Genomic DNA, 288,358 nt, shown 5'->3' on the forward strand with positions numbered 1-288,358 from the left:
GGCAAATCTGGGCACTGTAGAAATTAATGATAAAAACCAATCAGAATTTTTCAAGAAAGAGACAAATCAGGCTGTCAAGTCTCAAATTGACCAAGTCAAACTTAGACCAAGTTAACAAGGCTAGTGAGGCTGGGAGCCTGGGTTACTTGGCAGGCCTTTGGAAATAGACCCCCACAAAGCCTTTCTGCAGGCTGATTCCAATATACTCAATTCTATTCCGTTGCCTATAGTAGTCTATAGGGTCTTTCCTTCCACTTGCTGTGACATCTGACACATACATGATTACTAATCCATCATTTAAATTCTTGGACCTCTGGCCTCCTCCAGGTTCCAACTTCTTTTTTTTTTTTTTCCCCCCAAAGCCCCAGTAGATAGTTGTATGTCATAGCTGCACATCCTTCTAGTTGCTGTATGTGGGATGCGGCCTCAGCATGGCCGGAGAAGCGGTGCGTCGGTGCGCGCCCAGGATCCGAACCCGGGCTGCCAGCAGTGGAGCGCGTGCACTTAACCGCTAAGCCACGGGGCCGGCCAACAACTTCTAAGAGCAACATGTCCTATTGTACTGATTACTTTACATGCTCTTGTATCTGGATACTTCTTTCTATGATGCTCCTTTAGTCTTAGTATTTTAATAGTTACCAGCCAAGAGCATTTTTCAGGGCTATCAGGTAGCTGGGATTGAAGTGAACCATAATAGATTCTTTTATCCATCCCTTCCTTCAAATATTTATTAAGCAGCTATCACATGTCATGCCCTACCTAAGATCTCAGACAGAATATTAAATACAACTTGTCTTCTATTCAAAGTCATGATATGAGAGAAGAAAAAATTTTCAAGAAATTATTACAACACTGTGTGATTGGTGCAAAAATGGAGATATGTATTAGATGCGTAGACATAAAGGAAGAGGGGATCAGTCTTGTTCACTTGGATAGGATTGGAAAGTTGTAGAGAAGGTCTACAGAGGAGACATATAAACTCTGTCTTTGAGGATGGGAAGTTTGCTACTGCTGGGAGTTGTGTGTAAGACGCAAAGAGGACATACCAAGCAGATAAAGCAGCAAGTACAAACCACACGGTATGAAACAATAGGGTGATTAGAGGAATCTTAAAAAATTCAGAATGTCTAGATCAACGCTACTGTGTAGCATTGGTGGGAGATGAGGTTGGAAAATTAATAATAATAGCAAATATTTATGCGGTAACTTCTACGTATATTACATGTTTTAACTCTTTGCCACAACTCTGTGGGTTAGGCATACTGTCTTTATTGTTGCCCCTGTTTTATAGATGTGGGAATGCAGGTAGAGAAAGTCTAAATAAGTTGACCAAAATTGTATAGCTAATGAATTGTAGAGCCAGAATTCAAAACCAGGCGCTCGGCATTTTTTTTTCTGATTTTGTTTTCAAATTCAGCTTTTCTTGAGGTAAAATGTACATATTGTAAAATTCACACGTTTTATGTGACAGTCTAGGAATTTGATAAATGCGTTTGATATTCAACCATATGGTGGCATATATCAGAAGTTCCTTCCTTTCTACTGTTGAATAGCTTCCATTATATGAATTCCATAATCAGTTTATCTATTCCTCAGTTAGTAGATATTTTTGTTGGTTTACTTTTTGATGATTATGAATAATATTATACTAAAGTCCCTGTCTGTCAGTTCCAACATCTGGGTCATCTCTGAGTCTGGTTCTTTTGATTACTATATCTCTTGACAATGGCTATATTTTTTTCCCCTCGCTTTTTTGTGTGTCTCATAATTATTTATTACATGTTAGACATCATGTGTAAAGCAGTCAGTGGAGACTGAGGTAAATAACATTTATACTTGGAGATAGGCACTTGTCTTCTTTCAGGCCATTAGTGTGGGGTATGGAGTCAATCTAGCCAGGAAGTGAGCCGAATTTGGATTTTGTTTTGGTTTTTATTATTGTCAGTGTACCACTGGCTTCAATTTCCTCTAGCCTTGCATGTGCTTAGGGTGGGGTCTAGAGTACCACAGGCTTTTTTTTCCTCTCTCAGTGTTTTTGTGCTACCCTCAGTCTTCACCTGTCTCTGAATGCCTTTACCACAAAGCATACTCCCTTTTTCTCTCCCTCTCTCTCCCCATGCTCTTTTCCTACCCCAGGAACAGACTGTCATAGTTTGTTACTTGGTACGTTTTAGGCTTCTGGTGTGGGCAGAGAGATTCTCTGTTGTTCTGGTTCAGCCTCAATCTCAAGTAGATCCTGTGTGCCTGGACTTCAGGAGAGGGAGTTTCTCAGGATTTAGGCCCCTTCTCCCCATGGCAGCCAAACTGTATCTTTTATCTGTTAGGAGTGTACCTGCCCTTTCCTAGTGGTGTTACAATGGGATGCTGGGGCTAGGATTCTTTTCTGCTGCTGTCTCTGGAATAGAGGGCTTTTGCCTTCTCTCGTTCCTGCAGCATGAATGTGTCTTCACCTGTACCCTGAAGGTGGCAGATGTTGCTGGCCCTCCCCCACTGGCTTTAGGCTTTTGCTCCATATGTGAGGAGGATCAGGGCCAGGGTGTGGAGTTCCATATCTTTCCTTCAGCATTAGCCCATCTCCTTCTCCATGTCTGCACCACCATGGGAGTCTCTGTCTGGTCTCCCACGTTATCCCCCAATCTTTCTCATGAGCAATAAGTGAAGGTTCATGGAAAAGCGACTGTAAGTATGTGCAAATTCCACTTGGGTCTAGGGCTACCAGAGATCTATATTGTCACACTAGCCCTCAATTTATTTTATGAATTTGTTGATTTTTTTAAACTGATTTCTTCTTATCTGTTTCTATGATGGCTAATGCCTCTTCCTCTTGTGCTATTCCCCAGGAGAAAAATCCTGTGTTCCATCTCTTCTTAGAGAGGCCTGCCTCTCCTTGGGATTCAGGCTACTTCATCGCTTTGCAACTTGGGCAATCTGATGGATTCAATAAAAGCTATGACTTTGTAGCTATTCCACCTTTTTCTCATTGTTGGGAGAGAACAATGCTCATTCCAACTTTCCCCAACCTAATCAGACACCTTATTGTGCTTTTAACCATTACACTAACCTATCCTTCCAAAGTAGCTGGGAATTAGATAATTTAGGACTTACATGTGTATATTATACTAAAGATGCTCAATTTTATCCGGAAAGGCAGATAGGAGACAGCAAAGAAAATAACGTAATCAGATTTGGGATTTAGAAAAATAACTTCAACAGCAGTGTTAAAGGCATGTTTAGGAGCAGGAAGTTCAGTGAGGCCGGTAATATTCTATGGATGAGATAATGAGGACCTGAATAAGAAGAAACAGCCCTGAAAAACGTCAAGATTTCCCAACTCAATGACTAATTAGTTGAAGTAAAACGAGGGTATTTCTAATGTAACTGGACATCTTAATTGACCAGTATATTTATTGAGTGCCCATTTCATTATCAAACATATCCTAGTTTGAATGAGAAATTAAATTAAATCATTAACTTCAGCATAGGGTGACTCAAAGGTTTTCAACTTGGGAAACTGGGTTACAGTTATTAACATGGTTGAGGTGTGCTTTAAATGGAGCCAATATTGAAGAAGAGAGGATGTGCTCAAAGAAATATTACTAAATTCCAAATCAGTGCTGACGTTCAACAGAGAGCTGGATATACAAATCTGGAGATCAGAAAAGAGGCTGTGGGTAGAGATTCGATGACCATCAGCGGTATTGGCATTTATCGATATAAATGAGATTGCTCCCAGTATGTAAAGTTAGAAGAATCAGGAAGCAGACTCCTAGAGAATGGCCAGAGAAGAAAAGTGGGTGTCAGTGTAGAGAATTGCCATGAAAGACAAGAAAGTAGAGTTTAAGTATGGAGTGGTCAAGGTTCAAATAGTCACTGAGTCAGGTAAAAGGTGGACTTAAAATTAACCAATGGATTTTTCAAACTCAGACAACAGAGGAAATGGAGAACAAAGCCCCAGAAGGCATATTATACAGGTTAGAGAATTCAAAACAAGTGCTCTTGGGGCAGGCTCAGTTGCATAGTGTTTAAGGTCACATGCTCAGCTTCCGAGGCCTGGGGTTCGAGGGTTCATATCCTGGGCGTGGCCATATGCACCGCTTATCAAGTCCTACTGTGGCAGGCGTCCCACATATAAAGTAGAGGAAGATAGGCGTAGATGTTAGCCCATCAGCAAAAAGAGGAGGACTGGCAATAGCGGTTAGCTCAGGGCTAACCTTCCTCACCACCACAACCAACAACAACGACAAAAAACACAAGTGCTTTCCCACATACATGTACCCTTCTCATCCCATATTATGTTTCAAGTAAAAGCATTATATTTGGAACAATAAAACTATGTGGTAATGATATGTTTCTCATTTTTTTCTTTATTTTTTCTTACATTTTTAGCCTGATGAAAAATTTTTACAAAGTCACAAAACGAACATTAAAATTACGTGTGACAATTTATTCTGCTGATTTGATGTACTATCAAATGTTATGTTTGATTACGTTTCATACTGTTACAAATACTCTATCCAGAATGTCAGACTGTGCAATATAGGGGAAGGAGGTGGAGAAGACCAGGAGAAAAGAAGGTTTTAACCTAGGGGCAAAGGTGTTTGTGTGTGTGTGTGTGTTTGTGTATGTGTGTGCATGTGTGTGTGTGTAGTACTGTTTCATTGCATTAAAGGGTGTGACTAATTTAGAATCAAAAATTCTATTCTGGGAGAGTCATCTCAAATAGACCTGTTCAGAAGAGTTATTTTTCAGTATTGAAGAGTCAATATTCGTCCTCAGTGTCTTCTCTTATGAGTGAATTTAAAATTAGTCGTCTTGCTTTCCTGTATAAGGCAAAATAATTTGATTTACCTCGATTTATGGCTCCTCCTAACTGCATTTTATCCAAAAATAAGGTTTTCTCTTTTTTTTTGTGGATTTTAAACAATATTTGTCCTTCCTCCATCTTTTTATATTTAATAACTTTAACCAGTTTAGACCTATTTGTATTGTTGAAACAAAGGATGTTTGTGAAACATCCTTTCTGCATGTCCTTCCAAAACAACAGTCTCTAATCTCCCATTACTCTGGCAATGCAAACCTTGGTATTCATTTTCGCCTTTTGTTTTGATTCTGATTATGTTTAATGTAAACCTTCTATGACCTGTCTAGAGGCCCCTCAGGCTTAACATTGTTGGCAGTGATTTTTCTTACCCTTAATTGTGCTCTTGACTTTGGTTTAGTTTGTCCCTATCTGCTCTGAGCTTCCAGGTTTATTATTGCAAAGTGTTCATCCATCTGCCGGTCGCTTTTCCCCTCACCCCGCACAGATATTCATAAAATCGTCTCTTGTTACACTCTGACTTTTGCGCTCTCTCTCTCTGGGTCTTTGTCTGGAAAGACAAATGGACTCGAATCCGTCTGTGATTTTTGGATTGGGAAGCATTAAATGTTCCTTCTACCTCATCTGTTTGTAATCCATCTAAAGCACTCCACTCTCATTTTCCCCTAAACCGTCCCTACTTAAGCAGATATTGAGGAAGGACTGTTCATTTTCATTGATTTCTTTTTCTCTTTGCCATGATAAATCTCCTTTCTCTCTATTTTCCCCTGCATCGTTATATATAATTCTCTCTTTTTCTTCCTTCTTTTCATTCAAGTCCCTTTCTCCCTCCGTTGTTTTTAGGTCTCAGACGTATATCTTTCCTGGTCATTATCTTTGCATAGGCTTCCGCTGAGTCTAATTTGGGAGTTCCCCAATCTTCCTGCATGTTAGAATTACCTGGGAACTTCAAAGAACACACCGATTTCTGGTACCACACCCAACAAAATAAATCTGAATCTTTGGGGTTGAATTTAAAAGCTTCTCAAGTGATTTTAATGTGCAGCCAGGAATGAGAACCATTGATCTACTTATTCTTAGCCTGTTTGTTTCCACTTACCTTCCCGTTTCAAGTAAGAGGACTCACTCAGCTTATCCTTGCAGTGCTTTTTATTTTGCTGGTGGTAAATCCACATGGCACTTGCAAGCAGTACTGATAATCTCCACCCAGGTAGATGTGACACTTAAGAGTAATATTTCCTGTCACTTGATGAGTGCTAGGTAAGGCAGGGGAAGCAGAGGAGAAAATAAGGCAAAAAAAGATAAATAAGTGGCAAGAGGATTAGTCTGAGAGACACAGAGAGAGAAAGCAAGAAGAAAGGGTGCAATGTTCCTCAAAGTGCTACAATCAGCCAGGGATGCTTTTTTCATGTGCAAATTCATGCCCACTCCTAAGAGACTGGATCAGAGACTCTGTGGAGGGCCAGGACATCTCTACTTGAATTGTTTTTGAGATGACCCTATGCCTCCTGAAGTATGAGAACAATAATACTGGTTAACAAAAGAATTGACAAATCCCACTAGAAGTTATCACTCCTTAGTTTGAAACACTTTACGCCACTAATAAACAGCAAACATGAAAAAAATTCATCGAAGGGTGGTCTCTAATAAAGCAAAAGTGCCGTGTGTGTAGGTATGTACGGTGCAGGTGAATGGACGTGCTTGTGGTTGTACTTAGTATCATACTTTGCCATATTCCCCAAATTTGTAAGATCATAGGATTACCTGGCTCACTTGTTTAAAATTTAGATTTCTGAACCCCTCCATGGGCGTAAAATAAATGTTTTGATTGAGTAGGTCAGGAGTGGGCGCCAGGAGCATATGCATGTGTGTGTGTGTTTGTGTGCGTGTTCCCAGAAGTTCCACAGATGATTACTATGATAAAGGAAATAAAAATAAACTGATCTTGGGCAATTTCAGAGGAATTTGGAAGATCCCTCTGAACATTAAATAGCTTTAAACCTGTTTTCTAATGCTAGAAATTCTTTTATAAAGGGTCCTTCACTCAGTAGCTAGATATAAAGTATAGATAACTGGTATCAGATTATTTTCGGAATGATTTAGTTTAAAGTAAATGATAGAGTAAGCACATACAAACAATACAAAGACGTGTTTTGCTTCCTCTGGACTTTTGCTTTGGCTAAGTGGATTAGTTTAAGCAGCCAGATTAGTGTTCCGAGTAAGGTAAAGAACTGCCTATGTGCTCTGTGTAATTGGATGGGGAATGTCGACAGTCTAGCTTTACTTTTAGGGGGCTGTATGGAGAAAGAGGGCAAGTTGACTCCCTCCCACTCTTCAACCTGAGTCTTTAGTGTATTTCCCTCCCTGGAGGTCCAACATTTGGCCAGCTCTTTTCTGCTTCTCTCGTGGCCCTCTACATCCCTTAGAAGCCCTCCCTAGACAGGAAGTTCACTTTCTTTAGAGTATGGGTCTGATTGTTTAGCCTGGGGATGAATGTAACTCCTAATAGCCAGTGTTCCACATAAAAGGAGAAGAGAGAATCCTGCTTGGCCTGCCGGTTTTGCTGTGGGTAATGCAGTTTATTAATTACTCAGATGATTGTACCCAGAAACCAGTGCTCTTTCCATTTGTACACTCAACTATGACATCTTTGCATTTGCTCTTACTACAAATCCTTCTAATGGTTTCCTCCTGAGCATGTTTTAAGCTTATGGTTTCTTCTGCTTTTATCACTCCAATGCTATTTTCTATCTTCTAACAGTTGCTCCCAACTTCCCTGATGTTGGTCATACCCTTCATCGGTTTTAATTACTTTCTGTAATTTTAAGGGATTTGAATGAGAGGAAGGGCAGAAAAAAATGAAACCAAAATTGATCAAATGTGGTATTAGTCAATAAGATAAAAGAAACAAAACTACAAACCTCTGATTAATTTAAGCTGAACTGGAATCTATAGAGAGGATATTAGGAAGCTTGCTGAATTGCTCTGAATACTGCAGAACCAGTTTTAGAAATTTCCAATGCATCCGTGCTATGGAATCAAAAGACGCTGGGAAAATGAAAATCTGATATTTTGAGCTTCAATAGTGGGAGGGAGGCAGTCAAGGCTTTTTCAAACTCTTAGTCTATCAATCACCTTCTGGCTTCACTTTAATCTCTGCAAACATGGCCCAACTTCCCGGCAATGCACTCATTACCACCTTAAAAAATCCTTGTATATTTAACCTTGCATTGTGTCAACTTGCCAATCTTCAACAGTGAATCGGTCTACCATCTGTTTTTCAGATTTTGCTCCCAGGTTGCCGGACTTTGCTGGATAAACTCTCAAAATTATGCTGACTGAAAATTCATGCTAACTTAATTCTGAGTCATGAATTTGTCCATGGTTTTTCCTTGACCTTCCTTTCTTCTTTATCTTCATCCTTTGTCCTGGATCAGCTGCAGCATAAATGAGGGAGCAGGAAAGTTGGAATGAGAAGGCTGATTTTACCTGAGTTCTGTTACTTACTAGTTGTGTGTTTTAGGGAATAACTTTTCATTTTTCTCTGTTCCAGTTTTGTCTGTGCTATGGGGACAATACTTGAATTATAGGATGCTTGAGGTACGTGAAATTAGCTTCCAATCTACATTATGCCCACATGTGGAAGCTACATTGTGCTTTATTGCAAAACAATCCAAAACCTTTATTAAAAATATTTACTTGCTGATTTTTTTCTCTGGATGTTCATTTCCAAATTTCCAGCTCTTTCTGAACAAACGGTCTGAAATCTCCACTGATACCTCAAACTGAAAATGTCTATAAGAAGCAACTTCATTTTCTACCAAAATGTCTCTTCTTTCTGACTTAGGGCAATTCTGGTTAATTAAGAGAGACCCTTTAGTATTACACCATCTTATTGTTTTATTCCCATCTGACTTGTATCATCACATTTTTAAACATCTTTCTTTCTACCTCACTTTGACCAAGGGCATAATAATCTGTCTTATCAATTTGGTGCTACTAACCAGAAGCTAGAAACCTTGTTTCATGTACTAATTCACCATCCAAGACATGAGAAAATCCTTGAGATAAGAAGAAAAATCTATGTAATCCAGGCTACATAATCACGTTATTTATTTACTTTTAATTCCAATAAATTCTACAATTCAATTCACAAATGCATTATATTATGTTTGCATGGCAAATAGTATATTTCTATCTCGAAGCAGATTATATATCATCTTACTTGTGTCTTCTTCACGTAATTATTGGAATATCCTTCCTGTATTGCTTCATTCTAAAAATTGCATCTAAAATTCTGAGATCACTATTCCTGAAGGCACCTCTGCTCTCGGGTACTGAAATCAATGTGTACTTGCAAAAGACCCCTCTGCCCCTTGGGTTCCTTGCTTCAGTGTTCCAAATTGTATTAAATATCTGATCCTTCCTTCCTAAAATCCTCTCATTAAAATCAGAAAGAATGATTCTCATAAACCAGCTACAGAAGCAGGATTTGCTTTTCTTGTGTTCACAATTGAGAGGTAAAAAAATCCGCTGCGATGTAACGTCTAGAGTTTTCTCTTGTGAGAGTGCAGATGGAAGATACAGCTGCTCTCCTTCAATCAGTTTCCTCCCATTGGTCTTCTGTTATCCTTTTGCCCAGAGAAATTTCTTGTTTTCTAACAGTGTATTTGCCCATACAATCCAAATTATTTTTATACAGTTAATTCTTGAGTTGTAATTTTAATACTTAGATGACATCCAAACTTGTCTTACCTTCACTTGAAATAGTTAAGTAACTATATTCTTTAACCTCAAAGCAGTGGGTCTGGAATTTTCTGGCTGTGTGGTGGAGTGATTTCGCAGTAATGAGAGTTTGAAGTATAATTAGTAATTCATATAAGTAGTAGGTTTATTTGTGAGAGATTCAGATCCATAAATTCTAAATACGGGGGACAAATAACTAGTGCACCTTAATGGATTGGAAAGACTGCTTTGAAAAGCCAAGTAATTACAAGTATTTTTATGAAACAGAACTGACACCATTTTCTCTTTCAGAGTCTGCTTGAGAGGAGTGGCTCAGTAATATACTCCTAGTTATGTATCAGTGTATAAGGTAAGTTTAAGTGGAAAATTAATGTAGTTAATTTGTATAATTTGAATACATATATATATCTTTGTCTTAAAATTGCCAAATATATTTAGTATATACATACATATTATATAGACACAACTGGGGATTTTATGAGATTTCAAGAGAAAGATTATCTATCTATCTATCTGTCTATCTATATTAACTAGACAAATATTTCCATTTTCTGCTTAGCTTTGCCTGGGTAGACATACTAGATATAGTGTTTATTGATAAGGAGGCAATAAAAATATTTTGGGAAAAAAATGTAGTACCATATGAACATTCTCTTTTTTAATCTCTGAAAATCAGTTTAATTTATACATGTTTTTCTGTGGGGCGTTTCATCCCTCTGACATACGCCTTTAGCCAAAAATAGAGGTAACAAGTCAGGTCAGGGACACAGAGTCATTGAGATCCATCTGGTTTGTGTTACAGACTTTTGGGTAACTTTTAAAAGAGCATATAAATTTTTTTCCTTTTATTGTAAGCTACACAGCATCCATTTTTAAAGTAATTGTTGAGTTAAAAACAGTATGTGTAATGGCAAAAGAGGTGGTAACAGCCGGAAGGAGCCTGGGCTTCAATGGTGTAAGACACCAGTAGTGAACTGCTGCCAGTCTCAGCTCCTGGAATCTGGGGTTGGGCCGGTCTGGCTACAAACACATACTGTTTCTAGGTGTTAGGAATATAGAAATAAAATAGACCGAGCCCTCTTTCCAACCTACTTGACTAATTGAAGGGGACAGATAGTGAACTTGAAAATAAATAAGATGATTTCAGGTACTGAAATGTAGAGAATGACAGCTGTAGCTAGGACGGTCAGGAAAGGCCTCTCCGACAAGGTATATTTCAGCTGAGATCTGAATAACGAGAAAGGGGAGCTGTGTGAAGATGTGGGGGAGAGCGTTCCAAATACAAAGAACAGCAAGTACAGAATCCTTGACCCAGGAACAGCATGATGTGCTCCAAAGACGAGGGAAAAGCCAGCGGCTGGACAGAAGTGGGTAAGGGAGACGGTGGAAGGACATGAAGCCAGAAAATTGGCAACAGGAAGGTCACAGAGGATCTTGTAGGCTATGACACAAAGTTCCGGTTTTTATTTAGGGGTAACCTGCAGCCACTGGAGTTTTAAAAATGGGAATGAAGTAATACAATTCATACTTCAGAAAGATCATGCAAGCTGCTGTTCAGTGGATACACTTTGGGGACAAGAACAGTCAGGAAGATCAGGTAAGTGGTGCTACTGAAGTCCAAGGAGAAACGAGGAAGGTTTGGACCAGAGACACATTAACAAAGAGAGTGAGAAGCTGCATATTTGGAATATATTTGTAGAAAGAGCTGACAGGACATACTGATGGGTAGAAAATAGAGTGTAGGGGAAAAGAATCACAACTATTCACCTTGCTCTTTCCTTGCTTTGTTTTTTTCCAGAAATATTGTTTTGTTATAAATATAGAGAAGCAGCTTTTCCTTCTCTCCTCCCCACCTTTTCAATTTCTCTCTAACTGCTTCCCTGGCCTTTTTTCTTCACTGTTTTTGGACATCACAGTATGGAATTCAAAACTAAACAAACAAACAAATAAAAAATATACTTTTCATGCTATCACGGCAAAGGAAACCATTTGTGTTCATCAACATGTTTTCTCTTGGAAAGCCCATTTGCCTCTCCTCTTTCACGATGAGTGAATAATGAAGCTTGAGGACAGAACAGTCGCACACTTAGCATCTCCTATCTACATCAACATTTCTAATATCAAGAATGGAAATAGGATATTACATTCCTTTTTCAAGCGAAAGCTAATTGTGAGCTTGAGGCTAAGAAAACTACAAGAGGAATAATAATGGCAATTATATTTTGAGTGCTTGCTTTGTGCCTGACGTGGCTCTTTATGCTTTATGTATGTTAACTAATTTAACCCCAAACCATCCTGTGATGTACTTTAAATTTGAGAAATTGAGGCGCTGAGGTGGAGAAACTTGCTCAAGGTCACAGAGTTAACACATGCTAGAGCTGGTATTCAGTTCCAGGCAGCCAACTCCAGAAGCTGTGCATTTTACCAGTATGTACTGATATTCCTTCTCATCTTGGTGCAGTTTCAGAAATAGCAGAAGAATGTCTGCTATTTCTAGCACTCTCTAATGATAAGGATAAAAGCAACACAGCCTCTTAATCTCTGAGGCAAGAGAAAATAACCCAAGTGCTCATTGACCTCTGATGATGGATAATATAGGTAACCATACATGCTGGGCTATCTAATGTCTCTAAAAAGGAATTTATTCTAATTCTCTAGCATGAAAACTCCTCAACAAATATTCTGAAAAGATCAATCTGAATTCTGAGTGTGGGAGAAGGTGACACTGGTGTACTTTTTGTATGTTATCACCTTGAAATTTCACAACAAACCTCGTGATATAAGTATTGCTATCTTGGTGTTATACATGCAATTCAAAAAAACTATGAACTTGCCCAGGGTCATACAGACAATGAATTCCAGAGTTAAAATGACCATCTTTGTATGCATTCAAATCCCAATGCGCTTGCCAAAACAATGTCCTATAATATTAGTGAATTATAAGAGCCAAAGTCACTTTCACCCAGTTTTGAATATCATACTTAAACGACACGGTATTTAGCCGATGTAAAATAATACTTCAGTAATGCTTTGAAGCCAATAGACCTTTGATATAAAACATCTATGAGAATAGGGTTATTCCTTTGTTTTATTTTCCCGTTTATATTAACTCTTGTAAAAAGAACCTTGAATGGTTCTTTCAAAACAAAACCACAGTAGCATAAAATGATGTAAAAGTATGAAATCTTTGTTCTGAAGAGAGAAAAACCACAAAAAGAATATGTATTCTATCTTTCTTCATGAATCATTAATCAGGAATTCTATTTTTTATTTCAACCTTTTCATCCATTCTGATGCGTATATTTTCTTTCCACATGACTGAACTTTTCTATATTTCATCCAATCATTTTATTCTATGGAATTTTCTTTGATTGGGTGGCTTTTGTTTTGTGTATACGTGTGTGTGTGTGTGTTTTCATTGCAAAGATGGAAGCCTGCAGTAAAAGTAAACTCATAAAGCTAGTTTAATCCTTTTGAAAATGGAATCTTCTACAGATTTAGACAATAAATTTAACTCAAAAGAATGAGTGCTCTGTAGCTGAAAAGGTAGAAAAATTGTTCAGTGGTGAAATGTGAAGGTGAGCCAGAACTAGAGAGGAGTAAGTCTGCTTCAGGCAGGAGTATCCAAGGTGTGCTGCCTATCTGGTCTGACTATCTACACTACCAGATTCTAGATTTCAGTAGGCTATTTGGGTAAGTCCGTCTGATCCAGACACCTATCTAAATCAATAGTTTACAAAATTAAAAAATGGCGATTAGAAATAGCCAAAGTAGCACTACAGATTGAAAAACTATATATAGTTTATGTATAATTTGCTTTAATTATTAATTCTATATGTGACTCCTCTGTTCTGAGTTTGGAATACTTTAGCTTGTCCTCATATATAGGTATTCAAACTTTCTCTGCCGCCACCCTGATACGTGCCCAGCGATTCCTAGAACATCTCTAAGCAGTCTGGGATGTGCCTGGAAGATGATGTCTAGAGATAGATCAATGATTTGACATCTTGGACATCACACTATAGGTGAGTGAGGTTTTAAGACTCAGGTAGCAGTGATGGTTCCACCCATGTGACAGGTTGTGTCAGGTATTTTTGCCATAAGCTTTTTTGCCATACACTTCTTTGCAGCAAACATTTTTGTGGCAAACATTTTTGCTGCATAACTAATTTGCCATAAGGCAATTTTGCCATAAAAGATAAAATAACTGGTTGACTGTTTGACAGTTTAGTTTCCTTTCTCCATTGATGCAGAGCTCCCGTTTGTATATTACACAAATCTTAGCCCTCATTATGGTCTTTGCAGTGGCACAGAGTTGAACCCACATTTCCCACAGAACTTTGGAATGTCTATCAATGGACATGTGACAAAATGCCAAAAGCAAACAACGGTGTAGAAGGCTTGCACAACGCAGTACAAAGCCCAGTTACAAACATGCATCCTAGTATTTGGAAACTGATATCACCTAATGAAGAAAGAAATTTTGGCAAAAAAGAAAAAGTGAGATGCCAAAAGAGGAGACGAATCAACAAGCAAAGAAATGTATAATGCTATGAAGAAAAGCCTTCGAAGACAAGTACTTAGGTACATCGCACAAAATAAAATCAGTTGTTTGCACAGTATTGCCATGAACCTATATACATTTTAAAGATATCAAATATTTTGTATCTTGCAATCAAGTCCTTTGTTATTCATTTTTCGTGTTTCATTATGTCCTTTTGAACGTCCTTCTTTTTATTTTTGGTTATTTTATCTTTTACAGCAAAATTGCCTTATGTCAGTGAAAATGCAGCAAAAATGCTTGCAGCAGAGATGTCTCTGGCAAAGATGCTTATAGGGAAAAGTACCTGGAACTGTGGTGAGCAGTCTGGTAAGACCAGTTGTTCCTGGATTTTAGAGCTTAAGTGGTCTATCTGGGTGCACTCAGCTTCTGGGCACTTGAACTTGCACACCTCACAGATTTCTTCTCCTAATGTATGAGCTCGGGCACTTTTGGGGCCACAGATCAAATTTAGGATGACTTTCAGGGATTCGGCAAACTATCAAAATCGTACATTTTCTCCAGTCCTCTTTCCGCAAATCTCTTCTGGATTCCTGTTCACTTCTCCTGCATGTCTTCCCACAACAAATTTGTCCCAGCCTGCTCTGCAGAAATGGAGTTTTAATGCCTCCTCAAAGCTACCTTAAATCCTGTTACTCTCAATTCTGGTCCAAACTTCCAGCCCCTAACTAGCCTCTCCAAAGGCCTTTTTATGCCTTGGAGAAGAAAGGGAAAAACCTGTCAGGCTTTCTGCTTCATAGACATGAATTACAAATTTTAGTCTTAATTTCTAATTCGTGATCAGAAGCAGATAATAAAACATGGGCCAAGTTTTCCTAAAGACGTTTTTATTTTTTACAAATTTATCGAGGTAGAATTGTCATATAATAAACTGCACATATTTAAAGTGTACAATTTGATGAGTTTTGACAAATACATACACTCACGAATTCATTACTACAATCAATAAATGAACATTTTTGTCTCCCCCCAAACTTTCTTCTACTCCAGACAAACACTGATCTGATGTCTGTCACTATAAGCTGTTTACCCTTTCTGTCTCTTATGTAAGCTTAATCATGCAGTATATACTCTTTTTTTGTCTAGCTTCTTTCACTCAGCATAATGATTTTGAGATTCATCCACATCGTTGTGTCTCAATAGTGAGTTCTTTTTATTTCTGCATTGTATTAGGTGGAGGGGATCTACCACAATTTGTTTATCCACTTACCTACTGATGGACATTTGGATCATTTCCAGTTTGGACTATTTCAAATAAAGCTGCTATGGACATTGTTGCTTAAGTCTTTGTGGATCTATATTTATATAGTAGGTTTATTTTTAACTTTTCAAGAAACTTACAAATGATGTTGAACAGTGCCTGTGCCACTTTGCATTCTGATCAGCAGTGCATGAGGATTTCAGTTCTTCACATTCTAAACATTTGGTATGTCAATCCTTTGACTTTTGGCCATTCTAATTTTAGTGTAGTGGTATTTCTTTGTAGTTTTCATTTGAATTTCTGTGCCCGATAATCATGAAGATTTTTTTATGTGCTTATTGCATGTCTTCTGTTGTAAATTCTGTACAAATTGTGTTGTAAATTGTATAACTTTTGTTGTAAAGTCTTTTGCCAATTATTTAATTTGGATGGTTTTTTGTTATTATTGAGTTATAAGAGTTCTTTATATATTTACACATAAGTAATTTGTGTGATATATGTCTTATGAACATTTTCTCACAGTGTGCATTATTGTTGTATCTCGATGGTGTCTTTTGAACAGCAAAAGTTTTTTGGTGAGGAAGATTGGCTCTGAGCTAACATCTATGCCAGTCTTCCTCTATTTCGTATGTGGGACGCTGCCACAGCATGGCTGCATGAGTAGCGTAGGTCTGTGCCCAGGGTCCGAACCTGCAGGCCCTGGGCTGCTGAAGCGGAGCATGCTGAATTTAACCATAACACTGCTGGGCCTGCCCCAGCAAAAATTTTTAATTTTCATAAAATACAATATATTTTTTTCTTTCACACCTCAATCTTGTTTTTGTTTTATCCAAGAAAAATTTTCCTATCTCAAGGTCTCAATGATTTTTCTCATATGTTTTCTTCTCGATTTTTTTTTAGGTCTAAATATTGTGCAAAGTTGGATTGATGTTCTTTTATTTTTTTCTGTGAAGGTATCCATTCGATTGAGCACCATTTGTTGAAAAGACATTCCTTTCTCCCATTGAATAACCTTGATATTTTTTCCATAATCTAATTCTCTGCATATGTGTAGGTCTATTTCTGCACTCTCTATTCTGTTTGATTGGCCAATACATTGATCTTTTTGCCAAAAGAAAATTGTCTTGATTGTGGTAGTTTTATATTAAGTCTTGAAGCCAGGAATAGTAATTCCTCCAAATTTTTTCTTCTTTGGACATATTTTTTGTCCTAGTTTTTTATGTGCTTTAGGTTTGTGCTCCACGTGCTCCTTGTTAGAAATATGCTCTAGAGTAGCCATTATTCATAATTGTGGAGCTCAAAATATTTTGAACTATTTATCTGAGGAGAGTTTCCTCTCCTTTAAAATGTTCTACACTTGGAGAAGGAACAATTTTTTCTACCTCAGGTACTCTTAAGTTGAATTTTTGCAGTAAGAGGTCTTTATAGTCTTTGGATTTTTTTTTTTTTTCAATAGAGAACATGCTAAAGCTCTTCTTGTTGGGGATGGTGAGTACAATTGATGGACAGAGACTTGTGAAGAGTTGGAACACTTGGGACATCACCTTGTGGTCTGTGCTGTCAGAATTCCTTAAGAAACTAGAGAAAAACAAGATCAGCAAAAATGTACAAGTTGAGTTGCTGGAAGCCAAATCAGGAGCCAAATGTGCTGTCAAGGAAGACGGAGGTGGAACATGGGCCCTGAGAACTGAGAAACAAGATTAGTAAGGAGCCACAGAGAGAGGATAAGCAAAGAACAATCCAAGCAAATACCTGGAGTATTGATTATATAACTACTTTTTGTTTGTTTTTTGGGAGTAGTACATGGAAGCAACAATTCATTTAAAGTAACAAGATAGACACTATAGCTTATAGTTGTTGAGTGCTCACCCCAGAGGCCAGATACTGCTCTAAGCACATTGCATGAATTAACTGATTTAATCTTCAGAACAACCCAATGAGGTCTATCTATTATGAACTCCATTTTGGAAAACCAAAGTACAAAGAGACATTAAATAACTCCATCAATTCACGTAACTAGTAAGGGGGGAAAAGTTGTTGAGGAGTGTGGGGCCCAGATTTGAATCCAGACAGTCTTGTTCCAAAGCCCCTTGCTGTTATCTGTGTTGCTAGGTAACCTCTTCAGATTGGATGGAAACAGACCTCTTGCTGGGTTTTTCCTTAGATTTATTGGTGGTTCTTTTATTGACCAATTTTCCAATAATTTTGCGTCAGCGGTCCATGTATTCAAAAATATCATCTCATCTGAGGAATAGGTTAGTTTGTATAGAGAAATGAGTTGCATAAAATGTACAGTTCTCAACAGATTTAATACATAGATTTCAGGGTACACTTCAGGCTGTCTGTTACAGGCATCACAAGCTTTGTGAAACCCTCCATGCTTTATGAATCTCGCTCTTTCCTTTCTAACAGGTCTCATAAGTTTTACGAGCACATATTTGCCTTTGGCCCATTTGACAATATTGAAGCTTGAAAAGGCAGAATTCTATATTGGATTTTACCTGGGTAAAGTGTCTTTCATTATACAACAGCCATATACACTTTCATACTTTTTCTGCATCACTTGTAAGCTGGAGACATCTTCGAGTTTTACTATTTTTACAATTTAAAATATAATTTACACCGATTTTCTAAGCAAGCTTATTTAGAACTGAAGTGATCTTTCTAAATGGAAAAGTGCTTAAAAAGAAATGTCCTGGACCTCATTGAAATTTATCAGTACATAGAGATTCAAGAAAACCAGTGCAATAACAGCGCAGTATCTGAATTTTCACTAAGCATGTTATAGCCATATTTTTTTTTTGTTTTTTGGAATTGGCTTTGGTTCTTGAATTGGGAATGCAAACTGGTAATATCTTCTCTAGGGTTTAGTCTTTCTTTGAAATTATTTACACATTAACAAAGGAGAGGGTTAAAATAACCATACACTTTTTATTCCTTTTCAAAGTTTTAGATATTTTCAGAAGATCAACTTCCATTCTGAATCTGAAGAGAGTAGAGTATTGTATCATGGTTAGGAGCTTGGACTTTGCAGTCAGACAAATTTGGGATTGTGTCTGCTTTTACTTATTCTCTATATGGAAGATGACCAAATTCCATAATTTCCCCTGCTTGTAAGTAAAATGATAAAAAACTATTGATGATATTAGTCATGATGATGAAGTTTGCTTATCACTTGCCTTATATATACATTATTTATTTTCAACTTCACAACAGCGCAGTTACCTGGGGCTCACTGCGAGATAAGGAAATGAGGCTGAAAGAGGAAAAGAAAAGAAAGAAACTTGTCCAGAGTGAAACAGCTTATGGAGCAGAGCCAGGATGGGGACGGAGGCTGTCTGATTTCGTATCATTTGTTGTAGCATCTTCTTTGTTGACTTTGTATAGGGCTGAGCATATAGTAAGCACCAGAAGTGGATTTACCACGAAGCTAATAAAGCTAAGCTTCTGGACTCCTCCAACGCATGGATATGTTTCAAAGCTCTGTACTCAAACTTCTGTTTATATTTTTGAATTCTTTTTCTTATGAATGGCCCCACAAATCGTGTAAGTTTTAGGCCTCACTAAACCCGGATCTGCCTTAGCTAGGTGCTCAATAAATGTTAGCTCTTATTATTGTAAGCATTCACTTCCTATCGCTACTTATTATAATATTCATGGTGTTTGTTTCTGCTGAAGTTGCAATTGCCCAACTACTCCATTTCTTCTCTGCTTCTTGCTTGCCAGCTCCGTTCCTTCTGTTGATTCTTTGTTTACCCAGCGTTCTCTGTGGAGCTTGCCCAGCTATACACTAACTTAAACAGTGATATGTATATAAAAGGCTTTGGCAAATATGAAGTGCAAAACATATATGAATTTTTATCACCACTATCAGTAGGCACATGCTTTTGAGAAATCAGATGACATTCTGGAGAAATATGCCCTCTAGTTGTCTTTCCCATCTCACTCTTCACTGCCTCTGCAGTCTACCATTTGTGATACTGAGTAAAATACTCCTTGTTCTATGAATGTAGCTTGACCTTGAAATCTATATAATGGCAATGATAAAAACATTGAAAGTCATTATCATGACAATAATTATACGAGAAACATTATTGATGCAGTCATAGGCTGGATGTGTAACCTACATTATGTCATTTCATAACTATAAAACCTTGTGAGTTTGGAATTTCATTCCCAATTTACAGATAGGGAAACAAAGTCTTGGAGAGTTTAAATGACTTGTCCAAGGTCACATAGCATGTTCTAGAGTCATGACTAGAACTCAGATCTGTGACCCCAAAGCCCTTGATCTAACCTCCACACTTTTCCAGATCCCTCCACCCAATGTTGCTCAGACCACTAGCACCTTCATTCAGCTACATTAAGTATGGGTATAAATAGTAAATTGATTCGGGGGGGAAAAAAACCTCGAAAAACTAAACTCTTTAGGTCTGAAGTGTTCAGACAAATCGTGGAGTTAATTATATATTCTAAAATTATGCAAATGATCTTTTTAGTTGTGAATTAATCAATGTTAATCACTTGAAAAATAGCTTTTAAGTTCTTTTTTTTTTCTTAGAGATGTGTCAGAGTAGTTGAAATTCTCTTAGTAAGCTTCCTTTTTAAAAGTTCTATTTTTTTTTCCCTGGCAAATGAAGACTACTTGAGTTATTTTGGTGTTGAGCAACAGTCACAGTAGGTGATTAAATTAGAGGCAGGTGTAAAACACCTAAGAGTTACCAAGGCTCTGTTTTCTGATCACTGGGGTTATGGATCAGCAGTAAATTTCTGACGCTTGAATGCCTTTCTTTTGCGTAAGGGAAAATGATACTAATGTGACCTGCTATTTAGAGAGAGGAGTCAATGAAGGAATAGAACGAATATTGGATGAGAAAGATATGGTTCATCTGTTTATCTGAATTAGAAAGCAACACATTATCAGCTGTGGGTATTTCAAGTGCACATTAACAAAAATGCAAATAGAGTCAATGAAATGGCAATTCTCTTTTCTTATCAGCAAACAGTAAGTTTAATAACTCTCCATTCATTTTCAAAAGACCTTAATCTAGTGATGTTAAGTAAAGTTTCTGAAGGTGCTCTGGTGAAGGAAGCTTATTCTAGTTTGTTATTGACCTTCATAATTTTGTAAAAACAACAGAACTACACTAATACCATTATAACACAGGGAAATGCTCCAAATCCATCATGAAAGGGAGATTTGACTCCTAAACTTCTGGGCATCTCAAGTTATTATATTTATTTTTCAGATGTGGTTAGAGATATATTTTCAATCTGCATTTTGCACCACGGATATATATTTTTTCCTTGTAAATAGTACATCAAAGTACCTGAGAGATTATCACAAATTATTTTTAACATGAAAATTCCTAAAATTTATTGCTCTTGGCATCTGATGGTTTTTGGCATGTCTATGATTTCCCCTCTCCACTTCCAAATACTGCACTAACTTTTTCTTTTTGTAAAAAATGTTTTTATACATAAATCTTTGTTTCCTTTGATGGTTTTTACCTTCTATAATTCTTAAGGTCAGCAGCTTTATATAGTTTGAAAGGCAGATTAATTGTTAATGAGCTATGGTTTGATTTTTCCACTGCGTACTTCTAAAGTGGATGTGGCTAGGGTATGATTCTTCTTGGATCAGAGTGAATCATGCTGATGGACCTGCAAATTAAGTTTCCTATCCAGAACCTAAAAAACTTATAATATAGAATCCTTTTCCTAGAGTGGCTAAAGATGGAAAGATTTTAGCTGTCAAATCTTAACTGCTCTAGGAAGGACTCGGCAAATACATTTGTTTTTCAAGTAAAATCTTACATGAATCTTTAAAATAATTTATTGTATATTAATACTGCAGAACCTCTTATACTTTGCAGTCATATGTGTGTCTAAAAAACCCAGTGCATTCAGGTCACGGTTATATACATAGTTACATTTGATAAAGTAGAATTCAAGTTTTTCAAGGTAAAAACTAATGAAAATATTTAGATTTTGGAAATAAGTGGCTCAGTACGTATTTTCTAGTACTTGATAGTTTCAAATACTGACAAAACCTTGAAATGTTGGCATTCAATTGCATGATATTCTGTTGAAAACCTCTAGAGAGCAGCATGTATATTTCACTAAATACTTGATGTTATCAAAACAAATTGTAAAACAACACATCTAAAAACGTCTAGATGTGTTTTGTTTTGTTTTTTTTGTGAGGAGGACCAGCCCTGAGCTAACATCCAATGCCAATCCTCCTCTCTCTCTCTTTTTTTTTTTTTTGCTGAGGAAGACTGGCCCTGGGCTAACATCCATGCCCATCTTCCTCTACTTTATATGGGACGCCGCCACAGCATGGCTTAACAAGCGGTGCGTCGGTGCACACCCGGGGTCCGAACCGACGAACCCCGGGCCGCCGCAGCAGAACGTGCGCACTTAACTGCTTGCGCCACCGGGCTGGCCCCTAGATGTGTTTTTTTTTTTTAAAAAAAGGTGTGCACATTATACAAGTAGCATATAGATGCTCAATAAATCCTTACTGATTGATGCTTGATGACAAGAGGTTTATTCAGTAACCTAGGAAATTGAAATTCATTATTTTGAAGGCATATAGAAGAAACATTCCAATGAATAGGGAGATGGGTGTTATATTTTCCCAAAGCTAGTTAGAATAATTTATTTTGTAATCCTAAAGATTTACCAATCATTTCAACTGTGTTTTAGATGATTAAAAAAAAAATGTATCCTCAAATAAGAAGACGACATGGAATGTTTGAAATTTTACTTCATTTCTCATTTATTATAGTCATTTATTAAATGAAAGTCATTACTTTCATTTATTATACATAGATTTACTTCTTGTCTGGTTCACTATAGTGAAATAAATGGAATTATTATGGACTATTATTATGAAATAATATTATGAAAATAAGTGGAATACAAGAAACTGCAACATTATGGGTGGTAGAAGTAAGATGGGTTGTAACTGCTCTGAAATCACTTAGATATTTAACAATATTTTTCTTTAGGCAGTAAAATAGGGATAAACAGAAGGAACCTATCAAAGAATAACTTGCAGCAAAAGTATTTATGGAGACTTTTCTGGCCCTTGGAGGTTGAGGTTTGTCAGTTTCACAAGTGGCTCCATTATCAAACCTTCTGTCTATTTCTATGCCTACACAAGACACCTAGATCCATTCTCCACCCTCCAAGATGCAAAACTTTGCCCTGTCTTTTGCTTCCACCTGGAGTCTAATTACACCAAGAAGGGTCACAATGTGAACTACACGCTAGCTTCAACTCCACTTTTATTTTCTCGAAAACGAATCTAAGGTGATCAACTCATCTGATTTTCCCAGAGCTATCCTAGTTTTGAAACTGAAAATCCCAGGTCTGGGGTGCAAACCAGAGTGGTTGGTCACCCTAGAATCCCTCATACACAGGGGTTTTCCAAACTCCAATACTCTTGTCTTGTGAACATCCCTGATACACACACTGTAGTTCAGGTATTCCACTTTCTTCACACACTCAGGAGTTTAGGGGAATAAATTTTTTTTTACTCTCTCTCTGAGTGTAAAATAAAAGCACCATTTCCCCAGCAAGTTTTGTTGCACAAACTCTTCTTTGACTCATGCTCCTCCTAGTGGTTGGGCAAGGATTTTCTCTGAGTCACTTTCTGGGAGAAATACTTCCTAGCAGCTGACATATAAGGAAAAATCATGCATAGCCTGCGGGAATCTTCACTCCTGGCTGGTCAAAAAGTGGTCCCTCTGTCAATAAAACTCACCAAGAATTCCGAGAGACAGGAGACTCTGCATTATATATATATCTGTTGTTATATCAAACTCATCAGCAGATTTTAAATGTGATCTAGATGGCAGGCCGAATTCTTAGCTTGGATCTTTGGCCACACTTCTGTCACTGTTAGACTCAGAGCCCCAGCCCTTGTGTCTAAGTCTCAAACCAGTAAGGAACATGATCAGATGGATGTCTTATCCATCTTCTCTGCCTTCTGCTAAGTGAATATGATGCTATGCCCATCCAGTTTCTTTTGAGTCCAGAAAACTTATAACTATGGCCTCTGCCATATTGCCTGACCTTAATTTTGGAACAAAGGAAAGAGATCACCTTAGAGAAGAAGTCTATTCCAAGACAGATGTTTTAGTCCCAAGTGAAAGTTCAGCATAGTAACAGAGACCGCAGATTGAGCACCAGACCATTACCTGTTCCCTTGGGCACACAACTAGGTCATACTTTCCAGTCTCCCTTGCGGTGAAATGTACTTCCGTGACTGAGTTCCAACCAATAGACTGTGAATAGCAGCAATGTCACTTCCAGGACTGGTCCATAAAAACCTGCCGTTTGCCATCTTCCATGTTCTTTCCATTCTCTAGCTTGATGCAGATGAGCACAGCCACCTTGAAGTTCACATGTAGAAGATTAAGAGCCAAAAGACAGGAGCATGAGTCCTTCAACAACTGTTTGAAGGAAAGCTGCCATGAAACAGGAAAACCCACATTGAATTTTATGTGAGTGAGAAGTAAATTTCTATTTTGTCAAGCTACTGAACTTTTGTCTATACAGTGCCTAGTGTTACTTTAAATAATACACATAGTGGTTAAAGGAAGATTCTAGACAGGCTGCCAGAGCTCAAGTCTGAGCTATTACACATGCTGGCTCTATGTTCTTGAGCAAACATCTTAACGTTTCTGTGCCTTAGTTTTTTTCTCACTAAAGTAGAAATAATGATGGTACCTACCTCATAGCATTGCTGTGAAGATTAAATCATTTATTACCTATAAAGCACTTTGAACAGAGCCTGGCATGTAAGAAGTACCATTATTTGTTATATGTTATATATTATAGGTTATTATTATTGCGTGAGTCTGTTTCTACAGTAATTTTTTACTATATATTTCTTCACAGCAACTTGTTTTTTTATGATTAGCCTTAACTTTTCAACATTGATACATTGGATCTTGTTTGAGAGTCACTTGTGTCCATGATTCAAGGCTTTGAATCTACACACACTACTGTCAGATTCTGCAGCTCTCTAGTAATTGTAATCATTTCTGCATATTTAAAACAACTTTATTGAAACATAATTCATATACCATGCAATTCAACCATTTCAAGTATACAATTCATTGCCTTTTAGTATATCCACAGAGTTGGCCATTGATCACCATAATTAATTTCTTTCCATATTTCTGAGGGCTACTACACCCATAATATTTTAGGAGTTGTTACAACTATGACTCCAAATTCTAAGTTCTCAAGTCCACTCACTGGATTCCCTGCTAGGATCTCCATGAGTTTTTAGGTCTGAGAAATGGTTCTGGCAGTCAGTTGCTCTTTAGCTATTCACTCTAGAGGGACCATGGTTTTATTAAGTGAAGTAGGACAGAGTTCTTTTTTCTTTTTGCTTGTCATTTATAATTTGTTAAGTAATTTTTATTTCTTACTTTCTCCTCCCAGCTCTATTGAGATATTATTGACATATATGTAAGTTTAAGGTATATAATCTGATGATTTTTTTTTTTTTAGTGAGGAAGATTAGCCCTGAGGTAACATCTGTTGCTAATCCTCCTCTTTTTGCTGAGGAAGATTGGCCCTAGGCTAACACCTGTGCCCATCTTCCTCTACTTTATATGTGGGACACCTGCCACAGCAAGGCTTGATAAGCGGTGCACAGGTCCATGCCTGGGACTCAAACCAGCGAACCCCAGGCCACTGAAGAAGAGTGTGCGAACTTCATCACTACACGACCGGGCTGGTCCCTGCAAAGTGATGATTTGATACACATACATATTGCAAAATGATTACCACAATAAGATTAGTTAACACCTCCTCCCTCACATAATTACCATTTTGTGTGTGTGTGTGTGTGTGTGTGGTGATAACATTCAAGATCTACTCTCTTAATTTTCAAGTATATAATTCAGTATTGTTAATTATAGTTACCATGTTGTACATTAGATCCCTAGAACCTGTTAATCTTATAAGTGGGAATTTGTATCCTTTGACCAACATTTTTCCATTTCCCTCAACCTCCAGCCCCTGGTAACCAGCATTCTATTCTCTATTTCTATGAGTTTGACTTTTTAGATAAGTGAGAACACACAGTATTTGTCTTTCTCTGTCTGATTTATTTCACATAACAAAATGCCCTCAAAGTCATCACATGTTGTTGCAAAAGGCAGGATTTCCTTCTTTTTTATGGCTGAATAATATTCTGCTGTATGTATATACCACATTTTCTTCATCCATTCATCCACTGGTGTACACTTTGTTTCCATGTCTTGGCTATTGTGAATAATGCTGCACTGATCATGGGGTTGCAGATATCTCTTCAAGATAGTGTTTTCGTTTCCTTTATATATATACCCAGAAGAGGGATTGCTGGGTCATTTGGTATTTCTATTGTTAATTTTTGAGGAACTTTTATATTGTTTTCCATAATTACTGTACCAATTTACATTTGGGATAGGATTCTTTATCAGTCCAAAACTGTCTGACGTGATGAATTAATTTTTCCCCTGAGGGAAAACTCTAATTTCTTAAGGAAGTTTATATCAGTCAAAGATGGATTGAAATCCAACTTTCAGGCTGAAATTTTCCGATTGATTTACTCATTCCAGTAAGTCATACAATAAACTTCCTTATTTCTCTGAACCACTTAATATAAAATAGTTCATTCCCTGCCAAAGGCTGTAATTCTACTTTCCTGACTACTAGGTGGCATTCCAAGGATTATGCATTTAACAAAGGAGGAAGGTGAACTATTGATACAGTGCTAGGGTGGTGATTTAAGTTCCTAATTCTAGTAGTTAGTTCAAAAATCCTAGACAAGCCACCAAATGTAAGCCAGAGATCCAATGGTTCCTCCTTGCACCAGGCTGACACAGCCCTGACCCAGGAAGTATGCCTTCTTGCTGAATTCAGTGCTTGCTGACCCCTAGGCCAAGTGCATTTCGTAAGGCATGACTTGCACAAGGATATGTGGTGGCTTAGTTAAATCCCCCAATTTCATCTTACTTTCTCAGCTTCCCAGTTGTTTCCATCCTTGAGTTCAAATACACTGACTGGATCTGCCTCTTATTAACCTGGCTGGAAACTCTGTTACAAGCACATTGTGATTTTTGTGGTTTCATTGAATATTTGCAAGATGTAGCTGCAGGTAGAACATCTTACAAAGTGTCTTGATTCCTCCTTCTGGTTGACTCCAACTTTGCTTCCTCTATCTCTTGTGGCAGGTCTCCTCATCATGGTTAAAATAGTTCTATAATCATCTATAAGACCGACTCTTGATATACAAACCTTCCTTCTACACATAATATTAGGATTTGTAGGCAAGCTTGTGCAGTGCAGTTGATTCCCCATAGAGACAACCTTGCAACCAGAGGAATTTTTCAAACGTCCACATTCTCCACCCATCTCCAGGGAATTCTAGTGAATAAACTTTTCTGAATCTCTTTACAAAATAAATAACCCTCAAACATGTCGTCTTAAAAGGTCAGAGAGTTTTCAAATATTTTGAATAGATCTTATATATTGTAGATAGCCAATGATAAAGAAACATGAACTAGAGACCCACGAAGTGGTGTAATTTAAAAATTTAATAGTTTTTTGATTTATGTCAAAATACATTGCAAGTCGAAAGACCAGTTTCTGGATTGTGTTATTTTTATCATGATAAAAAATGCCATTAAATGTGTCATTGAAAATTAAGTAATAAAGTGATTTGACATATGAAAGAAAATTTTTAAACACTAGCTTTTCTTCCGGCTGTCACAACTCATTTAGATACCAATTGTCTGCAATTGCAAATCTCTGAATTGAAATGTCAGCAAATGGCTGCCTGTGGCGAGGAAAATGTCTCTAAGGTGAATATGAATATTAATTGCCAGAGCAGTATCAAGAAAGAGACCTATGATTGGTTCATTCTTTTATTAGTATTAAAAATATGCACAGACATTGGAGAATTTGGCAGAAATAACGACCCAAATCCAAAGCCTCCTCAAGAATATTTTAAGTGTGATACTATTCTGAAAATTTTTTCCCTTGCCCAAGTCTTGCATCACACATGCTCCATCAATTTTCTCAACACACTCCTAGAGACACTTCCAACATGTCTGGAAGAAGGTAGAAAGGCTAGGAGAGGGATACCCACTTATTCAAACTGCCCTGCCTTTGTCAGTATGTCACAGTCTTATTATCTCAGACACAGGCTATTACGTGTTTAAAAATGTCATTTTTTTTCTTTTTGGTATAGTTTTTGTACAAGAAAACTACTAAAGTGTTTGAGAATGGTCCTGACGAATCTTAACAAGCTCTTTTGTAACAATTATGGGCTACAGGGATACCCAAAGGATACACCTTTGAGACAGAGGTACTTGAATTTCTGATAATAAAAAACACTAAAGCTCTATGAGTTAAATAAAGATACGAAGGGTATTACATATATGTGAAAAAAAGGGATAAGTACCACTTCATAAGCTTTTTAAAAATAAAATAAGGAAATTATGATATTGTATAAATATAGACTAAACTAGTTTTAGAAGTTTTTATATTTTATGACATAAAGTAATTGAATATTTAGACAAAAATAGTTTGCTGTTATTTTCAAGCATAGAAAAGCATTTTTGAGATAATCAAATTTATTTTTTATTATAAAATGAATGATTAATATGTATAAACTACCACAATGCTGGATTTTCCCAGCATTTGCTTAAATTTATTGTCAGAAATTAATTCCCAAAGTTGGCTGTTGAGGGCATTATTTCACATTGGAACATTCCCTTTTCAGAAACAAACATTTTGCATATACCTGGGAAATATAATATTCTTTAGTACTAACATTTCCTCTTCTAGTCCTACTCCAACTAGAAAACAGTAAATTTTATTGGCTACCAATAGTCCAAGATAAAACAAAATTCTCTGTCTCTGTTCTATCTTTCTCTCTCTTTTTCTGTGTAGCGCCCATGGGGCTTACACCAGACCTACTCTCCAAAACATATGACCCTTAGAGAATTTTTGCTGGATTGTTTCTTCCTTAACACAAAGGGTAATTCGAGATTTGCATCTGTTGAAAGGCCTTTTGGAATACTGTTGTAGTGGGCTGAAAGATGACCCCGACAGATACCGGATCCTAATCCCTGGATCTTATGTGGTAACGTATGCTTTTGGAGATGTAGTTAAATTAAAGATTTTGAGATGAGATTATTATGGATTATGTGGGTAGACCCCAAATGCAATCACATGTATCAAAATGGTGAGGCAGAGGGAGAGTTGATGCGAACACAGAGGAGAAGCAGATGTGAAGATGGGTAGAGAATGGAATGATGTAAGCATGGGCCAAGGAAGATGGGCTTCCACCGGAAGCTGGAAGAGGCAAGGAACAGTTTCTCCCCTAGAGTCTGCAGACAGAGTGTGCCCTGCCAACACTTGTTTCAGTCTAGAGAAACTGATTTCCGGCTTTTATCCTCCAGAATGGTGAGAGAATAAATTTCTGCTGTTTTAGGCCTCTCAGTTTCTGGTAATTTATTACTATAGCCTCAAGAATCCAATAAACCTGTCATCTATCAAATATGCTATAATAAATATGTAATTATCTCATATTTTTACTAATCAAATTTTGAAGCCAATCTACTACTACTTAGAATTTTCTTTTTGAAACCCTCTTTGCCAGTCAGAGAGAGAAATGAGCAAAAAAATAGAATATGACATGATTAAAATGTACCAAAATATGATTCCTTTAGAATGTTTCATTAGAAATATAGGAACAGCAGTCTTAAAATAAATAAAGTCAGGCTGCTACTAGAATCTACTATAAAATTATATAAGTATCATCCAGACCAATTATTTTTTATTTATTTATTTTTAAACATTTTATTTATTTATTTATTTGTTTGTTTATTTATGTATTTATTTATTTATTTATTTATTTATTTTGGTGAGGAAGGTCAACCTTGAGCTAACATCCATGCTAATCCTCCTCTTTTTGCTGAGGAAGACTGGCTCTGAGCTAACATCTATTGCCAATCCTCCTCTTTTTCTTTTTTTTTTCTCCCCAAAGCCCCAGTAGATAGTTGTATGTCATAGCTGCACGTCCTTCTAGTTGGTCTATGTGGGATGCGGCCTCAGCATGGCTGGAGAAGCGGTGCGTCGGTGCACGACCGGGATCCGAATCCCAGGCTGCCAGTATCAGAGCACACACACTTAACCGCTAAGCCATAGGGCTGGCCTTCATCCAGACCAATTTAACTTATCTTCATTCATCATGAATTCTTAGATTATATACAAAAAACATGTTTATATTTTCATAGAATAAATGCATGTTCAAGATTGTGATTTTAGACACAATCCTCTTGAAAACAGTAGACAGTAGTATAATTTATCTCTTCCAATGTATATTCTCATAAAAATAATCTTAAATAAATATTTCTAAACATCCTTTATAAAAACAATCTTGATTCTCTAAAAGATTCAGCAGAAAGATAATAAAATTTTTGTTTATAAATGTACAAAATTTCTTAAAAAGCATATTTATGGAGAATTCTTCACTTTTTGAAAGATGTTACACTCAAAATAATAATTGATGAGCTAGGTTGATAATAATTATTGAAATATTTGAAGAAAGAATATCAGAGTAAAATTGTGAAACTGAATAAAAAACACTAGAATAAAATTATATTCAGCTTTTATCAAACCTAACCTCAAGTAGTCTAAGAAGTTTGGATATAAATCTTTACTTTTTCTCAGACCATGTTTTAACATATTGAAGAAGAATTGGTTGATGTAGACTGATAGAGTAAGAAGAGAAATACAAAAATTCAATAGCATACCAGAGTATTTACTGCATCCACAAATACAGAAACTTTTAAATAAAGTACTAGTAAATAGAATTCATTGGTTTATTAGAATAATTATACAGGAACAAAATATTTTCCTGGGAATTCACAGATTATTTTATTCCAAATGAGAAAAAATGCTAAGAAATCAACAACAGTTAAAAACACATAAATAGATAACTCAGGAAAAAAAGAAGCAGTTAAAAAATGAAAGGAACAATCACTGTAATTACTCCTCGAGAAAATATAAACTAAAACAACATCCTATCTTCTTATTTTTCATGGTAAATTGGCCTAGATTTTTGTTTTGTAATTGCAAAACCTCAATGACAGCAAGTGTGTTATGAGATAGGCCCTCTCATATTCTACTTATGAGAATGTCATTTAGAACAACACACTTAGAAAGTTGGTTGGCAATAGTTCTTAAGAGTAATAAAATATCTACACCATTTGACCTAATAATTCTACTTCTGGGAATCTCTCCTAAGAGAATAATTTAAAATGCAGATGCTTTTTGCTCCAAGATATTCATCACAGCATTATTTGAATATTAGAATTGTGGAAATAACTTTACATGTTCCAAAACAGGGAATTAGTTAGGTATGGTATGTTACATTCATTTATTTTATTTTATTTTATTGTTGGTGGTGTGAATTAAAAGTTTGCATTTGGTAGAACAAAAAGAACAGCTAAAGTAAAGATCTGGATGGATATTAGCAAAAGAGGAATCAATATAATAATATCAGAAAGAGAACATAAATGTATTGTAGGGTTTAGCTATGAGCATAGGTCACTAAATACATATGATAGGTTAAACAAAGGCCCCCAAATATCCTAATATTAAATTCACATCCTAATCCCCAGAACCTGTGAAAATTACCTTTACAGCAAAAAAGACTTTGCAGATGAAATTAAATTAAAGATCTTGAGATGGGGGCATCATGGATTACGAAAGTGGACCAGTTGAATCACAAAGGTCATTATAAGAGGGCTGAGAAAGAAGTCAGAGAAGAAGACATGTGATGGCCGAGACAGTGATTAGAATGATGTGCTTTGGAGATGGAGGAAGGACCATGAGTCAAGGAATGCAGACAGCCACCAGAAGCTGAAAAAGGCAAGGCAACAGATTCTCTTCTCAAACCTTCCACGAAGAACCGCCAGCTTGAATTTAGCCCCATAGAACTGATTTTGGACTTCTGTCCCCCATAACTGTAAGATAATAAGTTTTTGTTGCTTTAAGCCACCAAGTTTTTGGTAATTTGTTATAGCAACAATAAGAAACATACAACATATATACAAGCATGTCAGTGAAGTCTTTACCATGAAGATTTCTTTTTTTTTTAATAATTTTATTTATTTTTTTATTTTTTCCCCCAAAGCCCCACTAGATAGTTGTATGTCATAGCTGCACATCCTTCTAGTTGCTGTATGTGGGACGCGGCCTCAGCATAGCAGGACAAGCAGTGCGCCAGTGCACGCCTGGGATCCGAACCCAGGCCGCCAGCAGTGGAGCGCCCGCACTTAACCGCCAAGCCACGGGGCCGGCCCTACCATGAAGATTTCTATTCTTCTAATCAACTCTCCCCTCACACAGGAACATCATGGGATCATTAAGTATGTGCAAAATTATATCTGTGGAAAATTTAATTGGAGGAAATACTCAGTGTTCTGATTATACAATATGTGTGAAAATGGCTTGAAAGGTCAGGAATTGGGCAGGAAGGGTGAGGGGTGCTGTATACAGAAGTCCTTGGGGAGCTCTGAGAATCTGAACCAGCTAAGTCATGTAGCATGAAGTGCTCTCTTAGCCTCTCTGGATCAGGTGTGGAATAAATAACTACTTAAAGTGTACAAATATTATCATTACTTTCATGACCTCAAAGAGGCCACGGCAGCCTAGAAAGTGTCTAGACACTAAACGTTTCATGAACTGGATTGTTTACAAACCCATGAAAAATATGATTATAAAGTGACTGCATCAATCATTTTATTAATTCATTATTTAACATTAAATGAAAAAACAAGAGATAAAATTATATGTACAAATGATCCCAAGTAAATTATAGATATGTGTAGATAAAGACTAAATGGAAAATGTAACAGTAATTCTTTCTGACGGATGAGATTATCAGTGATCTGCTTTGCTACTTAATTATGTATTAATTTATTTCCCATATTATCTAAAATTAGTATGTGTTTTATAGTCAAAAATTATGAATCAGCAAAGCATTTAACTAATAATTTAGTTATGTTTGTGCTGCTAATTTCTACAAATATACTTGCTTTACAATTAATATTTATATTGAGACAGAAAATTATTGTGGAATTTATTTTATTAAACAACTTCCATGAAATAAATTTTATAGTCACAAACAATGGATATTTTAATAGTCTATGTCTAAAGAAAGTTGGGGCCTCAGTCATCTGAAAACAAAGTATACAGCAAAATTTTAATAATTAAAATGTAGTAAATTCCTGTGTGCCAGATGCTAGTCTAAATATTTCATATAGTAACTTGTTTAATCCTCAGGACAATCGTATGACCGTCATTACCCTCATTTAGCAGAAGAGGAAATTGAAGGGCAGAGAGATTAAGTAATTTATTGAAAGTTTATACAGCTAATTAATGCTAGAGTCAGGATTCAAAATCTGGCAGTGTAACTACAGAGCCATACTTTAATTGTGCTTATTTCTTAACTCTAAAATCTTTGCAAGTATAGTTTTAGAGTGAGAATTTAGGAAAATAAATTTTATTTTCTTCAATTATGAAATTTTATGGTGCATGTTAATTTTTGGTGCTTTCGTTTGCATATAAGATGTATAAGTATCATGCAAGACTTGGTCTTGTTCTTGTCAATAATAAATTATATAAATTAAATATATATATTTTACATATGCAAACACATACATTATACATTTATTGTATCTGCTTTTGCCCACTGGTCGTTATTTCATAGCAAATGTTATAAAAATATTCTGCACACATATCTGCAAGCTGCATCTGTTTTGTTGGAGAACTACGTTTGTACAGGAACGTGTCCCTGGGGCGATCTTACCATGTTGTGCAAATCAGTTTCTCAGCCCAAGAATTTGGGGTTGGGCCTTGCATACATGAGAATTTAAAATCTAAGAACATGTTGAGCCCTTTGGGGCTATCATACTTAGAAAAACAGATACCCTCAATCTGCTGACAGAGAGAATCAAGAGGTGGAGAGAACCTGAGATTAAAGGCTTTGGGAAGCAAATGGGATGCAGTTTCCACACTACTCCACCCCCTCAACCCCTCCACCCCCCCGGCCCCCACCCCAAGCCAGCCTCTGCTCTGCCCTAGACTCTCAGAAAGTGGCTTGGAGTCCTTCAGGTAAACACCACTCTTTCAAACTATGTGGGATTCTTGTTGCTTACATCTAAATGATCCCAGATTGAAACAATTATATTTTGGAGAAGTGGTGTTTATGTTAAAGAACTATAAAAAGAATTTTAAAATAATTCTATCTTGCCTGCAATCTTGAGAAGTTCTACATTCTGTTTTAAACTGTTTTAACAAAAAATTAAATATGCTTAAAGATACCTTGGAGGTTTGTCTGTTGGGTAGTTCTCATTAAGGAAAGTCACAGGTATATGTTCTGTTCTTAGTACATTTTAACATGTATAAAGCAGATAATGAATGGTATTCTCACCCATTTTGGGGGGGTGGATTAAGAAGTGCTAACATTGATATTATTTTTGAGTGTAATGAATAGTTTTGTGTCATAAGGGAAATCCAATCTGATATAAAAATAGAACATTTTTAGACTAATTTTATTTTAAAAGTAATTCTAATCCATTTTTATTGCACTTGTGTAAACCTCATCATACAGGTATTACATTTAGAACTTAACACTCAAAGGATTTATTTTCTATATAATGTTTTCTGTAGTTTTCTTTTTGCATCAGCAAATTATATTCATATAGAAAACAGAAAAATATTAAAAATTAAATGAATGTTATATACATCCCTTTCACTAAGAGATAAACATTTTTAATTATTTGATGTATTTTCCATCAGCCTTTGTTTCTACGTGCATGTGTAATCTCTTTCATAAATATCAGTGGAGTGGAAATAGTTTTAATCATGCTTTTTTCACTTAATATACTTGTAAATGTTTCCTCATATTATTACTTTTTCTAAACTGCATATATTATTAAAAGTTCTTAGAGATTCAATTCCACAGATGTTCCTAGTTTGGGACATTTATCTGGTCCAAAACTAGTATTAATGCTGCAATAAACGTCATTGTACATGAAAAACCATCACCATAGGATAGTTTGCTTTTAACTGCTTCCACTGTAGTTTTTTTTTTGCTGTAAAATTTTGCCACTAAAATGGAGAATGTGCATATCAGAATCCTTTGTCTTATGTCATCTAATCTTAGGAATAATTTATATCTATTTTAGACCACTGTTCTGTTTAATATTTTCTTGAAAATCATGCCACACTGAACGTTTGCAGAATTTGGCATGGGTTTCTACTTATTTTTATATTTTAAAATATGTTTATTCCCTTCTCAATAAGTGTCAAATGCTGTCATATGCTCTAATTTTAAGATAGGCTTTACAATACAACTGAATAGACACTCTAATGTTTGCAAAGTAAAAAGATAAGATTAGCTATGTGCTACAATTAAAATGAGTCTTTTGTCAATATCAGATTATTTTAAAAAATAGGTTAAAACATATCATAAATCACAACACATCTAATCCAGCGAGTTACATTTTATACATGAAATGTTGAGACTTTTTAATAAGCAAACTATTACACATGGAAAATTAAATTGATGTTAGATTCCTAGTGCTTTAAGATGCCTTACTCCCTCCTTTTTGTTTCTTGGAAAAGATGACTCAATCAAATAAATTTTATTGTGTAGTTACAAACTGAGCGTCTTGAATTTACTTGTTACATAGGTTAGCTTTGATGGGCTTATTAACAGTCAAATGGAAAGCTGCATGTGCAAAATTGGAAAGAATCTGAGAATTGCCTAACCTACCTTTATTTTTTTATTTATATATTTTTTTATTGAGGTCATAGTAGTTTATAACATTGTGAAATTTCAGTTGTACATTATTATTTGTCAGTCACCATATATATGTGCCCTTTAACCCCTTATGCCCACTCCTCGACCCCCTTTCCTTTTGGTAACCACTAATCTGTTCTCTTTGTCCATGCGTTTGTTTATCTTCCCTATATGAGTGAAATCATACAGTGTTGGTCTTTCTTTGTCTGGCTTATCTCACTTAACATAATACCCTCAAGTTTCATCCATGTTGTTGCAAATGGGACGATTTTGTTTCTTTTATGGCTGGGTAGTATTCCATTGTATATATACACCACATCTTCTTTATCCATTCATCAGTCACTGGGCACTTGGGTTGCTACCACAACTTGGCTATTGTGAATAATGCTGCAACGAACATAGGGGTGCATAAGTCTCTTTGAATTATTGATTTCAAGTTCTTTGGTTAAATACCTAGTAATGGAATAGCTGGGTCATAATGATATTTTGATTTTTAATTTTTTGAGAAATCTCCATGCTGTTTTCCATAGTGGCTGCACCAGTTTGCATTCCCACCAGCAGTGTATGAGGGTTCCCTTTCCTCCACGTCCTCTCCAATATTTGTTATTTTTTGTCTTGGTGATTATAGCCATTCTAATGGGTGTAGGGTGCTGTCACAATGTAGTTTTGATTTGTGTTTCCCTGATGATTAGTGATGTTGAACATCTTTTCATGTGTCTATTGGTGATCTGCATATCTTCTTTGGGAAAATGTCTGTTCATATCCTCTGCCCATTTTTGGATCTGGTTGGTTATTTTTGTTGTTGTTGAGTTGTGTGAGTTCTTTACATATTTTGGAGATTAACCACTTGTCGGATATATGATTTGCAAATGTTTTCTCCCAGTTAGTGGGTTGTCTTTTTGTTTTGTTCCTGGTTTCCTTTGCCTTGCAGAAGCTCTTTAGTCTGTTGAAGTCCCATTTGTTTATTTTTTTCTTTTGATTCCCTTGCCTGAGTAGACATGGTATTAGAGAAGATCCCTCTAAGACCGATGTCAAAGAATGTACTGCTTATATTGTCTTCTAGGAATTTTATGGTTTCACATCTTACCTTCAAGTCTTTAATCCATTTTGAGTTAATTTTTGTGTATGGCGAAAGGTCATGGTCTGCTTTCATTCTTTTGCATGTGGCTGTCTAGTTTTCCCAACACCACTTATTGAAGAGATTTTCCTTTCTCCATTGCATGTTCTCAGCTCCTTTGTCGAAGATTAGCTGTCCTAACATAACTTTATTTATCAATTTAAGTAATTATTTAAATAATTTAAGTAGTATTTGATGATAATAGACAATATATAGGACATTCAGTATTGAGAATGGATTAATTAACCAATATTACTGCTGAGTACTGTGATGACAAAAGTATTTACAGACCAGCCCAGTCGCCCAGCAGTTAATTTCGCATGCTCCACTTTGGCCACCCAGGGTTTGCAGGTTTGGATCCTGGGCATGGACATACACACCGCTCATCAAGCCATGCTGAGGCGGTGTCCCTCATAGAGCAACTAGAAAGATGTACAACTATGACATACAAATATCTACTGGGGCTTTGGGGAGAAAAAAGGAAAAAAGGAGGAAGATTGGCAGCAGATGTTATCTCAGGGCCAATCTTCTTCTTCTTCAAAAAAGAACAGTATTTAATGGTATTATTTGTTGGAAGTGCTATGTTATTGCCAAATGGTACATTTACTTTTAAATCTGGAACTCAAGCAGAAGAGATTTTTCTACCCAAAAAAAAGATTTTTAAATGATTTACCCATACTACTAGGCATGCTAAATTATTGACCATAGGTTGTTCAGGCTGGAGAGAAAAGCAGACCTGTAGCATCACAGATCCATTCCTGAGAAGAAATAAAGCAAGTAGCTTGCAATTCATGAGAGACTAGAAAGAAGCAAAGCTTTCCATGCACTTCAATTGTTAAAGATCCCATATTTAAAATAAATTGTGAGTGAAAGACTGAATTTAGTAACTGAGCTCAGAAGAGAATGATATTCAGTTGCAAAACAGAGGGAGCCCAATGGTGGGGATACATTGAAAATGATCACCAAACTAAGACAAAGTAAAGAGACTAGGAGCCCAAATTGAACCCTGATACACTCTGGTTAAGAACTACCATCTAGCTATCGGTGAAGAAGCATAGAAGTTTATATCAGAACTCCATCAAAGAATATACTGATTTATAGATGCAGAATTTTGTAAAATATTTATACACAGAATTATATATGTGTGTGTGTATAGACACACACAGCTCCATAATTTCCTTTGCTTAAAAAAAAGGTAAAATGAATAAAGCCAGAGTTTTGCTTCTCTCATTCTCAAGACATTACTTTGTCATCTTCATGAAGGCTACAAGTTAAGGAAATAGTCCATGCCTTGCTATATATGTGAGTTGAACTGCTTGAAACCCTCTTTAATGAGATAATCGAGATTCTGATGGCCAGAGGGAGTAAAACCTGATAAGTGGTGCCCTGTGAAGAGTGCTGTGTTATGGCGAAAGACTCCTTAACACGTACTGCAAGTTCCATGAGAAAGGTGAACATTTCATTGTTTTTGGTGATACAGCCGCCATCTCCCATCTTTTGGGAGCAACAGCCCCGATTCATTCTGGGGACTTTTCTCTGTTTCATTGTGTACAGTCTGTGCCCTGTTCTCTTCTGGCATGGTGGACAGCTGACCAAAGCCTGGCACCTCTGTTCTGGGCCTTCAGTTCTTAACTGGAGAGACATAAGCACATGGAAAAAGAGTTGGAGCACATTCATTCTAACCACAGAGTTCAGGAATCTGACTTTCAATAGCACTGGTATAAAAATGTTGGGGGATTACTGTCAGAATTAATAGACTCTGTATCACTCTAATGCTAAACATGTACTCACTGCCTGACCATTAATTAGATAGCCTTCGGGAAAATGAACTATTCAAAGAAGAAAATAGTAACAGCACAGAGAAATAGAGAAATAATTAACGAATCCTGAGTTTCAGGGCATTTAAGAATGTTAAATGTTACCTGCCAATTGACATTTTAGTTCAAGAACACTGGAAGAACCATTATGCAAACAGATGTTCTGAGGTGGTAAATTCATAAAAAGTTATTAGGTAAATGGAGGAAGCTTTTCTCAGTCTTAAATTATTTTTTAACTTTAATGGACAAATTAAAATAATTTTAGTACTACTCTTATAGTTTCAAGTGCCCCTTTTGTCTCATAAAAGAATTTCCCCTAAAACCACACATCCATGGGCAGGTAACCTTTGACAAGTGAGCCAAGAACATACAATGGAGAAAGGAAAGTGTCTTCAATAAGTGGCGTTGGGAAAACTGGACAGCCACATGCAAAAGAATGAAAGTAGACCATTATCTTACACCATACACAAAAATTAACTCAAAATGAATTAAAGACCTGAATGTAAGACTTGAAACCAGAAAACTCTTAGAAGAAAATATAAGCAGTACACTCTTTGACATCGATCTTAGCAGTATCTTTTCGAATACCATGTCTACTCAGGAAAGGGAAACAAAAGAAAAATAAACAAATGGGACTACCTCAGATTAAAAAGCTTCTGCATAGCAAAGGAAGCTATCAACAAAGTAAAAGACAACCCATCAACTGGGAGAAAATATTTGCAAATCACAAATCCAATAAGGGGTTCATTTCCAAAATATGTGAAGAACTCACACAACTCACCAACAAAAAAATGAACAACCTGATCCAAAAATGGGCAAAGGATATGAACAGATATTTTTCCAAAGAAGATATACAGATGACCAACAGGCACATGAAAAGATGTTCAACATCACTAATTATTAGGGAAATACAAATCAAAGTGACAATGAGATATCACTTCTTATCTGTCAGAATGGCTATAATTACCAAGACAAGAAATAGCAAGTGTTGGAGAGGATGTGGAGAAAAGAGAACCCTCATACACTGCTGTTGGGAGTGCAAACTAGTGCAGCTATGGAAAACAGTATGGAGATTTTTCAAAAAATTAAAAATAGATCCAGCTATCCCATTACTGGGTATTTAACCAAAGAACATGAAATCAACAATTCAAAGAGATTTATGCATCCCTATGTTAATCACTGCATTATTCTGATAGCCAAGATGTGAAGGCAACCTAAGTACCCATCCCCTATGTATGGATAGAGAAGATATGGTATATGTATACAATGGAATATACTCAGCCATAAAAAAGATGAAATCCTGCCATTTGTGACAACATGGGTGGACCTTGAGGGTATTATGTTAAGAAAAATAAGTCAGATAGAGAAAGACAAATACCATATGATTTCGCTCATCTGTGGAAGATAAACACATATATAAGAACAGATTAGTGGTGGTGAGCAAGATGCAGTGTACGCAGAAACTGAAACATAATAATGTACACCTGAAATTTACACAACATTATAAGCCAATATGACCTCAATAAAAAAAAATTCCCTGCTTACCTTTTATGTTAGCTCTCTATTTGTTGTGCCTTTTATACTTTGAAAAAGACATTTCTATGATTATTCACATTAGGAAATTGTTATATCCAATTCTCTACAAAAGGAGACCTTAAAGAACACTTACAAAGTGTAATTGTTTGAAGTTTGGGTGGATATCAGAGGTGTGGGGAGAGAGGGAGATTCCTCTGTCTAAGCAGCACAAGTTTTACTCACACTGTTTTTCTGTCATGTGATCTAGAAACTTAAATGTGTTCCACCTCTGGAATCTCCCATTTAAAGTTGGACTTGCTGACTTTAGCCTTATAACATTCCAACTCACTCATTTGGTTAATTCTAGCAGTAGGTTTTTCAACCTCATCATAACCTTCAGTATCTCTGAATCATAATCCTCAGGATTCCTCTACATCATCATTCATTCAATCACAAATATCTATCAAATGCCTACTCTGCGCTACACCAGGTTCTAGGCACTGGGAATAAGATGCTAAACAAGACATACAGGCCATTTCCTCAAGGGCGTTATATTTTAGAGAACTAGGTAAATAAAAAATAAAGGTGTATTATAAGTTTAGATACAAATGAGTGGTATCAAAAAATCTAGCAGAATAATGGTATAGAAAGTGTTGGAATATATGTGGCTTTTTTAAATAGAGCATAATAATTAGCTCTTGCAACAATATTGCTGCAAAACAACATAATTTCAAAATTTCAGTGGCTTACAACACAAGTATCTGCAGGCAGGCTGGAGTTTGGTGGTCTAGGCTGGGCTTGGCTAGACTTGGCTCCGTGCCTTATGTTGGATCTAGTTCTTTTCCATATGATTTTCAATCCTCTTAAATTAGCCGCTACCCGTGCATACATTTTTCATGGTGAAAGCTAGGAATACGAGGGAAAGATCATTTGGGCAATCACATTTTGAGCCTTTGCTTTTGTCAAGTCTGCTAGTATTCTCTTGGCCAAAGCAATTCACCTGGTCAGACCCCAAATCAAGGGGCAGAGAAATATACTCTGCCCACAATAAGGCCATGCAAAGTTGTAGATGTATAAAATTAATTCATCAGAAGAATGAAGAGTTGAGACCAATTAGTCAAGCTACGACTTTGAGTGAAAGGGAAAATATCTTTGAAACTCCATTCAAGACCTGAATTAGGTGAATGAACAAATGATGTGAATAACTGAGAGTAGAACATTTCAGGCAGTGGGAGAAGCAAGTGTAAGACTTAGAAGTAGGGACAAGTTAAAGAGACAGCAATTTGATAGGTATGGTAGAAGTGGAGTGAGTGAAAGGAAGAGTAATAACAGATAGTTAACAAGTGTTTGATGTCAAAATCATTGAAGACCTTGAAGTCCATGGAAAGAAATTTGGATTTTTTCTAGGCACATTTGAAAGCCATTGTAAACTTCTGAGCAAGAAATAGATGTGACCAAATTTCTGTTTTTAAAAGACCACATGCAGTATGTGGAGAATTGACTTTTGTGGGGCAAAAATGGAAAGAGAGCAATTAGTTAAGAGAATTTTGCAGAAATACTTGGGATAGAAGATACTGACTTATACTAGGGTGTTAAGGGTAGAGGTGATAAGAAGTAGAATTCTCATACATATTGCTTTAAAGACGAATATTATATGATGATGGTTTGGATATGAGGTGTGAGAGACAGAGAATACTCAAAGATGGCTGCTAAGTTTTTAGTCTGAACATCTTGGTAAGTGGTGTGCCATTTATTAAATGGCAAAAACTGGAGGAGGAATGGGGTTGGTAGTAGGGATCGAGAATTTTGTTTTACATAGCTTAAATCTGAGATGTTTTTTGGACATCCAAATAGAGATTTTAAGTGTTGGGAGAGTGAGAACAAAATAAATTGGTGCTAAAGATATAAGTCTGGGAGTTATCAGATAATAGATGGTGTTTGAAATTTTAAGACTTGATGAGATGTAAGAAAGAAGAAGTAGTTCAATGACTCAGCTCTGGATGCTTTCAAAATTATCATTCAAAAAGAGGAGATAGAACAGGAAAGTGATACTGAGAAGTGGCTGGTAAGGTAGGAGCAAATCCAAAGATGTGTGGTGTTCTGGAACCCAAGTTAAAAAAACGGATTTCAAGGAAGAGAGAATGATCAACATGCGTCAAATGCTGCTGAGGGAACAAGGAAGATGAGAACTGAGAATTAGTCATTGATACTTGGCAAGATGGAAATCATGAGCGCTTTTCACAGGAAAAATTCTGTGGCGTGGTGAGGATGAAACCTTATTGGAATGAATTAGAAAGAGAGAATGAAAAATAAGATAAGGCAGAACATTCAGCTCTTTGGAATTTTGCCAGCCTGTTAACTCCCTTCTACTGTACTTTAACATTTATTTATTCCTTACTTTATTTCCTGTCCATTTTAGATCATGTGATCACAGTTTCCAATCAGTTTTAATTGCCTTGCTATCTTGCTGTTTCACTTGAATACCCAACAAAACCCCACATCTTGACCAATATAACTACCACCTTTTTGTTTCTATATTCAGGCAGTTGAGATCTGCTGAGAGAAATCACAGACTTGCATAGACTGGTGCCTTGAAAAATTTATATCATCAATACCATCTGTCATTCTCCCAGTGTTCTCCTAGTTATTTGCCTCTCCTACTCCACACATCTATAATTTACTTGGTCCACACATATTCTTTCCTTTTATAATCTTCTCATCAGCAGGAAGTATCCTTCTTATAATTTCTCTCTCTCGGTCTTACAGAGCCATTCCTTCTACCTCCTCAGTAATCTTGCTCCACCAATTATCACTTATTCCTATGTCTTCAAAACCACCCCCCTCAATGGCTCTTTTCTATCAGTATTTAGATATTCTCAGTTACTTTCCATCACAAACACAATATTTCCTCATCTCCCTTTCCGTTCCAATCTTTCACTTGCCTCACAACAATGGCCAAATTGCTTTAAAGGGTTGTCTCCATTCATGGCCATATTTTGCCTCCCATTTCCTAGTCAGATTTCTGCACGCTGGAATCCACTTTCATCTTCACCACTCCATTAAAACTTTCTTGTGATTGTAACCAGCAACTTTGCTAAATCCCATGGGCACTTTGGAAACCTAATCTAATATTACTTTTTCCCCAGCACTTGACACTGTTGTATAGTTACTCTTACTGAAATGTTCTCCTTCGTTGGCTTTTGTGACGTCACACAGAGTTTTCTCCTCCTATCTTTCTGGTGGCACTAAGTAAAATTCCCAGCTGGCTCTTTTTCCTTTTTTAATGTGTTACATATTGGTGTTTCATAGAGTTCCATCTGAGTTTGTATTCTTTTCTCACTTTGTTTACTGTTACTGCATGACCTCATTAGCTCACATGACTTAAATTATCATCTCTAGTCAGATAACTCATAAAAGCCTCTAATGCACCTTCCCAGACACGTATATACAACAGTGTCCTGGATAGCTCCACGTGGCTGTTCCTCTGACAACTTAGGCTCAACAAGAGCATCATGTCATCCACTAAAATCTGCCTCTCCTCTGAGATCCTCGGTGCCAGTGACTGGAACCACCATCACCCAAATGCCTAATAAGGAAAACTGGATAAAAATTACTCCCTTTGTTCACTCTCACATCGAATCAACCAAGTCTTATTGATTCTGTGACACTTGTAAATCTCTTGATTTATCCCATTCCATCCATCCCCTTTGGATCTACCCAAGTTCAGGAATGCTGTCATCTCTCTCCTGGATTTCTTCAACAGCTCTCTAACTCAGTTCCTTTCTTTCAGTCTCAATCTTTCCCTTTATCATGCAAATATGATGCCATTACTCTCTGTTTCACACTCTTCAACGTCTTTGATTTTTTTCTTGGTAGATGTCAAAGCTCTTCGGGCTTTGTACATACTATTTAAATTTTTTTGGAAAAAAATTTCTCTCTTATTCTTCCAGAATTGAGCTATATCTTACATATCTTTGAGGTTTCAGCGAAGATGTCATTAATTCCTGGCTATTTCTCACCTCTCAAATTCTGACCTACTCCCTTTATAGCACCTATCTTATTGAATTGCATACCTCATGTATGACTAGTTTATTTAGTCTGTATATACAAATGAAGTTATATTGACATTAATGCACATTTCTTGTTTTTGCCCAACTCTTGTACCCATAGAAACTCTCCTGCCCATCCTTCCGTCAGTGTTTCTGAAAATCCTTGAAATGGGTTACTGCATCAGTCAGCAAATATTTTTTGGAAGGCCTACTATGAGACCAGGCCCTACTTGAAGCTCTAGAAATAGAGAAGTGAAGAAGATGGAATGTCCACAGCATTATGAGTATTATTATAAACACAGAAACATATACATAATTTCAGGTACAGGTAAATGCTAAAAGGCAAATAAGAAAATCTGGCAGATTAACTGGAGTCTGGAGAGGGGAGAGGAGAGGGTGTTATTTTAGCTTGGGGAATTGTGAATTGAGGCCTGAAAGGTAAAAAGAAGGTAGCCATGCAGTGATTTGGAGAAAGAGAATTCTAAGCCAAAAAAACATACTAGAATCCTGACATGTGAACAAGCTTGGCAAATTTGAAGGCAGAAATGAGGCTCTTGTGACAACAGCATTAGTCCAAAGGATGAAAAAGAGGAGTTCAGAGAGGTATTCAAGGCCAGGTCATTCAGGGCCTTGTGAGCGTGGAAGGAGTTTGGATTTTATTCCGGTTTCAGTGGGAAATCATTGAGGGAGTTGAGCAGAACAGTGATGTAATCTGATCATTAGTTCATTTGTCTTTGTGAGGTGAGGGAACTCACATGTTCTCACAAAGTAACCTCTCCCATATAGTCAATGTGTGGGTTAAGCTCTAGGTATTTCAGAGCCTTCAAAATGAAACAGCTAAAAGAGAAAGCCTTACAATTTCCGATTGCTTCTCGAAGTCTGACTCTGCTGTATCATTATGTTAATAGAATCTCTACCTTCTAGGAGTGAACATAGGGTAATGGCTCAGAGAACCTCACTCTGTTTCACCAGTGTTAGTCTAATGCTCCTTCACAGGCCATAATCTCTTTGAAACAGGGACTGACCTGTTCGCCGTTATATCCCCAGGCCTGGGACAGTACCTGAATAGGACTCCATTACTGTTTGCTGAAGGAAGGAGAATCTGTGGAGGTAGAATAGAGAATTTTAATGTTCTCTCCATACGATGGTTGGCTCTTCATGGTTGATTCATATTTGTATGCCTCAGTGGCCAGCAACCATTTCCTTGAAAGAGTGGTCCACAGCTCACTGTGTCCGAGCATTCAGGACAAATTACCGTATCTCCTTGGAAGATTTGAGATTTCATTCCTTGAGCCACAACTATGTGAGTACTCTCTATTGCTTGTATTTACTTAAATCTCAGTGCAGGGGGAAAAAATCCAAAACTAAGTAAAGTGAACATGAAGAGTATATTGAAAAGGCATATATTTTTTCATTTGCATTTGGAAATGCAAATGACGAGATCGGGAGTTCTAGGATAGGATGGTGATTGACAGTAATGAGTAACGATTCGGAAAAGAGAAACATATTGCTAGAGTCACAAAACCTCTAATGCCCCAAACATTTTCCCTCTTTTAAAAATTGGCCTTTTTTGCATTGCCTTTTTTTTTGTCAGAAGAGTTGTAGCTGCCATTCTTAGCACGGTTTCTTTTACACGCGTGATCATGAAAAAACAAAACTGCAAAGCACGAAAGCTCTACATTTATATGTTCAGATGAAAGGCTGAAATCCCCAACACAGAAAGATATTGACAGCTCTGACAGATCCATCTCTGGCTTTAACAGTCAAAGATGGTTGCATGGAAACACTAACAGTCAAAAATAACTCCTTTTGTTACAAAAAATAATGAGGAGGAGATGAATTGAAAGGCTCTGGGACCCAACTGAGTATCACAAAGATTATTCTAAAGTTTTGAACCTGACATTTTGTCTATTAATTTTCATTCTAAAGTTTTCAAAATGAGCCTCAGAGAAACTTGCTTCACAGTTTGCTAATTTAAGTTTAAAATAGAAAACTGTGACTTTTTCACAATGGCACTTTAAAACATTTAATTCTGATTTTTCCTACTGTGATTGGTACTCCAAGTCTTACCTTGTCTCCATCACCAACTTCCTAGATGCTGCACTGAGTTCTATCTCAGCTTTTCAGTTCCATTTTCTCAACTTTACTTCTGTCATTGTCATGTACAGAACATTCCTGCAACAGAACTCTGATTTTTTTCAGTGATATTTTATGCCATAGTTTGATAAAAACACAGAATAGGATGACTAAATACTTAAAGGCAATTTTTAAGATTCAGGAAGTAGACTCAAAGTTATAGTTCTGTGAAACCATCAAACTGGCTGTTTAGGAAAGATTTTTAAAACTGGTTATTTAATGGAACTTTTCTTATTCCAGTGAGTTATATTGGCAGCCTATAGCAAGTCTTATTTCTCAAAAAGTTTGACTTGTTTGAAATAAACGGACATTGTTACAGTTTAAAAAGGATTGAAATTCAGTAGAATTCATTTTCTCCTATCTATAAATAACTGTTTATTGAAGTTTACCCTCTCACACATTCTATTTCCTTTCTACCTACAGAGCTCTGCCTGAAAAGTGCCCATCTCTCGTTAATATTCATTGAAATTATTTAGTTCCCTAATTTTTTTTTTTTTTTTTCTGTTTCTTTCTCTATTCTCCAAGCATACTGTTGCACCTCGGGGGAAGTAAGAGTCATTCATTTTTGAGCTACCTTTGAAATTTAAGCTGCTTTGTTCACTTTTACCAAACTGATCTCTGATTTGTTTTTTCTGGCCCAGACTGAGCTGACTTTAACAGAAGACAATGGTCTAAATGACGACGTTTGGTTAATGAGTTACCATTTCGAAGGTAAATAAAACCTGAGGCCATATATTCCTTACCCAGTCTCTCATCCTCATAAAAAAGGCATCAAATTTTTCGTAGTTTTCTAAACTGCTTTTAAAATATAGCAACATACTGTGACATAATTTTCAAATTAATCAATATAAATCTGAAATTTTTATTCAGCTATATTTATCAAATGTTAAGTTTACTGCACATAATCCTTACAGGAGTCCTACAGTAGCATGACTTATGGTGGTGAGATAGAATCATTTGACTGGGGGAACTCCAGGAGATTTTCTTGGCTGGTTGGCACCATGGGAATCACACTTACTTGAATAAAGAGAGGCTTCATGAAGATTTTATAAGGTCTCAAATCATATTGAGTTCCTTAATATTCTTCCTTCAATTTTATCTCCCCTCTGAACACGATAATAACTTATAAACATAAGTTGTGGAGGGCATACGCTCAGTGGAAGGAATCGGAGTAATATCAAGGGAGATCACTGGCTGTCACAACCTGACTGCATTTGCTGCTGTTGCAAACAGGCAGGTGCAGATTCTTTCTGTCCCTAAGAGCACGGCCTCTGGAGTTTGGACTGGGTTTGAGCTCCAGCTTTGCCACGGACCAGCTGGATGACCTTGGGAAAATAAGTACGTTCCTCTGTGCTTTACTTATTAATAAAATAAAGGATAGTTACAGAGCCTTACTCATAGGGTTCTATGTGGATTGAATCAGTTAACTCATGTAAAAGCGCTCAGAACAGTGCTTGGCCCATGTTGATCTTGTCTTCATATTTGTTATTTGTTATCGATCTTTTTGTTATTTTCTTCATTATGAATTTTTTTGCATTAATATTGATTCTTTAAAATACTCCATGAAATATTATTTACTTGATTACTGAGTTTTTTGGCCCCCTCTTAAATTTTGCACCCATGTCATCTAATCTTCGTCCTGTCTGTAAATTATCATTATTACTGGCTTTCTTGATGCCCCTAGTCAAATCAGAAAAATTTTTTTTTCTTTTGTTTTAACCATTACAGTTGTGAAATATACAGCACATGTAGAAAACATATTTTAAAAAGATATATGTCTTGGTGCCCCACACAAAGTGGGGCTCATGCATTTATCCCCACTCAGATCAAAAAATAGAACATTGCTAACATCTCATACTCCACCCTCAATAATGATCCTTTTCTCCTTCCAAAAGTTTGACTTCTCTCCTAAAGTTTATGGCAATTGCTTCCTTGATTTATTTGATCATTGTATAAACATGCATTTTCAAATATTATAATTTACGCTTGCCTATTTTTAAAATTTATACAAATAGAAAAATGCCCATACGCTATGTATTTTTTTATGTCTGGCTTCTTTTACTCAATGTTAGGCTTATGAGATTTACCCGTGTTGTTGCACATAGCTGTAGTTTGTTCAGTTTCCTTACTGAATAGTAATCTATTCTATAAGTATACAACAATTTATCCATTCTACTGTTCATAAGTATTGGGTTTGTTCAGTTTTTGGCTATTACTAACAATGCTGCTAGGACCACTCATACAAATCATATGGGGATACACGTGGTACATGTGCTTGCATTTATATTGGGTATGTGCTTGAGAGTAGAGTTAGAGTTAAGGCTGATTTTCCAAGGTGGTTTTACCAGTTTTTACCTATCAAATGAATTTTGTTAATTCTAATAGTTTATCTGGAGATTATTTTATATTTTCTATGTACATAATCATGTCAACTATGATTAATGACAGTTGTATTTCTTCGTTTCAAATCTTTCAACATTTTATTATTTATTTCCTTATTACAATAAGACCACCACCTCTGGTACAATGTTGAATAGAAATGTATGTTTTATTCCCAGTTTCACAAGGAAAACTTGCAACATTTCACAATTACATGAGTTATTTGCTCTAGGTTTTGTGTAATGGCCATTAGTCAGATTAAGGAAGATCCTTAATATTATAAACACCCACACATACCTCAAAGAATATTTTGTTATATCAAATAATTTTTATACATCTATTGAGATGGCCATGTAACTTTTCTCCCTTACTTGGTTAATGTCGTGAATTATACTAATGATTTTCTAATGTTATGCCAAATTTATATTCCTGGAATCAACCCAAATTGGACATGGCTCTATAATCCTTTCATATATTGCTGGAATGGTTTGCTAATTTTTGTTTAGGATTTTTGCATCCGTATTTATGAAGATATTGCCTAGCTTGTAATTTTTCTTTCTTGTAATGTTCATATCTGGTTTGATGAACTTCATCATCATGATAACTTCAAGGTTATCATGAACTTATAAAACATGTTTTTGAGTGATAATTCTTTATCTATTCTCTGGAAGATTTTATGTGAATACTGACATTCGTTTATCCTTAAACATTTGGTAGGACTCACCAGAGACGATATCTAGGCTTAGAGCTTTTTCTTTGAGAAAATTTAAATTATGGATTCAATTTCTTTTCTAGACTATTCATATTTTCTGTACTTCTTTTTGTTAACTTTGGTCATTTGTCTCTTTTTCTAAAGGTTTGTCCATTTCATATAATTTTTCAAACTTATTGCCATTGTAGCCTGTTGAATTGTGGCCCCCAAAAGAAATGTCCAAATCCTAGCCTCCAGAACCTGTGAACGTGAACTTATTTTGGAAAAAGAGTCTGCCGATGTAATTAAGTGAAGGATCTTGAGATGAGATCCTGGATTAACTGTGTGGGCCCTAGATCCAAAGACAAGTGTTCTTATAAGAAGAGGAAGAGACACAGACAGACAGAGGAAACACCAAGAGGACAGTCACGTGGACATGGAGGCAGAGATCAGAGTTATGCAGCTACAAGCCAAGGAACACCAAGGAGTGCTGGCAGCCACCAGAAGTTAGCAGAGAATCATGGAACAAACTCTCCCTGGAAGCCTTCAGAAGAGCCCAACCTTGCTCACACTTCGATTTCAGACTTCTGACCTCCAGAACTGTGAAATAATAAATTTCTGTTCTTTTAAGCCACCAAGTTTGTGCTAATTTGTTATGGCAGCCCTGGGAAACTAACACAGCCATAAAGTCACTCATAATATTCTCTTGTATTTTTAATGTCTACAGGATATGCAATTATATCATTTTTTTTTTCTTTTCTGACACTTATTTCTGTCTTTTCTTCCTTCCCACCTCATTTTTTCTTTTTTTGTACTGGATTGGTCTTATTAAGGGTTTATTCATTTTATTATTCTTTTTAAACAACACACTTTTGGCTTTGCTGATCTTCTATGTTCATTTTCTAGTTTCTTAATTTCATGCATTCTCTTTTCTTTCTCCTTCCTTCCATGCCCTGTTTCATCACTTATTCTTTTTCTAATGTGTTAAAATGGACATCTAGCTCTCATTCCTTTTATGTTGCATTTATAGCTATAAATTTTCTTTGAGGCACAATTTTTATTCGGTCTCATCAGCTTAAAGTCTTTTAATTTTTCCATTGAAATTTTTTCTTTGACTCATGGGGTATTTATAACTATATTTCTTAAATTTCAAACATATAAGGATTTTCTACTGATCTTTTTGCTACTGATTGCTAGCATAATTGTACTGGGATCAGAAACTATACTCTGTGTTATTTTAGTTCTCCTAAATATTTTGATTTACTTTATAGCTCAGCATATGAATAATTTTTAAAATACTATCTTTTTCAGTTTGAAAAGAATGTTTATTCTGCAGTTTTTGGTGGTTGTATTGTTCAAATCTTTTATATTTTTCTATCTTTCTGATTTTCTTTTGTCCTCTTATTTGATCAGTTAGTGAGAAGTGAGTGGATTTATATATTTTTCTCAAAAACTTGTGTAGATTTTTGCCTTACGTAGTTCAAAGATATGTTATCAGGTACACTCAAATTTGATATTGTTATCTATTTATGGTTCACTGTAACATTGTTTCATTATGAAGCATCAGTCTTTATTTCTAGCAATGCTTTTTGTCTTAGAGTTAGCTTGTCTGATATTAATATTATTATACCTGCTTTATTTGGTTGACGTTACAAAGCACACCTTTTTTTGTGTGTGTGTGAGGAAGATCAGCCCTGAGCTAACATCCATGCCAATCCTCCTCTTTTTGCTGAGGAAGACTGGCCCTGAGCTAACATCTGTGCCTATCTTCCTCCACTTTATATGGGATACCACCACAGCATGGCCTGACAAGCAGTGCGTCAGTGCGCGCCTGGGATCTGAACCCCGGCTGCCAGCAGTGGCGTGCGTGCATTTAACCACTGAGCCATGGGGCCGGCCCCCACAAAGCACATCTTTTTTATCTGTTTTTTTTTTTCATTTTTCTGTATCCTTATATTTCAAATGAGTGTTTTATGAACAGCATATAGTTTTATTAGAATAGCATTATCTTTTATTTTATTAGTTTATAAGGACAGCATTATCTTTTAAATGGAACATTAGTTTCTTTACATTTAATGTAATTATCAATATTTTTGAGTTTTGTCATGTTACTCAGTAGTTTCTATTTGTCCTTGCTTTGGATTCTTTTTCTTGAGTTTCTTTCTTTTGCATCTTTTCTTATCTTCTTTCATAATTTTATTTATTTATTTATTTTTTCCCCAAAGCCCCAGTAGATAGTTGTATGTCATAGCTGCAATATCCTTCCAGTTGCTGTATGTGGGACACGGCCTCAGCATGGCCGGAGAAGCGGTGCGACAGTGCGCGCTGGGATCCAAACCCGGGCCGCCAGCAGGAGAGCACGCACACTTAACCGCTAAGCCACGGGGCCGGCCCTCTTACCTTCTTTTAGATTGAGTTTTTAAAATTGTTTTTTCTTCTCTATTAACTTGAATGGTATACACTCTTAAGATTCTTTTAGTGGTCTCCAGAAAAATCATTCTTCTTCACTTACCAAAGTCTCATGCTAATTGTTATTTTCACATTGCTTCTGAATAGCTCAAGAATTTTAGAATACTTATATGATTAAAATGTATTTAATTCTATCTATATTTCAAAGCCCCAGAAAGCATCATTATTAATATTTTATATGATCAATATTCTCTATAATATTCTCACATGCTTACCTTTCTTGCTATTTCTTAATTTTTTTTTTCAGCTCTCTCATTCTATCTGACTAAACAGTGACTTCTGGAATTTTTTTTCATTGCAGGTAAACTTATAATTAAGTCTCCACATTTTATATTTCTAAAAATGTCTCTATTTTACCTCCATTTTGAAAGACATTTGGAGGTGGGAATATAATTGTAAGTTATTTTCTTTCAACATTTTAAAGACATAATTTCACTGTCTTCTGGCTTACATTTCTCTGTATAAAAGTCAGCTGTAGATCTCAGCTGTTGCTTCTTTTAAGGTAACCTCTCTTGTTTTCTTTTACTGTATTTAGATTTTTTTTTTCTTTTGTCTTTGGTTGTCAATGGTTTTACTAATGTGCCTGGGAATGGTTTCTATGTGTTCATTCTGTGTGGAGTTCTTCGTGATTCTTGAATCTATGACTTGAAGACACTTCAAATTTGGAAAGTTATCAATCATTATCTCTTAAAATATTGCTTGTCTTTTGAGGGCTCCAGTTGTACGTCTAATAGACATTTTGTCAATCGTCTTTGTCTTGTACCCTGTCATTTGTATTTTCCAGCCCTTTATCTGAGCTTCAGTCGGGATATGTTTTTAAATTTATCTTTGGCTGTGCCTAATCGGCTATAAAACCTATCAAATGAGTCCTTAATTCCCGTTATTGTGTTTTTTCAGTTTTAGGATTCTCATTTTTTGTAGGTTTTGTTCTCCTTCAAAATTCTCACTCTTGTTTTTTATCTCCTGGAACATAGTAAGCATAATTATCTTAAAGTCAATATCTGATATCTCTAATATCGGAGGCTTTTGGAGTCTTTTTTATTGTCCGTTGTTTCTTCTTCTGAGGGTTTATGTTGTCTTCCCTCTTTATACCCAGGGTGTCTTAAAACTATATTTGCAAACACTCAGTAGAAATAATCTGTGGCCTAGGATATTATCTTCCTCCAGAGAAGATTCATATTTACTGCTTTTATTATTACTTTGGCCAGGTATCTTGGGGAAATAGCTTTTCAGGATTATCTTAATATAATTTCTGGATTTAATATTACATGAGGCTCAGCTGCAGACCCTGTGGGAGCCTGTCTATTTTGGATTCACTATTTACTCCCTGTTACAGCCTTTCAGTGAGAGGTGTTTATCAAGTCCATTTTCTTTTGTGAGGGTCAGTACTCAAATTTATGTTCTCCTAGTGCATGAAGACTGTCAAAGTGCAACTCAGCCTAACCTTCAGTCGCCCCTTCTGAAATAACAACCTCAAGGAAAGAGAAGTTCATAACCTGACACTCCATCTGCATTGGATCATGGCCAGTAATCCTCATTTTTTATTAGTTCTAAAACACAGGCATTTAAAATATTTTGTCCAACTATTCCTGTTGTCTTTCGTGTGAGAATTGGTACAAATTACCTGATCTAACGTTACTGGAAGTGGAATTACTTTTCATATATAAACCCATAGTACCCGAAAAGGAAGAACAGCTGTGGAGTTTAAAGCTAGTGAAACGGAATCTGATTTCTTGAGGCATGTTTCTTTAACAGAAATATTCTAATTCAATTAGGAAAGCCTTTTACAAACATACTCCCATTCAAAATTATTCAATCTTGAAGGGTTCAAGCAAATATTGGGAAAGAGGTAAGTCATTTAAAGTTTTTTTATCCAAGCTCATTTTCAGTTCTAGTTCAATATTTATATTGTTACCGTTATAACTTTTATCAAGGGTCTGGTACTGTGCTAGGTATTAGGGATACAATATGACTATGTGAGCAAGATAGTCAAAGCCCTTGTTCTAATGAAGCTTAAAGAGAAGTGGGGAAGACCCATAGGATTAAATGAGGTAATTGGTGAAAAAAGTGCTTAGCACAGTTCCTGGTATATAATACATGCTCAGGGCCTGCCCCGTGGCTTAGCCGTTAAGTGCGCACGCTCCACTACTGATGGCCCAGGTTGGGATCCCGGGTGCGCACTGACGCACCACTTGTCTGGCCATGCTGAGGCTGAGTCCCACATACAGCAACTAGAAGAATGTGCAACTATGACATACAACTATCCACTGGGGCTTTGTGGAGAAAAAGAAGGAGGATTGGCAATAGATGTTAGCTCAGAGCCAGTCTTCCTCAGCAAAAAGAGGAGGATTAGCATGGATGTTAGCTCCGGGCTGATCTTCCTCACACAAAAAAAAAATAATACATACTCAAACATAGTTTCCATACATACAAACAGTCGTTTCCAAACATCCTGCAGTTGCTAGGCCCCTGTGGGCCTGCATCTCCTATTGGGTGGATTTATAGGCATTGGGTGGATTTGTAGGCAGTGGTATAGAAACAGATTATGCAATGAGGGGCTTTATATGTAGTCACGTTTTTTGATTGCAGAACTTCTGTTTACTTTTTGCCACTTGGTTCAAAGTATAGGAGGATATTTTGATAGGTGTATTGAAGGGCCCACAGTTTTCTTTTGCTTCAGACTCCAATACGGCTCTGTGTAGCACTTATATGGGTATATGACAGAAATAGAAATAGAGAAGACATTGATGTAGGTACTAAAAATTCCAATGAATGAAGGGACTTTCTGGGACATAAAAAGACGGTAACGACAAGAAGAGGTATAGTAAGTGCTTGCATGTAGGAGAAGAGAGGAGAAACCTTTTGGGAAAGATAATGAGAAGTAAAAAGGAGTTTCCAAGGGAAAACTGCCCCTGCTTGACAGACTGTAAGAAAAGGAGTCCTCAAGGAATGGTCAATCCTTAGGAAAGCACAAAGGTAAAAAGAACACAGAGAAGAGTTTGAGGATTTGGGAGGAGACATTACAATTTCAACATGGTTCTCTGGCCCCATTCATGTGTGGTTTTCAAGGAAATGGAGACAATAAATTAGTCCTTGTTCCCTTCCCAACTCTGTATAATATTCTGCACCAGGGACAACTACATGTTATTTCTCTCTTTTTTTTCATTTTAAAGAGACTATTCTCTCCCCACCATTATCTATTAAGTGAGTATAGATTATTTAAATTTATCATTTAACTCTTGGCTCAGGATTATAAGAAAAATATATAGACTAGACCAAGAGTATTGATCATTATCCAGAGAGGAATCAACTGACACGATTTTCTGTTCAGATGTTTTGGGGAGGTGAGTGTGTTTTTACTTGTGTGTGGAATATTTGTGTTGGTGGGACAGGACATTGGGCATACATATGTCTGGGAAGAAGTATGTGTGATTGTGTGTGTGTTTGCAGTCGTGTATGCAATCAAGAGGAGACATCTATTTTGATCAGCTTGGTACTCCTTTTCACCACCTTCTGACAACAGCATCCTCCTCCTTGGGCAACTGTCCCCCTCCTTATCTAGAGGCTTCTGGTGTAGAGGCTTCTGGTGAGGCTGCCAATCATTGTAGTGAGCCACTCAGGCCACAAGAGGTTGGCCTGGGCCGAAGTGCCCTCTTCTCCTAGTCACAGAGATTGACTGGGGGATGTGTATGTGATCTAAGCAAGACAAATAAGGGTCCATCCCTATAATTTATATATACAAACATTAGGAAAAGACAACTCTCTCTTTCTTCTGGGGTCATAATCTTGATTGATCTGAATGAACCTAGGGCTCTCTATAGCCATGCACATAACTTACCTCTCCACATGGAAAATGTCTTTATAAAGTGGGAGAGAATGAAACAAATACATAGATAGGAACAGAGCTGAAAAGTGGAGAAAGTACTGGTGATATTATTCACATGCTGGGATTCAAAGATATGTAAAACCGTCTACCTCTTTTTAAGACTCAGAATAGACAGAAGAGAATTGGAGTTTATGACGAATGGGGTTCTTGTTCAAATCCCAAAATACTGAATAAGGGAAAAAAAACAGCAAGGAGCAATGTAGAGAGCAGTGGGCTGGAGTCAGGACAACCGGATTCTAGTTCAGTCTCCTCAATAATAATTCTTGTAAATGTGGGCAAGTCACTTAGCCTTTCCAACTCATAGTTCTCTCCTCTGTAAAATGACAAAATTAGCTTCCACTGTTTCTAAGATCCTTAAAATTATAAATGTACATGTCCTAGACACTTCTCATCTAATCACCCTTTGAAGTAAGTGCCCCACCTGTGAATAGGTGCTTAATAATTTTTTTCCTATAATAACACTTTATTTTTTCTTTTCCTTTCCTTTGCTTTTAAGATTTCTGTTAAAGAAAAAAAGTATGATGCTGCGAGATTAATCCAGTGGAATGTAAATGTAATCAGTGACTAAATCAAACGTGTCTGTAGTCCACAACATTTCCAAAGCAAAACAAAATTATATATCCTTCTAATTTGAACCAGCTGAAGTAACTGCTAATTTTTATAGTTCCAATGAAATAGTGAATTGTCAGATTGATTGTCTCTGCAGATTATAATGCTGAGCATTACTGTACACAGAGAAACAGCAGCCCCTAAACTGAATTTAGAGGTTCTTGAAGTTTGGCATTGGAAATGCCCCTATTTGTCCTTTCACTGGGGACTCAATTCTCTCAATCCGTCCTTCTGACTCCCTTCTCAAGCTCGTGGCAATTAAATTCATCATCAGAAACAACTAGGATCAGGCTGGCCCTGTGGCTTAGCAGTTCAGTGTGCGTGCTCCGCTACTGGCGGCCCAGGGTCGGATCCCAGGCGCGCACCCACACACCGCTTCTCCGGCCATGCTGAGGCCACATCCCACATACAGAAAGCAGAAGGATGTGCAACTGTGACATACAACTATCTGCTGGTTTTTGGGGAGAAAAAAGGAGGAAGATTGGCAGTAGATGTTAGCTCAGAGCTGGTCTTCCTCAGCAAAAAAAGAGGAGGATTAGCATGGATGTTAGCTCAGGGCTGATCTCCCTCACAAAAAAAAAAAAAAAAAAACTAGGATCAACTGTAGTGGCTGCATGGAATGTTGTGCTGGAGAAGGTTTCAAGGCTGTATCCAGGCTCATGGGAGAAGATGCTATGATAAATAAGCAATGTCTGCAAAGGGAATGATCCTCAACAACGTGGCTTTTGCGACTGTGATGGGTATGCGCCATCCAATCGCTAACTTAATTTTGTATTCCAAATGTTATTTGCCTTTTAATACAAAACTTTCAAGTTCAATTTCTAAATGATAGGACAGAACCTTTGATTTGTATATAACAGGCTTCCCTACTGGGTGATACGTTTTGGGCCGAGGGTACTTTCTACATTATTCTTCATAGCCAACCATCTATTCTACTTACTGATCATGCCAATGCAGCATGAATTTATACCCCTACTGTCTTTCACAACTCCAATTTGTTCCCAGCAGGAAATACCACTTACATTGGTTTGAGATTCTATTCTAAACTTAGAGCCCACGATTTCTGTGTGGGAGGTAAAGTTGACAAAACCCTTACTTTCTTCCTGATGCAAATCCTACATACGTTGGCTTTCAGGTAGTCAGGCTTACACTGTTGGGGGCGTGTAGGACAGAAAATAACTCCTGATAAATAAAAGGGTAAGGAGTAGGGAAAGAGGAGCAGATCTATTTTGTTAAATTGAATTTTTTGAGACATAGAGCAAATGGTTCTATTTTTTTTTTTTGAAGGAGGTTAAGAATAAGAATAAAGTATTTAAAATGAGAGTGAATACATGTTAGGAGGTCAAGGAAAGCTGACAATCTTCCAGTTGTGACAACATTTAATAATATTCAAATTAATTATAATATTGAAAATGGAAAACTCTGACTTCAAATGAATAATGAATAGCAAAACCAGACACGGCTCTGAGGTGAAATGTGATTTTCATGAGGATGGGAACATTTAACATTTATACAGCAGTTCATATTCTCAAAGTCATATATCCGTGACAACTGTAAAATGCATCTTTAATTTGAATTGATGAAATACTCTGCAGGGGTACATTCAGATGGTAGTACACTCCCCTCCCCAAACAGAAGGAGACAGAGAGAGAAGAGATTTGGATAAACAAATGCTTAACAACTGCTTATAGAAATGGAAGTCAAAAGACCTGATATCATTTGAAATAATTTAATTCTTGGTAGGTATGTCTTTGTTGTTCACTCACATGAATATTCATAGTATGTCGCAACTCTTCATGTGTTTAGAAGTTAAGGGTAATCCACACTCTGAATGCATAAAGACTGATTTATAAATATGCACTGTAATCCTTAGACACTACTTTAAATAAAAGCCTTTTAGATCATGTATTTTCTCCAAAACTGTCATCTCTGTCCTAATCTTCCCATATCCTTACCTTGGTTGAACATTAGCTAAAATTTTTCTCGAAGGCCACACTTGCCGAGAGATTTTGGTCCAATTGTCTACTTCTCTGCTCCAATGCTCAATCTATTAACACGGCTATGGAGAACTCAAAATAGTCCTATGGTGGAGTTCATTCCTAGAAGTAGGGTTTTAGTAGTATGTCACTGTCAGCCTCACTCTATTCCCTTGCAGTTAGATATGACCAAAAACTAAATTCCTACCATGGACTAGAAGCAGCAATGCTCCATCTCACTTCCAGGCTTGACCCAACCACCTTGTGAGCTTTTCCCCACTTTGCTGGCTGGAGCGGTAATGACCAGAACAATTTGGGAAGCCACATAAAGATGGCGGAGCTGTCATCATCCTGAATCGCTAAATGACCCTATGGAGAATAGCTGTTCACTAACCTGGAACACCTCCCTGGACTGTTAATCTGAGAGAGATGTAAGTTTTTATTTTGCTGGAGAGGTATATTTGGAAGTCTTTTAGTTTTTGCCTCTTTTATTGCCCTAGCTAATATAAGTCTAGATTTGTTGCTATAAACTTGAGGTGTCTAAGCCCAGCGGACCTCAGAAGAACGCTGCAGTTGTTGAGAAGCTGCCTCTCTCTTTGTCTCTGCAGCTTTTTGAAACCTTTAAAACTCTTCAAGATGTCATTCTAACCTCTAACCCTTTGTTTCTCAGCAGATGACATTTACTCATAGAGAAAATAATGCCATCAGACATGAATTCCTTTAATTTTCCCCTTTTTCAACCCCCAAATTATCCATATTTGCCCCAATCTTACTTCTTTTCATTTTACGAAGCATTTTATTTCTCTTTAAAAGTACACTCAGGGCCCAGCCCCGTGGCTTAGTGGTTAAGTGCGCGCGCTCCGCTGCTGGAGGCCTGGGTTCGGATCCCGGGCGCGCACCGACGCACCGCTTCTCTGGCCATGCTGAGGCCACGTCCCACATACAGCAACTAGAAGGATGTGCAACTACGACATACAACTATCTATTGGGGCTTTGGGGAGAAAAAAAGGAGGAGGATTGGCAATAGATGTTAGTTCAGAGCTGGTCTTCCTCAGCAAAAAGAGCAGGATTAGCATGGATGTTAGCTCAGGGCTGATCTTTCTCACAAAAAAAAAAAAAGAAAAGTACTTCAACATGAGCTTTAATTTTACTCTTCCGCCTGCTTAAAGCTTCCTCTATATTCCTTATCTTTTCTCTCTCCTATATCATTAATCTTTCCTTCCTCATTCCTGTATTCCTTCTCTTAAAGGATAAACATCATGAAGACTCAGAGCTTTTGAGAGTTCCCTTCTCTCCACATCCTCTCTAACACTTGTTGTTTCCTGTCTTGTTAATTATAGCCATTCTGACGGGCGTGAGGTGATATCTCACTGTAGTTTTGACTGGCATTTCCCTGATAGTTAATGATGTTGAACATCTTTTCATGTGCCTGTTGGCCATCTGTATATCTTCTTTGGAGAAATGTCTGTTCAGGTTGTGCAGCCACTATGGAAAACAGTATGGAGATTCCTCAAAAAATCAAGGATAGAACTACCATATGATCCAGCTATTCCACTGCTGGGTATTTATCCAAAGAACTTGAAAATGCCAATGCGTAAAGATACATGCACCCCTGTGTTCATTGCAGCGTTATTCACAACAGCGAAGACTTGGAAGCAACGTAAGTGCCCATCAAGGGACGAATGGATAAAGAAGATGTGGTACATATACACAATGGAATACTACTCAGCCACAAGAAACGATGAAATCCAGCCATTTGTGACAAAATGGATGGACATTGAGGGTATTATGCAAAGTGAAATAAGTCAGAGGGAGAAGGTCAAATACCGTATGATTTCCTTCATTAAGTAGTAGATAACAACAACAATAAACAAACACATAGAGACAGAGATTGGATTGGTGGTTACCAGAGGGGAAGGGGGGAGGGAGGAGGGCAAAAGGGATAATTCGGCACATGTGTGTGGTGATGGGTTGTAATTAGTATTTGGTGGTGAACATGATACAATCTATGCAGAAATAGAAGCATAACGATGTACATCTGAAATTTATACAATGTTATAAACCAATGTTACTGAAATAAACAAAAAATTAAAAAAAAAGAAGACTCGGAGCTTAAAAAAAAACCTCCTACTTTACCACGAGTCCCCCTATAATTCTTAACCCATCTCACTCCTTTACTTTTCATATAAGCTTCTTTGAGGAACATTTTAGGTCCTCTCTTCATTTGATGATCTTTCATTTGTCCACATTCTATAATCTGGCCTCTATATCTAAGGCTCCCTTGAAATTGTCTTAAGGAAATGGTGATGATCACTTTGTTGTTGAATCCAGTATTTCTAAAAGATAAATTTGATCATTTCATATTCTTGCTGAAAACACTTCAATGTTATCCTAAATTAGAGTTAAGTCCACCAGACACCCTGAGACCAAATCTTACTGAACTATTTAAAGTTCATTATATTTAAACCTTTATAATATTTTCTGAGTTGTTTCCTCTACTTGAGAAGTATGTCCTCAATCAACTATTTATTTAAATAATTTCTTACACTTCAAGACCCAACTCCAGTGTTTCCTTTCTCTTAAAGCCTTTCCTGTTGCATTAAAACTCCTTTCCTGCTACCCAATGCATACTGTTTACTATACTCTACAACTTATCACATTGTATTATAACATTTGGCTTATCTTTTTTACTCTCTTACTAGACTATGAACTCCTTGAAGACAAAATCCTTGTCTTATTCATCTTGGTATCACCAGAACCTAGCCTAGTGCTGAGGGCAGAGTGTGGAGCTAATATATATATATATTATCGAACAATGGAATTAATGAGTATAAGTTATTTCCTTATTTGTAAGTAAGCTCACAAAGTTAGGGACTCTAGTTGGTATTCAGCAATGATAAAGTAGGTATAACAGGTTACACTATTGATAATGCAAAACATCAAAATGTGAAGAACAACATGATGGCACTGTGAATTTTTCAAAATTAGCAAATAGAGGGCTGGCCTGGTGGCGTAGCGGTTAAGTACGCGCGCTCCACTCTGGCAGCCCAGGGTTTGCAGTTTCCGATCCCGGGTGTGCACTGATGCACTGCTTGTCAAGCCATGCTGTGGTGGTGTCCCACATAAGGGGCACAGATGTTATCCCAGGGCAACTTTTCCTCAGCAAAATGAGGAGGATTGTCATCGGATGTCAGCTCAGGGCTGATCTTCCTCACACACAAAAAAAAGAAAAAAAATTAGCAAATAGAAATACTCATTTAAATTATTTTAGAGAAAAAGAAATTTGTATCTAAGAACTAGTCAGCAGATATTTTATCTTTTATAAGAAAGGTATTTATGCTTTTACAAGAAAATAAAAAAGCATAAATCATAAATTGCTTTTGAATAGCAACCAAGAGTACAGACTGAAGGTCATATGTGATAGACTGCTGAGCGGAGAGCAGCAATCTGAATTATAGACTCCACAGGGGCCACCTACTACAGGATATTGCAGATCCTCACAAAGAGGACAGTGGCAGTGGACAGAAGCCAGCTCTTCAGAGAATGGAATACCTAAGAAGGAAGAGGCATCCGTTGCCTTTGTTAATTGAAGACTCAATTGTAGGCAAGTTTCTGAGAGAATGTTTGACAATGTCAAATGTGTGAGGAAAGAAGCCTGATATTGGAGACTCAGCTATTCGTGAGTCAGAGTTAAAGAGAGGAAAGTTTTTCATTGCACTGGAATGCCTTCTGTTATTTGAAACGAGCTGGATTACACAGTTTCTAAATAATCAGATGGTAAGCCAACCTATGGAATGACTTTCAACCTTTGGTTAAAGAAATGAGCACAGGCCATTTAGAGAAAATAATGAGGACAGAACGAGGTTTTCCATGACACAAGTAGAGCACAAAACAATTTAAAATGAAGTGAACAGCAGGGCTGAGATGAAGTAAGATTAATGAACTAATAGTTCAATTGAGGCTTTTCTTGTGAATCTGAAGATTAAGTTTATCAAATGAGCTTCAGAGGAATTTCTAGGGCATGTGATGAGCTTTCCAGGTCAAATGATTCAAATACAACCAAATGGCCCCCAAGTTCACTTTCAATGTTCCTAATTTCTTCTACAGTTCTTCATTCAAAGGTTTAAAAAGCCAATATTTATTCTTTCTGTATCTGGTTTGTTTTTGCGAAGATTTTTTCACCTATAAAGCTAAAAGTCAAGCATTTCCCTTTTGTATATTTCCCCTGCTAAGCTGCTTCAACCAAGGCAGTACTTACATTTTGCTAGCTCGAATATAAACCTTTCTTACATTATGACACTCTGTCCCCCACCTCCCCACTTTTTTCCAAATCATTCTGGTTGGTTATTTACCTTTGTCTCCTGTTAAAATAAATCTGAAAACTTGAGTTCACATAAAAGTTATGCCTATTATTATTTTAAGTTAAAAGTAAAGAGGACTTTCTATCCCAATTAGGTATCCCACAAGTTTAATTATACTTTGTTTAAGTATATGGTATTGTACAAAGTTTTTTTTTATTTCTTTATTTCTATTTACCATCAATTCGTGTATAGGTTATTCAAGTATAAGCTATTCATGATTATAAACTAAGAAACAGAAGATCTTGAGAAGTAACCCTAAAACTTCACTTTCTCTTCAATATCCTCAGACCTTGAGAAATAGATGACTGGTGCTAAGTAGCTATTTGCCCCCAAATATATCTCTTCTCACTACTCTATTAAAAAAAAACAAAACAAATTGGCACTGAACCAGATAATGTAGTATGGTCTTAAAATGATTTAAAATTTTTTATTTTATTTTATTTTATGATTTTTTGGTGGAAACCAAAATTCATGAAAACTCCTATGGTGGCCTCCTGAATCTTTTTACATTCTGTAATTCAACGTTGGTGAAAATATCTTGTTCATATCCACATGCAGTATACACCTTACTGATTGTTAGTTTATGATAATAGCTGACAGAGCCACCAGATTTTTAAAAAATTGCTCTAAGGAAGAATATTTTTGTCTACTAACGTGAATATTTAGAATACCTAGTGAAAATCACAAGGAGTAATGATCAGTATAATCAGGTTGGAGAGACAGCTTGGACTCAATGAAACATTTAATAGGAGAATTCATGGTTTACCTATTGACTTATACAGACTTATATACTAGGTCAGTTAATAATGCATACAGGAACAGCTGGTCCTGTATTGAAAACCAGGATATGTCTACCTGTGTTGATCCTACAGAAATAGAAAATGTGAGAGTACATCAGAAGCTACTACTGAGAAGACAGAATCACCACTTTTGGGTCATGTTGAAAGAGCCCATTGAACTGGTAGGGACTCTTTAAAATAAATACCTCTTAAAAAGGAGGAAAGACAGAAGAAGAAGGAGGAGGAAAAGGAAAAGGAGAAGAAAGAAGGAAAAGAAGGAAGCCAAATGTATTGTTTGTAATGTTTTATTCTTTGAATGTTCTGAAGAATTCTTAAATATTCTTAAAAGAATGTCAGTTGTTTGGTTTTGGAAAGCTTCATAGAGTTCCACTTGAAACTCAAAGATGTATCTCATGAACTGGGTTTCAAATAACTTTAAACAGTTCTAATAACTTTTTGAAAAGAAATATACTGATTTCTTAGTGTCTAGTAAGATTCGTCAACTCATCCAACTGAAGGGTTTAAAAAACTTATTACCTTGCAAACCTGTTTATTGGTTAGAAAATTTTTTACTCTTCTTTTTCCTTCTACTATATGTAACAAGAAATTAGTGATTGGGAATTTAAGATTAACATCAATCACTGGGAATTAAGTATTCTTGCTCTATAATCTTATTTAAACTTTTTATTAAATAAAAGTTTGAAATTGGCTTTTTTTCCCACTGTAAGTTAGTTAATTTTATTTAGGCCCTGACATATATAAATTCTTAATGAGTTACATAAGAAATTATTATTTCTTCAGTTAACTACAGTGAAAGGCTATGAAAGTGACTAACAAATGGAGATGGGAAGCACTATGTTTTCTTAAAACTGGAAACACTGTGGCAATATTGAATGGAGATGCCTTTGGGGGCAAAGTGAGGAAAGTTCTGCTTTTAGGCTCCCTCCTCCCCACCTTAGAAAGTAGACACCAACCCAGTGCTCCAGGAGGGTGCTGCGAGAAGCGTGCATCTTTCCATCTGCTGGTGGACCTAGTTTGTAGTGAGCCCCTTTGCCTGCAAGTGGTAGTGTCTGCAACAAAGTCTACCTTTCTTGGGAAAGCCATCAGACTTGTAGTCAAAAACTTCTAGGCCCAGTCCCAGGTGTAGGATCTTGTATAAAATTGTAAGTGTTACCTGGAATTATTTCCTCTTTTGTGAATTAAGATTGCTTACTTACTAATCTATTATTCAGCTGATATTCAAGAACTTCTTGTTGTGCAAGGAATTGGGGCAGGAAATAGAGACCTGCTGACATGGAGGAGGTCATTGTCTATGGAAATAGCTCTTGTAGCACTCTTCTGAATCTCAAATATTAAAACAACATATGTGACCTTGCTTTACGATCTCTGAAGTACCGTACAAATTCAAGAGGTTCTGACAACCAAAGGCAACGAGTTAAGGTTGAAAGTTTAAACTATAAACGCTTATTAAACTGAATATGAGAATGAAATAAAAGATAAGGGTAGTCAACTCTTGATTATTCACAGATTGGCTAGAGTTTGTGATTATCAATGCCCTTTGATTTTCCTTCTCTTTCCAACCACCAACTACTGAACATTTCTCTGCTCATTAACACCTGTCTAGGAGCGGGAAGGTGAAATGCAAATCAGCCAATTTGGCTAATTGTTAGCTGCTATGATCCTTTTTATTTTATTTTTTTGAAATTGAGTTAGGGAAAAGTTAAAATCTTTTACTAAAATGTGGGCTATGGATTTCTAACCTTTATGTCATCCTGCCTTTCTTTTACTGCATAGATAAATTCAGATATTTTTGTTTTCAGTAAGATATTAAAGAGAATTAAAAATTTTAGTAATTCATCAGTCCTCAAGTGTCAACATAACTTCACATTACATGTTTCCTATTGGCTAATGCTTGGAAAATCTTAATCCCCTACAAGGAAGCTTCCGGATTTAATAGTTGCAACTTTAAGTATAGCCCTATGTAAATAACTGCTCTTGCTAAGTGAATTTGGACCAATAGGGAGAAAATCAACTTGGAGAAAATGACTTAAGACTACCCTTCTCTTTGCCTCTGGTAAACATTACAGGACCTCCCCACACCAAATAAGGGGAAGAGGAATGTTCTGAACATTAAGGGCACTAAGAATAAATCTGAGCTATCATGGATAAGATTACTTTCCACTCTTTATTTCATGTTTTCTGACACAGACCCCAAGATCTGTAATTATCTTAGGGAAACTGCGGGGGCCTAGACAGTACTCTTTAGTTCCTTTGCCATTTTTGTTTTTTTTGCCTATCTCTCTTTGGGATGGAGAGCTGTGTGGTTGTGTGTGTGTGTGTGTGTGTGTGTGTTCCCCTAGAGTGCCAAAAAAAAAGTGCTGAAGAGTCCTAGGGAGAGGAGGCTATTTTTGTTCAAAGCTGACACTTCTGCCTGAGTTACAAGTGCTGCCTGGAAAGGGCTCAGGTTGTTTCCAGGGGGAGAACTCTGCAGAGAAGAGGCAAAGTTCAACAGGACAACAAAGGAGCAGCAGAAACAGCCAGGAAAACCAAGAGCCCTCACGTTTTCACATAGAACCCCCTATCAGAGTTCTCGAATCCTAAAGTATTCTGCAAAGTGCCACTTGACTGGAACTTTTTGCCTGCCTTTTCCTTTCTCCAACCACCATGACTGAGATCACCGCTGAAGGTATTGCTTCCATTTTCCAATAGTATCAGCTAGGAAAAAGAGGTGGAAATTGATAGTGACATTGACGGTCAACGTGTTGACTTACAATGTCGGTTTTAGAGCGTCTTGATCAATGATTCTATACAGGATGGAGGAGTGGATCTGGGAGCTGAGAGGCTGACAGATCTGTGTGTTGGGGTTGGGGGAGTGAGAAGAGGTTTCTCTGAAATTTTGCATGTGGAAACTGTTCTTTGCTATGCCAAAGTCCCCACTAGCTAACAGTTGCTACCCACACCTCTATAAATAGCTCTGGTCATGTAGCGTTATGGCTGATACCTTACCTAGCAAAATTACAAGGCTTGCAAGGAGGGAGACCATGATGTACTTTTAAAATATTGCATTTAATGTTTAAACCTAGAAAAGAGATTTTGAACAGTTTTGCCCTATGATATTTTAAAATGGAGATCCTAAATTTGTTTTTCCTTTCTAACTTGGGTTTATAAATACTCACACACACATATATAAGATTTATATACAATTTAAGGTATCAGTGCTCCTGCAAAATTTGTGTATATTTTACTGTTGGTGGGTATTCAGAGACAAGGTTTGGAATTGCACAAAAATCACTGTAGGTAACATGATTTTAAAAATACAGCAATTTAATGTTCAAATTTTGATTCTTTTCACACATTCGTGTCTTTTTTTTCCTGTAAATGATGAATTTTACCTTTATATTAAAATAAATATTTTTCTGTTTAAATGCTTATTCTGAAAAGGTACATGCCATAACTAAAACATACTTTTTATTTTTTGACCGTGGTAGCAATTGTTTCATCTATATATAATATATGTAAAAATCTAAATATGTATATGTAAATGTATATATTTCTTAGAATAAAAGGGCACTGTAAAACAACTAAAGCATTTTGAATACAGACACAATCCGGTTCTAGCTGGGGTAAAAATTGGAGAGGTGGATCTAAAATTCGCTTCTGACAGCTGTAAGAAAATCAGACAGGTGGTGCCCTCGACAGCTTCCAAGCTGAACGCTGCACTGGTTTGTTTTTAATCAGACAACTGAAAAATAGAACATGTGGCTTTGGCTCTTTGGGTAGACATTAGTATGGACACACAGTGATTTCAGAGTTGGAGATTTTCAGTCAACATTTATAAGGAAAAGTGTCTTACTTATATCTTCCACTGAGAAATTCAGTCTGGCACCCCAAATAAATAAAACAATTATTGAGAGATTTCTATGTATCAGGTATTTTGCTCAGGACTTTCTGTGTATATCCTTATTTAAACCTCACCCAATTCAATTAAGTCAGCATTATCTCCAATTTTGCAGAAAAAGAAATTGTCACTCAGATGTTCAGTGACTTGCTCAAGACCACAGCATTGCCAAGATTAGAAGCCAGCTCCTAAGGCAGCTGTCTAGTCTGTGTTTTTTGTTTTGTGTAAGAAGATATCAGGTTGACTCTACCAATTTTAGTTCAGAATTCGCTAACTAAATATAAATAGTATTTTTTCCTATTCCTTAGATATTCCATGTCACGTGGTCTTTAGTTTGTCTTAAAGAGAGCTATCTATAAAAACTTCTTGCTTAACCCTGCACAAGTTATTAAGATACCTATGAATATATTTCCCTACCTCTGCATGGGGCGTGGGCTGCCAGCTGATTCAGGAGGTCACTTGGCCAAAATACTTTTGGTTTGCCTGTGGATTATGCTCTGTAGACCTTAGAACTTGATTCATAAAACTTTTTACAGGAGAATTCCTGGTTATGAAACAGAACTTTTGTTTCTGTCTTCCCCCATGGATAGTTTAAAGGGTTCTTGGAAGACCTCCTGGAGTTACCCATCAAAAAATCTTGAATTAGCAATAAATTAAAAATGGAAAAACACCATCTAGTCCCTGGGTGATGGTCATTTCTTACTCCCTGGCCTTAAACATTCATAGGATTTATGTCATCTGAACTTCAATTATGTACTTTTTCCTTTTCTGAAATGATTTATTAATCATATTTCTCAAATGGAAATTAGACTGCCAACTCAAATGAGCTTAAATTTTAAGGTTAGTACCACAGTCATTCTCTGTGGTTATCCAGTTTCTTGCACACTACACACTTTTCGTTTTGTATTCGTGATGCTCACTTTTTGTGCCCCAGCTACACTAGCTTTCGTTCAGTCTGTTATAAGAGGTGTACTTTTGGGCCGGCCCCATGGCTTAGTGGTTAGGTGAACGCACTCCACTGCTGGCAGCCCTGGTTCGTATCCCTGGCACGGACCAACACACTGCTTCTCTGGCCATGCTGAGGCCGCGTCCCACATACAGCAACTAGAAGGATGTTCAGCTATGACATACAACTATCTACTGGACCTTTGAGGGAAAAAATAAAGAAATAAAACTAAAAAAAAAAAAGAGGTGTACTTTTGTACAGGGCCTTGGTACAGGTTATTCTCTGAGCCTGGAATATTCTTTCCTTTCATCTGCTATATTTCTTTTGCCACCACTTTTGGACACATTACTAACATGTGTGCACTGCATCAGTAGCCTTATGACACCTACTGATTAATTTTCCCATCCTTTTATCAACAAGCAAACAAACGCCTTGTAGCACTTAAGAAATTTAGAGCTAGAGTAGCCCTTAGAAATCTCTAGTCTGCTGTCCTCACCTCAATTTTTGGAAAACTGAGGCTCGCACAGATTATATGGTCTCACAATTGTTGCTAATTAGGAGAGGTCTGAGGATACAGTGCATATCTCCTGTGGCTTATCCCCGTGTTTATGTCACTACAATGCAGGGCATGTCTGTAAACCTCACCAGGTTCTTCATATAGATTTCCACTGCATGTTCCAAGCTGGATTACTTCGTTTGACAGAAGAGAGGAAGTAATGCAAGACATGGAGTTGTGTTTCAGATACAGAGCAATAGATTAACTAGAACTAGGACAAAGTTGAACCCTAAAGGATTTTAGGGAAAGAAGACCTTTGATTCTGGCCATGATAAATTAATAAAGATAATTATAATGGCAATGATAATAATTCATCTTTATTCAGAAGATATTAAATGTCAAGCACTGTGTTCAGCTTATTACATGATCATTTAACCCTCAGGACACCCGAATGAGATAAGTACTTTCATTATTGCCGTTTATAGAATAGGAACCTGAGATTTAGAGAGTTTAGGAATCTGCCTGAATTCACACAGCTGTGTATGGTGTAGCTAGGATTCACACCCAGATCTCTGACCCCAGAGTCATGTTGAATACGGTGTGAGACTAATCATTAGCCTGGCGTTAATCCAGAGATTGACTGGGCCCTACCCTTGGCCGGTGTTCTGGTTTAGTGTATGCTACATTGGGTAGATTAGGTCAGGCCCCAGACTGATCAGATTGAAGCAGTGCTAAGGTTAGGACTATAAATAGCCTTCTACCTTCTCTCCAGAGACCCAGTTATTCCTGGACAAGTGCCAAAGTCAGCTCCCCCTTCTGAGGTTCATATGAACTTTCAACTACCAATCTCAGCGTCTATTTAACAATATGTATCACTATGCAAAAATACCTTTTCAGTAATTTTGATAATGAAGTCAAGTTTAGTTCATTCTTAATAAATTTGTTAAAAAGATGGAGACATTTTAACAAGTTGGTAAAATATGTCACGGTTTCAAATTGCTAGTTAACTAATATACAGTCAAATTATCTTTACAATAACAGTGATATAATTGTGCTCTCTGGATCCAAGGACCTCCAAAATACAGGAAAATATGAATTTTTATTTATAGATTCAAGTTGGTAGAGAGCCTATATATAATTAATTTAGCATTTAGTAGAACACTTACTTAAAGAAAATTCTTTTTTTTAAAGTTTTTAAAGAAGAAATTATGTCAAATTCTCAACTTCTGGGGCTGGCCCGGTGGCATAGTGGTTAAGTTCGCGTGTTCTGCTTCAGCAGCCCAGGGTTCGCTGGTTCGGATCCTGGGTGTGGACATGCTCACCGCTCATCAATTCATGCTGAGGCGGAGTCCCAGAGAGAAGAGTTACAACTCTACGACTACATACTTTAGAGGAAAAAAAAAAAAGAGGAAGATTGGTAACAGGTGTTAGTGCAGGGCCAATCTTCCTCAAAAAAAAAAAAAAAGTCGACTTCTAAGCTATGACATAACCTAAGAGTTCAGGAGAAGAGTTATTGTACCATGCGTGGAATTTTTTCTTTTCTATGAGTTCAACCACATTTCACTGCATCTGTAGCAATCCTATCAGAGGATTTGACATTCCAAATTTAGAGTAAAAATGGTCATTTCTTTTATGCATTGCACTATAGCACTGGAGAACCCATTGTGGCTCTCAAGAAAAAAAATCAAGAATTCACAGCCAGACTACTTAACAACTGTGTACACAAGTTCTATCACCTAGAGCAACAGATGGTGAAATTAAGAGAAAGAGGATACCCAACCTACATATCTGAGTTTTTCTTGCCAAAATCAAAAGCAGCTACAGCGGCCTAAGTGGAGATGACTTGGGAGTAAGGGAAGGAGAAAGAGGATGAAGCAGTAAATTCAAACCCTAATCACTTACGGGTTATGTTCTTTTGATCAAGGAAAGCAATAGACCACATATAGAATATCATTTTCAGTTCCAGGAACGCATTTTAAAATTGACATTGACAAGCTAATAAATTTGGAGGAGGAAGACCATGATGGCAAGAGGCACAGTCAAATGAAAAGATTTGTGCATAGGTCAAACAGAAGACTGGATTTTTTCCTTATGAAGCGCTAGAGGACAATGCAAAGACCCGTAGATACAAGTCTGCAAGCCAGGAAAAGGCAAGCTGTTGGCAAAATACAAGGCAAAGCCTAACCGACCATTAAATTAATAGCTAGAACTAACTCTTCTGACTCAAAACAAAAAGGGGGAAGGGGAAGAAAAATAGAAAAAAACAAAGCAATGAAAGGAAAATAACACAATCTCCAATTTTCAAGAAATAGAGAGATGAGGAGTATGCTAAAAACTCCACCATAGCATGCAGCCAGCAAAATCCAGGCTGTGGGAACCTCTGCAGTACAAACCACCCAGTTCCTTCAAATAAGTTACTAGGAACAGAAAGAGATGCCAAGGAAGCCATGGATTAAAAGAAATGTAAAAATAGAACTACCCATCACAATGGGTAGAATTATTAGATCTTGCTTCAAAGAACCTTAATCTGATGAAATAATTGGAAATTTGATATACTCTAGATGTTAGACGATTTAATGAATTATCATATTTTTAGTGGGGTAACCATATTGTGGTTATTTTTGTTTGTTTTTTTGGGGGGAGGACAATTAGCCCTGAGCTAACATCTATTGTCAATCCTATTTTTGGTGAGGAAGATTGGCTCTGGGTCATCTTCCTCCAATTTATATGTGGGACACCTGCCACAGCATGACTTGATAAACAGTGCGTATGTCTGCGCCTGGGATCTGAACCTGTGAACCCCAGGCCGCTGAAGCGGAGCGCGTGAACTTAACCACTATACCAGCAGGCCAGCCCCCGTGGTTATGTTTTACAACTGCTCATTATTTGGAGACACTTACTCAAATAAGGATGAGATGATTTGATTTTTAAAATTTGCTCCTAAATAATATGCCAGAGAGGAAAGGACATGGGGTGTGGATAGAGTAGGATTGGCCATGAGTTGATTATATAGGGGTTGATGATGGGTACAGGGGGTTTCATTATAATATTCTATCTACTTTTGTGAATATTCAAGCTTCTTCATAATAAAGAGAAAAAGAACAGAGCTGATGTTTTTAGTAAAGTCAATAATTTTAAGAAGAATTTATTTTTATAATACATATAGGTCAGTGAATCTACTGGCCGTCAAATTTAATTTGTAAGTGCAAATTACTCCCTAATTAAACAGTCTGTTGTTATTGAAATGGAAGCCAAATATGCTTGTATTAAGACAGAGGGGTCAAGAAATGCACTTCACATTTGTAACAGTAGACTCAGAAGTAATGATTTTAAAATATATCCATTATTATGTGGGAATATGTTGGTTAGTTTCATATCATTTCTCAAGATTATTAGTGACATTAATTAGAGACACTAATTAGCAACAGATCATTTTTGGAGATGGTCCATGTGAAACCCTGAGAAAAAATGAAAACCCTAAGGAGTCAATACGATGCAAGGTAAAATAGTTCTAAAAAATGCTGTGGTCAGGAGCATCATGTTTATTGACAGGATATTATGTGCCAAGGTCTTACATGAATATCTCTTTTAAATATCACAGAAACTCTGCAAGGCAGCGGTCACATAAACCTCATAAGTCTAGCTCGAAAACTCTCGATCTTCTTTACTGCTCAACTGAATTTAAAAAAAAGAAAAGAAAAGCAGATTGTGAAAACCAGTAGGTTATAGAGTTCATCGAAAATCAGAGAGAAAAAATAGTGCAGAGGTGAAAGAAGGCAGTATTAAAATAATTAAAGGCAGTGTGATGGCGTAGAGAGTATGTAGCGTCTCAAGTCAGAAATCTGGATAGGCACTAGTTTCACTCCTTAACATATGAGGTCTGGGCAGGATGAGGGCCCTCACGGAAGAGCCCGTAAATCAGTGGGTGAATCTTGATTAATTGTGAATAATATGGCCAGAGGAATTTTTTCAACGTTTTACAAGATTGTGCTAGTCGACAAATTAAGTTCATGTTTTTTTCATTGTGCAAAGCATCCGTGATACAAAATCTGAAAAATCTGTAGTGAAAGTGAAGAGCAAATATATCTTTGTGGTGTCAGCCCTAGCTAGGTTCTATTAAGAAGCTTCTTCTTGTGGCTTTTGTTATTTGTAATAGTGACTCTTTTTTTCCCCCACCCCTTAAGCACACAGTGCCCAGGGAAAATGTTCTGTTTGTCAGCTTAAATGCTTCTGAATTTTTTCCTATTTATTTTTGGTCATCATTGTGATTATAATATAAAAATCATGCTACTTTTAAAATGCAAAAATGAATCGAGGCTATTCAGCTATTATTCTAAAAGCTTAGGAATCCTTAGAGACTTAAAGCCTCCAATGCTGTTTGCATTAATTTTTAATCAGTGAACAATATTTAATACAAGAGAAACATAAAACGGTGCAACTAAGCAATTTTGAAATCGTCTACATTGACCTTTGGATTGAATATATCAATTTGAAAAGAGAATGCATAGATGGTTAAGATTTTCCAGTTAGGCTTTTGATTTTACAGTTATGGAGTTTAAAACATTATTATTTTCATTTCTTCCTCCAAATAAAAAGAAACCCTTTGGGGATATGTTTAATATATTTTTAAAAGTGTATATTAACTAAAGTAACACATTTTAAAAGAGAAAATTAGGGGAAAACCTTCATCTGGTAACTATACATTAACATCATAAAATAATTCCAAGTTTATGGAGTTTAGGTTCTGTTCAATTTAAAGTTCTAGGAAGATTGTCAAAGTTAAGTTTTTTGCTCTCCACAATTCCCATGTTCTCTGGATAATATGAGTGCCATGCATAATTTCTGATAGAAAGTGCTTATTTGCCCCAAGTGAGGGTTATGCAGAGATAGATAAACTTCCTGGTCCAAAAAGATAGTATTTTCCGTCTTCAAAGGAAGTTAAAAAGAATATCCTTGGCAAATGTGTAATGAATCAAGTCCTGCTCCTCTCTGTATAAGTTATGCTCTCTAAACATCAAACATCTCCACATCTCTGTGCCCGAAGTTAAACTGTCAAAGGCACACGGAATTTACAATTTTGAGTCATCCTTTGGTATGTAAATGAGCTGTTTCCTCATAAACCACAAAGTTCATCTCACTTGTACATAATGTACTTAAATATTACATTTAAATATATATGGTTCACATATTTTTTAACTTGGTATCTGTGGCAGGGGCTGGGGCATGTGTCTTCACTTAAACAAGTTAAAGACACAATCTATTAACCTAGAAGAACAAAGATAATTTATGTTCAGCAGCCTGCTTTTTACAGGGGAAACTTGGTTTTCTTCAGACAGCATGAGGCTAGAACACCTTGTGATAAGTTGGTTTTATCCTTGCTCCTCACTTGCTGCAGCTTTCTCCTCTCCCCATCACAGGTTACTGAAATGTTGAGAAAAACAAAAGAAAGAGCTTTTAGTATTTACAACTTAGTTTTAAAAATGTTCGTGGGCATTGGCGAGGTTGTGGATGTGAGAAAATCAGTTTCCACTTATTTATACTTTCAAAATACATTTTTAGCAAGGTTTCCTTGGAAAATTTATTGTTGCCTTTTAAAATAAAATCATCATATGATTAAGAGAATATAATGTCAAGACGGAAATGGTAAATATAGAGTGACACTTCTTTGACATTCAGTGCTGGTGCTATTATTTTTGTCCGAGGTTATTCTTATTTCACTTATGTATAATTGCTTGCGGAAAAAATGTGTACCATAAAATCTGTAAGTTACCATAGTATGTTGAAATGCCAAGCTTGGGAATTTAAATCTGCAGAAGTATTAGGTGTTGCATTTAGAGAAAAGCAAACAAACAAAATACATCCATTTGAAATATAACAAAATTTTCGACTCTATAGTGTTAATTACCAAGTAGATTTATAAAGCAGTAGGTCATATCAGAGGTTCAGTCGTAGTCAATATTTTAGCACCTATTATGTAGCAGGCCAAATGTCAGACAATGGGGACATGAAAATGAATAATCCAAGGTTCCTGACTTTAATATAGCAGATTGAAAAACAAGCAGGGAAGAACAAAAATAATCATAAGACTGAAGACTGGACAGATTTAAAAACATGTGACTCCAGTTGGATTGATGAATGATGCATGTTTAATTTAGTTGAACAAAGCCATGCTATTGTTCGTAAATCTTACGATCAGTGAGCACACATTGAAACTTGCTGAAAATAACTTTAGAACGATAAAGTGTTCCTATTCTTGACTCTGATAATTTGCAGTGAACATGCCACTGTTGGGAGGGTGAAATGGCCAAGGAGTAAGGGGACCAAGAGTAGTTTTGACCAATGTAGAGATGAAGGAAAAGGAGACAGGAGGTGGGTGAGAATTAGTGGGCTGCAGGATGAAGCCTTAGGATGACCAAGGTACAGCTACCAGCCTAAGAAATTAGGTAAAAATCCTGGTTTAAATACTCTGTTTTTGTTAAGGCACCCTATTGCTATAACGCTGAAAAAGTTAGATGTCTCATGTTCCTGGTTTATTTTAGACTAGCTGTTTATTATGATCCCTCATTTTTTTTCTCTCCTATGTGAGTGACCTCCCACTATTTGTATTTCCATTGCTGCTTTTGATCCCCGAATACTCTACTTTGAGCTTAGTTTGTATTTATGGAGCACTATTTCCTATTCATGAAGAAATAATAAAATAATACTGTCAGACAGATACTCACTAAGTAAGTTTCTTCAGGTAAATAATGAGAAAATCAGCTGTTAAAAACGAATTCTGAGGTCAGTGTTGTTTTAAGTACTATAAGTACTATGAGAACTAGTGTTATAGACCAGTGGTCTTGTCAAGGCATCCTATAAAGGCATTGCTTTAAGCACTGAAGCAAAGCGAGAAGGTTTTCAAGATGCTTGGGAAAGGCCTTTATCAAGGAAAGAATGAAGAGACGTGGTCCTGAGTCTGAAGTTCAGATGTGGCCAGGAAGTACCTAGGATGGCAGAAATGACTAGGTTAAAGCAATCAGTCAGCAGATCTCTGTAGAAACCTTTAAAGAGTTGATAGTGACTGAAAGAGTTATATTGGAAATAATAATTTTGACAGTTGCCAGAAAATGTTAGCTCCCTCTTGAATTAAGTAGACCAGGTTTAACTACTCAGTTTCTGCTCCATCTCTCTGGATTTGAAATGCCTTGTAGGTTCTGGTTATAACCATCATCTAGCCTGGGTCCCTGCTTTCGAGTGACACAGGCTTTCAATACCCAGGGGTTTTGGAACACTGTATCTTACCTTTGTCCCATCACTCTGTTGATCACCTGCGAATGGAGAAGGACAGAACTGCTGACTCCCTGAAAGATATTCATTGGCTTCATAGGTACTTACTTGTACATATTTTGAGTATTTTCTTTTGCCAGTAACTGTATTGAGTCTGAGGGTGAAATGTGAAATATATATAAATCTAGCCCTCAAGGAAAGATGAAATAATTGCATAAATAATTATACGATACAAGGCTGCCAATTCTAAGTTTTCTAAAAGAAGTACAGATAAAATTGTATATAAAAACTGTGACACATGGACAGAGACCACTGTACTGTGGTTGCCAGGGGCAATGGGGGTGGGGGGTGGGCACAAGCGGTGAAGGGAGACATGCATATGGTGATGGACAAACAAAAATGTACAACCAAAATTTCACAATGTTATCAACTATTAAGACATCAATAAAAAACAAAACTATGAGAGCGATTCCTTGATTTCTCATCACTCAAGTTTAAAGTATACAACATTCACACATATGAAACAGCTAGAGAATGAACTAATATGCAACAAATAAATCGAGCATTATGAGATGTGATTATTGGGGAAATCTGAGAAGCAGGCTCACAGGTAGACTTGGCTGATCAAGAACTGGTAGAAAGGCACAGAACTTAAAACTTGAAGGATATTTCTAAATGAAACGACAGGGACGTAAAGGAAAAGCAAAGAATTAAGTTTTTACCAATATCCCTAGATCCTAAAAGTTTCAGGTTAATTACTTACCAAACAATTATTTGATATTTTTTCACCAAATATCTTGTCTTCATGCTCTATGCCAGGGAAATCAAAGCTGGAGGAGACACACTCTATTGGCATTTGGGGCAGAAGAATTTGTCAGGAAGGTCCTTCCCAGACATTGCAGGATAATTAGCATCCAGTAGCACCCCTCACCGGAATTTTGACTCCACAAACAACCCCAAACATTTTCCTCTAGGGATGCTAAACTACACGCCAGTTAACAACTAAGAACCTAAGACAAAGGCGAGTGTGGGTGTTAATGGTTGTGAAGCAGGATCAAAAATCTCAACTATGAGAAACTCCTGGCTTAGTTATCTTCCAGTTTGACACAGAAGGTTCTTTTTAGATCCATATTGGAGATTTTGATTGATAAGGTCTTTTTAATATTCTCCAGTCAGTTACCAACGAAGAGTTAGTATACTATAAATAGCCATCTAGTTCAATGCTTAGAAAGTTATTTGGGATAGAATGAAATCCTTACGGAAATATAATTATATTTGTCTGCCTTGACTTGTTTTTTAATAATTCTACAGTAAAAAGAAAAAAAGATGATAATTTTAAGGAAATGTGGGGCAAAGAGATTTACAAGCAAAACAGAACGACACAATTCTCCCTGGAGAAAATCAGTGAAAGGCGACGGCTTATTTTCTGTGTCCTTGAACTAATGAGTTGAGAAGTGACAGCATAATTTGAGAAGAGGCACAGGTGGAAGCAGCTCTGATGGGTAAACTGAAAGACAGTACTTTACAAAATTACCTCATATAGTTTTACAAAAGCTAAATAATAAACTTGAGAGTGGATTACATTTCTTTACTTGATAGTCACCCTATATTGTGACATGTTGAACTCTACACGTCTGCTTAGAGCGCCTCCAACGTTTCTTTAATCCTTTGCTCAACACTACCAAAATGACAAATGTGTTTTCTAATCATGTGAGAACTCAGTAAAATTAAGCCATTAGGTAACACTGACCTAGAAGCCAAAATGCCCGAGAACTCTCTCTATAAGTGAAAAAAGAATTAGATAACTGTGGCAACTTTTGAATAATACTGTCCCACTTGGTTTTCAAGAAACCAGCCACCTCATCAGTTTAGCGTTAAAAGAAATGTTATGAATCCTTACAGCTTTTAAGATGTTTTTTATTATTTCTTTAAAATTCTTTGTGTAAAATATAGGCACTGAAAGCTGCATAAATCACATATATTTATATATCATTACTAAACAGTATAGAGTTGGCATCCACATAACCAACACCCAGATCAGGAAACACTATTTCCATCACCTCTGAAGCATATTCCCATCTGCCCACCCACTGACTGACTCACTTTGGTTTTGTTTCGCAAGCGACTCCTCTTTTACCAACCCCTCCCTCTGCAGGAAACAACTATTCTGATTTTTTGATAACAACTTTCTTGCTTTGCTTTATAGTTTTATGACCTCCACATCTATAAAAAATATAGCTTAGTTCTGCCAAGTCTGTTCTTTATATAAATGGAATCACACAGCATGTATTTTTCTATGACTTGCTGCATTAATTTAACACTCTGTAAGACTCATCTCTTTTGTTGTATGTAGCTGTAGTCTATGTTCTTCTTCTTGCTGCGTGGTATTCCATTGTATGAATGTCATAATTTATTTACCCATTGGAATTTTTTTAAATTAGGGGGCTATGATGAACAATACTGCTATGATCATTTCTCTTCTTTCTGTTTTAATATTTTATGGTTCTATCATCAATGTATATTTATTTCATGGCACTAAGCTCCATGATAAAAAGGTGCATTCAGCATGAAGAAGACACCTTGTTCATGCAAACTGGGTAGTATGGATATTATCATTTAAATCTAATTGAAAAACATGGAGAAAGGGTGACCCCAGTGGCTATCTACTAGAACTGCCCTAGCTTGTTTTTCAGAGGAAATGGACCAAGCCCCACGAGATATATAAAATGAGTATTTGGGGGAGCAGGGAAAGAATGAATAGAATAGCAAGGACTTCTAAGAGCTAAAGAAGTAATCCCCAATATACATTGACCCCTATCTGAGAGTGTAGAGGCAGCAACACAAAAACTGACGCAGAACTCAGCATAAAAAAGAGACTGTTCAACAAATATTTATTGTCATGCCTCCTCATTGCCAATCATAATGCTTGGAGCTGAGCCCATAGCAACAAAAAGAAGTCCATGTTTTCACAAAGCTTATGCAGGTGTAGAAAACGTCTATCTCATGACTAGAAACTCATCCTCATCAGATTCTGCATCTTGCTTTCCTGGCTAGCACTGGTCGGTGTGGCCAAATTCTTGCTGGTTGGGCTCTCTTTTTCTAGGAATAGTGGTACATTCCTATTCGATGGGTACAATCTTTAATTAGACTTTAATGATATTTACTAGAATATTGCTATTGTTGACATTCAGGCAAGACTTACTTAGGATTCCAGTTCTTTTCTTCCTGCTTTTAGATCAGGATCTCCTGTCTGTAAAAGGAGATCGCTTCAGAAATTTAATTATATTCATTTCATGTTCATTTTGCCGGCTGAAACTCTCAAAAATGACCCTATTTCCAATTTAATGGAAGCAGGTTTCGCTGATGTGGAAAGCCAAACTCTGACTCAGTGGGTGAGGAAAGAAGGATTAAGAAAGAATTTATACCTCTTACTTATATTTTGTTACCTCTAAAAATAAAAGTGAGAAAAATTGTGTCTATTTGTGAAAAATTATAAAGGTCATGGGTACAATAGACAATTCTCTTCTGTTTTTCTATTCCTTTTTTCCATTTCAGTTCGAGTCAAAATTTAAGAATCCATATAAGCTTTGTGGATATAACAACTTTGGAAAAATTCCAAATAGCCTGAAATTTCCTAAATCAGTGGCTCTCAAAGTGTGGTCACCACACCAGGAGCATCAGCATCATCTGCTATCTTATTAGAAAGGTTTACCTTTATAATTAGGTTGCTAATTAGGATACACCCTCAACTTTCTGAATCATAAACTATGAGATTGAGGCCTAGCAATCTGTGTTTTGATAATCCTTTCAGGTGATTCTGACTCATCGTAAAGTTTGAAAACTACCACTTTAGTTAATTACATGTAGTCTTTTAAACAGAGACCTGAATACTTCCAATTATATTAGGAATAAATATCCAAATCATGCATGTAGTATAGTGGCTTAAAATTAATATACAGTAATTGAGGATTCTTTTTACCATAAATGTATGTTCATGTACAATAAGATTTTTTTTTCATGAGCAGTGGAAATCTGATGAATGAAGATGGAGAAAAAAAATCAAAGAAAGTTAGAGAACTGTTTGCCTGGAAGAGAGTGATGGTGTATGCATGCCAAGAGCTCAACTAGTGCATAGTGAAACTTATTAACTTTTCCCTAATCAACTATTCCTCTGACTCTTCAGAGTTTTGTCTTTTTCCCATTTGCTCAGGTTCTAAACTTTGGGTTCCTCATTTCTTGATTCTGTCTTTTTCTCTTCATTCCCACTGTTCCTGCTTTAATTTAAGCTTGTGTCATTTCATATTTGGACCTTTGTATGTAACACATTGTATTTTTCACAAGTGGCAGCAGCAATAGTTCCCACCGCACGTGCTCTTCTTAAAATGTGAACTTGACTCTTCTTCCACTAAGAAATGAAGTCTGTTTTCCCTCCTCTTTAACACAGACAGACCTATGTGACAGTCTCAACAAATAAAATGCAATGAAAGTGATGCTACATGATTTTCAAGGATAGATCCTAGAAATGCCAGGCATGTGAAACCAAGCTGTAAAAAAGTTCAAGCACCCTGGGGGAGGCCCACAATGAGAGGAACAAGGCCCTTGGCTGATAAACCCAGTTGAGCTTTCAGTCAACAGCAAGCATCAGCTTTCAAGCCACATAAGTGAGCCATCTTGAAAATGGATCCTCCAGTCCCCAGGTGAACCACCCTAAGAGATACTTGCGGAACAGAGAGAGGCCATAACTGCTGAACTGTAACCAAATCGCAGATTTCTGAGCAAAATAAATGATTATAGTTGTTTTGGGCCGCTAAGTTTTGGGATGTTTTGTTATGCAGCAACAGATAACTGGTACACTACATAAGCATCTGTGTAATCTCCTGACCTCTAACCCATCTTGCTCATGACTAACAAATTAAATCTATAATACTATAGTACCCATTAAATAATGGTAACTTATTTAGTGTACAGTTGCTTCAGCCAGATTCAACATGATGTTAAGCAATTGTACAATTATTATACCTCTCCAACTTTATCATTCATTTATCCACATATTCATTCTTTTATTTATTCAAAAATATTTAAGGAATATTAACTACTATAATAAAGTGTTCCAGTTACTGGAGATATGCTCCTGAAAAAAACAAAGAAGAAGGAGGAGGAGGAGGAGGAAGAAGGGGAGGAGCAGAAGGACAAGGAGAAGGAGAAATTCCTTCTGCCAATAGTCTCACTTAAGCAGATTCTCAATTACCGCCCTACTTGGAGATTTTGCAAATGTGGGTGGGCATTTTTTTGGTTAGTGTGCCTAAAAGATGTCCTGGTTGTGAGCCAGGGAATTTAAGCAATTTTCAGTGTGTAAGATCCCCATGCAATACTTTGCTCTACAGAGCAGGCCTACGCAACACTGCATAGAGAAGTGATCACATAATGTCTATTGATAGAGAATAGAGAAAATATTAGTTATGGTATACAGAATAATTGCCCCAAAGGTATCCATGCCCTAATCTGCAGGACCTGTGACTATGTTATCTTATATGGCAAAAATGAATTTGCATGTGTGATTAAATTAAGAACCTGGAGATGGGGAGATTATCCTGAATTATCTGGGTGGGCCTAATCTAATCACACGACTCCTTTAAAGTGGAGAACATTTCCTGGTTGTGGTCAGAGGGAAATGTGACGTCAGGACTTGACCAGCCATTACTGGCTTTAAAGATGGCTGAAGAGGTCACAAGCCAAGGAATGCAGTAGCCTGTGGAAGCTGGAAAGGGCAAGGAGACTAATTCTCCTCTAGAGCTTCCAGAAAGGAATGTAGGCCTGCAGACACCTTAATTTTAGCTTCCTTGAGACCCATGTTGGACTTCTGAGTCACAGAACCATAAGATAATAAATTTGTATTGTTTTAAGCCACTGAGTTTGTGGTAATTTGTTGTGTTAGCAGTAAAAAGCTAATATCACTGTCTATCTGATTACTGTAAATCTCACTTATGCACTAAGAAACAAATTTTCAGAGGGCTCATATAAAATTGACATAAAAGAATTGCAAATTTATTTTCTATGAAATATTTTTAATAAATCACTTTTTAAATAAAATAAATAGGTCTCTCTTTTATATAAGACACCTGACGCCAAAAAGGAGCCCACTTGTCAAGGTCACATAGCTCTTTATTGGGACAATTAATAATAGATTAATAACTAACTAGATTATTCTTTCTGTAGAAGTGTATGATGACTTTCTTTCCTCCAATAAATGGAGCTTTCTTGTAAATAACATTTTCCCCCTAATAATCAGCAAAGTTAGAGAGACACTTCATTTTGGTTTGTAATTTTCACTAACGGATAATTGCAAATCTTAGGAAAGAAGGTTTTAGTTTGTGCAATATTTATTCCTTCTTAATATATCTCTATGATTAATCTGCTTCCATTCAATTCTATGAGCATTTCTGAAACACAAATTGTGACTTGTTCTACAATCAATAACATTTGCATATATATTTAGTCTCCTGTACACAGTACATAATACATTTTGTCCACACTGTCTAGACGATTATAAACAACTTTAAAAGGTTCCCTTAGTTCTCAAATCAGGACACCTTGCCTTTCCTTGGAATGGGTGTCCTTCACCTTCCTAGGTTTGCACACACCAGGAAGCTACATACATTTTCCACTGGATAAGAGCCTATTAATAGAAAATTGACACTGCTGCAGTTAAAAAAAAAAATCAGCTCAGAGATTAATTTCACGGAACCCACAGTCATGTAGGCTAAACATGATCTGTCTGAGGTAGGTGAAAGATGGTGATCACTCTGCTTGCTGTTCAAACTAAAATAAATATGTCTCCCTTTTATGTTCAAATTCAGAAACATTCTTTCTTTCATTTAGGACTTCTAAAGTATCCCTGCATAAAGTTCTTGCAGATTTTAAACTACTGACACAATAGTTTGTACTTAAATATCTTCCAAATAAGATCAATTAAAGAAAAAAGGTGGTTAGAGGGTAGGACACAAGAAGATATGAAAAATGAGGGTAATTAAAATTGTTGAAGTAATAAAAGTTAGAAAAGAAAACCTTGGAATCCAGTAAACATAAAGTTAAATTTTAAGAGAAACAATGTTGCCTTAGTTTGGCCTGAAAACACTGGATGTCCACTAAAGGGCAGAATGCAAATAGACATGTGTTTTTGTTTTTATTATCTTTCGTGAGGAGGATTGGCCCTGAGCTAACATCCACTGCCAATTTTCCTCTTTTTGCTGAGGAAGATTAGCTCTGACCTAACATCTGCGTGCATCTTTCTCTATTTTGGTATGTGGGACACTGCCACAGCATGGCTTGATGAGCAGTGTGTATGTTAGGCCTGGGATCCAAACCCGTGAACCCCGGGCCACTGAAGTGGAGCGTGCAAATTTAACCACTACACCACCGGGCCAGCGCCAACAAGTGGACATATTTTTGTTGATGAATGTTAAAGTAAAATTTTCAGAAAGGAAAGAATACAAGAACATAGCAAAATTGTAAGTGGTGGGAAACCATAAACACATAATATTTGTACAGCATTTATACAGTATAAATGCATACAAATAAGTATGAATTAAACATATATTTGACTTGTGATGCAGAGAATAAAACATGAATGTAAAGTTTTTATTTTAATAAATATTGAGTTCCTACAACATATGAGACATTGTCATAAAGCACTAAAAGAAATTATTTGGTAACCATATCACAAAATGTTGTAATATTGTTATAGAGAGATATTCTTTCATAAATGTAATTAAAATAATTTTTAAAACATTTATTTTAAATAATAGTATAAGGTCAGCAGTTGTAATGATATTTTTATTCTAGAACAATTTTGCAAGTATCTCTTATTTTTCTAAATTTATACTTCATATATCTTTGAATTAATATTAAAAGGGTCAGTTTGAGATTATTAAAAAAATAGCCTAGTATCATCCTATGGTAACATTCTTTTGTTATTTGAATGGTGGAGAGTTTGAAGTAGAAGGTGGTTTATAAATACCTAGACCATTGCCTGCCAAAATTTGATGTGCATGTGAATCACTTGGAAATTTTGTTAAAAGGCAGATTCTGAATCTTTAGGTTTGGGGTGGGGCCTGAGAATTTGCGTTTCTAACAAGCTTTCTGGTGCTGAGGATGCTACTGGTCCATGGACCAACCTTTGACTAAGAAGATCTTAGAGCATTTTAGGAAGTGCTTAGAGAACAATTTTGCTTTTGGTTTTAGTTTCTAATTTTTCAACCGAAATGACTAAACCAATGGATCTCCTGTGAGAGAGGACCAGAAGGAGGAAGAATTATTTATTATTTATTTTTTATTTGACTCTTTAAGGAGTGTCTATGAGCCTTTTTAAGAAGAAAAGTTCATAATGCTGGGTTAATTGTGTGCCATCCAACTCACATTCATTACGTGTATTTAATGTCAAATGTTTTCAATCCTGTCAAATCTTAAAAAGAATTTTTTTACCCTTTAATGATATTTCTGTGATTGTTTATAAAGACTTAGATTTTAAAAGGGTTACAAATTGCATGACCTTTTATTTAGATGAGTTTTAACACTTAAAATTTATCAGTTATCATCAATTTGTATTTGTTGAATATCATTGGTGATCTGATACTAGATTTGACACTTTCAAAATGATTGGACACACATCTCTCTATAATGTACTGCAAGCTGTCTCTATACTAAAAAGAAGTTTCATCCAAACTGAATAAATAAGGTTATTAAGCAGAATAAAGTAGTTGATTAATTAATGTTGGTGCCATTAATTGATTTGCTGAGATTATGTCCTTCTCTCTTTCTTAAGATGATAAATTTTGAATTCCTTATAATAATTAGGAAACATAAAAACTTGCAAATATATATTTAAATACATTTATTTGTTAAACTGCTAGAAAATCTCGAAGTTTATTTCAATTGGAACTAGAAGTGTTTCCTGGTATAAACACAGGTTGGGATTTTGCTCATGTAAACTCTGGCATCAGGTGACCCTTCCCAAATCATGACTCTGCTTTTTAGTACACATGTTTGCACACCATAAGCTTTAGATTTGGTCAGTGTATGAAATTTTTCAACACCTTTGTAAGTGAAGAATGATGAATCGCCTTTCACACTTATTTTAGGTCATTGTTGCCTTAATGTACCACTTTTCCTTTTATTCAGTGCATCTAATTTTACCTTTATGCAGTATTTAGTTATTGATTTTATTTCTATGATGAGGAAGAAATATCATGATAATAAAATAGGTAGAACTGTAGGAAAGTAGAGTTGGAACAGATTTCAAGGTCATTTCAAGCAATTTTATGCTAAAATACAAGAGTTATTCATGTCATAAAATTATGTGCCTGGAAACTACTTCTAGTCTTTCTCCCGTCCCTAAGCAGAAATATACTTGTACTGTAAGAAATGTCAAAGAAAATGAATATCTATCTTGTGGTTAAATATTTCCATGCAAGAGTACTCAACATTTTCCTTAGAAAGCTATTTGTGTCTAACAATACTTATGTCAAGATGTCCTCACAAAATCTCTCACGTTAAAATCTAACACAATTTCCTGTTCTATTTTTGAACTTGAAAATAGCAGGTCACCATTCTCTTTAGGGTGACCCTTTGTCTTCTAAAACACTGACCTTACATTGTTCTCAGCTTTTTTCTTAACACGTTGAAAGAACCAAGAAGAAAAAAAAGATGTTTCTCCATATGCTGCACATTATTTTTTCAGCTTTTTAATCATATTAATTTCTAATCTGAAAATTTCAAAAAATAGTGTATTTTGAGAAGATGTAGATGTGATATTTCAAATGTTTATTAACAGGGAAAGCAAAGGCACTGACTGATCAAAAAAATCCCACCCAAGCAATCAGAAGGAACGTCAGCCTGGATGCTGTGCTTGGGCTTACTGACCAATTACCATTCTGTGTATTGAGGATGTTAGGTGAAAAACGATGTAAGGTCAGACAGTCATATTTAAACTGCTGCCCTCCTTCGTACTCACAACGTGACTTACGTTATCTCCTGAAACGCAGTTTCCCGATGAAATCCAGCCATTTGTGACAACATGGACAGACATTGAGGGTATTATGCAAAGTGAAATAAGTCAGAGGGGGAAGGTCAAATACCGTATGATTTCCCTCAATAAGTAGTAGAAAATAACAACAACAAACAAACACATAGAGACAGAGATTGGATTGGTGGTTACCAGAAGGGAAGGGGGGAGGGAGGAGGGCAAAAGGGATAATTCGGCACATGTTTGTGGTGATGGGTTGTAATTAGTATTTGGGTGGTGAACATGATGTAATCTACGCAGAAATAGAAGTATAATGATGTACACCTGAAATTTATACAATGTTATAAACCAATGTTACTGCAATAAGCAAAAAATTAAAAAATAAATAAATAAAAGGGACTTTAAATGTTTAAAAAATAAAATAAAGGTAATGGAAGTAAGAAAAAAAAAAAGATAACTAACATTCAGCACGAACATAATGGGAGCCAGATAAGATTGCAAATGTTTGGCATGTATTTTTCATTAAATTATCACAACCATCCTACAAAATAGATCATATTAAAAATCAAATTTAAAGATAAGGGAACACTGAAGTATGGAGAGATTAAACAATTTACCCATGATCAACCAGTTAGTAAGATGTAGAGAAAGGATTTGAACCCATGTTGTCTGAATTCGTATACATTGTATGCTAAATCTATATTATAGGACCTCTACTCCCAGAGTTTTTCTTTCTGCCAAAAAGTGACTCTACATTTATTTTACCATCTTGACTCTTTCCCAAGCTGTGTGATCTTGAGAGATTTACTTAATCTCTTTGTGCCTCAATTTCCTCATCTGTGAAATGGGGTTGATAATTGTAACTCCCCCTTTAGGCTGTATTGAGGGTTAAGTGAGAAAATAGATATAAAGCACTTGGCACAGAGCTTGGCACATAGTAAGCTTCTAATAAAAATCACATACTTACGCATCATGTATAATATAAAAAATATGTTTTATAACTAGATACGCATTATATATACACATATGTGAACATAGCATCCTCCCTCTTTCTCCTTTGTTTTTGTTTTATTGTTCCTCTTGCCATTGGATGATGTAATTCATTTTCTAAAATTGCCTTCTAGATTTTTTTCTCCTCTGGTATAGATGAACTATTTTAATACACTGGTGATGGCCCATTTTTACTAAGTAGTGTTTTAAATTGCAGTTTGAAGGGATCTTAGGGATAATGCAGTCCCACACTCTATTTTATAAATGAAGGCACTGACACCTGAGCTGTGATCAGCAGTCAGGTCCCTGATTCCCTGCCTGGCTCCTGGGTGTCACTGTGAGGACATCAGGTCTCCGAGGTACGACTGTTCTGTCCTTTCACACACTGAGAGGTGAGACCCTGCACAACTAAACTAGCACCCCTAGTCTCTGATTTTGATGGAATGATGGAAATTCTTTCCATGTCTCCTGCAAAGGGAATCATTTCTTTTATATATTTTTCCCTAAGCTTGCTACTCTGGAGCTATTTCTGAGACATTCTCTACAGCTGTTCAAATTTGCGTGTTTTAAAAACCATGAATTGGCAATAAGATAATTAACATTATCTTATTGATACCTTTGATACTTCATTTTTCTGTGATAATCAAGTATAGTAAATATGAGTTATGTTAAGGAAGATGGAGTATAAGAAATAACTGTTCATGCATCGCTGAATATCAGCCCACAGATAATGTTTACACATAGTTAGAATTGGGAAAATAGAAGTACAAGGAGATTGCCATTCACTAAATGCTTGAAACACAAATGTCAGTGATGTCTTGAACTCATGATCTAGCGGATTACCACTAGGCAATGCTCTCCCAGGGACTCATTGATACTTAGTGGTGATAGCCTAATGGTGTATGTGTTTACAGGACAATTCAGTGCTTTCTCCTGCATTTTCATAAAAGATCCTTTTTGGTATAACAAACCAGTAAGATAGAATGGATATTTTTATCTTGATTGTTTTTACAGACAAGAAAACTGAAGCTCAGATTAGTTAAATCTCTGATTTAATAAATAATGATGATAACAATAATAATGTTTTGAGCATATATAATGTGCCTAATGCCGTGCTAATAACTTGCTAAATATTACTCATTTAATCTTTGTAACAAGTCTATAAGGTAGCTACTATTATGATCCTCATTTTACACACCAGAAACATGAATGTTGGAGAGGTAACATGACTTGCCTAAGTGGTGGAAGCTTGGGCTCTTAAGTATTACATTTATCTCAGGCTTCCAAATTCAACAACTTTATTTTCACTTGCAGTTAGTAAATTTGGCATATATTTTAGCACTGTATTGGCACTTACTTCTTTATAATAAAAGCTATTTTGAAAGCATAGACCCGAAGATGTGACTAATGAAGTCAGAACTTACTAACATAGTAGGCTGTGAAGTCACAGAGTAACTTATGGGTAAATAGGAAAGAGGGTTCAATATTTTCTTAAAACTTGAAAATATTTTTAGGTTGTATTTCAGAACTTACGATATTGGCAAATAAACATCATTCATAAGCTTCCTTATTTCTACATGAGAAGCATGTGAATATATTTGAAAATTTTGCTGAAATAAGATAAATACTGTAGCATATTTGTGAATTCAAACACAATCCATGTATAGAGAGATTGCAGGCTCCGTGGGAGACAATTGAATGCTTTCTTGACATAGCCAAGGGCTATGTCCTGAAAATGCTTTCTATGTATATTAAGATGCAATAAATTATAAGAATAATTATAAATTAATTGTGTATAGAGAACAATAATATGATAACAGTTTATGAATCTTCTCTGAGGTTCCTTCTGCATTTCTCCGTAGGCATATAGCAACATATATAACCTAATTTAGCTATTACTAATAGTAAATTTCTATCTCTCAGCATAGATACTCATTTTATAAGACTAGTTGAGTTTAGTCTATGAATCATACTTACTTTCGGATTTCCAAATTAGCAGAATGTGGAACCACTAACCTCACAATAGAAGCAGGAAGGCGTTAAGAAATAATTTATGAAAATGAATCAATAAAGTAATCCCTAATTAATACAATAATCCAATAATACTGTAATTGAGTTTAGTTTTGTTTTTACGAAACCACTGGTGACTGTTTCTGAAAGCTTTGCACTGTTTTGAAACTATTTTGTAAGAAAGGAACTCTCCAGACCCTTTCAGTGGAGGCAGAGGCAGGGACAAGCTTATCCAGTGCTGTACGGGACACTCTCAGAGGCCCCAGCGTTCCAGGGCATCTTAGAATCTATTCTAGTGTTTTCTAGGGTGTGGTACATGTACCACTAGCGGTACACAAGATGAACGTACATGGCATAAATATTAAAATTTCTATTTTAATAGTCATGCATTTATTTCAATATTTATTGGAAGCAACATAATTAGCACATCTACTCAAATTTATAGGTATTTATAGACTTTATTGGCTAGATGAAGCTATATTTTTTGAAAATTTTGTCTATATAAATTTTTAAAAATTATAAATAATATTATAGCTTAATGTATATCAAAGAGAATATTACAATTAAGATAAAAAATAGATTATTTAATAAATAATGCATAGACATGGTTACATCCAGAAGAATATCAATGGATCCTATGTTTATACCATATACAAGACTAAATTCCAGATGAATTAAAGACTTAAATATAAAAAATAAAACAAAAAACATTTTGGGAAAAAATCTAGAAAACTATGTGTAAAGCCTAGTGATGAGGAACTTCTAAGACTGAAAATTTAGAATCTATTTTTTAAAAAGATGGACATATTAATATTCACAGTTATGTAAGTCTATAAGACAATAAATAACACCATAAATAAAGAGGAAAGCAAAAAAACAAAGAGAAAAATCATACTGTACTTAATAAAAGTCTATATTTGGTCAGACGTATGTACACATTTATATAAAATTTATATGTGTGAATGGATTATAAAATTAAATTAAAAGATTTTTCATATATCTATGTAGTAAAAATGTTATAATTTGTATTTGATTATGTTTGAAATAATAAGCCTTATACTTAAGTTACTAAAATATTTCTTTAGGGTTCTTCTCCTCCACTAAATTATTTCATTTTGATCTTTATAATTTTATTAAATGTCCCTTTTTTATCTGGCTCACACTAAAAATATATTCAGCAAATTCTTTATTGGTGGAAAACTTGGAGATAAACTTCAGTTTAGTCAAGCTGACCAATGACCATGACCTTTGAAAGGATCTATTTTCCAATAATGAACTTTGACTAGGCTTGTCTTTCACAGCGATAGTGAACCTACTGTAAGTTAAAATTGAAAGTTTTACTCAACATCACTAACCATCAAAAATAAAATAGGAGGCTGAAAATATATTGTGGCATAAAAGTTGACTTAAACATTGATTAAAATTTATAAATTTTCATTTCTTTAGAAGGCAATCTTTTTGTTTTCTTTTTTATTAAACAGTTTTTTTTTTTTTTCGGTCGCCATCACTAAATAGTCTCTGATTCAAATATATATATTTACATATTTGTACAAATATATATATTTGCATGGCTTGAATAGAAATAATTATTAAAATCTTTATTTTGACAAAGAGTCATTTAGACTGAAACTGGAACAGAAAGCAGCATAACTATCTGCTACTTTGTTACAAGAGTCACATGACGGCATCTTAGCTCAAATTAAAAACTTATTTTGTAAACAAATAAATCTTCATGAATCTAGCCAACAATGATACATAAATCACATCTCCTTTACACATGCAGTGAAATATATGTATGTGTGTGTGTGTAAATGTTTGGCATATTCATTAATAATTATAAAAGGCTAAAAACTAAAATGTGACTAGTATTTTCTCTAAATAGGTATCAACCTATTCTAATGACTGTAAATGCATCATGTTCCCCAGCAAACCTGCTGCTTTTCCTCAATTATCTGTCTTGGTGAATGACACCACCTGCCTACCTTCTACATCTAGATCTCTAATAATCAAATCATTGACCCTTCCCACCCTCTAATCATGATATCATTAACCCTCCCTACCCCACAACTCTAATTATTAAACCGCTCAAGTCCTGCAGATACTATTTCCCTAATATCTCTGAATTCCATCCTTTTTTTCTCCTTTCCTCATGCCATCCCGAGGCCAGCCTCTTATCACAGAAGCCTGGATTTCTGCAAAATTTTTTAACCTGGCTTCGGAGTCTTGCCTCAATTCCTGTGCTCTGCTGTTTAAATAAACTTTCCAAAATGCAAATATGATCAAGATCCTCTGTGTATAATTCAGCTCTGGCTTGCCACATTATCTCTTACAAAGCCCAACATCTTCATTTCAGCAGTCACAGACATCGCAGATGTATTTTCTGCCTACCTATCTCTGCCCTCTTCTCTCTCCATTTTGCTGCAAATGCCTTTGCCTCCAGTGACATGAATAGACTTGCAGTTTCATAAATACAAGCCTTCTTTCATTCTCTAAGCTTTTACACATGCTGTTCCTCTGCCTGGCTTAGGTAGCCTCCTCACACCAAATTCTTACAGTGGCCTGTGCAGGACACCTTCACACGATTAGCAAACTGCTGTGATTTTGGTTCACTTGCCTGTCTTCTTCCACAGTCTCTAAGGTCTTGGAGGGCAGGACGAGATCTTGTCTGATTTTTGTCTCCAACACTTGACCGTCACGGTAAATGCTCAATATACATTTATCAGTGAATGAAAATGGGCCAAATTGTGATAACCACACAATGGTTAACTTTGTTTTAGCAATCTTCTGAGAACCCAGCAATTTATTTCAGATAGATGCAGTGTTACTTCTTTTGATAACAATATTAACTATAGTCTCATTTTCTTTAACAACATATCCGAGTGTTATCAGTAGGGGTGGGCACATTATTGCAATTGATGCACTGAAGGAAAGTAGTACTAGACGCATTTGAATTGGTAACTTCAGTTCAGCCCCAATGGTATTTTTGGAAATGCATGCTTCAAGGTAGACATTTATGAAAAGATCCAAATTTAAAAAAAAAATGTTGCAAAGTAGATATACAAGGGAGTTTCCAGTTTTCATCTCAGCAAAGGGTTCAGGATCTAGTGAAAGATGGACAATGGTAGAAAGAAAAGTGTCAAGAATCTCAAATCTTTAAAAATTAGGGAAAGCAGAGTCTAGGTCTATCTTTTTCATTCTCATAAGATAGAACAATGCCTGGAACAAAGTCGAGTGCTCAGCAAATATTTGATGAATGAATGTATGAATGGATAAATGCATGAATTTGGGGGGAATAATTGAACGAACGAGTGAATTGAGCTCATATTATAATATTAAGGTATAAGGTAAAATAAACCAAATATAGTATCAAAGTAAAATGGCTTGACAAATCATGACAGATCTCAATATAGAAAGAGAACAGATATAGAGAAACTTTGAAAGGAAGGGAAATAACTCTAAACATAATTCATTGTACTATTAAGATTTAGTAAGAGATAAGATGCAGATTGAGTTTGAGTGGAAAGACAAAATCAAGTGTTTACACTTTTCCTAAATGGCTTCTCAAATAAGTCTAAATCAGGCTGTTCATTACTGGTTCCAATTGTGTGTCTGTGATCTTAGTTTAGATTATATTTACAATTCATGAAAAACCAAACTTGGACCGAAATACAAGCATCCTTCTTTTCTATAATGCCTTTCTAATTTCTTTTGTGCTGATTATGTTTGAAAACCACTAAACAGAAAAAAAGTCAAAATAAATAGTATTATGGTTGGGATTGGATTTTAACAGCCCCATGATCTATCCATTACGGTGTACATTAGCCTTTGGAATACAAAGATCGGAGTTCTAAATATCTGAAATTTAAATAAGAACTGATGCTAGATTGAATAATACATCTCAAATGCAAAATTTAATTTTGTATTGCTACATAATTTTTTAAATCTAAATTGCATACTTATTTTAAATATAATCACTGTCCTTTGGCTAAAGTAATAGGATGCAGACATTGTTATGGGGAAATAACATAACGATTAAGTTTTGCCTTTGTTGCTGTTTTGTGATTTTTATCCTGGGCCGCGGTCGCCAGTCCACAGGGCATATGGAAATAATGAGAGTGTTGCTTTGAAAGCTGCCCTTTCCAGAGTCTTCCTCCACAAGTGCAGAAAGAGGAAAGTTTATGGTAAATATTACAATTTTCATGGAGCTCAGTTTCTCTCTGTTGCCAGCAGTGCCTTCTTTCCTTTTCCTTCATTTGGCAGTAGGTTGAGATAAGGTAACTCCTGGCATCGGTTGTGTTGGGAAAGGCAATAGGCTTAGTTAAACTTGAACCTCTCCTTATTATCTAAAACTCACCTTGAAATCAGATTCAAATATAATTTCTCTTCACTAGAATGTAGACAGCATGAGGGTAGAGACTTTATTCCCAGCACATAGAACAATGCCTGACATATGGTTACCTTAGTAGGTATTTGTATTATTCTCGATGCTCTAGTTCCAGCTGATAGAACTGACAAAATCTAACTCTCTGGGTTCTAGTCTTGGCACGGCTATTTCCCAGTACTTATCACATAATCTCTCTGAGCTTCAGTTTTCTCTTCTCTAAAATGAGAATGGGACTAGCTGACCAGCCTACCTCAGGAAGATTAGTTGATATGATGTAAGTGAATTTGGCATTATAAATTCCGAAGTATTACACCAATGAATGATATTGTTATTTCAACAATCGAATAAAACCTTTTGAACTGGTTGTTATCTGCCGGCCTACAGTTCTGCAGTCCATGCAGATCAAGACAGGGACTTCCATACGTTGTGCCCTGCAGAAGGGTGCCTGGTCAAAGAGGGAAAAAAGACTACAAATGTAGCATGTTCTCTACTCAACAAGCCCTGAGCTCTGGTGTAGCAGCTGTGACTGGTTAGAAGAAGGGACATCTTCAACTAATGACCACAGACGAGGCATTTGGAGGAGCTGGGGCCTTGGCCAAGACCACCATTTTTGGATTCTCTGTTAAACTGGATTCAGTGTTCAAGAAGTGTAGTCCCTGCTGTGATGAATGTGCTTTTCAGTTACAGAAAGGGCTGCAACATTATACTTAAATTCTTGTGGCTAGGCATGCAGCAAGAGTGAGCAAAAGGTATCTACGATGGCGCATCACTCTGGATTTCTTTAACCCATTTTAAGGTGAAGCATTACATTGTTCATGAAGAGTTGATCAATTTTGGCCCTTAGAAGTCAGAATTGCCAATGGCAACACATTTTGTTATCTACAAAATGAGGATTCTGTCTCTGCTGTACATCCAGGAGAATATAAAATGTTAGTACTAAGATTATTATTAAAAATCTATGTGCAAATATTTAATGTTCACAATCTCAAATTTGATTATGCTAAAATTCAAATAGCCTCTCCTGACCAGCCTTGTATACTAATGCAAATAAAGTGTCAAGTATGGTTGGCAGAGGGAGTGAGGAAAAGAGAAGAAATTAGGTAGATGCAGCATTTTTTTTTTTTACTTTTTAAAAAATATTTTCGTATTTGGAACTTTCAGTTGCGTTTACTTATTCAATTGATAAGAACAATATAAATAATAAATTAGTTTAGTCTTTTAAAAAATTTATAAAGAGTCATAAATACATACAATACTGTGCTATAGATACAATTGTGCTGAACTAAGACAGAATCGTGCTCTCCAGAGTTTAAATTTAGGAAGTAAAAAAGGGACAATGAAGTTAGTCCTGTACCTGCGAACACCTCCCAACAATACTTATAATTATCTGTGACTATGCTGGTGGTTGCTCTCCTTCCTCGGCCCTTTTCCTCTACCACCTATAACCAGAGTTGTTAATATTTTTTAACACAGAACTCTGAATTTTCCTCCTATCCCTGTATGTCTCTACTTGGATAAGACTGAGGACCTAGAAAAGCTAAGAACAGCAACCACTACTCCAGTACACCCCAAACTCAGTTCCCATCCCTCCTCCATTTTCCCACAGCAGAGGCTCCTGCCCCTCTCCTTAGCTCCCAACGACAAGACTCTTCACCTATTCACTCCACTGCTGACTCACTTACTCTATTGTCCCTCCTTGTCTAATCCTAAATGCCACCCCTTTACGCATCCAACTCAGGTGCTAGTCCCAGAAGAAGGTACCACCGTTCTTGGCTCCCTCCTCCTCCAGGGGAGCTGAAGGCAGTGGCTGAAATTCAGTGGTGTTCCACATGCAGACCCACATGCAGGGGCTTAGGAGATGGGAGAGCACCCTATTTCTTCAAGTGTCAACAAGGCCTCAGGCGCTTGATGATGATCTGGTGATAAAGGGGCAGATGAAAAATGTGCCCCTGGAACAGCTGTCTGGGATGGATAACACAAAGGGAAGAGAGGAGTTCATTCTATAATGCAGCACACGTGTTTGGAGCATCTACTATATAAGGCACTGTGAGGTATTCGATATTCAGGTCAGCATGTCAATCCAATAACATTTACCTGGGGCCAGTCATTGCGCTGGACACCAGAAACATATAAATGAAGATGAGAAGCTTCAAGGCACTTACATTCTAGTGGAGACCCGGTAACATAAACAGGCAATTGCAATATAATATGGTAGGTCTAAGATAAATGTACAAAGAAGGTGTTCTGGAAGCATCCAGGAAGGATTTATATCTAAGGTTTATATCTAAGATTTCCTAAAAGAGCTGAGGCTTGAGCTGACTAGGACTTGCTCCTGTCCCTTATGTAGGTAATACACAAACAGAAAAAGACGAGGATGTCTAAGATTTTATTTGTATAAAAATTCAGCTGCACAATATTAAAAAGGTTTTGATGGGCATATTGAGACCATAACCAACCTTCATAACATTCTTTAATTAAAATGGGGAAATACATTTGCGCTCTGAATAACCACCTTATGGAAAAATCCTTTGGGATCTAATGCTTGTTTAGAATAAAGAATAGTATCAAACTGTGGAAAGGATTAACAAAAACAGCAATACTGTGCTTTTTGTAATTGCTGGTGAATGCATTAAAAACACTCTGGGTTTTTTAATGAATGAAAATGCCTGATTTTACAGATTATGCATTCTGAACATTGGTAGGAGAAATACATTTCTGAATTGTTTACATCTCTTGGTTTTATTATAATGGTAGTTATGAATGAGTTGAACATCAGTTGTATACTTTGCAATGTAAAGTCTCTTCAAAGAAATGAAGCTCTAAGGCTCCAGGGCTCACATTTTCAGTTCTATTACCCCAATTATCATATACACGAAAAAGCAGTTTAATCTCAATACTTCAGAATTCCATGTACAGAGCAAGAGTGAATGAATGGAGCTGAAGTAATTTTCCCCCCAAGAGAGACATTTTAAAAAGCCGTATTTATGTGGAAGAATATTTATCACTATTATCAATAATAAATTAAAGTAGGAAAGGTTGGTAATAGAGGGAAAGGAGTTAACAGTTATTGTGCCTGACATTGTACTAAATACTTTAACTATTTCTCGTGATAACCCTATGAGGTGCTTTCAATGATCTCAGTTTTGTAGGTAAACACTAAGGTGCAGTTGCCAGTAAGGAGCACAGCCAGGATTCAAATCCAGCCCTGTCCACCTAACCCCTACTTTTCTGTCACTGTGCCATATGCCTCCCCTATGCCCAATTAATATTTATGTAGTGCTAGCTTAAATGATTCTTTCCCAATTTGAAAACTGTTTAACATATTTTTAAGTTCCTACTTTGTCGGTTACTCTCCTAGACTCAAAGAACAGGAAATGGCAAACTTTTTTCTGTAAAGTTTTGTAAGTATTTCGGGTTTAAAATGTTAAATAATTTTAATATTTAGTAATATTAAATATATAAATATTAAGTAGTAAATAGCAAATATTTTAGCTATTAAAATATTTTAGATAGTAAATATACTACTAAATATAGTAATATTTTATTACTGTAGAAATTAATAGTAATTATTTATTATGATAAAATAGTAAATATTTTAGATTTGATAGTAAATATTTTAGATTTGGTGGGCCATTTGGTCTAGGTTGCAAATGCTCAACGCTGCTACTATAGCAGGAAAGCACAGGCAATAGGCAAAAGACAACATAAACAAATGGGTGTGGTTGTGTTCCAGTAAAATTGAGTCCTGAAGAGGGAGTAAGGGGCAAGATGGACAATGGGTGAAGTCATTTCAGACTTCGCCTCGGACAATTCACAATCGCAGAGAAGTGAGAGGATGCAGTGTGTCCCAGGTTTCATGGAGATTTTGCTGGAGTATATAATTAGAAGGAATGAGTGATGGAACTTGGGGTTGCTAAGACTTGGTGTGTGCAATTCTTTATGCTCGTGATTTTTGTCATTGTTAGGGTTAGGTCTTGGTAGATAACAGAGCCTCAAAGGTGGAGATGGCAGTACACGATCCGTTGGTTTTGTGTCACCTGCCTAATACCATGTCTATTGCACTTAGCACTTTGCTATAGGACACATTCCCTTAATGGCACTTACTGAGCGCTCCAGTTTTCCTTGAAGAATATCACATGCTTTCATCTTCAATTGGTCTTGGTCACTATAGGAAGAGAGCGGCTGTCCCTGATTTACATTTGCAAAGACTGACTGGGAGGCAAACAGATGAAGTGACACTCAAGAAGTCCCCCATTCAACCCTACTCCAGCTTCTAGTTAACTGTTCCATCCCCAACTTCTTGCTATTAACCTGTGGCATATTCTTAATGTATTTTTTTAATATTGTGAGAAAGCCTTGTCTGGTTATTCTTTCCCTTCAGAAGAACCAAAACCATCTTTAAAAGAAGATAAAAAGAATACTGGAATGCCTTTTAATTTCTGATTTAGCTTTACAAATCTATTTATGGAAAGTCCACTTAGCAGCTATTCAGTCTTTCATCAGAATCCATTGCAGGGCAAACTGATTTTGTCCCATTCACTGACAATAGCTTGCTTTAGGTTGTAGAATCTGAGGAGGATGTGACTATTGAAACTGCAATATGAAAAATAATAAAATACTGTTTCAAAGGGGACTCTATTAGAATAATGAATTTTAAAATACTTTTATTTATAAGATCTATGAAAAGTACAAATGAATAATGGAATAAATTAATAAGTGATTTCATTAAAATGTTCTGCTTTACATAATTAAGGCAGATTTTACAGATTATTCTCAGTTTAATTCCAAGAGAAACAATTTGCAGGACACCAGGAAATGGTGCCATTTTGCTATAACATGAATTTCAGCGGTACCATGGAGTCTACGGATTCAAGCAGTCATTATTTTGTGAATAAGGAATGGTGGTTCTCACAGACAGTGTAACCTAACGCCTCCATATCACAGAGGTGCATTCTGGGCTGGAACCATATTCTAGACTTATTTTTGCTTGTTTGTTTGTTTTTGTTTTTTGTTTCAAGTGTTAGGCTTTCTTGCTGGAGAGTGAGATCTGATCATTTGGCAACTGAGAATGCCTCAGGATTGATTGATAAACTGAAATGCTTGTTGTCTTATTACTAAAGATATGTTATCTAAATAATAGTAAAAAATATGTTCAAATCTATTTTTTGATATTTCACATTATGACTTTTCAGTCCTTTATTAACCCTAAAAGTCTCTGTGTTATAAATGCTGCTAGTAGGAGATTTTGTTGAGTACATTTCCTTAGGATCAATCAACAAATATTACATCCAGGATTTCATTCTGTTTAATAACATTCATACTTTAGGCATTTCTTAATTATCAGAGATAATTTTTCTTTTTCCAAGACAAGTGAAGGAAGCAGGTATACTTTGAAGAAACATTTTTATTGTAAATATTTTAATTTAGCAATCATCAGTTTTTTATGACATGTAATTAAATCATACAAAGGCTTCAACCTATAATAAAATTTTCAGTGAAAACATAACATCCACAAATGTTGATTTTTTTTGGCATTTTAAATGTCTGATCTTCTTTTGCATTATAGTTTATAGATTAATAAGGCATAAGGAATAGGATTATTTACATGTTAAATATCTGCTTAAAGGATCTAATATTTCAATTTAGTGCAAGTGAATAATTTGGACGAGTAGCTGTGTTAAATATCTGACCTAATTGCAGTTACTTTGAATTTTGCTATTCTATTATTTCATTAAAATATGTTGATGGCATGTGTCTGACTAACCTACTGTGTATGTGTTTATGTACACAAACATATTTTAAAACACACGCATTTATACATACATATATTTTTGAATCTAACATTTCTACAACAGAAGGAACATAAGAGCATTACTACAAGAAGCCATTACTTGAATAATTTCACAGTTTCAGGTTACCTTTGGAATTTGAGAAGGAATCACAAATTTCCTCAACAATTTGATCAATTCAAGGCTTCATTTTACACATCATTAATGATAATGCCTTAGAATTAATTATAAAACATAATTTTATGCTATGGTGAAGAGACCATATAGTATTTGTCTTGAGTTGAATTGTGTGTCCCATCTCCTCTTCCCCTCAACTCATATGTTGAAGTCCTAACTCCCAGTACCTCGAATGTGACCTTACTTGGGGATAGGGTCTTTACAGGCAATCAAGTTAAAATTAGTTCAATGGCATGGGTTCTAATCCAGTCTGACTGGAGTCCATATGGAAAGGGGAAAATTTGGAGATACACACGCATACAGTGAGAATGCCACGTGAACAAGAAGACAGCCATCTACAAGCCAAGGAGAGGGCCCTGAAACACCTCCTTCCCTCACGGCCCTCGGAAGAAACTAACCTTGCCAACACCTTGATTTGGGACTTTTGGCTTCTGGAACTGTGAGGAAATAAATTTCTGTTTCTTTTTTTTTTCTTTTTCCCCAAAGCCCCAGTAGATAGTTGTATGTCATAGCTGCACATCCTTCTAGTTGCTGTATGTGGGACGCGGCCTCAGCATGGCCGGAGAAGCAGCGCGTTGGTGCGCGCCCTGGGTCAAACCCGGGCCGCCAGCAGTGGAGCGGGCGTTCTCAACCGCCAAGCCACGGGCCGGCCCTAAATTTCTGTTTCTTAAGTCATCCATTTGTGCTTCTTTTTTATAGCAGCCCTAAAAAACTGTTACAGTGTTTAACTTTTCTCCACATGACAAATTAATTTTTTACCACATTAGGTTTTGACAAATCTTACTTATATGATGACCTTCATTTATTACCCAAATTCTCTTTCTGAGTTATGGTGGCTTCTGAAATGACTGGGTTTTTCTCAGGAAATTATATATACACATATATATCATATAATCAGATATATATATATCTCCAGAAAATCTGGCTTGTGTGATGATTTTTAGTTTCCCTGGAGCACAGATGCTACATAAACCTAAAGCTATATAATTATCATCAGTCTGGGGACTAGGATATTAACCATTATGATTTTGTCCAGAAAACTGCCTTAGCAAAACTGTTTTATGACCTCATTCTTTTTAAAATTTGTAAATTGTAAATTTACAATCTTTTATAGGAGGCACATTTAATCAGAAGTAAGATATGGAAAAGGATTGATTCTATCTTTGAAGAACTGCCTCTAATATAGAACCAAAGAGTTTAATACTCAAATTTGAATATTTAATGTGTTTCTCTTTTGTTATAAAAATTAAAAAGGAAAGTGATTTTTTTATGGAAGAAAAATGATCTCTAAAATGTTTTTCATTTGTCTTCTCTTCTAAGATAGAGACATTGGGTGGCAACATCTCGTAGAGCAAAACTCTAGAGCTGTGTTACTCCAGGGAAGGCTGTTTAGTAGTTTCTAAAAATGCATGCTGTAGGGCAACCATAATTTTATAAAGCTTATTTCACTGAATCTGCTACAGCTTGGTGACCCCAATGCAGTTGTAATGCTTGAATAATCTTAGTCAAATAAAGCTTATAAAAATGCTCACTCCATAGAAATAACTACTCTGAGTATTCTAGATGTCAGAAATATGGGTCTGTCCATAGTAAAATCCTATTCAGAGAAGCTGTTTGAAATGATAGGATAGAGGATTTCCCTGTTCCATGTAATACTGACATTCCCAACATCTAGAGTTCACCCTGGACAGATCTTGAGGAATATGACTCCTCTCTCCCAGTCTCCAGAACTAATACCAAAGTTGAGTCCACCTGACAGTCAATACAAGCAGGTTTTTAGAGGACAAGCGCCTAATTTTCCATTTATTTCTTACTCCTTGAGGTGCTGAGGATATAATTTTATTTCCAGAATACTCAATGAAATGAATGTACTTCTGCCTAGTAAAAAAATGAAATTTTGAGGGGTGTGAAGGGGCTAGATGGAAAAAGTTCAATCATTCATCATCTTGATTATATCTTTGCTTTTTAAAATTGTTTTGGGTCAGAACTGTAATTGCCCAGAGGAAAAGCCTTCTATTAGTTGCTGAGTGACATCTTCTTCACATGAAATTTAAGGCCAATTTTAGATCTATTTGAACAAACAATTCAGAGGATGAAAACGTTAGGGACTAAGCATAAAAAACACTTTGAAAACCCTCATCATGAGGATCACGAGTAGACTTCAGAAAACTGGTTCTCTCCAACTCCTCTATTCCAGTTTCCTTTCCTATCAAAGAGGAATAGACTACTTGCCTCATTCTATAGATGTGTGCAGCTTCGTCAGCTCTTTCTAAAACTCTGTGAGCTCCTTAGAAGAAAGATTTGTATCAAATGTTCTTTGTGTTTACCTAATTGCTTGCATTTTTGAAATATGGGCCTGGATACCATAATGTTCTTTTCAGAAGTGCATAAAGGAGCTTCAAGCTCATTTAGAAGTCCTTTGAAAGGCCCAGGAAACTGCCTTTTTTCCTATAGATTAAATGATTAAAAAAAAAAAACAACAGGAAATCTTTCTTTCTAAATTTTTGGGCTGCATTTTCTTCATGCAATATGAGTAGTTTCTTTGTGTGATACGTGGACTCAGTCCAGAAAGATGAAGGTTTGGGCTACACTATGTTTACCTGTTCCAAACTCTTCAAATAGCTCAGTGAAGATTTGGGTTCAAGTTAAACTAAATATAGTAATATCCTATTACAATGGTGCCCAATTCTAAATGTCTATACTTTTTCTCACAGAAATTCTTAAATATTTTACTTCATTAGAGATTAAAAAATTCTATGGATCTGTTTTGAATCCAATTATGGCAATGGCATTAATTCTGGAGTAACTAAAGAAAGTTTCAATTTATATTACTGATAAAAGATACATGAAAATAGGGATACTTCATTGTAATTTTTATTTCAAAAGACCCTGGGATACTCAATAAAATTAGTCATGTCCCTACTTGATGGTTATATGCTCTACAATGTCCTTGTTCATACACATGTACATATGAAAGATACTAAATTATGGAATTATCACAGCTTTTCCAACAAATGGATGGAAATTTCCTTAGAAAATGCAGGTCTAGTTTTATTTACATTTAAATACATCAACAAATATACCAGGTCGATTCATGAAACATTTGCCTAACAACTCACCCAGAGAAGTAAACTTAAAAGAAATTTAGGTGTTAGTTCTCATATTTCCTTAAATTTCCTCAAAGTAGCTGATGGCAATGTGAGAAACCCATCATTTTGTGTGAGTATAGTTTTAAGCAGAAGCTTTACGTGATGCCCTTATCGTTATTACTGAGTACATTTACATGAAAAAAGTAGGAATACGTTGTGTGCTTTTTTTTGTTTGTTTTTGCTGGGGGAACTGTTACACTCTCTTAATGGAAATAAAGTGGAAGCTATTGTGACACCACAGTGTTAGGATTATGATTTCATGTAAAAAGCAGCAGGAGATGATTAATTCTTAAGGAAGAGTTGATGTCCAGGAAAAAAGTCTTTAAGAAAAAGAAAGTAAAAAGCACACATTAGAATCAACAAATCATGGAAAGCTAATGATTTTGAAGCATTCAGTTTAGTATTTTTTTCCAACTTGAAGTAGCATGTCATTACTCAAGTCTGTTCTGTTTCAGTAGGCGTGTGATTCAATGACAATGGGGCAATTTGGTAGGAGGAATAATGGGGCTAGGTAAAGGATTTCATTTATGCATATTTGGTCCAGGAAGGAAACATGTCAATCCAAACATAAAATACTAGAAAACTAACTTCTCAACAGAACTGAATATAGTTCATGGATCTTATATCTGTCCTATTGGAATCTCATTTGCTAGGAATCAGAGTCTAACTTCTATTTGCCTGAAACTAAAGTCCATAGAATTTGGGAGATTTTCTGTAGATTCTACCCCCAAACTTCAAACTCATAAAATCAGACAGACCCTGAAATGGCTTATCTTGCATAAGACTTCCTGAGTTCATATGGTAAGGATGGATTATTTGCCTAAAATGAACCTGATTGAATCTGTCAAAATCATTGTTATAAAATAGTTATCTCAGGGGTCTTGCTCATTAATTTCCATCCCTAAACTATCTCATTATAAGTAGTGCCCACTGATATTTTGATTTGGGCTACTTGGGCATGTACTGATAGTAAGAAACCATGGCCATGGTTTTCATTTTTTTAACCTGAAAGATATAGCTCTATGAAAATAGCTATGCTTATTAAGCTTAAAATATGCTACTATTATTTTGAGCAATTTTAAAATAATCACAAGAAATATGCATGCTATGGACTGAATTATGTCCTCCCAAATTCATATGTGGAAGCCCTACCCTCCTCCATCATGCGATGGTACTCAGAAATGAGGCCCTTGGGAGGTAATTAGGTTTAGATGAGGTCATGAGGGTGGAACTCTCATGATGGGATTAGTTCCCTTATGACATGAGACAGTAAAGAGCTTGTTTGCCCTCTACCATGTGAGGGCACAGTGAGAAGGCAGCCATCAGCAAGCCAGGAAGAGAGTCCTCATCAGAATCCAACCATGCTGGCACCTTGATCTGGGACTTCCAGCCTCCAGAAGTGTGAAAAATAAATTCCTGTTGTTTAGGACACCCAGTCTGTGGTATTTTGCTACGGCAGCCCCAGCTGACTAAGCCAATGCCTCATCACACCTTTGTAAGCTGATCATCAGCATTTTCATTCATCTTTCCATTTACTCTGCCTAATCTGGTTGTAGAAACGTCTCCCAGCTGTTGTACCTTTTGGAGATTTAACAACCTGAAAAACATCTGAGTTGCTAGTTCTAATTGCCTCATTAGAAAGGAGTGTCTCTGCTTAATTATTGAATTATTTAGCAAATATATGCTTTTTTTCAAAGAGATTGCATATCTTTCTCTCCACCCCACTAGTCTTTCCTCTGTTTCAGCCTTCATAATTTTGGCCAGCTAAACTTGCTACTACTTATGAGATGCACATGAACAGATATGCTTTTCTATCAGTAACACATCTCTCATCTCAACATTTTCTCATGTCATAAAAATGTATTTTGTTTTACATTTAATTTATTTCTCTGGTAAGATGTCACCATGTACTGTACACCATTCTATATGCATCAATATTGAGGTTCTTTAACGTGACTCTTTTATGTTAGCTGATCCCCTTTAGCAAAACTTATGAAGTTTTCGTGTTTAATAAGTGTTTCTTGAGGCCTCCCTGTGTAAAAAGTGCTGTGCTAAGAGCTATGAAAGGAGAGATGACTTGCTCCCAACTTAGAGCCTTGCTGAAAAACAAACAAAGGGATACAAAAGTCAGGATAATTTGGTCTGTGTCACTGTATTTATCAAAAAATGTTATAGATCACAGGAAGGAACAATATTGTTCATTTGAGAAGATCAGAGGCTGGCCTGGTGGCACGGCAGTTATGTTCATATGCTCTGCTTTGGTGGCCCGGGGTTCACAGGTTCAGATCGCGGGTACGGACCTACACACTGCTTATCAAGCCACGCTGTAGTGGCATCACATATAAAGTAGAGGAGGATGGGCACAGTTGTTAGCCCAGGGCCAATCTTCCTCAGCAAAAAGAGAAGGATTGGCAATGGATGTTAGCTCAGGGCTAATCTTCCTCATGGAAAAAAAAAAAAAAGATCAAGAAAATATCATTAAGGAGTTGACATTTGAGGTAATTCTTGAAAAAGGAGTTGGATTTTAACAGTGGAGTTTTAATAAACTATTTTTTTCAAATAGAAAAAAATAAATTCATCAGAAATTCTTGCCCACTTGAGATGGGTAAAACATAATGCATTTTACCTGTAATGGATTAGGAGTTGAACACATTTTGTTTCAATAAATGAATTCTAGTTATGCACTCATCATTGCTTTTCACCTTAAAATTCAGTTTACTATTTGTAAACACACTAGTATTCTGAATGGGGAGTAACTGCTAAGTTGAAAAAATTCAAAAGTTAGTGGAAAACTGGGCTTACAGGAGCTAATACAAGAAGACACATCTATTCCTTTGCAGTAAGGACAACTGGAAAGTGGGCTAGCATGTCACAGCAAGGGACCACTGCCCAGGGAGGCAGATCCTGCCTCTCATTCACCCAGAATGTGAGCAAGCTCTTCCTGGAAAGAGCGCCTCACTGCCAGAAGTCAACCTTGCAAACCCCCAACGACCTCTTTTCATTTAGGACCATGACAACACAGCCACTTGAGAAACAAGAGTGAGATATGAGATTATTTTTTTCAAGAATAAAAATAATTTGTATATTTAGATCATTCTGACTGATCACTCCTTGTAACACAAACAGATGAAGAAAAATAATTATTTACGTTCCTGGCAGGAGCAAGAACATCGGTCAGAACTCATGGTGGCTGGTAATGGAAACACAACCAAATCAAAGTAGTTTAAGTATTCTCATGTAACTGGAAAGTCCAGAGATAAATCTCACTCAACACAGGCGGCTCCATGAACCCACACAGTGGTATCTGGGACCCTGCCACTTTCCCTCTTGAAGCAGACTTGCCAACTGGTGGACTAGAGAGCCACTGGCAGACCCCACTAGCTTAGCAACCCCAGCAGAAAGAAAGTGTTCCCAGTAGTTCCACAAACAATATGGAGGACTCTGCCCCATCCCTTCACAGTTACAAGTAAGAGGGAGTGTTCTGAATGGTCGGCTTGTCTTAAAGAGCAATTCCTATGACTGGGAATTAGGGCACTGTTCACTTTCTAGTCCCACCACTGGAAAGAAAAAAAATCACTTGCTGAAAGAGTGGAGAGAGTGGGTGGGTAGAAAAGAGTGCTAAATAATGTAAAAAATACATATATCTCTCTTCATCTCAGCAGGTATATTGGGTGGCCAAATCATTCTGTGAGATATCATTACAATGATCACATCCCAAAAATCTGGGAGAAAAGGTAGCAATTTCGGGCTTTCATTGAAATTGGCAGGGGATCAGTTTCTGGTTTGAGATAAAAGCAATTTTTACCTTGAAAGAGAGTGAATAGTGTTTTGTTTCTTTTTTTAAGTGCCTAGAATCTGGATTCTTCTAAAAATTACTCCAGGTTATTTCTTATGGTTTATAAACTACATATATATATACAAATTAGAATATCTAGAATTATTTTGATAAAGATTATTTTTGTGAATTGTCATGGTTTATCTGGCCTCTCGAAATCTATTTTCATTCTCTTTATATATACTTGTAGAAAAACACAATTTAATTGTTACAGATTTCTATGTGTGTGATATCTAAACATTCTGCAAACACTAGGATTGATAAAATATGTAAGTTAAAAGATGAATTTTTCACTTTTCAACTTTATTTGCCAAATGATTTTTTCAGTAGAGCTTCTCCAAAATTCTTACTTATATGCATATTTTCTGGAACACGTAAAAACATAGCAAAGGTCATTCTTACTTGTAATTGGGAATTACGTTCTTAATATAATTTTGAAATGATGTATATTTTTATAATTCCATTGATAGTATATACTCCCTCTTTCTCCTTTGCTGTCTGATTCTTGAAGGAAAAATATAGTGTTAGAGTGCTCCACAAATCACATCACATAGTGAAATGCAAAATTCCTAATTAATGTTTTTATTTAACCAGGATGCAATATTTTATATATACCATTCCAGAATATGTGTCTTTCTTTTCTTTCTTTTTTGTGAGGAAGATCAGCCCTGAGCTAATATCCATGCCAGTCCTCCTCTTTTTGCTGAGGAAGACTGGCCCTGGGCTAACATCTGTGCCCATTTCCTCCACTTTATATGGGACGCTGCCACAGCATGGCCTGACAAGCGGTGCGTCAGTACGCGCCCAGGATCAGAACGCAGGCCACCAGCAGTGGAGTGTGCGCACTTAATTGTTAAGCCCGGAGCTGGCCCCGTAAGTGTCTTTCTTGAGCATCCTGGAAGAAACTGCATTGCCAGTGTCCCATAGGCATAATAATGGGCAAGCGTACTTTACAGTTTCCTCATCTGATTAATAAAGCATGATGAGGTTAAGTGACTTCTTTCAGGAGGCTTCTGATTTATTCTTGGATGCATAACCTGATGTTGAAGCCAGTCTTGTGAACCACTACATAAAGAGCCCCTCATTTTACTTTATGGGGCAGAGTCACATGGCCTTTCAGCCAGATCCTTGCTTCTTTTGAAACTGATTTTGGCTATTTGGCAATCAAAATAATTTGTATGAAATCAAAAGGAATGGAATTAAAAATTAGTCATGGGAAGTACTGTCACATATCCTAGTTGCCTGCTCCAATTCTGAGATGCCAACTTTCAAGAAGTATCACCCATGTCAAATTGCTCAGTAATATTTACCTCTCATTTTTTCCACCATATCAATAACTAGCTGTTATCATCTTCAAAGAGCTTCTCAAACATTAAATAATCTCAGATTATACAGTCTGTTCTTTGTGTTTATCTTGACTAGCTGTCAGAGAAGGCAATTTATTTCCCCTCAATTTTATTCCTCATGGCTCTGTGTGGCTTCTGCAGTAAATTTGAATGGAAAATGAGAGGTACAACTTAGTGTGTTTCCATAACGAAGGCAACACGTGATTTTCTTTAAGCAGGATAACCTTCAGATTATTTTCAAATTGCTTACAGTTTTGCAGCTGGATATTCAGAATATATTTTCATCGCCTTTGAATCTTGAATAATTCTTAAGTGGAAATTTTGAGGATGTGAAGACAAAAAAATAGGAAAAATTTTAAAAAATACATTTAGCGTTAACTTTATCATTTTCATCTATTTAAAATATTGTACCATAATTGTTTTGGCAGGATTATGAGGTGAAATAAAATTTGGAATTCATGTTCATATCAGTCCTTTAAAAATATTAAAAGTCATATTTTAACTCTAATCTTGCATTAATTCCTAAATTTAGATAGTTTCTCATTTTTATGATTAAAAAAAGAAAAGAAATATAGAAATTCTTGTTCCTTTAAAAATTTTCTGTCTTTAAAATTGTGACCAGGATTCAACTAATTTGTATCAAATCTCACTAAACGGATTTTTTGGTTTTCAAGATACCAAGCAGGTGTGTATGATATTGTCTACAGAAATACTCTAATACACAGTTCACTGAAGTGATTCTCAAGTACAAAAGCAATTCTTCCAGTGTTCACTATACAGTCGTGGTAGGAAGCCTTCCAGAGGCTAAAAAACTGGACATTAGCAACATATCAATTCTCAGGTGGGCCTCTCCTAAACACTTATAATTCACTTACTCTCTTGCAAATCGTTATTCCAAAGGTTTGCTTTGCTTGTAGCCACACTTGGGTCTTACATCGCATTTCAAAGCACTCTCATCATTCATCCATTTCAGAACTGCCATTAGCAGTGATGGGAATTGGGCACAAAAATCAATGGGAGGATATGATATGAGTTCTTTCTAATTTTTCCTTCTTTGAGCACCATCTCAAGTACAGTCTGTGACATCTGCTTTTTAAAGGTATTTTTCCATCTTGCTATCATTTCAACTAAATTGAGTTCATGAACTTGGGATATGTATTCACATACTTTTTCAGAAGAGAAAGATTCATTGTCGCTATTGTTAATTTCTACCTAAAGTTATTTCAAAATCTTCATTAAATTATTTTACCACTGATGTTCCTCATCAGCTTTTTCATCTTTAAAGATATGGGCCTAGATTTACCATTGTCATCAAAAAAATAGTTGTATTCACTATATTTGGTTATTATTAATACCTACCAATATGTACACTTGAATGTATTTGATTTTCTTTTCCCTAAGCAGTCATAGAATTTTATGTCATTTATCTTGTTTTTATAAAGAGGATAGTATCATTTTATGGGTAAAGAAACAAATAAAAAGAGTAAAATTTGATTAACTAGAGTACTTAATTTTGCATGCAGTATTTTCATTTCTTCCCCCGACAACTAAAAATTGTCATATAAACTGGATTTGTACTTAAGCACCCTGTGTACCCATCTGTTTCAAGGTTCAAACTTTATCTTTCTAGTTTAGAAAATTCAATTACACTGATAACATTTGTACTGTAACAAAATAACTTTATTTGTTATAGATCATCTCTCAATTTTGTTAATGGGGCAAAACAGCCTCCATTAATATGAATAAATTACAACATGTGTCCCTCTCTTTCTGTATTACAAGAAATAAATTAATTGATTAGGAAAGACATCAAGGGAGTCACAGCATCCTTTTTTGGTTTCCTGCAAACATCTTAGCCTAATGTGTGTGCTTATTAAATGGAAATAAAAGCCTGCATTTATTGAAGAGTCAGTCCCTCGACCTTTGTGTCTAAGGTTAATCCTGCCTTCTAGCCTTTCCTTATCATGATGGTAGTGGTTGTGGCCATTGTCAAAACAGTAGCTGTGGAAGTGTTGGTAATAGTAATGATGATGGTGATGATAATAATGATGACGTAGTTTAGTAGCTGTTGTGTTACCATTTATTGGATAATTCCATGTAGCAGGAAATACGCCAAGCAGTTGACAGGAGTTATTTCTCCGCCACCATAAGCCTGTAAATGGATCTTACCAACCTTATTCCTCAGATAGAGGTGCTTCTCACTCAGAGGGGAGGTGTAGTTGTGACCTTCCAGCCATTCAGCTAATACAGGGAGAAGCCAGCAGTTAACTCTAATCTCTCTTGTCTATGAAACCCATAGCGTAACGTTTTTGCTTACTGTTTCCACGAGAAAGCTAGACCTAACTGAAAGGAAGAATTGTGGAAGGTAGAGCAAGAGGCTGAAAGATGGGAAGGAGGCAATTTAATTCTCCTGTGAGGACTTCAGGGAGAACAAAGAATTCCCTTCAGTTTTAGAAGACTAAAACCTTTATTATTTTTCAGTGCATTCCAAAAGTGACTATAAGAAGTCTTTCCAGTTAGGTGAAATTTATTTTGTGAAAAATGTTTAGAAAGTTAGAAAATTTAGAGTTTGCTTGTTTTTCCTTTGGAAATTTAATTTAATGATAAATAGTAAAACTGAAAATATTTAATTATGCATATTAGACTATGAGTAATCAAATTGTCTCTTTCTTGATATGTAATTCTTAAATTGTTCTAGGCAATGTGGCCCGTATTTAAACTACATGAAATATGTTGTTAAGCTGTGATTTTGCCAAAAATATTTGGATTGTTAGGGATATTTTTTCTCTTCAGTATTCAATTATTTACTGCACCTCTATGTAATTTGGGATTGAAAATGCTATAAAAGTCACTTAGACTTTCTGGTTGGCCTTCTATTCTTCTTAAATGTAACATGAAACAGTTATTTCAGATGATCTCTAAGTTCCCTCGAAATTTAACTTTCTATGAGTCAAGAGTTGTCAAAATAATCAGATATGCCTATTCTCGATTAAAGGGGGCTTTCTAGCCATACAAAGGTAGAAACCTTATAAGAGAAAAACAAAAGAGTTATACTATTTTAGAATGTTCATTCTGTACATAAAAATAGAATAAAAAAAAAGTTAGACAGTTGCAGAAGAAAGTTGCAACATAGAGGTCAGATAAAGCATTAATATCATATGTATGTGTACATACATACATATATATACACATGCATATATAAATACATATACATCTAGGTATATACATACACACATACATCCATACATATATATCATATGTATGGATATATATGTGTACACAATTTTATAAACCACTAAAAAGACATTTATAGAAAAATGGACAAAAAATCACAAGAAATACAAAGGAAAAATAAACATATAAAAAGTTCATCTCTAGTTATCAAAGAGGTGCAAATGAAGCAGAATTTTCCTCCAATGTGATTGCAGACATTTTAAACACTGGAGATACCCATTATCGCCAAGGATAAGGAAACCTAGACTGCTGGCATATACAATTTTTGAAAGTATACTAATTTTCAAATACACATATATTCTCAAAAGACATAAAGGTTATTATGTTATTTGCTTTTTGGCTAAATTTCACACAGCCATGAAATGACATGCCATGCAGCCACTTGAGTGGTATTTTAGGGAATACCTATGGTAAGAGAGCATGAATATTTATTTTATTATATACTGCCTAGTAAATAACATAAAGGACACTGTGATGATGACTTGTCAAAAACAAAAAATAACATATTTATATCTTTATATGTATGTACAGAAAAGTAGGTGTAAATAGAACATGTTAACAGTGGTTATTTCTGGATGATGAGATTACAAAGGACTATCCATTTATCTATTTATCTATTTTGCTATTTTTTATATTTTTTGAATTTTCTCTTAGGAACATGTGGACTCTTGAAAGCAGCAATGAAAAAGTTACCTGATATAATAAGATTTTCCAGCATTATTCTCTTAGATCTTCTGTGCCCCCTCGCAAATAAAAATGAATGGCCTCAATAGAAGGGTTACGCTGTTAAAGCAGGATGTCCAGAAGGAATTACATCCATTTGAACTATTTCATTACTGATTATGTTTCTCCCCTGGAGGAGATATTTTCACTTGCATTCAGAACTGACACATGAACCTAAATACAAGAAAAAAGTGTTAAAAAGGTGACCAAAAAACCCACTGCCTGTGATGGTAGTGGATATAGGAGGTAGCCAGGGAGAAGGAAAAATGAATTCAACGTGATGACAAGGTTTATGGCCTGATGGCAGCATTTATGGAACTTGGGAGACGAGGAATGCTGATTATAAGCACATATGAGTTTCAGGGTGGAAGGTAAATGCTGAAGAAGAGACAATGCGGCAGTGGTAGTGGGTGGGGAGGTATGGCCCTGCCACTAAAGAAGTGCATTCTACTATAGAAAATGGTATAAATAACTTGCCTACACTTATACAGTCTGTGTTTTTCATGGTCATCAATATTTAATGTGAATTTCTAAGCTGTAGTTTTCCTTTCTGAATGTTTGATTAGGAAATGCATCTACTACCACAACTGTGATTGACAGCAAAAATGGATCTGTGCCCAAGTCCCCTGGGAAGGTGGTGAAGAGGACGGTCACAGAAGACATAGTGACCACATTCAGCTCGCCAGCCGCCTGGCTTCTGGTCATTGCTCTGATCATCACATGGTCAGCTGTTGCCATTGTTATGTTTGACTTAGTGGATTACAGAAACTTGTCAGGTAAGATCCGTGCAATGTGGCTTTTAAGTGAAAAGAAACAATGTTCTCTCCACTTCTGGCTTTGTTCCTCTTCACCTCACCTTAGTGTGAGATCTAAAGCAGCCCACGGATGTGCTTGAGGGTCACTGGATTCCAGTTCCCTTCTCTGCTTTTTTCTTCTCCTTCTTTATCTGTTGTACTCACTGATTTCAGATGAAATAGATTTCTATATTTGCAGAGCTGAACAAAGGCTGAATGTTACAGCTTCATAGAGATATTGATTAAAAAGCTTGGGTGGATATTTAGTTTTGGAACTGGGACTTGATCAACGGTTAATAAAGGGTGATTTGTAGGTTTTACCCTTGGCGGTATAAAACCAAACCAAACCAAATAAAAAACTTTTGGACAAATGGAAAATCACGTAAAGTATTTTTAAGTCCTTCTACCATCTGGCTCCAAGCTTCCTTTCCAGACGTTCTCTTTGCTCCTCCCATCAAAATATCCTATTTTGAGTTCCTGAAAATAAAGAGTGTTAAAAGGATTTTCCCAGAATGACTTGTAACGAGATACTACATCTTGAATGGCCATGTGTTCTTATGGATTTGGAGGAAAATAGGAATAACACAAGTGAGGAAAGATACGTTTTCATTATGGCCTGTTCAATCTCTGAGTACATTGTTCATCTCTTTGTTCAAAGTTTTTTTATATTTTTTATCTTATATTAGTCTGTTTCCACATCTGACACACTCTGTTGACTGTGAGATCCTTGAAGGAAGGAATCAGTCACGTGCTCAATAAATATTAAATGAATAAATGAATAAATGTATGCTTATCACATTTTACCACCAGCAGAAACATTTCATTAACCTCCTAATGTGCTTGTTCAGTTTTGCACCCCCCATTCCCTACTTTCTTTCTCCAGTGGGAGTGGAATCAGTAAGGCCCGGAAACCATAAATACTATAAGTCGCATTCTATAAACTCAGGGATTCTCTACTCCTCATTACGGCATTTTACTCATTCAGCAATTATTTATCAAGAACCTACTATATATGCCAGGAGGTGTCTATGTTAAAAGAAATACAAGTATAAATAAGTCATAAACCTGCATCATTTGGGTTTATTAACATGGAGGTATGATTGAGATGACTTTGCCCGCTGTACCATTGGTAGCTGGGCTACAGTGAGCGTCATCTAACAGGCAGAGATAAGTTTCATAGTATTAACCAAAGCAAAAGACCTATTTATCCAGAGCCACAAACTTCTGCTCTAAATAGGCACTACTTTTGGTATATCATTTAATGGAGGCTCTTAAAAGAATACACAATTGAAATGCCTGTAATATAAAATTATGACCTAGAATTTTAAGTGAAAAACAGTTGGTTACATTACTCTAGAAGATTTCATTTCCCTTGAGCCTCTATTGACTGTGATATTTCATCTATTCTTTCCTTTTTTAGAATTTCATTCATTTAAAATTCAGAGCCAAATATGATCATGATATATAGTTCCTTAATTTTTACAATAGACGTATTTTAAGAATTGCATTAAAATCTAATACTTGTAAAGTTAATAGTTTAATAAGTGCACTACAAAAATTACTGTTGAAAAGAATTTGTTCTTAATTACTTCATAAAATGAGAAGCTACCTACAACTAGATTTTCAGATTAGATTACTTAAACTTAAGACACACAATCTATAGTAGAGCTTGCTTGGACCATTGTAATTAGGTGCTATGGATAATGCCTATGTTACTGGCATTTCATCTGATAAGGAAAAAAATAGCCTCTCTTTCACTACTACTTCATTTCTTCTTTCAAGAAGTGTTTATTAAGCACATACATGTAAGGCCTCTTCCTCCGGTTTTCTATATTTATTAATGATCTAACCATCTATCCATTCCCTGCAAAGAGAAACCTGCAAGTCATCTTTCAAATCTGCTCGGCACCTGATCAGTCACCACACTCTTTGCCAGCTAACACTCATATGTCTCATAAATTTCCTCCCTCCTCTTATTACCACCATCTCCATTACTACACTTCAGACCTTGATTCTCTTCTGAGCAGACTAATGCAATTTCTTCTTGTCTCCCTCATCCAGTCTCTCCCCTTTGACATGGCTCCAAAGGTATCTTCATAGAAAATAGATTTCATCAAGTTTTCCTATTGCCTGAGTACAAATTCCTTGGCATGAAATTCAAGTCCTTGGCTTAGCTCTTTATTTTCATCTTGTAATTCAGCTCATGCACCCCCTTTTCCAGCCATAGTTCCTACTGCTCTGCCCTGTTTTTCTTTCTCTAGGAAAACATATACTCTTTTCTCACTGCCTTTGCTCATACTGTCCTCCCTTACTCCTCCCTTAGAGCAGAAAGTGTGGTCAAGTAGTTAAGAATGTGAACGTTGGTGCTGGATTTCCCTGATATTAAATCCAGATCTTACAACTTTCTAGTTGTGTGATATTGGAAAGTCACTTAGCCTGTCTTTGCCTCAGTTTCATCATCTATACAGTGAGGATAATAATAGTACTTATGTAATAAGATTGTCAAGAGATTTATATAAGTGAATATATTTGAAGTGCTTAGAACAGAACCTGGTTTATCACAAGCACTGTATAAATATTCGTATCACCTATAGAGACTCATTCATCAATTTTCTTGAAGGATGAATTCATCCTTCTAGACCTACCCCCTTTTATTGAGAAACATTCTCAGATTTCCTGAGAAAAATTCACTGTATTGTGCTTTCCTTCCCTTAGTACCTATGGGCACCTGTATTAACAGCAGTTAACACGCTGGATTATAAGTATCTGTTTACTTGTCCATCTCACTCAGAAACTTAAACTTATCCAACGAAGGGACTGTCTTGTTCATCTATGTCACATAGTAAGTTTTTTGCTATACATTGCTTAAAGGAATGAATATTGCTGACATTTTGATTTTGAAGTAATTTCTTACATTATGAAGAAACAAACATTTATTATAAAAATTTTTATTTTACCCAGACATGTTATGACCAACTTCAAAAATTAATACATTTAATAAAATTAGAATGAAAAATGATAAAATATGTTCATAAGATGAAATATTACTTGTCATATTTTTTTAATGGTCGTTTATTGCTGGATAATAAATTACCTCAAAAGTAAGTGGTTTAAACAACAATAAATATTTATTACTCCACACACTTTCTGCAGGTCAGGAATTTGGGAAGAGCGTAGGTAGGTGGTTCTGGCTTATGGTATATCTTGAGGTTGCAGTAAGGACATTGGCTGGGGCTGCAGACATCTGAAAGATTTTCTGGGGTGGTGGAACCATTGGCAAGATGTCTCACTCATTTGGCTCTCAAGTTAACACTGGTGTCCTGACAACATGGCAACTGGCTTCCCCAGAGCGAGTGATCCAGGAGAGAGCAAAGCAGAAGCCAAAATGCCTCTTATGACCTAGACTTGGAAATCACACACTGTTATTTCTGCAAAATCCTCTTGGTTACACAGGTCAGCCCTATTAAGTTTTGGAAGAGACCACATCATGGTGTGAATACCAGCAGGCAAGGATCATTGGGGGCCAATTCAGAGGCTGGCTACCACACTTTTACTCTCAGAATATTATTTGCCGAGTTATATATATCTTTAGATAAATGCTTGGATATAAGGAAGTGCCATACAACACTCTGGTTGACGAACAGATATTGTAATTATAACAGGTGCAAAGAGAAAGATGATGTGCTGGGGTGACTGGTATCATGGGGCATATCTAGGAAGAGAAATATTCTCCAATGGATTTGAAATGAAAAAAAAAATAATCACAAAGCTGGAATTCTAAAGGAAAAATGTATAAATTCTTCAAATAAGAAGTTCAAATACTTTTTGCTAATTAAAATTTGAATGATCCGTTTACTAGGGATAACTATTATTAACATGATGAGTCTTTTGTACCACATAATAGTCTTTGAAATATGTGTCGTTAATGTTTAAAAAACAAGGCTAGTGGTAGAAGAGAGCACACTGGAAATAACTCTGAAGGCCAGACAGGGCAGCTGTCCTTGGGTTCTAAATTACTCCCTGGCACTTTAGAAAAGAAGGTAAATGCTTCCAAGCCTTTAAAAAATTCTTCATAGAGAAATTAAAATCTATTTTCATAAGCAAGTACTGTTCTGGATTGAGAAGAATGATTCTCCTCTGGGCAACCTTCACAATGCTGTATTTTTTGAATTTGATCTGATTGACGCTTATATATTCTACTTGTGAGGCATGTGTAGAATTGGCTTTTATGCACTTCTTTCAGAAGACTGGGTTCACACGACAGGTCTACAACCTGTCTAGGAACTTATATTTCCTTGTCTGTGAAATGGGGAGAGCCCCCTGCTCTCTGATCTGCAACATTAGTGACTTTGATTCTTCTTATTAAATAAGACAAATTTTATGACACAAAAAAAACCAGATACTAGAAAAGAGATTTCACCTACCCTCATTTCTTACAAAATACAATGTCCAAACACTATTAAAAAAAATACTATGGCATACCTGTGAGAGTTTGATCAGAGTAGAATCACTATGACTGATATAGAATAGTGGATTTATTACACGCCTTATGCATTGATGGGAGCTGCTTAAGCAGTCTAGGTAAGGCTGTTTCAATGTATCTAGCACTGAGTCAGAAGTTAGCAGAGTGGAAGTTGGTGTAGAGGAGGAAAAATACCTTTTTCCTCTACCTCTCTAAATTCTTGGCTGGGGTCCGTCTAACAAGAAGACAAATTAACAAGAGAAAAGTATTCAGATTTATGTAATATAAGTTTTACGTGACACAGGAGCCTTAATAAGGAAATGAAGACCTTAAGAAGCAGTTAAACCTGAGTATTTTTACACTAGGTTTGATGCAAAGTGGAAAGTGGTGGAAAAATTGGACAGGACAAAAAAGGATATGAGGTAAGTGTAGTAAATTGAGGGAAACAGCAAGGCCTGTTCATTCAGATTCCTCTGGGCATCTTGGAGATAAGGATATTCCTTTCGTCTGGGTATATGGAGGGCATCTCTCACACCTCTCTTTAATGACCTGCTGCAGGGGAGGGTCAGAAAGTCCTTCTTCCCAAACTCCTTCAGTTGAAAATATTCAATTTGCCAAGGTGCCATATTTTGGGGTAGCACATCCTGAACCCCGTCATTGGGAAGGGCAAATGGAAACAGAGTAGGGGAGACTAAGGACAAACTGGAACTGACGAGGACAAACTGGAACCCTCATTTGACTCTCACCACCTCAAATTACAATGATGTGGGAGAGCAGCAGGATAAATCGGTGCCTTCCCCCAAGAACAGCACGAGCACCTGGCCAGGATTTGAAGGAGGCGGTCCAGCGGGGGCTGGAGATGCTGCCGGCTCCTGCCGCGAGTCAAGGTCAGCCAGCATATCAGTGATTATGTGCATGAGCAGCAACAGCACCTGCCCTACATCAACCTTCAGAGAATAAACAATGGCTATTACTTTTTTTGGCCTTCCCAAACTCGCGCAAATTTCTCTTGTGCCCGAGTGTTATCCGAAACTTACATGTAAGGGAATTCTGGGAAGTGTAGTTCCAGTTTAGTGAGTTGACAGCGTACGAAGCTACCACATAGGATGACCATACAATTTATCATCCAAAACAGGATACTTGTGCAAGTGAAGTGATGAGCTATTAATATTTACCTCAGGACAACAGCTGCAAACCAAGATGTCTCATCACCCGGTGTTATCCACCCTTCCTTTAGTTTTTTCCTGGAAGATGAATGTCTTCAGAAACCCCAAGTGGGGGGAGGGGGAAAGGCAATGTTGTTTTCTTAGTAATTGAGCCCAGGGCGTCACAAACGCTGCTGAAGGCTTTGCCCAAAAGCTTCTGCAGACATAGCCAGAAAGCCCTTCAGAAAATGGAGGGGTGCCCTGATCGTTTAATAACTCTTTCCGGACCAGAATTTGTGGGCTTTGGTTGAAATTCCTTACAGACTTCTTTGCCTTATTTATAAAGAAACAACTTTCTCTCTAAACAATAAATGCAAACAAATAGGATTTCTAAAGAAATGACTACAAACTTAGACATTAGTGGAGGTTAATGATTTTCCTCTAGGTCAGAATGTATAGGAATAAATTGTGGTAACTCTTGGCTTTTCTTCCCTAAGAACAGGGGTCATAACTTATTAGCATCCTCATCTTTAAGAAGGAAAAATCATTGTACGGCTGTACGAGGGGAATCAAAGCACATTTGGTAATTTTTGCATGCATTCTACAAAACATACTTATTTCAAAACAATTTTGTGAGAATTAGATAAGATAATGTATGTAAAACATATGTGCCTGGCACATAGGAGGCACTCATTAAATGTAACTTGAATTTGAATCTTATTACTGGGAAGTAAGATCAGTAATCTGAGAAGACAGCCAGCAAAGACATGATGGTAGGAAGCATCAATTTCTTATGAAAGTCTTGCAGACATCTCCTGATGTGCTTTTTAAATAGATTTTCTAATGAGGTGTGCCATTTATCTACTGCTCTTGGAAATTAATTTTCCTGATTTTTTTTTCGCTGGCACTCAGCCTAGTTAAGCAGGTGCAGTGTTTGTCAGGCTGAGAGTTTAGAGGAGTACAGTGATTCAGGGAAGACCCAAGTCAATCAGAATGTATGAACTTAACATTTAATAGTTATGGGTATATGTATATTTATATGTGTGTGTCTGTGTGTGTGTGTGTATAGCGATGTTTGTGTGACTGTGTATATATGAATATGTTATTCCATTTTAGGAGACTTGGAAGACTGATACACTAAATGCAACATTTCAGACTTTATCAATTCTCATCGGTACTGAGTTTTCAAGAATGGTTGACATTTTGCGTGCTTCTATTCTGATTCAAGTCTTATCTCAAATCCCACATTTTCTGTTCAATGTCCCTGGGCTATTTGGTCCTCTTGGTCACTTCACCTAAAAGGATGCATTTCATTACCCAACTCTAGTCTGCTTATAAACACCTCAAGGAAATGCAAGTTTCTATAGTCCGATGATTCTCAGATCCTGGTAGAAGTTTGTTGATTCTTCATGAAATGGAGAAAAAGATAAAAAAATTTATTCCTTTTAAAGAAGTGTTCTTAATTATATTGTTTCTACATTTATTGTTTTAAAATTCTCTTTTGAAATGATGATAATGACAGATATTATTTCTGTTACTGTTTTTAAATGCCATTTTTCTACAAAATAAAATGTTGGCAATTCGATGTTGCATGCCAAGTTTTACTGGTGGCAGGTTTCAAGGTCAAAAAATCCAAAAAATTGATATCAGTGCTCTATGCCACTCATTTGAACCTTAACAAAGAGACTTTATATTGGGGTTTATAAATTTATCCGTGCAGATGGATTCAATTTTAATCATACCATATGTTAATACTTTCTGATGGACCGGCTGTTACACATCTTTCAGAGCTGTGCTTAAATTCCCTTTCTTAGAGAAACCTTTCCTGAATTTTCAATGTAAATCAAGTCACTCTATCAAAAGTCCTCATTATATTATTTGCTCTTTACTCACAGTACTTGTTACAAATTGCATATATTTATTGGGTGTGATTATTTATTTAAGATCTCTCTTCTCCTCTGATCTGTTAGGTTTGTAAGGAAAATGGCTTTGTCTATTTTGTTTACTTGATTTTTCTAGTGCTTAGAAGTGTTTAGCCCAAAATATGAGCTCAATAAACATTTAAATGGATGTTGATTTGAAAGAATGAATGAGTGAGTAAGTAAATAAATAAAGGAAAAGGCGGTAGTGTTTTTGACACTCTGAATGCTGAGTAATGAGCATAGTATTTCTATATAAAATATTAGTTTATAATGATATTGATAGTGTTAGGATTCACATTTAAAATACTTTTTAAACCTCTGTCTCCCTAATTGGACTGTAAGCATCTCAAAGGTAAGGACTATCTTATTCATCTCAATATTCCTGTTGCCCTGCTTACTGCCTGACACGTATTCTTCAATAAAATTTGTATGATCTAAACAGAAGTTATTTGCTAAGCATATATAGCAAGCAAACAAGCAAACAAGCAAAAATACAAAACCAGAATAACAAAAGAACACATGGGCTTCACAGACCAGACCAAAGTATTGAATGCAGGCTCTGGGGACTAGAGCACTGGATTAGAATCCTGATTCCACCAATTAGTAGCTGTGTAACCTTAGGAACATCACTTCTCTGTGCCTCAGTTTCCTTCTCTGAGGTAAGAATAGTATCTGCTTCATGCAGTTCTGTGAGCATTGAATGAGTTAATACACACAAAACACTTGGAATTTCGAACGGCAGATAGTCATTGTTATATAAATTGTAGTTAGTGTTATTTTAATTTTTTCTTCTTGGCCGTCAGCACGTTTCAATGTTTCAAAAAGATGAATATGCATGTTTCAAAAAGATGAATTGACTACATGAGTTCCAACTTTTAAATATCATGTGAATATACTTAGATTCTACCAATTACACAATAGAAATCCAAGGATTACCATATTCTACTTTATTTTAACATTGAGAGAATGTTCTAGCCATTTTGAAATGGTTTGTTATTCTTATATGATATAATAAGTGCATAATTCATGGCACTACATGCTACCTTTTAATGTGGTGAAAGGAACATTAAAATTATTTCTTCAGCTAACACTGAGCAATAGAATAGCTGAAGAGAGTATATAATATAGTCAAGAGTTTCCAAAACTAAACCTTGACTTCATGAAACACATGTTTACTAAATGATTAGTCAGGATATGCTAATTGCTGTATTAATCCCAAATCTCTCTCTTCCCCACTGATCTATTGTTTATAATATAATGATTCAAGTAAGTCATCCAACTGGAGTACTGTGATATTCTGACTGTCCTTATGCTACCAGAAAATTAATTCCATTGAATGTCAGCTTGGAAACAAATCTATAGGAATCTATAAATCTACAGAAAACTTGTTTTCCCATTACTTATTAATATGTGTAGCACTGGAATTGTGTTTATATTTAAGATATGCTTTTTTAAGAAAAGGAAAGTGAATTAATTTTTCAATTAATATAAGGTCCACATCATGCTTATTATTAAAAGTATAATAAGATTCTCCAATTTTTATATAGATCCTTGACATGGGTAAAAGAAGCCAAAAGTTGTTTGTGATTTTGTTTCAGAATATAAAATGCCCTTTATTTGACATGAGTCTAGCTCCAGCTAGCTGGAAATATTCCAGGCTCAAACATCTGCAACACAATTTTGCCAGCGAAAAATTGTTGATTGGGGTCATATTGAGAAAGAGAGACGAAGTGTACATCTATTGGCATTCAGTAATATTTCTTATTGCCTCACAAAGTTACAGTTGAGCAACAGCAAAGGACAACATTGTGATGAAACCATTAAATATTGAAATAGCCAGGTAATTTTAACTAAAGACGCTTGTGTTTAATTTCCTTAGGGTTCCATACAAGTGCACATATCTAAAATACTAAAGTTAGTTCACAGTAAAGATGAGTATGAGAACCAGAGGGGAAGGGGTAGGGGGAGGAGGGCAAAAGGGATAATTAGGCACGTGTGTGGTGATGGATTGTAATTAGTATTTGGGTGGAGAACATGAGAACATGATGTAATCCATGCAGAAATAGAAGTATGATGATGTACACTTGAAATTTATACAATGTTATAAACCAATGTTAACACAATAAACAAAAAAAAAATGAAAAATAAATTTAAAAAAAGATGACTATGGGAAAATTTCAATTGAGAAAATGTTAAAAAGCAGAGGGAAAATGCCCATGCCTCAGATGTTGAATGGCAAGGATTGGAACTACACTGTGACTATTCAAATGTAGATGAGAAAAGTGACAGTCATTTCCTTGTGCAGTCAATAAAACAATTAGCTCACCAACAGTGCTTTGAAATCAGGATCCTAGTTTTTCTTTGGTTTAAAAGCATCTAAATATTCAACATCTGCAAGTATTTTATTTTTTCAAAATTGTAAATCAAATGAGCTTTATCTTTTAGAATCTGATGTGTGTCAAGAGATTTGTGTCCATCCTTTATTCTATTTTTTGCATGATTCTCACTAAAGGAGGGAGAAGTCTTGATCATCTTAATCGAAAATGGCTAGTATTCAGAGATCAGAGAGGAGAGAGAGAGAGAGATGATGATGAGAGAGGGGAGGGAGAGAGGAAGAGGATGATGAGAGAAATGGAGAGGAAAAGGGAGAGGGAGAGAAAATGACAATGGTTTGGGAAAATATATGTGTCTGGGATGTTAAAAGATAAACTGAGGCATATTCAAAATTTTGAGAATTTGAGCAAAAATTGATTTGAATAAGGCAGCACTAAACCGAAGGTGTTATGAGTGCTCCACTGACAGGAGCTAGGGGAAAGACTTTTACAGAGGCAAGGTGGAAGTAAAGCAAGGAAATTATTTGATTGGCTATAGCTTAAGGCATAGTCGGTTGTTTATAATTGGTTGTCCTTGGGTTTTGATTTCTTAGCCTTGAGGCATTTACAGACTTATGTTTTGGTTTGCTTACTCAGGCTGTTGAGGTATTAGAACCACCTCAGTCCGAAGGCCTCCTTGTTTAATTAACTAAACAGGGAAGTGCAAGTTACTCCTTCAGGAAGACTTGGCTTTTTAAAAGGGCTCATGACAATTAAGGAAATGTGGGTGTCTGAGTGTGTAGGAGAGGAAAGAGCCTCATCAAGGTATGTTTTCAATGTTGGTACATTGAAATGTTGCTAGATTTAAATGCCATCTCCTTCTTGTATCTTCAAAATCTCCCCCTCTATTCTCTGCTTCCTTTTAACTTGGAAAAAACAAATTTCCCTCACCTCCCTATATCCGTATTTATTTATCCCTGTATCCCTATAACTCTTTTTGTTTCTGTCTCTCCAGCCAAGCCCCTCTACTAAGAGACAATCGGGCACTATTTTATTCACTTTGCTGCAATGTCTCAAATACACACTTGACTCCTTGATGAACAAATTGGACAAATGAACAAATGAACCAATTGCACATTTAACATCTTCATCTTAGTTAAACCTTCCAGCATTAGCACGGTTCACTGCCACTTCCTTATTAAAACCTTATCCTCTTATGACTTGTATAACTCTCTTCTTTGGCACCGTTAGGTTCTTGCCCGTGTGAGACAACATCACCTTGTCCCATTGCTTTGCGATGACTTTGCATTGCCTATACAAGTGATGAGCAAGCTACCATCTTATTTAGCCTGCTTATCTTTAATATTTGGCTCTCAATCTAATAACAGGATCAACCCTCCCTAAATTGGCCAGAAAGTAAGATTTGGAGGCTAACAGCAGGGACACAATTAAGGTATATATGTTTTAAGAAAATGCATTCTTCCCACTATGGGAGTCAGTAAAGTTATTTTTATTTTGAAGGAAAAATTCAACTCATAAGCATTTTTATTTTTCCTTTAATTGATCTACTTGCCTAGAAGTTTGCTTACAACTGACCTTCACACATAAGGACATCCCAGTCCACATCTTTAACCCCAATCTCTCTCCAATTTTTCTAATTGCATAAGGACGTTCTGTTGGAGCATCAAACTCAAACCCAAAATTCCTAACTGAGCTGGTTATTTTTCTTTCCAGGCCTGCCTCCTAGATTCCAAATCCAGTTTATTTTCTAGTTTCTTAAGTCAGAAACATGGGACTCCTCACAAGCTTTCCTCTTTCCCCACTATCCATGAACATTCAGCGATCAAAAAGAACTCATTCTATTTTTTAAACATCTCTTGATTCTGTTCTATATTCTGTATCTTATCTCCAGAACTCGTGCCTTTGTTTCTCCAAGATTGTTACAGTAGCCACATATTTTCTTTTTGCCCATAATCTTGCCTCTGCCTCCATTTTCATTCTGAGGCCAGAATGAAAGTTGCAAATCTTATTTTATTATTCCCTTATTTAAAATTTTAGATGTCTTTTCTTAAATATAAAGATGTATATGATATAAATGTACGAAATAATGAAAGCATAAACCAGAATCAAACAAAGTTAGATAACTGTAAAGAGAAGAAGGAAACAGTATAGCAAGAAACTAGCATGGCGACAAAGTTGTTCTTAATATGCACTCTTACATAGTTTTGACTTAGGGACCTTGTAAATGTTTCCTTGTAAATGTAGAAAAATAAAAGCAATCGCTACAATTTGAAAACATACATAAACAAATGGACCTCTGGATCACGTTATTTGCATAACCAGAGAAAATAACTACTTCAAATGACTAAAACACACAATTCTGACACTCTGTCCCTAGTGTGGTATAAGTTCAAGGATGAAAAGAAATAAAAAGAGATCTAAAATTCCATTCACTGCTTTTATTGTTAACAGTAATGTTGTTATTGATACTGTAGGAAAAAGGAAATAATTAAATTGATATCATTAAGAATTAAGATTTTCAACAGAAGAGAAAAGGGATGTGAGTATAATAGCAAAGCAGTTGAGAGAAAGTTCTGTATTCTGAGATTTTATTCAGAAATATGAGTGAAACACATGACTTTCTGAAATTCTTGTCTTGTCTTGACTTTCTTGTCTATTCAAAAGGTTTAGAAACAATAATAATCCAATGCAATGAGTAGCCCTGTTGACCACATTTTAGTCTCAAAATGCCATTTTCTAATAAAATAAACCAGGATTCTTTCAGGAAGTAGCTGATTCCATACTTGGTTCAGGAAAGATGCAAAATTTACTTTGGACATTTTTGTGCCTCACGCAAGAAGCTATCAAACAAATTATCATGGAATAGACATGCATACTGAAGTATTTATAGATCTGGGAGTAAGAATTTAAGTATCTAGCGTCTGCTTTAATATATTTAGCAAATTAGAAAAAAGCAAAGATAAATATGGGGGAAGGAGAAAGATAACTAAGATTAGCACATTGTTGATAATTATTGAAGCTGGATGTGGTGGATTTCTATTGTGTCACCCTACCTAAGACAGAACTACGTTTTCCAGAATCCCCTCCCCTGCACAGTCCTGGGTTTGTTAGCCACAGGAATCGTTGTGTGCGAGATTTGGAAGGCAGAAGGCAGGCAGAACCATGAAGGTCATTGCAGGGGACCAGGCGCAGTTGTGCATGCATCTCGTCACTGACCCCTTGGCTCACCTTGTGGGCATGTGACAGCAGCTGTTCCTGCAGCAACTCCAGCTCCTGCCAGATCCTCCTTTGGCTTCTTCCACTCCCAGCCTAGGCGCATGTTTAGCTCCATGATGCAGGACAACAGCTTCTCCTTCTTGCAGAGGAAGTTTTGGAGGTCACTGGTCTGGAGCAGTTTTCAGTTTGTTCCCGTGAATTTCAGCCCATCCAGCTCTCCTGATTTTCTTGCCCCCTTTACTATATGTCCATTTTTTCTTCCCCAGTGTCTCTTCAGCCTTCAGGCCCCAACATAGTAATCATAAGTTAAAATATCTTGTAGTGGGGCCGGCCCTGTGGTGTAGTTGTTAAGTCCGTGTGCTCCACTTTGGTGGCCCAGAGTTTGCAGGCCTACACACTGCTCATCAAGCCATGCTGTGGCAGAGTCCTACATACAAAATGGAGGAAAGCAGGCACAGATGTTAGCTCAGGGCCAATATTCCTCACCAAAAAAATCTCTCATAGTGAGGTTAATATTAGAAGTACCATGGGAATTTCCTGAGTCCAACTCTTCTTTTCACCACGTTTTGAGCAGCATTCATTGAGGATAAGGGTAACAGATTCCAGGGAATTTCAACCTCTAAATATGGTCTCTATGTTAAAAATCTAGTTGAAGGAAAATCTATTGAGACATTTGTTTTCGAAGATAAATCATTTACGTAATTCAAGGAAATGTCCTGCTTTTAAAATATAATGTCTATTATCGAGTCAGGCAATATCATGGTACTCACTCATTTATCAAAGAAGACATTTAAATATATCAAATTGAGGTTTCATTGTACTCTTCTTTATAGAAGCGTCTGAAAGATGCTCTATAAAAGCATCTCACAAATTACTTTGTAAATTAATTACCTGGTCTGAAATGAACTGATCTAATATTTATATATCTTGCTAAATCACAAAGTATTACTTAATAAATACAAAAAATGATTTTAACCTACATATTCAGTTTTAAGGAAATTTTACAAACATAGCTTGAATTCCACATTTTCGTCCACGTGAGAATCCTTGAAATAATATTATGTACTTTAAACAAGTTATCCAATGCAAAGAATATAGTATAACAGTTGAATTAAATTTTTATTGGCCTCCATCTCTCTATTTATTTATTATTCTTGTCTTTACTCCTCTCAGATCCCTATAGTTAGGCAGGTCTACTCCAATTAACCCTTTAATATAATCATTTTAAAAAGCTGCTTTATGAGGGTTTAAAGAGGATGTTAAGAAATGAGCCTCTCCTAAAATATTTCTTGGGTAGAAAAGCTATTTTTAAGAAAGCTATTTTGGGGCTACAAATTATCACTATTTTGGTTACAACAAAAGTGGCTTATCAGATACAAAAATATCGAGCATTTTCTCTGGAACTGTGTCAGTCTTAGAAAAATATAGTTATTCTCCATGAGTTTTTCAAGAGAAAATAATGAAAAGATGTGTAATTCCTGTTAGGGCGCTTTTTACAAACTTTTATTGGCATGATGTAAATACTTCTTAGGAATTAAATATAGACCCATAAAGGTGTTGCATCAGACATTTCTTGAATTCTTGACTTCCTTAGATGTGTTACTTCCTATTTCTCTAGTATTGGTTTTAAATTTAATTTGAAATGAAATAGAATAAGAAAACAATAAATTGATGGGAGAAAAAAGGCATTTCACTATAAGAGGTTGGATGCCTCTCCATTGTGATAATAAAAATTAAAGATGGCAGTCTGACATCATTGAATTCAACCACATATGCTCAAGTCAAATGGTTTAACCACTGAGGAATTGTTTGGAAGTTACTTCACACTGGACCTAAAAAACTTTCATGTACAACGTCTTAAGCAAACATCACTTTGATGAAAATGGCTAATTTCATAGTGAATGTAAAAGCACATACTTTGCTACTTCTTAAATATCTGTGCCATAATATTGTCGGTGCTGGAAACTCTAGGGCCCAAGACTTAGGGGGCTGTTAAATTCATTGTGAGTGCTTTTCACTTCAAATGTGTTTTAATTAAAAATAAATTAATGAAATCAGCATTTTGATCTTCTATCCTTAGGAAATTGTTGACTATTATAAATGATGCCAGACCCCAAGTCCGAACTTAATAATAAGAATTTTATGAGAATTTTCATTCTCTCCGATACATTTCTGAGTATCAGAAACCTGTGCACACCATGGAGACAACCATTGTTTTCTGCATACACTGACACAGCATTCAGATCTGTTTATGTTTTTGTCTTGTTTTTCCTACCTGTCTTTCCCTTCTTCCCATCCTGGGAGCTGGTGTGGGGTTAGGGAAACATATCTGAAGCTCTGTTTGATGCTGGTAAAGTTCTAGGGAATTCTATTTACTCTGAAGATAAAGACTAAGTAACTTCACAGTACTTCAAGCCAGAACTGTCATGTAACTCAGGGAATATGAAATGATGCGTAATTTGTTAATATTTTTTTTAACTTGATCAAAATTTCACCAACACAGGCAAAAATATTCAAACACTTATCTGCAACAAGAGGGAGAAACTAGTCACTTAAAGTTATAATTCCTTTAGGTCTAAAAGATTATCAGTATATATTTTGAAACAGGAATCTTCACATACTGAAATAAGAAACAATTAGATAGTAAACTCATAAATGGCAACACTATATTGATTATATTACCCTTAAGATAGGATGTTGCTCACAGTAAGTGCTAAATAATTGTCTTGAAAGAAGAATCTCTAATTTTTAGTCAACCTCATATTGAGTACCACTATGTGCAAGGTACACACATCAACATACATACAAGTTGAATTTTTCCTAATTTAGGTAGTATTTATGACACCTTAAAAAATTCTTACCTCAGTTTAGATCCAAATATTTAGACGTGAATATTTTCTGGGAGATAAGGGGCAAATGCTAGTCATTTCATGAGTCCTGATAAAAGCAGTGTTTGGATTTCACAGACCCTACCAAGGTTGGCTGTGAGGGCGTCGTGACTAAGGGGTCACAGGGCAATATTTATAAGAGCCTACTTTTATGGAGCACTACCATATGTTTGAGTTAAATAATTCTGAAAATCGAATTAATAATTACCTAACATTTACTAGACCCTTTACCCTGCCTTAGGCACTTTACACCAAGGAATTTATAATAATCATGCACAATGAGCTTGAGTGAACACGAATAAGCGCCATCTGGTGGGGGCAGAGACTCATGGGTAGAAGGGTCAGAAGATGCCTGGGATCCCTGTTCTCCCGCCATCCCGTGAAGTAGCTCAGACAGATGCTGATGGGCAAATTGAGAGACCCCCACGTCTTAGGTGCTCTTTCCTTTGGTAAGGAACGCATGAGAGCAGTCTTGTAGATGAGGGGTAACTTATTTGGACATGAGTACTATGCTGTGAGAATTTAGGTGCCGAATACCTAAGGGGATACTGGAAAGTTGTGCACGTTTGGAGACCTTGAGAGAAGGTGAGATCATACACAGAGCCTGCTACTGAGAAGCGGAGAAGCCGCTGGCTCCAGCTAGCAAACTGGAAGGAGCCTCTAGGTCATTCAAGATTCAAAGACAGTCTTGCTTGTTTCCCCACATTGACATTTGTTGATTACCAGGCACTTGTACTATGTGATTTGAATGTATTATCTCATGTAATACTCGTAACAACCTTATGAGGTAAGTATTATTACTCTTATGTCATTTTACAGTTTAGCAAACAGAAGCACAGAGTACTTTGTTCTTTTTTTTCTGCTATATGGTACTGTTTGCCAGAACTGGGTATATTATAAATTGTAGTGTCAGAAGGCTGAATATAGAGATAGCAGGCATGAGAGTTGAAGTCTTGATTTAGAAGAGTGACTTTGGAAAAGCAGAGGCATCAATGAATTTTATAGACATGGCAAAAGTTAATCTTCTCAACATCACACAGCTATTAGGTGGGGGAAGCAAAGGACTAGGGTGATATGAGTAAAGCACTAACTTTGGAGGCAAAATTTAAGAAAGCTCTAAAACCTCAGTAATTAACATTAATATTTTAATGCAAGATTTAAAATTTTAAAATTAATGCAAATATCTGTGATGAACAAAGTATCAAAATTTTAAATAAAGACATAATCATTATTATTGATTTTTCCTTTTGTCTCTGGCTCCAGTATGGCTTGGCATGGCACTAGGTAGGAGGCCTGTGCTCGAGTGTTCTCAGTCTGAGCTCAGAGCCCACGTTTGTAACCATTGTTTGCTGTTGCTTCTCAGCATATGAAAGGTAAAGAAAAGCCAACTATAACTTAAAGAATGCAAGACTGATGGTCAAAGATAATGATTAAACCATGGACTTAGTTATTTAGGAGAAAACAGAGAAAATGACTAATTTTATTTCCCTTGTATGTTTCCATTTAGAAACTTAAATATCTGTAGAGTTTGGCTTCAAAGACAGAGGACAAATAAAAATCTTATCTAACTTTAAACTTTTCCTTGCCTCTTTTATGAGTGCCAAAAATCCAATTACTGATCATAAGGAGCCTAAAGCAGTTTTTCCTCCATCCCGTAGTATATTTTTTTGTAAGAAATATAAGATACAATTAAGAGTGACTTGAATGCTGAGAAACATTTCTTATCTCATAAAACAGAAGCACTGTAAGTAGGGTGATTATTCCAAGATTGGGTAATCAACGTTTCAGCAATGTCATCATAGACTCAAGTTCTTTCATTTTTAACCCTGCCTTCCTCAGTGAGTTAGCTACTGTCCTCATGGTTCTAAGGTGGCTACAACAGCTCCGTGCTTTATGATCCCATGCAACAAACTCATTATTCCCCCTTTTAACAGCAAGAAAACCCCTCCCAGAATCTCTTATCCAACATCTTACTCTAGAACCAATTGTGAATTCATGTTTTCATTTGTTTGTTTTTTGGTAACAATATAACATAGTACTTAAGAGTCATGCTCTGGAGGGTGTAACATCTGGCTCCATCACTTACAAGCTTTGTAACCTTAGGCATCTTATTTAAATTCTCTGTGCCTCAGTTTTCTTATATTTAAAATAGACATAAAATAATATACTTACTTCATTTGATTTTGAAAAGAAAAAGTTAGTTAATATCAATAAAGTTCTTAGAATGGTATCTGGCAGGTAATATACACTCTGTAAGTGTTAGCTGCTATTATTTTTATGATGATCCTCACTGTAATGTATGTAATTTAATTTACAGAAACATGAGAAGTAAGAAAGTACAGTTAATCTGAGTATCTCTTAAAATAGAAGACATCAATAAAATGTTTAGTTGCATTGTATAGTATTCCCATTGTTATAATGTGGATGAGATGTCTGAGAGAAGGAATAAGGATCGACTTGAAGACCAGTATCTTATTTAAGATATATCTGTATCTATATTTATATCTATGTGTTTGTAGAGTTGTTGTCCACATGGCTGACAAACAGAAGCTGATCTCAAGCCAGCAACATTGACTTCATGAAAACAACCTGATTTAACTATTTTAGAACCAGACAATATATATGTCTGCAGAGTATATATAGTGCGCTTAAGTATAAGGATAATTAAACTGATATCTATTTTGTTGGATTTTATTGTTAAGTTCGTCAGTGAACACAGAGAAAGAAGGGGAATGGGGAAATGGTCTCAATCTATTCAGATCATAAAAATCCCATTTGCAGTATTCTTCTATTAGATATAAAATATACACTAGTGCTAAAAATGCCTTTAATGGTGCCAGTATAGTCCAGTTCCTTACATATAATTCTTTTAAAATTCTCAATTGCAATTACAAAATTCTGTTTCATGTCCTTTCTCTAAGGTTTAATCTCATCATTTAGACTAGCATATCTTGCTCTCATGAAACTCTACAGAATGCAGTAAAATAAGGTCCAAAGAGTAAAGACACACTGTCACTGACTCATGGAGATAGGTTTCCCTGTGCCCAGCATTTTGTAACTTGGCATCCTTGGATGGTCTCTGAATTCCCTGAAATAGAACATAAAATTAAAATTTCCCCAGAAATCTACTCTCTGATCATTTTTGCCTCTCTATAGGAACTTTCCCATCAGCATAAAAATGGAATATTTTTATTCTTCAACAATGTTAGCAACAGAAAACCCACTATGCTTAGCACTTTAACAACAGAAAATGCACTATCATTCTAGTCCTCCTTCAACCATTGCCCAAGCTCTGTCATGTACTTTATAGTAAAATATACTCACTGCCTCTAAATTCTTCCCAGTTTGTCTTAAATACGTTCCATTGAAACTTCCCTTTGAAGATCACCAATGACACCCTCATCATTGAATCTAAAGGTCTATTCTTGGTCTTATCTTACTTGACCTAACGGGGACATTTGGCAGTTGATCACTCTGCTCCTCAAAACAATTTCTTCACTTGATATCCAGTACATTACACTCTTTTTTCTGCTTCTCAGTCTCTCTCTGTCATCTCTCCTTCTCAGGAAACACTGCTGATTCCTCCCCATCTCTTTGACTTATCTCCCTGTCTTCTAAATGTTGGAGTGTTCCTGGGTCCACTCCCTTGTTGATCACATTCAGTGTCATGGCTCTGAATACCATCTATGCTCTATTGAACTCCCAACCTTCTATCTTCGGATAGGACTTCTCTCTTGTATACCATATTGAGATATACAAATGCCTACCTTCCACATAGATGTCTAATAGGTAACTCAAATTTAACAAGTCTAAAACTCAGCTAATCATATACTCCCTCAGAAACCCTGTTTCTCTTCAGTCCCCCCATTTCAGCAAATGGAATTTCCATTGTTCTAGTTCCTCACACCAAAAACTTTGAAGTTACCCTGTACTCCTCTCTTTCTCTTACAACCAACAGCCAAACTGTAAGTCTACACAATTAATTCTTTTAAATACATTTGAAATCTGACTACATCTCACCACACACACTGTTACCATCCTGATAGAAATCACCATCATTTTTCTCCTAAGTTATTTCATTTGGCTCCTTACTGATCTCCCTGTTTCCAACCTGGCATTCTTTCAATCCTCAATACAGCAAATGAAATTACATAAGTCAAATCACTTCATTTCTCTGCTCAAACCTTCCTATGACTTCCTATCTCAATCAGAGTAAAAGCTTAATTTTGGTACTTAACCTTTAGATAATATAATATGTTGGTATAATTCTAGTCTCTTATGATATCAAAGGGAGAAGAATCTCTGAAAAGCTACAATAGTTTTTAAAATTAAGGAAAACGTATATCTAAAATTTAATTACAGATTGATGAAAAATCAGGCAAAACTTGTACCATATTTCTAGATATAGCACCTCTTCAATCAGATCTTAAATGCTATCCTTACCTCTTCAGAGCAATTTTCATATAATTAGAATGAGAAGAACAATATTTTGGAAATCCCTAATATCTCTATTTGCTTGCATTTTTATCATTTAATCTCTTATTTCACAAACAGTTTATATCTCTTAGGATATAAGAAATGGAAGACTTATAACTTCAATTTTTCTTAATTCTATCCATTGAAGTTGTTAGAAGTTCAAGTACTTTTGATTTTCAGGTACCGGGATGTCTAACAAGGATTAACCAATTGAATCTAGCTGGAACTTGATATGATCACTACCTTGACAATTGCAGATTTTTCCTAACATATCACAAATTATAGCAAATGGACCTATCAGTCTCACTTTAGTCACAGCTACATAGGTCAACTTGGAACTTACTGTTTGTCTGAAAATTTACAGAGCTGTCTTCTCAAGGATGCTTTCCAGTACAATGAGGGCCAACAGCGATTTCTTCTGTTCCTGAACATCCATAACTTAGGGTTTATGTTGCAATTTGGGTACCATAAGAATACATTATTTTAATTCATTCCTAATTTTTTCCTATGTTGAACTCTTATTTAGATTATAAATTTCTCAAGGACAATTTCATTCTTGGTAACCCCGTAGTGTTTGGTACCAGAGGTACACAATAACTTTCCTTTTTAATCGAATACACATGTATACTACAACAAAATGCAGTTTCTATTTCTCAGCAAAAAAGTTGTAGACAAGAGATATTTAAATTCATGAAATTGAAATATTCATTGAGTCAAAAGAACAAACCAGGAAAAATAGCTTTTCTTAGTTTCTTTGGGGATGATTTTAAAAATTTTCTTTTATTTTTAATTACTTTTAGCAAGCTCTATTTCCAAGATTGGCTCAGATCCTCTAAAACTTGTACATGATGCTGTGGAGGAAACCACGGACTGGGTCTATGGCTTCTTTTCTTTGTTGTCTGACATCATCTCATCTGATGGCGATGAAGAAGATGATGATGGAGACGAGGACACTGATAAAGGTACAAAGAGCATAGGGAAATATCGAACTGCTAGGACCAATATTAAAGATGCATTACAGTGGTTTGCTTAAGTTTAAGCACAAATGAACAGTTGGGTCAGGCTAACCCAAAAGGAATACACTTCTGAGTGCTAATAGAGTATCAACAGGCTGCCACACTCAGTGAATTGGTCTCTGTTTGGCTTTCATCTTATAGCTTATCTACCATTATGGCCAAGATGTCAAAATTAAGTGCTAACATTAGAGTAGTATTACAATAGGGAGGATCTTATTATGCGCTACTACAAACTCGCAATATAAACTCACATTTATATGCTTCTTGGGGAAACAATAGTAGCTATCTCTCAAGTTTATTCTCAAGATTGAAATAACAGTAGCAAACCTAAATATACATATAAATGTTTTATACCCATAAGTCTTATGCACAGTTAAACAGTAGAAATCAATCCTACTAAAATCACAATCAAAAGTAAATTTATTGAACCAAATGGAGGTGTGGAATGGAAGGACACGTTCTAAATGTCACAATTATGCAACTAACCTATGCACTCTCTCATATATATTAATGAATAAAAGGAAATAACAAACTCAAACCACACATAAACTTCTGATATCTATTGAGAAGATGTGAAAAGAACAAAGCATTGTGATTCTGTCTTTTAGATGACATTTTGGGTCAGCCTTAGTCATCAGAAATTATGCATTCAGCCTTGACTACCAGGAAAGCTCTTATTATTTTAGCCTTTTCTATGACTTTGTCTGAATTTGTATTCCTGTGGTCCCAGTGAAAGGTTGAGACGAACAATAAACAACTGAAATGAACATGATATAGGAACTATAATGTGTAATTTGGATCACTGCCACAATTTTATTGAACTTATAAAAGTGAAACTATCTCAAATAAATGTATATAAACGAAGTTTATACCTAAAAACTGGATTTTGGGAAGCAAAGTAATATAAGGACTATTACTGTCAAAACTAATAGATGATTTTTTAACGTGAGTAAAAGAAAATGGAAAATAGAAAAGCAATATTATGCTATGCTAAAAATTTTTCTAATTTACTGTTTTGTCTTGGTTTAGGAGAAATAGAGGAGCCGCCCTTGAAAAAAAAAGGTTAGTTCTTTTTACCTTTGAAAAAAATTATTTTTCTCTTTTGGTATTACTGATTTTTAGAATGACTCAAATATATCTTTCTTGAGTTGTAGCCTTTATTTTTAATGTAGAATTTTTGTTTAATGATTAGATCATGATTTATTGCTAGGAAAAGAAATACTTGATTTTTTCCAATGAAGCTGATTTCACTATTTTTCAGTTGATTGTTTAATTGATGCCTTCTTCAGTAGATGTGTGAATTCATCTACACACAGACCAATGTTAAGTCGGAATTGCAGGAATAAGGGGTGAATGCTATAGCCTTGGAAATAGTCCAAGAAGATGATGCCCGTGATCTTTACTCTCACTATGGTCAGATTTATTGATTTTGAATTTGACTTCTTATTTTATTGTCAGTATTATTTTTCATTTTTAGGTGATAACTGTGGGACAGGGTGGCTGAGATAGTGTGGAGGATAATGATCTTGCAGGCACAAACGTACCCAGTCAGTATGTATCATCCTGAAGGAGTGGAGTTAACTGGGTGTGCTTGGATGTGGTGGACAGGGATTCCTGCAGGAATAGTTAAGGTCTTCAGTGACTGAATCAGATGGTTGCAAATCCAAAAGTTGGAAACAATAAGTCTAGGAAAAAGGGGTATAGCTATAGGACAAGAGCCTCAGAGGGGCAGGGATTTTTACAGGAAGGAGTAGAATTATGTCTGGAAGGAACAATAGGGAGCCAGGGATACCATCCTGAGATTCAGTTAGTATAAGAGAGAAACAGCAAACACTTAAGCCAGACTTGAGAAAATTGCGATGTTTTGGTTATTACTGCACATGTTAGCAACAGGCTCTTGAGAATATCTCCTCCGGAGGAGAACTTGCTGGCTTCTGTTGCTATCTCCCCAGACCTACTGTGAATGCAAACAGTAGGATCTAAATTTGGAGCCTCAGCATTGCCTGAGCAGATGATGATCACTTCACTAGGTGGGGTAAAATCCACTTAGTGTATGTTATTTTGGAAAACATGAATTTGTAACTTGTCCAACAAAAGAGCGCTAAGCTGGTGAAACTCAACTGTGACAAAACCATCCAGAAATGAAAGTGTTTATGAAGCTATTGAGAGGAGAAAAGATGAGTTTCCTGACTCACAAATCCAGGGTGAGAACCTAAGAACCCAAGACATGCCTCAGCTATCAAATCCAGGTTTAGAGATTCTAGATTAATTTATAAATTTTCTGAGGTCAGAAAAAGTCTCTTTGCAGTTGATTTCCAATGGATAGTGTCTAGAATATAGTCAAAGTTTAAGCAAATGAGTTAATAGTCATCATCTAGAAATAACAGCTTGTGTATAGGTCTATTCCAATTGGAAATGGAGGAAAGAAAAACAAATAATGTTTTCTTACTTGTACTTATAAATTGAATTCTACAAGAATATTATAAGATCATATTCTCCATAAATCAATACCTAGCATTTAATAAAGAATCTGTTCTTTTCTTTTGATTTGAATTTCCCTGTGGGATTATTTTTAAATTGTTTCATGTAATGATTAGCGTAAATTGCAAATCCAGACAAAGCTGTTTAATTATCATTTCTTAAATTATTGCCTTGATTCATCAAGTCAGCAGAAAAGCTATTAAATAGTTGTTTAGGATACTTTTTTTTTTCTTGGTGAGGAAGATTGGCCCTGAGCTAACATCTGTGCCAATCTTCCACTATTTTGTATGTGGTATGCCACCACAGCATGGCTTGATGAGTGGTGTGTATGTCCATGCCCAGGATCTGAACCTGTGAACCCCGGGCCACTGAAGCAGAGTGTGTAAACTTAGCCACTCTGCAATCTGGCTGGCCCCTAGGATACTTTTTCAAAAATGTTGATTAAAACAGTCTAACGGATATATGTGTTCAAAACCATGTACACTAGTGTCTTGAAGGATTACTAGGAGCAGAATTGACTTAAAATCACCTGAATATATTTTCTTAATAGTATTATTCACAAAGTTACATGAGAAAATGGACTTTTAAGGAACCATCTTATACACCCTACCTTGGGTACAGAAGATATGTCATAACAAACATTAGTTGAAGTAGACTAAAGGAAGTATATTTCATTACAATGATTATTATTTTTTATTTATAAGCTTTTCGTTTGTACAGTCATAGAGGCAATGAGAGTTTTAAAGCAATATGTAGTATTTTACAAAACATCTCTAATACATATTCTGAATTTAAAAGCATATTTTTAATATTATTATTGGGGAAGAAATGCTATGAGTTTATCACTATCTTATGATGAATTATTTTATACAATTCTATATTTGAAATTGGAGTTAAGAATTCTTTTTTGTAATCTAGAATGATGGTCTCTTAAAACATTTGATTTTCATTTGTTTAAATGACTCTTTATTAATCTCTTCATTTATACTGTTTCCCATTCAGATATATCCAATAATTTTTAGCCATTTTATATAACCTAAATTATCAGGCTGTGGCATTGTTCATTCAACTTCTCTGTGTCTACATGAAGCATTTTACTTAAATGCACTTGAAATGTTAGTTTCATTTGTCCAGTTATTGCTATTTTTACCAAACTAAAAATTCAACCACCGTGTTATTTATAGGTTGAGTTTACTGTTCTAATCTGATGTGGAATAATGGTCCAGTCAATAATCTCAGGGTTGCAGGATTGATTATTAAACAGATCATTAATATGGGTGAATTTTTGAATCTGCTATTCTGTGGCATACGTTTTTATGTATACATATATCTCTAGGGTATTAGGTATAGTACCTAGTATCTTTATACTCTTTATGCCTATTTATTTTTCATCCTGTCAAAATTTTAAAATATTAAATTCTATTACCAAACAGTCCATGATGATGGTCCAAGGCACTGATCCATTATAAAATATTATATATATATATTTTTTTTTTATAATTTTATTTATTTATTTTTCCCCCAAAGCCCCAGTAGATAGTTGTATGTCATAGTTGCACATCCTTCTAGTTGCTGTATGGGGGACGCAGCCTCAGCATGGCTGGAGAAGCAGTGCGTTGGTGTGTGCCCGGGATCCAAACCCAGGCCGCCAGCAGCAGAGGGCAAGCGCTCAACCACTAAGCCACGGGGCCGGCCCTATATTTTTAATATATAATTTTTTAAAACTTATAACTGTGAAAACCAAATAAGATTGTAAACGTTATTGTGCTGTGTATGGTAGGTGTGTTTTGTTTACCTGGAACTGTTCTGTTGAATGCTATTCTTCACATGAGGATACAGATTGTGGATATGTTAACACCTCACTTTCTAAGGGGTACACAAGCGCAGATAGCTTTAAAGAAATCAAGTTAAATTTGTATGCTTTCCTAAAATTGATCTGCCTGAGAACAGATCTAAGTTTATAATAGTACTGCTTCTACTTTACAAGATAAAGAAGTACCCTTCACTCATCCCCAAATGGCTACAATGCCAACCCAAAAGACCAATAGGCCTTCCTGCTCGTCCTGCATGCATCTGTTATGCAGGTGTTCTGTGTCATGATGGGATGTTCTGAAGTCAGAGAGATGGTGGAGTGGGGTGATTGGAGCAATGACAAGTTTCATTTAATGACTTTTCCTTTTATTTAGCTGAATAATGTAAAACAGTGCGTTGCTCTTGAGGGAGAGTCCCACGAGAGCAAAGCAAAAAGAGTGTCAATAGGAAATACTGAGACCCAAAAATGGCTTTTAAAAATTTAAATGTAAGCAGTTCTTTTCCATTATTCTCAATACTTGTTCCCAGGAAGTGTCATTGGCTTGAAAGAAAGCACTTTGAAACAACCGAATAGTGTAGGTTAGTGACACTGATTCTTTTAAATATAACTGGAATATTTTCTGAACAAACCAAACTTTTAAAGATGCATTGAATAAACCCATGGATGCCACAGTTCTGTGATTTCTTTTGGATTAATTCTGTACTGTTCCAAAAAGAATTTAAAACCTACTTTATGTAATTATGTTATGAAATATTTAATCTAATTGTAGTCAAACCTCATCTTATTTCATCTAATATAAAATGTTTAATATTTTGTACCTCCTGTTGACAAAAAATTAAATTATATACTATTTGCAGAATCAATTCACTATATATGTGAATGTATTTGTGTACATATATATACATATACATAATACATTATACCCCATTTATTAATTATATGTTATTTATATTATATGTATTTTCTACCTCCTATTAATAAAAAAATAAAACTATATACCAGCTGCTAGTTCTATATGTAGATGTAATATATATTCTTTTTTGCTTAATAAATTATTATTATTATTTTTTTACATTTTTTTTGAGGAAGATTAGCCCTGAACTAACATCTGTTGCCAATCTTCCTCTTTTTTTCTTTTTTCTCCCCAAAGCCCCCAGTACATAATTGCATATCCTAGTTGTAGGTCCTTCTAGTTCTTCTATGTGAGAAGCTGCCTCAGCATGGCTTGATGAGCAGTGAGTAGGTCTGCACCCAGGATCCAAACTAGCGAACTCCAGGCTGCCAAAGCGGAATGCGCAAACTTAACCACGGTGCCACTGGGCCAGCTCCAGCTTAATATATTATTAAATTTTATTATGATAACTAACAAAATGATTGGAGTTATTTCTTTTATATTTGAAATATATTTATTTATTCCCCAAAGTAAAACATCAGAATTTGATATCCCATATCAAATACATATGTATACACATATGTATGTGTGCATGTATGTTCATAAGACTTCTCAACATTTGTATCTTTAAAAGTAAACAATAAGATTAAATGTGTTGCTGAATTCTATCTAATTCCAGCTGCGAATCACATTTATCCACAGATACAAGAACTTTTTAAAGCTTTATGCCTTTCATAAGGAGGTAACTTTCTAATAAAATTTTACTTTTGAGGTTACTAAGTTTTTATGAAAATTCATAAGATATTAGCCTTTAGATTCTTATAAGTACAATATATGAAATAAATTTTTAAATTCAATATATATACTTTTTTTTCTAGAAAAGCATGATGGTGTAATTAAGAAAAACAATTTCCAAGGATAAAAATATATTACTCTTCAATAAAATTTTGTGAGAGAAGGGGAATGAAAATATGAATTCAAAAAGAAAAGAGAAAGATGTAAAATTTCCAAATGTTAAAAAAGAGCTTGTTGGTATGTATTTTAAATTGATAATGAAGAGTCTCAAAATATTAAAGTATTTAGAGTTCATCTACCTGATTTTTTAAAGGAATGTAGCAATTTTAATTTTAAATGAGAAAATTTCCAATAATCTGTATACTATTTGCAACTTTTTAACTTATGGTGAAAAATTTTAGATGTTATCTTCAAAATATAGAAGGATATGCAGAGCTTTCCAAAATTTCCTAACAGAATGTCAAAGAAAAAAAAATTGAAGTCACTGATATAGAAAATGAACATTTTGTTTTCTGGATAACCCTAGGATTCTGAGTGAGAACAAAGCGTGGAGGTCCAAAATTCCACCATGGTCAACAATGTGTATCCTTAGATAATCACTATTTCAGAACACTGACATGTTTTATCCCTTCAACAAATTTACTTTTCAATAAATCTTTTTCAAGGGTTTTCTATGTGCCAAGCAATGCACTAGGTGGAGAAGAACATGTACGTCTTTGCTTACAACCTTCCCAAAGGCTGATGATAAAAGTTTGTTAAATATGATAGTAATTAAGTGACTGTAATGGAGCTTTTATGAGTTATTGCTAATAAAGTTAATTATTCCTTATTAATATCAGGATCAATGTAACACTGTATTCTATAGCCAAAGTAGTTGGAAATGAGTAAAAGATCACCTTATTTAGTATAAGATACTGAAAAGACCATGTTGAAGATGAAATGAGATAAAATACTTTGGGCATTGCATAGTGAGGGTAAGTCTTTATATGAGGTGAGCATATGCAAACTGGACTGAAAGAGGAAGAAAATACAAATGATAGTAATGTTACTGCAAATAAATAAACTTTAGTTTTTAGACAAAAATTATTTTTAATTCTCTTAATTATTCATAAAAACTCCAAATCAAAGATAAAACCAGGCTCATCAACACAACCAGGTACAAACACACACACACACACACACACACACACAGAGTGAGAAAGACAGAGAGAGAGAGGGAGAGAGAATCCTGTATTCTTAAAGCAAAGTTAAAAATATGTCTATTCAGCATAAGCCTCTTAGTATTTTTCTATTTCTTTTTCAAAAGTAAAGTACTGTTTTCTCACAAACCTAATATGATTTTGCTTTCATATTTCTATATTAATATTTACTTGATGCTGACTTTTCAGATTAGGTAAACATTCATAGAAAGTGTAATTCTTTAGTGTGTATATAGTTTTTTAATATTTTTGTACTAACATTTCCAAGTGTAACATAATGGATATACTTATCTCTTTTTTACAGTTTATTCTTACTTAAACCTCCGTCTATAATCAGTTTGTATATAAGAATAATCACTACAGCATTTATGTGTGAAATATGTAATTTTAGCAGACAGTAATAGTCTCCTAACAAGAAATTACATTTTATAATATCCTTTCCTGACATCTAGCTTTAAAGTTAAGAGGGGAATATGTTTTAGTCATTCAGTGCTATGCACATTTGGTTTTTTGGGAAGAAAAATCTAGTCTTCAATTTTAGGGATGTGGTAGCCTTACGTGTTAAATCATCTCTTGCCTTAGAGGAGAGAACCAGAAGCCCTTCTGCATTATGTTGAATTTCCTTGCTTCCTAACTACCTGTAGTTTGCAATAGGAGCTGTCCTTAAGTCTGAACAGGACTCGGATATGAAGGCTGATATTCTGTGAGATTGTACCTGAGGCATAGCAACAACAGAGGAAGAGTCTCTTCTCTCCTTAGAGCAAAACAAATTACGTTCTCCTTATAGTTGCGTTTTTAAATGGCCCTCAAGTCTCTCAGGTCAGAAAGAACCCAGTAAATTTAAACTCAGTTCTTTCATTGTATATTTTTCTCACTTTTTGAAATCCACAATAACTCTTTGCAGTCAGGGTGAATAAGGAAGAGCCAGGAAATTTGAGCATCATAAATATTCAAGACTTTAGGATTAGGCCATTCAGAAGGTTGTATCACGTCATCGGGAGTAAGATATATGGACAAGTTTCCGTGCCAGAGATTTCATTGCACCCATCTTTGCTGGTGGCTTCAGTGGCTAACACCAGGCTGAACATTAAATGTCTGCAAAGTGTGGCGAGTGAAAAAAGGAGGGAGAATGGAATGGTGACTAAAATTGTTAAAATTCATAGCCTCAGAATATTGGTTACTAGGTAGGCCCTAGTAACATTGTTAAGCAGATACATTTATCTTTGGATGTCTCTTCTAAATAAGTCTAGAACAAAACTTTGCTTCATCACTGCTGCTGTATATTGCCCTCAAGCTGCACAAGGAACTCAGTGCTTTATCTTCTACCTGTCTTTCCCAATGTTGATCAGACCTGTGACAACACGGGACAAAGACCAGAGAGAACAGGCAGCAGCCTTGGAGATGGGCTCGGAATGAAAAAGGCTGAGGAGGCGGAAGTAAAGGGAGATCTGGAGAGTGATCCAGAGATTCACTTCTCCAAATAGTTTGCAGCTGTAGCAAACTCTGCATGCACTCGGTCAGGCAACTTCAGTACCTTGTGCTACTCTAAAGAACTTGTCTCCATCAAGGCAAGCAAACTAGAACCAGGATGATTCAAATCACAGTGGGTAAAACCAGAACCCGAAGGAACAGGCCAAAGAGAGCAAGAGATCAGATTTCGGTGCCAACATCATGGGGAATAAAAAGGCTCTCTGAGACAATTCAACTCAGGCTCAACCATTTTAAGTTGTTCTTGTTGGGGCAAGAATAATCTCAGCGTTGCTGCATTCCTACCTGTAAGTAAGATTGGATAAGAAATTGAGAAGCGTATGAGTGGGAAGCTGTTACATCTAATATTTCCAGACTCTTCTCTCCGGTTCTGTACATTTCCTTTCTCAAAATCATGAGAAACTAAGATGCTGGTTGAGTACAGATGGCTTAAAGTGTTACTTATTCCAAATTATGTATTTTCATTTAGCAAAGTTTGATGAAAAATAAAGAAATTAAAAAAAAAGGCAAAACTGAAAACTTCCCAGTGGTTCTCAACTCTGCATCAGATTCAAACGATGTCTAGATGTGAATTATTTTGTTGACACGAGACCAAAATCTATTTCAAACTTGGTTCAAGCGATTTAAAGATACAAGAGTACAACTGGCTTTAGGGATGGCTAGATACGGGTTTTTATATATTGTACAGTCATGCGTTGCTTAATGACAGGGACTGTTCTGAGAAATGTGTTGTTAGGCGATTTTGTCATTGTGTGAACATAATAGAGTGTACTTACACAAACCTAGATGATATAGCCTACTACACACCTAGGCTATACGGTACTAATCTTACGGGACCACTGTTGTATATGCAGTCCGTCGTTGACTAAAACGTCCTTATGTGGCGCATGACTGTAACATTATTAGTAAAACCTCTCTTTGTGCTCCTGACCCTGCTTTCCTTTGTGTGCTTCATTTGCTTAGTTCTCAGGCAGGCTTTCCTCTCCTAGTGATAATAGTAATCACCAGAAGCTTGAGGCCGAAATTATTTTACTTTAGCAGGTCAGGAGAGGAGCCTGTGCTCTTTCCCAAGTATTTCAGCAAAAACAACATAATTGACTCTCATTGATCTGTACTGAGTAACATACCCTTCTTAGAACCAATCTGTCGACCAGAGACATGTAACACGCACTTTGTCAAGACCTAGGAAATAGATCCACCCTTGGAACTACAAAGTGGGGTTAGCATCACCCGAATTTATTTGTATTGAGATTAGAAAAGGATTGGTTCCTGAAACTAAAAGAGGGATACTCCTACAATAATGAATTCCAGCAAGAAAACTGCAGATGTCTTTTTAAATTGGAATCCTAGATCACTTCCCACTTCAGATTTGCTAAATCAGAATCTCCAGGGGTCGAGCCTTAAGCAGTTACATTTTTAACATATCTGCAATGTGTTTCTAACTCACAACCAGGCTGAGAACCATAGCAACCCAAATGATTAATGCTAAAAATAAGTGATTTTATGCATTGTGACAACAGTAAGGGAGAGAGTTGAGGATAAGTGGATAACTGCATGTTTTGTTTATACATAGTGACTGCTCTTCTATGTAAATTTACTATTAAGAAAATGCCAAATCATGAATGATAAAATGCAAACTAAGTTAATATCACTGTCACATTGACCTAGACCATTGGAATAACTATTGATAATTGAGGATTATCAGCTGAACACATCAACATTTTAAACGTGACTGAGACAGACTTGAATGAACACAATGAGGAGATATTTGTGTTGGTTCCCCTTCTGCTGTTAACCTGCTATGGTTAAGTCACTTAACCTCAGTGGCTCTCAGTTCTCACATCCATAAAACTGGATGTGAGATACTGGATTTACTGATGTCCAGGTCCTTTCCAGCTGTAATATTTTATTACTCTGTGGTTGAATCATGATGTATTATATTAACAATTTTACCAAGAGTTTCATCTGGACTAGAGATGCAACTCAAAGTGTGCTCCATGGAACAGCAACATTAGTATCATCTTAGAATTATCTAGGGATGCAGAACCAGGCTCCACCTACACCAAATGAATCAGAGTCTGCATTTTAAGAAGATCCCCAGGCGACTCATATGCACATTAAATTTTGGAAAACATCAGTCTAGACATGAGTTCCTACTTTAGACTGTGGTTCTGTAACCACCTGAGAGCTTATCTAAATTGGAGATCCCTAAAAGTTTCCTCACCATGAGAGACTAATTGATTAAGTTTGGGCTGCAGCTCAGGAATAGATTTTATAATCTCCCCAGATGATTCTGATGTGCAGCCACATTGATCTTGTCTACTATATCATCAAATATGAAACACACATACTAACACTGCCAAAACCTCATTCAAATCTGTCAACTCCACCAGCGACTATCTTATAAAAGGTATTATTTGTAATCGCTTCCACATCTGTCTGGTGTACGAACACAGGGGAAATAGCATCTCATTTTATAGATGGAGAAAACAAAATTCAAAGAGGAAAAAATGGATTAAGGAGTTAATGGCAAAAATGAGATTGGACACATACCATCTTATTATATTTATTTTGAAATTTTTTTGTAAGGGTCAGTAGTATGCAGTGTTGAGAGAACTATTTTTCTTGAAAAAGTTTAGCTTATTTTATGAAATTTTACCAAGTTATCAAACCTAACAAAATAAAGGTCCAAAACACTTTTATGTTTATGGGATTCAACATCCCTGAAGGAAACTGTCCTCAAATGTTTGCCCATCACTCTTGAAGGGGAGGAAGACTATCCTCTACCCACTCTGGGTCCTTTCTGGCTGGACTACAAATTAAATTGGCATGAAACCCAATAGCAGGAGAACATCAAACAAAGCTTTATAACATGTATGCATGGAAGAAACCAGGGAAACTGAGTTTTTCTACAAATGGCGGAGGTTTTCACCTTAAAGAGCATATTCAGTAGACAAAGGAGGATGTTGGGGGGATGGGGGAGTCAATTATGAGAGATTACCAGAAAGCACAGTAATCAAGGGTGTGTAGAGTTAAGTCCTCACCTTCCACACTGATAAGAGTTTCTAGAGATAAAGCCACCCCCCCCTTCTTCCTGGTACAGAAAGGGAGATACCTTTACAAATGGAGACTTCCCTTAAACAGAACTTTGATAAGAATGGGCTTAGCAAGGACCCTCCCAGTCTATCGCTTTTAGTCAATTTGGGGGGAGGTCAAATGTCCTTCAGAGAAAATAATCAAGGTTAAGAGATATATTTTGAGGTGGCCTATTCTGATCACCCACACTATATTGGAGTGTGTGCCCACTTCATCACAAACGCTAGGTGCTTTGAGAGGAAGAATATTTCTCCTTATACAGTTCATTAATGGTCAGTAGTATATTTTCCTCAAAATTTTTATGTATCAATATAACAGAAAAATTATCAGAAAGTCATAGAAAATACAAACACCTACACATCATTTGGTATGTTTATCTAAAATACTGAGAATTGAATAAAATATTTTCCCTTAGCATTCCCTAATTAGCCACTAAATACATAACTAGATTTGCTCTGTTATTTATCATAATTAAACTTCTGTGTCCTAACCACAATTGGCAAAATCTTACAAATAGGGACTCTATGTTCAAATGAATAAATAATTTGAATTTTTAATATTAAAATGAAAAAAAATGAAAAGAAGGCATTTTATATTGTCTAGCACTTCTGAGATAGATAGAGAAAACATAATGATAAAAGGCATTCTTTGAAATTCACAACCCTCGTAATAATTTAATAAACTGGCTTGTCATCTAAAAGAATCAGGATAGTTGCTTTGGTGATGGAGATTATCCTTTTAAATTCTTGTGTCTGTCGTTTTAAAATCTTGAATTGATAATATTTTTAATTTATTAACGGTGTGTCATATTGATGGAGAAAAATTGTATGCTTTAAAGTGGCCATGTAAGTCTTGAACGAAATATAAACTGTCTACTTAATAATGAGCTTTTCTATGATTGTAAGTAGTAAAAACTATTTATCATAAGCAAAATACACGTAATATAACAAAATAACTCGGGAAGACTTCACTACAAAATAAGCCTTAGAAATCATTTAGTCTTAGAAATCATTTAGCACAATCTATTTTCACTAATTTTGGTCCCATTAACTGCAGCCACTAGCCATCTTCCCATTTTTGGTGCCCATGGCCTCTCTTCTCGAGTTACACGTGAAAGTTGAGCTCGGAGAGTTTTGGCAAAATCTGTCGGTCCATGATTTCCATTGGCACCACGGGAGACTTAGAGCTCAAAGGAATACATTTTGATAGAATTAAACACCCTGAAGATGAAGAAGGAGAACCAAGCCAACAAAACAAATCTTCACTTCTAATTTGGTGAAGTTTTAAATATTTTGTCTACTAAATAATTGTATGTTCCTGTGGGACATGCAGCATACACTATGAGAACCAGATAATTCCCCATTATGCCAAAAAGTTTCAACGTGGTCCACCGAGAGAATCACTAAAATTTATACTTCTCCTCTCAGATGTCCAGCATAAATATATATAACGAATGCCACAATTTCACAATTTCTACATATAAAATACTATAAATATATAAGCAAGTGTTATTAGACAAAAAAGAATGCAACTTATCACTGAAATATCATAATCATCAATAGGAAATGCTACAGAACTGTAATAGTACCTAACATAGAACAAAGGGAAGAGAAACTTTGGACTCCTTCTTTTAAGCTAGGTTAAGTAACCAATCCCATTTTTAAATCTTGCACCTAACTTTTTCTGTTGAAATAGACATGACATTTGATTGTCAGCATTTTATTACAGTATAATATATTAAATTCATAGTTGACTTATTTTTTACATAAACATCGATGAATAAGTTTTGAAATAAGACAAAATATTAAAAAAAATACTCAATGTCCTTAATTTGGTTATTATTTAGCTTTTCAGTGTTCTGGAAAAACAATCTGAAAAAAATCTATCTTTTGTACAAGTATTGCAGTTTACAAATACCTTTCACATAATTATTTTATTTCTACAAATGGTAAAATTCTGCAACTTTCCCCAGCACTTCTAATAGGAGGTAAAAATGTTTAGAATCACAACATTTTACTTTCTCAAAATTTTCAACTATACTCATTTTAGTACTTAAATGGTTTGAGAGTTGTGTCATAAAGAACAGGTGAGATATGATCCACTACAACCCTCTGTATTGTGCAAGAGTTTATAACTTATAATCATACCTAAACATCTACTTTTTTAAATTTAGTGTATATTTATCCAGTGGTTAGTACATGCCAATCATTGTGCTGGGCATTGAAAATTTAATGTCAAACAAAATAGATGTGATTGTTGTCCGCATCAAACGTAGAATTTATTTAGTGAGAGAGACCAGTAATAATAATAATGATAGCAGCCAGTATTTACATGATGCTCACTCGATATCACGTGCTGCTCTAAATCCTCTACATTTTAATATATTTTAATTCTCACATAAATCTGTGTGGTAGATCCTCTTAGTAACCTCATTGTATAGACGAGTAAATGAAGTTCACACAGCTAGTAAGCACAGGAATCAGACTTGAATTGGGCAGATTGACTTCAGTGTTAATTATCTTAAACACTAAGCTGTATTTTAATACATGTCAGAGATGACAATATTTTTTGTATAGATTTTTAATAGTTTATCTATGTCTAGATTCTCCTAACAAAATGCATAATATTTTAATTATATTAGAATACTATAGAGTTATGCCGTCTATTGTGTGACAATTATTAAAATAATTTAATGGTCATTACAATCCAGAAATAATGAATAATCTATATATTACTAATTTTTTATTCAGTAGCATAATAAATTATTATATCTGCTCTTGTTTCCCAGCCCTTTGCAGGTCTGGGGCTGAGATTTAACATCTCTTCAGAGACATTGAACTCTGACCTAACTGCTCATTGGGCATTAGACGTTAGAAAAACAGCCTGACTGAGGAGGGTATATTTCCTTGTTATCTCCACTCAACTATAAACCATGAAAGCCAGAGTTTAAATTCTTTGTGTCTCTTAAATGAAATAAATTTGTAAATGCATTTAAAGCCCAGCGTGATGGAGTTTTCTGGTGACTTCAAATGTTTTCAGTTTTAGAGTGGGAGATTAATAACAATAGGAATCTAGAAGGAGACATCTACTCATTTGTCCACTTCTCATATTCACTAATACTTCCCTACAGGTAGAGAGAAAAGTGGTAGGGGAAAATCAGGAGTAGTGAAAGAAGTCAGAATATACTCCCCACATTCTGGGAAGTAACTTGCCTTCTCGTAAATCTTTTAGCTTCCCTTATACTGTTAACGAACACAGTAAACACCAGTGGAGAACTGATTCATTCGTACTATTCAGGGTTACCAATGGCTCAGTGGAACAAAGGGATCCTCTTCACTACCACCTGACACATTGAGATAATTTTCACTCTTTTTCCGTGTTATTTTTCCCTTCTCCAATTGTCAAAATTCAAATTGAAACTTGTACCTTTAAGGATCTATGGCAGCCTCAAACCTGGATTGAGATATTTTGACCTCTGTGCCTTCTAAGCTGCAAAACAATCTTTAAGATTTACTGTTACCAAAATGGCTTATGATTCTAACTAGCATCTGGTGCTGAGACGTATCGTGTCTTCAGAGACATAAGACTCTAACCTGATTGCAAAGCACATATATTTGGAGGTAAATAGTGACTGCTTTGACATTCTTCTTTGTCCCTTGTATCCAGGATTAGTTCAGTTTTAAGTGAACTGTTCTTAAAGAGAGTCATGATGTTAAATACAAATTTTTGCTATTATACTTTATTGTCATCTCACACAAAGTGGAGATATCTACCTATCTACCGAAATTATTAAGTATCTAGAAGCTAATATTAATATAGTATAGGAAATTTAATTTTTCTTCTTGCAGTTTGCTGAAAACCATAGGGCAATAAATTTCTACTTTACTGACTTTAGTTTTCCATTCTTACACAAATGGTTGTTAGCTGGCAAGAACAATTGAGAGTAACAAATCAGAAATCATCTACTTACGAGAAAAACATCTTTCTGCAGTCTAAATTGGTAGCATGTTGTTACTCAGTTGGACAGGAGCCTAAATGGTCATCATTTCCCAGCTAAAGTGTAAGGGGACAGAACTGGCATGCTGTGTAGAGGCTTCACTGGATTCCTCAGACATCTGATAGCCACAGACAGTGAGTGACACTAGTGATGGAATCCAATCCCCGAGGAAAATGCAATGTTGCAATGAAACATGCAGAGAGACATTTAATTTATCCTTTAACTTGGAATGCCCAGAAATAAATTTCTTTTGTCTTCTATGAGCAAAGAAATGTAAACGTGTGTATGCCTGTATGAGGGTGGGCGTGCTTGTCCACAGTGGCCTCTGTAGACAGGCTAACGGTCTTCAAGTGACCATCAGTTAAAAAAAATCAGCTGACGGTGTTCCTGCAAAAAAATGCTGATGTAAGTCATCATATTTCTGTTCATTGTGAGCTGTAGAGATTTTAGTGTGTGTATGTTTAATCTGTAACCCCTACTTACAAAAAGTCTGAGTGGATCTGCCCGGAACAGGGGCACTATCTTAGTTTGTATAAGGCTGAAGTGCAGAATCAGGAAAACTAAAAATCGAGGTTTTATCCTCGAGATTAATCCGAGCTGCAGAACTGGGTTGTGTCTACTCCATTTACCACAGAGTAAAAAGTAAATACTCTGAAGTATATTGCCATTTTTTTCAGTCTAATTCTCCTTTAGTGTCATTTATTTTTATTTTTGCTTGAGTAACACTTATTATGAAGTGTATCCAACATGCCAGGACTTACCTTCCACTTTAAGGTTGCCTTCCTTCCCTGCATTTGGGAAAGGGCAGAAGGATTGCATTTCCTCCTGCCTTTTCCTGAGTGGTGTTCTTGATCCCAATCTTTCTGAGATTTGTCTTCTTTCATTTTTATTGTTTTGCCTCCGGGGTGGATCCCTGCTCATTGCAGTTCTGCTTGCAATCTAGAGCTCATTCCATTTTGATGGGATGCTGCTGCATACACAAGAGTTGGAGCTCAGGAGCTCAAGGTGGCTCCCACTACTGCTTCTCTCATCTGTTCTCTGATGTGCAAGCTTCCACCTACCTGGCAGGAAACCCTATCAGGGACCAAGATAGACTGTCTAGTCCCACAAACCACCACCCGGTTCAAACAGCATATTTCTCCAAATTAAGTTAGGCTAGGAGGCTCTGACAAGATTACCCAGGCAGGATGGCCTTCAGCACCTAATTCTGCAGAAGAATCTAACTCAGGTCTGATCCTTCTGTGTGAGTTCCAGAATCTCTCTTTTATTCTGAGTGGCCAACAGATATCTGTGGAGTACAAACATACAAACACACACACACACACAATCTACCTCTAAAGGAAAAATATTATTCTAACTGACAAATTGAAGGCCTTCTCATCTCACAATAAGTATAGCATTTCAGGTACTTTTTGAATGTAGAAAATTTCATCCCATTTCTGTATTCAAATTAATCCCTACTAGGAGTAGGAAATCTTCTCTTAAAGGTGACTCTCTTAGCATTTCCAAAGATCACTTTATATCTTTTTTACTTGTATTTTTACTTGCTTTATCTGCCTGAGTTATACAAGACACCAATCTGCTCCATAGCCTTTGTTGGTCTGAATGGGAGAGAGCAAGCAGGACAGCATGGGCAGAGGAAAATTTCTGGAGTTTGTTTTTTGAATTCACTTATAAAACTTAAAACTTTTGTTTTAACCCTGTGGATGACCTAATGTTTTAAAAAGGTTATTTGCCCACTCTTAGGATTAGACCAGTGCTGTCCAATAGTGATATAATATGAACCACATAAGTAATTAAAAATTTTCAAATAGCCATGTTAAAAAAAGTAGAAATAATATGAAATTAATTTTAATAACATGTCTTATTTAACCCAATCAGAGTATCAGTCAGGGCTCAACCAGAGAAGCAGAAGTAGGAGATTATGCAGCTATACTTATATATGAAGGAATTTATTACAAGGAATTGGCCTTTGTGATTGTGGGGACTGCTAAGCAAGTTGGAGCCTGTAGGACAGACAGTCAGGAAGGGAAACCCGTGGGCAGGGACCAAAGCTGTTGTCCACAGACAGAATTTCTTCCCTTTTCCTAGGAAACCTCAGGCCTGTTTTTAAGGCCTTCCAATGGAATCAGACAAGCCTACCCAGATGATCCAGAATCATCTTCTTATTTAAAGTCAGTGGATTAGGGATTTTAATTGCATCTGCAAATTACCTTCACAACAATTACCAAATTAGTGTTCATTTGAATGACTTGGGATCGTAGTCTAGCCAGGTTGACACATAAATAAAACCATCACACTCAAGATGTCCAAAATAATATCATTCTAATATGTAATTAATATAAAATAATTAGTGATATATTTTACATTGTTTTTTATACTAAGTCTTCATAATGCAGTGTGTACTTATAGCGCATCTTAGTTTGTACTAACCACATATCACATCTTTAATATGCATATGTATTTAGTGGTTACTGCATTGGACAGTGTAGGTCTAGATAGTGATAAAAAGTGATTAGGCTGGTTATTTTGCGTCTTTAGAGCAGTTCTAAAGATATAAGTTCTTTTAGTGTGTGTGACTGTGTGTTAAATAAGGTTTATTGTTAGCTTTATTGCCTATAGTCTGTAAGATACAACTTTATTGTGCCTTTGTAAACAGGATACATTTCTTAAAAAATTGATCAAAATTTTCCAAGCTCTATGTGATAGATTCCAGTGCAATACTATTTTTGTAACATAATTGTAGAAATGCTATAGAACCTAAGAGCACAGGATAAGCAAAAGAAATTCAGTCCCGAGCCATCTGAACAAGTTCTTGGGAGAAGGGGTCATTTTGCCCTACAGGGGGCATGTGACAATGTCTAAAGACATTTTTCATAGTCATGACTGGGGGATGGAGCCACGGGCATCTAATAGCCAGAGGCCAAGTATGCTGCTAAATACCATAGCGTGCACAGAATAGCCCAACTCCACGTCCAGATAATGATTTACCCAATCCAAAAAGTCAATAAAGCTAAGAGGAGAAACCTTGATTTGGAGTAGGATTTGGAGACATACAGGGAAGAGATTAAAAAACTGGTCAGAGAGGCAGGAAGATGGAAGTTTCCTATGCCCTTTGGAGATCTTTCCTTGCACCTTGGAAAATTTTTTTCAGACACGTGATAGTATCTTAATTCTTTTGTATCTCCATTGTCACATTCAAAGTCAGGGATGGGATAAGGGTAGAGGAGTGGCCCTGTAAACAGTATGATGATGGATTAACAGAGAAAATCAGGGGAGGACATCATCACAGTGGTGATTACTTTCTTAACAGGTGGATGAAAGTCAGTAACTGTCTTTTCTAAAAATATGTAGGATTTTCCTATGGCTGGTCTTGATTTTAGACTTCTAGAAAAATTACAAAAATGCAAATTCAAATTACAAATGGAGAACCTAAAATGTGTACAGTAATTAGCACCATCTCAGACCATCTGTGGAATAAAGTTGTAATAAATAAATAAGTAAACCTCATTAGCATTTTTCTGAGAAAAACCATGGTATTTAAGATTAAGTCACTTTTCAAAGGTAATAATCATATTTGTAAACTCTAATCTCAAATTTACTTCTATCCAAATTAACTGCAAATTCAGAATTGACTTCATTTTCTGAGCCTTGGCAAAGTATTGAAGCTAGCAGCAAATTGAATATATTTGTTAAAACCTGATATTTATAAAAAATGTAACAACTAACATTCTATGAAATGTGTCATATCTTCATGCAGTAATTATTGGTTAAATGGAATACCAAATTCTGATTATAAACATAGCTTAGAGTCAATACGTTTGAGCTATATTTCCTATTAGATAGTTATTACAGTTCATTTCACAAATTCTTAATTTAATATGTAAAAACTAAATCTTCCTAAATCTAAATGACATTTTTACTAAGGATACTTAGTTTGTATTGAGAGTAATTGAAATAAAACATAATTACAGTTTGTGATCAATTTTAGCACTGAAAATGGTGACAACATATCTCCATTGATGTAAGTTTTTAAGCTTTTTCAAATAACTCTAATTTTGAGGTAACTCCAATTTTTTCCTTATTTCAATAAATGAGTAATTTATGTAGCAATATGTTAAAAAGACTCTTTCCTTTTGAAGATTTTATTTATTTATTTTTCCCCCCAAAGCCCCAGTAGATAGTTGTATGTCATAGCTGCACATCCTTCTAGTTGCTGTATGTGGGACGCGGCCTCAGCATGGCTGGAGAAGCGGTGCGTTAGTGTGCTCCCAGGATCCGAACCCAGGCCGCGAGCAGCGGAGCGTGCGCACTTAACCGCTAAGCCATGGGGCCGGCCTGACTCTTTCCTTTTAGTCACCTATTAGTTTGTTAGATATAATAATTTAGACTTCAGAATTATAGACTTTAGAATTATAATAATTAAATTATAATAATTTAGACTTTAGAATTGTAAAGATTAGGTCATAGCTATGGTTTACATTTTGTACATTTCAAAAAGAATTTTTAAATTATAAATTCTATGTTTCCCTAGAAATACACAAAGATAAGATTGAAAAACAGGAGAAACCTGAAAGAAAAATACAAACTAAAGGTAAATGTTTAATTTTGTGTTTATTCTTATTTTTATTTAGGATATATATTTTGTATATTTATATGAGAGAAAGGAAATTTTCATGTTTAGTGTTGTTTTCTTTTAATTTTTGATAGTGTTTAAATAAATACCTTTGTTTCTCAGTTAACTTCAGGTATAAATATATAAATAATATTTAATGATTGGAATCAAAGTAACTTTTAAAATACGTGACAATCTTGAAGTTTCAACTGGTTTTCACTTACTAAGATGGTACCACAAACATATTTTTAGACTTAACTAGCAAACAGTTTTTCTTCTTTTAATAAGTTACTATAAGAAATCAGAGTTCAACTTTTTGTAACCTTGAATTTTTTATGCCATGCGATACCTGTAAAATCTTTTGGCATAAATGCAGAGTCATCATATTGCCTCGCTGCAGACTGCAGGCCCCACAGCTTTCTTACACAGCCTCGAGGGGTAGATGGGCACTGACGACTTGATGATTAACATCCCTTTCAACTGAACTGAATCCAGTAACTGCAATCTTGCGTGAAACGCGTATTAATAATGGCCAGCATTGTCTTGCTCTCTTACAATCATCACTTTGCTAGAAGTGGCCCATGTAGTCATAAAATTTTAGAGAAACTTATAGGAAGCAAAAACTTTCAAAGGGACATATTTCTAAATAAGCCCAGGTTTCCCCAAAGGTCAGTCTCACATGATTTTGGGCGAACCATGGCAAAAATTAAAATCTCATAATCACTATATTGGTGTGATAAAGACAGAAAATGAAAGAAGTTTCCTGGGACAAAAACTGAATGTCTAATATTTATTATGTCAAAAACTAGCTAATGCAAAATTACTAGCAGTAAATATCAAAGTTGCAAAAACATAGTAAAATTTCAAATAATAGTTCTAATTAACCTTAAATTATACCAATATGTGACTCTATATTAATGTCACTTTTTTAATATACTTCATATACTCCCCTTTTGCGAAGAGCTCAAATCGTTCTGCAGATATTATGTCTTTAATCTTAATGTTTGAATTTGTTCCAGATTGGTCAGCCAATCCTTACACAATCAGGGCTAATGAAGCTTACTCAGTTGAAACCTATTTATATATGTACTTAGGGAACTGATGTCTTCTTACTGTTCTCTTTCCTTTTTTGGTTCTTAATTCCTTTGGTCAGGGAAATTGGACACAGCACTTGGATTGACTAAACTAGCCATGACTGAACTGGCTATGTGTCTGTATCTGCTGGAGGTTAAACAGAAACCCAACTGGTTCCACATCATTGGGGTCTCTGCTGTTTTATCGTGCAGACTGTACTATTAATTTAATAGCAGTGCTGCTGGAGTGGATGTGGTGGTGCAGATGGCACCATTTGCATTTTGGACCTGACTCCATTAGAATCCTGCTGTTAAAGACTTTGAGCAGTGGGCTGTAGAGTGGGTTTATTAAACCAGTGAGTCTTGTATAATTAAAACAGTGAATTTGGCTGAAGTTTAAAATAAATTTCTCAAAGGCTAGGCTAGAGATTAGTACGTGAATATATTTCCTGACTAGACCAAATATACTTTGGGAAAATGAATATTTCTCAAGAAAGAGAAAATGGAGCTTCAGCTGTTCAACACTGAAATGGTCTTCGGAAATAGTTTCCTTTTCCCACAATTTTTATGTGTGAATATGAACAAAAGATTTCATTTTACTGATTAGTTTCCTCATCCAGGTAAAATAATGTCTGCTTTTTATACCCAAGTAGTTCAGTGAGAATACATGTGGTTTGGTAATTGTTCATATATACAGATAAATATATGTTTTCTGTATGTCACATTCCATATCAGTTATGGTTATAACATGATAGATAGTTAGGACTTTAAATTGTTATCAAAGCATTTGAAACTTTTATAAGAAAATGTACAATATATCCATGGTAATAGTCGTCTGCGATGGTTATAGACAAGCCAGCTAATATCTGAGTCTAGAAAGATCCATTATGCTGAAGCTGATGGGTTTTGTGGGGAGATAAAAATTTGGTGATGATAGAAGCTAAATCACATTCTATTGTCTCTATTATTTTTTTCTCCTTTAAGGGATTCATATGATATTCTAACAGGTTTTAGGAGTGTGAAGTCATTGGGAAAGGCCTGGAAGTCTATACCTAAATGATTTACACATCAACTGAAATACAGAAAACCAAAGAATATGTAACCCTAGAGAACATACATTTCCAAAATAATTCCACATAAATATGCCAACTAATTCATTTTCAAAGTGCAAAGAATCAATCAATTTCAATTCTGACTCTCTTCCATAGAAAATTAGGTTCTTTTTATAGTTATCCATATTATCTAAGTGATTTTAGTTCATGAGGCTAAAATAACTTTTATTCCTATTTTGTCCTTCTGTTTATTTTGTTTGGTGCTTTTAATTGGGGAAAAATGCAACAGTTTCATGGAACTGAAGAGTAAGCCCTTTAATTCTTAACCTGGCAATGAGTATTTATTTTGCTTTTAAGGTATAAGCTCCGGCACGTTAGTTAATCTTTACCTTTGAATTAACTTTGTTTTTTACCACTGTAAAAGAGGTAGTAATTCATTTTATAAATACAATCAGAATAATGTGTATACTTGTGATCTTGTATTGAATTAATATAGTAAGACAGTGGAACATTACATTTGCTCAGAAGAAACTTATAACCATAATTTAACTTTTCCTGGATTACTAAGATGCAGTTCACCAAATTGTTGTTGATATGAGTGGCCCCTGGTGAGCAGGCAGAATGAGTTCACCACACTGGAGGGGTCATAGAGACTGAGCAATTTGCTTTGGCAGAAGTTGGCTTGAAGAATAATGCTGATACCACCCAGGGTGATGGTTCCTAATGAAAGGTTTTATAGGTCAAAACGATCTTGCAGAATACACTTGTATTTAAAGCCAAATATTTTAGAATGTATTCCTGTCTAACCTATGAGAACTAATCGTTGTCCAGATGGAAATAAATAAGGCAGTTTAGAGATCCCAGCTCTTGAGTATTTCAGATGAATGGATGCCCATTGTGGAACATAGAGCCACAGTTAAATGATAAGAAACGTTGGTCAGTCTCCTCCAGCAGTCAAGAGTCTGGGCATGCTTCGTTGTAAGAAATTATGCAGACTGGTGATATCAGTGGTAAATAAAAGGTCCCAGTCATGACTGTTAAAAAGACCATTTCCCTGGCCCGTGGTAAACCCTCAGACATGCTTATTCCATAAATAAGCTAAGAGCACAGTGTATATTTTGACAAAGAAGGCTGTCACCATTGTTTTCTCCTACTTTTAGAAAGGTCTTGAATTAACCAATCAGGGTTAGAATCCAAATCTAGTAACTACCGCCCATGTGATCTTGGAGAAGTTAATGTCTTTCCTTGACTCTATTCCCTTATCTGTAAAATGGGGATAATAGAGGTGTTCTAAAGATTAAATGGTTATGAAATGTATATTTGAAATTCTTAAAAGAATTCTTGGCGAATTTTAAACAGTAACTATCAACTAATTAGTCCTCTTGATCACTCCTGATAAGATAAGTGACAGTCCCTTTCAGGTTTCTTTCTGCATTATTTCTCTCCCTATATCTGGTACCATTTGGTATTCATCTGATCATAGGCTGGAGAAATTTAAGATCCGTCATTCCAAGATTCTGTAATGCAACACTAAACTACCTTTATCATCACTTCACCCCTATATTTGTGCTTCTCTTCTTAAAAAATTGATATCATAAAAGTGTTTATCTACTATAACCCAAATACTTTACTCAATCTATTATATCTATTTCATTTAATCTTCATAGAACAATCCAACATGGTAGATATAATCCCATTTAAAACTGAGAATATTGACATTTATTTGAGCTCAATGACTGAATGTCTTATGTTTAGTAAGTTGTAGAGCCAGTTTTAGCCTCAATTTTCTCTTACTTAAGAACATATGGCTTTCCCACTATACCCTATATCCTATTTTCTTTCTATTTTTTTGCTCCATTATGTCTAAATCTCTAGTACTAGAATTTGCCCACAGCAGAAGGATCTGGAATTTGTCTCTGAACCTCCGTGGTTAGGACCTTACAACCTGCTGGTCAACTTCGCTGATCTGCTTGCGTTTCCAAATAACTACCAGTTCCTAGATATCCATTTCTGTTCCCTCTCCATCACTCTCAGCACCATACGGCCTGGCATTGGCTTGTCTAATTCTGATAGTTTACCTGCATAGCAGGCACTGTATGCTTAAAGTATATGCTCCTCTAAGTCTCCTCCCCACTATTTCTACGCTTGACAAAACTGAGAAATGAGCTATGACAGTACTTATCTTTTGGTAGAAATGCCAAATGGCTTATCATGGGTGTATTAGTTTCCTGTGGCTGCTGAAACAAATTACCAAAAAAGTGGCGTCTTAAAACAGAAATTTCTTATCTCATAGTTCTAGAGGCCAGAAATCCAAAATCAGTTTCACTGGGCCAAAATCAAGGTGTCAGCAGAGCCAAACTCCCTTCGGAAGCTCTAGAGGAGAATCTGCTCCTCACCTCTTCCAGCTTCTGGCTGCCGCGTTTCTTGATTTGTGGACTCATCACTCCAATCTCTCTTCTGTGGTCACAGTGCCTTCTCCACTCCTGTCTTCAAAATCTTCCTCTGCCTTTTATAAGGATGCATGGGATATGTGGGATCGCATTTAGGGCCCACCTAATCCAGGATAATCTCTCCATCTCAAGACCCTTGATTTAATCACATTGCAAAGTCCTTTTTTGCCATATATGGTAACATTTACAGATTCCAGTGATTGAGACGTAGGTGTATGTACAGGGACATTATTTAGCCTATCCCTCTTAGCTACTCTTTAATGAGAGTATCAGCCAGTCAGATTTCAGAGACAGCGATCACTAAATACAAAATACAAGTATTTCAAGATAGGAACCACAGAATGGTCAAGTTTACCAAATTTACTACAGCAACATGGCCATAAAAATTTTTATGGATTTTCGACATCAGCATAGCAAAAGCAAGATGTGAAATTATTATTGTTAGGGAATACAGGTTTAGGGGGAAATATTCAAGGTTTCGTCATTTGGAGGACCAGAATTGGTCACAACAATTCCATTATTTTTGGTTTATCTTAGGGAGAAAAGTGTTTGTTTTTTGATTTTTCCTGACTATGTATGTGAAGAGTTTAGTCACATTGAAAATAGGATCAAGTTTATGAGGGGCTAAGATAGTACCTTGATTTCCTTAAGATATTATAATACAAATTCTTCATTAAAAATTCATATTTAGAGCCAGCCCTGATGGCCTAGTGGTTAAAGTTCAGTGCACTCTGCTTCAGTGCCCCAGGTTTGCTTCCCAGGTGCAGAACTATACCACTGTTCTGTCAGTGGCCATGCTGTGGAGGCGGCTCATATAGAAGAACCAGAAGAACTTACAACTTTACCCAACTATGTACTGGGGCTTTGAGGGGGTGGAAAGTAGAAAGACTGACAGATGTTAGCTTAGGGCAAACGTTCCCCTGCAAAAAAAAAAAAATTCATACTTAATGTGCATATAACTTAAATCAAAAACTTGAGAATGTCCTGAATAGCTCAAGTATTTTAGTATTTTCTTAATTGGATAATCTTTTCACATTTCATTTAAGACATAGATTAATTTGGGAACCCAGGTGGTTAATTAATTTTGATACTTGAAAAGACTGAAGAAGTTGAATGTGAAAAGTCTCTCCCCCTCCTACACAACTTTCACCTGACTTACAAATAACTAACAGACTTCTTTCATTCAATGTATTTGAAACCCATATTAACTTCTTTTGCTCAAAATGTCTTCATCCCTCTGTATTATTTGTCCAAATAATGGACATCACCATCCACTCAAGCTAGTCAAGCTACAAAACTAGGAGTAGTTGCCAGAGGTGATATTCATGCTGATGAAGTTTGGAATCATCTGGATAGATTTTAAAAATTATATCCATGTGCAGACTCCATCCTGGGACCCTTAATGTTTGTGAGGTGAGGCAAAGGTTCGAGTCAAGCTCTTCTAATGAGTCTAATGAGTAGCCGGGATTAGAATTGCTACCAATTAAACTCATAGCCTAGACTTCAAGTACATCCCTCAGAGGTTTCCACTGACCTGTCAGTATTTTAAAATAACATACAACTGGATGTCTTCAGGTGGGGCTTGCACCCATTGTTTACCACAGTCTCCACCACTCTCTCCCATCACTACTGAAGTAGACATTTATCTGTCTCACTCAGAAGGCATTTGAGTTACAATCCCTGCCATAGACTTCTTGGTCTCTTTCAGTCTCAAAGACCAATGCTTCATGGCTCCTTGTCATACTCCCTCTTCACTACAATTTAGTCTATTCTCACCTCTCCTCTCCAACTGCTATCCCCTCCACAATCATTTCTCAACTAGATTAAGTCACTTCTTAACTGATTTCACTGAATTACCCTTCAAATCCATGCTAATCATGCCACTCACAGGCTTAAGTCCATCTATTCCATCACAGTGCCTTGGAGATAAAAGTCACATTTTCTATCATGGCATGTAAAGCCCTCCTCATACGCTCAGCACAAAGCTGAGCACAAAGCTGAGCGTATGAGGAGGGCTTTACATGCCATGATAGATTTCCAGCTTTGTGCACTTCGCCAGATGCCTACCCTATTCTGCCATCTCCTTATCAACACCCCTCAATGCCAACTCTCCCCCTGCTCCCCCCACCATAGCACTCCAGACCCCACCAACACCCCCTATGCCATAGACAAGCTGAGCTATTGGGCAGGCCCTAAGCAGTCCCTAAGCAGGCACTGCTGCTCATCACTCTGGGCTTTTGTGTGCATTGTTCTTTCTGGCCAGCAGGCCCTTCCTATGTAGTCACTTGTCAGGCTTCTGCCCATTTCTTTGAATATCGGATGGAATGTCACTTCCTTTAATAGACTGCCTTCGCTGTCCCTCACTCTGGGGGCATTTAGGCACTTTCTCCATGCTACTGTTACACCCCTGCCTTCATCCTTTAAAGCATTTTCACCAAATTTTAATTGTGGGTATATCGATTTAATTCACTGAGGGCGGGAACTCTGCTTGTCTTCATATATGTTCTAGGTCATCCTTGACATGTACTCTTATGATTCTGGTCTCCTTATCCACGAACAAAGAGATTCAGCCTCAGTAGTCTCTCAAGTTCCTACCAGCTCTGAATCTGTGTGCTTATATCAAATAAAAATTATTCTAACATTGATCAAATTACCCAACACATGAAACACACTCAATAAATATTGAAATAAGGAATGAAATAATTAATGAAGCATTCATTTTCTCTGTTTTGCTAATCTTTATTTTATTCCTATGGGCAACTTTTTCCTTTGACATTTCATTGTTTATTTTCAAATACATATAATTATTGAGCTTTAATTCGGCCATTTTAACGTCAAATTTATTTGGTCAGCAGCAATTGAAGAATTTGATAGCGAACTCCATATTAAAAAAAAAAAACGATCTGAAACATGTAATTAGGAAATATCCACAATAAAATTTATAGTATAGTAATATAAAGTAATACAGATTAATTTGGACAATTTGGAAAATGTAAGAAAAGAAAGTAAAACAACTACAACCCAATTAATCAGAGATAAAGAGTAATTTAATTTTTATTTTCCTCTAGTCTTTCCCTCCATTTAGTTGTTTTTTATTGTATACTGCCTTGTTTCTTTTGCAATTGCAAATTTCATTGTTGTTTTCAGATAACATTTAGGCTTCTATTTAACTATTAAGCATGTCAATTTACTCATAGAACAGAACAGACCAGAAAAGACTAAAACCTAGTGGTAAACATACAACTAGAAGAGAGAACTTTGTCCAAGATGGTTCCTAGACAAAAAGAGGGCCTTTTAGGCACTCAGACTAATAAGTGTCTGCTACATTCACCTGGGTTATCAGGTGTTCAGGTGAAGAATTGACCTCAGAGGAAGGTCTTGGGGAAGAAGTTCACATGGCAGAAGTGTGTGCTCATAGATGGCGTATAGTCAACATCAGAGTGGACCAGCCAGTGGGAACGGGCGTGTCCTGGCAAGCAGATATTGTAAATGGAAAAATTGACCATAGCCATTAGGCAATAATACACAGTAATTTATGCACAGCACTTGGTGCCAAACATCATACTGGGCACCAAAAATTAAATGAAGGATAAGACCCAGTCCAACAAGAGATCTAAGAAAGCAAATACACTGTTATAATATTGTGTGGTGAGTACTCCACAAAGATGTCCTGGAGGGAAAATGCTGTTTGAGGAGATAACTGGCTGCCTCGGTAGCCGAGTAGGTCTGGCTGCAGTTTTCCAGTAGAGCTTTACAGGAATGGGTGGCTTGGGATTTAGCTGTACAACTCTGGAACCTAAAAAGGGAAGACACAAGAGCTAGGTCAGAGTCAGTCCTGAAGGCACCAGGTGGAAACTTTGTTAAAGGATCACGAGGGCAGCCAATGATTAGTATCAGTATCATTTTCCTAGGGCTGTTGTAACAATGTATCAAAAACTGGGTGGCTTTAAATAATAGAAATTTACTGTCTCATAGTTATGAAGGCTAATTAAATTAATTTGCTAACCATCAGCTGAAGAATATGGTCGCCTATATATTGTCTCCAAAGTCAAGATTGCAGCAGGATTGTTTCCCTCAGAGGGCTGTGAGGGAGAATCACTACATGCCTCTCCTAGCTTCTGGTAGTTTGCTGGCAATCCTTGGCTTGTAGATGAATCACTCCACTCTCTGCCTTCATCTTCAAATGGTGTTCTCCTGGGTCTCTGTCTCTTCCCTCTGAGCATATCAGTTTCTGTGTCCAAATATCCTCTTTTCATAAGGACACCAGTCATATTGAATTAGGACCCCATCTGGTGACTTCATTTTAACTTGATTACCTCTGTAGAGACCTTATTTCCAAATAAGATCACACTCTTGAGATACTGAGGGTTAGGACTTCAACGTACTTTTTTGAGTTTACACAATTCAACCCATAACAGTATCACATGCACAAAGGCAGAGGAACATTTTAAGAAGGGTAATTTAGAACAATAAACCTGATTGACTGGTTTAGGATTGTTTCTGGGAAACAATTATAGGACTGGAGTTGTGTGCTGGCAAGGGATTTGCTGAAGATGAGGCTCAAAATCCAAAGAGGACAGAACATTAAAATGGATCTAAATATCCTGGATCCCTTTATAAAAAGGCTCTCAAAGCCCACAAATTAATTTAGTCAGCCTATTTTGTACAAACTTTTACTTCTGCCTTCTCTCAGCTGGACTTAATTGACTACTGAAAGTACAAAATATATTTTCTTTTGCTCTCTGGCAGCTGTGAAAGATAAACCTGGAAAATGAGAACAGAAGGCTGTACAGAAAGCTACACATCACCTCTTCCGTAGTGATTGTCACTTGTGAGGAAGTGACCACAGTTCTGACTGTGGCTGAGTAGCCCCAGGTGAAGGGGAAATTACCCATACAATTAAATCAGATTTGATGGTAAAACTAATACTTTTGGATTAAAAAACCTACGATTTAAAGCATATGTCTCCGATGAACTTTGTAACTTTAGGTAATTTGCCTAATCTTTACCTCAATACATAAATAAAGGTAATTTTATTATGAAAAAGAAATGTGTATATTATGGAGGATAAATTGAGGATAACCTGCTTAGAGAATCTAATCAGCACACTTTGGCTCATAAGAACAAGTTTACAGTCTGCACAGGACCTGGGATGAGCAAGGCAGTATAGTTTTGGAGGAAGAGTACTAGTTTAGCAATCTGATAACTGTATTTTTATTCTACTTCTCCAAAGACTCTATGAGGCTGTGTTTTCCTATCCATAGACAATGACGTTCAGGCCAATTGACCTCTTAGGTTCCTACCAGGTCTAAAATTGTGTGCTTATATTAAATTAAAAATGATAAATTCTTCTTTTAGGAAGAATGAGTAATACAATCTTTGAGAAGTTTCTCTGCTCAAGAACGCTTTTCTATTGAGTTTATCATTGTCTTAAAGCACGTAGATCATTTTGCTTTTTTTAGCACAGAATAGAAATTCTACAAATTATTTACAAAAAAATGAAGCACACATAGAGACATACATACTTACCAAGAATACATCTGGCGTTGTTGTTTAGTGGTGGCTAAAGCAGAATTTTTTTAAAGGGGTTGAAAAGAATGTGTATCTTGCTCTTTCGTTAAAATTGAATTCAAACATGGATGCATATGAATTTTATGAAGCTGTTTGAAATGTTGACCTACTTAAAATTTATAGACCACTCGATGCTTATACCTCGCATAACAAAAGCACCAGAAAACTGAAAAGTAGAGAAATTAATTAAAAGAAAAAGCTGCAAAATCTGTTAGAGCTAACCACGCTCCCCGAAGTCTTTTATAACACAAAGATATGATGGTTTTGCTTATCTATCTGATTACTTTCGGTTTGGGCACTCAGATTAGTCCTGTCCAGTAGCTCTGAAGTCAAGTATGAGTTCTAGAGTTCTGGTTAATTAAATTTATTTACTAACCATCAATTGTAGAATATAGTAGCCCATACAAATCAGTGCCTTAAAAATTTTGACGCCAAAACTTTTGATTTTTGAACCAAGATCAGAGAGATCAGCAAAGAGCACTGACAACCTGGCCATGAATGCCTACGGCTTGGTCCCTCGTGAGGGTTTTGCCCAATAGGAACCACAGGGTCAGGTGCACTGTGAGCTCTGATACACTTCAGAAAAGGACACAGAGCCTGCCTGGCGGGTTGCCAGGGCCAAGCACTGTGAAAGCAGGGAGCGCAGCTTGCAGAGTGCTGGAGACGGACCATATGGGGAGGGCCAGAGAGAAGCGCTTCAGACTTGAGTTGAGCTGAATGTTCTGGTCAGGGAAAGGTCAGAGTCTGGGCAAGTGCAGGAACAGCAGGGCCATGCCAACTCAGATGCCAAACATCAGGGCCATTCCAACTGGTGGATTCCATTTGTTTTTAATTATCACCCTACTGAAGGGACTTTTGTTTCTTGTAAATAAAGATGACAAACAAATTAAGCTCTAGCAGGTGCAACAAGCTTATTTTATCCTGAGCTAAAACTGTCCTAGCAAAGATGTAACTTGACAAAGAGAGCTGGTGACAAGGAAGCTATTTTTTTCTTCTCCCATATGAAAACTTTTGGTTGCAGTTTCTAATGCTTTGCTTATGCAAAGAGATGCATAAACAAATGCAATTGTTATAGCAAAATCTTTATTTTAGAGTGATTATTAAGGCAGTTACTGATGGCTGCTTTGTTTTGATAAAAGAAATTTCAAAACTTTGTATTTGAGCTCAGCGTTGCCAAAGTTTGAAGTTTCCATCCAAGAAGCTTTAGTGGCTATCTGCCATTTTGAACAGCTCCCCAGAGCGCACGGGTCCAGCTGCTCCACTAAGCAGTATTATGGTGCCATTTCTGAGGGGGGTAATGAAACTCCAGCACACAGGACTGCGTCTGTAAATGAAAACTTAGACTGTGAGGAGTCAGATTTCCCCCCAGGGTAAGAGGAACAAGGCATTAATATGCTAATTTGAGTCTGAATTCAGCTCCCTTGGTTTCGTATTAATTCTCCCATTTATGCCCGTGCAGACGTCAATCAGAAAATCCTTTAGTGGAGTGAACAACCAGCTGTCCGAGGTGGGTGAGGTCTGGTCCTTCACGGAGGCAGAGACACAGATTAGGTGTTCTCCCGGGGCTCTTGCCAATCAGGGTTCCAAAAACTCAGCTTATCTTGTGCAAACTTGGTTTCCCCTAGAGAAACTTTAAAAGAGGCTTTGTTTTTGCCAAGACTTTCTTTTGGTTTTAGCTTAATTAATGGTGATCCAAAGGAGTCAACATAAGCTATTTGTGGTCGCGTGTGAATACTGATGTCCTTCCCTTATTTGGTGAGATATTTATTTTGAACTTAATAACTCAGAAATATGTAAAAGAACCATTGAATGTGGAAAGGAAAAATAATGTCGAGGTGTTCTACGTCTTCTTTTTCCTTCTGTTTCTCACTGGGTTTTAATTATTTAAGAAATTTTAGCACATTGTAAAAATTTTAAATGATTGGAAGCAAACAGTGCCTATTATATCTATACCATATCATCAATAAATAGAACTGCACTAGAAGATGAAAATAGCTCTTCTTATAATATTTAGAATTTTGCTTCTTCAAAAATATCTATTAAGAATCTACTATGTGACAGACACCAAGTGATGAGCCATGGATGCAAAAATCAAATAATATGGCATAGTGCCTGAAGAGATTTCACTTACTGGGAAGTCAAATATACGAACAATTGCAGTATTATTATTTAATTGCTAAAACAGAATTATGCACGTGGTGCGGTTGGTATATAGAATAAATAGAGATAACAGAACACTTTACAGAGGAGCAGGCATTTGAGCCAGGATTGAAAGGGTGCCTGAAAGAGATAAATGTAGGTGTGGGAATTCTAGGAGGAAGGCACAAGCAGACAGAGATTCAAAGGCATTAACAGGGCACATAGTGTGTTTGTGAAGCCACAAGCATTTGATATTACTGGAATGGAAAGTTCAAGGTGAAATTCCTGATGATAAGTTTGGATTGATAAGCAAATATCAGATCACGAGAGCAATAAAATATTTTGATGTTTGATAGAGCACCTCTGTGACAGATACCATGAGGGAGACACTATTTGTAACAGATTAATAGTACAGTCAGATTTTCATGTTAGAGAGGTTACTCTGAGAGAGCAAAAAACCTAAATCTAATGGTTCAAGAGACTAGTTAGGATGTTATTGTAATAATATGTGTAATAATACTATAGTTGAGAAGGACATACTACTCCAACTTTTGAAATGGGGTCTTTCCCCTTTCTCCTTCCCACTCCTTTACTGGGTTAATTTCTTCTCATCTTTCACATCCTTCACACCAAGGGGCCTTTCCAAGTGCACAGACTAGATTAGGTCTCATTTTGTACATGGACATGCCACTCAATATTTTCTTCACTGCCAGTTATACTAACTGCAATTAGCTATCTTTTTAATTATTTGTTTAGCATCCATCATCCATTAGCTTGGTGACATCACAATGACAGGGATGGAGTCTGTCTTGCAAAACAGAGTCTTTAGCACATGACAGGTGTTCTTTCTATATTTTTCTGTAAATAAATGCTAGGGAATGTAATATTGGATAAAAGAAGATGGGTAAGAGGAATACTGAAAAGGTAGGATTGAAAGAGCTTGGCAAATGAACAAAAGTGGAATATAAATGACGAATCCTGGATGAGTACCAAGTTTCTAGCTTGAATAATTTTAGGTGCCATTATTAAGAGTTATGACTAAATTGTGGGGAAAGATTAAGACTTTGAGCTCCGCTATGTTAATTCATTGGATCACAGCACATATTAAATTAAATTTTGTTTTCTTTTAAAGGATTTGGTATCATCTTAGTCTCATCCCAGTATATTTTCAAAAAACTTTTAAAGTGGAATATTTCTGTAGAAGATTAACACATACTATTCAGGTTGATTATTCTTTGTTTCAGGTTCAGAAGATTATCGCTCTGTACTTTTGTCCTCATATTTTTGGTGTTCCTCCAGTATTGAACTGGGTGCCTTTGGCATGTGGCTTGATAAATTTTTAAAATTTTCCAATTCATTGAGTTGAAGTTAAAGATTTGGAAAAACTGAGGGGTATTGTTATCTTTGCACTCAGACCTGGTTTTGGTACGAGTTTGTGCTTAGATATGAAATAAAAATAGAAATTAAAAAATCTATAATCATTTTAACGGTTAAACCTCTATATAAAACCTCATGCCAGTTAAAGAAAGATTTCCAAAAGGAGCAAGTAAGTTTTTGACATCAAAAACTGCCATGCAATCATCTCATCATTTATTGTCTTTTTATTTAAATGAAAAGTATTGTCTGTTTCTTTCCAGTTACACACAGAGAAAAAGAAAAAGTAAAAGACAAAGAAAAACCTGAAAAGAAAGGTATGGAGTTATTCTTGTTTTTAACACATTGGTCCCTGCCCCTTTGAGCTCTCTTTCTTTTCGTCAGATTTAGATGACCATGAATTTATTTTTTTTAATTATATTATGATAATTTCCTTAGAATTGAATGTGAAAAGAGTAATTTCTGGTTGAAGGAAATAAAATAGGTAAGACTCTTGAACGCTGTTACTAATTTACTTTCCAGAAATGTATCAGTTTTTCTCTTGGCAGTTTCGAGACTGCCTTAGCCAGTAATGATAATATTATTTCAGAGAATATTTGCCAATTTGATAGGTAAGAAAGCATATCTCATTATTCTGACTTGCATTCTTTGATTACCTATTAGACTGGGCATTTTATATTGTTTTTCATCTTTATTTATTTATTTGGAATAGGCAATACAGTCGCATTGTTCAATACTTAAAGATCTATCGTGAAAAGCTTCCTCCTGCCTTACCACCCTCCCAGTTCTCACTCCGTCCTACCCACACATACACAGTAAACTACTTTTATGAGCTTTATGTGCATCTTTTCAGAGCTTCATTATGCAATTATAAGATAATATATTTTAGTTTCTTCCTACTTTTTTTCACAAAATTTATCATGTTCTATATTCTGGTTTTTATAACATAACAATATATCATAGAGATCTTTCCATATCAGTAAATAGATATTTCCTTTATTCTTTTTAAAAAACTGCATAATATTTTAATAAAGATATTCTCTTCGACTGTATACTTTAGTTGCTTGTTATTTATAGATTGAAATATTTAAATATGATTTTTAGTGACGTACATTTTTTATGTGGCTGTTCACACTCATTGTCCATTTCTCCTGATGATATGTGTGCATGTCATTCGTGTATACATCCTTGGTCTATCATTTTTTCAAGTATTTTTTCTCAGTTTTGTAGTTAATGTCAGGGTTTCTGTCTGTGTGAGTGGACATGTGTGAATGCATATATGTGTGTATGCATGTGTGTGAGTGTGCGTGTGTGTGTGTGTGTGTGTATTTAGATTCTTGCATTTTTATATGGCTAGATATGTTGATATTTTCTTTTAGTATTTCTGCTTTTGAGTCTTCATCCAAAGATTAATTCAGTACCTACTGATATTTTCCTCAAGCTTTTAAAATTAGTTTCATATTTTACATTTAACTTTAATTCATCAAAAATCCATGTTAATGTATGATGTGAAACAAAATTTTAATTTAATTTTTTGCTCTTGTTCATAACTAGGATATTTGGGCTAGATTTCAGCTGATTTATGTGTCCACAATATGCATAGACTGCTGAATTATGTTATTTTGTGAAACATTCCACTTAGAATGTTTTACGATATTTAGCAATCAGATCAGCGGAAATATGCTTCAATCTTCTTTATTTCATATTCTCACTTGAAAATTTAAATTAAATAGTTGCTATTTTATTGATGTTTACTTAACGATAATATCTATGAATTTCAATATAGCCCTTTTCTTTGTTCTAGAAACAGGTGCCCATTTCCCATTTGCTATTGAGTTACACAGAATATTAGCGTCAGGTTCTGTGTACTCTGACTAAATGAAATAATCTGAAATTTCTTTTTTTTCAACCTTCACAGTGTCTATTTCTTGTTAAAAAGTAATTGAGAATTTGTTTCCCTTAAATTACATATGAAGCAGGAAATTTGTCCAAACTGAAAAGCAGAGACAAAATGCTGCATTGTAAGTGTCCTTTTATTTATTTATTTTTATTATTATTTTTTGGGGAGGAAGATTTGCCCTGAGCTAACGTCTGTGCCAATCCTCCTCTATTTGTATGTGGGATGCCTCCACAGCATGGCTGGTGCGTGGAGTAGATCCATGCCTGGAATCCGGGCCCGCGAACTTGGGCCACTGAAGCAGAGCATGCCAAACTTGCACCACTCAGGCATGGGGCTGGCCCCATACGTGTCCTTTTATTTACTATATACCAATTAAAGGAGTTTGTTTTTTATGAGATAAGTTATTATACTGCAGCCCCATGACCTGTGTGAACTGTGTACCTGCTTAGCCTGCTGTTGTGTTCCTTCAACTAACATTGCCCAGGCTTTTACACATAACCCCAAACAATAGCCCAGATGACTGTGGGGCAGGTGAGAGGTGGAGGCTGAAACCCTGGAGGGGAGGCATCTGTTCTCTAGGTGGCTCTGCAGCTGCCAGGGTCACTTGGTCTTCAACTGGACATTATGCTTTAAGTTTTCTACGAGGGTTACATCATCTCTCCAAGATTCTGGAGAAACTATTCATAGACTGTATTTTAAAAGAATAGTTTTTTAAATACACATTTTGAGTACGTTCTTTCCTTTTATAATACAAGTAAATCTGATGGACATTACTATTCTTGTTATATAGCTGGAAATAATGGAAATAATCGGGGCTTCAATTTTTTACATTAATAATTTGGCTCTTTCTTTAATCGTTTCCAGCTGTTTAATTAAATCTCTTATTTTATCATTTAATTTTCTATAATTTCTTTAACTCCCATTATTATTCTCCAATAAATAGTATGTAAATGTTGAAAAACGTATGGTGATTTGGGAAACTACCAAAGCACACAGTTTAATGTGTGCTATTGTGTTTCTCAGAACTCCTTTACCTAAACTGTTGACAGACACAAGATTTTACCAGTCTATGTGAATAAAATAAAAGTTCATAAAATATATTCATGTTAATTTATTACATAAACAGTGAGAAGGTATAATTTTTAAGGCTTCATGTCGAATACTGTTCAATTAAGAAGCTGCACTCAGTCAGTCATCTTTATGATTACTTTGTATTCTATTGATGGTTCTCAACCAAAGGTGCTATCCCTTACGGAGTATTTGGAAAAATTTTGAGATGTCAAAATGTCATTGGAGTGGAGAGCATTTGGTACACAGCGACCAGAGAAGTAAGCATTTTGTCAACACGTAAGACTGTCCCTTACAGGGACACCTACTACTCAGTTGTGTCCTTGTGGACAGACACTGTGCTTTATCAAACCTCTAGTCCTGATTTGAAAATTTCTCTTTATTAATCCTAAAGAGAGTGCTTCTTCCTGATAAAATGATCTATCTTTCGAGGCAGGCCTGGTGGCATAATGGTGAAGGGCGTGCACTCTGCTTCAGTGGCCCGGGGTTTGCAGGTTTGGATCCCGGGTGCTGACCTGCACACCTCTTGCCAAGTCATGCTGTGGCGGCGTCTCACATACAAAGCAGAGAAAGATGGGCACCGATGTTAGCTCAGGGACGATCTTCCTCAGGAAAAAGAGGAGGATTGGCAATGGAGGCTAACTCAGAGCTAATTTTCCTCACACAAAAAAAATAAAAATAAAAAATGATATATCTTTCAACAAATTCTTTAAAAATTGCTCTCTCTTAGTTTATCTTTCCTGAAAACTTTATTTACTTGAAATAATAACTTTAAAAGGGAAGGTGAGACTAGTTTTCAAAATGCTTTCTAAGTCTTAATGCCAAGTCTTTTAAATTGGGCTCCATACAAATATTATTACACTGGTAACTCTTTATTCCTGAATTAGGCTCATTAATGTCATCATTCTTCAAAATAGTTCATGATTTTGGTGACTATAAAACTGAAGTAAAGAGAAATATTCGTCTTGAAATCTATTAAAAGTGTGTACTAATATAAAATTTTCTGTTTAAGCAACTCACAAGGAAAAAATAGAGAGAAAAGAAAAACCAGAAACAAAGACAGTGACAAAAGGTAACTTTTCCCTTTATTACTTCCATAATAAAACTTTTTTTACTTTAAAAGATTACATTTTGTGTACCAGATAACTGGATGATTGTAAGCATGCATTTACATAAAAATTAATTTGGCCTTACATTTAAAAATTGCTATCTAAAAGAATAATAAACCTGAATATTTGAAATAATATAGCATCTCAAAATGTGAGAGGAAAATGAAGAGCTTCCTCATATGTGATAGGCAGAATTTTGGCCCCCATGTCTTTCACCCTTTGGTGCCATCCCTGTGGCTATGTTACATTACATGGCAAAAAGGAGTTTGCAGAGGTAGTTAAGCTTGATCTAAAATAGGGAGATTAGCCTGGATTATCCAGGTGGGCTCAATGTAGTCTCATGAGCCTTTAAAAGCAAAGAGATGTGGCAGAAGAGAGAGATTTGAAGTGTGAGAATGACTTGCCTCCCATTGCTGGCTTGAAATTGAGGGGGGCCTGTGGAAAGTATGAGAAGGAAATGATTTCCGCCAACATGTTGAATAAGTGTGGAAGCCAACTCTTCTCCAGAGCATCCAGTAACAAATGCAGCCCTGGTGATAACTAGATTCTAGCCTTGTGGACCTTAAAGAGAGAACCTAGCTGAGTTACTTCGTACCAAGACTTTTGAACCATGGAAACCGGGAGACAAATGGATGTTGTTTTAAGCAGCTAAGTTTATGGTAATTTGTTACTATAGCAATAAGAAACTAACACAACATACATGGTTTATAGCGTCTTACCAGTATTATACTTTGAGTTTTATTTTAGAAGATTCAAATTCGGGATTTCCTTTTTCAAGAAGAAAGGGTAATGAATACCTCTTGATCGATATTTTAAGCCGTTGAGGACCAGCGGTGTCTTAATAGTAACCCCCCAAAAGTCAATTAGAATATCAATATAATGTTTTATATTTTGGAAGGTTGCATAAACCAGCTTTTGCTATTCTAAATTTGTCTACCAATTGTTTGATGTTAGAAAAATATGGATTCTGACTGATGGTTCAATCTTACCTCCTAAATTTAAATTTCCTCCTTATTTTTAAAATATAGATTTTATGTGATCAGTTATTTTAGAAATCTCAATCCAATATTTTGAAGGGACTAATAATTTAGATAAAAATTGGAATCTATTTTCAAAATTTAATGTGTTTACACAATTAGATATTTGAGGCAGATATATTTTTTACTAAATATTTCTGTGATATAATTAAATATCATTTTATTAAAGTTAAGATAGATGAATTGTAAATTGAGACTTTCTTTCCTAGACGGTAGCAAGAATTTAGTTTCAAGATGGAGTTTGTAACTAAATACATGTTATTTTATTCTATTTGATTATCTTTTGTTTGATAGATGTGAATGAAAATAAATTCACATATATATGAAATCTTAAAGCTAGTAGGGATGTTAGAGATCATCCCAGTTAATTAGCTACCTTAATAGATAAAGAAACTTACCCTCCAGGGAGAGAAAACAATTTGGCCAGGTCATATAAATAATATGTAATTAGACTAAGACGAAACTGCAAGTGAACTGAATATAAATCAAGTGTTCTTTCCAAAGATACTTAAATAAAGGTCTTCAAGCATCAGTTATTCCTTCAACAAATATTTATTTAACACAGTAATAGTTATTTATTGTTATGCAACAAATACCACAAATTTAGAGGCATAAGTCAATACACATTTAATATCTCACAGTTTCTGTGGGTCAACAATCTGGGCATGGCTTAGCTCAGTTTTCTGCCTCACTATCTCTCACAAGACTGCAATCAATGTGTTAGACAGGGCTGCAGTCCCATCTGAAGTCTCAACTGAGGAAGGATCATTTCCAAGTTCATTTACCTGATTGTTGGCGAGATTCAATTCCTCAGGGCTTTTGAATGAGGACCTCAATTCTTTCTGGCTGTGGGCTGGAGGCCATCCTTAGATCCTTGTCACAGGAGTGTCACTACTATGATAGCTGGCTTCATCAAACCTAGCAAGTGGAAGAATCAGCTAGCAAGACAGAAATAACAATCTTATGTAGACTAATCATGGAAGTCACATACTTTTGGGTAGCAGCAAATTCTTAGGACAGCCCATATTCAAAGGGAGAGCATTCACAAGGGTGTGAATATGGAAGGTGGGGATCATTGGGGGCCATCTTGAGTCGACCTGGATGGCCACAAATCATAAACACTTCATTTATATACTTATATTCTTCTGGGAGATATATGTAAACAAATCATATAGATATAGATATAGATAGATATAGACACAGAGTTATGCATTGCATAAGGACATTTCAGTCAATGACAGATCACATGTATGGTGATGGTCCTGTAAGATTAGTACCATATAGCCCAGGTATGTAGTAGACTATACCATCTAAGTTTGTGTTAGTACACTCTATAGTGTTTGCACAATGATGAAATTGCCTAACAATGCATTTTTCAGAACGTATCCCCATTGTTAATCAACGCATGACTGTAGATATGGATATATATATATATATACACACACACACAAGCACACATATATATAATTTTTCTTTTTATTTTATATATGTATACATACATTATGTTAGGAATGTAGGAAATATTTAAGAATTGCTCCTTGTCTAATGGGTAATTTTGGGGAAAACAGAATAAGATTAAAAAAGCATACATTATAGTATGTGACATTTCATTAGAAACAAAGATAAGCTATCATATTTGAAAGGTATGACCAGAATTAAAGTAGAATCTCCCTCTGAAGATCTTTGATTCCCAGAGGCACTGCCATGGAACACAGTGAGTTTCTGGCTCTGTTTCAAGCACAGACTGCCCAAGGGTGGTAACTGGCTAAACCACTTCAGGACCTCCTCTTAGGAAAGAATGGACCTTGCAATATCTACCCTGGGGAAGACGTGTAGGACCCCATATCCACCGTGAAAACTAGTCTATATCTACAATTCATTAAAAATAACAAAAATAGGGAAGAATAAGAAGACAATGATAAAAAGATAAGTGAGTGGAGTAAGCCAAGTTTGGGCCAGGCTGTCTAACTGGCCTGGAAGTAAAAATGTTCAGATGTCTGTGTGTTTGATGAAGTAGGACAGGTTAGTGCTGTTTTGATATTTTTCAAAAGATTTTCTATTGCTTTCACTTGGTCTGTGTATATTTATATCTTCCCTCATATGTCTTAAAATATATTTTTGGTTTCATCCCCATAGGTTAATATTAATAACATTGTGCAATTTAGAGTAATGGGGAAATGGGTTAGGCATTCTGGTTCTTTTGCTTTTATTCCTGACTCATTAGTTGCACCATCTTTGGCAAATGCCCTTTTGATTCTTGGATTTCTCATATTTAAAATGAGTATAATACAGTGATTCCTGCTAAACAGCAAACTCTGTCTAAGTTCTAGGGAGTGAGTAATGGTAATCCCAAAATTGGATCAAATATGCTGATGTCATTCTTTTGATTAGACCATTTTGTTTTCCATTTGACAAAAGTCATGAATTAAATGTCTTCATAAATAGAGCTGGGTGATTTGAATATAACCTGACAATGCTCTTTGCTTTTTTGATCCCTAATGAACTCTTAAGTGCAAATGTCACTTAAATTCTTTTTGAGAAAATAGGAAAACTATTTTGGCACAAAATTTAAGAACATCTACTCATTTTGATAAAAACAACATTTTGGGTGTTGCTTTAGCTTCGTGGTATTTTCCTCATTATATCCACATTATTGGTGAGGTCTCAACCCAGTTTTGTTTTCAATATGAGACGAAGTTATCTGTTTCAAAGATGAAGATCATTGACAGCCTAAATATGTAGGAAAAAATTTGTTATTTTTATACTTAGGATCATTGATAAAAATTAGTTTTTAGATATGATTCTGTCTTTAAGAAAATTATCTTTGCCCCCCATTTATAAATTATAAAGTAGATCTAAATTTCACATATCTTTAAATTCCATAGTATGAAGCTAAGGTTAAATTAACTTCTACCCACAAGGCGTGGGTTGGTATCATTCAGGGTAACCAAAATAACAATTTCACATACAAATAAAGTATAAACAAAAAACTACTTGGAAAATTTTCCAAGTTTTGTCAAGTTCATTTCTAGACACATATTTACATATGCAATATATATATCACTATATTATACACATCATCTGAACATAGTGACACATTTACTATTTTCTCTCCTTCATCGAAGTTGCTAATTCAGTAAACATTTATTCTGTGTTTTCTTTGAGAAAAGCACTGTGATAGACATTATGATGCTACAAAAATGAATAATGTCCTTCCTATCCCCAAGTTGCTCTCAGTCTGGTAGGGAAGACAGATACGTGAACAACCATCTGTAATACAAGTTATATAATAGAGAATAGCATGTGTGCATTAATAAAAGTTGAGGCAAATTCAAGCTCAGATAAAGCAATGATTCATTTCATTGGCAGAGCCATTTGTTGCATATGAATTGAAGGCACAATTTATATATGTGGAAAACATGGAAAATATAGAGAATGCAGCCTGGCAATGTTTGGCATGTAGAAAATATATGAGATATTCAAGAAAAAGTAAGTAGCCTGGTGGAGGAATATACTATGAGAGGAGGGATAGAATGGAGCCAGTTTGTGCAGGGTTTTAAGTACAGTACTAAACTTTCTTCAGATAGGAATATTACCCTGCTGATCTTTAGAGCTCCAGGAACTAGCTCAGAGCCCAGGCTATGACGGACTCTCCAGAACAGCTTGCTAGGGGAAGATATATGAGTTGCATGAGTCTGAGGTACTGTTCGCTATCTCAGTGGAACTTTCCCTCCAGACAGAAACTAATAAATATTTTGGTGTGAGGTTCTGGAATAATGTTGATTGAAAGTCATTTTCAGAGAGCTGATGGTTTTCTGTCACAGAAATGTATGAATCTGCTGTAGGAAAGAGCAGTAACCAGCAAAGGATATTTAGAAATAGTTTAAAGAAAGTAGAAGAAAATCCCCCATTGAATATAGTCGTGGAAGTCACGAAGACGTTGGAAGTTTGTGGAGTAACTGGATGATTTTTGTATGAGAGGTTTTGTGGTCAGGTAACTTGGGAAAACAGTGCATGGCATAATCTCCCTCTTTGAAGATTCTCAGTACACTTTAGCTTTGAGAAGTTCCATAGTAAAGAAACAGATTTAACTTAGTATTTCCAAATTTATTTGATCATAGGAATATCTTCCTATCCCTAACACGCTATTAGCATCTCCTTGCAAAATTTCTGAAGAACAGTGCTTTGGGGGATGTTTGTCCATTCAATTAAATGCAGTAGCACAGATGAGTTTTGTTTTGCGAGCATCAGGCATTATCACTTTCATTCTTCTATTCGCAGGACGTTGCAATATTATCTACTCTTAGTCTCAAATTCTTGCTTAGTGTAGTAAAGTCAAGAAACTTGATTATAATATTTTCATCAGTTCTTCAACATGAGTGATAATAAAGTCTATCCACTACATTGGAAAATGAGATGAGAGAGTCCAACATTGTAGTAGACTTACTGTGGTATCTACTGATTATGTGTGAACCCATAGAATAAATAATCTCCAACAGGCAGCATCTATTATAAACAATTTTTCACAAATGTTGCTATATTATTATTACTTTTTTTAAATAATTGAAAGATTCAGACTGATCAGTTCATATTCCCAGTTTACTTCCCCCAAATACATACAATAACAAATTAAGAATATGTGTGTATAGAACATATATGTATGTATAATTCATATATATTCTAATTTATAGCCCTTTCTGTTTACTAGGATGTATTTAAGGGCTTTAAAACTCATTAGAATTATTATTTCTGACTTAAGATAAGCAGGAGGCAATATCCCAATTTCTGCTCCCTTTCTGTGAAATAATAAGAGACTGAATGTCTCTGAGTTACACTTTAGTGGATTTTATTGTTTTATTTATATTAGTTATTACCAGTGCAAGTCATTTTACATTTGCATTCCTAATAGTTATCTTTAAAAAATACTGTGTTTATGGTTCAGTTTCTCGAATGACTTTTAGGATATTTTAGTTGTGGAACAAAATGATCACATCCTTTTAAAAGATCTCTTTCTTCAGGCTCTTCGGTGTGGGCATTACCTTTCACTGAACACGCCTGTATATACATTCCTAATGCCTCCCTGTTGATATGCTAAGTTCCTGTCTACCTAAAATATAATGTTATCAAGTACAAATTTAAAAAGAGCCCAACTTGCAAGACAGCAATGTTTTTTCTAAATACGCTAACATGGCACTTCATAAACTATATAAAAGTCAGATAATAGTCACAAGTATTTATGTCAGGGACACTATTTCTCTATTGTTTTTCTTTTTTCTTTCTTTTTAAATTGTTCTTAACAACCAAAGAAAGACGAAATGCCGTGTTGGTAAATAAACAAAAATAATCCAACTTGTCTTTGTACACAGAAGAGAAGAAAGCTAAGACTAAAGAGAAGACTGAAGAAAAGACTAAAAAGGAAGTGAAAGGTGGGAAACAGGAGAAAGTGAAGCCAACAGCTGCGAAAGTAAAAGAAGTTCAGAAAACATCGGCAAAACCCAAAGAAAAGGACAGGAAAGAGACCGCAGCTGTATCCAAGCACGAACAGAAAGGTAAACGTTCAGAGGCGGCGGCCAGAGGTTCTAAGAGAGGTTCTAAGAGAATATTGGGCAGGAAGCAGATGCAGTGAAATTAAAAACTGAAAAAGACTGAGATCAGACTCCAAATGAGAGCAAAAGACTTGTATAAGTAAATATGCCTGGAAGGAAATACAATAATTTTGGAATTAAAATTTATTTATAGAAATACTAAAATGTGTCCACATATCTAAAGATGCATTTTGAATAATTTTTAGGTGTATTTGAATTAGGATTTGAAGTTATTTGAAGGTTGAGGATAAATGTTGAATTCTCGAGATATGAGATTTGTATGAAAAAAGTGGAACAAAAATTCTGTGTCCTACTCCTTGGAGAAGAGCAGTCCAGGAAAAACAGCAACAATTCTCAAGGAGAGTTTTAAGGGGTTTATGTTCAAATCACATAGAGTAAGTATGATAAAAATTATCCATACATTCCTGTTGTCTCTGCAAGAGCACATAATTTAGAATATACATCGAATTGTTAAATTCAGCTAATTGAATAGGCAGGAAGTTATAGGGAAAAGAACTCTCAAGTTTCTTTGCCAGCAGCCATTGGCTAAATTTATGACTTTAGAAAGCTGTGTATCTGACAATTGTGCTGCTCTTCGATAAGAGAGATGTCAAACTTAATCCCAACTTCACGGAAATAGACTATTTAAATGGGGGTCGAATATGAACCTGAAATTCTTTATGGAAAGATGCTACGTAAACATAGAAGGGTGGAGTTTTAAGAGGGCAGCTGAGGGCCTTATTGTCCCACATGTCTGCCCCTTGTTGAAGCTTTCCTTTCCTAAGTTCATTCCTGGCGCCAGGCTGCTACACCATCCTGGCACTCACACAGAATGTGGACTCTTTTCTGTAGGGACTAGTCCTATAAATGTTTCTTAGGGGTGGTGCAAAATAAAATTTTCCTTTACTTTGGTAGCTTTGAATAATTTTGAGGACTAAAATTAAGGAATGATTTCTGTGAGATTTTCACTGAAAAATTTTGAAACTTTATTACTGAGTAAGCTATTTGGACAGTGGAACTGAAAATAATTTTTCCCCATTGTAAGGTACTAGATATGGAATTTGCAATCCACACTTTTTTTTGGTTCTACAGATAAATGAGATCATATGGCATTTGTCTTTGCAATCCACTCTTGTATTTTATGTTTGAATCACGTTTTCCCCTGAATTCACAAGTAATATTTGTAAACTTTGATTTATATGACAAAAGATGTATATTTTTTGAAAATATATTTTAAAAAGGAAAGGAATGAAGGGAAGAAGAAAGGAAAAATTTCTTTTTCTTTTTTTTTTAATGATGCACAAAATTTTTAAATTAGGTAATTTCATTTATTTCAAAGTAATTTTTAAAAATAGGAATGGAATTAAAACTTTGGAGCCCTAAAACCTCTTTCAATTTTAAAAATGATTATATTGCCTTGGAAAAACTTAAAATATTAATTATTGCCTCTCTTAAAACTATATGTTATTTATAAAATATTTTGGGTAGAAAATAAAGAAGTAGTAAATAAAGAGAAAATATTTTGAATGGACTATTTTATTGTGATAGAAAACAGAAAAATTAATCTTCTGATTCACTGATATGTTTATTTAAAACGATCATCAAGATCCTAAAATACTTTACGTTTTAGATTGCCCTTTAAAAAAGAAAATAGGGGCTGGCCTGGTGGTGTAGCAGTTAAGTTGGCACACTCTGCTTCCTGGCCCCGCGTTCGAGGGTTTGGACCCTGGGCGTGGACCTGTGAACCGATTATCAAGCTGTGCTGTGGCAGGTGTCACACATATAAAGTAGAGGAAGATGGGCACAGTTGTTGGCCCAGAGCCAATCTTCCTCAGCAAAAAAGAGGATTAGCAACAGATGTTAGCTCAGGGCTGATCTTCCTCACCAAACAAAAAAAAAGAAAAGAATCACATGAAACCAGCTGAAACATATCAAGTATATTGTTATTTTTTGTCCATAAATACAGTAAGTAAAAATTCATGCCAGTTATATATGGGAGCAGCAAAATACTTATCTACCAGCTAGGAACAGGAATACACTTTTTGATGTTTATTTTCAGTATCTTTGTGGTTTGAGGGGTCATATTTTATTTATGGAGACACATCACTAGAACATTTTCAAATAATATTTATTTTCCAAGTCACATATATATTGTATTTTACTCCTATCAGTAATCAGAATTATTAAAGACAGCATTATATTGCCATTTCCATTTTCAATCTACTGTTTTCATTTCCACAGAAAGAGCTATTTATCTATTGAAAGGACATTCAAATATCACAAAATTAGAAATGAAAGTACAAATGTGATTTTATCAGCTGAACAACACATTTGCCAAAGTAAGGCTCCCTATTGAGAACAGCTACCATCAATTAAATAAGTGTATCATTAGGTAAATAAACAAAACTTTACCTCTAATAGCTGGTCAGACACATAAATATGTTATTCTTTTTTAATTAAGAAAAGATTTAAGAGCATTTGTTTATAAAAAACCTAATCACATTATGGTTTTAACTCAACATGATAAAACATAGTGTTTTTTAAATAATCTGTTTGTGAGGTGGCTTTGATTTTGAGACTCTTGTATTGATGATTTAGTAAAATTGTTGAGTTAGCTCTCCTTTGGGCAAGGAATTGTTTATTTACTTAGCTTAAGTTAGACCTAATGAATTTGAGTCATTCTTTTCATCTAGATTTCTAAACAATTCTTTTTAAATAAATAGGGCCTATAGGTCTTTTACAGATTGGAAACAGACTTTTACATGGAGCACATATACTGATTGGTATTTAATTATACAGTATACATGCAAATATATTCATATGTGGTTACTCTTAACATTGTATATATAAACAATATATTTCTCCTTAAAACATTGGAGATAAGATACATACCTATGTACGTGCCTACCATAAACTTATACACACACTCATATGTCATGTAATCTAATTTTTATAGACCAATCTTAATCTGTTTAAAGTAGGGTAAGAAGAGTCAGCGTGATCAGGTATTACCCCCTGATTCTCGATGGTCTGTGGCAAATCAGTGGGGAAAGAAAAATCAAACGTACCACTGCTACACTCATTCTTTCTTTTAATTTATTTTTTGATAACTATCTAAATATTTGTGGCAGACAGAGAAAGTATGGCTAATGTGAATCTGCCATAGAGCACCGGACCACATTCGCCCCATCCTCATTAGAGGTTTTTAGAATTTCCTTTCTGTTGACATTCTGCACCAAGAACACAGTTTCTCTCAACTGCCACTCCACAGAGAACACCAGCAAGGCAGCAGCTGAATGACCTCCATCACTGCTCCCTGGGGATCAAGAAGGGCAGAAATGGACAGAGTGTGTTATTTCTAGAAGGATGTCCATTTGAGAAAAAGTACTAAGAAGTGGTGACCAAATACGAAATGACCTTATGTGAATTATCATCACATAACTGTGAAAGTTAGAATGATAGAACATTTGCAATTTTCTTCAGGAAATATTTTCTATTTTAATATTTGAGTTGCATTTAAAGTAGCATTTCTATAAAATGAATCTTCCAGAATCGAGAAGGCTTGGTTTTGCTTTATCCTTAGATGAAGCAGAAACACTGGTTTCTTGCTCAAAATAATACTTTCCTAGAATTCTTACACATTGTTAAGGTCAACGCTCAGGACAGATGGAAATGGATATCTTAATTTAAAATATTTGAAAATTCCTAATTTAAAATATTGTCAAAATACTCTTTCATCTTCCTATTGATATGTTGGTGCCATTAGAATGCAACATGACAGTATCATTTAAATATAACAGAATCCTCGTAAGTGTTGTAACTCAAATAATTTTCTAGATTAAAAAAATAAACATTCTTTGAATTCATAAGGGATTTGCTTTATTAAATTGGAAGCTCATAGAACTATTGGTGCATTAATTGAATGAATGACTTTTGCATTCAGAAAATATTAGTATACTAAATATAGGCATTTTACATTGGTAATAATATAATGTATAGGCTAAGTAGTTTCATTACATTGTCAACATTCAATGAAGAAACTCTGAAATGTGAAGATTTTAGTTAATTCAATATACTACTCCACATGTTGTGTATATAAACATCCCATCACAACTTGGGACAGAGAATAATATTTAATTTTAGGGGGTTTCCAAACTCTTTAAATTCCAAGTAGTCCCTGCATTCTAAACTTAAAACATGCATACATTCTTTGTTGCTGTTACTGAAGGCTATAGTGCCGCTAGGAATCATTGTGAAAAAAAAATTGAGGGATTTTAGATCAGTGATTCTCGAAACAAAATACGTATTCCTAGGGTCCAGACCCATGGAATTATAGTTTTTGTGTGATGGGGCCTAGAAATCTGCATTTCAACACATTTGCTATCTTTTTGATATTTAAATTGCCCTTTGAGAACTACTTCTGAATTGTAGCAAGGACAAATCTAGAAATAGTACAGTCACTTAAGCTATTGAAACAAAGGGGAAAGCTTGACAATTTGGGGAAGTCCACCCTTGCCCAACCTCAAATTTGCCATTCAAGCGAAATATACTTTTTCATTTTGCTTTATTTTAGAGTCAAATTGCCCATTCTACAGTTTTGCTCAGGAAAACAATTATGCCCTTAATCTTACTTCTCTCCTGTACCATAGAGTGCCCAGGCGCTCGTATCAGAAACCCCAGCTATTAACGCCAGTACATGCAGGAGCAAATAGATTCCTGACTGATCTGAGAACTAGCCTCCTTCCCACTCTCCAACTCACCTGTGGGAAAATGTGCTCCAATTCAAGAACAAAAATATAGGCAAATTTTGAAACTTTATGAGTTTTGGCCTACTTATATTTAGGTACTAATAAAAGGATTATATTTTTACATCTACTGCAATAACTACATTTATTTTTTTAAAAGACCTGTCAGAATTTTATAATAAAATGGATTACTCAAAGTGTTAATTCTCTAAAATAAACATTGAGGTTTACAAAAATCCTTGTATGTGTATTTGCATAGTAACAAGTTTTATTATTTCATGTTTGATATACATAATTTGGCGCACTTAAGGATGTGTCATGTTGTATAAATTCAGTAAACTCTCTTGGTCCTAAAGCTGCCTTTGGATTTGTTGGATTAATAAAATGCCTCTTTAGAAACAGTAAAATGCAAATCATCTTGAACAACATTCATTTCATAATAAGCATTCTTTAAAGAAGAAATGGTAAAACTTATAGAATGATTTCTCAACCGAAATTTGGGTTGGAATGACCTCAACAGAATCTAAAGTTATGTGAGAATTTAAAGTTCACTGCAATGTCTTTAATTTAGAGGGAAAAGAGAAAACCAACTCTTGAAATTACCTTTGACCAAGTCTTCCCAAAATGCTTACATCCTGTGCTTTTTTTTTTTTTTTTACTTTTTCCATAGACCAAAGACTAGTCAAGATCAGAAGATGATCTTCTAATAAAGATCACCCAATTAATTAGCTTAACAATGATATCATTTGAGGCTGAAAGTCTGTTCTCCTGGATTTATTCTAATTGAAGAGCATTTCCATGCAGAGGACCCCTAACAGGTTGCAAAGGGGTTAGCCCTCCTCCTGCTTACCTCTTTGAGAAAACATTTTGCAGCTCCATTCAATTAGCAGAAGGGCCAGGAGTGACTATTTGGTAAAACGCTCCAAGTTGGAAACAGTTTCATCTTGTAAAACTTCTGTTTCATTATTGGAAGTATATATATATACGGACAATGAAAAAATTGCTTTAATATGATGATTTTTGTAATAAATTTGATGAAAATGTTTTGATTCTTAAAAATAGCTTATTATAATATTACCCTGAACTAGTCTGTTTCAATTTTTTAGGATTATTCTTTTTCTTGGAATAAATGAAACCTTACGTTTATTATGCCTTTTTTCCCCGTGTGTTCACATGAGTGCAAATTATTTCTTCACAGAAAATATTGTAGTAACTAAAATAGAATTGTGTTTTTTGTTTGTTTGTTAAACCATTTCTCCCTAGAAAGAAGAAAGGTGTCGATGACATTTTTTCATTGCTTTTTTTCTTTCTACTCTGTCAGATCAGTATGCATTCTGTCGATATATGATTGACATATTTGTCCATGGGGATTTAAAACCAGGTATTCCAAACAATTCTTGTACTTGTCTGTTCTAATAGTCTTTGTTTCTAAGACTGTCAGCTTTTTTATGTACTAAACTGTATTTTCATTTTTAAAAAATTGCATAATGCACGTGTAGATCTAGAATAAAACCAATAAAAAGCAGAAGTAATAACTGACATTAGGGCCTTTAATTTTACTTTCTATTATTGCATGGCCTATTGCAAATGAAGTCAGCTGAAAGCTAAAAACGTGCTAATACATTTATATACAAAAAATGCTAATATCTTTAATAATCTCTTGGAGTGAAGAGGTGAATCATCTTATTTTATTTGCGGTAAACTTAGAAGAAAAGACCTATGACAATGATAGTATCCTTTTTTTAGTAGCAAACAAAATTCATATTAAAATCCATCACATTTCAAATATTTAATTTCTTTTTCAAAACTTTTTGATTTTCTCACTTATGTATGAACTTGTGTTAGCCACTCCGGAGAACTGCTATTGATGGAGATATTCAACCTTGGAGTTAATAGTCAATACAATGGCCAAGTATTTTTACTTAAAGGCATTTATCTATCATCTCTCCTATCTTTATTTGCTACCCAGAGTGTCACAAGGGATCCCTTACTAACATCTTAATTAAGAATGAGTAACTTGATTGCTTGTACTATGGCTTTTGTGGATTTAAAATCTGATGGTACTATGTTCATGTTTGGGGAAACATTTGTAGGAAGATGGTATTACTAAGGAATGGGCTAATTTACATTAGAATAATTGAAGCTGATTGTTTAAAGCAAACCGTATTTTGTTTTAACTATTTTTATGGGAATCTTTCTAAAATGTATAACTATAATTCATGAATATATTGGCAAATGGGCATATCATATTTAAAACAAATATATAACACATCTAGACCCTAGAAAATTAGAAGATCATGAGAACTTTGGCCCTCAGGAAAACTTAGTTAATTTTAGTAACTTATTCAAGTTAATTTCCTTCCCCTTGTCCTCCTGTTCTTCTTCTTTTTCTTCTTTTTTTAGTTTCTTAATGAGTTAGGAACTGAAACGAGGGGAAAAACACTGAAAAATATGATGACTCACTTGGTAAAAATGATTAATGTTAACATATGTGTATAGTATCATAGTAAAATTAGAATCATTCAGGAAGGTAGTCTAATATAGTGAAAAGAGAGGGCTTTGCACACACAACACAGATATAATTTTTGACTCCATCCTTTTGCAACATTGGACTTTGACCAAATCATTGAACTTCACCTGATCTTCAGTGTTCATACATTTAAAATTGGGATCACAGTAACAACCTTGCAAGTTCTTGACAAAGTGTCTAGTAGATGCACAACAAAACCCTATTATAATTTTATTCTTTAATTTTTCACTTCAACACAGCCTTCCTGGCTGAGCACCCCACATGAAGGGAACTTCTCAACATTGACAAGTCCCGGTCTACAAACACCATTAATTCAATTGTAGGTAACAGGTTTGTTGCCCACTTTGTTTAGCTGTGATGGTTTAAGAAAGCTATATTCTACAAATATTTTGCTTTTATAAGATCAACTGTTTACTTATACACAAGATGAATCTACATATATTGTTGATGGGCATGAGTTTTTAAATTCTATTATCTGAGGAAAATAATGTGTTCTTTGTGCCACCTGAATTATTCACAGTAGCTACTAATTGATCGTAAAATACAATTTATAAGAAAATTACAGGACAGAGAATCGTGCATTCTCAAAACTCAGTGTGGGATGCTAACAGTTGATAGTCACAATGCCAATCATTTCTTTCAGAAAATTCAACAACAGATTAAGATCAGAAGGAAGAACAAAACCATCTCTGCACAAGTTAAGGAGAATTTTGCTATTAACCATACAGGAGAGCCCTTCTAAAGTCATGTGTGAACATTCTCTAAATGGCCACAAGTAGAGATCTATAGCACCGTGTAATATTCTAACTCCTGAAAATAATGACCAAGTGCTATAGGATTAGGTTTTTAAATATCATTTATTGACTTTCTAATTGCCTTCCTAACTTATTTCATTTACCTATATTCATGATTTTGAAGGCTTGTTGTTATAATGCATAAGAAATTAAAGAATATGTAGATCAGCATTTCTTTTCCAGGGAGTGGAAGGTAAACCTGTATGGTATGCCTGTTGTTTCATGAAACAACTCATATGAAGCTTTGTAAGTGTACAGGAGGAAAATTAATAATATTATCTTTGTTGGTGAGACAATACATACGATGGAGCGAGACAGCAGTAAATATGGCTTGCATTTTGGAAAATAAAGAATGAGAAACAAGATTTAATCTGGACAGATTAATTTAGAGAAAATGCAAGTGATAAGACTTTGACTCTGACTGACAATTAGAGAATAAAACAATTCTTGCCAAGTTTATTGCTCTGCATGGATCCAGTATTTATAAAACATTTGTGCTTCCATCTGTTTCTCTCAGGGATTAGTGGAACACATGTTATTGTTTAGCTAGAGTTCATTATTAATTATTGGTAATGAGTTTTTAAAATTATAATTTGATTTTTCCTCTGGGATAAAGTATTTCCTTTGTATAATATTGTCACACCCTCAAAAGTAGCCCAAATTACAGTTCAAATTCTGAAAACCTTATTAATGGAATCTGCAGACATGATGACATAAGTCTCAAGTTTTGCCTTTTTATGCCATTAAATATAATACTTCTAACTAAGACAGCCTTAACACTTTTTAGCTAAGATTCTGTCTATATACCCGAAGATGAACCGAATTTCTAATTCTCTATAGTGAATATGCACTATCCTATGGTCAGTAACCATTCTCACCTCAATTGCCGGGACCATCTTAACAAGCCAGCATAAAATGTAAGGATCAGGCCATTTTGTTGCATCTAATTAAAATTCTCTTGTAGTTACACACTCTATATTCAGTTGAAAAATTAAGAAAATTTTATTTAAACCTAGAAAGTGAATGTATGCTACTAAGGCTGGCCCTGTGGGCAACAGGAGTAGACACATATCTACACTGTTTAGTTTTAGGAGTCTTATGGGCTCTGATGAGCTCCTCTTTCCAGAAATACTTTCTCTGCTGCCCTTCAATGACCTAACAACCCCGGCATTAGATCTCTTGATTGTGTAGATGGCTTATGTTATAGGACGTGTTTTAAATAGCCTCTAACCTGTCTTAGGGAGGAGAGGAAGAGAGAGAAAAAAGAGAGAGAGAGAAACAGAGAGAGATTCTGTCCTCCCATGGTGGCTGTACTGCAGCTGATGACTCCCATTTTTTTCCATAGGGTTAAAGTAGTCTAGTCATTTTCTTATGAGAGAACTGGTAAAACTGGTCAAGGCAGACATTAGTTGCAACACTGAGACTCAATTTATGGTGGGGTTTTTTTTTAATAGAAATTGGTAGTACAGATGGTCAGATTAATTCTTTTATATTTGTTTATCTTTATCAACCTTCCAGTAACTCCAATTTCCTTTTCAATACTTTGTGGTTCAGCACATTTTTCTTAAGAGACAGCCATACTGATAGCTTCATTCATTTAGGTAGACTCTTTAAAAGAAACATCATGATCTTGCTAAGCATTTTCATATTCCCTCTTCATCAACTTCCACCTCGGCCAAATGAATTATATGCATTGCTGGGCAGAGTCAACAGAGTTAAACAAGAGATAAATTTCTATAAGTAAGACATCACATGGCTCACAGACCTCTTTATACTCACTATAGATAAAGAAATCAGTTGAAATGTCCAGTACAAGGCCCAGGGCTAGTGTGATTTTGCTTAGTAATTTTAACACTTTTTTTTTTAGCTTTTCATCTCTGTAGCCATATGATTCAATACAAGTTAAAGTTTATCCCTTAGAAGTTATCCCATCATTGAAATTCCAGCTACTGTCTGACTTTTACCTGAGCCAAGAATTTATGTCAAGGTAATTTATTCCACTTTCTGTGTCATTTATTCTCTAAAAATTGAAGGTATTCACCTATCAAAATCTTCTCTGACTATAAGAAGATATTCTTTGGCAGCCTATATTCCAATTCTATGGGTTTTAAGCTCACAGCTAGAAAGAGCCTCAAGGAATAAGTTAGTACTCTCATTTTATTAAGATCCTTTTCTTGAACTTCAGTAGTGCTTAACTGAATTTTTGGTTTGATCCTGCTGAGAAGAGGTCAAATGTAATTGCATTATAGTCACTGTTCTTTAGTGGTTTAATCTAATGTATTTCAGAGCTCAATTCTCTGTACTGGAGAAGAACTAGGTAAGATTCAGCCTTGCTTTACTCTTCTCCAAAAAAATACTGCTCCATAAAAACATACTCACTTTAGTTCCAAACATCTAATTATTTTCACAGAACAAAAGCTTTGGGAGTTTCAATGTTTACTGAATAAGTATTTGTTGAATCCCCTCAACAAGATGATAGTCTAGAAAAGAGATAAGATAGCATAAATAATTTTACAATTAAAAATGACTTGATAAGTATGCAATAGAGGCTCAGAAAATGTACATGTTAATTTCAGTATACTGGAATAAATAGTTTTCTCCACTTATCACCCAGACCTCTTAATGTGTTTTTTTTTTATATTTTGAGTTGTTTAAAAAATTGTTTACAGAAGTAAGAATAAAGAGATAGTGAAAATTGTGATAAGAACTTAAGCATAGCAAAGCTAAATGTTTATTTCATCAATTCCCTGGTTTTGAAGGTGTTTATACTCCAAATTGAAAACACTTTCAGAAAGGAACTAACTGATTATCAACTATTATGCATAAACCTGCAAAGTATCCATCTTGTAGGTACCAATTCCAGATTTCAATATATTTAATAGGTTCTATCATGTTATTGCTTCTGGTTCTTTTAGAACTTGCATCACTGAAATGCAACAGATGAATTTTTGAAATCTTTGGTGACTCATAATTTTGTTGAAAAGATGATGTTATCTTCATTCTATAATTGCAAAACATTTTTATTCTTATATTAATAAACATTAATTAGGATGATAAATCCAGTGATTTTTTTCACTTATACATTATTGATTTCCTTCTGATAACTGTCTTCACCTTTTTCAGCATTTGTGCCCTTAAAAACCATAAATTTTGCTGCACAAGTTTTATAAGAGATGAAAGTGTACTGTTACATACCCTTTAACAAAACGAGATGGTTCAGGTTCTTGCCACAAAATATTACATGATAAAGTCCTAGTTGAAGGACTAACTAGATGAGAATGCCATATTTCCTTTTTGTCCTTTGAAATGTGTGTTCACTCATTGACTCTTGAGTTTGAGAAAATTCATTGTCATCTAAAGATTCATAGTGTGAGATTTCACTTGAACCATCAATTTCAATTTCACCCTAATCATTAAAGTTTAGCATACTGTTATCTGTCTTTTTGCATTCATTTTCTAATTCATCTAATAACTGAAATAGCTTCCTCTGTCAATTTTCTTCTCTTTGTAGTTTTGGATAGAAAATAAAAATTCTAAATCCTAAATTGTGTTCAATGAAACTAAAAGTGTACCTTAAAAATATATCCAGGTTCTTTTATACCTTCTTGAATGATGATGCAATACTTTAGTCAACACAATAAGAAAACTGAATGATGATGGGATAGTGATGATTTATTTTATAATTGCATCATCCTTCTAGGCAATTCCATCATTATTCTACTTTCTTATTATTTTAGACTTTTTAGCTTGTTGGGGATAATTGATGAGTAACAATGAAACAATTCCTGATTTGATGAAATAGAAAATGTTCATTATGTAGGAAAAATAAGATCATGAAAGTTCTATAATGTGTCCTGGATTTTTAAAATTGTCCAATGGTGCCACATGGTAATTACAAAATAGAATGAGTTTTATTGTGTTTAAAAAATAAGTAAATTTTTTCTTTGTTCCTTGGAAGACCTATAAGAAAAAATAAGACAAGACATATCAGTCTGTGCAAATAATTACAATTGCTCAAAAAGAAACTCAAAAGCTAAGATTGGCTCCAGTGGAGGTTGACAGTACACTGAGAACCAACGGAGAGAACACAAATCCAGGGGTCACACAAGCCGGGATTGAAATACTGTGCTTGTGTTTTTTGTCTTTTCTTTTGAGTCTCAGTTTCTTTAGAACATTTATTTCTTAAGGGTGTTAAAATGATACAATGAAATAATACATGCACATGTCCTCCACCTGCACTTTTTTTCTTTTTCTTTTACTATGGACGTTTACTGCAAAGAGACGGTGCTTCTGGTATGAAAGATCAGAGAAGCTCTTATGCGAGAAGTGAAGATTGAAATGGGTCTTGCGACATTGGTAGGATATGCTTATATGAAATTAAGGATAAAAACATATAAGGCTGAAGGGATAGTAATTAAGGCACAGAATCACAATATCTTGAAATGTTTTTTTTTTTTGCGACTACCAGTTGTTGAGTATTTACTCTCTGCCAGGCTCTTAAAATAATCTTGTTTAGGGGCCGGCCCAGTGGTGCAAGCGGTTAAGTGAGCGCGCTCTGCTGCGGGGGCCCCAGGTTTGTGGGTTCGGATCCTGGGTGCGCACCGACACACCGCTTCTTAAGCCATGCTGTGGCGGCGTCCCATATAAAGTGGAGGAAGATGGCCATGGATGTTAGCTCAGGGCCAATCTTCCTCAAGAAAAAAAAAAGGGGGAGGATTGGCATCAGATGTTAGCTCAAGGCTAGTCCTCCTTGCAAAAAAATAAAAAAATAAAATAATCTTGTTTAATCCTTATAAAATTTTGGGAGGAATATATTACCATTCCTGTTTTATAGAAGAAAGAATCAAGGTACAGAGAGTTTAGGTGTCTTGTCCAGGTCACACACAGGGCAGACAGGGGATTCAAACCCAGGCCTGCCTAATTCTAAAGCCCTCAGGATTAAGACCGAATCTCCATGCTTCCCAGACATAGATGGGGAACTGCACATGGTTCACTTTGGTTGACACTCAGACAACCTAGAAAGAGAAAAAAAAAAAAAAAGAAACATTATGCAAGATGGTTTGCAGAGAATGGAATTGGAAAGACCGGTTAGGATAAATCCAAGGAGAGGAAGTAAAGCTTGATCTTAGGAGATGGGATGGACAGAATTAAGATGATTTTAGAGATATCACAGAGGTAGAATCATGGGATTTATTATTATAGATACCAAATGAGAGGAAAGTAGAAGATTATTCAGAGATTGTAGCTCTGAAAAACCAAAAGGATGCCCTAAATGGAGTGTAAAGGAAAAGGGTGGGTCTAAGCTCAGCGGAGTAGGCGGGCGGGAGAAGCAGGAGGCTGAACTCATCTCCTAATCTTCAAGCCACAGACAGCATTCAGTTGCACAAGGGGAATATGTGAAGATTCCCATCCAAATATCATTTGTTAAGCACCTGCTAAATACCAAGGTTCATACTGGATACTTTCACACACTTTACTCATTTAACTCGCACAGCAAACTGAAGTAGGCAGTTAGATAATCAAGTGTGGAATTTTGAGCAGAGGTCAGCGGTGCAGATGGGGTTGCCAGGAGAGTGAGTGAAATAAGTCAGCACACAAATACTGAGCACTTCTGTGTGCTCAGCAGTCCCAGGCTGAGTACAGTAGAGGATGTAAGAATACTAAAAGATGATCTCTAGCTTTAACAGGTGGAGTGTTTTCACTTTTCACTATTTGAAAGAGAAAAAGGAACTAAAAAATAATAGAAAAAGTTAAAATTTGAGAGTTAGATTGTATAATACAGACACTAAATGTTACAAGTTTCAGAGGAGAGACATCTGTGATTCCTGGCATCACGGAAGATAATGTGCATCTAGAATTTGAAACATGGATAATATTTGACTGTGTGCTCAGGAATACATAGTGCTTGCTTGGTATACGAATGAAAGAGAAAATGAATGGGGACATGGCAGTGCATGTTTTGTGACGTTGTGTTTATATGAAAATGAGGATATCAGACTGGCAAAAGGAGAAATTAAGATTAGAAAACATTGAGGAATGAGAAGTGATAAATTTGTGGTGATAGATTACAGACAGACACTTGGTCAATCAAGCAGAGTTGATACTTGGCGTAGAAGAGAGTCTTTAAAAGATTTTTAGTAGAAGAATGACACTAAACCAGCATTTCTGAGAGCAGGATTAGGCGGCGCTCAGCTTAAGGTTTTGGAAATGATAGAAAATTTGTGGAATATTGCTAAAGCTGTTGAATCTAAAATATGGTTTTGAAGGAAGGAAGGGCAAATTTTACTAAGCCATTTTTCATGCAGGTAGTGAAGGGAGCTGTGTATAAGTGGCTTAAGGAATTAATATTGCAACTCAAAATGCTACAAACTATCCTGACAATTTAAGTTCACACAAGTGGTAGAAAATTAAATGAGGTCTAGATGTAAACAGGAACAGTGAAATATATGTGACTTTTGGCTAAAAACACAGTGCAGTAAGGAAAGTGCTAAAACCAGACCCGTTCATAACCTAAAATGGAGAAATAGCTTCCTTTCCTTCTTTGACTAATTTCTGTTGTTGTTTTGCATTGTTTTATTTTTATTCTTCAGAGGTAGCCATTCAATGCATGGACATTACAGGCAGTGAGAACAGGTGGTTAGGCTCACAGACTCCAGAGCCAGACTGAGTGGCTTCAAATGTAGGATCTGCTGTTTGCTTGAAATATGACTTGAGTCAAGTTAATCAATCTCTCTGGCCTCCATTTCCTCTTCTGTTGAATGAGGCTGATAATGGGATTGTTGCAGAATACATGAGCAAGTGGTCAAAGTACATTCAGTCCCTAGCTCTCTGAGTGTTGGCTCTTCTTTACTAATTGAACACACATCTAAGAGTTGCTACAAGTAGAATTTTGATGGGGAGAGGAAAGTGTTTTTTCAGAACCAGGTAAACAAACAGCATACAGACCAATTTTGCCCATTCTAGCCATCTGATGTCTTCTAGCTTTGGTTCTACCATCTATGTAATATGGGTAATAATATAATTTATAGTGTTATAATGAGGCTCCTATGAAAAAATCCTGCATTACGTGCATTAATGAGTTTGGTTTAAGTGTCTTCTAGATGAGTTCTAGGAACTATGCTAGATTCTGTAGATACAGCAGTGAACACATGCGTGGTGCCTACTTCTCCTTTAAAATGGGATAATAGACATTATTTTATAGGGTTAACGTATGGATTAATTCATGCACACACACATACAATATTTAAGTGTATAACGGTAGCAGTGGTGCCCAAATATAGCAAAATTCTGGTTTTCTACTTACTTCTTATATCTTTCTGATTTAATTATCATATATCGTTATCATTCTCTCCCTAGCAAGTCTTTCTTTACTGCCTTAGATACACCTTCGAGAAACATTTGCCTTCAAATCCCCACTGCCCCATACCTTGCCAGATACATGGTATGTTTACTGAATTGAATTCATGATGTATAATATTTATCTCAATGAAAAAAATTATTGATGATCATCCCAGAGCAGCCTTCTTTATTCATTCCTAGAAATAATCCCGTTACTTAAAAAGATGACAGGTTTCTAAGCATTGCAAATAGGCCCTGTGTAAAGATTCTTAAAGGAGTGATTGGTAGTATCTCTAGAGACAGAGGCTTAGAATTAACAAAGCCGGGTTCGCTGTGTACATCCATAAACTGCAGGCAGCATACAGAATTAGACAGAAGTGATAGAAAAAAAGGAGATAGAGCCTACAATTAATTACGGGTGTGCATAGTTCCCGGACTTGGCATCACCCCCTGAGAGAGTTGCTTTCTGATTATGTGAAGTCGATGGAAGCTGCTCAAGATAGATGTATCAGATTTCCATATTTGTCTCAATCAATCCATTATACAGTCTAGTCACTGTAAACAGCCGGAATGTACACAGAAATAGACCCAGGCACTTCCGAGTGGTGGCCATTCCACTGATGTTGCTACTGCTCTTTCAGTCGGCTTCATTGTGGGAAAGGGTGTTAGGTTTAGGGAGAAGTCTAGCAAATAAGAAGACTTCTCTCCCTGTAATACAACATTCATCTGACTTTACTTTCTCTGCATCCTTTTAAAGAGAACAAAATGAAGGCCTAAGTTTTCATTTTTCTCATAGTCTCAGAATTTTGTCTCCTACCCTTTGGAAAGTGGTGTCAGATTCTAGAGGAACATCTTTGCTGTGGGGAAACTTGCATTAAAGTGTCATTTGGGTCTAGTCTTGTCACTATTAATGGTATGGATCTGCTGTGAGACAAGAATAAATTCCTTCCCAGGTAATCTACTGGGACTATTCAAAGCATGTTCTAAAATAGCCTGAAAAGGAACAAATAATACAGAGCAATTTGAATTGCTGAGAAGCAAGGAAAATTAAGGTTTAATCAAAAAATTATCAAACTAATTAGGTGTTATTTATTAATGTGTCATGTCTTGTAATAATCTTATCTGTCAGTTTATATGCAAGAGTGCAGATTAAAAAAGGATTCTAGTAATTATGTGAATATATTCCCCTATTGCTATGTTAGGGTTCTTTCAGGTTGCCCAGTAAATAAAAAATAGAGAATCTAGGACTTTCTAACCATTCAAATAAATGCATAGTTCTTATCCCTTTTCTTAAGCAGGCCTTATTTTAAACACGGAAGTAAGTATGCCCCATACCTATTTTGATATAACTAATTGTAAACTAAGTAGTTTGATATAACTACCTTCAGAGAGACCTATTTGATTCATGAATATGCCTCTTTCATAGCTTTTTTTCCTGTGCGGGATGTTTGTGCAAGCTGAAGACAATTATGAATTTTGCAATATTATCATTAATGTTGCCAATTGTGGACTATTCTGCCAGTTGCTCAGTATTTTTTGACAGGTCTGTGATGGCTATTCTAGCCCAATATATTTTGCATTTTGGTTTTCTAAAATATTCTATGTTGAGGCAATAATACTGTTATTCCCACATAGTAGTAATAATTATTCCGTATTTGAAGACAATATTTTTTGGTTGTTTATATCCTCAACATCCAAGTTGATATGCTCAAAGTCGTTTTATTAATCCATCTCCCAGCAGTTACTGATTCCCTAGTATGTACTCAGTGTTACTGGTCACAAGATGAGTTTCCATGCAGAAGGTCACAATCTAGTCAGAGGAGATTGTGTATAAAACAATGAACAGCATAAAGCAGCTGGGGGAGAAAAATGGGAAAATGTGCTGTGTAAGTACTTAATCATATGATGCAGGTTATACTCATTATAAATGTCTAAAGAGGAGAGGGCCACAGAGGTTGAGACAGGCTTCATCAAGGTGTAGTCCTGCTACTTTCTCAATGCTTGTCTTCAGCTCTATTGTGATGGTTATTATTAATTGCTTACAAAGAGTTTAGTGTTTATTCCTATTTAGGTGGTCAATTTTTTCACCCCAGAAGGAAAAAGAAGTTAATGATATAATTAGATGCACTTTATTATTAACAAGACCAAATGAGAAATCAGTACAGGTTAAAAACTGAGAAAAATAACCTCTCACCATGTAGATGTTATCCATAGCACTGTGTGTCCTTACAAATTAGACCCTGTTATACTTTAGTGTCTGTCGTTTGTCATTCACATTTCATTATTTACATTATATCTCTCAAATTCCCGCTGCTCTATTTTATTCAATATTTCTGCTTTGTGATGATCTGCTGCTTTCCTAAGGGAAAAAATGCCACCTACAAACCACTTTCTACTGTAACCATCCAGGGTGTTTAGGTAAAGAGCAAGCGTTTAGTAGACAAGACTTGTGTGTAACAATTGGAATCTCTTATAGAAAGTAAGGGAAAATAGATATAGAAAAAGGACCAATATTGTCATATTGAATTATCCTGTGAAAAACAAACTGATGAATTCATATTCTCTCATATGGCAGTTGCGTAAGATGTAAACCTTTTCCATTTTCTATTATTCGTGACAAGGATTACATTAATAATTTTCTCCAAGAGGAATATTATTTTTTGTATAATTATAAATAGTCTCCTGGCAGATAGATGCTGGATCAGCAGTGTGTATTGTTTTAAATGACAAAATAGTATCAATTATACACAATTTAAAATAGGAAAAGTTGGATGAGTTCCAAATGTGTTATTCAAGTGAGAATATATTTGTAAATTTAATTGTGACGTTAAGCCCATTAAATAGGAATTATTAAGAGGTTCCCATTTTAGCCTTTATCTATTAGGTACAAGAACTGAAATATTAAATTTATGTTATACCCCTGTAGTTGAAAAGATGTGGAGTCTGATCATCTTTATTAAAACAACCAATAGAAAATTATCTCCTAAAACAAAACATCAAGTCCTTGTTTCTCCTCCTGAGATAAATTCCAAGACGAGAAGGTACCTTTTTAATTGGCTCTATCTTTCTTCCTCAGGCTTTTCTTGCCTTTTTGAATTGCTTGTGAACATGGAATAGTTGCATGTGTCAGAAACAATGAGAAAAAAACAAAAAAAGAAAGACATTTTCCAACAGGTGGAGACAAAGGGTAGGACAGTTGCAACATCCCTTCCCTTTACCAAGTCCTGTGTGGTGTGGAAATAGCCAAATGGGTGGTTAAAAAGTGTCAAACTGATTCTGTGTCATATGAATTAGATTTCTGTATAAAAGAGAAGCAACCCTGTTTTTCAAATGCCACTCAGTAGCTTAAAAAATGTCTTGTTGCGTTTGAGGATGGGGGAAGGAAATTCATAAACAACCTTGATTAACATGGCTTACCTAGAGCTGGAGATAAACTCAGCTAGGCATCCACACATTATTCTGCATCTACCCTTTAAGGATTTTTGAGGACTATCAGAGAGATGATGATGACAATGTCGATGATGATGATGATGAAAAGATTTACCAGTTACTGAGTGCCAATGGTATGCCAGGCACTGTGCTAAGCTCTGGACATGGATCATGTTATTGAATTCTCACCAAACCCTGGGAGGTGAGTTATAACCTCTGCATCTCATAGATGAGAAAATTGAACCTAGGGGAAGTTGTGGAATTTGCTCAGATGGCTGGATATTCCTTCCAGCACTGTAGGAAGAATTACAAATATGTTTTAAAAGGGGAGTAGCTGCCTCTTAGGTTTTCTTTCTTCCTCCTTTTTCTTCACTCTGCTTTCTAAGTGGTATAATTTAAGACAAACTCACAGTCTGTTTCCTTTATGATGTAAATTTGACATGTACTCCTAAATCTTGTCAATACAACTGCCAAAGAAAGCAGTCAATCTGCTGATAACTTTTAGCTGCCTTTGTTGGGTGGTCAGTGAAAGGAATCTGGCATAGAAACTGCAAGCAGAGAGACTGTGGCTTGTGACCAAAACTATTGAAGCAATCTTGGATATGGTTTACTTTTAAATTTCCTGGGTGTCTATTAAGCTGGCCATAAAGCCTGATAAAATGTCACCCAGTTCTATCATTATATGTTTAAGTGTATTTTATTCTTAATGGTTAGAGTGACAGCAAATTGAGATGAAAGAGAACATAGGGTAAATTTATCTCTAAGGTTGTAGGTGGGTCCTGAAGTTAATGAGAATGAAAACAACAGATTCTAGTAGTTTAGGAATTGATTTAGCAATTGACTGTGCCAGCTGCTCTCTGTCAATAACCTCTTTGGTAGAATCCTCAAGTCAAACAACAAGAAAAGATACGAAACAGAAGGAGACATTTATTCTCCACGTTTAGACAGTTTACAAAAATGTCAAGACTCTTACCTCTTAAGAAGTGAATTTGTTATCCTACTTGTAAATTCTTTTAATACATTTTATAAATGTGATGATTTTTCTCTTGGGAACTGTCTTTTCTCTTATTTACTCACTTTTCTGTTGCTGCTCACTTTCTCAATGATCAATAATTTGGTTAACTGAACTTGATGTTCAGTCTTTGAGTACATCACTAAAGGTTGTCGGATCTCTGAAAAGTAATACTGAATATAAAACCTACTCCTTCCACTCAACACCTTAGAGAGTAGGCATCCCCATTTTGGTAAAGAATTTTAGATAATTTTGATTTTGGAAAACAGCATCTCAAAGATCTAATTTGAATTCCCTATAACTTTGAATATTGAATTAACATAATTGATGGTCAAAAACATGTTATTTGTAGGGGCCGGCCCGGTGGCGCAAGCGGTTAAGTGCGCGCGCTCCGCTGCGGCGGCCCGGGGTTCGCTGGTTCGGATCCCAGGCGCGCACGGACGCACTGCTTGGCAAGCCATGCTGTGGCGGCGTCCCATATAAAGTGGAGGAAGATGGGCACAGATGTTAGCCCAGGGCCGTCTTCCTCAGCAAAAAAAGAGGAGGATTGGCGGATGTTAGCACAGGGCTGATCTCCTCACAAAAAAAAACAAAAACAAAACATGTTATTTGTATTTTAAATCATCTTCAAATGGAACAAGGGTTAAAATATCCATTAATAGTATCATTTCGCTGTAATATACAATACTGGACTGAAGATCTGTTTTCTTTTAATTATTGTAAGATATCATTGACTATAGACTTCTAAAGCATAATATAACAACATAATGTTTGTAACTAATTGAAGTTGCTTAGCACTATTCCAAAATCGTCATATGTTTTGTTCATAACGTGCCCTTTTATATGATTTCTAAAATAAATGCACACACTGCTGTGCAAGGAGCCCTACACTGGGAGTCTGCAGACATGAGTCCTACTTATAAGCACTGGGGTGAATTTGGCAAGTTGTTTAGCTTCTTTGGGATGCAGTGTTCTCAGTGGACTCTAAAGTGTCTTCTGGCACTAAAATACTATTCGAGTTACATCTGTAGGTACAGAATTCTTTAGGCTGAAACACACCCCAATGGATAATTTACATAATCTTTCCACTGGAGGAGACCTGTAGATATTCAGAATATATTGCAAGTGTGAAGTCTTGATTGAACTGTTTAATTAATGAAGCGAACTTTCTTCAACTTTGAGCTTTAGCTCAGTTTTTCCCACTAACCCTGGATAAATGCATTAATGTTCCACTTTCACAGTGTTCCACTCATAAACAAATTGATAAAGATTCTCATAGAAAGAAAATAAATATTTTGGTCTGCAACTATAAGAGATTGAAAAAAAGGAAACCAAAAAATAAACAAGTCAAATTTCATTATGTATTTTGTTGGAAGTATTTGGTACTATACCAAGAACTAAAAACACTATAATTTGGTCTGTTCAAACACTCTAGAAACAGCATAAAAGGGTAGCATTTAGCAACATTTATTGATTCACTCATTCATATAACCATTCATTTTCTCCTTTAATTATTCATTTCCTTTATTAAATATATATTGATGTTCCAGATTCTGTCCTCAGTTGCTCATAGTCTTATAAGGATTAAAATAACAGCAACAAAAAAGTCTAGACTTATAAATAAAGAAATGCGTTAAGAAACAGAGGATGAAGTGTACACCGGGTACTCTGGGAGCATAAGGAGTTGTGAGGGGAGTGGGTAGAAGAGAATCAAGGACAAGATAAAACGGCTAAGTTTTGAGGAATTACTAAAACAGGTCATGTTTTGGGCAGTTTTTTCACTGAGAATTTGAAATCCCATCCATTTAATTGGATGACTCCATGGCGAGTAGGATATTTGCATTCTAAGTACATGAAACAGTTTTTATTTTTTTCATCTGAGACCATAGTCTATCTAATTTGCCTCACAAATCTCTTTTGCTACCAGTTTTGGCCTTTGTACTAAAAGAAAAACATACAATTCATATTACCTGTTTGCTGTTTCTTCCATCTTTATTGTCTGCCTCTTGCCTCATCTTATGTATAAATATGATTTGCTGTGGGGTTGAAAGAGATATTGTTAAGATATCTAGAAGAAACTATTTAAGGAAAGTAAAGAAATAGTAATCATGAAAGTTTTGAAAACCTCCCATTTGACATTGTATCTAGAATTCTGGAAATGAAATCAGATAACTAGGGGACTGGTCTTTAAGAACTGAGCCCCTTCGATGGGCTACTTGAGGTTAATTCAGTATCTAATTAAGGTTAAACAGAACATGGGCACTGAAGAAAAGTATGAAACTTTTTAGCTTAGGAAGTGAATATTTACAGATCATCCAGCGTTATGAGTCATTTATGACAATAGGTAGAATAATTGGTGTTTATCTTGACCTTCCAAATAGATATTAAATAGAAAAATAAAATGAAGTGAAAAACCTTTACCTTAAATTAAGTCTGCTCTCAATACATGACCTTGGTTAAGTCACCTCTCCTTCCAGAGACCATTTTTTTTCCATCTGAAAAATTAGGGTGTTGGAATAGGGTGATGTTGGATGGGTGATTTCAAAGGTCCCTTCCACATCCCCAAATTCTATGATTATGATTCTATGCATCTATTTTTGTTAAGTCCCAAACATCAGGTATTCTGTCCTAATCGAGGTACAAGGATAAATGCAACAATGATATGATCTTGAATCAATCTTATTTCCTTTCTTTAGTTGGCTGTTCCATGGAAAATATTTCTACTTCATAAATTGGACATGAAAAGGAAAAAACACCAGCATTACCTTTATCATTTTTAATCAAAAGAATGTATGAAATATGTATTTGGCTACTATTCCTTGCTTTCCATCAAAGTGAATATGCAAATGTATAATAACACATGGAAATATTAGGGAAGCTTTTTATCAGGATGCAAAGAAACCTTTCCAGTAGAAACATTTTGGCCTGGAGGATGTTCTTTGATCTAAGAAGTTGAAGCTTTTGGTGTTTTAAATACCCTTGTAGTAGAGTAGCGTAACCAATTTATACTCAATAATCCATTTGCTTTAAATTTTTCTAAAAATCATGAAAAAAATCTTGAGAATCAATTGCCAATAAGATATATTATTGGAATAACCCAATAAAGTAATTGTGGTTTCTTCTTTAGTGTTCTCTAAATAAGTCCTGCAGCAAAATTGAAAACTATTATAATTCAAGTGACAATGACTAAGAGATCAGGCCATATACAGTAACTAGCTGGGTAGATGGAAAATTGACCCTTATTTGGATGTTATACTTCTCGTTTTGTTTCCAGATGCTCAAGTCAAACTATCATTCATCCTTGATTTCTTTTTCTCACTTCTCACATCAAATTCATTAAAAAATCCTATTAGGTTTACGTCAAAATATTCTCTGAATCCGTCCACTTATCTACAACTTTTATGGTTTTCATTGACCATATATTTAAAATTACCACCTATTATTCTGAATAGTATTCCTTCTTGCCCTTCTTTGATACGTCTTTTATAGAATATTTATTTCCATTTTACTTATTTAGTTGTTATTTTTTGTCTCTGCCCGCTAGAATCTCAGCTCCATGAAATAGGTGATTTTTGCCTGTATTGTTCACTGCTATAACTCCATATCCTAGGAAAGTGCCTAGTATGCAGTAGGTACTCAATAAATGTTTGTTGCATGAATGACCGAATCTCCACTGCAATCCACCTAGTCCAAGCCCATATCACATCTCACTTGGGTTATTTTAATAGTTTCCAGCTGTTCTGCTGCCTTTCATATCCTTTGCTCTACAATTGTTTTTGTTCACAGTAGCCAGTGATCTTTTAAAAACCTACTTGTTATACTAAAAGCCTTCAAAAGCTTACTATTGCCCTAGGGACAAATCCAAACTCATTGGAACAGCCTAGAATGCTCTGATATGAGCTTGTCTCTTGTCTCCAGCCCCGATGAGCTTCAAGCAAGCCAGGCTGGTTCCAAGCATAGGCTTTTTGACTTGCTTTTTCCTGTCAGGAATTCTTTTATCAGAGGTCTCCCAGAGGTTTGCTCCTTTGTATTCAAGTCAGAATTCAAGTATCTCCCCCTTGGAGAGAGGGCCACTTCATACATTATGCACTTGTTGTGCAGTTTGTGTACTTATACAAAGCCCTCCCCCCCCCAGACTGCTCCCCTCCCCAAGATAGCATGCCTTGGACGGGGGCTACAACTGCCTAGGGGAAAAGCTGCCTCTTAATTTTGCACTAAGCAGTTCCTTCTGGCCAAACCTTGTCATCATGGACTGCACACATGCAGAGAGGACACATTTTTCTAATTTGCACAGATCTCCCTATAGGTTAGTGGAGTTCTGCTTAGTGGTGGCCCTGCTCTGCCTTCACTAACCAGTTTAGTATGATCTCTTTCCCCCAGTCATTCTCTGCCTCACCACTCGGTTTTGATATCCCTACTTGTCTGAGATCTGAAATTATCTCTTGCTCATTTATTGCCTATCTCCTGCATCTCTAATGTAAGCTGCATAACAACAGGGTCCTTCTCTATTTTCACTGTGGTTCCTGAGTGATTTCATTTGTACGGTTATCTCCGTGAGGACTCACAATAACTCAGCTGGAGCAGACATGATTGTTCTCATTCTGCCTTGAAACAACTGAGACCTCAGTTAAGTGATAATTGCTTGTTCACTGTCTGTCCTTCTACAAGACCAAGTACAAAGTGTGCATAGTACATGTGTAGAATTTATCAATACATAAGCGGGAAGTGTAAAGATGCCTATGACTGGAGTAAAAACCTCCTTGATCACCCATCTCATACACTCTCCTGAACTTCTTCAGATGATTCCTTATTGGTGAGGTCCCCATTTCATAGCCAAATTCGCAAATTTGGGTTATTGTATGACTGGTGTCTCAAATGTTGGTTTGTTTTTAATACATGGGGTGGGAAAGGGAGGAGTGGTTGACACCCCAAATCCTTCTGGTCCCTTCCCTCCATTTGTAAGTGGCCCAAAAGTACAAGGCAAGAGAAAGAGACAATCAGTAAGGAAACTTGAAAGTCAAGGTGTCCTTATTTTAATAAAAGACGCTAGCAGAATCACACGTCTCTGCTTAAAATATAAAATCATGTTTGCATTTAATTTAGTATTTGTTCAATTCTAAACTTTAAAAATATTATCCTACATGTTACAAAAATAGTCTAGGAACCTTGCACCGATGTATAAAAGTAATATCTTTGTTGTAACAAACTTGCCTATCATTTCCTTTCTAAATCTTCCTACTTTACATTTAGTCATAGATTTACAAATGCCTTTTAGAACCTGAAAGAATGAATTGGGATAGAAATTTGTAATGATTTTACACTTTGTGTTTTTTTAAAAATGTAAATGAATTTTAACTCAATGATCACTTACTAGAGGGACACCTTCTCCATCCCAGCATCTTTTGCCACTCCTTGTTTACAGTGCAGGAGGCCTTTCAAAGAGTTTGTTGTCTTCTGGGTGTAGTCAGTACCTCCAGGAAAATGCAGTAGAGACCTAAGGAATAAAGTGTCTATCAGGAATTAGAGAAAAAAATATCCTCAATGTATGTTTCAAGATTTAGGGAGTAGATTCAGTTGTCTAAAAATGGTTTTCAACCAGGGAATCTCCTTTGGTAAAGAAACTAGATAAATTAAACTTTTGTATAGTGAATTGTTTTTTACTTCATGTAATCTGAATTCAGCTCAGAACCTCCTACTTGACTTAAGATTCCTAGTAACTCCCTTCATCATGTCTAACAAAGTAAAGACAACAGCAGTAACTTAATTATTAGAAGGAATGCATACTGTATACTGTCCCCAGTGGAATTTGACTAAACAAAAACAATCAAATTGACTTGTGTGAGAAAAAACTCAGAACAATAAAATATTGGCAGCTTACAAACATGCCATTCAGATATTATGGAAATAAGCCAGCCAAAATCACTCAAGGAACAGAAATAAAGCCAATTCCCTATGTTTGAATGTCAGAGGGATTTTCAGGTAATAGCTTGTAAAAGGAAGGGCACCTTTAGAGTTCCAATTTCAACAACCTAATCTTTCTTTCATAGAGTAACAATTTTCAGGAATTCCAGAGGAATGTATTCCTGATAAAATTATAAGCCTCTTTCCTGTGAATAAGTCCTGCTGTTTCTGTCATGTTTAATTTTATCTGTTGTTATGTTTTTGTTTCCTTACTTCAAAAATCTGTTTCGAGTCCTCTTGTGTAATTAGATGGGATGTAAATTGTACATGCATTATTGGCAAAGAATTAATATTTTGAGTATTTACTATGTGTTGAATTCTTCATCATTTAATCCTCATAACAGCCTTAAAAACTATCCTCATTTTAGGGGCCGGCCCCATGGCCTAGTGGTTAAGTTCGACGTGCTCTGCTTCAGTGGCCTGGGTTCGGTTCCTGAGGGTGGACCTACACTACCCATTGGTGGCCATGCTGTGGCGGCGACCCATACACAAAATAGAGGAAGATTGGCACAGATGTTAGCTCAGGGCAAATCTTCCTCAAGGAAAAAGAGGAAGACTGGCAATAGACGTTAGCTCAGGGTGAATCATCCTCAGAAAAAAAAACAAAAAAACAAAAAAACAATCCTTATTCTATAAAGGCCCTAACTGAGGCTTGGAGACTTCATGCGATTTTAAAGATCTCACAGATTATAAGAGATGGAGCTGAAACTCTCTCTTATATGCATTTGACCCCTAAGCATGCAGTCTTTATACTAAACAATGTTGCTTTCATTACAAAATTATATTATTAACATATTATATTTAATATAATTTATTATACAATATTATATATATGTAATATATCCATTCATATAGGAAAATAGTCTCTGATTTCAACAGGATTCTCTGACATTATTTGAGCATAAAAGAAGACTTTTCTACAAGCCAGTACTAAAGTCGTGCGTGATGCTGAAGTATGTTGTGCTGAATTTGTTTTGATGCCCCCAGCAAAAACTTGTCCTGAGCTAACAATTCCCCTGCCGGGGATGCCTATCACTGTCACTGTTGAGGCAGGCAGCCACTTGGTTTTTTCTTTCTCTTTTTCTTGTGGTCCTATTTCCCGACTACTGCCTCACAATGACGCAGTCATTTTAGAGAATGTAATAGAGTTCATTACAGTGGTGGACGATTTCTGATATAAACTGGTTATTGCACTATATGCTGCAGAAGCACCAGTTTGCATGTTTTAAGAGTTCTACATACTTTGGCATAAAGGCGTTTCTTTCAACAGATACTCTGTCTGGAATCCCTTCCTTTCCCCTCCTGTCTTTATCTGGTGAACGTTTTTTAGGCCTTTAAAGGCAGATTACAATTAATCTCCTCCAGGAATCCTTTTCCAACATCCCCTCCATGTATATTATTTCCCATCATCACCCTGTATTATAATGATCTGTCTACAAGTTAGTTTTAGCCAGTGCATTGGGAACTTCTTAAAGGCAGGGCTGGGGTTTAATGATTCTTCAGTGTTTGTACATAATAAGTGCTCATGAAATTTTTATTAAAAAAAATAATGATTTTATACTTCCTCCAGGTAAATCTAAGGATATTTAACATGTAAATTATGTATAATCCCCCATCGAAGGAACTTCATGTATTTTGAAATAAATTCCTAAAGACCTTATCAAGACCATAAAAGATGATGATCATACACTTACTACTGTTCATGGGTATATGACAGGGGAGAGAGCATCTTAGATTGGACAAGCACCATCCTATGAAGATATTTTTGAAAGCCTCAGTATTTAGAAACAATTGATTTATATTTATGACCACTTATATTTTAAGCTTTAGTCATTTAATTGACTCCTCTCTGACTCTAGACTCTCTCTAGAGTTTAAAAACTATACAATACCATCCAACCTTAGAAACATTTTTTTAAGAATAGCTCTCAAGCGAGTCTTGAGAATGGATCTTTCCAATTATATATCCCTTTGATTGACAAAGGAAACTCAGGGTGAAAGCTTTGCTCCTCTGTCTCTTCCCAGCTGCAGTCCTGGGCCCCCGTATATAAGATGACACTCTGCCGGCCTTAGGCAGTCTGAGATCTGGAGCCTGCATGGAAATCCAGCTCTACTTCTTAGGACCCGAAAGGCCTGAACCCCTGCTTGCCTCACTTTTCACACTGTAAAATGACAATTATACCTATATCCTAAGGATCTTATGAAGATTAAACGACAACACATCAAAACCATTTGGGACTGTTTCAGGCGTATAGTAAACACTATATAAATGTTAGCTGGGGAAAAATAATGTGGATCAATCTTAGTTTTAGTGTGCCCAGACTTACCTTTTCTTTACTCACTAAAAAAGAAACTTCCATGTTGTATTATGTTTTTATCAATTCTTTGCTTTCACGTGGAAAAAATTAATAGTAATATGGATTGATATTTTTCTAGGTATATGGCCTGCATGCTATGAAATGATATGCTTTGTTTTTACGCATGCTTGAACATGCTCAAGAATCAATCTGATGGATGTGACAACTAGAAGAAAACCCTGTAATGAATGGAGACTAACCTCTGCTTGGCATGAGGGCCTAGGCCTGGCATTCTTCCCTTCTCACCACCACAGAACATGGCGTGTGCACCTCCAGTTGCTCTGCCTGCTAATCCACAATTTGCCACAGCAAACTAATTTTGATGAATTCTAAAAAAGGAAAACTTCCAATAAGCTGGCAGGTCTGCTGACATTTGATAATATTTAGTTGTCAGTGAGATTTTAGAAGGCACATATGCCCACGTCGATTCCTAGATTAAAAAGAAACACATAGCGGGAGTTTATGGAATGCAAATGAATGATAAAACATTTTGCAAGCATTTCATATGGGATCATATGTTAGTTAATGTTTACAGTTCGTGGCCCGGATGGTTTTGGTTAATTAAAGAAATCACATGGATAAGGAAGCACTCAGAAACAATTGTGGGTTTTTATACAGTTCATAATAAGCCCAGAGACTTGAGGGAGCCTTTCAAGGTTCTATAAACTGAATATATTTTCCCTTTGGCCCATTATTTACTTAACTGCAGGTCATTTATTTTGGCAGGAGAAAATGTACCTGTTCAATATCAAAAGGCCTATGAGTTTTAACCTTCTTTTATTGCCCTATTATATCACTTGAGAATTTTTAGTTAAATGAAAAAAATGGTGATTTTTCTATATATTAGGATTCCTCTCAGCTTCTGTGATTTTAGTTTCCATAATTTAAGTGCACATTGAAAATAAATTGCTTTCTTTGATTGCATGTAGATTTTCCATTAATGAAGTCCAGTAGATATATTTAACATTGTATATACATCTGTGAAAAGTAACATATTCAGAAATGGCTGGGAAGATAACTGAGTGTATGTATCCACTTAAAGATCTCACCTAATAACAATTTTCTTCTTGCATAATAATATGAATTTGTACTTCAAATTATGAATTATGCATGTTGGGGAGAGATCCAGCTATTTTTGTTGTGGATATTAAATTTGTTAATACTTTTTTTTTCAATACCTGCTCTTGCATTGTGTCTACAGGACAAAGCCCAGCCATACCACCTCCATTACCAACAGAACAAGCTTCCAGACCCACTCTGGCATCACCTACTCTTGAAGGCAAGTATTTGATTTTATTTTTTCCAAAGATCTTCTCTATTGTAGATAAAATAGAATGTAGAGAAACAAAACAAAATAATAGCAGCTATAACAAAATCCATATTTTCTTAAATAGTTTCAGTATTTCTAAGCTACTATTTACTTTTCCTGAAATGATAGTTGGCTCCTTTTTAGAAAACCAAAAATTTCCTCTTAAGATTCTATATTGGTGACCGTGAGCTTCCAGAAGGATGTCGAGCTTCGTATCCTGGAAATCAAGCCAGAAAATGTAGGGGCAAATGGGCAAGGATATGCCTTATAATTCTTGCAGTTTTACCACAACTTGATCAATTTAATATCTTAAGAGTCTGGTGCCAGAGTTTCTGGGTTTGAATCTGAGTTCCACCTCTTACTAGCCGTGTAAATTTGGGAAGTTACTTAAATTCACTGTTCATGAGTTCCGTCATCTCTAAAAATGGACAAGAATAGTACTTATCTCATAGAGTTATTGTGAGGGTGAAATGGTATATATATATATATGTGTGTGTGTGTGTGTGTATATATATATATATATATATATGTCTGTGTGTATGTGTATGTATATATGCCAGCTTATAAGTGCTGTATATAAAGATGCTACTACTACTAAATAATTCTTCAAAATACAATGTTTCAAGATCAGCAAAATTAGAGGAAGGAAGTGTTATCATAATCAATTTTGCTAGAAATTTAAAGTCATTTCTTCAACTCTTACTTCATTCATTCTTTCAACTATTGTTTACTAAATCCCAACCACGAGGTCAAGTCAACTATTGTCCAAAGTACTGGGGATTCAGAGATTAATAGTAAATAGTTTCTGCCTTACCAAGACTCTGTTTACAGATATAAAATTAAAGGTAATTTAAGGGGAGCCCTATATAAAACACAAGTAATTAAAGCCACGTGCACCATTAATTTATTGCAAGAGTGAAAATGGAAGTCTCCCCTAGATCATCACACTAACAGTGACCTTCTGTGTACACGTGTGGACACCAGGCTGCTTGTCCAAGTCCTATCCACCCTGTCCACAGCTACCTGTTGGCTTTGGCCACCCCTTGAAACTAGAAGTGACCACACTCATGAGAATTCATGTAAAAGGAGGCCCATACAGCCACTGTCATCAGAGTAAGTGCTGATTGGGGAAAAAAAAATTCAGGGTCCCAGGATCTGGAGTGTATGAGAGAAAAGATTCCAGGTGATCATACTCTGTCGGCCCCACAGACTCCTAGATCCAGGGCAAGGTGTAGCCAGAGGAGGGCCAGAAGAGCCCTGTAAAGCAGAGCCTCCCAGAGGGGCCCTGGTTGCTGGGTTTTAAGAGGTGCACTGATTACCACAATGTGCGAAGAACTGCAAAATAAGACAGTACAGAGAAGTGTGAAAGCTTAGAGAAGGGAGGGCATAGATCTGTTTGGAAGAGGTGAGGAGGACCCAGGAAAGGCTTCTCTGCAGAGGTGACTATAGAGCTTATGTTCAACAAGCAGGCAAGGAAGGCAAGAGCATTCCAATAAAAGGATTGGCATATGCAAAGGCAGGGAGATGGGAAAGAAAGGAGTTTTGTCCAGAGAAGTATTTCAGCATGGAGAGAAGGAAGAAAGCATGGAGAGGGTTTGGAAGAGCCGACAGAAAGGCATGCAGAGGGCAGAGCATGATGTACCTTGTAGGCTAAGCTTGGGATTTATTTTTATCTTTAAAGTTTTATTATAAAACATTGAATAGTAAAATAAACCCCCAATATACTTAGCCTGCAGATGCATTTATCCACATTTTCTATTCTTACCTATCTAACCCTTCTCTTCTTTCCTTCCTTTCTTCCTTTTTCTTTCTGATTGTGTTTTTGTTTTTTTTGCGAATCCTTAACATCATGTTATTTCACCCAGCTGAGAAATTCTTACTTTCTTTTAAAATTTTGTTACATCTACATGGTTCAAAATTTAAAAGTTACAAAAATTATGTAGGGTAAAAAGTCTTCCTCCTGGCCCTATCCACCAACTACTCAGGTCTCCTCCTTCAAGGCAACCAATGTTAGTTACTTGTGTTACCTTCCAGAGGTATTTTGTGCAGATACAAGCACGGATATTTCCACCTCAGCTAAGAGATATTTATTTTTTTTCTATAGAAGATGGGGAATTTGCCATTGATGGAATAGACATGTTCATTTAGAAAGATCAAATTGACCATCATCCAGCTAAGCTAGATTGGTGGTGTGAAATTGGTTGCAGGCACTTGGGCAAAGAATGGTCCAAAGAAGTTGCAAAGCCTAAATTAAAAAGTGGTGTAGTAGATGGAGAAAAGCAGATGAATCAGAAAGATATTTGGAAAAAGAATCAATTCGTCTAAGTATCTGATGGGATATAGGTGCAGAATTTGAACAAGGAATTAGAAGGACTCCAGGCTTCCTGAATTAGGTACCCAAGTGGACAGGGATGCCGTTAACTAAGATGGGAAACCATTGAAATAAAACAGGTTCGGTGAGGAGGAGCAGGAAGGTGAGGGGTTCAGATTGGGACGTTAGAGTTTACCATGGGACATCCAGGTACAATTACTGAGCAGACAATTCTAAATTGGCACATGGAACTCAAGAAAATATTATATGGCTGTTCCCGGGAATTATACATTCATGTAAGCTGTTCTATCCTCTCCACCTTACTTATCTTCTCTCCTCCAAACCCCATTCCCAGATGAATCTCCAATAATGAGGAGGAAATCTCTGAGAAGTTCAGTTCATTTCTTCTATCTTCCAAACCCCTCCTACAAAGGTGATCCAGGCCGTGTTGATCATTTCTTGTTACTTAGAGAGATAGTGGGTGCCCTGTGCCTTGAAACATAGTATAGCGATTAGCAGCCTGTGCTCTAAAATCACACAGATCTGGGTTCAAATTCTGGTTATGCCATTTTCTACTTGCGTGATTTTAAGTATGATACCTAAACTTTTAGTTTCTTTATTAGTAAAATACTGATACTCATATTACCTACCACAAAGGGGTGTCATAAAGATAGAATAAAACTAAAATAATTGCAATTTTTATTGTTGTATTTGATACTGATGAACTTAGGAAGTTCTCCTTTGACTGCATTTTATTGACTTAAAACAACTTTTCACAAAGAATAAGTTGTAGATCATCAGCATCAAAATCAACTGTAAAGCTTTTTAAAACTGCATATTCCCATCACATCTTGGAGCTAGTGAATCAGATTCTCTGGCAATTCAAAGAAAAATCTATATTTTTAACAAGCTTCTCACTTGACCCTTGTACACATTAAACTTTGGGAACCATTGGTTTGTGTCTATGTGTAGCAAATCTTAAAGATCCAACTAATAGTTTTCGACTAAACATCTGAAATTGGTAGCCTGTTCAAATAGTCTTTTATTTATTTTTATTTTTTAATTAAATCTGATTGCATTGGTGAGAGATGGATTTTCCAATTGACCACAGACTCCAACAATCTTTTTGGCTATATATTTCTGTTTCACACAGTCAACAGCCAGGGAAGGATTTGAGTAGCTGGACAGGTGAAGCTTACCTAAGGTTGTGTTCTGACATCAGCATATATGTGTTTGTGTGTGTGTATGCCAGCTTATAAGGGCTTTATAAAACTAGTAAGCACTTGTCTGTTCAGATCCTGACCGAGGCATGCCTGTGGCTATGCTCTCTTCAACACATCTTTATTTAGACTATTCAATTTGCTTTACCTATATGTGTTTTACATTTGATATTCCAAAACTCTATAAAGTGAACATTATTATTAACAATTAACAAACGTAGACTTCAAGTCTACGTTTGTTCACATAAATAAATAAGTTTATTTATTTATGTGAAATTAGTAAATAGCAGGACTGAGATTCTAACCCTGGATTTGTAGTTCTATGCCCAGGGATCTTTCCATTATATTACTTTGCAGACATTGGAGTTTGAGAATCCTAAGCGTCATGTGTTCTGGGATGTCAACAAGTTTTGGAAAATGAAGACATTAAATTCTGTCCTTTAGATTTCATGCAGTTCTGTGATAGAAACATCATATTCTGATGTCAGTGAAAAGTACCCTTGCAATGCTTCTCAAAATTTAGTATGCACACAAGTCACCTGGGGATCTTGTGAAAATGCAGCTTCTGTAGGTCTGAGGTGGGGGCTGAGATTCTGCATTTTTACCAAGCTCTCGAGTATTGCTGACGCTGCTGGTCCAGGACCCCATCGGAGTAGCAGATCCCTAGATGATTTAGAAGGCAGGTGAAGAGCAATTGAATATTTCTAAAAATGCTTTCAATTTTATATTAGTCATCTGAATGACCTGTAATTGGCCAAATGTCCTTCAGAATGACTGGAATGCCACTCATGGAGAAATTATGACTGCTAGTTGTCTGGGAAAAAGCAAAAAGTTTCAAGCCATGTACCTAACCATTCTAGAAAGGCTCACAAAAGAGCAAGAGAAATGCTGTTGGGAATGGGGGGAAAGGTTACATTATACTTGTAAATTATAACAATCTATTATATAGTGTGCAAAATATTTTGATTTGGCCATCTACACAAATTGAGTGAATTAGCAGTTGCAAATTTTAAATAAAAATACAATACAATTTGTTAGTCAGTACTGTATTAATACCGATCTGAAAAAAAGAATTTGTTTGGTCTTTAGAGACCATGATTTAATGTAAGGTCTCTCTCTGAGACTCCAAATCAACAATGTTTCTCGACTATTTAGAGAATAGATCAGATCTAGTCCAGGATTTGAAACTTTTGTCTCCCATCCAATTCAGCTACAAGCATTGTATTTGGCCCACACATGTTTTTATTTATTGATTTTTGAATGTGATCCTCTTGGAGAGGGGGAGCTTCCTACTGTCTCCATCAACTTCCACGTCTCCACTTCACTCATTCACTCACTTGGCACCAGATGTCGCTTTTGTGTGTGACAATTACATGAAGACAATTTCCTCTTGATATAATAATTTCTTAAATTCCTAATCCACCTTTGCATGTTAGTCTGCTCAGGCTGCCATGACAAAGTACCACAGACTGGGTGGCTTAAACAATGGAAATTTATTTTCTCACAGTTCTGGAGGATAGGAGTCCAAGATCAGGGGGTCAACACGGTCTGGTTCTGGTGAGAACCCACTTTCTTGCTTGCATATGGCCAGCTTCTTGCTGTGTCTTCACATGTCAGAGAGAAAGTTCTGGTGTCTCTTCCTCATCTTTGGAGGACATCAGTTCTATCAGATCAGGGCTTCACTCTTATGATCTCATTTAAGCTTAATCACCTCCTAAAGGCCCTATCTTCAATACAGTCACATGGGCGTTTGGGTTTCAACATACGGATTTGAGGGGGGCACAATTCACTCAATAACACTGGGTAACCTCTAAGCTTCGCTAATATATTAGCAAAGCAGCTTAAACGTTTACCTCATGTAATTGTTTAAATATTTCTTTTTGAGTAATCAATGATTTTGCTTTTTTCATTTCTATTGTATACGGTTTTCTAACAGCATAAATTCCCAACTTGCATCATCTTCTGTGTACGTGCTTATAATTGATAGGAGTTAAATATTTAGAAAATTTTCTTAACTGAACTCAAATATAACTGAGTTTATACTGAAGATAATAAAATAACAAAAACCCTGATTAATCTCATCACTGTCTACTCTAGGGTATCATTTACCTGGCTAGTAAGCAAATGATATAGAAAAAAATTACAGAACTCAGACTGAATAAAAGAGAGAGATCAGAGTTATATTTATTTTGGCATTTGGACTGTAATAGCTTATGTGACTTGAGATAATTTGACACAAAACTGACAAGTGACTATCTCACTGCCCAAATGTTCACAGGACAAAGGATAGCCTGTAAATAATAGTGTCACCTGAAGTTTCTTCAGATTCCATTTCTGTTGTTGTGAGATGGACATAAATCAAGGGACTCCAATTCCCCAATTGGAGGCAGATTTGGATAGTCAGATTATTCAAGTGTTTGACTCCAGCTTATCTCCTAGCAGAGGTTCATAAAACACCAAGTAGCAAATGTTTTGCCTATCAGTCTGTCACTTGGAAAAGGATATGTCATTTAAGAGAGACACTTAGGTTCTATTGTTATATTTGGAGAGCGAATTAATTTGACATTTCATCCTGGAACCCAATACTGTGTTTAAGGGAATAACATAACAGTGTTGCAGGATTACGAGCATTTTGTGAATGCCCTGTTTTAATTCGCAGAGAGTTAGCATCGTTGACATGAGGATGCTGCACTGAGGATGCTGGCACTGAGCAACTTCCCAAGGAGCTTGCGTTATCAGGCAATGCTGAGATCAGGGGCTTTGTTGGGGCTTACAGATGTGCTGCCTGTGACTTCATTAGTATAATTGATTAGAAACTAGGACATATTTAGTATTAATCAAGCTTTTTTTAGTGAGGCTGATTACGCACCGTCCTCTTGATGCACTATTTTAGTCTAGAACTTCCTTAGGACCAAGTTGCAAGAAAATGGCATTATGTAAAAAGGAACTTACAGTGGCATTAAAGTGTGCTATTTGATTTTAGGAATACAGTTATAACAAGTCAAAATGAGGAGCTTAAGTATATTTCGCATTTTAAGTTTTTAAAAAAGTAGAGCTTGTATATAGACTGGATTATTAACTTTGCTCACAGGAGATTGGAGACGATTTAGGATTTTAAAGTAGAAATCTAAAAAACTCATGGACATTGTTGTGGGTAAAAGTGCTTCTACATGTCTGTGAAGCTCTTAAAAGCTACCTTTGTGCCTTGAAAGCACTTAAAAAAATAAGTTTCTCGCAGCCCTCACTTTGCTCTGCGTGGTATTGGTACACTTCGTATCTCAGGCCACTTATCTAATACCTTGAAGTTGTGTCTTGCCTTTCCAGAATTTCACTTCTCTCTCCACCTCACACGCTTTATATATCATAATAAAGCTTCTATTGTTTTGAGTCTTGGGATATAAAGAGACTAGTTGTATATTTAATCAGTTGTTTCCTTTGACTATATTTTTTAGAATATGATTGGCCAGGGAAAATTGGCTACAAGAGCATTAAAAAGATCTTATATAATAACTACCTTATGTAATCATTCTGGTCACTTGTTGTCAACTTGCATTTAATTATGGACATAACTAAATTGGAACTACCTTAAATATGGACCTAACTTAAATATAATATTAATTCTCATGATCTTTCAGAAACATATTAAATTTTGTGACAGATTTAATTTCCTTGTCTATTGGGAACTCTCGCTGGGGTTGAAAGGCATGAACGTTCAAAGAGCCACTGTAGTCATCCATTCATTCCACAAATGAAGCAGATCTATGTGAGTCCTGCCCACCCCCTCGTCAGATGGTACCCTATTATGGTAACATTACAGGTGGTTTTAACCCTTACCATGAGAGCCGTTTTATCATCAAATGTTTGTCAGAACTCTGTTTCTTGGGAGGGATTAGCCCCTCACTGCTCTCAGACAGAATCCTTAGTGATTAAACAACACAACTTTAGGCAACATTTTCCATCCCCTCCCCAGTCACCAAGAAGAGTTGCTTCATAAAATCTTTGAATAAGTACAATCGCCAGATATGATCCCATTATTTTTTAATCAACAATGCCAGAAGGTTTTTTCTTTCTCCTACTCAACACAGACACCCCACCAAACACCCTGTTATTTGTTGCCATTGATCTCTGAAGAACTGAAAACTTCCACTCACATGTGATTGCTGGACTTTCAGTGTACAATTGCCACAACTCGTCTATTGTGGCAAAGATGTGGAAGGAACAAGTTAAGTGATCCTTTATTAAGCATATATCTTATAGTTAAATTATTTTTAATATTTTATTACAAACACACGATTTGCATGAATGAAGCAAGATATAGTAAGGTGAATAAATACTAAGTACCTAGTATCTTGAATAAATATTTAATTGGTACTTAGTATTGCAATTGTAAAAAATATTATATTGTAAAAAATACAAATGCCATTACCTATATGTGGGCAAGAGAACTCTAGAGAGAAGACTAAGGACCCAGCTTCCAATCTCAACTTTCACACTTATCAGTTGTATGATCTTTGACAAATCAACTGACTCCATTTCTTCACCTGTAAACTGTGGGGCCTGAACTCAAATGGTCTCTTAAGTCCCTCTCTGCTTTCACCCAGAGATTTCAAGCTTACTTTTTTCAAAGCTGGTAGGTTGGTAATAAGCTGCTTTAAGAGCAGAGTGATGACTCTATGGCTTTGCATAGCAGTTACATAGCTACCATAGATATGTAAGATATCGTCATGGCCTAGATAGAGATGTCAAACTTGTTGGGGCAATCAGGCATGCCCCTCTGTAATGGATAATGCTATGAAGCATTATTTACTGAAGTACAAAAGTGAGTTGTACAGATCATAAAGGCTGTAAAAGTTAGGAAGAAGTTGAGATATGAGCAAGGCAAGGCTATGAAATGAAATCACAAGACTCACACTGGGCCATAAAGAGTAAGTTGGTAGAATTTGTATAGAGGAGAAATGAGCATTATAAGAAACTTATTATAAGATAATTTCTTACCATAGGGTGCATCGAGGACAATGTTCTACAGGAGCTAGTAATGTTTTATTTACTATTCTATTAAACTGAGTACTTTATCACCTTAGCTCTTCAGTGAGATATGTAGAGAGAAAAGAGCATAAAATAATAAAATAGAAATTTGGCCCCAGTTCTTATTCCATTAACTCTATGACACAATAAATTTTATTGAACATTAGGCCAATATAATATTTTTCTTTGTTTTGTGGTGAAATAAACTCATATCTTTCAGAGATTTTTAATGGGATTGACCTTTAGTTATAAATTTTGATAAAATATATAAACCAAACTACTTTTAGCACCTATTTAACTTAGAAAACTGCTAAGACGACTGAATGAAATAATATATATAACAACTTAGCACATTTTCTAGCACAGTTATGTACTCAACCCTTAGTCACTATTATCATCATTATCATTTTTCTATCAGGAAATTTCTTTTATATGCTAGTTTTTTGTGGTAGTTTTTTATTGGTATCTATAGAAGATAATAAGGTAATTACATTAATGACATTAGTCAGTATCCAGGAAACTACAATTTCTTAATGCAGGACTGGGGTGATATCCTGAAGGGTTTTGTACTCACAACTAAAGCTTTTGCACCTCCTCACAGACTGCATGAGCCTGCTAAAGAAATTGAGAAGAGGAGACGCAGGATTAGATTTGCATTTTAGATCATTGTGTCAGCTATAGAAAGAATGGGTGGGTGAGATATAGGGCTTGGGGGTTTGGAGACAAGACAGATAAGTAGCCTCCCATGAGGCTACTGCTCATGGGGAAAAATTATGCTACTTTTCTTTTAAGCAATCACATTTAACCCTCCAAACAACTCCAAGCAGTGTATATGATTTACATCATTGTATAGAGATGATCAGAGAAATCAAGTAAATTTCCTAAGATAACACAGTTCTAACAGTGGTATAATTGGAATTGGAAGCCAGGTGTTTCATACCCAGGCTCAATCTATTTCCATTATCTTTGACTAGCAATTAAGTGTTAGGGCTGAGCATAATTGCTAAAGTCTTATCTGAACTGGGTAAATGAATGGCATTATGAATAAGGACATTATTTGGGGGGATGATAGTGAGTTCAGTTTTGGGTTTGTTGAGTGTATCAGGGTCCCTGGCACACTCAAAATGGGTGATTAAGAGTGTTCAATGAATGTAGTATTTATAGAGTTTGAGCGGAGTTATGGTGAAACACCCCAGGGCTAGCAAAACAGGAAGTCTTTATCAGCTCTAGGCCTGATGATGCAGGTGAATGGAGTGGTTTACAACCCCAAAGCCTTGTAACTCTAGGAGACAGATACCCAGTCAGAGCTATGTCCTTCAGTATGGAAACACACCATCAACACTCTGTAAAACGATGTATATAATATTCTCAGTGAACCAGGAAGGGACTTGGAGAATAAATGCCCATCTCTCTCTTTTTATCCTGCCCTACTATCTCTTGATGTTGCTCCCATACAGATATGGGAGTCATAAGCTTAAGCACAGCATTTCCTGAAGTTTGTTATGGGGAACTCTAGTTCTATGATGGTCTTTGTGGGAAAAAAATTTCATGACAAAATGCTTTAGGTCAGCATAATGTTATTATTTCTTTCTTGGACATCACAGTGTATACTAGTATATTAAAAGATCTAAGAAATTCTGTACACACACAAAAAAATCTGTTTAATTTTTTAAACTCAGTGATTCCCCTATTTTTTTGATCACAGAAACCTTTCTGTTCTCAGTAACACTTATCCAAGCTCCTAAGGAATAAGTGATCTTAAAAACACCCCGTGTCATAATGAAACTTGGTTCTGAACATGGATGTGAATAAGATTGTCTAGTGCATAGAGTTCACCCAAGAAGAGAAATGTGGGTAACAACATTGTTTTAGTCAGGGTTCTCCAGAGAAACAGAAGCAATAGGATGCATGTACACACACACACACACACACACACACACACACACACACGGGCTAGGGGATTAGGGATCATGTGATTGTAGGGGCTGGCAAGTCTGAAATATGCAGGGTACGCAGGGAATACTGGCAGATTGTAGATCCAGGGAACAGCAGATGCTGTACTGTCAAGTCCAAAGGCAGTCTGGAGGCAGAATTCCTTTTTCCTTGTGGGACTTCGACCTTTCCACTTAAGGCCTTCAACTGGTTGGATGAGGCCTACCAGCATTATGGAGAGTAATCTATTTTACTCAAAGTCTACTGATTTAACTGTTAATCACATCTAGAAAATATCTTCACAGCAACATCTAGACTGGCCTTTGACCAAGCAACTGTTACCATAGCCTAGCCAAGTTGACTCATAAAATTAACCATCACAAACATCATCAAAGGCAGACTAGAAGCCAAAGATGAGAGGGTATGAAGGAGGAAAGGGCACAACAGGGCCAGTGCTCCAGAGAGATGGATAGCACAAAGACTGACCAGGGACCTTCAGATTTGTCAATTAGAAGATCATGGTGCCCTACTCCCGCCTCTAACTTTTCTCTCTGCCACAAACAAATGAGTGTATAGGAGTCAGGAGTCTGAACGAAAGGTCCAATTGTGAGATTCATAACCTCTCAGAGACTCAGTTTCCTCACCTGCAAAGTGATATTCTTGAAATAGATGATCTCAAAAGTCTGTTCCATCTTTGAAATTTTATCATGCTCGAGGGGCTTATTTCATTCATTCTTTTCCTCACCACACATTTATTTCATTTCCTTGGTGTTAAACAGTGGGCTAATCAATACTTCCAAGGGAAAATGAATCCTCTATTTCAGAGTTCTAAAATCCTTCCAATATCCTGTGGTTGTTGTTTTAAACTTTTTATTTTGAAAAGATTTTAGATTCACAGAAGAGCTGTAAAGAAAATATAGAAAGTTCTTTTACACCCTTCTAGAAGCTTCCTCTAACGGTAACATTTTATGTAACCGTGGTTTGCCTACCAAGACTAAGAAATTAACTTTGGTACAACACTACTGGTGACTGACTTTATTCGGCTTTCACTTTTCAATGGTTTGTAAAAGATGTTTTTAAAATTATTACTTGCATGTGTGATGGGGACACATAGTAACATAAGTATTCACAGCTTTTCTCCTCTACTTTAACTTCTAAGGAATAGTTTAGGTTTGCCTGGTCAGCTTCTGAGTGTTTGTGTTCTGCTCAGGATATGCTGGGTGAGCAGAAGAATTGGAAGGAACCCATAGAATTAAATTAATGTTCCAACAGAAAGGGTTACTCCCCAGAAGAAAATATAAGACCTAGATAGTGAGAAAAGAGGTCAAGAGAAGGGAATAGGAGAGCCAGCATGGGCTGGAGTAAGTTTCCAGTGTGCTTTTGGGAGAGAGAAGGGTTTTGGGGGGAGCAGCTGTGATGAAGGAGGGTTGAGAAGCTCGGGTAAAGGAGACAATCTTTAGAACATTTTGCTTTGGGTTATACAACGTTAGCTATTTGAGAGACTTCAGTAAAGATTTAAATTTATCTTCAAACCTTCTGGGAATTTTAGACTTGTTTCTTTTGACTGCAGCATTGTGCTAGGTCTGGGCAGGAGGTAACACAGTTATGTTTGAGTTAATATGTTAGAACAAGTGTACTTCAGCTTAGTATCAGGGAGAAGCAGAGACGTCTTAACAACTGACGAGTAAATTTACAAAAAAAGAAATCCCAAAACAAACGCATGGAAGTGTCAAGAAGAAGGAAAAGAAAGATGGAAAGAAATGAGAGTTTCCCACAGATTATGAAATATAAATACATTTTATTAGACATTGAATGTATTTCGTAAAAGCTGATGTCTCCAAACCTAAAACTTTTCTTTCTTGTTATTTGGTTTTGATTTCCCATTATTGATTATTAAAAAGACTTTTTGTGAAAATTATTAACTTTTTCCCATTGACCTATATATAAGGGAAAGAAGTTTTGTTTTTCTTTCCCTACATATCTGACAATATAGCTAGGGGCGTCTGTCTGATTTAACTGTCCAGTGGCCATAAGTTTTTACTCTGGACATCAAGGGCGGCCCCCAAGAAATGGGAAGCAGTGAAGAAAACTCCTCTTGCTGAGGACCAGCTTTCCGCCTCAGAGCTGTCTCATAATGTTTATGCTGGTATCAAGAAACAGTTTTTCCCCTGTATTTTGACCAAAGAAGAAGTTAGGGGTGAGAAAGTTTGTGAATCTGAGTGAATGTGACCTATTAATAGCTTTCTTATTATCGAATTCTGATTGGAACTCTCCTGTGCCAGCAAATTTTTCTCATAAAGCAATTTTTTCTTATAAAGCAATTTATAAGAAAAAAACTGGGTCCCCCCAAAGCTTTAGTTTACAAGTACCAGTTTTTCTTTATAAAACATTTATTTGCTATTTGTGTCAGCTTGATCTAAATGTTTCTTTCTATTACACAAGCTTATTACAATTCCAAATGGTATTATTCCTCTTCTCTAGAACTGTTAGGAAAAGTGGCTACATCTTTAAAGCCCGGTCTGTTTTAGCCAAATGGAGTAAAGAATTTAGGCAATTGTTCACATGGTAAAGTGTGAGGGAATACTCCCTTCAATTAGGTGAGTATTTTAAGTAAAAAACAAATTTAATCTCCTAGAATAGACCTTGTATTAGGAAGAAGATAAAAATTTTGTTACTAGTTTAGAATAACCCATGAAAGATGATGAAATTTATGTAGTCCATTAGTTAAAACAAACCTGAGTTCAATATAATAAAACTATTATAGCTTAAAGAGTTGTACTCTTTCAATGGGCACTTATTTCCTTTTTAAGTGTTGATATCTATTAGGCATATTTTTAAAAACTGAAAGACTCCCGTCGAGAATTAGACATATAAATGTGCTCAATATACCAATAACTTTTGCTAATTTTTAAGTCAAATTATATTTGAAAATAACTATTGAGTCTTTCTAATTTACTTAGTAAACCAAGCTCTAAATTCTCAAGGATCTGTTATAAAAATAGCAGTATCTTTGAAATGGTACTTTAAAGTAATATATATTTTGATTTTGAATTATAACCAACTTTTTCTCTAAATATCAATAATTTAGTCGCAGAAGGGAAAGCCTCAATTTTATGATGTTTCTAGGTATTCTTGACATTTTAAATGCAATGAAGTGCTTTTGCAATCCATTTCCAACTGCAATCCATTTCTACAAATGTTGAAAAAGCATATAGATAAAAATATGGAAAAAGTAATCTTATGCAAATAATATGATATTGAAAATGAAAAGCTATTAGAAAAGAATCTTATATTTATGTTTCCCTTGCCCTTGTAGAAAGACACATTGGAAAAGTTGATCTTGAGCAAGCAAAGATTCTGCATAAAAAGTTGATCTTGAGCAAGCAAAGATTCTGCATAAAAATAAACTTTAAAAGGGTTAAAAGCTTTTTTTAAAAAAAATCTCCAAATGGCAGCAGCACCACAAAAACTAAAACCCTAAGAAAACATAAAGGAAAATGCAATTGTACTGCATGGCGATATCCGGAGATGAGTGTATATAGATGGAGAGATTCTCACTTGAGTAAAAGTCAATAAACTTTAATTGAGCGTTTGCTTTCTGAAATGTAAAAGCATTGAGAGGAAAAATAAACATCAGAGTGCCTCTCTCTCTCTCTCTTTCTCTCTCATGCTCATGTGCGTGCGCAGGCGCTTACACACTGAGGTTGCCTTTGTTGTTTCATTTCTACGTAGAAAAGTGAAAAAGAATAGATGTAGCAACCTTCACCTATATAAATGTAACCCACTCAAAAGTTATGCAATCACTTATCTAAGAAGCTTTTATCATTTTTGAAAGGTTTGGGAGAAATCTACCTTATCTATATTAAATATTAAGTTTAATTAACATAAGAAATTTTTTTGCTATTTAAAATGTATCAAATAATCTTTATCTTTGCATTCACTTTTGCATACGAAATTCAGAAACAGAAAAAAATTGTCATCATGTCAGAGAATTTTGGCTGTGAGAGAGCTGAAAGATAAGTTTCACAACGATAAGGTAGAAGTCAGCACTTCTTTTCTGACGTTGCCTCAGTTTGCAAGTTTTTAGTAGAATAAGTCTACCTCAAGCTACATTTCATATTGCAGGGGAAAGAATAGGGTTTGTGGTCATCCTTCGTTTTGAACCTGGTTCTGTCACATGTGTGATTTGTGAAGTAGGGCATGTTACTCATCTTTCCGGAGCCCATTTTTTCACAGGTTATAGGATGTGGAGACTTTGACCCGAGGACTAAGTAGATGTTAATGCATGGAAAGTCATGTGCTTTATTATATTTGTATAATTTCCTATCACCTTGAAATTAGTGTGGTTCCAACCAAAACTAAATACACTTTTTTGCCTTGCTCTAATCATATAAAGTAATTATTGAGGTCACTTCTCCATAATCTTTTTGAAACTTAAAGAAGAACTGTAGGTAGTATGGTGTCTTGAAATATTTTGAATTTACACTGATAATATCTGGAGTCCTTTGGGACATGTCCTTCCTGAATGGTTCTGTATCACTAAGAGTTATCAGCCTGTTTCTGCAGGACATGAACGGGCACTCTGCCCCTCAGGTCCTCCAGCTGGCGTGAATAGTAACACTTCCACACTCAGTTCAGAATAGCGCCGCACATACCATCTCCCCCAAGAGGAGCTTTCGCCCCTTCACGTGGTGCTCTTGGGTTTGGGCCTCCCTGCCGGCTCTCTTAGACTCTACCTCTAATGTCTCTAAGTTGTAATTGTAAACTTTCTCACTTCTTATTCTCATACCCAGAGTTCCTGAAAGGAATTTTTTAAAACTCTAGACCCTGACCAGGGGTTTGACATAAGGCTAGATAAACATTTGTTTATTTAAGTGAATAAATTGTATATGTAAAAGTCTCTAGGTAGTCACTGAAAGAGGCTATAGAATTGCTGGTTGTGAACTGTTTGTTGTTAATAACTGATAATGAGACGAGCTGCCTTCTGAGAATCATTCAACTACCACTAAAGGAAAAGCCAACACGAAGACAATGGATTCAGGGTTCTGAAAGGCTAGTTCAGTTATGGCAGATAACTCAAGTGAGGTTCTTCATTTCGAGAGCTTTGCTGTCATAGCAACCTAATTACGGTGTAATGAGAGGTACTCCTACCATATTTCTATAACGTTGCTTTCCTTCAAGAGGCCCAAATAAAATTTGAAGGAAATTTTTGGGAAAAAAAAGAAAAAGAATATTTGTACTGAATTCTTTTACTTAACCTTCTTCCTTACAATATGATCACAAAATTCAATGGGGCCCTTGACATGACCCAGCAACAGCCAAAGTCCCTCTTAAAACATAACTTATCACAATATAATTCCTCTGCTTGAACCCTCTCAGTGGGTCTCCCATCTTACTCACAGTAAAATGGAAAATTCGTACATAAACAAGATTCTACGTGATCAGCCCCTGCTACATCTCTGGCCACATCTCTTACCACTCTCCTCCTGCACCTTCCTCTCCAGCCACACTGGTCTCCAGGTTCATCTTTGAATATATCTAGAATGCTCTCGTTTCAAGGGCTTGGCAGATATTTTTCCTCTGCTGGAAAATTCTTCTCCCCAATAGCCCAAAACTCTCCTGCTTTTTAAAGAATCTTTTAAAATATTATTCATTCAGAAAGTTTTACTCCTGCTCCACCTTAAAAAAAGCAATTCACCTGCCATCCTCTCATGCTGTAATCCTTTAAACCAAGCTTTATTTCTTTCCTGTCCCTTATTTTCACCTGACATTATGTACACATATATACATATTTATATATTCATGAGTACATAGACATATATGTATTAATTTTTAAGCCTTAAAAATGGACTTTCCTCTTGCTTTGAAATTTTTTAAGCCATAGAAAAGCCAGAGAACATACAATAGCTATTTACAACTCTAAAGCCTTTTATGTTATCTTTTCCCAGCAAAATTAGGAAATAAATGCAAGATATTGCATACTTTATTTGGAGAATGAAGGAATAAAAGGGTGAAGAGGAACTTAAATACACTCTACTCCTTCCCCTCCCTGTTATATTGAAACAGAGGATCTACTCACAGTTGCATAAGACAGTGGCTACTAATTATAGCAAAACTCAGGCTAGAATCCATTTCTCCTTCATTCCAGTGCAGTGCCCTTTCACCCAATGTTAATGCCTACTTATGTACTTTTTCCCTGAAGTTTCTCAATACAAAATATTCCAGACACAGCCTCCCTCAATACAGAAAAATAAGAATTAATGTGCAGGGGGCCGGCCCCGTGGCTTAGCAGTTAAGTGCGCGCGCTCCGCTACTGGCGGCCCAGGTTCAGATCCCGGGCGCACACCAACGCACCGCTTGGCCGGCCATGCTGAGGTGGTGTCCCACATACAGCAACTAGAAGGATGTGCAACTATGACATACAACTATCTACTGGGGCTTTGGGGAAAAAAAGGAGGAGGATTGGCAATCGATGTTAGCTCAGAGCAGGTCTCCTTCAGAAAAAAGAGGAGAATTGGCATGGATGCTAGCTCAGGGCTGATCTTCCTCAAAAAAAAGAATTAATGTGCATTTACTCAAATAGTTCAATAAATGTCACACCTAGTGTCGATGCAAAATAACCAATAACCATTCTATAGATAAGAGAAATAAGGTGAGTCTTACTTGAGCCAGAGTGAGGATTATAACCTGGGAAGGCCTTAGAAAGCATTCCGGAGAAGCATGGTTTTCACTACAGTCTTATATCTTTTTAGAACAAAGAACATACATTAAATACACCCAGGATACATTTTCATCAAAGTTTCAAAGAGGTATCTGGTTGCAAATTAGCAGGTCAACGTGACCCTAATGTCTGTAAAGAGACTAATCCGGGAGGCAACACCAGCAGGGCAGAGGAGAGGAAGTATATATTCTTATCTTGAGAGTGCATTCTTCACTTGAACGGTTAAAGCAGATGTACAATGTATGTTTGACAGGCCGTAAATCAAGCTTTTTAGTTCAAGCCGAATCAGTTTTGAACCTGAATACTTACTCCATATACCTCAATATGTGAAAATCTCTTGTCACTAGAAAAATTATTGAAGATTATCTGTAGTCAGATTTTTATTGTTTCTAAAATCTAGTCATAGCCAGTCATTGCTATCATTATTTTTTGAACATCCACTCTGGTCCAGGCACTTTAGCTCAGTTTCTCCATTCCTTACAATAAGCCAGCAGGATAGATTTTATTAATCCCATTTTTCAAATGAGGGAAGTGAAATTCAGTGTGTCAGAGCACATTGCCCAATGTCACACAAACAGAAAGAGTCAGAGGCAGAATTCAGACCAAGGTCACCGATGCTAGCACCCATGCTTTCTCTCTTGCCCCATGCCCCTCTGTAGATAACAATGGAGAACTCTATATAATCGCTGGTGTAATTGGCCTTATCTGCTTACGTGAAATTTTCCATGATCACGGTAGTGAGTGGGGTTCCAGGCCAACCTCTGCCACTCTAAAAAACAAGGTGACAGTGATGAGGTATGTCGAATGCATTGTTATAAAAGAAACACATTCTTATTCACTTCACTGGGACCAAGAATACATAAGCCTGACCATAGAGGGTTAGAAGAAAAACATCCATCTGACATGTAAAATCTGGATTATCTCTACACTAGAAGGGCAAAGAGGGAAGGAAGAAAACAAAAGATGAAAATGAAACACTTGCATTTGTTTTACTAGGAATAGGCATCTTAGAAAGCTTTTACAATTATAATTAACTATTGTGCGTTCTCTGTCTTTGTGATGGCATAAGAACGTTTAAAATTAAAAGAAAAGCCCATTGTAAAATCTTAGAAGGTAAAAAGCAAGTCGTTTAATTTTTCTTTTATGTGATGTTAATTTATGCAGAGCTAATAACATATTTGTGGCTCAGAGCTGCTCATTGTGGAAAGGATTTCTCTCTCAACCAGGCTGTCCTGTGATCCCTGCCAGATAGAGCCATCGTTTCAGGGCTTGTGACACTTGCCTGAGAAACTCAACATGGTAATAAGTTCATGTTCTATAGACACACTTAATTGTGAACTCCCTGAAAACCAGTGGTATTAAATGTTCTAACTCTTCTTTAGCTGTTACAAACAAAATAGTAAACAAATTGGAAGAGAGGAGGAAGAGGAAATTGGATATGTGGGTGCATAGTCGGGTGGAAAGGGGGCAGTATTGTAGACTGCTGAGAGAGAAAATTCAGGGGGAGGAGTTTTTGTAAAAGAAACATGGGTTACTTTTATATCCAAGTAGGACATCATTAGATTGTTGTGTCTTTTATAAATGAAAACCCTAATTCCACTGCTGCCAAATCACCTATAGACTAGAGACAACCGTTCTTGAAGAAATGCAGAATCTTCAGAAGTTGATGTTCTAAATGAATTCACCATGAATAAAGTCAGTCCCATAATGACAGCTTAAAGGTCTAATTCATAAAAATGTTATTAAAGTACATTATTTATACCTACTTTTTGTGGACTTCTGCTCTTATTCATGACTATCTCAGCGTATGGCCATAATCACAGACAGAGTGTGTAATGGAAGCATTAATTCAATCTGAACTAAGGCAAGAATACTGTATCGCCACAATAAAATCCCAGCTATATTAATTGAAAGGGTAGAATTTATTACACAAGAGCATTTTCTTAAAAAAAAAAAATGAAAAGAATGTCTTCTATCCTATTGCATCAAATATCTTCTTTCATTCTGAAGTTCAGTATAAAATTGACTAATGGGCATGAACTTTTAAATGAAATATGTATTTATCTACATTGTGAAACAGAGACTTGGATGCAGTTGTGATCTTGTCGTGACTATGGCATTGATTTTTGATATGGGCTAAGAAATATTTACAAGTAATCTGTATTTTAATTAAGTCCTTTTCTGGTGCATGACATCAGAAGGTGATTTTAGCAGATGTGATTCAATTGTGTGACATATGCATTTCTTTAGATAAGATAGAAAATGTCCTGCTACATAAAATTTCTCCCAGAGAAGCTGAAAGTAATGCTACTTAAATCAAAAGTATCTTTATCCATAATTTTAAATACGATTTGCATATTTAATATGTTCAAAGCTTTAGGGAAGGGCGAAGTGGAATTCAATTGGTTTATTTCTAACTCTGAAACTATCGAAATTTGACTTCTTGACTTTCTACTTCTGATTGGATGGGCTGTAATGGTACACTGTAGACACATTTAGACAGAGTGTGAATGTATTTCTCCCTAAGACACTAACTTTTCTCTAGGACTCATGAAAAGGGGTTCTTTATAAATTATATTTCTAACACTGAAAGAAAGTGTTGTCTTTGATCTTGTAGGTAAAAATCTCTATACTAAGGGAATGAATTAATTCCCATATTTAATAAGATACAGTTATTAGTAGACAACCTAAGCATTCATAGTAGAACTACGCATTGAATTTCTTCAATGTAGTAACATTTCTTCAGTGTAGTAACAATCTCTTAATAGTTCTGGCTAATGAAAATCTTTGTGTGCTTGGAGTCTACACTTGAGACGAGAGACAAATGACAAAGAGAAAGTCATTTCAAATATAAGATAAATATCATTACTAATTGAAGATAAAACTCAGTCGATTTCCAGCATTAACCATCTTATAACTGCCTCAAACCTAAAAGGATTGAATCTTCCATTTCAACAACTCTGTACTTCTGCATGACTTTGTCATTTGAAATGAGTACACTTACCGGAAAAATATCCGGGAATGTCCAGTTGTTACAAGGCTATGGCTGGGCAGCACTTGAGGTTCCCTCTACCCCTTAGACCAAGGCTTTCTCAGATCTTTGAAACAGAAATCTTCCATGAACAGGTCTACAGGCACCACAAACTCTTCTACGTGGCATCCAGACTTACTGCAACCTCTGGGTGCAAAGATAGTCTGAGTACCCTCAATATACAACCACTCAGAAAGGGCAGTGGAATTTATGTCCCCAACACACTGCCAGACAAATGTCACCAGGCTCCAAATGCCTGTTGACAAGAGGCAGGTTTGAAAAACAGTTAAATCAAAATAGATGTCGTTAATGGCCTGGTGTTTTATTTCTAATGAAACTGAACATACAAAAAGAAAACAAAAAATAATCGTTTTAGCTTACCTGCAGTATCTTTCCTCAGAAATTATATTTTAATTTCACATATTAACATTTTACTTTAGGCACTAGACAAACAATCGTTTGGTTCAGAAAGCTCAAACTTGTTCATTATTTGTAAACAATATTAGCAATCTACAATTTAATGCATTTACTGTGAGCCAGGCATTGTGCAGGGGGCTTTGTAAACATTATCTAACTTTGAGAGAAGTGCTGTTATTTTACAAAGGAGGAAAATAAGGCTTAGTGAGATTAAACCACTTGCTCAAAGTCACAGAGCTATCTGGAGGCAGAACTGACTTAACAGTAATCCTTCAGCGCAATCTTGGCTTTCCTTTTGTACTAAATTTTCCTAAAGGAAATATTTTAAATTTCTTCTTTAGAAAAAGAAGAAGAAAAGAAGAAAGCCGAGAAGAATGTGACTTCCGAAACAAAAAAGAAAGGCAAGAAATTTAAAAACTGTCTAACACAAAAATCAATTGGTATCCATTTATAATGCTACTGGTACAGATGTTTTCTAGAAAAGAAATTCCCTTAATAATTTTATTATTATTCCTATTAACACTGGGGGATTTATAAATATTCCAAATAAAGTTAAAATTGATTAATTTTTAAAAAGAAAATTCAAGCCTGAACACTTCTAAAAATTGTTACTGATTATTTTTTCCTTTCTTAGGATGGGTGTTCGGTTCTCTCTAATTCAGTCCTTACTGACTCTGTATATGAATACGATCATTACTGTTAAATTCATTGAGTTTAATAAAAAAAAAGTCTATCAAAAGAGCAAATTATTTAATGTATGCAAAAAAATACTAGTTGATTGGTTTGCTATGTTTTGTTCTTTTCCTTGTTTTCAAATAGTGCATCTGAAGTTCCAAGTGAACCGCAGAGATTTCTGAGCTTCTGACATGCTTCCAGTGGCCTGATAGCTCAGGAAATATTCAATATATTCCTTTTAATATCCTTTAGAAAAACTATTGAATTCTACCATAAGTAATAAAGCCATTTAATGTTTTCACCGTCATGAAAGATTTTTTGGACTTTCACAAAAATTTGCTCCCATCCTGAAGAGAAAGCACACTTTCGTATTCTGTTACGAAAGTGCTAGTAACACTCATCCTTCACATGATTTACGGCTCTGATCCAGGATTACTCTACAGAAGGTGAATTGGATGCCTTAACGGCAGTCATGTGTGCCCTGAAATATATCAGAATTAAACAGATAGAGGCTTATAATTTTCTCATTTTACTACCAGAAAAAGAAGATGTCAAAAAGAAAACTGAGAAGGAAACTGCTGTTGATGTGAAAAGAAAAGGTATTATACTTTGTTTTCTTAGTCAGATTATGTTCAGAATGTTTTGTTCATGAAAGAATCTTGGAGCAATGTAAACAAATTGGTTAGAGCTACTTAAATCCGTCCACGTACAGACTGCCAAAGCAAAAATTGCGCTGGACAAAGTTAAACAGGCAAGGAAGACTTTATTCAAGGCTATTACCAATAGGAGAGAGAGAGCCTAGAACTCATTCTGAATTCAATTGTACTGAAAAAAAAGCAGGAGGGTTTGTAAGAGCTGGAATGAAGTGGGGGGATTGTAGGCCATCTGTGTTTGCTAACTGGCCTTACTCAAAGGAAAAGTAAACTTTCTCTTATCTCCATGATAGGACTGTAGTTTTTTAACTTGGAGTAAGGTACCCAAGGGAATTAGGTTCCCACTCTCCCACAGAAACTGGGAGCTAGAGGTACTATATTTCCTAATGATTACATTTCGAAGGATAGATCCTAGGTCCTTAAGAAAGGCCTTCCTGGATTGTAAAACTGGAAAGAGGCTTTTAAAAAGATTTATATCTCAAAGGAGCAGAGAGAGAATTTACAATTCAATTTACAAGACTTGTAAATTTAGAATTTCTGTAAATTTTAGAGTTTACAAATTTTCTAAAGTAAATGCTCTCAGAAAAGGGAGATCAAGAGTCTAAGGTTAGGAAGAAGCCTACTTAAAGTTTAACACAGCTGAGGAGAGCTTTAATGCAATCCTGGTGAAGACATACTGAAATTGAGAAGGGCTACATGGTATAATAACATCACTTTGCAAAGAAAAGAAGCTGAGAGACAGTAATGCAGCCCATTACGAAATGGCATTGTTCAACAGCTTAGATTTTTGCTTTAAATTTAGTTCTGCTTTTAATCTTGTTCAAACCTGAATATTGGCTTCTATTTAGGTTAAGCTTAACTCTAGGTGAAAAAGACAGTCATCTCAAGTATTATGGCTTGGTGGTAAGTGTTTTCACCCCAAATGTTTCCTCTGCTGGTGTCAGTGATGCTTGAAATTCCACCACTAGACATTTTCCATTTCTTTGAGTTATGAAGGAATCGTCCTCTATTAAAATGCAAATCTCCTGGGGCCTGTGTGTATGGGGTAACAAACTAATTCTTCTCAGCTATTAGCACTAAGTGAATGAGATTTCCAGATCTTCCCTGTATAACATTAAGCTGAAAACAATGCCCTAGAAAACGAGTCAGTTGGTAAGCTTACCGGATAGAGAGGTTGAAGAGAGAGATGCAAGGTAAGACATTATCTGGAGAGTGCAGGCCAGCTTGACAGCATTTGTGAAAACCCTTCTCTTCCTGAGGAGTAATAGTGTGTGGGAGGAAACAAAAAGGTGGTGGTGAAGGGCCCTGAAAAAGGAGACCATAGGATGCCAAACCAGGCATTGATTACTCTTAGTAAGCAACAAATAAGATTTACAGGTAATCCCTGACACCTGGGGTAATAAAAAGTGTAAAATATTAAGACTTGCATGATTGTATGGCTCATGAGATGTTCAGGAAGAGATGTCTAGGTATTCTATGGGTCTGGGAGTTGATTGCCAATTACTTTGCATTTGAAAGGTTCTCCCTCCTAGGCCATCAGTTTTACCAAAGTATTTGTAGAAGAAAGTTTTGAATTGTAATCTTCAAAGTATATGTCATAAGTGTGCAAATGCAAAGTCAGAAAAAAAATACTTTTGGCAAAACTCAGCGGTGTGTGTGTGGTAGTTGTTTTGTTTCGATTTTAGTTTTTGAGGGGAAAGGAAAAAACATGTTTGTGTACAGTGAGTGATGGGAAAATCTGATATTTCTATGCTACTGGGAAACCTGTGTTATTAGCCCAACAGTCATGTTAAAGTGAGGTTGTGCACCACTGGCAAGAAAACTGATTATGCCAATATCACTTCCTACAAGGCCAGTGCTCGGCCATTGAGGCAGAGACTGATCTAGATAATTGCTCAGCACACCTGGGAAGGGATGCTCAGCTGGGGTTGACAAACAAGTCTGTCCTTCTTGGAACTAGCTTTCTGTTTGTTTGTCCATCACTTTTACTTTTGATTACACAAAATACCATTGGCTCTTACAATCAGTTCAATCTCCTGACAGAAATAGGCATAAATTATTTGTTTACAAGTTCTTAGCCCCCAAAGACTCAAAAATGTGTGTGTGCATATGAGAGAGACAGACAGACAGAGATTCTATTAGTGCTGGTTTTCAACTCATGTCTCTTTTTAGAGTTTAGTAATTCTCCAAATATATTTTCATGTGAGAGCAACATAGTTTAAAAACAGCCGGTTTGGGGCCCGGCGCCGTGGCTTAGTGGTTGCATGCGTGGGTTCCGCTACTGGCGGCCCGGGTTCAGATCCCAGGCGCGCACGGACGCACCACTTCTCCGGCCATGCTGAGGCCGCAACCCACATATAGCAACTAGAAGGATGTGCAACTATGACATACAACTATCTACTGGGGCTTTGGGGAAAAAAAAAACGAGGATTGGCAATAGATGTTAGCTCAGAGCTGGTCTTCCTCAGCAAAAAGCAGAGGACTAGCATGGATGTCAGCTCAGGGCTGATCTTCCTCACCAAAAAAAAAAAAAAAAACACCGCCAGTTTGAAACTTGTTATAAAGCAGTAAAAATTTCTAGAGATAATAAAAGAAATTTAGAATAACCTGAAATCTTGAAGCACCTATTATAAAGATACTCTCAGAAATGTATTGGAAGATAAAATTAATACAATAAAAGATGGTTTTTGAAGGCCTGAACTGTACAGTGCCTAACCTATATTTAAGTCCCCCCAAAAGTTGAAAAACATGGCTCAATTAGGCAACATGATAAAATTTGGCAATTTAAAGGGCTCACAAGGCATATAAATGTAATTTATGTTCTTTACCTAAACTGTAGCAACATGATTTTTTTCAAGAGTTATCTGAATAGGAGTATAAATTGCAAGAAGGATCCTGAAAAACTAGACTAGCTTTTCTGAAATAAGCTACCAGAAAAGGACAAATTCACTCATTCATTTATTCTTGCATGCATTCTTGCAGGAAATATTCACTAAATGCCTACTGTATACCATACATTGTGCTAGTTCAATGCTGGGCACACAGAGGTGGATAGACAGAAATATGCCCTGCCATAATGGAGCTTACAGTTTGAAAGGGAGGCACACAGTGAATAAGTGGACATAATGTCCATAGGCACAACTTGAGTAAGAGACATGGAGGAAACAAATTTGGGGCAACGACAGAAAACAATGGGTGGGAGTTAGGACCTATTTAGCTAAGCTTGTTAGAGCAAGCCTCTCTCCAAGACAACATTCAAATTGGAATCTCAGGTATTGGAAAGGATCCAGCCATTGATGTGTTCATCTTTGTGTGATGTGTGAATATGGTGTGTGTGTGATTGTGTATTAGGAAGTACAAGGGGTCAGAATATGCAGAGACTTGTGTAGGTGTTTGGATTTCTTAAAAATGCAATGGGAGATTCTTGATTGGTATTAGCAGTGGAGAAAATATCCTGATCTATGCTCAATACAAGTATAATCTGAATTGGATAATGGGTTAGAGGGAGAAAGGAGAAGAGGTAAGTCAATTAAAAAAGGGTGTCATTTATTGGGATGGGGAAGCCAATATGGGGAACAGCTATGATGGAAACACCCTGGAGTTTACTTTAGAGTATTTTGTTTCAAGTGTTTGTGACTCACATTCAAATTTTGTACCAGAAACTATTTTAAGTCCTTTACAAATGTTAATTCAGTCAATCTTTATAATAAATCAAGAAATAAGGTATTGTAATCCTCATTATAAAATTGAGGAACCAAAGACACAGAGAGCTTAAGTAACATGCCCAAGGTCACACAGATCATAGATGTCAGGGCCGGGATTTTAACCCAGGCAGTGTGGCTCCACAGCCCATATACTCTGAATAGTCATTTAGATATGTGGATCTGGAACTCAGAGGAGATTCTGAAGTGAAGTAGTGAATACAGTAATCCATATAGATCACAGTTATTGCCCTGGAAATAAATGAGATTACCCTGAGATATTGTGTCAAAAGAAAAAAGAGAATAGACTACAGAATCAAGACCTGGGGAATTCCAGCATCTAGAGATTAGAGGATGGAAAATAAAGCAAGAGAGGCTGAAAGAAATTGTCAGACAGGTTAAAGGAAACGCAAAAGGGTTTGGTATTAGAGACATTTCAGAAAAGGATGTTTCAAGAAGCAAGAAGTAATCAACTTTGTAACTTTGTGAATGTTAGTTAGAAGTTGTGACATGGGGGCAAAAAAGACCAGAGCAGTTTGTGGAGTGAAGGGATAAGGCCAGACTGGAATGGAGTTCCAAAAAGGGAGAAGAAGGTAGTGATTTTTTTTTTTTTGAATTGTGGCTGCATAAGGAGTAGAGTCTTTTTTGTTTTGTTTAGTTTTGGTTTAGAAGGTGAATTTAGAGCCTGATGGACATAAACAGAATGTGAGAGATTGATGCTCAAAGGGATGAGGGATAAATGGAAATCTAAGAGATAATTTAGAATTCATTGTTTGATGAGCACACAGGTGAAAAAAATAATCTGCTTTTTTTGGAGATAACACCACAGACACTCCAATAGTAAGAACAGTAAAAACTTTTTTACTCTAGCTGTTTTCACGTTAGAGAGGAATTATCTAGATTGCTTTATAAAGAGAGGCATACATTTGCAAGATATACAATATAAAATTAGGCAGCTGTTGTGATAAAACTAAAACTCCCATAGTAAATCCATTCTGAGTTGAAAGCCTCAGTTTCAGAAAAAGGTATATCCAAAATGTCCTTAATGTTCACTGAGTGGCAAAAGGTAAGTTTGTGAAGTGTATTTTAGCAACATTTTTTAAGAATCATTCATTCAGTTAAAATATCCCATTAGAACTTTACATTAAAATATCTTTGTGGAGATAAATTGACCAGATAAGATTAATCCAGTATAAAGCTCTTAAGGTTTATGCTGTTTTGAAGGATATAATTATATTTATTTCCATAGAATATTATAAATTACTATATGGGGCAAATACTATTAAATTATGCACAAACTGAAACCTTCAGCTATTTGATTTCTTTATATGAGATCTGCTTTTGTCACTGAGAAATTGCAAAGAATCCTTTACAGAGGCTCATATCTTTGAATATATCATTAAGTTTTAAGCCTGCTAGAGACAGAATATCATCTATTTCACTTTATGAATCTTTTGTAACAGGTTGTTCTAGCTACTAGAACTCAAAATAATTTACATGGCAAACTACAAACCACAAAATTATTTGTAATTAAAATAATTATTTTATATGTAATGCATATAAATTACATATTTTATATGTAATAATTATATGTAATTATTCGTAATTGAAAGTAACTTCCTTGACATATTTATATGTACAGATATAATTGGCAAGATAATATATAGTATCTTTCATATATGTTCACTGTTAAGTTTCAGTTTGAAAGAGCAATCTTCTGTTTTCCAGACTTGTATTTTAAGAAGATTATAGCTTTTTATGCTCACTCCATTTCTTTCTCTCTATTTGAAAAACACTTGATTATAGAAAGTTATCTTACAAATGAATTTTGTATTTTGCGCATATGTATTTGGACAAGATTTGACAAATGGATCAGCTTAGTATTATTTGTTAGACACTTTAAAATCTACATTAATTTTTTCAGGATTCTACATATTTTGTAGTCATCTACTAGTTAATATCGTTATAAAATACAGACACTTCATACACTTTTGAGTGATACTGGGGCAATTATATTAATGTATGTTCTAGATGAAGTTATTCAAAAATTTGTTCAGACAGGTAAATAATTGGAAATCTGACACAAATAGGGCTTGACCTAATTAGTAATCCCCAGCCTTGACTTAAAGGTGTTCCATAATTACAGGGCAACAGTAGATAGCTTTCAAGTTAGCTTTTTGTTTCCAGATAGAATAGGTTGCAAGTCTGAGTTCAGATGATTATGGCTTGACTATATTAAAAACATTTACAATGCTTGAATGCTTTGAAGGCAAGAGAATATATTTTCAAGTGTTCTGTAAGCATAGAAATCATGAAAGACAACCATTGCTTATTCTCTTGGGGGTAAAGGATTTTGTAATGGAAAATTCAGGAAAGTCGGCTGACTTGTTCTTTAATATGATGTCTTTGATTACCTCTTATATCACATCTGGATTAGCCGAATAGAAGTCAAACTGCTTCAGAGGAGGTGAGAGGGAATTAACGTTGTGATATGCTGTGGAATCTTTGAGACAATCCTCCATGTTCTAGCTTTTGGTTTGAACAATACAGAAGTGTATTTGGGTTAAGCGCAAAAATGAAGTAATGGCATTTTGGCTTAAAAAAGAATTTAAAATATATTTTAAAACCTGGAAAGGGAAAAAGGTTCATATTAAAAATTATTTAGGCCTGGAAAAACAGACTAGTATACAAGTGACTATTTTAATCTTTTTAATGCTTATTATGGAGAATCAGGACTACCTTCCCGCTGAAGACAGAAAAACATCAGCCCTAGACTTGAGTATAAGAGAACTGTGTTATATTTTGTGAAGTAGTTTCAACAGAGAGGATTGAAATTAGTATGAGGAAGGATTCAGTAAATAGACTCTGAGTATTTCTTCTCTGTATGCATTGACATATCGATATTTTAAATATTTCTTGTACCCGTATTAGAGAAATTGTTTTTAATTGCAGTTTATATTCAGAATGAATTATTCTCTGAAAAAATAAGAAACAAAATAATTTAATTTAACATTAAAACAAAGTGGTTTCTTGCCAGCATCATCAATTAAATTTTAATGGGAAGATTATGAAGAGTGGTACAGGAAGTGAAGTGTCAGTTAGAAACAATTTTTTTTTTAATTTGAAAATATAGAAGGATTTTGACCAAGTTGTTGGGGAATAATGTAACCTGAGTTTTCCTTGTGATCTGAGAAACACATTTAAGCCCATAGCTATAAAATATCCAGTAAATTTATTTTTTATTGTATACCCTAAAAGTCTACAAGATTTTTCTTTCAGTGAAAGTAAAGTTTAAAAAACATCAAAATGATCTTTCTCTCAAATCCAGCTTCTCTAGGGATATCAAAAGCAGATTTTCCAAATCACTTAGCAAGTTGTGCCAATACGTATTCTTTTTATCAAGAACACTTTAAAGTAATAATAAATAACAGTTAAATGTATTCACTCTTTTTTCATTTAATCCTTACAACAACTCTTGAGGTAGGTATTATAATGCCCATTTTATAGAAAGAGAAACCCAGGATTGGAACAGTTAAGCATCTTGGCCATGGTCACCAGTTAGTAAGGGAGCAAAGGCACGAGGAAGTTCACTAAGGAGAGCTTCACTATCTTTTGCAAACTGCCAACATTTTTTTCCAACTCTAGGAAATGCTGATCGTAGATTGCTTTAGCGTCTTTTTCTTTTCTTTCTCTTCTTTTTTCTTTCCTTTTTTTCCGAATTCCCTTGAGATCATATTATGGACAAGCATATGCATGGAGGAAAGAAATAAAGATACAGTATGAGTCCAATTCTATTTTTTATTGTAGAAATTATGCTTTCCTTCATTCATTCACTCAACAAGTCTTTAATAAGTGCATAATATCTGTGAGGAAATCTGCTAAATATTGGAGATAGGTCAATGTAAAAGACATGCTGCTTGTTTTCAAAGACCTTAGGAAACAGTCAAATAGACATTTATAATATACTGTGAGCACTATCACAATGGGGCAGATACAAGAGCCCACACTAAGATTAAGGCATACGTATAGAAAGTGAGTCTCTTTTCTGGTAGGTTGGTACGCGTTAGAAATTTAGAACAAGAATGCCACAGACTTATGTAATCAGGCTTTTGACCTAGGTACACTTAACGTATTTTTAAGCAGGCTGGAGACTGTAACACATAAAATTTTAACAGTGGTTTACTGTTAAAGATACTTGCTCTTGCAAGTGGCAGACCATCTAAAGTAGGGAATTTATTGATTTATCCAACTACAGTTGTAGAGTAAACTGTCTACAAGTTCAGCTTGACCTCAGGGTTAAATGTTTCATCAGGATGAGGTTTATATTTCTTGCTTTTTAGACTCTGCTGCCTTGATATTGGCCCACATGGTTGTAAATTGGTCATATCAGGTGCTGCCTGCCCTACATCCTCTCTTCTTGTTCTGTGAGAAAAGGACTAGGGTGGCTTCCTGAGAGCTCAAGTAGAAAATCTGAAAAGATTCATATTGGTCTTTATGGGCCCATTCTTGAAATAACCTTTGTGGTGAGAACGGAAGAATAATCTATCTGATGGTCTTAGCTTAGGCTACGGGTCCTATCTCTTGAGGAGAACAATTAAATGTACTTTGTCCAAAATATTTGGAATGAAATTGTAAGGGAGCAGGCTGATTCCCTCAAAACTAAATTAGGTCAAAGTTAGAAGAAAACAGTGTGGGATGTTCAAGATTGTATAGAGAATATTTTCAGTTAGCGAAGTCTACCATTCAAAGTGTTCAAAAGTGAGCGTGAGTATGTCTCTGGAATTTGTGGAGGTATATCCTATAAGAAGAATGATTACATTCAATCTAAAGACACTCATAAGACTGTACTTTTCCAAAAGTAAATACCAGGCTAAATGAAACTGATGTCTGGATTATTTAATCTTTGAAATAAAGTTTTTTATTATCATGATTTTAAATTTGGCCCTTTGTCAAACTCTCCTAGCTGATTAGTTATTAAAAAAAAAAGTCTGGTCAAAAGTTGATTCTAGGAAGTGAGTTCATAGTAAATATTCACTGTATATAACCTGAATTCACACTGTCTCTCCTGACTGTCTACCACAGCATAAAACATTATTCGGAACCTAAACAGAGCATGTTTTATTGATGTCTGCATAAACCCAGGACACTGTGGAAAAAGTAAATAAAATATATTACACATATGGAATAATGATTAATTGCCTCAGGATAAAGAAATATCTTGAGACATCTCTGTAGGAAAACCCCAACCACAATAAGCTTAAGGTAGGAGAGACAGTATAATAAGGACTTGTGATGAAAAAGACGGAAAAAAACTTTCAGGTGACAAAAATTTTCCAGCTGGAAAATAAGAATTGTGATTATATTTTATGACGTTTGCCTGTTATAAGTAACTGAAGGAGTCAGGGAGGACCATATGCAATACTTCTCTAATTAAAAGAAGTCTTTTTTTGTTTTTGGAAAACAATTTCAGTCTCAGGAAAAAAATGTAGCATTTATGTTAGTCATTGCCTGTATCCTGTTAGCTGTATCAATCTTAGGATATATGGTCAAAAAAGATGAACAAATGAAAAGACTAGTGTTAACATACATCAGAAACAGAGGCAGATCAAAATAATTGTCCTGAAAGATACTATGCTGGTGTAGAAGTTGGTACATTCTCAAGTATGAATCAGAGGACAAAGGAAAAACACAACAAAATAAAACACCATAGCATTGAACATGTGAAACAAGTCTATCAATAGAATATGGTGAAATACTTGGGCATTCTCCTCCCTAAAAATATGTATATTCACCAAAGTTCTTGGGAATTTATACTACTTCTTATTATTGTTCCACTATGCCTTACATGCAGCATGGGCTCAGTGGACATTTGCCAAATAAATGCTGTCTTTTAAAATGGTGCTGCCCCATGATTCTATTACCTTTCAGGATTGAAGTCCTAATAGTTCATTCTCCCCTTTCTGAGACTACTGTTTCCAAACTGCCCCCCTTTTGTCAATCTTTCTTCACCTTTCACCCTTCTTCTCTATCAGCTGAGTACTTGCTTCCTAGTTCCCTAAGAAAATAAGATTTAGAAGAGAGCTCTCAGAAGCTCTGACCATCGAATCCACTGACGTACCTCATCTGTCTCCTTTTATCCTCTGCTTTCTTGGCTGAATATAACGCAGTACAACAGTTAAAATCTTCACACTAGGGCCAGCCCTGGTGGCCTAGTGATTAAGTTCTGCATGCTCCACTTCTGTGGCCCAGGTTTGGTTTCCAGGCACGGACCTAGACCACTCGTCTGTCAGTGGCCTTGCTATGGTGGTGGCTCACATACAAACAAAGAAGATTGGCAATAGATGTTAGCTCAGGGTGAAACTTCCTCAGGGAAAAAAAAAAAGTTCATACTTAAAGGAACAACTTTGCACTTGTGCACAATCCGCTATTGCCTCTGCTAACCCAAGAACATCGCTCCAGCAATTCTCTCCCCTGCAAATTTGTTTTGACTTCTTCTACTGGTCATTCCCAGCAGTATACAATGCATACAGCATCTCTTATACATATATAAATGTCCTGTTGCTGGTACATCCCTCTCAGATTACTGTCCCATTTCTCAGATCCCTTTAGAGCTAAACTCTTCATGAGCTGTCTGCACTCTCCTTTCTGTCTGTCATGTACCCACTATACTCAGGCCTTCATCGCCACTCAATTCTTGTCAAGGTCACTACTGACCTCCACATTACCAAATCCAAAGGTGAATTCTCAGTTCTTGAGAAATACAAGAAATACAAAATATCTTTTGTAGCTGATCTTTTCTCACTGTCTTCAAGAACTACCCCAGTTTGGGCATCATCATCTCTTCTATAGGTATGGTTACACTGCAAACAATAACGACAACAACAAAACCCTAAAAATTTCAGTAACTTTGACAAAGTTTATTTGTAGTTCATGCTACATCTTGGGAAAGGGGCCCTGCTTATCGTAGCTGCTCAGGTACCCAGGTTGATGGAGACCCCACCCCCTTCTGCTTCCACCTTTAAAGAGGTTTCCATCTCACTCAGAGTAAAACCTAATGTCTCCCCTATTCTGTAAAAGGCATTCCATGAACTGATGGCTGAAGATAACTCCAGGGCAGCATGTCTCATGCAGTAAGGTCATTAACTGAGGCTCTCACTACACATCCTTGCTGTTTCTAATCATTTGTTTTTTGAACAAATTTCTTCCATTTCCAATAGAACCCATAGTTTCAGCCTTTGGGTTTCACAAGTATATGCACATTTTAATTTGCTATTTCAACTGAATTTTAGCTTCACTCAAATTTTATCAAAATGACAGATATAATCTATGTGTGAGGTCTTTAGCTAGCAAGTGATTTTAATAAAACCACAGAGAGAAAGCTAATTAATGTATGAGTTATTCTTCCTGGTGTGTAGAGAGCCTGTAAAAATATAATGCATATGAAAGAAGCCATGCTTTCAACTTTGTTATAAAATGGTTGCTATGAAAGAATTTAGCCTTGGTAAGAAGGCATGCATGTGTGCAAGTCAGCACAAAAGAAGTAGGCCAGAATAACCAATTAGGAATGAGAAGGGGAGGTAAGGGAGGAAGGAGTTCAAGACTGCAGATTGGGTGACAGTTTTCATTCAGTTTGATGCACTGGTAACACTAGGCATTAAATATCCTTGTCTGCCACTGAATCCAGTTAGGTAGAGTATAGAAATATGATGAATTAAAAACTCATATTCTCGCCTGATTAAAAACTGTATTGACAAAAACTGGCAGTAAACAATTACAATTTTTCTCTCTGGTCCTTCTCTTTTCTTCTTATCCTGCTCATTTGGTGTATGGCTCTTCCCTTTAACTCCAACCACATGGCTCTAGTGGGGCTTCAAATCATCATCACTGATCCACCTGCCATGTGACCCAAGTTGGGAGTCTTGTCTGTAGACTTTTTAAAAAGGACAAAAGGAAGATGGTCTCTTCTTCTTAGGTGGTGAAATTAGGTAACGTGAGCCCAGGAAATGTTATTGGTCGTTTACACCCTTGTTGTGACAACCGCTCTTGAAACTAATGCTGACATGTAGAAGCAGAGAAAAGGACGAAGGTAGAATTTTAATGGTATTTCAAGGCTAGGATCCAGGTATCCCTGGAAACCATCATCCCTGTGACCTCCTGTCATTAGGTTACATCATCTAATTAATTCCTCTATTCATCCAAGTTAGTTTATGCTGGGGTTCTGTCATTTCCAACCTAAACGCTCATTACCAAATGAAACCTCCATACAGGTTGAGAATAGTGACAGCAATTTAAAAACTATTAAATTATGAGGGGAGATAGCAAATTATGTGAAGGACTTTGATAAATCTCACCTTGCTCCACAAATTCTTATGAGAGACAAATAATTCTCCTCTGATATTTATTCATAGATGCTTGTTATATGTAGCTTGCTTTAGAGAGTCAACATATACATGTTTATTTCATCAGACTTAGAAATGAAGCTATATTTGTCAATTCAGCACTTGCTTGCTAGAAAACTGTTAATGTAATTTAAAATTTTTTATGACTAAAAACAAGGGTGTTTTGTTTTGTAAATAAAATAGAAAACAAAACCCAAATGATTCTTTTAATTTTCTTCTGAGTTTAATCTTGCCTTTCTTTTTGACTTTCAAATTGAAAAGATGGTATTTTATAGCTGGAGTATAAAATTAACAACACGTTTATCTCTCCAAACTATTAATAAACACAGTGAGTCAGCCCAAGACAAATTAGAGATAGCAAAACAGCCCATACTGCTGTTACACTTATTAGCTTCTCTAGCAATTATAGTTAGAAAGAGCACACTGTCCTTTCTGTTACATGGTAATCCATAGTTTATTCCTGTTACACATTTTTGACTATTGCCTTTCCTAACAGCCCCTTGAAAACACGTATGCTTTCTGTTATAATATGCAGTATCTTCTATAGATCCAGAAAGTTTAACAACCTAAAAAATGATAATTGTCATTATAAGAGAAACAGAAGATAATTAGAGGGGCTCTTAATCTCGAATTTAGCCTTAGGTAGTAAGTACTGAAGACATCATATGCTTCTTTTGTTAGGTCTAAGTATTGTTAGTCTTGCACAATTTTATTTGACTGTTTTATCTTAAATTACTCCTTGTGTAAATTGTGAACAATAATGATTTCACCGTTACAGTCTTTATGTGAAGATCATGGGAACTTCATCAATATCTTTAAAATATTTGGAATCCTCACTATTTTGTGGAGAACATTTTAGGTCTTTGATTCATCATGATGAATTTAATTCAAACAAGTTAAAAAAAAAAAGATTTATTGGATTACTTTCTTTGAGAATCCAAGCGGAAGAATAAAATATATTATCATGTTTTTTCTCTTGATCTATCTTTTATCATCTCTCATCATCTTACTACTTACCTATAGTCTCATGTAATATCTCTACACCTTGTAGCAAGATTAGTTTTGTAAGCTTCAGGCTTACATAGTCTTTCAATACTGAATCCCAAGGAAAAACATGTAATTCAAAATTCCTGGGGAATATTCTGATTGGTTAAACTCGGGTCACATGCTAGGTGTCTGGGCAGAACTGAATAATGTGTTGATCCCTACGTCTGAGTTTACTGAGATAGACAACATAGATTAGGCGGAAAGAGGGTGAAGAAAGGTCCAGGTAAAGCATGGAGAGAGAGCAGTGTGGGAAGAGTGAGGAATGAGACTGGGAAGCCAGGTCCTGACTGGAAAGACAGCTGGTCATGATTAGCTTTCAGGGCACTCAGGTGATTTACACTTCATTTGGCTGATAGTGGGGAGCCATTGAAGGTGTAAAAGCAAGGGATAGACATAATCACACACATGCTTAAAAATATTAACCTGCCAATATTTTGTCAGGGAAGGGATATCAAGAGAAATATTAGTTAGAAAGCTATTTTAATAAATATTATAGAATCCAAAGCTATTAAAATGGTGCTGGTGAAAGGTAAGGAGGACTTGATCCAACATGATGTATTCAGAGGAGAGAACTTTTCAAAACATTGTAGAGGAAATTGACACAGAGTATGGCAACCGAGATTCAGAGCAAGGGAAAGAAACATATTAGTATTTATTCAAATGGATTTTCAGCAGGCAAAGCTCCCCAGAAAATTTTGAGATCTCTTCTGTTTCCTAACTTTCAACTAGAAAAAGAATGTTATTAGTCGATGAATATAAAAGAATCAGGGGGAAATGGATTTCTTCCTGTCGTGATGACTTTTAAAACTACACTTGTTTTCATGTCAGCATTTAAGTTGGCCAGTTAAGTTGAATATTTTCCTGTTCCCATTTGTTAACAACAACTAAAATTTTTCTGTATTAATTTTCATTGTGGTTTCTTTGTTAATCAGGTTGTCTCTAGGCTAAAAAAAAAAGAGTAAGAGAGACCATATCTGTTTTGTTCAACACTGAATATCTAGCACGTAGAATAATGCCAGTATGAAGCAGATGCTGAATACATTCATTGAATAAATAAAGGAAGCATTTTCCGTCAAAGGAGAAGTGTTTTCAGTTTTACTTCCTTTAAAAAGAATTTGCCTCCTGTCAGTGAAATTTTCATATTCACTTCGTCTTTCTCTATTCACTTTTGCTCACTGTGGTCGTGTAGAGAAAAACTAAATATTGTATTCCCAGTGTCCTCTGGTGTATGTGGAGTTTTAATTAGCTTTTCAAACACATTGCAGATAAAACCTATTAATCCTCTGACCTTCACTGAATTCAAAAGTTTTTGTGTTAATTGTTTTGAGAGAATAATAGACAGTTTTGCTGTTAGAAAAGTCATGGCATCTCTTGCAGGAAAACAGTAGAACCAGAAAGAGGACTTGAAAGGATGCTTGTATCTGAGCTGCCATCCTTTGCCATTATTATATGACAGAAGGAGAGTCACTTCTAAATTTTATGGAAACCATTTGTTGTCTTACAGCTATAATACCAGCCTTAAAAATGATTTTTAGCCAAAAGCATCACAGATAGAAAAAAATTAGGTTACTTGACATGGTTGTAATTTTATATTTTAAAGCCTTAAAGGGAAAGAGACTAACATTTATCTCCACCTATTCTATTCTAAGCACTTAGCTTGCATTACCTCCTTAAAACTCCAGGGTTCCCCTTTAAATGAGATTTGCCCATTCATATCACCATTCATTTCTACTTCTAATGTTTCAATCACTCAGGTACTAAAGATAAACTGATGAAAATTACCACCCACGTTTCACAGATGAGCAAACAGGATCACATATTCATTTGTTTTTAAGAGTAAAAGTTCCTACTGCTTATACGAGAAGAAATTATCACTTGAACCCTGTTCTCTCTGATTCCAAATTCAAGGTCAAAGCTTCAGTGATCATCAGCAACTGGGGGGCAGCAGGCGCTTCAGGATCACCCCAGGTCAAGGTGACACACTTATCAGTTGGCATCTGTTGTAGTGGTGTAATTAGAATCGCACTCCCTTTCATTCTCAAAGGTATCCGGTATAGAGAATTGCACCCCATAGAGGCAGCTTTTAAAATTATGCTTTCCCAGAGATTAGGTATGTTGAATATCAAATTCCGTCATTCCCTCAGAGATTGTGATTCAGTTGACTTGGTATGGAGCCTACAGATCTGCATTTTAAAAATAATCCTTGGGTGATTCTGTGCTGCCAGGTATATTAGTCAGCTAGGGCTGCCACAAAAATACCATAGAATGGATGGCTTTAACAACAGAAATTTATTTCTCACGGTTCTGAAAGCTATCAGGCATAAGATCAAGGTGCCCAGAAAGGTAGGTTTCATTCTAAGACTCCTCTTGGCTTGTAGGCAGCCACCATCTCCCTGTGTGCTCACATGGCCTTTTCTTAGTGTGTGTATGTGGAGAGATAAAGCTCTGTGGTGTCTTTTCTTACGAAAGCACTGAACCTATCAGACCAAGGCCTCACCTTCATGACCTCTTCTAATCCTGATTACCTTGCAAAGGCCTCATCTCCAAATACCAACACCTTGGGAGTTAGGGCTTCAATATATGAATTTTGAAGGGGACACAAACATTCAGTCCATAACACCAGGTAAGGAAAACACTCATTAAGGCTTATAAAGGAAGTAGCCATGAGCAGGGAAACAGAATACTCTGCTAGGAGTCAGAAGCCTGAATGTGAGGTCTAATCCTGCCATGGGAAGTGTGACCTCGAGCAAGTCTCTCATCATTCCAGGCTTCCACATTTTCTTTACAAACCACAATAACATCAGTGATTCTCTGTTGAGATTGGGGGTCAGGCCTGGGGGAAGGAGTATCTTGGGAGAAGAGACTTAGTCAAACTACATGAGATTCCAGTAGGCAGCACCATGGGAGCTGGACGTGTGTGAAGGGGTGTTCTCTTTGATGGTCACTGCCCTTAGACTGCCAGACTTAGAGATGGAAGAATGTTATCATCATTGCTTATGTTGGAGCAGGGAAAAACAAAGGTTGAAAACTTGGGTAGATGATCTTTAATTTCTCTCTCTAAATCTAAACATTTTAAAAAAAACTTTATGATTGGATTTAGCAACTTCATGATTAAACAACGTGTCTGTCAGCTGCTTAGTGTAACTACCCACACACAAACACACACAATATGTGAAACAACAGCTGAAGACATATTTGATGATGTGAGCCAAACTGATTTTTTTAGTCTCTTTCCTACTGAGTTGCTGGAGGACAACAGTGTGAACATCCACCCTTCCTTGCCAGCTGGCTTGTATTCCTAAACCAGGGAAATAACTGTCACACTTACCCTACCCATTATGACAAGCTGCTTCTCGTCGAAATTATTACAGTGCGTCCTTATTAGTGTCTGAATCCCGCTTCTATTTGTGCATTACACCTACCCAGTCCTAGATGAGTAATTTTACTTGTGAGAGCCAAATAGGCAAAATGTAGAATTAGCCTTGGACAAAAATAGCTGCTGTTATAAACGTGATTTAAGGGCTAAAATGGTTCAGATCATCATCTCTGGTGTCTTTGCTTAACAAAGAGGGGTTATTGGTCTCAGAGGTGGGATCTGGCTGTTGCTCTGTTGGAAGAAAAGTGCCCTTTGTCCACAGGGCAAACACTGTAATATGAGAAACCAGAGAGGTGGTATGCGCAATAGGCAGTTTGATGTTGAAAGTGTTAGGGCAGTATTTTTCTTTCTGCCCCTCGCCGGCTGTCTTTTAGCATAGGTTGAATGTGAATGCTTTGCCTTTGACTTTGTGCATTTAAATGCCAACCCGTGCAATTTACAGTACAAAAGGGCAAAGATACATGGGGGAATGAGGAATAAAACCTTCTCTCTTCTCATTGGTTGACCTTTTAGGTTCTGCTTTATATAGACATTAAAAGAGCCCCTATGACCATATTTCTCATCTTCAAAACAATCACAAAAATAACTCCTGATACAATGTTATTTATGTACACTACTTCTAGTATTAGAATATGAAAAATAATACATCCCTGGGCCTGAATATCAAAAGCCATTCTTATCTTTGTTAGCTGAGAGTAAAATCAAATTGCATCCTGTGATTTTGGTGCTAGGGGTCAGAAAAAATTAATATCTGAAAAAATAAGTAAAAATAAAATGATAATTTCATCTATAGGAGCTTAGATCAGTAATACTTGAATCTGAAAGGTATGTGTCGGGGGGAAGAGGGAGAATCTCCCTCTGCCCTTTTCCTTAAGGTTCTCATGGCTGGCCAAATAATCAACAAGACAGGTTAGCAGGAGAAAATAATACCAAGTTTAATAACATGTATACATGGGAGAAAGCAGGGACGCTGTGTTTCTCGACACAATCGCAGAAATTCTTGTCTTAAATACCATGTTCAGCCAACGACAAAGGAGGATGTTGGGGGTGGGGGGAGTCAGTTATGGGAGATTACCACTAAAGCACAGTAAACAAGAATAAGGTTATTATGCGGATTTAAGGCCTCACCTTCCACATTGATAAGCCTCTAGAAATGAGGCCATCCTCCCCTCTTCCCAAAACAGAGAGGGAGAGACTTTTACAAATGGAGATTTCCCTTATAAATGTAAATGTTTGTCTGGCAACTCCTCGCAGGGCCATCCAGAGAATGTGGCCAGAGAGACAGAACTTCTGATAAGATGGGCTTGTTGGTGCCTTTCCTATTGTAACATTTATCCTACATTATCTTTACAGCCATCATGATAGATCTGTTCCAGGAAGGAGCCACCATGTCAAATTCTTTAGGCAGTTAGTGGGGGAGGTCAAATGTCCCTCAGAGAAAACAATCAAGGTAAAGAGATATATTTCAGGGTGGCCAAATCTTGATCTCCCACATATGCTTAACAGACTTACCTCAAGTTAATTTAGAAAATTTCAAATGTTAAGAGATTGCAATGTAATAATCTTAGGAAACAGGTATAAAAGGAAATGCAAAACTGAGAATGATGTTGGTGTTGTGCAAATCTTCACTTTTGACAAATGATTCATGGTGATTTAACGACTCTCTAATTCTCCCTAGATGTTCATTCATCCATTCATTCATTCATCCATTTATTCACTTATTGAGTCTTACTACAAGAGTCACTCTTCTAGATGCTATGGAATAATGATGAAAAGACAAACACTTGCCATTATAGAACTTCACAGTCTAGTGGAGAAAACAGACAATAAGGGTATGTATTATAACATCTGGGAGTGATAAGTGCTGTGAAGAATTGTGAGGGTAAGGGACTAGAGAGTGAGGAAGGTGCTATTTTCTGCAGGGTGTTCTGGGAGGCCTCTCTGAGGAGTTGCTACCTGAGCAGAGATTTGAATGAAATGAGGGAGTAAGCTGTGTGCCCTGAGGAAGATCAAAATTGGCCACGCTGAACTATCTCTTTACCTTGATTATTTTCTCTGACGGACATTTGACCTCCCCCAAACTGTCTAAAGAATTTAACGTAGAAGACCTGTTTCAGGAGGGAGTTGCCAGAAAAACATTTACATTTATAAGAGAAATCTCCATTTGTAAAGGTATCTCCCTCTCTGTATTGGGGAATGGGGGGGTGGGGTGCGGGGGCGGGAGGGGTGGGTGGCCTTATCTGTGCAGTATGAAAGGAAAGGACCTAAATCTACATACTCTTGATCACTGTGATTTCTGTCTCTCTGGCCACATTCTCTACAGGTGGCCCTGCAAAGCATTGTCTGACAAACATTTACATTTCCCTCTTCATGTAAATTTTCTTCTTCCCCTCTGAAATAGCAAAACAACACCCACCCCCCAACATGCTCCTTTGTCTTTAGCTGAAGATGGTATTTAAGATGAGAATCTCCGCTATCGTGTTGAGCAACTCAGTCTCCCAGGTTTCTCCCCTGTATACATGTTATTAAACTTGGTATTATTTTCTCCTGCTAACTTGTCTTTTAATTATTTGGCCAGCCATAAGAACCTTAAGGGAAAGGACGGAGAGACATTCTCCCTCTTCCCCGACAGCCCCGTGCAAAGGAAAGAGGAAACACGAATGCCCCAAAGAGGGAAGGAATAACAGAAGCAGCGTGGCTGGAATGGCATGAACAAGGAGGGAGGGGTCAGAGGTGAGGTCACAGAGTTGTGGAGATCTGGATCATAAAGTGTTCTATCCCAAGTCAGATGGGGAGCTTTCCAAGGGTCGGAGCACAGATCAGTGGAAACAATTACAAAAGTGAAAAAAAAATTAGAAGGAAAGATAAAAATATTCCTCACGTCCTCTGTTGGCTAGAAAAGCTGTTTAATTTGCCTCTTGCCCTGTCCCCTTAAATCTAATGACACTGTATTCACTGAATTTTGTATCTAAAATTCTTCTCTTCAGAAAAGGAAAAAGCTAGTGCCATCTGATGGCCACACTTGTAAACATCATTCTCTATCTTGAGTGCAAAAATGAAAGCATTTAGGCCTAAGAGTAATGAAGCTTTCAATAATACTCATCATCCTAGGTAAATGTATCTATTGAGGACAAATAAAACTAGAATGAATTTAGAAACTTTACTAAAATACTGGCAGATGCTTTTCTGTGCTCTGAGCAATCTTATAGTTTAGTTCAACAAATAGTTATTTTTGTCTATATATGTAATCCCATTCATATAGTGGGTGGTAGATAAATTCTCATTCAGTTGAAATGAATCTAACGTATATTGATCACTGAGGTACCATCTACCTTTCTTAAGTATATGACTATAATCCCCTTGAATCCAGAGAGAGACCACATGATATTCCATTGATTATAGTAGTTATTGTTGTAATGGGATTATTCAGCTAGCACACTGCATTATTTTGCATAGTGTTCACCTAATAAATAGAAATGAAATTATAGGAAAGAAATAACTATATTTTAACATTACATAGAAGTTTATCTCAACAGCTGCAGACTCACACTTCCTGGCTTTGAGTCTTGGCTCAGTCGTCTACAAGCTTGTAGATGAATCTTAATTTCTAGATCTGGAGAAATACTAACAGTTCTCATCTCATGAGAATGTTGTGAAGATTAAATGAGAATATATAGGTAAATCACCTGGCACAGTACTTGGCATATTCTAAGCAGTTAATACATTGTCACTAGTTTTACCATTATTAAGGGTTTTGTTTATATCGCTTAATATGCTGAAGGTTCATAATGTCTCACGGAAAAGTTATATATGAAAAAGATAGATAGCTTGTAAGGATGGTTTAGTCTGATCATTCAATAAACATTTGATTGAATACCCTCTTTGTAGTAAGCACTGATGTGGCATATCCCACAAACATGTACATTACTAAGAAGTATTGAAAACTCAACGAGGGCAAGCCTCTGGGTGTTTAATCATTGTGTTTCCAGAGCCTAGAGTGGCATCTAGCACAGAGCACATGATCAGTTAATACTTGCCGAATGAATGAATGAATGAAAAGGACTCCTTAAGTATTGAAATTGTCTGGTTTTACCTCTTGATCATGTAACTATTTTAAAAAAGGAACTTGATATAAATTAAAGTTTCTGTATGTAGATATATACAAAACTGGAATGATATTCAAAATTATATTATTGTCAATATATTTTTCTCTAGGAGGATGATATCAGTAGGAATACCATCCTGGGGTACTTATTTTTCAGCAATAATCAAAAGATTCTTACTTACTAATTGTGAGCAAGATCTTTAAAAAGAGGAATTTTGGGTACAACTATTATGCAAATCACTAAATTTGTATATATTGGCTTTTTCCTTAATATGTACATGTATTTTAAAATTTAACTCACATGTATACTTCCCTATTTCCTATTCAGCCAACTCGCTAACTCTAACTCATATATTTTCATGTCTTTAACTCAGATGTTTTTCCAAGTATTCCTATAGATCCTGTATAGTGATTTCTTATATACTTATTCTGTGTTTTAATCATGTTTCAGTGGTCTCTAGAACTTTTTAAAACTTTGAATAAAAAGGATGTTGTAACCTTAATGTTAATCTTGGTCAATATTTCGGAAAGTATTAGTGAAGGGTTATTTAACGGGACCTAGGGGAAGTGCTGATCACAAAGACCCAGCATGGGTTCACCAGACTCAAATAAGGCATGGGAAATTAACCTTGATTCTTTATCAGCTGCTGAACTGGAAGATGAGAGGAATTATGTACACTTGGTGCATATGTAGCGAGGCTTTTGTAAAGGTGCCTTATGATATGTGATTAAAAGGGAGAGAGTGGACTGAATGTAAGGGACAACTAGTCTGAACCTCTACCTTTCAACAGTTAATAATGGGCAACACTCAACCTGGCAGAGATGTCTAATGGTGTGTAGAGGGCTGCACCATTTCCTGAGTGACTCTGGATTTAATCATCCTTGAAAAAAAGACTGACTCGTGGCGCTGTTGAATATTTCTTTATTTGTAGGAAGCCCACTCATGATTCATCAATGGTTTGTGACACATTTGCTATCAAAATAGGCCAGCACATCTTCAGAGTCAATAACAGTCATAGGAATTTTATGTGGAAAAACACGTTTAAGAATGCTCGCTGGGACCTATATTCACTTGCCAACTGGCTAGAGCAAACACCACTCTTGTTGTTGAGTGCTTTCCATACAACACTCTAGTTATTCTTGCAGAATTTACTTTTTCAGGCTCTGAAGTCATCAATTCAATCTCAGGAGAAAGAATTAATGCCTCTCCTTGCGTGCTTTAGTTACTTCTAAGTAATTTCAAGTCACAGTACTATACTGAAAAAAAAAAAAGTTTTCCAGTTTTTTTAATATTCAATATTGTCTGGTACTTCGCCATTATTACTTCAGATATAATCCCAATTAAGTGGTGTCCATAATTTGATGTCAGAAAGTGCAGACAGATACAGATGTCCCTCTATATATACTTGAAGCACTTTTGGGAATCTCTTTAGGAACAAATCCAGGATGGTGTGTTCAAGCTTCGGCTCAGCATGCTGCTCCCTCCCTTAGCCAATGGCTCTTACTCCCAAGACCCCTTAGTTAGGCCCTGGATTGCCGTCACTTCCGCCACTGCCATCCCCACAGAGAAACTGTTGAGCACTATGTGATAAAACACTTTAAATGATGTTTTCACAGAGTCTCATTGCACAGGTTCTAAACTTTCTCAAGAATTTTATTTTTTAAATCAAGTTCCATCATGAAATATTATTTATTATCTGATTTCTTATATTGCTTTTTTGAAACCCATTTTTCTGTGCTATTTTCTATGTAATATGATTTTTCATTTCCTAACCCCCCCATTAAGTAAACATACATAGTGCTATGTTTGAACTCAGAGAATTATTGAACATTTTAGATGTTTTTCATGGAAGTTATTAAAAGCCACATGTTAGAGTTTTGTAAGTTTCTGACTGAACCCTCCTAAAAATGGAACACAATCTGTTGGTAAAGAGATGTAATTAGTAATGACCAGGTATCTTGCTTTAGGAATATTAAGAGACCAAGAAGGATGTTTACATCCTCACCAGACAGCCATACTGCAATGGCTGGGGGAGTCTGAAACGTAGAAAGAAAAATGTGACATTTCTCAAATTAGATAGTCTATTAGCATTGTCCAATTAAACTTTCTGGTTTAGATAGAAATGTTCCATACCCGTAACGTTAAAAATGGTAGCTACTAACCACATGTATGTTTTAACTCTTGAAATATGACTAGTGCTATTGAGAAGCTGAATTTTAAATTTTATATTTGAATAGCCAGATGTGGTCAGTGGGTGCCATATTGGCCAATACAACCTACTTTTTAAATTCACTATGCCTTCACTCTGACCCCACCCCACTCTCATGTATGTCTGAGAACATAGACACAGAAAACAAATTGTGGTTTTAGTTAACACAGAGGTCGCTTAGGGTTCCTGTGCTAAGAGCTGGATAAGATTCCACGGTGTGCTGGTAATCTGGCTCTTGGGGAGAAAAACCATAACACTGAGTCATAGCATTTGCTCATTTCCATGGTGTGAATAATCCCACCATGGCCAATTTGAAGTTACCAATGTGAAATCGGCCAGCTGGAGAAATTTCTGAAAGTTTTACTGGTGGCTCTCATAAGCTGGTATGAACCAGCTCTAGTGGACCAATGCCCTGTGAAAGTCCAAAGCCCTCCCACGTTTTCTTCAAAGTTCCAGAGCTTTATGTGCTCAAGATCACCTCTGGCTGTTAACTCTGCTCTTACTTAATTGGTTCAGTTAGTAAATTGGCTTGCTAATCCTCTTCTTACTGTTTCACCAGCACTTTTGTTTCACCCGTACTTTAATTTCCACAAAATCCATTTACACAAACAGTGCATGTGAAGAGTTAAATTAAAAAAGGAGATTATGGACGGCAGGGTGTGTGTATGTGTGTGTGTGTGTCGGGGGCATGGGGGAAAGATCACTGCACAACACCGGTAACAAATACAGATTAAATACTGACTATCTCTACTATTGAATGTCCTTCGTATACTCTCCACTGCCCTTTCCCAGGTAGGCTCCAGCAGTATGTCAATTCTCTGACTCCTCTCCATCACCTTTCTCCTCCCTTCACCTTTCCTCACCCCATCATTTTTGGATTGCCCCCAGGAACTCCAAAAGTCCTCACTAATTCATTAAAAACAATCCCGTTCTTTCCAGTCTCTACTCCCAGAATCTCCTTTGAATATCTAAACTCATCACATTGCTTGAAGGGCCCTTTATTTACCAGGATCATCCTTCCTTATAAAGCAGTTGTTCATAAATTCAACAATATTTATTGAATACCAATTACATACCAGGCACTCTTCTGGTTGTAAATACCCAATTTGGCCCTCTATTTCATTAGTATTGAGTGTAATCATTGTCAAAATGCCAAGGACAGTGCTGAAATATATTGACAGTCAATAGATGTCATTTTATTACATATTTTTAAGCAAAATTTAGAAATATTTAGAAACATTAAGGGAAAGAAATAAAGGATGATCTTCAGCAAGATTAAGCTTTTCATTTTATTTCATCTATTCCTCTTAATTACACATCCTATTCCACCCCCAAAGCTACTTTTTAATCATGATATTTGTGACCCTTAAATATGTATAAACAATGATGTAATCCGCTATCATTTTAGCAAAATTGTGCATAAATAATGGTACTTTTAATTAATAAAAGCATATCTTTCCATTGACCTATATTTATTTATTGTTGTTGCCATTATAAATTCTCTGGCTGTATACTGTGGGTACACAGTAAACATGTACTGGAAACAGTTTGGTTTCAATGAATGAGAAACTACAATTAAGTGAAAAATACAATAAGTTTTGTCGTTATGTTTAATAATATATTTTGGTCCATTTGGTTTCTTCGTTAATCATGCTTTCAATTTTTACTGTAAAAATATTTGGTAATTTTTGCAAGTACATTGAGCAATGTTTTATTGCCCTGATGCTAGGTGTTTGTGGCAGAGAAGAGAACGCATAGCGTTCTGTGTTACTTCATACACTTGGGCATAGAGACATGGCTTATCAAGTCTCTCTCTCACACCTGCCCTCTGCTCTAGGTCTCCGTATCCTGTGTTTTAGTCCAGGCCAGTGTTGCCTCTAGTCTGGAACACTGCCATACCCTTCTTAGCTGGTTCTCCACAATCTGTAATTTGCACCACATGGTTTTGTAGAATAAATATCTGGTTAGTTCAACCTCCGCTTAAAACTGCTGAAGCTTTACTCTGTCCTTATGATAGAGTCCAAATTTAAGGGTCTCAATGCCTTTCCTGATCTCTCTCTAAGAGCTTCATCTCTTGAAAACCTCTTTGCAGCACAAAATTCTATCTAATCGTTTAAAGTCATCCCATTCTCTTCTACATTTCCAGTTCTTTCAGAAGCTTCTTTGTTCAAACCCTTATCCTCACCTCTCCATCTCTTCTTTTTTAAATAACTTTTATTCATATTAAAGTATCCAGTTATTATTTTCATAGAATCTCATCCCTTCCTGCCCCTCTGGATAGAGAAGTGTCCTGTTCAGAGAGTTCCCATAATAAAGTATCCATCCCCTATAATAGAACATACCACACAATACTGGCTATTTAATTGTCTCTCACTAGATCTGAGTCTTTTTTTTTTTTAAATCACTTTCTCTGTTTTAACTGATAGAGCTGGGCACAATGCCAAGTGAATATCATGTTCACTTGAATATCTGTTCAAAATTAAGGTGAATTAATAAATGCTATCCATAACCAGAAGAATTTGTTTCTCTGCTGGCATTCAAAAGTGACTGGGAAGGGAGCATACATTTGCAAGTGCCTATTATGTTCAAAGCATTGTGCTCATACTTTACATATGTCACCTCATTTAATCCTCACAGCAATTGAGCTTTTGAAAACCTGAGCATGCTCAAGGATATAAAATAGTAAATGGCAAAGCTGGGATTCAAAGCTTGACCTTTTGAGTACAATATTTATGTTCTTTTCACCAACCCACATTGTTTTTGAGGGTCTATGAAAGCTGATTTGCTGACTACTATCCATCTTGGCTGAATTGAAGAATATATGTTAGAAACCGTTGTAAACTGTAACTATTCTACAGAGGTACAACGAGCTAAGGTACTTGATGCATATCTATTGAATGTATACCTAAGTGACTGTATAGTATTATTATTGTAGTTAGTATTAGAGAGAAGCAAGGAATATTTATTCTTTTCATTCCTAGGAGTGACATCATCCAGTGTATGTTCCTCATTAGTGAATGTTGTATTAAAGAAGAGTTCTATCATCAAATATATTTAGGAAACAATGAGTTAACTTAGATTGGTTTCTCTACTGTAGAATTTCAGTTTGGAATATGTTAAGTCATTGTAAAATCCTAGAAAGGTAACATCTTGTATACAGAGCTTCCCAGAGTTCTTTGACCCTTGAACTCTTTTTGTGGAGAAGAACATCTGTCAGGACTAGTATTCTATGGATTCTACTTTAAAGTGTTATAAGTCACTTGTAAAATTATTTTACCCATCAGAGAATATTACTCTTAAAAATGTGTTCTGCCATATAAATTCAAACAAGGAGTGTGGATGTCTACTTCTGTGATTGTAAAGTATGGAAATTCATTTATATGTGTGGATTGCAAAATAATGCAAAATAACAATATTTTGCAAAATAACCCTAAGACATAAATATGAGAATTTTCCACTTTATATTAGAGGGTATAAAATGACTTCTTACTCAAGTGCTTAATTAGTGTTATGCATACTGAGATGCTTCAATTAAATTCAGAGACTTTGATGATTGAATATCATACGTGCCCTGTTGTGATGAACAATATGAATGACACTGAGCAGGTGGGGATTAAACACTGACTGTCCTCCAAGGCCTCTCTTAAACATTTTCAAGGTATTAACTCATGTATTAAGAATGTGAAACCAGGTATAATTGTTAATACATTTTAAAGATGAGGAAACCACGGAAGAGAGCTATTGAGTTATTTGCCAATGTCACATAACTGGAAATTTATTGGGACAGGATTTGAACCCAGTCCATGTGCCTCTAGGTCTTTAATTCTTATTCTTAACTCCTACATGATATGATATTACCACTTCCTGACCAATGTCTGGTGGTGAAATCTTTGTGGAAAAAATAATTTCTTATTACAAAACTGTTTCTTGTATTGCTATAATTTTCAAGTTTTACAGAAATTTTGAACGAAAGGATTACAAAAGGCAGCAGTCTTACTTTTAATTTCCATAAGATTCATTTTTACCAAAAAATTAATATGTTGCCATGCTTCTCCCCATGTTCTTTCATCCTTTAAAATAACAAACATTTTTATTCAATGGACATTGTTTTAGTTTATCATTTAGATTGGGGGGGAGTGTATTGTGCATGTCCATGGGGGGGTGGGCACGAGGGAACAAAAATGATGCATATGGAAATTCTATCCTCATGGTATGTGTAGATTAGGGGCGAGACATAAACATATGTGAACAACAAAAGCAAGCATAGAAGGGATAGATGCCTTAAGAAAAATCCTGGTGGAGTGCTGTGTAGGCTCAAAGGAGGGAAAGAGAACTTGGACATTGAGGATCAGAGAAGTTTCTAGGAAATGATGGTATTTGGGGTTGAATAGGAAAGAGCAGTTGGATGGGAAGATAAAGAGAATAGTAGACAAGCACAGATAAGGGCATGGAGAAGAGCCCAGCTCTGTTTTTCTATGTTGTGAGTTACGAAAACAGGCCTCATTCAGTTGTTCTTTGTTCTTTGGATGACAACCACTGCAAACACACTCTCTAGACTTGCATTTCCCCACCCCTTGGATGAAATAAGGAAAACACCGTACAGTGTTCGTGGTCATGCTCAGATAAGAAAACAATAGTCTCTTTTTTTGAAGAATTTAAAACATCCAAATCTAGTGCAACATCAAAGCTCCCAACTTTCACTCTAATTAAGGATTCTCCCATCACTCAGCTTGAGCTTGCCCTGAGCTTGGAAGCCTGCAAAGGGGAAGGTGCTGTGGGCTTCCTGTCGCTTTTCCTCACTCTGTTCCCCTGCAGCTGACTGCCACAACACCCCACTCCTCCAGGGAAAGGGCAAAGAGAGGGAGCAGGGACAAGGGACATAATCTTACTTGACGGGCTCACATGTAACATGAGTTTTGTGCCATCTGTCCATGGCAGATGTCCGAAACTGATGATTCCTTCTCTCTTGTGGCACTATTTTGGATTCTTTGAAATCCCTTCACTGGAGCAACTTGACTGTTGCTCCACGGTTGTGGGAGGCCTCCTGTAGCTAGCTTCTTAGGAACCACTCAGCTTCCTCAACCTGCTCCCATTACTACCAACTGTGCTTGGCTGCTATGGGCCACTCAAGGGACAACTTCTCACCTTAGACTTTTCTGGGTGTGAGATAGGTATCAATGCATGAACCTCTCTCCCCAGTCCCCATTTTAGGGAATATATACCAAGTTTTCTGAAGCTCTTCAACCTGATTTAAGGTAAAGGAGAAATATCACCATTCTCTTTCTCTCTCTCTCTGAGTATGCAGAAAATGTAAGCCAGTGACAACTCCAAACAAGTATTTCCATCTTCCTAGTGAAAGATTCATTTACAACATTGAACTGTTTTTTTTAATGTTTGTATAGTGGAAAATATGATTTATCAGAACTTTGAATACAATGCCCAGGAGTTTCTTAAGTCCATGTATAATATGGTATGTATCATGCATCCTTTCATACTATTAAATATACTATCTTCTTTGATTGGGTGAACTATTTTTGAATATTGACCTGTCTGTTGTGACTACCTAATGTCTATATTTAGTTTTTCATGTAAATCGGTATTTAAAAATGTATCTCTAGTATTTCATTCATTAAGACATACAAATATAAATTATATATTATGTAGAAGTTTGATCCTGTTTATGGAATAAGTAATAATGTAAATTCATCAAGGAAAAGAATAATGTCTATTGACTAAAATAATGACTAAGTCATCTTAATTGATGACTAAAATCTATAAATTGATAAACCTATAAATCACCTCTTGTCCACCAGATTAAAATGATGAAAGTGTGAATGTCTCTTTATTGCAGATTTTATAATGTCAGTTTTGATATTATTAGCCTATCTTATTTAATTAAAAATGTATTTTTTTGTGATTTAACTTGATTATTATTTAGTTATATATAAAAAGTTATATGTCATTAATATACACTTATTTCTGTAGTGAAAGAACACTATACCCTTCTCTCTAAATGTGATGCAAATCATATTTCAAATATATCAGTAAATTTGAAAATGTACTGTTATTTGTAAATTTAGAAAATTTAGAAATTCATCATTTGGATTATAAAAATAGATCATTCATTATTTTCAGTTTTGTTTATTTAAATTGTTTGTGTTATTAGATGATTTAAAAAAACTTTATCTGTCCCCAAGACTCTTTAGATTATTAATATTACAATTCCAAATTTTGCTATTTTGAGAAAAGAAAAGCTCTTCTCCATTCCCAATGAGATAAAGAAACTAGAAAGGGAAATTTAAAAAGTATTAATTATTTTATATAAGTATATTCGAGCTTCTTCTCAGTAAACAAGACCTTGTATGTTTCTCCTCAGCTTCTTGAGGAAACTTACCCTAAAATTAACAATGACATACCACTGTCCATTTTTTAGTGTGTTGAAGTAAGACAACAGGAGTGTGCGCATCCAGGACAGTGGAACATGCAGTACTGGTAGTAATAGTAATATTTGTAGTGGTATTAACACTACTTTTAGTTTAAGGAAGATTTTGACGCCAGGCTCCATTTTCTTTGATCCAGAACTGAGACGTATTCACTGTTTTCAATCATTAGTATCAAATACCTTTGTTTGGACCATTTAGCCTTTTATCAAAATATTTTCAGTTATATTACATATTCGTATATAGAATACTTAAATATTAGGTTTGTACACCAAAGATGAGTCATGTCCTTGATAATTTATCAAGCTAACTAAATAACTCTAACATTGAAATTCTTAGTATAAAATTTTCATGCAATTGAAACAAATGCATGTTATTTTTAGGATTGTGCCTTTTTCATTTTATTTTTTGTATGTAAAGGAATATACAGATTTTAACTTTAGGAGTAATCAGGGACATACAGGGTAACTACCATCCCAAACCATCATGTAATTTAATTTTTAGAAAAGAATGCCGATCTCTGCTCTAACGGGATCGGGCATACTACAGTTTAAATTCTTCAAACATCGAGTATATGTATTATTACCTTCAGATCTGTTTTGTATCTAACTGTATGCTTCTTTATAATCTTAATTTAAAATCAACAATTTTAATTATGATCAATTGTAGGACAACTTGTGGACATTTGTGTGCAGAGCATGCTGTGTTCTTCATGCATTTCTTTGTTATTTGCCATTTATTGAATTTAAAGATACCATTGTTGTTATCAACACACAAGAGAAGCTCACGCTCTGTTTTCAGATATTTCTTAAGTATTAGATCTCAGGAGAGACTCTGAGAGATTGCGTTGCTGTGTTTGAGCCTGGCAAGCTCCTTTTAACTGAGAATGTGGTTTATAACATGAATGTAAATGACATGAAATGATTTTCTTAGACCAAATTAATTTGTTTGACTATTTGGACAATTCTAATATACAAGAAAATCTAGATTTAAAAAAAAAATTCTTTAGGTGATTCAATTTCAAAATAACTAAAATACATTATAGACTTTAAATGATTAAAAAAAAATTCTGGGAACAATTCAAAGATCAAATTCATATAAAGGCAACCAAACTCAAGAAAAGTAAACAAATTATAAATCCTTAGTTAACTAAAAAAAAGAGAAAACCTAGATTTTTTTCTTTTACTTTTGGTTAATATACTTGTTGCCATTATTTCAATAATTTTATAACCATTGATATTAAAAATATTTAAAGTATTTTAGGGGTAAATATATTTCTCCTATATCAATATCACTGTTTTTATTTATAACTAATATTATTTTAATACAATACACTAATTTCTCATGATACTGTAATAGCAATACTACTTCTGTGCCCAATGAGAAAAGCAATTAAAGGGCAGCCTGGAACCCTTCTATTCTGGTCTTCTTATTGTGTGAAATAATGCATTTCTTTCTTAAGTCAAACAATATGGGATTTTCTATAAATTTGCTCTATAAAAATTAACTGTTAGTATTGCTGTTGTTATTATTTTTTAAGAAAGCCAGAACTATGTGTTAAAACATTTGCGTATGTTATATATATGGCTATCAAAATGATTTACAACAAGCTTTTCAGAAATTATATCTGCTTTTCATTATATATGCATATAAAATAATATGTACAATAACACATTATGTATAATAAAAAGTATAAACTTTATCTTAAAATTTAAAACTACAAGGTAAAAATGACATTATTTTGAAAAGAGGTGATAAATCCTACTATATTGGAAACATGCTGAACTAGGAATCAGAATATTTGTGATTTATTTATTTATTTATTTTATTTTATTATTACTATTTTTTTGTGTGAGGAAGATCAGCCCTGAGCTAACATCCGTGACGATCTTCCTCTTTTTGCTGAGGAAGACTGGACCTGGGCTAAAATCTGTGCCCATCTTCCTCCACTTTATATGGGAGGCCGCCACAGCATGACCTGACAAGCGGTGCGTCGGTGCACGCCGGGATCCAAACCCCGGCCGCCAGCAGCGGAGCGCGCGTACTTAACTGCTATGCTGCAGGGCCAGCCCCAGAATATTTGTGATTTAGCACAGGCCTGGCTGCTATCTGACAGGGTTATGACACAGATCAAATGAAATAATTTATGCAAAGTACTTTGGAAATTCTATTGATGCATACAAATTTAAAATTTCATTCAAACAACAGTATAGTAAGCTTTTCAGTATATTGGAGAGTGCTTTCTAGAACTTAATGTTATACAATCTTGATGTCTGTGGAATATATTTTTGTCAAATATTAATATGAAGAATATCCAGAGGTTTGGTTATATTTTCGATCTTCCATTATTATATTTTGGCTTTTTACTTGGTTTAAAAAATATTTCTGACTAAAATTTTAACCTTACATTTCTGTTTATCTGACTTTCTAGAGAATTCAATAAATAAAGGATGAGGAATCAACGAAGTTTTTAGAAATTTGCGTAGACATATATTCCAGATATTGATGTAGAGAGTCAAATAGAGTCACAAGATAAATCAACATTTTAAACATTTCGGCACAACATATCGAGAGACTGTCATTAAGTTTCTACCTACTTTTCAAGAGATAGAACATCCTTCTTGGTGTTAGTCACTTAATGAACGTTCTCTGGTTGTAGTGCTTGAAATCATGGGTGAGATACACATGAGGATTGCAATTAGTATGGGACCATTGATGAAATGTGTTCCCTCCTTTGATGGAGAGTATTTTGTGGTTTGTCTGCCATGGAAATTAAATTGACTTTTAAAATTTTACATCATCATGTAAGTCTAGTTGAGATATTTGATGATTCACTAAGACTTTGGTCTGAGGATTTAACACAGTTATCTCTACTGCACCCTTGCTTTTGGCCTCCTCCCTCCATGGGGCCATCATATAGTACAGAAACTCATTCTGTTTGCTTTTGAGATTTCTTGTCAATGTTCAAGTCCTCAAAAATATTTCACGCTCCACAAAACGTAATTTTATTCTTTTGTTGTTGTTGTTATTGTTGTTGTTGAGAAAGATTCGCCCTGAGCTAACATCTGTTGTCGATCTTCTGCTTTTTGCTTGAGGAAGATTGTCCCTGAGCTAATGTCTATGCCAATCTTCCTCTATTTTGTATGTGGGATGCCTCCACAGCATAGTTTGATAAGTGGTGTGTGTAGGTCTGCGCCTGGTATCCAAACGGCGAACCCTGGGTCACTGAAGCAGAGGGCGCAAACTTAACCACTATGCCACTGGGCCAGCCACGAGTAATTTTATTCTTTTTTTTTTTTTTAATTTTTTATTTTATTTATTTTATTTTAATTTTTTTAATTTTTTTTTTTTTGTGAGGAAGATCAGCCCTGAGCTAACATCCACGCTAATCCTCCTCTTTTTGCTGAGGAAGACCGGCTCTGAGCTAACATCTATTGCCAATCCTCCTCCTTTTCTTCCCCCAAAGCCCCACTAGATAGTTGTATGTCACAGTTGCACATTCTTCTAGTTGCTGTATGTGGGACGCATGGCCGGAGAAGCGGTGCGTCGGTGCGCGCCCAGGATCCGAACCCAGGCCGCCAGTAGCGGAGCCCGCGCACTTAACCGCTAAGCCATGGGGCCGGCCCCAGTAATTTTATTCTTAACATAGATTTTCCAAACTCTCCTTCGGTTTCTGAACTCGGATATGTAGTTCATATTTATAAAATTTCCACTGCCTTCAAATGGGTCATTTGGAATCCAGATCATCCGTGGGATGCTGGGGATGCTGTGGCATGCCTTATCATCTGATGGTAGATTTCAGTCGAGCCATTTGTTAGAAGACTAATACCTTGCCTTTTACCAAAGTATGTGGGAAATTGTTTTCATGTGCTGGCACTTACTCACCTGCTCTCAAAAGCTTCTGTGCACATTGTTCCAGTAATTGAATATTAATTCCCATATTTGGGCATATAAGCGTGGATTTTGAATATTCAAAGACAGAGGCCAGCCGCTAACATAACCCATTATGCTTCACTGGATGGTCCTCCAGGGAAAGTGGGACATTTGCTGCAATATGGGAATATGTGGGCTCCGGAAGCAATGTCAATCCTCAGTAACCTCTGCTTGTCATTTTACTGTTAAGAGAACACCTAGGCTTCCTGTTAAATACCAATTTAAGTTTAAATCTGCATACCTGACATTGGGGACCACGGTTCCCAAAAGGTGTACATAATTCCCTTCAACACTGATGGAAAGGAGAGAATGGAGTGGTGAAAAATCCTTATTGGGAGGCTAACATTGTGAAGCCCCTTTGTTTCTCTAGATCATTAGTGTATGAACTGACAGTCACATTAGTGTGTGAACCTTTGAACTGTTAGAGCTATGATACAAATTTGTGCTAAAGAACAGTTTATCACACATTAAAAACAAGTTTACGATCTCTAAAATTAGGAATAAATATGGACTGTTATCTATGACTCAGTAATTCAGCGACATTTCGTTTTAAATGTACATATTTTCCCACACATTTCAGAGATACCAAACAGCAGATAAAATCACCTCCAGGTTTAAATAAATAATTAATTGCATATTTTGTGTATTAGGTTAGGGGAAGAACCTCAAATATATGTAGCATCTGTCATAGTACATAGCTTCAAAAACTAGTTGTCATTTCATGCAAATATCTTGTTCTTCATGATATTGATAAAAGCCCAAGGAGAAGATTGAGATCTTGACATCAGAAAGAAGAAAATAATAAAGTGCTGTTTTTCCGTATTTGTTAAAGATCTAACTGTTTGCCAAATGGTCCTCTTTAGGTTGAGAAAGAATGGTTGTCCTATAACCTCGAGGTGTTAGAATACCCATATAATATTTAATAACACAATTTCATGCAGTAGAAAATCTGAGTTATTTAAATAATAATTTGAATATCAAACATCTTTTCCCATTTTTTCCCCTCAACTGTCATCTTTTATCTCAGTACTTTCTGCGTGTATTTCCTACATTTTTTCAACTCTTCTCTCTAGTATTTTTTTGCTCTTTTTCCCTTTCTCTGACTCACATTTTTCTTTCATTTAGTAAAACTCTATTTTCAGTTAAATTGAACGTATTTTGCTCTGTATATAGTGTCATCATCGATCACAATACTGTCTTTGCAAGAGATAGTTGTACATTCTGGACATTTCAGTATGGTCATTTTGATTTCCAGAGGAAGAGATGCCCTTTCTCTCCAGGCAAATATCTCCACCTGTGCTTTTTAACTATTCCTTCCCACACGTTCTGGGATCTTGCTACCTTAATAGCCTTCTCGCTTCCCAGACTTCTCAATATTTTTCTCTCCATTAGGTGTTTCTCTACTTTCTTCAAACAAAACAGGAATCTCCTGTTTTTTTTTTAAAAAAAAGCTTTTGCTTGACCTTCCTGCTATCTTCAAGCCTTTTTGCATTCTCTTTCTTTCCTAGGGCCTTCCACCACACTTGTCAAATAATCAAATAAGTGACTTATGCTCTCTACCTCAGTTTTGTCACCACCCACCTTAAGCCCCTAAAGATAGATGTAGTGTAAGTCCTGCCAGTTGGCTTTTCTTTTTGTAATGCAAGTGCCTGACTTAAGCTTTGATTGTGGAGTGATTCACTTCAAAGAGGAGTCCACTTCAAAGACAGCTTTCTCGAATAAATGCATTGTCAGCCAAACAACTAGACAAAGAGTCAGGCCACACACTCACGTGCCTTCACCCCACCTCTAGGCTCCTTTATTTTAGAGATCTGGGTTGATTTCGATAACTGACCATTTGGGGCACTTGTTTTTTCTCTTCTCACACTTTAAATTCCCACTTTTATGTTTTAAATTCACCAATAAAAAGTGAGCCTGCAAAACCCTAAGCCCCCACCCTCAACCTCAATAAAAGCAGAACCTGCACCTTGCTGTGTGCCATATAATTTCCAGGACCTGTAAGTCACAAACTCATTTTTTTCAGTCTCCTGCTGGTTATTGCTAAGGGCATCTTGCAATCACAAGGAGAACCACAAGGGCCAGTCCTGCCACAACATTGGTTATTGATAGGATGAGACCGGCTCAAAAGAGTAGGCTTCCTTCTATTCGCATCTCGATTCCAAATCATGCTCACAAATGTTGCCAGAAAATCTCTAGATATCAAAGCAAATTCTCCTTTTATATAATCTTAGGGTGTATTCCCTCATTTTATTTTTTTTCTGAGGAAGATTCACCCTGAGCTAACATCTGTGCCAATCTTCCTCTATTTTGTATGTGGGTCACTGCCACAGCATGGCCACTGACGTGAGGTGTAGGTCCACACCTGGAAACTGAACCAGATGGTGCCGAACTTAACCACTAGTCCATAGGGCTGGCCCCCCTCACTTTTTAAATATCTTCTTCCTTTGACCTTCTTGAAACCAACATTATTTGGATTGTTCTCATATCTTTTTAACCAGTATTTTTCTTGATGGGATGGCAACTTGAGCCCTTCTGTTTGTCCCTCAAAAAAATCGTTCACTCTCACTCTCATAATTTTAATTTACTCCTCCATTTGGATGATTAAAATCTCCATATCCTTTCAGGGGCCATATTTTTCTCCCAATGTCTACTCAATATTTTCACTTGAAGTTCCACCATTATCTCAGTGTATCATGTATTATAAATTTTAATTAAATTATGTTAAAACCAACTCTGTTTATCAAGTCCCAAACCTTTCATATTTGAATAGACAGCCTTATTCTTCCCTTTCTATACACATCAAACAAATCTAAAAATTCTATTAATATCTTCTTTTAAATGTCTGACGTTATTTTCTTTCCATTTCCATAAACACTTGCCTAGTCTAAGACATTATCATCTTGCAACTAGAATATTTCAGTGACAGTTTACCTGACTTCTGTTCTACTGGGATAAACTCTTTCTCTTGACAATTATGGAAAGTTTTATCTCTTCAAAACATGGCTGTGTAACTTCCTTGCTCAAAAATGAAATGGTTTTATTATTCTAAGAAAAAAGCATATCTCATTTGCTGAGATTTCAAGGTTAATTATTTTGACCATAATTCACTTTTAAACAATTCAAACAATTTTATTTTATTTTTCATTAACACCAATGAGATTCTTCTGCCCCAGTCAGATTGATCCATAATCCATGAGAATACTTAATCTTTCATTCACTTTGCAGCTTTCTTTCCCTCATCCCTTTGTGACTCTATTCAATCTCTCCTTCAAGCCTTCTCTACATCCTGCTCCCTTAAAAATGGAGGATTTTAAAATGCACCAATCTCTAAAACTCAGATTACTATAGCCTTTACTTAGCATTTTTCATGTAGTGCCCCTAACCAGACTGTGGGTGGAACTAGTTCTTATGTTTATGTAATACAATGCCTTTCTCCCAATAAGTGAGTGTGCAATGAATACTGAAGAGAAAATGAGTGATGGACCTCAGTAATTATTTGCAGGAGTATTTTCTCGTTTAATATCAAATTCGGTGTTATTCAATCCCTAAATGGTCTGCTCAAGTGTTTGCTTAAAAATACACCTCTGAATTCTTCCTCAGATTGCTTGATTTAGGACTCTCTGTTAAGGATTCCTTAATTTTGGAAATCCTTCTAATTTATCAGCGTAATAAATCTACATTTTATAAAGCTTGCCCTTTTTACAAGAAACTTAGATTCTCTTTGAAGCTGATTACAACGTCTTCAGATTTTGACGTCTGCAGTGCTATAGAGAAAAAAAGACTGAGTCTGAGCAGTTTTATAAGGAGGATTACCATCCATTTGGTTTAGAATTTTCAGGAATGTAACAATGATTTTTCAAACACCTTGTCTCCTAATCATTATTCATTTACTCATGCAAAAACATTTACTGGATACCTTCTCAGTGCCAAGAACTGTGTTAGATACTGAGAATACAAATAAGAATAAACCACTTTGCTCTCAGTTTTTTCTTCCACTACCCTTATTACGTTATATTTTCGTAGGGCTACATTTACACTTACAGTTTTGTTTGTTTATAACATTTCCAAATTGGGTAATGAGATATAAGGGGTGTGTGTGTTTTCTTATTTTCTAGAAAAGTGAAAAACAGAATGGTAATATTCAGACTGTTTACTAATGTTAGAACCATAGGGGCTGGTATTTCTTACTGTTCATAATCATTGATTTTAGAAAGGCGCTGTAGAAGGTAGAAAGAGATCTGGAGTGATCAGCTGGTGCTCTTTGCTTAAGGCAGATAACATCTAGGACCTCTCTGAGATATATCTCTCTGTCTGGCAACCCCAGGAATGGGACCTCATATCTTTCCATGGTATTGCATTCCCCTGTTTTATTAGCTGTATGGCAGGAGGCTTTCTCCTAATCAAATGGAATCAACTCTCCCCTTCATATGTCAAATATGTTTTAGAGTAAAAGGCCAAATGATCTGTATCTCATTCATTACTTCCCTTCTGATTAAAAAAAAAGCTTCCTTCTTTTAATCATTTAAATAAATTGATACCTTGGTCTTCAACTCTAAATTCTAAATCATTCAGAAATCTGTCATTCTTACCTATTCTATCCAGACAACTACATGATGCTAAGAGGGGGAAATATACGTTACTCTAACTATGAATATTCTGACTGATGTTTCCCAATCAGTTTATTTTTTCTTATGCTTTATCTCTCCAAATAATATAGGAAAAAGCTGATTCTATATGTAGAAACTATAGCTAGGTTTTTACTTACACTTAATTAAAACATCAAAACTATTTTTTTCAAGTTAAGAAATACTTAGAACGGTTTTAATGGAACAGATGGTCTTTGTTCTTAAAGTTTAAGAAAAACTCAAGGGAATCGTTTAACAAATATTGAATAATCATTTTCTTATGAATTAAATCCATAATGCTAAGATATGAAGCTAAAGGCTATTTAGATTCTAAAACTAAATACATTGCTTGAAGAGATGAAGAAGCTCCGGGGAAAAAAAGTCTAGCTAAATCATGTTGCCTGTTGTAAATGAGGCTGCCAGTTTATTTAGATTTTTAACCTCTAGCAATAACAGATTATTTTGATAAATTATTCATATGTCGGCATTGTGCACCTTGTGCAATTTGCATATCTGGCAGCAAATAGGCCCTCCTTTCAGGCTTCAGGCCCCTTGGTCAGACAGGATGGCCGAAGGCTTCTTCATGATTAATTTCATCTCAACAGGGTAATCATCATACGGAAATGAAGCAATGCCCCTGAAATATGCTTTCCTGGAGCTACAAGTACAAGAGGCTTAGCTTAAGAGCTTTTAAACATATAGTAATTTTCAGCTTAACTGTTAACCTTTCTTTATTTGGAGAGTATCTACATCTAAAAATAATACTGGATTTTATAGGAATAGAATATAATAATTTAGAGCTTGATTTAACAGCTCACTGGAGTGCAGGATAATTTGTCATTAGTTTCTGGCATCTTCTCTGGAAACATATATTTTGAGGAATAAAGGAGGTTTTATATTGCTGGCTCAAAGTTTAGCTGCTGAACCAAAAAATAATTTCTCTCCTGGTTTGTGGAAAAGTCATTCAGCTTTTCTATATTTAGTTTTCTCACCTAAGAACAGTGTAAATGCTTTATACTATTGCAGAATTAGCAAGAGATGACTTTTAAAAAATGTTTCTGTGTTCTTTTTGGAAAATTAATAAAAGAAGATTGATTCATAATTTAATCCTAAAGAAATGTTTAGTTCATGTCATATCCTTAAAACAGACCTATGTTTCCTAATCCATGCAAATTAATTGGAAATTTGTATGAAATCGTGAAATTCTGCAAAATTCCCAAATGCAATCAGAGTCACAGTATATTCTAGTAAAAATCAAGTTCTGAAACTTAAATGTAAAACACTTTCTGCATAATGTGTGATCAATGATCAAAGAGGAAAAGAGTTTGAATTTTTGTATGGTCTTAAAAATGAAACAGATTCCTAAATTTAATGTTTCATTTCAAACTGGTCAGTTGGATTTTCTGTCACTTTTATAATTAGATTTTTTATGCAATCAATTCCTTCCATGTTTATTAGAGACAATTTTCCCAGCAGTTTGCTAGGTGCTAGTGTTATGAAGTTGAATAAACAACAGTCAGTTATCTCAGAGAGTTTATAGATAAGTAGGAAGATATAGTTGCATTAAGTAAATAATTAAAATACGATTACACATTGAAATAGAAATCTGTACTGCTGAGTCCAGTGGGCTGGGTATTGAGAGATGACCAGGATGAAGACTGTGTCATCAGAAGCCATTACCTACTTAAACACCTGCTAGTACTCGCTCTCCTGCCTCAGTAAGATTTTCCTCTCTCTCATTGACACTTTTCTTCAGCTGGGAGGCATTTTTCTTATTTATTTTGCTGTTGTTTGCTGAAGTGTAGGGACTGGACTTATATGTTATTGAGGGATTGTTCTTTGTTACTTTTGAAGGAGCAAATGATCTCTCCCAACTTATTTAAAAAATAAAAACATTGTAAATGCAGTGATTTATTTTTGGGAGGATATGGGGAATTGCTTAAAAAATATTTAAAAGGTAAGTAGGATTCTCACAATACTGTTATTCTGCATCTGCTGTCCGTCAGCCAAAGACCAATACTGAACTCACAATGTAGCATTCCATTTGCTGTTAAAGTTATGAGAAACCTACATTTGAAAGCTCAGTTGATTTATACTCTATGTTAAAAGAAGTCAGAGTTTAAACAAAGTCCTATAGATGAAAGTTCATGATATTAAATTAATATTTAAACCTGTATGCAAAACTTGATTCCTTAACAAAATATTTGCGCTCACCATATTTTTTCTATTTTGTAAATGAGACTGTTCTATTACTATGGAATCAGAAGAGATGGAAACATTTGGCTTACCTGATTCACGACAATTTGTTTACATAAATACAACATGTTTCAGGAAACTAGGAATGAGAACTTCTCTGATAATTTCCTGCTAAAACATCCCCAAGTGGATTATGCTGACATTTTAATCTAGGTCCATCCTGTCACTGATTTTACAGTCCAAAATATTACTTATCAATTTCAGAATTATTATAATCTTTAATTGAAGTCTCTTATCGGCCAGTGTTTTTATTTAAATCACTGTATTTTATTTCAAAAATATTACTATACAGTTATCAAATAAAAACTTGGAAAAAGATAAAATCATTTGATGTAATAAAATTCTCATTTGGGATGTGTGGAGTGGAGGTAGTGAGTAATATAGAGGAAATAAGATTGGCATCACCTGGTAATTGTTGAATGGGTGTTGAGACATGGAGCTCATTAGACTTTCTTCTTTATTTTCGAGTATATATGAAAATTTTACTAATAAAAGGTTAGTTTCATTTGCAGTTGGCAGTAATGAAAAGGAGGCAGAAAAATTATTTATAATGAAAATTTGCCTGTAAAGACTTGATGTGTTTTCACTCTAGTGCAATTTTTGGAGTGGCTTTCTTAATGTACATTTATGGTCTCCGAGTTGACTCCCTCCTTAAAGCCTTGTGATTTTGACAACTGAAATGTTGTACACAAGCAGATATCAAATCTGATCACCTCTGCATGTGTCCTCAATGGATTTGAGGCTGATATTTTTGTTGGGTGGATGCAAGTTGGCAGACTTGTTGAAAAGCATTTGGTTTTAAACTGTTAATATCGACTGAGACGTAGTTCACATAATAGTTTGTGAATTAATATGAGTTGACCTAAAATCTTGGGGTCAGAGAAAGAACAGATGGAGTTATGAGGCACAAATATCTCACTGCTATGATCCTGAGAGTTAGCTCCATTAAAATCATTCCTTTGTGTGTGGACATTGTAGAACTACTCCTTTAAAATAACACCTTTTACCTGGAACTGTATCTTTAATGCATCATTGTGCGTTAGTGGTTCGGTGGACTTTTGTTTTTTTGGGGGGAGGAACTAAGGCATAGCAGCAAGAAGAGTCCATAGGATGTGAGCCCTTAAAATATGCCCACTCAGTGTGCACACAGCCAAACAGACACAGGGTAAGGTTAGTGAGGTTGTGACTCTGTTGAGAGATGACCAGTCCTTCACCTTGTCAGGTTATCAAATGGGGAATGCTGGACAGTCAGGGGCACGATCTGCACTCTGAGCACTGAGAGAGAAAGCAACTGACAGAGAAACTGAACGATCACTGGGAGAAGTAATAAGATCCTAAGAAAACTTCACTATAATTCACAACTGGGTGTACTGGGCGATTCAATAGACTCTTAGAAGTGGAGGGATCGTTCAGGATCAGTGATCTAAGAGGACATAAAGAAAAAGAGAAGATGAGAGAAAATCAGCTATAAAAATTCTAAGGTACTTTACTGACAGTGGTTATAAGTCTTTTCTTTTTTTTAATCAGGAACTGCTCCACAATTCTTTGATGTATTGAGATCTTTAAGGAGTGAGATGACTGAGCAGTCTAGGGTACTTTTGGTGATCTTTCTGATGTATTCTTTCACCCTTTCATCTATTTTTTCATTCACTAATTATTTATTACATGCCTACTAAATGCTAGTCATATAGGTGTAGGGTTAGAAGAATGCTTAGAAATATATTAGTTAAGAATTCACTGTCTATATATAAATCTTGACTAATATTTTATTGAAACCATCTATTCTGAGTGTGACAGAGGCAGCATTGGCATGATAGTTTGTGTGGAGTTTTCCTCCAGAAAAAAATGAAAATTAGTAATAAAGAGATCATAGAATGGGACTATGAATTTAATTTTGGCAAAAGATTTTTTGTCTTAAGAAATAAACATAAGAATAATGAAAACCATATATGTGAATCAAACAATATTTCCTTTATATAAAAAGAGAATAAAAGATTAGTATTTTCATAATCTTGGTTATGATGTAAATGAACAATTATCTCACCAACAAAAGGTAAAGCTTGAATTAGAAATTGAACCTCTTTTATTTGGCCAAAAAAACATGGAATCTTTGCTTACGATTCTTTGCCAAGTTATTCTGATGCAATCTTGTAATTTTATAACTCTAACTAGAATTGTAATATTAAACAAGTCGTAATCAATATTTGATGACAGTTAAATGAGAGATTGAATATATATGTTTATCAACTACTACCTTTACACCTAACTTAGTATATACCCATAATAGGTCCTAAATAAATATGTGATGAATGAAAGAATAAAGATCAATATCTAAAACAAATGACCAAATCTTCCTCCCTATATTATTAAATGATAATTCAATTATTGAAAACTTAAAGACGACGATGAACAATTATTTAGTGAAATGTGAAATGAGCCATTGTTTTTTAAAATCTTTATTTCTCCTTTATTTTTCGTGCAAATTAATTAAATAATTTATTTTAGTGTTTATCATATAAGTGTTTTTTTGTATCTTGTTTCTTCAAAGAGAACATTCTGAACAAAGGGAGAAAAAAAGCAACAACAACAGAAAATCTGAGAGGGAAGAAAGACTCAAAATGAAACTTGCTCGTTCTTTCACCACACATATTGTTGCCTAGGCCACACTCATGGTGATGGGCACAAGAGCAATGTAGGGAATGGTATGCTAAGTCAAAGACTGGGGCTGGAAATTGGTTGTTCTGAGATTTATTCTCATGTTATTCGCTCAGTGACCTTCAATGAGCCGCTTTATTGATGTCTAAACGCTCCATCCATTTCAAAGGGCTTGATCATACAGAAATAATTTACAAAGACTTCTGAGATTTTCAAATTCAGGTGCTAAACAAATGCCAAGTGTTCCATGGTCAGTCAACAGTGAAGCAAAATAGTTTTGGGAAACTTTACTTTGTGCTTTTATTTGATTCAATAGTTTTGTTGTACTCTCAGTCAGCCGAATTCTCAGCGATTCTTCTAATAATTGTGTTCACTTCTTAAAAATTCGGAGTGCCAAGGGCAGTGTTTTTTATGTTTGTTTTTGTTTTCGTTTTTTTCATTGTGATATATCTTTCTGAAATAGTATTTCATGGTAATTTATTTATCTATTTTCTTTATAAGAACCAGGCAAAGCCCCTGAAACCAAGCAAGGGACTATAAAAGTTGCAACACAAGGTAAGCAATAAAATGCTTTAAAAATTCAATTACCTTTTTTTTTTTAACATACATAGCTCTTTATTGACAAAAGCAAAAGCTGTTTATTGCACAATAGCACCATCTGCTGGGTTATTGTAGAAAACATTACGTTGTTGCATGAAGACACACATTTCAAGTATTTATTTAGTAATTGGAGAAAGCATGACCGAGAGTAATGCCAGATTTGCAGAGGAACCACTGAAGAACCCAAGAATTAGTATCTTGACTCCAAGTTTCAGTTACTGAGTTTTTACTTATATTTCCAAAAATGAACTATAGATTGATTGATAGATGGATAAATAGATAAATAGAGATAAACATACAAGTTTTCCAATATTTTCAGTTATATCTTGTAATTTGTGTCAGATTAGAAAATCAGTCAGAATTTTATTAAATTAATATTACTTCCTCTATATACCAAGATTGCAAAAGTCAGAGTCCAGCTATGACCACAAAGAAATTACCCTAGTATTCATAAGCCATCTGAGAAAATCTGTTTCATCACTTACTAATATCTTTGGGGCATCAAAAGTGGTTTTCTTTAAGGGACCTTCAGAAAAAATATGGATCCCTCAAGTTATCAGTTTTGGAAAAAATACTTCTTTAAAATAATTTTCCTATAAAGTTATTTTTTTTTATTTATTTTTATTTTTTGTGAGGAAGATCAGCCCTGAGCTAACATCCAATGCCAATCCTCCTCTTTTTTGCTGAGGAAGACTGGCCCTGGGCTAACATCTGTGCCCATCCTCCTCCACCTTATATGGGACGCCGCCACAGCATGGCTAGCCAAGCGGTGCGTCAGTGCGCGCCTGGGATCCGAACCGGCCAACCCTGGGCTGCCGCAGCAGAGCGCACACACTTAACCACTTGCGCCACCAGGCTGGCCCCTAAAGTTATTTTTTAACAACCACCTGAAATCACATCCTTTGAGAATGCTATTCTAACTCAAGTGTCCTCAAGTCCACAGAATGGAATACAATGAGTTATGTAAACTTTATTCTCAAACCGTGAGTAATTTGATGAAAGCGTAAAGAAAGGGTACAAGTGTTCGGCCTTTGTCACCTATGAACAATTGACAGAACAGACTCAGGAAACAAAAGGTAAAATATTTCCTGGAGAAAGTCTTCATTTTCTCTCGTATGCTACGTTAGACGATATTGACCAATAAAGGAGATGTATTTAGGTGGTGGTACATTTGTTTCTGGGCATAAGGCCCTTGTAGCAGATTCCTCCGCATATAATGTGATTGCATCTGAACAAAATTTTTCTGTTATGTTTAATCCTGGACCCGATTATATGCAGAATCATCCTAGTAAATATTGGTAAAGTGGGTTGACTGAATGCCATTTGAAACCAATGATGTTGTTTATAAGCAATATATTCTAGAATGGTTAAGAACTATGACACAAGTTTTTAGTTTTCATTTGATCATCAGGTTGTTCAAGAAAACTGATTCTTTAGAAGAATTCTGATAGGGAAATAACAAATATTGTGGGCAGTAGAAAGGCAGGGCAAATATTACTTTGTGTTTTCTATTCATGAAAATGCAGCTCAGAGTGAATTCCTCAAGTGAATGACTACTCATTCAAGGAATCATTGAAGTTAATGTATATATGTTCATATAAAGAACACAATCGCCCTAAGACACTTCTGTTTTGACTGAGGCTTCTGAGGGTCATAGCGGATGTGGAACTCAAGGCTGGAATTTAGTGTTAGTTCAGCTTCATATTAGAGGAGTTCAAGGAGAGGAAACTGAAGAGATATCGGGAAACGTGCTTCAAATTTGAGCTTGAGGCCATGGGCTCTTCACTTTTCCATTCCAACTACCTTGGACAAAGCAACCTCAGGATTTATTCTTTCAGAATAAAGGATTTGTTGTTGAGTGAATAGTAACCTAGAGTTTCAAAGACTTTTTAGAACTATCCTTTTAAGGAAATTAGATGAAAGTGTTGATTAAGCACAGTGTACAAGGCAAGTGTTAGGGGCTATATGTACATGTTCACTAAATTGCAATGACATCAAATCACAAGAGATAAATGTCACTGGTGTTGCACACACACTTCGTAGATCTTTCGTAGACAGATTTTATAAAAACCACTACATAATTAAATTATGTATAGAATTAACTAATATTTGTAAGTACTCCATGTGGAGACAGCTTAAACATAATTGGCAATATTGTTATGGCAGAGACTGATATTTATGAGGTATAAAGTGCCAAAATTGATAATAATGTTTGTAGTGTGGTAAAAGGTTAGAATACATATGTTTACTTTTTTACTTTTATAACAAATGAAATATTTAAATTCTAGTTTTTTGTAAATTCTTTATGTGTACATATTTAATTATAATTAAGATTTAGCATGCTTTTTTTGGAAATACATTTAAAAATTTTTTTAACAAAGAGTCTTGAGGCACTGAGAAGACTATGAAATAAAAGTCTCTACATGACAGGAAATTACAATTTGAAGACAGAAATTTAAGTAATAACATAAATAGACTATCATGTAGTACTGAGTTGAACTGTGGAGATAATGCCGTGAGAGCTGGAGGTTGAGGGATTCCTCATGGATGACTTAGGCTTGGAGCATGACTGAAAAACGAACCGGCAGAGGAAGAAAGCATTGCTAGTGGGTAGGTGGCTTAAGTAAATATAAAGAGTTAATGATAATCATGAAAGGTTGTTGTCATTACCAAGCCATGAGATAATGACCTCAGCTAGGGTGGTGCCAATGACATTAGAGAAAAATACAAATAAGGTGAACATTTTGAAGCACTAATACTTGATAGAATATACAGAATGAAACAAAGGAAAGCGTGAAAGTGGGACTGAGCTTTTGAGCCTGGATGAATACGATGATTATAATTGTCAGAAATAATAAGTCCCAGGGGAAGGAATAGCTTAAGGGCAGAGATGAAGTCTCACTTTGGGCAGGTTTATGTTGAGCAGATGGAGGGTCATCCAGGCAGTGATTTTTTTGTAGCCAGTTAGAACTTAGATTGCGGATCAACCTAGTTCACAGATATTATGTAATAAATTGTGTCACAGAAATGGAATAAAGACCGAAATCAGAAAGAAGGGAAAGAAGAGAGAAATTATTTTTTAATCAGTTAGGTGCATTAGCTGGGCAGATATCTATTGAGAATGAAACGCCAGAGAAAGGACAGAAACCATAACGGAACTCGCCTTAAAAGGTGGGTCTCTGTGCATCTGTTAGTATATTTCTATATTTCCAATGGTTTTTATTTTTTTTCTTTTGGACTTCTAAAGCAAACATTAAAAGTCTAGCACTTATTACAGAGAGCAGTTAGAAAGAGAACAAAATAACTAAAACATTAGCCATTGCAGTTTCATTAGAATGTGAAAACCAAGAGCCCAATAATTAAGAATCATGTCTACTCAGTAAATTCGGGAGTTATCTAGCCACAAAATCCAGCTTAATAGATTAGAGTCAGGTAAGCAGAAATGAGGGCCTGCAGTGGGACACATGAACAAAAGTTACAAAATCGTTCTGAAAACAGACCCCGAAATCTGATTTTGATTAACTTCTAGGCATGAAATCCAGCTTGATCGACCTCTTGGCTTTCCAGATGGCAGTGACTAAGAGCCACCCAACGTCAAGGGACACAGGGCAAGAAGCAAAGCCAGTGTCAGTTATGAAGGAATAGGTCAAACTCCTTCTCCCTATTACTGTAAAGTTGAGGGCTGAAACTATTGAAGAATGTAAGAATGGGAAAGAGGGAAGGGAGCGTGCGTACCCACATGCCTGCACACACACGTGCACGCGTGGATATTGTTCCTCTTGGATTATTTTAGAAACTAAAAAAATTCAATGTAACTGTGAAAGATTTTGCCAATTCTTAAAGAGCTTTAAGTTTCAGAGTTATCCTTGTCTGAAGAATTCATAAGAGGGGCCAGCCTGGTGGTATAGTGGTTAAGTGCGCACTCCGCTTCAGTGGCCTGGAGTTAGCAGGTTCCGATCCCGGGCACGTACCGATGCACCGCTTGTCAGGCCATGCTGTGGCAGCGTCCCATATAAAGTGGAGGAAGATGTGCATGGATATTAGCCCAGGGCCAGTCTTCCTCAGCAAAAAAGAGGAGGATTGGCATTGGATGTTAGCTCAGGGCTAATCTTCCTCTCAAAAAAAAGGATTCATAAGAGATAATGGTTTTTCAGAATGTATTCACGTTCTCTGTCCTCTTTCTGGCATTGGTTGCCCTTCAGAAGGAGAGAGTTTTTTTGCTAAACCTGAGGAAACTTAGGTGTCAGGGCCACTCCCCTGCCAGACCCCTCCAGAACCCTGGGAGGGACCACAGCAATTTTTAATTTAGGATTTTGTATTGTTTTATTTTGTTTTTATTTTTTTAAGGAGCCCTCTGCTCTCACCCTTTGACCCAACTTGTCTGAGAAAGGTTATGACTTAAATTATGGTAAATATTGTGAAGATAATTACAGGAGAAAAACGAAACAAGAAACCTCTTTTTTAATGTCTAAATGAACACCGCCGTTTCACTTCTTTTCCTTATTGTACAAACTCCAAGCAAAATGCAAAAATTTAAGTGAATTCCAGAATCAAAACGTATATGTGTTGAAAGATTTTGAAAATTATGAAGCTTCTGGAAGGAAATTCTTATTTGTAAAGTAAAGAACTAACTACAAACAAGTCTATTGAGTGAAACCCACAGAGCTTGCTGAAATTTTGCCTTGCGGCTTTGAAATCTGTCAGGCAGTGTCATATCCTTTAATTCATTTTAGTTGTTTTCTTTATTACTCTACTTATCATCTCATTATCTCATTGGAAAGATGAGTTTCTTAACTTAAACACATTATAAATATAAATCCTCTATACGTTTTGTATATTTAGTTAAATTTCTGTTAAAAAGAAACAAATGTCACCAAGTAGAATTTGTTTGTAATTTACTTTTTTACTGCAAAAGTAACAGCATATTAATAACTTTTAGAAAATAAAGAAAAATCACCTGTAATAATTTAAAATAATGAATTTAAATATATTCCCTTTCAGTCTTTTGTTATTGATTTTTAGACCCAATTCTACTCCTTGCTCTCTAGGTGAGCATGTGCAAATCATTTAATGTCTCTAAGGCTTGGTTTCTTGGTCTGGGCTGCCTTTTTTTTTTTTTTTTTTCCTGCGAGGAGGACTAGCCCTGAGCTAATATCTGATGCCAATCCTCCCCCTTTTTTTATTTATTTATTTATTTTTTTTTATTGGTTTATAACATTGTAAAAATTTCAGGTGTACATCATTGTACTTCTATTTCTGCATGGACTACATCATGTTCACCACCAAAATACTAATTACAACCCATCACCACACACATGTACCAAATTATCCCTTTCACCCTCCTCCCTCCCCCCTTCCCCTCTGGTAACCACCAATCCAATCTCTGTCCCTATGTGTTTGTTTATTGTTGTTATTATCTACTACTTAATGAAGGAAATCATACGGTATTTGACCTTCTCCCTCTGACTTATTTCACTTTGCATTATACCCTCAATGTCCATCCATGTTGTCACAAATGCCTGGATTTCATCGTTTCTTATGGCTGAGTAGTATTCCATTGTGTATATATACCACATCTTCTTTATCCATTCGTCCCTTGATGGGCACTTAGGTTGCTTCCAAGTCTTGGCTATTGTGAATAACGCTGCAATGAACACAGGGGTGCATGTACCTTTGCAAATTGGTGTTTTCAAGTTCTTTGGATAAATACCCAACAGTGGAATAGCTGGATCATATGGTAGTTCTATCTTTGATTTTTTGAGGAATCTCCATACTGTTTTTCATAGATCACTCCTTTTTTCTTGAGGAAGATTGGCCCTGGGCTGACATCTGTGCCCATCTTCCTCCGCTTTATATGGGACTCCGCCACGGCATGGTTTAACAAGCGGTTTGTCGGTGTGCGCCCGGGGATCCGGGCCTGCGAACCACAGGCCGGCGAAGCAGACTGCATGCATTCAACCGCTTGTGCCACTGGTCTGGTCCCACTGGGCTGCCTTTCTTAGAAGGCTGTTGTGAAAACCAAATGAGAGGATGTACATGAAAGTGTTTCGGCAATTGTAGCAGAGTAAACACCCACAGTAGTCTTGGATGTTGGTTCTAAGTGGTCCCCCAGATTCTATTCCACTCCAATGGGATTACCGTGGGGGATGTACACACACAATCTCTGATTCAACCAGTGTGGCCCCAGGCTTCTCTGAATGGGTTTGGCTCCTGAATGAACACAGAACCAAGGGTCATCTTGCCTGGAACAATCCCAAGCTGGCTGAGCACCTTCCCCAAATGCTTCCAGTAGCTCATGTAAGCTACAACCTGGATTCAGATTGAGTCATGATGCAGAATTAGGTGCATCATGACTCAATTCAAAGGTGATTACAGTGTTCTGTGATGTTTCTCTGTGTAAAAGATGCCATATATTTGTTAAAAAGAGGAAGAGATTTTCATTGCCCCTTCCTGAAATGGGACAGTTTATGCCCTGTTATTGTAAATGTAAATGTAGACTGCACACTGGCATATAGCTCCTCAGTAGCAAGGCACAGATGATTTATGGAATATCACCTCCATTTTTTTTTTTTATCAATCTAGAGTATTCTTCTAGAAGTGATTGTAGTTTTCTCAGATATAATAATTTAAAACCTAAAATGAACTTAAATAATTAACACATACTTATTAATTTGACTTCTTGTCTCTGTAACCCAATATATTTTTTTATTCATTTTGGCATATGCTTATATTTGAGTTTTAAAAAAATCTTCATATGAAACAATATTTTCAGGTTATTCTCTTATCGCAGATTTGAATGGATTAATTAGTGCATGGGTAACCAGTGAATTTGTGAATATACGGAATACATTCTCATATTCTGAGGAATGGTCATTCAGCATGTTTTAAGACTATTTTTTCCCTTATTTCAGCACCAGTTAAAAAAGATGAAAAGAAAGAAGGTACGTTTTATGAAAAATTCCACTATGCTTTTTTGTGAACAATTTACCAATTTTCAGAGTTTGGTTTCGACTGCCATCTTGCCTATTTTCTCTTTGGATAACTGGAGCTATTATCTGCATACATTTTGCATAAATGCATTTTTTTCTACCTCACCTCCCACAGAAGGTGAACTACTTTTTTTTTAAGTAAATTTAATCTAGTCTTTCTCAAGATATAGGGGATATAATATAACCTCTCAAAATCCCAGCCCTCGTATTCCATTAGCAGTTTAATCAAATTTCAAAAATATGCAAAATACAGACCTGGTTCTCCTATATTAACTCCTTATATCTCCGACACTGTCAAGCAACTGATGTTACTCTGTTTGACTAAGCTGCAAATAAGTCGTAGTCCACCCCCTGCACGCCACCTCCCTTTGTCAGGATGTCATGATATGGTAAAATCCTCCCTGCTGTCAAAGAAAAATTGCATTTGATGGAATTAAACAGGCAAGGAAGACTTTATTCAAGATGATTGCAATAGGGTGCAAGGCTGTTACAATAGGAGAAATTGAACTCTCAACTCCACTGAAACAAACGGCCTGAGAGTTTTAAGCTCTGAGATGAGCTAATGGAAAAGTACTGGAGGTCTGTGGCAGGAGTCGAGGGATGAGGTGGGGGTGTGGCCAATGTGATTAGGGCATCTGGGTTTGATAATTGCTGCTTGCTGAAGTTAGGCTCCTGCCTTCCCACAGAGACTGGAAACAGGGGCGCTATCTCCTTTGATGATTGCATTTCAAAGGGATATCTCACAGGTCTTGAGAAAGATATTTCTGGTTGTAGAAGATTTGTATTTCAAAGGAAATGAGAATGAACTTACAATTAAAAGTTTTCTAAAGTAAATGCTCTAATAAAAGGTAGGTTAGGGGCCTACAGTCAAGAAGAGACCTGTCTAGAGTTTAGTCAAGCTGAAGTGAATGTTAGGGCCATTTCGGTCACTGTGATTCTGTTTAGAGATGTTTCTAACACATACGCCAGGCCTCTAGATCTCACCACTGTTTATTAATCTAGGCTTATTTTCTCAGTAAAAATAGCACGTAGGTATAAGCAATCACTTCCAACTTTGAAAAATGACAATTATAATCTACTTAATGTTCATATAATCTGAGAAAAAATAAGAAAGCAAGTGTTATATTTTATATTTAGTATCATCAGAGCTTTACATAATCATAATAGCTGGGGAGTCATGTTCTGCCTCTGTTAAACGGGAATCTAAGGGTCGACAGACACGAGAGGGAGAAAATACTATAGTTGGTCATTACTTGTTCAGAGAGAGCAAAACCATAGTATCCTATTAAAGCCCACTGACACATTAGTGTGTTTATTTTCAAGAGACTGAAATCAGTGTTAATTCCCCATATAGGCAAAGCAAATCTTTCAGTGTATTTTGGAAATTATATCATTTATGTGATGAATGGTGTCGTGAGTAGACACAGGTATTACAAACAAAAAGACATAGTAAGTTCCTGGCACAGTTTTTGACAGACAGTAAGTCCTCAAAAATGTTATTCTTTCCTCCATCATTCCTTCTTGGGAATAAAGAACAATTTACAATTTGGTTTAGGTAAAGGAGTAATATGAAATGTTGTTTTTCCATTCATTGGCATTCAAAGCAACGTATACTACCAGCTGTAAAACATGTAAAACACATAATTGGCTATTTATTAATATTATTGTTATTGTTAAATTATTATTTCCAAAGACTATCATAGATTATATCTATCTCTGTTTAGAAAAAGTTTTAAAATTTATAGATTATGATATTTAAGAAAAAAGATAGCTGTCTAGAATGATTTTCCTTGTTCTCAACATATAATAGGAGAATAGGCTTCCTGTTCAGCTATCCTAGGCAGTCATTTGATTTTATGTTCATGAATTCCTGTTTACCTTTCTGTATCTCCTGTTAAGCAGGACAGAGACGTTTATAGACATAAGCTTCTCAGTACTTGCTTCTTGTTTTCTATGATCTCAATAAAGATCATAAAACTCTTTTCCACAGGGGCAGAAAGCATACTTTTCTTCAATGAGACAAGTTTAAGACAAATCACCATACAATTTGGATTTTCAATATTTTCAATATTTTGTTTTGCACAAAGTTTATTTCTACTCACATTCAAACCTTTCAGTATAGTTCAAAGATATTAATGGTTGACAAATTTCCTGGAGAAAAAGAGAATCAGGAAAGTTTTAGGAATTTAATTAGAATGCTCGTGAGAAGTGCTTTTGTTGGTAAATTTTAAAATGTAGAAACAAAAGTACATACCAACTTCTTTATTATCAAAGATCATCTGTGCATTGGGCTGCAAAGGGCTTCTCGCAGTAGTGGACACTGAAGATTTGCGTTTACTTTAAGATCTTATCCCAGCCTGCCCCATCAAATCTCTTTCTGAAACCTTAAGAGAGACCCTTGGCTCCATTGAGCTTTGACCGTTAATTTTACTGTTCTTAGCAGTTTTGACATCAGAGCAACCATATTTTAGCCCAAGTGGAGTGACACTGTTGAATAAATATTCAGCTGAGGTCTTTCTCTGCCAAGCCTTTTTCTGCTGAAGTTTCCCCTGAACACCACTCCTCCCCTCCACACACCTTCCTCATGATCTATTAGCACACATTCTTACTTCTCATTAAGTTCTCAAAGTCCCAATTAAATTGAATTCTTTCTATAAAAATGTGTTTATTCTCTTATTTCTTCTTACGTAATCGCCCCACTCTCCTTGCAAACACCAAGACTCAAATTCGGTCATAAGCTACAACCTCTGTTTTGCCTCTGCCCCTGACGTTTGGTTCTCTAGATTTTTTGATTTGGCTGAACTCTCTTCTCTTTAATCCTTCATTAAGCAATTAGAAAAACTAATCTGCATTCACAGCCTCCAGTCCTCTAGTTGCGACCTCACACTGCAGTTTGTGACCTCTCATTGGTCGTACTAACTTCTCATGTGAGCCAAGGCAATGATTTCCAAAATCAGAGGTTCTCAAAATGTGGTCAAAGACTCCTGGGTGTCCCTGAGATGCTTTCAGTGGTTCTGTAAGGTCAAAACTATTTTTGTAAAAATATGAAGTCATCATTTGCCTTTTTCACTCTCATTTTCTCATGAGTGTGCACTGGGATTTTCCAGAGGCTACGCAATATATGATACTGCAACAGATTGAATACTTAAGCAGATATGCAAATTCAACTGTCTTCTCATTAAGCTAGATGTTAATAAGATTCACAAAAGTGTGAAACAAAGTCACTCATCTCACCATTTTTTTTTGTATTGGAAAATGTATTTGTCATAAAGAATACATTATATATGTTAACATGTAACAGGCTTATTATTTTTAATAAAGGAATTAATATATATTTTAAAATTTTATCAGCTTTCATTTTTAAAATTATAAATGTCAATAGATACAACCTACATAAATAAAAGCTGTTTTGGGTTCTTTATAATTGTTAAGAATTTAAAGGAGTCCTGAGATGAAAAAGTTTGAGAATCTCTGACCTAAATAACTATCCTGCCTGTAATATTTTCGCTAAATATTTTTTTCCAAAACACTTAACTGGCTTATGAAACTTTTCATGTTATTACCTATTTAAAATATTCAATGGTTCTTCACTGACAACAGAACATAGTCTCCAGGCCTTAACCCGCAATTCAAGTCCCCACAGTCAGTTTCCTGACCTCTGGTGACACGTACATCAAGGCACAGTCCAAGCCAAAGCCTGGATAATTCTGCCAGTAAAGATACAATGAGTTCTTTTGAGATTGAGACTATTCATCACTTTTATGGTCAGCAAAAGTGAGAGTATCTAAAGGTGCCAGCTTTTCATGGTCCTTGTCTCACACATCAAAAAGGATACACCCAAAGGAAGAGGCCAGATAATGCAACGTAACTTAGGGACACTTCATTGCTGAGGAGCCAATTCTAAGCCACAGCCAAATGGTTTTATAATCTGCAGCTCTACTCCAAAGGGTTCTAAGCAGGAGAACCCAGGAGATGATGAGAAGTTGCCTCATGACAGCCTTCCAGGAGAGATAGGGGGGCATGTGGGAGATGGCCTCATAGCAGCTCCTCACAGGCCTCCTATTCTCTCATGTTCTGCAAGGATCAAAGGCATCCTGCCAAGACTCATGTTAGCTGTGGTTCAAAGCTTTTCCTGCATGGACTATATGGATATGGCAAGGCCACCAGGGCATCGTGGTGGAGCCTTTACCCTATACTCTCACCCACTTTCTTCCTCTCTGTGTCATACACATCATCTATACTAAACTACTCTCAATTTACGTATACAAAGTGCTGTCTTGCCTTTGTTTCTGCTGATATCATAACAGAGCTTGCCCTTTCCTTTTCCTTCTATGAATATTGAATGTTTTTAGGGCTCAGAATAAATTTTCCTTTCTCTAAGACATCTGTCTGATTCTCCCAATTAAATATAATTTCTCTTTCATTTATAATCTCCCATCAGAGTTTATCCATATTTCCCTACTATCACTTATTTCTTGCCACCTTGTACTTCATATTACTTGTATTCATTTTCCTTCTATCCTAATTGACTTTAAGACTTTTCACTAAAGGGACCATGTCTAATTCACTTTTATCCTGTACAGAGACTAACACGTTTCCTTGGTTTTCACATCGTTCAACAAATATTTATTCTGTGAATGAATCAGTAATATCTAGGACTCTTAAATATAAGAGCTACAAGATATATGAATAGGCACTCAATTTTCCATATTTCAGGCAAGGAAGGATTTTTTTTTATTGGGAGTTACATTCTAATGAGCTTTTTAGGTCTGGGAAATCATAGCCGATTATTGACAATTTCATCTTAGGTGTACATGATCACTAGTGTTACTTGTGTTGCACTAGCAGATCCAGGTAGATCTCATTCATCTAACCTTAGCTTCATTGATTAATTCCTAGGGACTGGAAAGCCTGTGGGTTTTCCAACACGGGTTATCTTCTGAAGGGTACAGTCCCATTGAGAACTAGCCAGATGACATGTATTGTTTACTATAAGTAGAGCAAAGGCAAGTTGGGTTGAATACATAGGAGAATTAGTCCCAAGTTCCAGGGCTTCAGAATTGAGATCTGAAAAGGAATCATGCTGAAAAACAAAGCAAATATCTGGTATTGTCATTGAATAAAGGTGTCAATCAGGAAAGTTCCACAAATGAGATGAGGTACTTCGTTACATGCATTATTATACTACCAGAGAGTTAATTTTTCACTTCAATATCAATTGATATTTCATTTTCCTCTGGCATCACTTATGTACATAATAGACCATACCTGATACATTGCTAAACATGAGTGAGTGATGAATTGAATAGATTGCAAACATATAACTACTTTTAAATCACAGCTGCTGTGGGTCTTGATTTTCTTAATAAAAGACTGTTGTTCAGATTATTGAGCAGATGGTCTTTAGGGAAGTATATTCACCAAGTAAGCTTTTATAATAGTTTTAAGCCATTTCAGCAGAATGCTGAGAGGGCATAATGAAGTTTAATAGCATGAGTATTAACAGCTGGTACTAATAGCTTTTCAGGATCAGTATGTGATCTTTTAAGTCCAAGGATTATATTTTTGTGTCTACTCAGATACTTTACTTGTGTAAGTCTGCTGTTCTGTTGACTCCTCACCAAAAGACAAGATTTCATGATGACATTTTAAGTCACTATAGCTCCCAGTTTTTACAGGAAATATATTGAACTTTTTTTAAAGACCTACTTGGTTAGATCATGGTTTGTTATTTTTTACCTTTCTGCTTCATTAAATATTTTACTTTATTTCAATAAGTGGTATACTTTATCTGATCCCAGGCATCACATTATTTTTTATTCTTTCATTTCAGTATGGTTGATATCTAATATATTGTATTATCAATGCTTATTACTAGGGAGAAGGAAAGTGTATTAAAAACAACAGATATGACACAGATATACATATTGTATTTATCTTTCCATGCCTACCTCATGCCAGCATCTAGTTGGAGAAAAGGGATTTGGAAATAATCTTGTCCTGATCCCCTACATTTTATCCTCTGTACCACCATTCTTCCCAAGCTTTATCTTCAATTGTATTTCTGAATGACCATGATCTTCCCATAATCTTCCTATGTTTTCTATATTGGCTGTATTCTGGGCTTAAGATTGCTCGGTGAGGACCACATGACCTCTTGAGCAGGCAGAAATCCTACTCCTGTATACTGAAGGCAAACTAACTGATAACTCATGATGGCCATTGAACTATCTACTTCATACTTTCAGCTGTTGTGCAATAAGAATCCATGTCTTCAAATAGAAGTGGCCACTGCATATTATTACTATATAGTTAGGTGTATGTAAGATGATATTTATCACGTTCTTATATAAATTGTTTTATATAATATTTTTCTATATATTTGAATTACTTGCTTACCTGATTAGGATAATTACTTATGAATGAAAAATTGCTTGCAGACACGTATGTTTTAGATAGCAAATTTAGCCTATTCAACTATGGTTCCTGATGAGAAACTCAATAGCAAGAAAAGGATTGTTTTTGGGGGGCAGGGGGCTGGGTATTAAGAAAAATCTAGTCTCAAATTCTTTCTACTGTGCTGTGCAGGACACAATAGTGTTTAATAAATGTTTACTGAATAAATAAATGTTGTTTTCCAAACACCTATTATTTTTAAAAATAAGGTTTGTTTTTCCCTTATACGTGAAACACATCCCTATTACAGAAAAATCAGAAATTCACAAAGAAGAGGTTGCAAAAACATCATTTAATGACTGTGTTTTTCTATTATGTGGATATACAATGAATTCTTTAACAGCTCACCTACCATTCAGAGTACTGTTTAATATTCCCATTATCGAGAGGTGTAAATGTCATGAAAAAGGCATCTTCCTGTATATATTTCTATAATAATTTCACATTGTTCTCTTCAGATATCTAGAAGTGGAATTACTATATCAGAAAGCATGCTCATTTTTATGACTTTCTAGATTCTTTCCCAAGTTGCTTTCCTAAAATGTGTTTCTAGCTTATTCTTCTATGGGAGTGGGTTGTTACTTCCACCACACTGTTTCTGCCATTAGTTACCATTTTTCATAAGACAACTTAGTTGACCATCTAACTGCCTTTTGTGAATAGACTCCCACTCATTGTCGTCTTTAAACATTTTAGGTCCATATTTCATTGTGGAAGTAAAATCATACCACCGCATCGCTATAAGGCATGCAAATCCACTAACTTGCAAATTATTAGTGAATGTCTATTGTTTTAGGTTCCAAGCCAGATCATTGTCAGCCAGAAAACAGTTTATCTACCTTTTGCAGAATCAATTCATAGTTCATTATTATGATTCTAATTTCAGTAATATTCAGAGAATTTCAAAAATTCAGCTACAGAGCGGTAAAAGAAAGAACACAGAAGATAAGAAATAAAATATTCTAAGCAAAAATTTAAGTTAAAATGCCTTCCTCCTAAAATAAATGAGGTCAAAAACCTCTTTTTTTTATGTTCAAATGATAGAAACAGACAGTTTTATGACCTAAATACTAGAAAATAATAAATTTCTCAAATCTAGGCTGAACATCCAAAAGACTAAAAATAAAATAGATGTCTATTGACAACTGAATACACTTTACCGTGTAGCAGTTACTAAATATAATGATGTATCATCAGTAACTGGTAAGCCAACATCAACCTGTTTCTTTTCCGTTGCAAAAGGAGTAATTGAACGTTTGTACTGGAAATGTCTTGATTATTCAAGGATAGTGCAGTGCAGTTCACCTGAACTGCTTTAGATTGAGTAAATGAAGAAACTGCAGACTACATTCACTGACTCCAACCTGTCTTTATAAAAACAAACCATATACTCGCTCAGTTTGACTTTCTGTTAAAAAGTCATCAGGTTTCATAGGCACAACGTAATCTCTGTGCAAATTTTATGTAGATATTTTCTTTCAAATTTTTCTTTTTCATATTCTTCCTACTTCAAAAATTTTCTCACTTCCTGCCTCATGCTAGTGATCATCTTCTCAAAAACAGAATAATGTCTCCTTAAGCCCCATATTCTAGTAATATATCATGTAATCAATAAATTTTTTTGAAAATTATTTCAGAGTGGACATTTTATTGCAAGCTAATCGGTTGTTGATTTATCATATCTGCTTTGTCAATAATTTATCTTTGTGTTTTCAGATTCCAAGAAAACAAAAACACCCACAGAAGGTATTGGAAATATTTTCTTTTTCCATCTTATATTTATGAACCCCCAAACAGCATTTTTTCTTAAAGGATTAACATAGAGGAATAAAAACTAAATATGGGACAGAGG

At 35.9% G+C, this 288,358-nt stretch overlaps 1 protein-coding gene across 1 annotated transcript; it reads left to right on the forward strand.

Annotated features, from left to right (window-relative positions):
- The first annotated feature begins 10,887 nt into the window (after window positions 1-10,887).
- On the forward strand, window positions 10,888-208,000 carry TRDN (triadin). The gene is made up of 16 exons (XM_058566165.1): window positions 10,888-10,936; window positions 11,037-11,162; window positions 14,328-14,435; window positions 16,784-17,030; window positions 18,544-18,673; window positions 46,497-46,566; window positions 111,836-112,045; window positions 133,306-133,467; window positions 134,551-134,583; window positions 153,817-153,876; window positions 167,820-167,873; window positions 171,537-171,596; window positions 178,037-178,219; window positions 184,322-184,381; window positions 207,622-207,699; window positions 207,897-208,000. Exons 1-16 carry the CDS (start codon window positions 10,888-10,890, stop codon window positions 207,998-208,000), a joined length of 1,734 nt encoding a protein of 577 aa, XP_058422148.1.
- Window positions 208,001-288,358: the final 80,358 nt, after the last annotated feature.

The sequence above is a fragment of the Diceros bicornis genome, chromosome 23 (assembly GCF_020826845.1).
Source record: "Diceros bicornis minor isolate mBicDic1 chromosome 23, mDicBic1.mat.cur, whole genome shotgun sequence".
NCBI lineage: Eukaryota > Metazoa > Chordata > Mammalia > Perissodactyla > Rhinocerotidae > Diceros > Diceros bicornis.

Bases quoted from the DNA above. Each gene is read 5' to 3' on its own strand.
- TRDN (XM_058566165.1), top strand. From the start codon at position 10,888: ATGATGTGCTCCAAAGACGAGGGAAAAGCCAGCGGCTGGACAGAAGTG. The intron at 134,584-153,816 runs GTTAGTTCTTTT...ATGTTTCCCTAG, and splicing joins GCCGCCCTTGAAAAAAAAAG to AAATACACAAAGATAAGATT. The intron at 207,700-207,896 runs GCAAGTATTTGA...TTTCCTCTTAAG, and splicing joins GGCATCACCTACTCTTGAAG to ATTCTATATTGGTGACCGTG.